Source organism: Chaetodon auriga, chromosome 15, assembly GCF_051107435.1.
Source record: "Chaetodon auriga isolate fChaAug3 chromosome 15, fChaAug3.hap1, whole genome shotgun sequence".
NCBI classification, from domain to species: Eukaryota; Metazoa; Chordata; class Actinopteri; order Chaetodontiformes; family Chaetodontidae; genus Chaetodon; species Chaetodon auriga.
Window position 1 is genome coordinate 12,806,004 of NC_135088.1, and position 251,201 is coordinate 13,057,204.

The window sequence follows — 251,201 nt, forward strand, 5'->3', positions numbered from 1 at the left end:
AATGGCTGAACTGTAAAATAAAACTGAAGCACAAATTGCAGGTAACTTAAATAAAATGGGATTTTCTTTCTTTAAATGAGTCCAGTTTCTCCAAAATAGTCCAGACGATTCCTTGAATGAATCAAGTATTTACTTTTTTTTTTTTTTTTTTTTTTTGCATAACTCTTAGTCAAGAAATGATATGCACCATGGTACCATATTTGTTCTGTGTTCTATGCTTACAACAGTGTCCCTGGTTATTTCGCAAATCATACGCTTTTACTTTGAATGGGACATCACAAAACAGAAGCGCTTACAGGCGTGCGCTTGACACAGAAAAACTTACTTCCGTTAAGGGTTTCTTCTTCTTCTTCTTCTTCTTCTTCTTCTTCTTCTTCTTCTTCTTCTTCTTCTTGTCCTTTTGTAGTGACCTTATCAGCATTGTGCGCTCATCGCTGCCCTCCATGTATTTAGTGCAGACACTGCAGCCTTGTAAATATTAAACATGATTCTTCGTCAGAGGAGCGAGAGTTTGTTTGAGCCTGAGGGTGACGGAAGACCTTGAAGTGTCCTTCAGAGAGAATAAATATAGCCAGTAAACTTTAGAGCTGTCACTGCCCATTAGATTTCTTGTGTATGAGTGGAGATATTGACCCGATGATGGCATTGGGAGGAAAAGTCAAGAGTTTAAAAGTCAAAAGTAAATTTCACGCCAGTCTGCTCATTTAGGAGTCATCCTCTGAGCACTGTGTATATTCAAAGCCATGCTCATGGAAATCCAGTGTGTTTAGGTGAAAAGCTCAATTAATTCACAGCAATGCAAGAGCACGGTGTACAAGAGGTTATTTGAAACCTTGTGAAGCAGTGGGAACATAAATAATGTTTGATTACTGCTTATACTCAGCTTTGACTATTTCTACAGCTGTTTTTAATCTTGAAGCCTTGGCATTTGCAGAAGAATCAGAACTCAGAGTGAAAGAGCAGCATGTCTGCATGGATTCTTAACATGTTTCTCCTTAAGGAGAAACATCTAGAAATGTGACCATTTCCATATGCAGAGTGGTCTGGCGTCAGTAGAACAGCATGTTTTTCCAGTTTTTGTGTTTAAACAGGATTTCACAAGCACAAGCTGAGAGCGAGAGACATTTTCCTTTCCCCTTCCTCATCCATGAATCAATGAAGACGATGTTGTGACGATCTTCATCAAATAGTTGTCCTTAACATTAAAATCATATGAGATCAAAGTCAGCACAGAAACCAAACAAGTGATCGATTTAGTATATCTGGATCACCTGTCGTTAGTCTGAACTTGAATGTTTCTCTGTATTTTTTACAATCACGGTGTGATGAGTTGGGTTGGGCTGAAGAACTGAATGTAAAATCTGAAGTAAATTGTGAGATGCGTACAAACAGGCTGAACCATTTAAGCCTAATTATGTGCAGTCATGTCACATCTGCAATGAAGCTGTCCCAAATGGCCCACTTGGGGGGGGGGGGGGGGAGTGTCATTTGTGTTGAACACAAAAATCTCACAGGAACCACAGAAGTACCCGCCATCGGCTTTTCAGTGCCCATGACAAAATTTAAACTCGTTCTCATCTCTCAGCAACCAAAAATAAGAGGAAAAAGCAGATTGTGCTGTGTGCACTTTATTCACAGAAACAGATTCCTGGTTACCTTCAGGCAAACATTTCAATGTGACGACAAACTCTTCAGTAAACAAAGTTTCAGTGTGGATTTGAAGTGCCAGGGTTCACTTTGGAAATGACAGTCAGTACCCATTAAAATGCAAGCAGCCAACGTTTTTTCTGGAGGTCACAGGAAACCACATATTTAATGCAATCTGCGTCTGGGTCTGTGTTTGGCCTGTATTAGTAGATATTTAACATTGATGTCATTTTGAAGCCAACAGCCGCAGAGAATCACATGAAAAGGAAGCATCAGGTTGGCTGTCGCCTTGCCTTTTTGGAACTTGTGCAGACAACATATTTCGTTGTACAGAACCTTGATTTTAAAGGTTTTAGATTTTAAAGGTTTGGATCAATTCATCCTGTGAAACCAGAGATGGAAGTACTAGTACACTGTAGCAGTAATAGTCGTAGTACTAGCATGGAAAAACTGTTCCCACTGCACCATCAACCTCTGACCAAATAATGTCTCGGGCTGCAGCGTAATATATGACTGCATGTTTCTCAAACCACATTCAACTTCTAATACATTTCAAATATACCGATCTCTTTTTAAAAATACACTATTAGAGAACTGCTGACAATCTGCAAACTGGAACTGTAAATTCCAAAGTAAGCAGCTCAGTGCTCTGCATGTACAGTAAATGCATCCTCTGATTTCCTGCCTTAACACGGTTTCACCCACAAACCTGGTTTATTGTAAATTTAGTAGTCTCAACACGGTTTAAAATTACAATGGATTCGTTTTTCCTTCGCTGGATTCATGTGTCCCCATAAATTAACGTCCAAATTTGTTATGGTCCTCTATAATTTCCTGATGCTTTACCCCATTAAGAGTCTATAAAGGTGACTCGCTCAATCGCAATCATGTTTGTCAAATTTAAAAAAAAAACAAAACACTAATGTGCGTAAAAGTTGAGATTTGGGGGACAAAATACTAGAAATCAGTGAAGTGAGAAAAAAAAAAAACATCTTAAGTAACTGATTAAAAGCGGTGACTTTCCACCTCTGTGTTTTGCATCGTATTTTCACATCAGACCACGATCTACATACATCTCACATTGTCTAATACAGAATAAAATATTTGATAAGGCTACATAATTTCATATATATCATCAGTTGCAGCCATCGCATTGAAAAGGTTCACATTCAGAAACGATCAGTGAGTAATCATCTCAAGTTCCGTCTCTCAAATCAGTCAATATCAGCTACCACTGTGCCTACTCCAAAAAGATTAGTTAGTGAGTTTCACCCTCTGATGTGAAAGCAAACAAACTGAGGTCAGTCAGTACAAACATACAGGTAACTTGCAAAATGAAGAAATGCTACAATGAAAGGATGAAAGGAAGGTGTGATCACTTTTATTTTCTAATAAACCAATTTGGGGATTTATTGAATTTGAACATAAATGCTGCATTTCACTTATTTTGCCAGTTACCTGTATCCACACAATCCCAGCCAGTCAATGTGCTTGTGCAACACCACACTTGACACTCACGGCTTCGGACAGACCCTGGACGTTTCCATCCCCCAAAGCGTGCCCCATCTCATAACACCAACACTGCCACTCCTGAGCCGTTAAAACACCCTTAAAAAAATCCTTTAGTTACTCTGAACGAACAGCCAGAACTGTCCGTTTCCTGTCGAATTAACCCTGAAGCCTCTCCAAGAGCTTGGTCCCAAGTCATCCCAGTTGGATGTCGGCCCCTGGTGGAAGCATCGTGGTGAAACGAGGGTCCAGTTTGGGCATGAAGCCTTTAAAGTCTCTGGAGGCCTGAGTCCCGAACACATCTAGCAGCTGTCTGTTCATCAGAGCAAACCTTGGAGAGGAAACAGAGAATCATTCCTGGACCATCATGAAGAACACAACAGATGACCTGAACAGGCACAGAAACAGTCTGAACTGGGTTAAGTTGTTTATATGGGATCGCTCCTCAGCGACTCCCTTACACACTCGCAACTGATGTTCCAATCATGACTAATAACTCTCAAACAAAACATAGTTTGACAGCTGATTGGTTGCACACCACAGACTCATACCTGCCCTTAGTTAAGCGCAGCAGAAACTTCCAGTATGTGGGCCTGAGGTTCTGCACTTCCATCACGGCCTGCGTCACAGCAGTGAGTCACACATTACACTCAGCAAAAAATCAAAATGCGTGTGAGGCGTATTTATGTGAGCAGGTCTGCATGTTTGTGCTACTTACAGCTTGGAAACAGATGGCAGTGGAGATGGCGTAGAGGATCGTGTCTGCATGAGGAAAGTAAGGGAACCGCCCGGCCTCAATGCCCTTGAAGTACAGGGTCTGAAGACAGAGAGACAGATTAGATGTGCTAACTGTCCAGCGCAGACAAGCAGACATGTATAATAACATTATACGACTTTGTGTTTGTCTATCCTTTAGGTGACATATTCACTGTGGTGCGTCTATTTTCTTGACAGCGTAATTACAGGAATCGTGCTTCGTGCTCAAAGAGATGTTCCTTTACCTCCACCAGCTTCGTGAAGAGATACATGGATATTGTCGTGCTTTTATAGAAGAACATTGACAAACCAGCCAGGAAGCCTTGAAAGACAGGGAGGAAGAGGCAACTGTCAAACAGAGTAAATCAGCTGCAACATGACAAAATCCAGAGGAGGGTTGCTCTACAGGGATTTGCTTTGACAGTTTACACAATCCTATCTCACCAGCAATCAGTGCGTGGAGTTCATCGTCAATGTTACGCACCCAGCGCAGCAAGCAGCTCGTTCCCTGAGCGAAGGAGAGAGGCGTTAAAAAAGACCAAACAATAGAATACTCACATGACAAGACAAGAGATACCATCGTGGAAAAAGACGGGGGACTTTTTTTATTCTTGCCAACCCAAAAGCAAGAATGGAGGTGAGGAAGAAAAAGTAAGCATGAAGGAAATGTACCTTGTAGATACTGACGAACGATCCTAGAAAGGCCCCGAGCTGGAAGTTTTCTTTGTTGTAGAAGAGGGAAGGGAGCCGCGAGGGTTTAGAGAACAGCTGCCTGAACGCTGAGGGCACTTTAAGACAACACTGAATCAGGTAGCCGATACTAAACATTCTGACAAAACCCTGGACGACAAAAGAGAAGAAAGAAGTGTTTCATATCGGATTATTAGCATTTAATAAGAAAGAATTAGAGCATTTTAGATCCATCATCATCACAAACATGTCTTACTTTGACGCAGTAGGAAATGCAGTTGTCTTGGTAATGTTTACAACACCTGTGTCGTGGGCCCTTTTTGCATCTGGATTATTTATAAAAATAGAAAAAAGAAATCAATACCGGACACGCTGTACAAACCCGTGTGTACCTGTGTTAAGGTGTGCGTGCTCTCACATTGATTCTAGCAGTTCCCTGGTGTAGGTTATCAGAGCTTTCCTCCTGGATGCCTGTGACTCCTCCGTCTCTATAGCAGCTATCCTCTCAAGGGGCTTTGTGCAGGTGTGCTCTGCCGTGACAGAGTGAGTTGGAATCTCTTCTTTCCCAATGATGAACCTGTAACAGAAAAAGCACACCGTTGACTGTCGTCTTTACCAAAACAATGTCAGCGATCTTCATCAGGGTGTCAGTGGGAACAACTTACTTTAATGCAGAGAATGCAAAGCCTTTGAGGCCATCTTTACTCCTGCAGCAAAAAACACAATAAATTACTTCAAATATTTATATAAAAATCTAAATAAATATAAGAATCTGTCCACTGTGCCGCTCTGACCTGAAGAAGAACATGTAGAGCGACGCAGTTATGCAGAACAGGAGCACCTAATGGGATAAAAAAAAAAAAGACAGGATGAGGGCATCAGGGCAACAGCTGAAACACAAGCATCTGCCAGATATGGATATTTACACTATGCATGCACTACAGTGGGAGCTGCTGAACATTCGGTGTGCATTTGTTTGTAGTCTAGCACAGAGTACACAGGAGCCTTCTGGCACTGTTTGAAAGCAATAATCCAACAGGATGAAGGTTAAAAGTGAGGTAAGGGATGTCTTGCATCATCTTGATCTACCGCTGTACATTCAGACAGTCGTGAGGAGGCCTGGCTCCCTGATAGCAGACGGCTAAAGCAGACCTAGGAGCCCCTGAGGATGTGTTATGTCCTATATCGTTTAGCCCCCGAGCCCCATTCTTAAGCTCCCTTCATTTTACCTCGCCATGTTTGATGGGCTTGACGATCCCTCGCGTCACTGCCATGCGGAACAAGGTCTCAGAGGCCTGACAACAAGATTACACTGTCACATATACATTGTGTGGCAATAGTAGATATATCTCATCACATATAACACATGTTGAAATGAGGAGAGTAGCTCTTACAAGATTTGTCATGTATATTGTCAGCAGGCCTCTCCTGGTGGGGGGGGGAGAGACATCAGCAAAAGCTGAATCAATATTTACAAGGCCACACCTGATACTTAAGATTTATGCAATGACTTCACAACGTCACAAAAATCAAGTTACAGCTGGTAAATGTGTTTTGGTTTAACCATGAAAACACACTGAGAGAGTAGGAGAACCACGAAAAATGTCGTGAATGTCAGCAGACAGGAATCTCACCTGCTCTTGCGCTCCAGGAGGATTGCAATGTAGGAGGCAGGCAGGGCCGAGCCAAACCCGGCAGACCAGGAGTAGAAGCCTCCCAACATTTTCCTAAATTAGAAATGCACAGTGTAATTTCACGGTTTGGTTGGTGGTTTGGTTTTTTCCAACTAAAAAGTAGTAAACAGACCATCTTTAAAGAAGCAATGTTTTGGTTTTCCCTTTTTAATCAAAAGAAAAATATTGTCATATTAATATTTGTAAGTCTTTGGAAAGTACCTGCATCTTCATTAGGTCCTTTGCTATTGTTCTGGGACTGATTTGCACTTTTCATGCCAATGTACGTTCAACAATAGGTGACAGAACACGTCTACTACACAGCCATCATACCACTCATGAAACCACAGTTTGCTAACATGTTGCAGATGTGCATGCAATCGTCTGACTTCAGCTGTGTCTGTGTGACTTTTGCTCGGTTCAACTAACCTGAGAATGCAGAAGAAAAAAATGTAGAGACCTCCATTGGCAGTGAGGAAAGAGGTAGACCATAGGATCTCTGGCAGAAGCCTTTTTAAGTAGTAATCCTTCTTCCTTCTCCTTAGAACAGCTGCTATCTGCAATACATATGTTACAATGTTATGAATGGAACTGGTGGTCTGAACAGTATTACAGAATGCTTACAGTGGCCTGAAACTGCGAAGGGCTCATGGCTAACAGGTTAAGAGGTTACTCTGGAGTTCATCGACTTGCATACCTTAATGTTATCAGATGATGTTTTCAGTTGTTACTCATGGTTTTACAATGGTGTCTTTGTACAAGATAACGTAGTGCGTGCAAAGTTTTCACCTCTTGCACGGAGTCTGTGTTCGCGTATGAACTTGAACTTAGCCCCCCGATTGGAAGCTCGCGACTTATCAACTAATGTTTACGACGTTTCTCAGAACTAGGTAGCCTTACTTGGTTAGCTAGCTAACTTTAGCATCAAGCCCAAACATTAGTGCAGGGCGAACAGCAAAACTTACCAGGTAAAGAGGGGCGTATATTTTGAAAGAAACCTCCAGAGCACTCCTCGTTACATCCACAGCAGACTGCGCACACGACGGGTTCCAGGTATGACCGAGCTCGTAGCAGTTGTGCGGCAATTTACTGAGGGCAGCCATGTCTCTACCGCAGCAAGAAGACGGCAACGAGTCGTTGTGCGCGTTCACAGTGAGGAGAGCGCGGACACGCAAAATAGGCGTGCGCGTGCACAGCGCTGTCGAGGTTCAGACCGTCCTGCTGATCAGAAATAAGTAAGGAATCAATGGTTTATTGAAAACTAATATGTTGTCCGTTTTGGTGTGAATCAACACTGACTTAGATATCATCTTACTTCATCATCAGATCACTGAATTATATGTGTAAGTAAAATTCAATTATCACTTGGGTTTTTTGCGTGCATTAAGTTTCAGTTCAACTTATATTTGGAAGCCAGATTTAGCTTTCAAAATGATGTCGCTCTTCCGGTTTCAGTTCTCTAAACCTGTTCTCATGAGTGAATATTGAGAGACGTGACACTTGTGCAAAAGGGCTGTTATTCATTAAAACCAGAATTAGCTAGATTAGTATGAAAGAGATGGGTAGCTGTGTGACAAGATCTAAGTGGTTTGTTCTTTGCTGTTAATGCTACAAAAATCAATTGCCCACCTGTTCACTGTGGATATAACCAAATACTTAAATCTTAAATCTGTCTAAATCTTCAACTAAAAGCCTAAATCTGGGATCAGATTAAGCTTAATCTGACACAAGATGTTAACCATCACTGTAAAAAATGTGCCCAGTCCTGTTGATGCTCAAGTGAACACGTCAGTGTACCCAGTTGTATGATTTTACCAGTGTTTCTATCCTAAATTTGGTGGTAGTCGAGATAATTGCACACTAAATTTGGCTGTAACATAAGTATAAAGAAACAGCACAGACATTACAGAGAAACAAACCAACTTGAGAGCGACATGGTAGTCTGACAGCGCAGACTCAGTTGAGCTGCAACTCATTGCTGCAGTGTAGACATCAGACAGCAGTCATGCTGAATTTCCAGATGTTTCGACACCACAGTGAAGTGCTGGGCTGGGGCCTGGCTGAGAATAAATGAAAGCACAGATGAGCTTGTGAAACAAAGTGTTCTTTCTATGGGTTTGGATTTCAGGGGACACCATGGTGCTACAAGACAAGAGAGAGCACAATCAACTCCTGAACCAAGCTTGACCTCAGCGACCTACAAGCACATAACATGAATGATGAGGCACTTTTTTCAGCCTCCATGCTTTCAGGCCTTTTTTTTTCCTGTTGAACCACTACAGTTAATACAGCAGATCACTGCTGCGCTTGGGTGCAGATTGTAGTGAGAGATTTTCTGGGATTATCAGAAATAACAAGCTCAAGGATCACACCCACCTAATCAAATGAGAGGAGCATGGTCAGAGTGACTATGATATGTTGTTTTCTTAACATCAAGGTATAAATACAGTCCATCTACCATTTACCTGTACCACTCAGAGTTAGTCAGCAGGTGTCAGCGTCACCCTTTTGATGGCCAGTGTGACACAAGGCTTCAGGTTGCAAGATGTAGAGATGAAGGTGCTGGGTTTACACATTTCCGTTTTTGTGTAGTGGTTCCACAGTGTTGCAGCAACTAAGAAAATCCCTGAAGAACATTTCAACAAACTTTAATGTCCTGACTTAACTTCCAATGTTAATGCACCTCACACCAGTTTTTGGCTTAAGTGGGATTCTTTTTTAATTCCACAACAGATTTTTAGAGTTTGATCAATCAGACAAGATTACGGTTTATGAAGGGATTATAAAAAAAAAAAAAAAAGTCTCACTAATTATATTATTTATGGTCAATAAATCCTTTTAGAAGCCTTACAGATCAGTTTTATGAACACGTTTTTGTGCAAAATTCCTCTTGCGGCTTCATTATCATTCAGCAGGACACATTTTACCAAAAACTGAAAAATCTGGACCACAATCCATTTATTAACTTGACTTATCGGTTTGAACATGTGAAACCTACAAGTATTAAATTCAAAAATGGATGATCAACATTTCTAACTGCATTATTACTAATAACGAAAGGATGAAACGCCACCCAGAGGGATTTTCTCACAACCTGGACACCCAATATCCTCTTATTGATGGCTTATAATTAACCACCAAAGTCAAAGTACAACTTCTTTAAAACCTCACACTTGATTTAGACCTAACCTAACTCATCTGGCATTCAGAGAGTGAAAACCACGAGAGCAGATCATCTTAAAAACGTCATGTCTTAAACGCTCGTCTGCTCCTCAAGGTGCCTCTAAATATTCCCTGTACACAAACACGCACTCACACGCCCGCACGAACACACACAGACCAGCTGACTAAAGTGCTTATTCATCAGCGCTTGAAAATTGACAGCCAATTCACACGACCCATGGCGCTCGAGTTCGTGTTTTAACATAAATAGATCAATTACATTTAATTTCCCGGGAGGCAATTTCAATAACATTATAATTTACACAGAGGTGACTGAGTGGCTGTTGTCCCTGTGCTTGTGATACCGCAGGAGGCGGTCACACCGTCGCCGCTCCCTTGCTGAATAGACCAACTGTTTTCCCTTTGAGTTTCATAAGTGCTGCAGCCCGGACGCGCACCGTTACCGCGCTGCTTGCATGGAAGAGACATCAGAGCTTTTCCGCTCGCTGCTCTTGAACCCGAAACCCGCTCAACTCTCCGCCCCGCGTTTAACGGGGCGATCGTCCAGACATGGCACGGGCTGTGGGGCTGTTTGCGAGCTGTTTGCTGTTTCTTCTCTCCTCCGGTGCGGCGGGGAAGCGCGGCAGGGAGAGAGTTTACTACGTGGGGATCGTTGAGGACTCGTGGGATTACGCGCCCGGTGGAAAAAACCTGCTCAACGGGGAAAACGTCGAAAATGATGAGTGAGTTGTGATACCAAGTGATTTGGAGGGCGGCTAAATTATTATTTGATCATTCACAGCGTATCACGTTCGCACACCGGGTGTTGAGATTAGTTGTGGATCTAAAGTGATTGTGAGTATTGTGGGGAAAACTTTAAAGATCCCCAATCTAAGAACAAATATTACAATAAAAGCTTTAGGTCAAAAGTTCTCTGTCATCTTGTCAGGGTGGGACAGTGTCTAGACCTTGTGAAAGCATTGTTGTGTGCTTTGTTGGCAGGCTCACAGGAAAGATGACAGTTGGGTGACTAACAGTGACTTCTTTCATGAGATTAGAGGCTTTCTTTGCTATATGTCAAAAATCAAACAGGAAACACATATGGGTGTGAAGTTGCGGCACTTTAAGGGTAAACAGAAATCTGCAAAAGTGTGCGGTGAAAACATCCAAGTTTGGAATTTGTGTGGATTTTCTGGATGCTTCCCAGTTGTTCCCGTTTTAGATGCAAAGTCGAGCCCACAAATAATGCTGTTAACCTGACTGGCACTGTGCCTCTCTGGGCTGTACATCCCATACAGTCAATCTTATAGTCGTTGGTCTCTGTTCAGATAGCAGATTAAGGCTGATCTCTTACTTCACGGGGTGCCTGACAGCTTTTATTTGGCTGTCATTGCGTTCATGGAGATGTTTCAGCTGTTGACACTTGATGAACCTGTAAGTAAAAGTGCCAAACAGTCAGAAAATCTACCTTTGTAAAGATGAGATGGCAAGGTTTGCTTAGTTTACACAGTCCTAATGTAATATGGAAGATGGGTATAAAATTATGGACTTGCTATTAAACAAAAGCCTAAGTTGAAATAAAAGGCCACTATCATATGGAAACATATGATGGATATGATTATGATATATTTTCCAAAAAAAGGGGGCTGGGCCAAGCTTGTTCCTCAGTTTCTCTCTTCTTGTACGACAGCTAAATAACTTTGAAGAATAACACAATGGTTCCATCCTTGCGTAATGCTGGACTTTCAAGTATTAGAGAGTCAGCTTAGCCAACACTGTGACGAATGCCAGACACACACACAGATGCGGTCTGGTTCACACATATATATATATACTCAAACCAAGCTATTTTAGAAGACATTGAGAAATAACGATCTTCGCCACATATCATATCGTCTGTTTGTTCGTCCTTTTTTATTGACTTTTAAATCCAGAGGGAGATCATCTCTGCTCATTCCACTGGGTGATTCTCAGATGTGGTGCTGCCATGATAAAAATGTAACGTCAGCCAATGGAAAACTGCTTGTGCAGCACCAACGTTTCATACACAAATTCCTGTTCAACGGGCAGGGATGAGGTAGCACATTAGCACTAAATTGCTCTGATCAGGTGCTCAGCCTTTATCGGACTGTCAGCAAGGTTATCAGTACGACCCATTTGTGAATCTAGTACACATACAAAGCTGTTGCCTGTGAGCTGGATATAAAGTACAGTAGCAAAACTGTGTTTGCTGCAGCTCCAGTAACAGCTTATTAGCCCACAGAAACGTGCAATCACAATAATGATAAGTCTAATTGTTAGAGAGCTGCAACGAGTACAATTTGTTGTGCGTCACCACATCTAGTTAAAGTTAAATAATCTCACAGATAAATCAGAGCCTTTTGTGAAATATTACAGAGTGCACCACAGTGGAGTCACACTTTTTGCCATGTTCACACTTTTTATGCCGCTAATGCTTCTTCTGTTTGTTTGTATTAATTGCATACAGTTGCACAATAGCTTACAGTCATACAGTCTGTATCTTGACAGTAATTAGGCAGTTGCACTGTTGTCATGGTGGTGTCATACAGGGGATGCTGTGCTTCTCCCACTTGTATTCATAGACAACCTCACAAGTATCTTTATTCTTTTGCTTTTTTGTATTTGTGCTTTAACACCCCTTACACTCATTTGTGCTTTTTTTTTGCAAACATATGCATATCTCATGACAGAGAGATAAAAATCACATGTTATTGTGCAATCTTGCACGGCATGATGTGACAGAAACCTAACCTTGACCTTAAGAAATTCTCAGCAAAACAAGATAAGTAGCTGTCTCTGTCTCTTCTCTCTCTGACACCTCCTCCACCCTTTGTGTAACCCCTGCTCTGTCTCTATCATCTATCATTCTCTGTGTCTTCTCTCCACTCCCATCTCAGGCATGCATCCATATTCCTGGAAAAAGGACCCCACCGTATTGGCAGTGTTTATAAGAAGGCCATGTACCGAGAGTATACGGATGCTACGTACAGCCAGCAGGCCGCGCGCCCTGCCTGGTTGGGCTTCCTGGGGCCTGTGCTGCGTGCGGAGGTTGATGACGTTATCGTGGTCCACTTGAAGAACTTTGCATCCAGGAACTACTCTATGCATCCCCACGGAGTTTTCTATGAGAAGAATACAGAGGGTATAATGTTACACGATCTATATATGTGCACACAGAAACACGCAAAACCTGCAAAATTAATTAGATATCCGTCAGACAGAAGGGACACTTGTTCATGGAAAATATAATAATGATAGCATGCATGATGGTAAGTGTCATAATTCCTCAGATGAAGGTGCAAAATGTAAGAAAATGGTGAGTGCGAAATGATAAACTAAATGGATTTCCATCCAAAAAGAAGAGCAGTTTATGCACTAAGATGTTACAAAAACAACATACTAGGTTTCAGCGAATAGATAATCATCTCTTCTATCTGATTTTTTCATTCAAAAGCTGTGGCTTTTTGTAACGCTCCTCTGAGAGTGTCAGTGCCAGGCTACCTCTGAAAAGAAAAAGGGACTGGCAAATATGATATGGACTACAGGAATCAAATTAGGTCAGTCTAATAGTGCAAGAAGTGACACAGCATGACTTCACAGTCCTTTGTTATGCAACAAGTCCCCATCCCCCGTTCTCTTGTACAAAGGCATCCTGCCTCAGGAATTTCCAGAGCCTGAAGGGAACTGAAACTGAAACTAAAATGTAGTTTATGTCATGTTTTACCAACAAATTTACAGAGAGTATTTCTGTTCAGATTAGCTTTTAAAAACAGCACCTTGGGCAGGAAGGGAGAGTGACGTGGGGAGAGAGGAGGAGGAGGGAGAGGAAGGGGAAAGGGAGTGGTGTCAAGACAGCCTGACAAAAGGCTGAACAAATCAGCTAATTCTGTGTTAAACCATGTCCCATGTGACAAGTACAAACAGGTACAGAGGTCAGGGTACCGATGATATCTGCCGCTAAGACAGGAGTCATTTATGTGTTTATAGATCACACACACATATACACACACACACCTATGCACGTGGAGGCTGAAAGCTTAACAGAGATAACACCCATAGAGGAAATTGAGCTGACCTTGATTTGACAAATTCCCACTGAAGAGTGTGACTATTTATTTCATTCATAATATTGTCTGCCTCATTCTACTGCACAGTTGAGTCAATGTTGTGCTTGGTAAGACCATATTTTTGCTTTCTACTGACACAAAGTGAAAGCATACAGGCTAACCTGAAGAGGAAACCGTGTGATCGCAGCACAAACATCTTGTATTTGTCTACCAGGGGCGCTCTATCCAGATGGCACATCAAACAAGATGAAGCAGGATGACTGTGTTCCTCCAGGAGGCAGCTACACCTACCGCTGGGAGGTCAGACCGGAATTTGCCCCCACAGATGACGATGCCAACTGCCTGACCTGGGTCTACCACTCTCACCTGGATGCCCCCAGGGAAATCGCCTCAGGACTTATCGGGGCTCTGCTCACCTGCAAGAAAGGTGTGAGGGTGAACCTCATTGATTTTACATCAGAGACAGTGTTTTTCAGGATGTGTCTGTCTGTTGGGTAACCTCTCTCTGTATGCCAAATCAAGTCAGATCAAATTTATTTGCAGGCCCCTTAATAATAGTCGCAGTCACCAACAGCTTCTCCACACCCATGTTAAAAAACATAAATTACACCAACACTCCCTGGCCTTAAGCCCTTAATGACTACAATGAAAAACTGCAGAAGAAAGCCTTGGAAAAACAAACATGGTGGGATTCACTCCAACTTCAGGCCCATCATGCATCCAATGGATTATGAGATGGTGGGAAAACAAAGGTTACATGTTCCTTCGCGTGTGCTTCACTGTGTAAATATATCACATTTTCACCTCCGCCCTGCGTGTTTCTCTCATCTTTTTCTGTGAGCGCAGGAATCTTGAAGGAGACTAACAATCCGGTCCAGGGTCAGAACAAGCCAGATTCTGCGGTAGAGTCCGTCCGAAATGATGTGGACCAGGACGTTTTCCTGATGTTCACCGTGGTGGACGAAAACCTGAGTTGGTACCTGGAGGACAACATTCAGAGCTGCTCTGATCCGGCTGGAGTCGATGAAGAAGACCCAGACTTTGCGGAGTCGAACCTGATGCACGGTGAGCGATTAGTCAGTTTTTTCTCACATTGATAATTAAAGAAATGTGCACACACTGAGTTGGCTGACAAGATGAATATTATGTATTGTAAAATGAAGGGTACCTCCTTTGCACCCTGCTGCCAGTACTTTCTTTAATTTCCCATGTTATGTAAGTCACTTCCAATGACTGATTCCTTAAGCAGAGTGCATAAAAGAAGGTTTAACGGCTGCATTTGTTCTCCTTGTCCTGTGCTCTAACCTCCGTGTTTTTCTCTGGGTGACAGCCATTAATGGGTACATGTTTGGTAACCTGCCCGGAATCGAGTTATGCCAGCACCGTGCAGTAGCCTGGCATTTGTTTGGCATGGGTAACGAGGTGGACATTCATTCTGCCTTTTTCCATGGGAATACACTGCTGGACCGTGGCCACCGCACCGACGTCCTCAGCCTGTTCCCAGCCACGTTTGCAACAGCTGAAATGGTCCCACAAGCAAGAGGAAAGTGGCTGCTGACCTGCCAGGTTAATGACCATTTGCAGGGTAGGGCACCTGACCTTTGACCTCTGTGTTGCTTTTGATCTCTCTGCTCTGGGATTTTAGTGGTTGAGTTTCTGGTGGGGGGGGGATGCATTTTTGAGACGTACAGCTCTGTTATTGTGTCAAAGCATGATGTTATCAGAGCTTGTATTTCTACTCCTAACCTGCCACCACTTGTCTTTAAAGCTGTCCAAAGTCTAAAGAACATAGAACAGAACGAGCCATACTTGCTCAGCACGTCATGATTAATGTTTACACTTGAAAAATATCTTTATTGTGTACCACACCAGGCTTTCCATAGTAGTAGTGATGGTGTTCACTGAACTCTGCAATGTTTATTCTTGTATAGAGTATTTTATCTGACCCTGCAGATGTAGACCTAAGTTGATTTTCAGCCACTAAGGTTTCATAAAAGGCACTAATTTGTACATCCAAATTACGGCCTGTGTGATGTTTGTGTCTTTGTATGTGTTCTAGCTGGGATGCAGGCCTTTTATGAAGTGAAATCATGTGGCGGTGAGGCCGGACCCACAGCGATGGGAGGTGTTGTGAGGGATTACTACCTGGCAGCAGAGAAAGTCCTGTGGAGCTACGCTCCCTCAGGAAAGGATCTGATCAACAATGTGTCTCTTACTGAGGCCAACAGGTGGGCAGACACCTGTTTCACTTATCAAATTATGAGGGACATACCACTCATTAATCAACCACCTAATCAATAAACCTATCGTCAAGTGTAAATAACACCTCGAATTTGAGGCCCTCTAACAAACTGAAAATGTGTCTTAATTTTTTATTAGGACAAGGGTTGGGGTCAATTCATAGCTAGTCACATGACTCAACAGGAACAAATATCTTTACAGCTGCAATAAACCATTAGATATTCATCAAATGTCTCAAAATAATCTGAGCCAGGCAGCTTTTACAGCCGGGTAGCTGCATCATGACGCAGAAGGTCTAATATCAGATGGACATGTTTTGCATTTAGAAAATACTTCAGTAGTTCTGGAGAGACAAGCATGGCGGGTGAAGTATCCCTTCAAGGCTACCAAACACTAGTCCGTCTGTCTGTCTGTCTGTGTGTATGTCCTCTGGACCAGGCTGGTTTTATGTGAGCCTATCATTCCTGTGGTGAGGCAGCTCTGTGGTGTCTGGAGTAAACAGAGTGGAGAGTGATGCAGTGACTCGGTTGTTATTGTGTCTTTGTTATTGTTCCCTGACCAAACAGAGTGAAACCCCTCTGACTGGCCAGCTATTTCCTCTGTTCACTGTAACTGTAGTAAGGAACGACACACCCCATCTTCATCCAGGCCACATGCTTATTCCAGCTCAAGTCCTTCTCTGCCTTCCTCACTTACAGCATCATTTGTTTCATGTCCTTCCTCCCCCACTCCCTACCCCTTCCTCTCAAAGTGCATCAGACATATTTTTTGGCAGAGAAGATGGAAGGATCGGAGGTCAGTACCAGAAAGTGATTTACAAAGAGTACACTGATAGTACCTTCACCACCACAAAACCACCAACACCAGCTTCCCAACACTTAGGACTCTTAGGTAAGGCCTGATACCTCATACCTCCTCTTATGTCTCTCATTTACTGGCGGCTTGTTGAGTACTTAAGTTCTCTCAACACAATTTGTCTGGTTGTAATCTTCTGCATTTGTGCAGGTCCGGTCCTGAGGGCAGAGGAGGGAGATACGCTCAGAGTGACATTCATGAATCGAGCTGACAGAAACTACAGCGTCCAGCCCCATGGCCTGCACTATGACAAACGTTTTCAGGGAAGCAGCTATGAGGATGGTGAGGAAACAGCCAGTTGCACAGTTGAGAAAAAGTTCAGTGGCTGTGAAATCTTCGAATGGTTGGCCTGATAATAAGGGAAGAGGATTGATTAAACTGTATTTTATAAACAGAAGCTATAGCCGATATCAGTAGTAGCGATTGCATTTATTTTCACGTGAGCATTAAGACACAAAGATCCCATGTACAACTTTCAGGATATCTTGATTTGTCATGTGACTGCGTTCATCATGTTAAACAAAGTCACCACAAAGTGGTACAAGAACATCATGATCCCTTCGACTGTTGTGGATGACTGAAGTGACAGCAGATGTGGTTGTTTTAGCTCTCTGTGTGAAATGCTGTAGGTGTGGACAAGCCAGGCTCCCACGTTGGTCCAGGGGAGAAGTTCACCTACGTCTGGCAGGTGCGAGAAGGTCCATCTTCATCTGACTCTCCCTGTATCCCCTACCTGTACTACTCTGGCACCGACCCTGCCACGGACACCAACTCTGGATTAGTGGGACCTCTGCTTGTGTGCAAGAAAGGAGCGCTGGGGAAGAACGGAGCCCAGGTGCTGCTTGGTTATCCATTCATACACACTCAGTCTTACAGAGAAATGCAGGAAATTATGCATTTCAGAAGCTTTGTGAACACGTGATTGTATAAAGGATGTTACTACATGGGCTCAGGAGCACTGTAAAGTTGTTGTTTTACTTTTATGAACAGCTGATTTGCATATGATTGCATTCTGTTTTAATGACATTTTACAGAGTCACATCTTTCTCAGAACTACATCTACATTTTACTCTGTTTAGTGCAATCTGCAAGCTCGGCGTGTCCCTACTGTTCTCACTGTCCTAATTTTTTTAACAGACGGGTGTCGATAAGGAGTTCTTCCTTCTGTTTTCTGTCATGGACGAAAACATGAGCTGGTACTTGGATGAGAATATCAAATTGTTTGGCAGCATTGACTCAGTTCTTTCTGAGGAGGACTTCGAGGAGAGCAACAAGATGCATGGTAATCAGTGTGTTTGGTGAGGAGTGTGGTGTTTTCTCCTCACTGTCTACCTGTCATTTGGATATGATTTGCTTGAGTGCCGTTTCTGGTATTTCCTTTGTCCTTTCCTACTTTCTTTGTTTAATTCCTCCACTTCATTTCAGCTGTAAATGGACGTATGTATGGGAACCTTCCCGGACTGGAGATGTGCGCCGGGGACAAAGTTATGTGGTACACCTTTGGGCTAGGGACTGAGGTGGACATCCATGGTGTTTATTTCGAGGCGAACACCTTCAAGAAGCAGAGCACAACACGAGACACCATCAGCCTGTTCCCTCACACCACTGCTACTGCCGCCATGCAGCCAAACACTCCTGGTTAGTCGAATTGCACACACACTCACACACACACACGCACACTCACAAACACACAGTGCCGCACCTCGAAAACCACATCCCTTTCTCTCAGTTTATTCTTGCTTCAGGTTTTGTTTGACGGCCAGATTCTCTACAAATATGGTTATTTAACCTTGCCTAAGTGTGTTCCTGTGACGTTTCCACTACTGCCAACATTTGACCAAAGGAAACATAAATAACTACAGTGCAAACAGGAAATGTCAAGACTATCTCTACTATTTATCTTGAGTATCCTGAGATATGTTTTAGGGCTTCACCCCAGCTCAACCCCTCGTCAATTTGCAAATCTAGATGACTTTATTAGGTTATCCCCTGTGTTTTGTTTTGTTTTGTTTTTTTCAACTCACTCGACCTATACAGTTTTTAAGTTTAAAATGTACTGTGTGTCTCTAAATCACTGGCATCAGGAGAGATCAGCAGGGTAGCAGAATTACCAGTTTACATTTGAATGACGTGTGCTGTCAGAACCGACACGTTTACATGTGTCATTAAGATTCTGCAGGCTTATTTCTACAATGAAGAAGTTAGAAGACTATAGATTAACAACAGAAAAGTGGAAAGCCAGATTGCATGTTAAAGTAATCTTTCAGTAATCTCCTCCTGTTATGTTTTAAGAGATAGAAAAAAAAAATCTGCTTTGAATATGAATTTGTGTCCGATATGTTTTTCCAAAAAAAAGTACAGTTCACTAGTTCATACTTTTTTTTTACTTTGGGAAGCTAAGAATATGGAAATATTTTTCAAACTCTGCACAGTGAAGCTCAAACATCCAGGGGAAAAAAGAACGAAGAAAGCACATTTTTGAGTGGAAATTGTTCAATTTAAAATACAAAATACATTGTGCATAGAACAAAGCGATGGTGTGATGATATGCAGCCTAACCCAACATGCAGACATCCGCAGCACACTGCAAACTGAAAGAGCAACACAGAAGAAAAATGCAACTCTGACCTCTTTTGTAGCCAAAATGGGAGTCAATGACAGCTTTGCATTTGCCAATCAAAGCATCATTACAGGACATTATGTTGCATTCATTTAGCAGATGCTTTTGTCCAAAGACTCAGTGGTGGGTTCAGAAACTGGAGGTACACCCCTCCCGAATAAATCACTAAAGTGTTATCAGAGAGCTGTAGCACAAGGGCTTTTTTTCAACTGCTGTGTGCTTCAGCTGCGGATGCCAGCTGCCGGGGTAAAGCCACAAACACATCCTTAACACATGCCTTTCTTTCTCCTCACAGGTGTGTATGAGGTGAGCTGCAGAGTAACAGACCACTACTCAGCTGGCATGAGGCAGCAGTACAGAGTGAACCTCTGCCCACAACACAAAGGGAAGCACACACACACAGAGCCAACCAAGATTGTGCAGTATTTTATTAGTGCTGAAGAAATCGAGTGGGACTACTCACCTGAGAGAGACTGGGAGCTGGAGAAACACCACACCACATCAGAAGACAGGTGTGTGAGCAAGATAATTGCAGGATGATGTATTTCAGTGTTGTAGCCAGAGCCTGTGATTAGTGGCGCAACTTATTACTGTTTGTTAATGGAAGCAAATTGGTACATGTCTCCCAGTCCAGGCAATATATTTGTGGAGAAAGGGAAAAACAGAATTGGCTCGCGCTATAAGAAGGTGGTGTATAGAGAATACACTGATGACACCTTCAGAGTTCAGAAGAAACGGCAGCCCAGCCAAGAGCACTTGGGAGTCATTGGTAAGATCAGCTGCTCTTTCTGTTGTTTTTTCTGCCCAGAAAAGACCAAAGATGACATTGGTTTGCTTTTCCCCCGTAGGTCCAATCATCAAAGCCGAGGTTGGAGAGCAGATCGTGATCACATTCAAGAACAAAGCCAGCCGGCCATACTCCATTAGCGCACATGGAGTCAAGGCCAGCGGCGCGCACGTTCCTGTCAAACCTGGTGAGAATCAAATTTGAAAGAGAAAATAAAAAGCATGCCGTCGTGGTGTCTTCTAACAAAAGGCCTTTTCTCAGAGGCAGTGGCATTGATATTTGTTTTCTGTTCTCCTGCCTTCAGGCTACATAATCGAGTTGACGTGGGATGTTCCTGAAAGCTCCGGTCCAGGGGTCTCAGATCCTAACTGCATCTCTTACGCCTACTACTCCAATGTTGATTTCATTAGGGTACATACTCCCTGTGTACAGTCACATCAAAGCTCATGATTCACAGTGTTGCTGTAAAAAGAACGTGTTAACTTGTTCGTTTGTTTATGTCCAGGATCTGTACAGTGGTCTGCTGGGGCCTCTGGTGATATGCAGGCCCGGCACTCTGCAGCACGGCGAGGGGCCCGACAGACAGAGGGGTGATGTGGAGAAGGAGTTTGCTCTGCTCTTTATGGTGCACGATGAAAACCAGTCCTGGTACTTGGACGACAACATCCGAAAGTACCTCGGCGTCGACCCTGCTACCTTTGTGCAGGACGAAGACTTTGAGGAGAGTAACTTGATGCATGGTAAGGCTGCCTTCAGATGATAAGAAATTTGTTGTGTTATAGAGTTCTGGGAAGTGAAACACAGACTTTTTCTTCTATCACTATCTACCTCCTCTGCTTACATGGTTTCACTTCCACACAGCATATTGGTTGCGCTTTGAAAAGTCAGCAGCAACCAAAGCAACTTCAGCAAATGAAAGTTGAACTAAATGAACTCCAATCCTGGACTGAATAGTCATCATTTATTACACAGTTTGCTTTTGTTCTCTGGTTCATACATCCTTAATTTATGTTGTCATGAGAATGATGATTTTCCTGTTCCACTTGTGCCTGCATGTCTGATTATGTGTGCGACGTGTGAGTGTGTGGTAACCTCACTGTGTGAATGTTTCTTTTGAAGGCATCAATGGTAAACTGTATGGTAACCTCCACGGACTGGTCATGATGCAGGGCCAGAAGGTTGACTGGTATCTACTGGGAATGGGCAACGAAGTGGACATGCACACCGTTCACTTCCATGCTGAGACTTTTACCTACAAGGTAACATACAAGTCTTATCATAAAGTGGTACTGCAGCACGGAAAATCCTCCATCCTTCCACGTCCATGTAGAACTGACCTGTTTCAAAATCATGTAATTCCAATATAGGCTTTGGTCACGTAAACCTCTTTGTGCTCACACAGGAAGTTTCTCTGACTCAGTTTCTTTACTTGGTGTTTATTTCCTTTTCTTTGTTCCCCTTCGTTCTACTCTATGTGCTGTGTGTGTGGGTGTGTTCGGTGTGCTTGTGTGGCAGACGGACCGTGTGCACCGTGCAGATGTCTTTGACCTCTTCCCCGGGACTTTCCAGACCGTGGAAATGGTGGCCGGGAACCCGGGGACTTGGTTGCTCCACTGTCATGTGACTGACCACATCCATGCTGGCATGGAGACCACTTTCACCATCAAAGGTGTGTTGAAAGGCTCATGTGATTGTGTGCACGTGTGTTTACATATTCGGTATAAACGTGGGTATTGAAGAGGATTTGTCTAACATCTCGCTTTTTTGAAACCCTTCCAGAAATGTTTCTTCTTTTTAGTCATTATAAAGTACTTATTAATGCCTTATTCTACATGAGCATGTTCTACAATTACAAAACACTGGCCATAAACACTGGACTGGTCCTTTCAGACTTTAATAGTTTAGCCTGGTCACAGTCAAAGCATACCAGTCTTTTTTCTTGTCCAGTTTAACACAGGTCAACAGTGGGACAGCTGGTACTAGATTGTCTCTGTCTGTGCTGTGTGTTATGTAATGATGTGGAATGTGTTGTTGAATGTTGCTTATCTTTGCTTGGTAAGCATTAGGTTAAGGAAAAGAAATGTATCATTCGGGTCAGGCATGCCTTTAGAGCTCTGGTGCTTGTACAAAATAGTGCAGCAGATAAATTGACAAAACCTACAGATTTGTGGAAAAATTCTAAATTGTCACCTTCAGGGCCAGCATAGGTGTGGGCCAGAGATTTGGGGCAATTCTGTAACACTGATTGCACCACTGAATAAGTGAATTCAAAGATACAGCCAACACACACACAGGCTAGTTTTTGACTCTAATAGATTTTGTAGTAAAACTCCAAATGTAAAAAGATGTCATGGTTGTTAAATGTCTCGTCTTTTACTCACTTCACCTGTGCCTGACTTCCTTTTCCACTCTGTTACCTCGCCGTCTTCCCAGCTGCAGCACCAGGAACTCATGGCTCCATCAAGACGCTGCTGCTCTCGCTGGCACTCGGTCTTATGGCTGCACTGCACTTATGAAGGGACTCTGGGCTGCATGCGTGCCGCCACAACACTGGTCATTAATGCACTTAAAATAATATCCAGGGACAAAATCACTGTTGCTTTTACATTTGTTCAAGGTTGTGTATGTAAATATCAAGCAATTACCGAGCAAGTGAAAAAACAAGTGTACAATCATGTAAAGTTCAGGATTTCTTTATTTCTTAGGACTAAAAGAAGCATTTTATACGGTGAGTTGTTTTTGTGTTGCCTCTTTGTGCCATGCTGCACTGCGTTTGATGTTGTTTTGCTGGTTTTTGCAAAGCACTGCTTTACCAAATATCTGATTCCAGTTATGAATGTGCAATAAAGACTTATTTCGACTGTGTTGTTCACTATGTCATGTTTCTTTCGCGCCACAAGGTGGCGTTGATTCAATTTGAAACTGCAAATTGCACATAGGTATAGTGGAGGGCCCATGTTCTTCCTGTGAGCAGTTGTCAGGAAAGTCAGTAGCACTTTTCAGCTCTTTTTGTAGTCTTTAGGCCAGTCAAACCCTCATTTTAACTGTGATTTACATTCCTCGTGGAAACTAACAGTATACAAAATTAAAAGTTGGATATATTACAGGTATACTGTCTCTCAGACGGCTGGGACCATGCAGCTCTTGAAAATCGGTGGTATCCTACAAACTGTTGGGTCGCTGATCAGATCAATAAACGTTTTTGATAAGGTGTAGGAAGTACAACGCACTGGTGATTAGAGTGAGGTGTGTTTCGTGATGAGTTTGTACGTAACTTGTGGCATCATCAACCGTGTGAGATCATCTGTTCGGTTAATGGCGGATATTCAGACTGTCTGATTGGTTAATCTGGGATCGATATATCAAACGCCCCCATCAACGCGGATGCAGATTAAAAGCAAATTTGAATTTCAAACTGGGCCGTTTTACCTTTAATCTGAGATATTGATCACACTAACAGCACTAATTACCATATCAGTGTTTATTTAAATAGGTTCACTGTTGCTCACTCAGTGATTGATTTGCGTATTGATTAGGATACAGTTTCAGCACAGTGGTCTACAAGTGGGCAACCGGTAGACTCCAACCTGGACAACAGATGTTGACAGTTTGCTGGCGATCATCACTTTCAAACATATTTAATGTGAATTTACTTGCAGACCTAAAGAGGGTCATAATGGGGCGCAATTGCACAATGAAAAAAAAAAAGAACTAAATTAAGACTCGCTGTTGCACTGGTGGCACATCATTGATCATGCAAATAAATAATAATGTGTCACATCAATAACATTACTCATCTCATTTGATGGACACAGTCTGAGTTCGAGTGCGCACATTTCCACCTCATCGCCGGTGAACACTGAACGTTACACCAGTAAACAGTTTACGCAACAACTGAAAAAGGGGAGTCACCTCTCCAGTCTGCGTCCTGCTGTCTATCAATACCTGTTATTGATCCAGACAATGACACATCCTTATCTGCACAAGTCCATTATGTTTTCCACAAGACTTTGTTTGGATTGATTAATCCTTTCCACTCACCCAGCCGAAGCGTTTTCGGACCTTCCGTTGCACAATGACTTTGATAAAATCAAACCAACACGTCATTCTTATTATTACGAACTTTTTATTTGATTTTCAGCTATACTATTAAAACACACTAAAAAAAAAAATCCTCTGTGGCAACAAAATAACTCCCAAACTGAGAGCCTTTGTTATCAAAGTGCAGGCTCTGTGTACTATGTGCTGACATCTGGCAGCCAATGGTCAACAGGGGGCGCCATGTGGGGACCGCCTCAGTATAAAAAGCTGGCATTACACAGACAACCGGTCACTTAACTGATCCAGAGAGCAACAGGAAGTTTGAAGCTGGATGGTAATGCTTTTAGCCTACAGAGGTAAGAAAGTCTGTCATTTATGTGGGCAGCTACCTGTAACTGACTTTGCATTGCAGGAAAATGACTGAATAATGGGATTAAATTTATTTCATTAAATGAGACAACAGATACACAGGAACAGGCTTTCCCTTATAATAGCATGTTCATTTGCTTATCTATTTTCCATGAGATCAGTGTGGGTGCATGTACAGTATTGTGCGTGTGTGTGTGTGTGGGAGAGAGAGAGAAATAGAGAGCGAGAGAGAGAAAGAGAGAGAGAGAGAGAGAAAGAGAGAGAGAGAGAGAGAGAGAGAGGTTGGCTGTGTGAGATGATTTGTTAATTGTCTGGTAGCTCCTTTATGTTTGGGATGCACCACAGTAATTGCAGAGGACAGTTGCGGTTGGATGGGCCTGAGAGGACATTTAGAGATTGTGTGTGTGTGTGTGTGTGTGTGTGTGTGTGTGTGTGTGTGGATGGGGGAGCAGTGAGAGAGCCCCATTTTTATCCAGTTTGGACCAGTTTGCCTTCTCCCCCAAACAGCAGAAACTCTCCAGCTTCTTCAGTTATTAGTGCCTGTGATGTGATATAAGATCGCCGCCCCTGCAGCAGAGTGATGTAATGATCTTTGCACTAGCAGGAGAGTTAATAATTCGCCATCCGCTGTTACTATTAGTTAGTTTAGTTCTGCAGAGCAGCTGCCATTACCTCTCCTCTGTGTCTAATTAGAAGAGAAACTTTCAATTAATCAAAAAGTTGGGAAACAATCCGAGAATGTGTTACAGTGACAGACAGCACAGTTTCATTTTCACTTTATTTCATGCAGTACAGTTATCCTCAGCTAGGTTCAAAGTTAAGTGCGTTTATCTCTAGATCTTATAAAAACTGAACCTTCCTGTCCGTCAGTGACTTCGGTGATAGGCCAACTATAAAACCTCCCCCTTCCCCCTTGTGCTTTTCTCCTCACAGATAAGTGATCAGTGATCCTTCATCCTGAGCGTCATTCAGGGAGGCTCTCTCTGTGCTTCCAGTTGGCTCTTTCCTGCCCTCTCTGTGTTTCTCTCCTCTGGCTCTACCCTTCATTTCTCGCCCTCAACCATGCCTCCGACCCTGGCCACAGCGTTTGCCAGGCGCTGGTGGATGGCAGTGACTGCTATCATTGAGAATCTGCTGTTCTCCGCTGTGCTGCTGGGATGGGGGTCACTCCTCCTCATGCTCAAGTCAGAGGGCTTCTACTCTTACCTTTGCAACGAGGAGGGTGAGTTGTATTTCTGTTTATTTCTGTACTGTCACATTACTTCATTTATCCTGATAGTGAAGCCTACCGGCATTAGTTTATGCCATGGAACTTATATATTTTCTTTCTTTCTTCCTGAAATGCACCACAATGAGCTGTTTAAGTAAGGCTTGGTGATGAGGAGTCAGTTTGTGTCATGAGTGAGGGTGAAGGAGGGAGCAAGGTTTTATTCAAGAGATGTAAAGTAACACTGCTGCCTGGTTGCCTTTTCTGTTCTTTAGGAAGAATAAGTGTTTTCTGTGAAGGGCTGTTTTTAGGGCCCCGGGAGATTAAACCTGATCAGTTAAATTAAAGAGAGGGCCGGGTTGCAAGTTGGCTAAGTGGTCCAAAGTTTAAGAGTAAAAGGTTCCAGTGGCTCCAAACTAAAGTCAGGACACAGCAGCAGACTGATTGAAGGGGGGCTGATAAACAGGTCACAGACTGGATCAGCAGTCCTTTTGCCCTCTCCCCAAGCCCCTCATCTCTAAAGCATATCCTCCTTTTCTCCTCGTGCCCCACTTTGACCCAAAGTCAGGCAGCACCTTTGTGTTTTTAAGCACAAAGGTGGAATTGATGCACACAATGGTCCCAGTCAGGTCTTAGGGAAGAAAGTAAGCAGAAGGGAACGTGGGAGAGGAATCAGGCCAGGCTCATCCTGTGGACCTCAGGTGACACTGTGTCGTGCCGGGGTGTCCTGACTGTAGTGAGTCCTGCTTATCCCACAGACACTAACTTACGGGCCAGATGCACTTTTTCTCTCTCACTGGCAGCCGTCGTATCTCCTTAGAGAGTTTACCCAATTGATTTTTTTGACTGGTGATTTGTAGGAGGATGTTTTGGTACCGTCTTCCTATTAATCTTCATTTCCAAGAGGTGCAACTTTAGTCTGACTGTTGGTTTCATCTTTAGGCTTCTTCAGCATTACCAGAAACGTAATTGAACTACATACGGCCAGTTACACAAGGATGATTGTAGTCAGGTTTACCAGGAAATGCACACCACTTTATAGGACACTAAAAATATTTCAGCTGCAATACTGACCTCAGACTCGTCACTAAAGTTACAATCGAGCATCCACCGCTGTAGGTGACTTCCTGGAGCACCACCACAGACATCTTATCTTGTTCTGATGATGTAAGAGGCAGAGGACAGCAGCACCAGCTCAGCTGTTTTCAGGCATGTGACATGTGATAGAGGGACAGAGCGATCCACGATTTTATTACTGGTAATATGGAAGCTTAAAGTCCACTGATAGAGGACAGGGAGGAAACTGATAGTAAACTGATGAGCAGCAGAAATCAGACAGTAAAAAGAAAATGGTAGATAAAAACAGATAATGACGATGCAGTGTAGGTTGGGCTTTTGTGCCCATGCTGCAAAGATAGAGGAATGGTTCAAGCTCGATTTTATATGTCAGCTGGCGAGAGTCACCATGGTCGGGAAACCACATGGTCTAACCTGATTTCACATGATGCTACCTCACTTTGGATAAGTTGGTCAGAGTCAGCTACTTTTCGACACAGTTAAACAAAGCACATTCATTCATTCATCTTCTTTACCCGCGCATCCCATTTCGGGGTTGCGGGGGGCTGGAGCCTATCCCAGCTAGCAATGGGCGAGAGGCGGGGTACACCCTGAACCGGTCGCCAGCCAATCGCAGGGCTACATACACAGACACACAGACAGACAACTCACACACTCACACTCACACCTACGGACAATTTAGAGACCAATTAACCTACCGAGCATGTTTTTGGTCTGTGGGAGGAAGCCAGAGTGCCCGGAGAGAACCCACGCATGCACGGGAAGAACATGCAAACTTCACACAGAAAGGCCCTGCCCGACCCAGGGAACAAAGCACATACTTGCTTAATAATAATAATAATAATAATAATGATAATGATAAAAAGCTGCATTTACATTCTTAACAATGTTACAAGGTGCTTTACAAAATTAAAATATAATGAGGACCAGAAAGCTTTTAGTCGGAATTTCGACACATGTAACAGGTTATATGTGTTGACAGTTAATTTCAATCCGAGGCTGAGACAGTATGAAAGTGTGTGCCTTCACAAGCTGTTCGTTTTGCAGCATCCTGCCCGACCAAATCTTCTTGCAACACATGCCACAACACAGCAATATGTGCATGCTCAGACTTTGTCAACCAGCTGCTCCCCTTGGCTTTGCTGCACAGCGTATGATCTGGTTTCCTAAAGAAGTCTTTGGCACTTTGTCATGAAGCGCGTCATGATGTTTCACACAGGGATGCTGCACATACACTCGCCTCTCGTGACCACAAAGACGTCGGCTGGCTGGTACCATAGATATGTGAGCGAGTGTGGAAAACATCAGCTCATGCATGACCAATACATTCCCAAACTGCTGCTGCTGCCCTTTCTCCCTCACTTGGACTTTGCATTGCATCTCTCCCACATTATCTCCTTGCAGCTTCTGATGATAATCTGAAGTTTATTGCCAGTGTCAGCTTATCACTTTTTATCCATGGCATTCCAACTTACAGATAAAATCCATATAGCATCTCAGTGATGGCAGGTGGATGGATTTTTCAATGGGTCTAAACTGTGCAGCCCCTGATATGATGTTAGCTTGGGTTTTTCCACACACCTAACCCTGCACGTGTTCAGTGCACATGTGGCCGCTGTGTGTCGATGTATCAGGATGCTGTGAATAGGCAGAACTGCCACCTTCACATTTCATCTGTGTGACAAGTAGCCACAGCTCCCTGTGCACTCACCATCACATTCTCAGCATTACACAGTCATGATTATTCGTGAAATCCTACCTAAACTTTCCAACCTGAATGCCTCTTGTTCTTCAGGTAACAGCTCCAGCTACAACGTGTCCCTGCCCCTAGCAGCACCGACGCCTAATGAGTACGCTGAGTTCTATGAAAGCGAGGGCGCCGTGGTTGGTCTGGGAGATGGAGTGGAGGCGAGGCCCGTGGTCCCCGTGGATGGGCCCCTGAGGATGAACGGCTGGCTGATTTGTAAAGAACAGGATGAGATGCTGAACCTGGCGTTCACAGTGGGTTCCTTCCTGCTCTCAGCCATCACGCTGCCACTGGGGATCGTCATGGATAAATATGGCCCTCGCAAGCTAAGACTGCTGGGCAGGTAAGCAAAGAAGAGAGGGAATTATCCAGGTCATCCATGATGTCGTTTCTGGAGAGAGTAACTGTAATTGACTCAATTCAATGCTCCAAACACAATTCTTTTCACTCCCATTGCATCGTGGATATGCAAAACCATTTAAGAGAACATGCCAGACATACAATACCAGATGCGTTCCTCTATTTTCAGCACGTGTTTCGGATTGTCCTGTCTGCTCATCGCTTATGGAGCCTACCAACCAAATGGTGAGTCCACCTGAAGAGCACTCATGTGTGCCTTTTTGCGCTGTACTTGAAACAATATACAGTAGCGTGGTTGTTGACTGACTCGTGAGCTAACATCTGTGTCACTTGCAGAACTCTCTGTCCTTATCTTCATTGCCCTGACCTTCAATGGCTTTGGGGGCATGTGCATGACCTTCACCTCGCTCACGGTAAGTGTGTGCTGTGTAATCCTCCTGCTGCAGATTCTTTGCACCTGCCGCACAAGGCTTGTCCAGATATATACAATTTTCTGTCTTCATAGGTCTTCGTCTTGCTGTTACAGCTTTATGATAATAGTTTGCTGGCTCCCTGCCTGCCCACCCTCTCCCTCCCCTCGTGTCTGGCATTCTGTTTTGGGTTTTTTTTTTTTTTGGCTTCCTACACTGCACTCTGTGTTCCTGCTGACAACCGGGCTGAGCTTTGGAGAGCAGGAGGGGGGAAGGTGTTTTGATTGGAGAGAGAGGGAGTAACTCAATGGTTCATTATCACTTTCCACTGCATCCATTATTGTGCTTTAGCAAGAACATCATAATAACTGTTGGGTTTTTGAGCTGTTCGTCTCCCTGACGGCCTCTTTTTACACAAATACATGCATTTACCATAATTTACATGCACCAAAAGATACTAATCATATAAATTGATGTTTGGAAAGTAACGCATTCGAACACAACGAGCAATGCAGCATCCTTCTCAAAAGGGAATAATGAGGCTTTGCAGAATAGCACTGCAGCTCTAATTTGCAGTTTCACATTGAAAAGTCAAGTTAGAAGACAAAGGAAAAAAAGGACCTTGGAATCAGCCCTCCATTCTTTTTTTTTTTTTTTTTTTCTGGAAAAGCAACACACTCATCCATTAGGGTCCATCTTATGTTTACAGGGAAGTTAAGAGAGTATTTGCACTCCTATAAGGATTTACAGTTTTAAAGTAGTTAAGCATCAAAATTGAACAGCCAGCCAACCAGATATATTATCTTTTTTATTCTATATCCTTGTCAAAACCTGGTGTCTACATTACCCAAAATGTAGCTGGGCTTTTTTTTTTTTAACATATCCAGCAGAACTCTCCAAGAAGTGTAAACAAACTTTGATGCGTAAAACCAGTGGAGTCCCCCTTTAAAGTCTGAGCCAATCCACAGACACACGGGGACAGAAAAACAACTGATGTTCTTTAAAATTCCCAGGGTTCACGGGGTCAACTGCTCAACATTCGTTTACATTCTTTCCCTGCTGTTCTTCATCCTCCTGTTCCCCCCCTTCACCATCAGTTCAGCCTGCTGCGACTCACACAAGAGTCCTGCGCTGTGCCATGGTGATGCTGCTCACTAAAGAGGGGCTCTACTCCAGTAAATCTCCCAAAAAAATACCCCTTTTCTATACCGCCACAGGCTGTGACTGTTACATCTGTCATCTCCTATCCTCCTATTTGTTGCAGCTATATAAATCTCTCATGAGCTGCCACTGCTGGCATGAATGCCGACATAGTAAAACCAGAATTGAGGGCTGTTTTGCTCCCTTCCTGTAGAGTCTGTGCATAAAGCCATGTTTTCCCCTCATACCATCTTTCACTCAGAGCCTGATATGTGAAAGCCTCAGTGTTAGGTTAATCATTAGACTCTTTGCCGCTCCTTGGCTCCATGATCATGACTCCACCTCAGACCTACAGGCAGTCATTCTCAGCTGAGGGGTGTTGGGTAATACTCAGCTGCCCTCAGCGGCCACTGCTGGCTCCCTGCCAGTGTCAGTTGTCAGGTCACCTTTCCCCTTCGGGTTTGTCCGGCAGCTTAATGTGTCTGTTTCAGAATCCATCACAACGATTTTCAAAGTCCTCCTGATGATACTGCTGTGGAATACTGTAACTTGGATTATCACTGTGCATACTTTCTCAATTTAGTACACACACACACTCACACACACACACACACACACACACACACACACACACATACCTCTTCCGCAGCTTCTCCAGTCTTATGTAATTGAATGTGTTTGTTGTTGTTCAGTCTCTTGAAAACAGAACAGCTTGTGAATGCCTTTGTATTTGGATGTTTTGCCACCCACTGTCTCCTGTTCTGCTTTTTTTTTTTTTCTCCCAACTCTTTCCCCAAACGGGAGTAAAGACAGAGAAAATGTCACCTCACCTCAGTCACCCCCTCTGATTGTTTCAGCTGTATAGAATTGGTCAGCGCTGCATGTGTGTCGAGTGCTGGACAGCTGTGTGCGTTATGTGATGCTGTTTTATATTGCTTTGCTGGTGTTCCCTGTCACTTTGTTGTGTTTTATGTTCTCTGACGTTCTTTTGTAGAGCGATGTCTGCTTGCTAATTGGTTCCCAGTGTCCACTCTGACCCCTGTGTCAGTAGGCACCATCTTCACAGCGTCCCCAATCTGTCCGTGGCCTCAAGCTTAGAGCAGCTACACTGCAGCTGAGATCACCATGATCTTGGCTGTGGATGGTTTTACTGTTACACTCACACGATGGGATACGTCTCTTTTCACTTGCAAGCTTGTGCAAAAGCTGCTTAATTCTAGAGTACAATAAAGACAGGATGTGCTTATTTGATCATGTGACAGCTTCATTGATTTATCTGTCTCTTTTCCACTCTCTTTCTCTCTAGCTCCCGACCATGTTTGGGAACCTCCGTTCCACCTTCATCGCCTTGATGATTGGCTCCTATGCCTCCTCCGCTGTCACCTTCCCTGGTGTCAAGGTAGCAAACACCGAATTACCCAGCACACACCTGCTCTGACACTTTATTAGTATCTAAATTCAACCAAAATTACAACATCATGTTTTTGTCATTCTGTATTGCTTTTGTGCAACTTTTTGCCTTCTATTTTACATAGACTGCCATGATCCTCGAATTCCATGTGCAACATGCAACCATATTTACAAGTGTCCTTCACATATAAATTGTCAGCAATCCTACAAAATTTGTAGGCTTTTCCCCAATGCTATGATGACATGATTGTTTTATCATGGCACCACTGAGTAACTTTAAATGTTGCACAATTCATCCCTGTATAAAAAATTATATCTTTATAAATATCATGGCTGCCCCAGTGTATGCTGATACAGATCTGGACCCAGAAGCTGAACATTTTCTAATATTAACGAACAAATTTTGATTGCATTCTGACTTCAGGTATTTCCTGTGTGCTTTGTTTTTCACAGGTGATCTATGATCTTGGCGTACCTTTCATCACTATTCTGGTGGTGTGGGCCGCCTGTGCTGCTCTGGTCTTCTTGAACTGCTTCCTCAACTGGCCACTGGAACCATTCCCAGGACCAGAGGACATGGATTACACGTTAGTACCACAGACACACACAGTGCTACATGGATACTATTGATGGCAAAAATCCCACGTGTACAAATATATGTTTGTTTATTATAATAGTATGATATATATTATGATAATATAATCATATGCAGGTGCAGTCTAGTGTAGTGTTATCCCATGATAACAGCAATCACTGACTGAAGTTCAAAATGAGCTCTGGACCTTCATGAAACAAAACTAATTAATCTTGTGAAGCAATGGCAGTCTCATGTGCAAAAATGTGCTGTGTAATGCGACCAGGTTAAAGTCTGTCTGCTGAGCATCACACTGGTCAACTAAACTCAACCCTGTGGCAAATCCTTGTCAATTAAAATCACACTTTTGACCTGCTTGTTCAGCAAAAATCATTTCCAGTGGACTGAGTTGTGCAGGGTTTGTAAGATTACCTCCACAGGAAGCCAGATTCAATCTTTTTAGGCAAACAAACATAAATGTGACATGATTTTTCCTGTATGTCACCAATTTCCACTCATATTTACTTTTTTTTTCCTCCATGACTTCCTCCCTTGTCACTTTCTCCTTTCCTTCCTCACACACTCACATCCCCACATCCCATCTTCCTCCTTTTCTTCGTTCCTCCCTCTTTGTTTTCTCAGTGTGAAGATCAAGTTCAGCTGGCTGGGCTTTGACCATAAAATCACAGGGAAGCAGTTCTACCGCCAAGTGACCACGGTGGGCCGCCGTCTTAGTGTGGGCAACAGTCTGAAGCAGAAGGAGCTGGCCACTAAGGACGGACACAAGCTCTGCCTCTCCACCATGGACCTCGAAATGGACTGCAAGCCACAAAATGAGTGTAAGAGTGGAGGATTTGTAGCTAGGATGTCAGTAAAAGCCAATCCCTTGCTGTTGCACCCCTTCCTTTGATGACTGTCATGCACCTCCATTTCATTCCTGTTTCTCCTCTGCAGCCCAATCGTTCTTTAAAACTATGAGCAGCCCGATCTTCCTGCTCAGTCTGGTGACCATGTGCATCACTCAGCTTCGCCTCTTGTTCTACATGGGGGCCATGAACAGTGTGCTGGAGTCGCTCACTGATGGAGACCTCAACACAGGTTTGTCTCTGCATTTTGTGTGTGTGTGTGTGTGTGTGTGTGTGTTTACCTGGAATCCATTTGTCTCTTGCTGTTTCTTATGATATAGACTGCTCAGTATGTTTACTTCCTTACTTGAAAGCAGCTGGACTGATTTGCTTTTAATTGAATTTTCAGTGGAGAGAATGGAAGTTGGTAAGATTGAAAGTCTATCGTTGTATCTGTACACTACTAAAGCATTAGACACTTTGAACTTAACCTCTAGTCTTGTCTAGGTTTGCCATCATTGTCATAGCTGGTGTTATGTCATTATGACCTTGCCAGTTGTCATTAACTCAGTCCTTCAGCTTACCTTCAGCTTTAATCTGAAACTGCCAGGTACCATCTGTTGTACTCATTAACTAACTTTGCCCCTCAGCACCTGTTCATATGAGCAGTGTCACATGATGAACTTTTAACTTACCGTTACTCCCCTGGTTGTAAATCCCCTCTTAATGACATCAAATTGACTTTTGAACAGCCCCTTTCTCCTTATCCACTGTTGTTTCACTCAATGCAGCTCTACTGCCCAGGACTAATGATTAACCGTACTGCTATTGTCATTAACCAAGTAGAAAAAGGTCCTGAACCCTCCATCTTATCATATTTTTATCCCTCTTTCTGACCCTTCCCTTCCCTTTCTTGTTTTTCCCCGAACCTCTAATATTCTTTGCACTTTTTTACAACCTTATCAACCTCATTCTGATCCCTCTCTCAGTGAGTGTGTACTCCTCCATCTTTGGCATGCTGCAGCTGCTTTGCCTGATGACCACTCCTGTGATTGGTCAGATCATGGACTGGAAACTGAAGGACTGTGATGATGGAGATGAGGAAAAGGAACCCTGCAGCAAGTGAGTCAAGTTTGAGTTGTTTCTTTAACCCCTTTCCAAGTCGAGGCCCAGACATTGCTGTACTGTTTATTTGCCAGTGTGATGAATAAAGAAAGAACCTTTGAGTTGTGACATCAGTGCCTGATAACCTTATCTCTCCTGTGTCTGATTTTGACCACCAGGGGAGAGATAAAGAAAAAGTCCAGAGACAAAAAGACCCAGAAGGTGACCAATGCCTTGCGAGCTTTCATCCTCACAAACATCCTTTTAGTGGGATTTGGAATCACCTGCTTAGTGCCCAACCTCCCCCTGCAGGTGAGTGGTCCATCCCAGCTGTCAGACATGCACATAGACCCTCAAAGGACTTCAGTGATGCAGCTGACATGCTAGCAAAGATATCACTGTCTCGTTATGGCCTTTAGAGTCTATCTCTAATATTCCCTGATAAGCCTCTTTTTACAGGCTGTTGACAGCAGAGAGTTATGTAAAATCATCCGCATGCATGATAGAGCAGGAAATTCCCAAAATTAGACACAGAACTTCTTTTTGAGATCGGTGTTAAGACCTCCACTATTTTTTATATCCTGTATGTCAAGTTGTGTAGTGTTTCAGTGTCAATTTAATGGGAAACAGCTAGCCTGTTTCAGGTTTGCCTATAAGGCAGAAGACAGCTAGCTTAGCTTAGCATGCACTGTGTAGTCTACAGATTAAACAAATAAGATGTGTTAATTTGCTTTAGAGGTGCTAATAGGATTTAGTTACCTTTGGACAGAGCCAGGCTATCTGTTTCCCCCATCTTTGCAGTCTTTATGCAAAGCTAAACGAGCTGGCTGCAGCTTCATATTTAACAGATGGATGTGTGGAGTGGTATCTTCTCATTTAACTCTCTGTAAGAAAGCAATAAGCAGTATCAAAAATGTTGAACTATTCCTTTACTTTATAAACTGACTGACTGAATATTAATTTCATCTACTTTCATTTCTCCTCAGATTGTGTCGTTTGTCTTACACACAATAGTGAGAGGATTCATTCACTCTGCTGTTGGTGGCCTCTATGCTGCTGTGTAAGTCTCAGTGCACCTCCAATCATCATCATCATCATCATCATCATCATCATCATCATCATTGTATTCTGTATATGAATGCAGCTTCAAACCGAGAAATTGAATTTACCGCCTCCCTCTCTGCAGGTTTCCCTCCTCCCAGTTTGGCACTCTAACAGGCATGCAGTCTCTGGTCAGCGCTGTGTTTGCTCTGTTGCAGCAACCCCTGTTTCTAGCTATGATGGGACCCCTGGGGGGTGATCCACTCTGGGTATGAATACACACACACACGCACACTCAGAAACACTCACTCCCAAATTAAACCTTTCTGGCGTGGCTAATTCTGGTGCTGTCCTCCAGGTCAATGTTGGACTCCTTGTTCTCAGTATGCTGGGCTTCTTGCTGCCTCTCTACCTGATCTGCTACAGACAGACACTCTACAAAGAGCAACAAGAGAAGGAGAACGACGCAAAGATCTACATCAAAATCAATGGCACCGACATCCCTGAGGCCTACGTCTAGAGAAAAGTACATGAGGAGAGGATAAAGATTTTTTTTACTGAGAAACATGGGCAATGCAGTCATCCCTGCATACATAGAAAGGACAACATACTGTTTAATTGTAATAGGTTTCCATTAAGTACACGCACACACAAACAGACTGCCACATCCATTTTCCAAAATCCCACCAAGATAAACTGATGCTGCAGTTGTCACGGAAACGAGTCCATTGGACAGAAGCTGAGGAGGAAAGTGACACACGGAGGAGAAAAGAAGAACAAGAGAGAGGAAAGACTGTGAAAGGAAAAGAGGCATCAGCCCTCCGCATTCCCCCCAAATCCTCTGACTTCCTCTTTTTATTTCCTCCTCTCTGAGTGGCACATTAGTGCAGCTGCAACCCACATAAGACTGCTTTAATATACCCCATGTGAGCAGAAAACGGAACAAGAGAACTTGTTTAGCGCCACGTATGTCCACCTATGAAAGCAGCAAAGACTGCAGCCTCGCCATGATAATTGAGCGATTCCATTATTATTGAGTATTGTTTTCTTTTTTGACTAATATGTTGACTTTAAATCATCCAGATTGCGAATCCCAGCTCATGGTACTATGTATCTATTCATCAGATGGATTTTTTTGATAGATGGTGCAAGGTAAGTGTGGACTAAATGGCATTAATGAGCGACAGGAAGGAGAGAAGAGCCTTATTGCTGATGTTTCTCGGGTGAGTGGAAGAGACAGTCATCATGATTAATTGTTGTTGCAGTAGGAAGCTGCTGTAGCTTAGAATATGCTGCAGCACTGGATGGGATGTTTTGGGGGCCGTGTTATGGAAGAGAGACATCAAACAAACTGGTATGTTTTGCTAAAAGCAATGTTTAGAGTATTTATTTTATTTCCTGCTTTCTTTAGTTTTTTTTCTATATATACTTTAAGTTGACCAGCAGTGCCTTTTGAGTACATCTTTCATGTAAAAGAGAAGATTTGTTCACTGGGCATCACATTGAACTTTTACACTAAACAGTCCACTTTGCATTACATGGTAATACCACTAATACATCAAGGATTTTTAAAAAAAAATTTGGATATACTCCAATAAAGTTTATCCATAAAATCATCATCTTTCACATGACTGAGCTTCAAGTCAGTATTTCATTCAGTCTATGTGCCTACTGACAACAAAAATTCAGCACTTTATACCCTCTTAAACCCTTTAAGTTTCACACACATCAGCTCCTTTCAGCACTTCTCTCCCGATGCCTCTCTAGAGAAACAGTCCCACTTATATTTTGAGCTCCTCCTTCCTTCATACTTGTATTTATTTTATTTTTCATTCACTTTTCCATAATAAATTTCATGATGTATTTAAGGTGTGCTGTGCAGGCAACTGCTCGTGTGTGTTGTTGGCATAGATCTCCTTCCTCTATCATTGATGCTAACATAGAGATGTTTTGTTGTGCGGGCATATGGAAGCGTTTGTGGGGGTTAATAAAGATGAATTGATCTCTTTAAATGTGTGGTCTTGTTTATTGTTTTCTGGTAAAAAAAAAAAAAAAATGCAATTGATGGAGTTTTAGGTTGTTGTGCCACCGACCAGCAGAGGTCAGTGTTATTACAACAGAGCGTTTTCACGGCCATCGTGCTGCATGTAAAAACAAGGGTACATTTTTCTATTTCGGCCTGACTGTAGCTGCATTACAGTTAAATTTTACAGATTTTTTTATATATATATAAAATCACCAGGATTTGAAACACACTGACTAAGAACAGAAACTTCCAACCATTTAAACCAAACATCAGTAAACACACACAGTTCTGACTTGCATTCATCCAGAGAGTTCTCGCATGTAAAATACTAGTCTGCTTTAACAATGGTTTTTAAGAACAGGGTGTCTCCTGACTCCATGTCCCCCAGGAAGCTTGTTCAGAGGTGAGACTAAGAGCATGTCTTAGCGTAGTTTTGTCCACCAGATGTTCCTGGCACACTCTCGCCACATGTTTGCTTTTAACCAGGTCTGTCAGCACTCTGTTCTGCCACCTGATACTACGCTCCAGCAGATGGCTATCACTTGACACCTCAGCCCCTCTCGTCACCTGAGAATAGATCTGAGGACGTCACTCACATCAGGGACAGTGGCTCCTGGAGCTCTGCTGGCCTGGTGCTGCTGCTGCTGCTGTTTGGTGGCAGGCCAGCCCCCTGTGGTTTGGTCAGGTACACAGCTGAAAGAAGCAGCATGAGGCCACTCTCTTTTAAAGTCACTGTGCAGAAAGTGGTGGGCCATTCGCAGTGTTTTCTGCTGAACAATTTGACCGTTCCAGATTATGAGCTGAAAGTGCTTTTTCTCTGTTGTGCTCTATATAATCGTATGAACCCATGTAGCAGATAGGTGAAAAGGGTAAAAGCCACAGACAGGCCAAACCATATGATTGAAAACTATTCATATAAATCCCATCGACATGAAAGCTGCCATTTTTAGATGGCATTAGACCTGACTGAACTCATGCTGGCAACATTTAATTGTTTGTTCTTAATTATTTGTTCGTATTTTGCAACTAGTGACTCAAGAGATAGATAGATAGATAGATAGATAGATAGATAGATTGAGGTTACAGAAGGTTGAAGCGGTCCCACAGAGGAGAAGACAGAGGAATGATAAGCGGATGTTGGCAGACGGATACAGATGCGCTATAAATACAGCAGCAGTGCGCTGTTACATAATTTTAGACTCACACACGCACTCTCATCCCGCGATCTCCGGGACGTGGGGCTGGATTAGGGACCTGTGATGCCTTGTCATCGCATCACGCGTCAACACCATCATATAGACCCGTGGGTGGTGGACCAAAGCGTGGTTCAGGGGATCTCCATGGGGTCAGAGAGAATCAGAGATCATCCTGCAATTCCTATGTGGATTTGTCAGGATGGCTGTACACGCTCCCCGCCAGGATTTGATTTTATAATTCAATACATGATCCATTTTGGACACATATTTGAAATTGCTTCTAACGTAAAACACATGCCAGTCATCAGTGGCAGATAGGAGCGGGTCTGGAATTTCTGCTGGCAGATAATCATGTTGGATTCGGGGACTTTGTTTAAAAGGCTTATAGAGCTGACGCACCGTGCGCCTGTGCCAGCGGTGGTGGTCCCCGTGTCATGCCCATATATACTGTGATGGTGAATAACCACGCTCCGACGTCACCGTGACTGTGATGACGCAGAGGGTGTAGCACACTCTCAAGAAAGATGGTTCAGAGAAACTCATTTGGCCTGTAGCATTTATTTATTTCTGGTGGTTTGCCTGACGTTCTGTTGCTTGTTATTGTATTTTTAAAAATCCACCGTGTGGCTGTTTTCATATCCCTTGTTAAGGTATGTTTATTGGTGCTTATCCTGATCTTACATTACCCTGATCTGATGTGTTTTATGATAAGTAATTTTGTTTCCATCAACTTCATTTTAAGTCTGTCTTAGCCCTTTATGTTAACCTGCTGCCTTGGCCACTACTGTAAAAGATGGCCGATTTTTACTTTCAGCAGGCCCTTTTTTGGTCCTTATAATGGACCCTATTCATATTGAAGCTGAATTTAATTTCATTTTTAGTGTAAGCATTGGGTCCATTAGTCTACTGTTTGAATTCCAATTGATTTATGCTCTCAAGCCCGGTGGTCTTCATCGCGTCAGGGTGAAAAAAGAGTCAGGATGAGCTGTTCCAATATCAGCAGAATTTGACAGTTTTCTAAACATTTGGGTTGCCAGTGTCAGCTTACAAAAAGAAGTGTATTGATTTAGCAATATATTACTTCAATTAAATGGCTTTTCAGTAGTTATGTCTAGGCAGCATGGACCCACCGCCACAACCACAAACCACCGGCTGCTGAACCATCATTTTCTGTGTGTGGTCTGCTCTGCACAGGCCTCGGTGCTCTGCGCGCAACAGCAACGCCGCGCCGCGGCCCCGATCAGGAAGTGAATTTGAAGAAAATAAGCGACTGTGGAGGTAGAATGACATAGAGGGGGAGAGGTGGGAGAGAAGCAAGCGGAGAAAGAAGAGACTATCGGAGGGAGGGATCGACCCTGTTTCTGGACCTGTATTGAGCTGTTCCCCTCTGGGATCCACTGCACCGCCAAAAAAAAAAAAATGCTCATAAAGGAATTGTAAGTAGCTGTGTGTGCATGTGTGAGGAGGGAGAGAGGAGAATGTGTGCGCGTTTATGCGCTTGGTTTTGCAGCGCTGACATTGTGGCCAGTCGCCCGAGAGTGGAATTACAAGAGTGCGGGCAGGGTGATGTCGACATCCCGTTTCTGCTTGACTCTGATGTCCGTCATCATTTTTCATCCATGCGACGCCTCCATCACCCTGAAGCATTCGCCGAATAAAGCGAGAGATAATAACGCGGCGCCTGTAGTTGCATCAGCAGCCGGCGCAGGCATGGCTGTGCCCTTCACGTTTTGCATCACGAGCCTTTAAGTGAAATCGGGAAGCTTTCACACTGATAAAATGTCCTTTGCTCTGGTGCTAAAATGACGGATGAGAGGAGCGGTGGTGCTGAGGGATGGCTGGTGTAAGCCGCGTCGTGCCGTGCCAGCGTCCATCCCTGTAAGCCGCTGTGGCCATGTTATTGATGCGCGGTGAAGGTGAAACGACTGACGGGAGCATTCCGGCATTTACCTCTGGAGGAATGGGCATAGCGAGGTGTAGGCATGAGGCAGCCTGAGGGAGGGATGGAGGGATGGGGAAGAGGGAGAAGGTGTGGGAGCGGACAGGTAGGGGAGGTGGTTTCAAAGCTTTGGCCAAAAAAAAAGAAGAAGAAGAAGAGAAGGCAAATGTCGAGGTTTCGACGCACCAGTCAGACATTTCGGAGAATGAGAGTGACAGCTGGGGCCGAAGGGACGGGATGGCATGTGAAGTGGGATCGTGCGTGTGAAAGGGAAAGATTTGGGCATTTTGACACGTTCTTCAACACATTGCGCTTGCAGGCCTCAGTGTGCTGTGAGGATAAGTGACTGAGGCCTACTCACAATCAGCTGGTGGTTAGAATAAGGGTAAGGACGATGGATTGCAGATGAAATGGGATGATATTGGCATTATAATCACAGTATTAATTAAATCAGTCATGATTGGCCACTTCACATGCTGCCTTCCTTCATTTTCGTGCTTTTAACTGGTGTCAGTTTGCCTGAAGGAGCTTGTGACCCACCTCTAAAAAAGTCATCTGTCTGGTTTCCTCCCCCTTTTTAGTGTTACAGTATAGTTTCAGATGCTTAATATTTGTCTTGTTTTCTCCCCATTTTTCAACAATTACTGAATTTTCATTGCTTTTATTGCAATGCTATGGCAAGGTCAGAGCCAGGCTACTGTACATTTGGTACAAATTTAAGCTATTGACAGCTTCAGCCTAAAAATAAAATCTGTACTGATCAGAGGCCGGCTTAAATAGGAATACATTTATCAGCGTTCATTATTGTCTTGATTTCTCCACCACATGCATTTAATCAATTAATGGCCCAGCACAAAAAGCTCAGGATGAGAGTGATGGCATGGCTAAAGATCTGAAGTGATTAGGGAGAGTCTGGGTCTCAGCAGTCTCCCTGGAAATTAATTAAATCGGTCACGATTAAATGCTGAATACACTTATATGCACTGTCAACACACGGGCACATGAAGAGGCTTACACACACACACACACACACACACACTCACACACACACACACATACACAAACACACACCAAGATACCATCATGGATGTCAAGAGACAGTGAATTGATCCATGCCCTCCTATAGTCCAGACAGTTTCTGTGCTGCTCACCTGAGCCACTGACCTAAATCACTCCTGGTCCACTTTTTCTCCACCTCCATGAGCTTTGGCAGGTGTGCAGCCATACAAGAGCCACTTTACAGTTTACACTGGGATGGAGAGGATAGAGTGAAAGCAGCGAAAGGGTTGAGACAGACTGTCGAGGAGGGATAAGATAGGAAGACAGAAAAGATGTGCAATGCAGAGGAGGAGAGAGGTGTTTGTTTTCTGTAGCAACAGAGAGACACCTGATCTTCCTGTCAAGACCTTTAGACCAAGGAGATTTACAGAGAGAGAGAGGGAGAGAGAGAGGGAGAGAGAGAGAGGGAGAGAGAGCATTAAGGTGACTTTAATCCTTGTTTAACTAAATCCCAAATTCTACTAAGTATTAAAATTTGCCCTTTTTTAACGTTTACTCATATTAAGCTCCACAAAAGACTCATTTTGGGACATTTGAGCATTATAAAAAGGAGGGAAATGAATATTTTTATCCGACAGACATAAATAGCTGCAGCACTTCATTGTAAAGAACCGTAAGTTCGGTCATATTTTGATATTGTCACTTGACGTCACAGACAGTTTTTCACCGTTTCCGCCTTCCTTGCAGCATCTGGTCTCCCTTCCACTGTCTGGCTGGGACTCAGAGCCAGATTACATTCAGTGGCAAGTGGGATTATCTGAATTTAGGCATACATCGCACAGTTACAAAACAATCAACAAAGCTGCCTACTGTACATGTGCACAAGCGTCAGTCAGTCTGTCAGCAGTGCAGTGCATTCACAAGCTGCTGCTCCCGTTTGTATGATATAAAAGAGCTCGTAAATAGTGTGTGTGTGCATGTATGTATAGAATTTGTCTTTTATCACATGTTGTGGGCAGATCTGTAAAGTGTACCATGGCAGCGCCACTAAAGAATAAAACCAAATGATGCCTAAAGTTGCAATAAACTTGCAGCCTGTTTTCCATCAATCTGAATTTGGCAAATTGTGTTTATGTTCTGAATTCAACCAAGAAGTGCCCAATTTCATTATATTTATTTCTTTCCTCAGTGCTTGTAATTCATACCAAACTGAAAGAAGGGGTTTGTTACATTAGATTAGATTAGATATTCGATTACATTACACATAGCAGTTTCAGGCAGGCGTCAGTGGGAATGTTGGATGCACTAACCTACTTTTTTTGGATCACTTAGCTAAAAAGTGAAACAGTGATCATCAGATCATCATGATAAACATGTCTAATAGATTTCTCATTGAAATACTGTAGATGATGGCTCATGCATCTCTTAAATTAATGCTTTGTTTCCTTGTACATCATAGTGTTAACTGCACAGATAATGGATTACTGAGTCACTTCACTTGTTTTTCTTATTGTTTGTGTAGCGCAACACGCTATTCTCCTTGCTGTACGGCTTACCATTGTCTTTTATTTTAGTTTCACTGGGCCTACTGCCAACCAGTCAACGTGCACATAAACAATTTTGTTCTTGGCTCGTTCTTAAAGAGTGCTGGTGTGGCTGTCATCGTTTTTTTTTTTTTTTTTTTGGTGGTGTGCGACTTATGTGGCCATTTGTTAGCCACCTCCATTTCTCAGCACTCTTTTATGAACATAGAAACAGAAAAATGTTAGATACAAACTAAATATGGCAAAGGACAAAACAGCAGAGACACAAAGCGATATTTGTGTAGGAATTAATCTTATTGTTGAGCTTTATTTATCCAAGAGAAATAGACGGTGTGCATGTTTTTTCAACACCTGCTCACTTTAAGCTATTTTAGGTGCAGCTCAACCACGATTGGCCAGGTTTGTGTTTATTTTCTGAACACTGGGAGGTGCTGGTGTTCTTTTTTTTTTTTTTTTGAAAGATATTGCTAATTTGTACACAAGTGGTTACATCTTAGTATAATTCATATTTGAAAAAAAGAAAAAAAAAAACTTTATTTGTATGGTTCCTCAGTACAAACATGTAACTCTATAGTGCTACATTTTGCAGAGTTGTTCAAAGAATCAACAGCTGCTGGTTATTCCAACAGATAATCCATGCACCGGATTCACACCTTGTCTTTGCTCTGTATAGGAATGACAATAACGTCAGCCTATTAAAAATGTTTTCTCCTCATTTAAATTAGAACCTCTGCTCAGCCTGAAATCCAGGCTTCGCGTCACAGTTTTTGTATTTGATCTTGCTGTTTTTCCTGCTTCAGTGAAGCATATTCTCACCCTCTCCTCGGAGCAGCAAAGAATAGATCATTTATTCTCTCCTGATGACTCAGTGTCACAGTGTTAAAGTGAAATACGTGAATTTAATACTTAACAGGCTGTGTTTTTTTTTCTTCAGTCTGGAATCCGTTTTAGATTTTATTATCCTATAATTACTCCTAATAAAGGACAATGTGTCATGCCAAACAATTGACCGTCTTCTCTTTGCTCTGAAAGAGGTACAATTCCTCTTAAATGAACTTATCTGGGACACTGATTTGAGCTGAAGGACCAGAACTGTTTGATTGTCATGTAGTGCTTGTATAGCTCATATAGCTCCTCATTACAAATCCCTGTTGGGGTGTTCCAGCTCATCTGAACAGTCCTCTGAGACCGCATCATGGAGAAGATGCATGTTGGGTGTCCAGATCTGTACTGAGCCGAATGGTTAAAGACGTCACTTCACATTGTCAGCGTGTCACTCACCGGATTTCTCCAGGCTAATCCCATTCACAGAGAACGTTCATTATTAGCGAATTAAAGCGCGATGAATGACATATTATGATGTGTAACGATCACATGACAGGGTTGTTCACAGGGAGTTTGAGCTGGTTAAAATGATCAACAATCTGAAGGCAAAGTGAAAGAAACTCTGTGGATCTCGATGGCCTGTTTCATTCACTGTACTTGGACGGAGTGGAATTACTGTATCTGCCTGTTAAGACCACAAACCTCAGCAGCATTTAGCTTCACAAGATCAAGCTTTCGTACCTTCAACACACAAACAAATGCAGCAAAGTTTTTATTTTCATTGTTATTTTATGTTTTTTTAGTAACTCCCCTCCTTTTGTCTTCTCTTCCAGTCGAGTGATTCTTCCTATCTCTGTGGAAGAGGTAAGTCTTAATTCAGTATTTCTGTGTGTGTGTGTGTGTGTGTGTGTGTGTGTGTGTGTGTGTGTGTGTGTGCGTGCGTGTGTGTGTGTGCTTGCTGAAATGGCTCAAGGCTCAGCTTTTGTTATCTGATTCTATGGTCCACTGTATTTGGAAAAGTAACGCACAAGTGCCTGCCATCACTAAAGCTGCTCTTTTTTTGGGGGGCAACCTTTGGACTTTCATGTGTGTTTGTATCGAAGCTGTCCATTAGTTGTCCAACACATACGGAAGACGTTTTGTCACATATCCACTCAAAAATGCAGCCGTGATCACTTTGTCAGAAAAAAACTAAAAATAAAACTGTTGCTATCTGGACATTTCACAGCTCTGATGCTAAAAGGGTTTAAAGTCAGATAAAGCATTGAATCAACACAGTCAGCGCCGTCTTTCACTGTCCTCGGCCTCTTTTCTCTCTGTGTCCCTCCGTCCCCTGCTACCCTCATTTCCATTGCAGTTTGCTCCTCTATTCAAGCCTGCATTGTAAATGAGTCACCTGAAACTACTTCCCTGACTCTCTCTGCACCCCCCCAACCCCCCCCCCCCCCCCCCCCCCCCATCACCCTCATATTTATGCAGTATTTGCACTGACATGAGAGTAATCTAGTTTTGGTGGAGACATATGACTCATAAATAAACATTTGTTGACAACTGTAGCCAACGAGCACTTAATCTGCTCTTACACGCTTTCAAGTATGAACGTAAAGCAGCAGTGATAAGGGGTTTGCAGCCGATATCAGACTGACGTGTGTTTTTTAGATATTCTTTACGTACTCCTGTATTTGTCACATGTATATTGTAAAGAAAAACAGCTCTCAACATCTTCCTAATACTTGCAGCCTCTTTTCAAAGCTCTAAAATCTGTAATCTTTTTTCCATCAACATCTCTGCTTTGTCTGGCATTAATGATATATATATATCCAGTTTAACGTCACTGATGGAATTCATGAAAACAGCCAGTGCCCCTGATGCGTCAGTCACACTACACTTGAGTATCTTTCATTTTTATTATTGGACAGAGCACTGATGTCTACCCCTTGCGTGTGGAGGCTTTAGATCTACAGCATGTTGCTTCTCATTGGCTGTGTGATTGTAGGCTTTTTCTTTACATAATGAGGCAGGTTCCCTTTAAAGCAGTCACAGTCAGCATGCTATGTCACAATTAGGTGCTGGAAATATGCTGAAAGAGACTTATTTGAGTATGAAGTGATCCTTAAAGCCTGAACACAGTTGAGTAATGTCCACTGTCTGGAACTACATGTGCCCCTTCTGTCAGTGAATCACATCCCTCCAGAGCTTCGTCTCCTCTGTCTCCCTCTCTACATCCCCACTCTCTCTGAAGCAGCGCTCTGCACTTATTTGCCAGCAAATACAAGATATGGAGGTTTGCAGTCCTTTAAGGGTGTCGTGATTCAATCTACCATCCGTTTGATTTGATTTCCACTCTTTCAATTCTTTCACATTTTGCCCACAATTCAGTTGGCTCTTTCCAAAAGCACGCCAGCTGTATCGTCACTAGCGACAACTGTGGAATTATCAGTTTGAACAGAGGTTTTGTTTTGGGGAGAATATGTTGAATGAGACTGTTCCAGCTGTTGAAACCCCTGGAGAACTTACTGAATTGGATTTCCTGTCTGTTAGCTTCTTCCCAGGAGCCGATTTTAACCTAAAGCGTTTTCAGTGTTTTATTTTTGTGAAAGAATGAAGTTCTGCTATAACCGGACATGAACTCACCCCACAAGGCAAGGTTGAATTATATTTGTCCAACACTGTTACCCAGGAGGCTTTGCTGTTCCTGCATCCCATTTATTTAGTCGGCAGTTGCGGCGTCTGCAGCTGATTTGAGGGAGCAGTCTGTTTAGATCTGTTTGGCACAGGTTATCGGGGTCTTTGTCTTCTTGTCTTTCATTGATGTTGCTGTGGAGGAGTAACCTTTTAAATGCACACAGAAGGTCAAAAGCTCATGGTTAAACCGTGCAGTCTCTGAATGGTGACTTCTCTGTTCACTGATGCTTTTTTTTTTGGCCACCTTCTCAACATCAGAAACGCTGCTAAAACAATTGACTGAGACATTTCTTTTCGTTGCTCAGTTTCTGATTCCATGTTTCATCACTGCTTGAAACTGAAGCAAGGTTAAGTCTTGTCTGCTGGGTGTTGTTATATGTGCGTAAACATGTAACCTCTGTATAATAGTGTCACGGTTTGATATTACAGAATATTGTTTTACATAAATAATAGAATACAACCCCTTTCCCATTCTTGCTTGATATGCAACATCAGTGGCTCAACAGTGCAAGGTATCCATTGTGTGCCTCATAATACGGCACACTTTGTCAATGGGAGACAGGTCTGGACTGCAGGCAGGTCAGTCTAGTACCCACTTTCTTTTTCTATGAAGCCACAGCATTTAGCATCGTCTGGTTGGCAGCATATGTTGCACCCAAACCAGTAACCTTTCAGCATTAATGGTGCCTTCACAGATGGGCAAGTTATCCATGCCCCTGGGCACTAACACACCGCCATACCATCACAGATGCTGACATTTGAACTTTGAGCCGGTAACGATCTGGATCATCCTTCTCCTCTTTAGCCCGGAGGACACGACGTCCATGATTTCCCAAAACAGCTTGAAATGTGGACTCGTCAGACCACATCACTCTGTCGAATTTTGCCCAGAGAGGGCAGAAGGTAGAGTCTTCACTTGTAGATGCAGCGACGAACTGTGTTTACGGACAGTGTTTTTCCAAAGCGTTCCAGAGCACACGTAGGAATACCCTTTAAACAATCACGTCGGTTTTTAATGCAGTGCTGCCTGAGGGATTGTTTTGTAGGTGGTGAAGTCCTACCCAATCACAATACTATCACTTGTTACCAATGAACCTGTTTACCTGTGGAATGTTCCAAACAGGTGTTTTTGGAGCATTCCACAAATTTGAGTGGATATTAACAAAAAAACAATGAAGTTTATCAGTTTCAACATCAAATAGCTTGTCTTTGTATATTCAGTTGAATGTAGGTCAAAAGGGATTTACAAATCATTGCATTTTGTTGTTACGTTTTACACAACATCCCAAGCTTTTTTTAGAATCAGGGTTGTAGAAAGAATAACTGTAATCTCTCTAATCTAATAATTCTGACTACAACGACTTGTTCCATCTTTGTGATGTTGTAAGTGTGTCTGCGCTCTGGTCCAGCTTTGTGCAGAGGTTATACGGTGGATTAGAGGTGATTAAGAAATGAAAGGAGCCATTGTCCTGTGTTTAAACACTCACATACATGCTCGGGATCAGGAAGATAGGGGAAAGAGAGGGATGAAAGAAGAAGACAGTTTGTGAAAGAGGAAACAAACCAAGTGGAACAAAGAAAGTTGACAGGGCAAGAATACAAACAAGCGTGTATGGGAGAGATTATGAGGATTCAGAGGACAGGAGAAGGGAGCGATCAGGAAAAAGATCAGAAGAAACAGTTAATCCACCACTTAAGAATGAAATAGATGAGCCCATGAAATATACACGAAAAAATGAAACGGATGTGACTGTGAAAGCTCTCTCGTCTACAGGATAACACATGGCGACTTCAACTTGCATTCATTAAAGGAGGTTCGATGGACGCGGCTCCTTATTTCCCGCTTTAATAACACTTTTTTCTTCTTTTTTTTCAGTACCAGGTCGGCCAGCTGTACTCTGTGGCCGAGGCCAGTAAGAATGAGACGGGTGGAGGCGAAGGGGTGGAGGTGCTTAAAAATGAGCCCTACGAGAAAGATGGAGAGAAGGGACAGTACACACACAAAATTTACCATTTGCAGAGGTAAGCTCTATTGTGGTCACCCAGGAAGACTACTTCATTCATTTGTCCCTCGAGGCCACATCTCTTGGCTCCTGTCCATTCATTTATTTTTCCGCTTCACTCTTTTATCCCATCACATCAAAGTCTCCTTCCTGCTTCACTCCGTGCAGCCTAGCAGGCTGAAAACGACTTTTTGAGGAATACTCCGACATCTTGATGTACGCTTATTTGGTTACTTGTGCCTACTTACTCTGTGTAAAGTTTAAATAAGACAATGCCAAGCTAGTGTATTTGCCATAAATACCTTGAGCTAAATGCTAATGCTAGCATGCTAACTGTTGCAGAATGGAGACGAGCAAAGTGACTCGTCAAACCACAAAGCAAATAAAGGGCTATGTTTAAGTATGGAGACACCCGGAGATGGTTCATTGTAGGTCGAAAAAAAATTCAAACAATGAAAATACTATCAAAGTTGCCTTGATCTGTTTTCTCGTCACTCCTGCAGTAAAGTGCCGTCATTCGTCAGAATGTTGGCTCCAGCTTCAGCTCTCAACATCCACGAGAAAGCCTGGAACGCATACCCATACTGTCGCACAGGTAGCGCACGCACACACACACACACACACACACACACACACACACACACACACACACACGATCAGTGACACATCTGCATAAATGTCTCTCTCTTTTTTTGACACTGTTGCAAGACACACTGTAGGAAATAAAAGATCTGTTAAATAAATAAAAACAAGTGGCACATACCGAAGTGAGAGATTCAGTCTACCACAAAATGAAAACAGGAAATTTTTGGCTGTTCTTGAAATCCAAACAGGTAGTCCATCGATCTATATAAAAAGGTCCCAGGAGGAAGTCCTGTCTTCCAAACTGCCTTTTAATTTACTCAGCACAGACCCATGCAGTCTGCATTGACCCAATCTTTCAAACCTGGAGTGTGAGCTATTTTTCAGTGCCTCAAAATAACTCTGTAGGCTGCATTCATACCCACCATAATAACTGAAAACACACAATAAACACATTGTCTCCTAATAAGCCTAAAACTGGAGTCAACCCAGGACTTCCATAACTGTGTCTGACAGTTGATTCAAAAGGAAGTTTCTGTTAACTGAAGGAAATAATGATGCTAAAAATAATCTCCTGCACTTAAATCTTCAAAAAGTGTGAATACAGTTGACTCAAGTTACTTAGAGGTCACATAGATGCTGATCTGTCAGAGAGACTGTTGCACTCTGGGTACCTCTCTCTCTCTCTCTCTCTCTCTCTCTCTCTCTGTCTCTGAGTCTCTGTCACCTTGAAGGAGGTGTTGAATAATTAACTGCATGTCCAGTGAGAAGAGCCATGCAATCACTCGAGCCTTTCAGGCTGCGATCACACACACAGACACACACACACACACACACACACACACACACACACACACACTACTGGCTGTCTGACAGCCATCTGTCACACTAACACACAGAACAGGCACAACCTGCACACACAACTGCGATTCCCTCTGAACTCTATACATTGTCTAATACATTACATTTCTCATATGTTCCTTAACTGCATTTTTCCCTTTCTCTCTGTTTGCTGCTGTGCTTTCTAACACCCGACGCCGCAGTTATCACTGTAAGTATTTTTGGTTTCTTTTGTGCCTGCAAATTTCATATATGTTGACACAAAGGACACAGTGATGCCCATAGAGGGAGCAAGTTAACCTGAAAGTTGAGAGAGAAATTTGATCTTTTCCAGCGACACAGCGGCAGCAGCAGGGATAGTCAGACACTGTTTCTCTGTGTTTGTGCTGCTGTGTTTGGATGAGAGCAGGAGGCCTGTGTCAACTGTATTTTATGCTTTTTTTCACTTCTGCTTCTTTACTCAGGTTCATTTCTCTTTTCTCTGCAGAACGAGTATATGAAAGATAACTTCCTGATCAAGATTGAGACATGGCACAAACCTGACACGGGACACCTTGAAAATGTAATTTAAAGACTGCAATGAGCTGATGAGGTGTATGAATGTGTTTGAGCCACATGGGGAATCCCTAGTGAGCACTTTTGTTGTTTTTGGGATGACTTGTGGCAAAGAAGTGCTAATTTTACGCCACTAATGCTTGATTTTAAATCATGCTGTATGAGAATTATCCATTTCCTCCACCGCTACCTGTGCAGTGCCAACATTTCCCACTGTTACAGTCTGCTAATCAAAAATTGTTCCATGAATTCTTGTGCACGACCAACAGAAACAATCCCCTAGTTACAGTATAGCCTGTCATGATTACTTTGGGGTAATGCTCCTATACATAAATGAATGTGATCATGCTAAAAAAAGAGCTCCAGAGAGTTGTGGGCCTTGTGTTCTCGTATCTGAGACAGAGCAGAGGCTTGTGCCAGCATCTAGCTGTGCTCTGTGGTTCTGTTTCAGGTACACGGTTTGGACGCAGAAACCTGGAAGAAGGTGGATGTAGTCTATATCGATATTGCTGACAGAAGCCAAGTGGAGCCGAAGGTGAATATGTTTAACTTCTGTATCCATCCATATCATCCCTGTCACCTCGTATGTGTTACCCAATCGGGTTTTTCTTGTCTCTCTCTCCAGGACTACAAGCCAGAGGAAGATCCTTGCAGGTACAAGTCAGTGAAGACGGGACGGGGCCCTCTAGGACCAGACTGGAAGGTACATTGTCTTCTTGTAGTTGAGTGTCACTGAAATTCAAGGCAATCGCAGACCTCCAACCACATTACTGTTAATTATTGATGTGGAAAATAAAAAAACACCACTTGCACCTAAACTTGTTGCTTAGCAACTATGATGTTTAGTCAGCGTTGAAATACCTTCTACAGGACAAACGCTTTATCATAATGTTGGAAATTTTTGGATTTTTTTAAATTCAGTATATTTAAATTTGACTATTTTGGGCTGGCAAGAAACAGATAAGCAGATGCAGTAAATAAAGATTTACACAACCTCCAGTCAAGGAGGAGGAACGTTCAGGGGAGATTCGATCATGAAAGTAACTGATTAATAATCTAGATATGAATAACAAATATTGAGCCTATATATACATTTTATAGCCCAGCACCTTTTTTAATTAAAAAAAAAAATCCTTCTACGTATCTTTGTGTACTTGCAGAAGGAGCTTCTTAACAAGAAAGACTGCCCACACATGTGTGCCTACAAACTGGTCACTGTCAAATTCAAGTGGTGGGGCCTGCAAAACAAAGTGGAGAACTTCATTCAGAAGGTTTGTTTACAGGTCGGATTGTGGAACACAGCAGTCTGTCTCTTTAGGATCATTATGGCAGCCAGGTAGCCACAGGTCAAGGTCAGCGGCTGTGGATTGTTGACAACAAACATCATGTTGTAGGAAATGTTTGTGTTATTTCCCTAGACAGTTTTTCTCTGTGTGTGTGTGTATGTGTGTGTGTTAAGGACTCTTGTACCACAGTGTCTCATATCCTGTGCATGCATACAGTACATAGAGTGCTTGAGGAAGTAGTGGAAAAGTACCACACAGTATAATACTGTGGGCTGCACCAGCCTCTAGTGGATAAACAGGGTAAAGCAGGATGCAGTTAAACATTTGTAATAAGCAAACAGATTCGATCATTTTCACTTCAAGCTTCTGCTTCATTCCCTCAGCGTGACTTTCTCTTGATCCTCCTTTGTTGTCTCACAGCAAGAGAAGCGCTTGTTCACCAATTTTCACCGTCAGCTGTTCTGCTGGATCGACAAGTGGATTGACTTGAACATGGAAGATATTCGTCGCATGGAAGAGGAGACGCGCAAGGAGCTAGACGAGGTAAGCAAAAAGACTGAGGAGGACAGGGCCAGACAGATTCCTGAAGATCCTCTAATAAGTGTTTTATTCCTGAGACAGTTAACACATTTTGAAACTTTGAGTCGTGTTGATGTTCATGACTTGTTTGTCTTGTGCGCGTCAGATGAGAGTGAAGGACCCAGTGAAAGGGATGGTGGCTCTAGAGGACTGAGGTTGAGGTCAGACGGTGAATGCTGCTGCTCATCAGGTGAGAGGAATTTAAACGTTTTGTCTGACATTTCATTGAACCTGTTTTGTTCGTGTAACTGTCCAAATCCTAAAGGTATTCCATTTACAATCATATAAAGCACAGAAAAAACTGAAAATGCTCACGTTTTAGAAGACGAATTTTTGGTATTTTACGTGAATGATTAATTCATTATCAAAATTCATTGACCAACTGCTTCAGCACCAATCTGTGATTACATAGTTTGTCCACCGAAGAGACACTTTTCAAGTTTATTTTTCAACTTGAACGTCCCCTCCTCATTAAATCTTGGAAACAATTCCTTAATACCGAAATCTAAAGCAACAGCGCATGATGTAAACCACAACACTGACTTATTATCATAAAGATTTTATTGCTAATGCGATTGCAAGACACAGAGACTTCATCTGGCCACCCAACAAGTGTACGTCCAATTTTTAGTCTCTATAAGCTTTGATTCAGGGAAATATATGGCTGTTTCTCTCAGTATATCAGCTTCAGACATCTATGAGGCTATCATCCACTATAGGTCAGGTTCCAATCTGATTCGATTTTAGGGAAACAAGCCAATAAATAATCCTTCATAATTCTCTCTCTCTTTCAGACCAGAATACCCAGACACCAGCGGATTCACATCCTCCCTCTATTCCAACTGACACAACGTCTGACCGGCCGGTCCACCCCCCCCCCGCCCTCCTCCTCCTCCGGTACAGTCTGGTTTTCAGGGACCTGGACCCAGTAAACTCCCAGTTTTCAGCTGATCTCCCCCGCCACATCCCTCCTCACCTTGAGTCCCATTCATTTCTATTTGTTTTTCCATCCAGTGTCCCCTTCTTGTTAACTGCTCTGAGGCCTCCAGTAGCAACACCATAGATCTTGTCAGTCAGTCCTCTCAGTCTCTAAACTGTTTTAAACTACAGAGAATAGTGTCTCTGCAATTTAGGATTTATTTCTATAAGATATCCCAATGGTGTGTATATACAGTAAACCGTGTATCGGGAGCTGAATAATTGTATTGAAATATATATATATACATATATATAAATATATAAACAGGGTTTTTAAAATGATTTTGTCTGTAAGTTTGTCTGTAGATGTTTATTTTTTCCAGACTAAGCTGTATCTGCTCAGTGTTGAGGGGGTTTTCTTTGTTTTGTTTTTTTGATTTGTCACAGTACTTTCTCGTCTCCATTCGTGTCATGCTTTACGCAGTGTTTAGTTTTGTTGTTCAAATCAATTTGCAAGTCTGCGAACCGCAGCTGTGAGGTCGGGATTGCACTGAGAGTGTTATGTTGTCTCTGCTATGCTCCTGACCTACCAGACAGACTTCTTTTCCCCCAGTATTCCCCTTAGTATGTTGAGGCATTCACTGGCTTTTCTGCTGCTTTATGAGTTTGTGCGCGCGCGCTTCTGTTTGTGTGTGTATATGTGTGTGCGTGTGTGTGTTTCCGTAGCGTTGTGAGGTTTCCTGCCGTCACTTCTGGCTCTTCAGTTTCATCAGGCTGTTCAAACATACAGTTTCAATGTGCAGTAATTGAAGATCACTTCTGAATTTAAACATACAGCAATGCGCACACACACACACAGACACACACATACACACACACATACACACACACGTAGAATACAAGGATGGAAGTAAAATGCAACACTGCAAAGGGAAATGCACAGTAGACCAGCCATAAATGAGTGTGTCTCTCTCTTTTCTTTGGGTCTGACAGTCCTGTCTGCAGACTCATGGCGGTGGTTTCACCATTAGCCGTCATCATGGATATACGGCTTTTCCTGCTTGCTGTAGATAGATAAATGGTTCTTTGGAAGTAAAACTCAATGCAGTCTGCATCAGTTCTTGCCCTGTCGCCCATCCTGTCACCTCCAGTGGATAAATGGTCTTATCCAGCGATAGCAATAACTACCATGACACGTTGGTCTCTCCTCTGTCATCGCAAATCTATCTTCCTCTACTGTTTGTTCCTATCCTGAAAACAGCTTTAGAATAGCAGAGCCCAAGCTGAAAGTCACAGATTGTTTAGTTGTTGAGTTATCTATTAAATGTTGATTTTATTGTGTTTGTCTTCGGATGAGGCGGGTTTTCTCCTGCTGGAATCTGAAGCCCGTTGTTAGTAATAGTGTGGTTTTTCGGTATATGCATGAGTGTACACGAGTGATGTCCAGTAGCGTGTCTTCTAAGAGATCTGATGCTGGCTTGGTAAAGACAGGAGCTAGAGGAGTGATAACAGCAGGCACTAACCCTCTTCCTCTTGTTGACATTTGTTTGGCCTCCTTTGTCCTCAGTTACTTTTATTACCCTCTTTTCCATCCTATGTTTACTTTCCTTCCACATCATTTAACTGTGTGGAAACTTTAAAGAGCAAGCAACAGATAGTGTGAAAAGGCCAATAGCATAAAACTGATTAATGTCACCTGCCTGCAGTTTATACATCAGGAGCATAAAAAAGAGGGTCGTGGCTTAAAAACTGCCATCAGAACAAGAAGATCATTATATTTATTGTTGTATATGGTTTCTGTCTAAGCACTCAAAGTGCAGGGTTTGATGAATTTGATGTCCATACCTATATTTTTTTAATAGAAGACATTAGACAAGAACATTTTGCACTAATTAGTTAATATTAATGTTACATTGTAATTAAATATAACTATTTACTTTTATTTTTAAAAATGTAACCATTCATGTACACAATTTCTAACGTTTCAAAAGCATAATCACACACTTGTGTGGAATCTGGCTGAATGTTGAACAGCATGAATATCAGTTGTACTGAAGGGCTTTCCATCGGCAATTATTACATAAAGTCTGGTTTTTAATAAAAAGCCTGTATTGGCCTAACATTTAAGCCATTTTACGTTGATAAGGACAGCTCGACTTTTGAAACGTTTCTTCAGTCTGGAAGAAACCAGAAGAAGAAACATGTTGTATAATCAGCTAAATTCAGTTTAACTCGTGACGTGACGGAACAGAGCAATATTACAGTCAAATAAATCCCTATTATATCTTAATTTACTAGTGATAGTTCACCATTACTCTGAGTTACTCATAGAATTGGGGTGGATTGTATTTTTTTTTTAGAGAGCAGCATTGACGCCAGTCTTCCAGGGCCTGTTGACTCTGATTCTACAGCAGATCCCCAGCAGTTGTATTCGTGTGATAGAGAATTTAAATGACTTCATATATCATTTGACTTGAAAATATTGGAGTAGTGTCATTAGCCTAAACATGTATGTGTTTTAAGCCCAAGCACAGTAGCCAATAAATCCATATTTTTTTATTGGCCACAAGGATACTAAGGCTTAAAAACATTAACAACTGCTCAGGGCAACTGTTCAAGCATAACAGTTTATCCTTGCTTTGGAGAAACTTCCTTTAAAACTCCTAAAATCTACTCTTTTGTGATACTTTTTTTTTTCCATGTCTTTGAATATCAGTATGTCAGATTTACTCACCGAGCTAGTTTCTGTTGCCTCCTCTTTAAAGAAAACACTGGCCGTTGGATGTCCAACCCTTCCACCTCTCTCTGCGTCCATCGAGCATCTCACTCACTGTCTGTGATGGGGCTACCAACTGAATCATGGAGATTTGTGGATGTACTGTATGTATTGACTTTGTAAATAGTAAATAAATTAATGTAGATGAACACATATATATAGATCAGACTGTCCTGCCAAACCTACAGCACACCCTCTTGACACTCCATCCTCTTGCCCCATCGCTAAATATTCAGCGTCACACAGACCACAGTCACAAGTTGATCTCACAGAGGTATTTTAGAGTTGCTGAAATTTAGTGCTGATAAGACATTTTGAGGAATACTGTCAGCTGTAGATGTCAAAAAAAAAAAATGCATTCTTACATGTTGCTCCAGCAAAGCAGTGAAGAGCTGCTATGTGGTTTGTAGATGGAGGCAAAAAAAATATATAAGTGCAGCAAAAACCCATTTCACTATTTCCTGTCCTCACATTCTTCCCTCACAGGGACCACGTCTCATTGGCAGGACAGTGTATAGATATATATTTTTGTTCTGAGTGTTGTTGTACCTCTGTTGTCAGTCTCTGAACTACACTCGCGTCTCTCACTGAAAAGGAACATATAACGGCAGCTTGGGTCAGTTCATTGATCCACATAATTAGCTGATGCTGTCAGCCCTAAGAGGAGCCTCGGTGCAAGTTAGAGCCCCCCCCCCTCCCATGGTTAGTGATGGGGATCGTGGGGAAATTATTGGACATTTAGGAGCAGCTTCCACCGGGTGCTTGAGGGTTGGAGTTTTCAGCTGCGCAGAAAAAAAAAGCAATTAGATGTGGTTGTTTGGAAACAGATACTGACAGTAGGTCCATTTTAAGAGCCTGAAGATACCACACAAACCTGTGAGAGAACAAGGTTTGACAGAGACAATCTCATAGATATCTGTTGTTAGATTCCTCGATTTATAATCAGAATATGAAACCAAATGATTCCAAAACCCCCAAACTGTTTTTAAATTGTTAACTCTCTCTCTCTCTCTCTCTCTCTCTCTCTCTCTCTCTCTCTCTCTTTCTCTCTGTCTCTCTCTTACTCTCTCTCTCTCACTCCTGTTAACTTGTCTCCTGTTTTTCTTTCTTTTATTGTGAATTTGTGCCTTTTTGTCATCTTATCTTCCAATAACACTACTGTACATTGGAGACGTAAAGAAATGAATAAAATGAAGCAAAGCAACTGTACATACGCTTTGATGGCAATGTTTTTTTATGTACTGTGACGCAAGTGCAATGAGCATTGTGGAGGAAATAAGAGAAATGACACAGGTTTGCAGTACGGGATCCAGATTGTAGGAGCTTCAAGGGGGTCACAGGTGCAATAGACTCAAAACCCAGGTGGAAGGTTAACCACGCAGCTTCACATCTCTGCCGGTATGTTCCAACAGGTGGCTAAAAATAAAAGACACTGCAAGAGGAAAGCCAGATAATGGACAATGATACTACTATACTACATTATCCATATACTGTAGAGCCTTGCACATGATTCAGAAGCAATCATCAATGCCAAAAAGGGAGATTTAAAAAAGGTTTTACCGATTAATCCATAAACATATAAATCAATTTATCAAGAGATTAGATGTAAATTAGATAGAGCAAAGATAGATTAAAAAAATACACACAATACAAACAGTATTTTTATGAATTGGATAAAAGATAATTAAAGCCTCTACAGGTAGAATTTGAATTACTGCCTTTGGCGCGGTATCAAGTATCAAAAGGGACACTGTGGTAGACAGCAGCCACTACACACACATACACACATACACACGCACAACACTGCAGGCGGGGTAAAATTAATCAGGTTTGGATGGCAAAGATTACTTTAAATCCTGATTATGAGGCGGAAAAGGGGCCAGTACAGAAAGCTGCTTCACATTTTGTGAGAAGTTGATGAGACTCTGCACAGTGTGTGGGTGTCTGAGAGGACATTTTCTGTATGCAAACATTTATGGAAGTTATGCAGCTTATGAGTGACAAGTATATTCATTTCTTTAAAGGATTTCAGATGTTCTGTCTGTATTTCTTTTTCTTGCAGGACTCAGAAACAAAGTCAATCCTGGTTTAAAGCTGTGATTTTATTCCTGCTCTTTATCATATATTTATTTTTTGTGACTGTCTACGTTTTGGAAAATCAATTTAACAAAAATGTCATTGTAATATAGGATAAGGCACAGCTAACTCAACCTTACCAACATAGACAACATTTGCCCCTGTTTGCTGTCCGAGAGGTAAGCTAAGCTAACTGCTCCTGGCTGTTGCTTCATGCTCAACATGAGAGAGGTATCAATCTTCTCATGTCACTCTGAGCAAGAGAGCTTATTCTGAATGTGGTGTCAGCAGCACTTGGCAGAGTTGTTGGTTTTAATACTAAAATGTTTTAAATCCAGAATCGCATGCTTCAAATTGCCATATGTCACTTCATCATTACCACAAAAAACAAAACTCAAGACAGTTAATTTGAGAAATCACAGTATTATTTCAAATAGCACACTGTAAAGCAGAGCACCCTACACATTCCATACTATTAAGAAAGTGAAGGATTATTTATGAACATACAAAGAGGGCTTTCGTGCAACAAATACCATGCGTCATGGTGACAACGAATAAACAGACATGTCCATTCATGAATAAGATAATACTTTCTCACCGGGTTGTTAACCAACCTGGGATAATAGCTTGATCCGATGTTACGCTTTAAGTCCAGAGCAGGTTGGGAGTGGGACCCAGAAGGGGAGCAGAAAGAAAGGGAACCAAAAAGAGAACAAGCAGCCAAACAACGGGACTCACTGTGGGGAAGCAGATCCAGTCTCTTGACTCCCCTTTGGAGACCTTCGTCATCTGTGCACAGGGGGTCTGCAGCTTTTTCCGGACGCCACAACAAAGACACACTGATAAAGGTACTGTACAGAACGGATGATGCTGAAGAAATGAATCCTTTGACAGAAAGACGCTGGATTCAGTAAACATTTCTGAATTTGAGGCAATGATGTTTTTGTGCAAAGATGAAACTAAATGACACAACATATGCTGCTTTCTACTGTGTGTTATCACATTTTTCATAAAGATATTTAGGTAATAGTCATGGTATTATTAGTCTTCATGAAGTTAAAGGACACTGTGGAGGAGGCAAACTGTCCTATATGGCTAACAAGTATTGAATTTAATATGATTACAATGGCTGGACCACTGCATTATTTTGAAAATCTAACATTACTTAGTGAAATTGGTTTTACGTGAACTGTATTTTGAAGGTTGTCAGTTCTGGTATGTTCAACTGTCCTCTGTAATCCTTCCACTCTCAGATACCTGTGCGGTATAACAACAAATCCAGTCTTTTAATTAGTCAGCTCGCTAGTTTATTATCATCTTAGCCATAAGGTAATCATGTTTCGATATGTTTTCTAGCTAGCTGAACATAGCGGAGCATTCAGGATAAAAACAGAGCTAAAAGGTTGTGAATATTGGACTCAGGGGGGCGAGTGTGACGTCAAGTGTTACAAATGGTGAATACTGTAGTTTCTTGATACTAACTGTAAAACTACACAGTTTAAAGGCCTCAAAATACTGAGTTCAACCACAAGCTACTCTTGCACACAGCCACCCTGAATGAATGTTCAACTCAGCTTGTGTTATTAGCAATCAATACAATGTTTTGTTTTCCTATTTCCTATCCTAATCCTATTGTTATTTCACCTATGTATGAAAATCTAATCATTTTTATGTATCAGAATCTTCTGATCAAGTTCTACAAAATCAAGCAAAGTGTTTCTGTTTTTACATTTGACCTTCAGGGCGCTGTCACTTTAACGTGGATGAAGCTAACCGTGATTAGACGTGATTACAAACCCATTTCAGAGATGACTTTCAGGCATCCCTGTCAGGTCTGTTTTATTGGGAGCCGGTCCGTGCTCCCGGTAAACTGGCCGCAGCAGAAGCAATCATTTTATCTTGGTATGTGTGTTTCCTCTTTGTTTACACCTTGTGTGTTTGTGTTTGCCCACAGGGGAGAAAATGAGCTCTGGGAGATTTCGAAGTGGTGGGAGAGACAAGTGCAGGTAAGCTCAGAAACCCATACAGACTTCCTCTTCTCCTTCACCCTCCAGTGGTCTTGTGAGGGTAAGGAACAAGAGAGAGAAAGTGGTGCTGAATGTAATCGTGAGAGAAAGCACAGACTTCAGGCAGAAAAGGTGCAGAGACCGAGGGAAGTCCAGAGAAAGGAGGTATGAAGCCTTTGCGCAGTGTCTGAATTGCCTAACCTCCATAAGTAGCTTTAAGGCTGCTGGTTCTGAGTCTTTGCAGTTTTTGCTCTCTTATGAAACTTAAATAGTCTCCCATTCATCGTTTCTCACTGGACCGGTGAACCCCCTCGGTTATCCACTTAACACTTCTGCTTGCTGAAGAATGTGCCCTAAGTCTCTGCATGTGACACTGTTACATGAAGTGGCAGGGGGAACTGGGGCACCCAAGATTAGCATTTTTTATTTTGTAAGGGCCAATCTCTTCTGGTTGTTTCTATCCTCTAAGCTTGCTTCCATCCTGCCTTTTGTTTATAAAGCATTGTCGCCTGCAGCCCTCCGAAAATTAAGACACTTTTGACTTTGTGCCATGATTTATTGTTTGAACTCTAGATAGATTATAGAGTCATTAATTACTCATATAAAGGTTTTAGTTAGATACAAAACACCAAAATTGGATTCAGTGATGAATCAGTGATCCAAAATGATGCAAAATAATTTATTTCCATTGCTTGTAGAATTCTTTATCCACACGATGACAATCAACACAATATCTACATAAAGTTTTATTTTAATATTATTACCAGGAGTTTGTGCAAATCCATTTTTATTGTAATTTGTATAATTCAGGATTTTTTAAATTATTGTATTGATAGTCATTTTCCAATGCCGTTAAATTAATTCAGCAATCAAACTTTTCATTTAAAGTTGAAAATATTAATTAATCAAATTCATGGTTTTGAAATCTGTAAACCATTGAAGTATTAGGCAAAATGTGTTGGAGTCGCTGATTGCTTCATGTAATGTGTGCTTCCAAATCTATTATGTAATTTGTCCACTGTTATCGGTGCCGTAACACTCGTTAATTAGAATTATTTGAGCTTTTGTTCTTAGGGGAAAAAATAGACGGTCAGAGCTTATGAAACTGCAGTTAACCCCCACCTCTCTCTGGATTTACAAAGATAACCTTTCACCTATATGAAGACTGGATTGAGGCCAAAAGAAGCTAATGCTATTGTGCGCTGTTGTGTCCTCACTAATGCATGGCTGTAATTGCTGGGTTGCATGCATTGTTCAGTGTACTCAGCTGGTAGAGAGAACGCTGGCAGTAAACCTCTTAGGGATCTGAAGGGTTACCCAAGTCTTGCAACAGTGCTTACAATGATGAGGATCAGCCTCCGGTCCTCCTCTTCTACTCTCTGTGACTACACACAATCACAGACAAACACGCACACGTGTTCACATGCCCGTCTCCTGCCTGCGATTAGAGGCCAAATCTGGCTCATTCTTGCCCACATTCCTGAGTCGACCCCATTGCTGCATGACCACACGGGGCTCTGCCACAGGGAGGACTGCACCGCTCCAGGAGAACTTTACCCAGGGAATTCAAGCTTTTCATCCTGACCAGTTTGGAGGACATAAATCTGAAGCTGCCTGAAGAACAAGTGGAGAGATTTGACTAACTAGGAATCAGTTCATGTTACTTCCAGTGGCCTGAGCAGAGTAAAGGCCTCTCGTGTCACATGGCTACAACCAAACCAACCAAAGAAGTCTGAGGAGAAATCAAGCCACAGGCTTTTATTCAACTGGGTGTCGCTTGTTTGCCCTTGCAGGACAGCGTCTTTATTTTTATGTGAGCAATCTTGAACAACCTACCCGACATTGAGGACATACAACAGAGCTAACGCCGGGAAGACCTTTTTCCAGTCTAAGACCCAAAGATGGACCCCTTGACAGATAGTCCACGCGTGCGCTCAGACAGCATGAGCAGCTCAGCATCTCAGGGCTCGAGGTCCAAGATGCTCCTCCGCCAGCGCTTGTCCCAGCTCCTGACCTGCATAGAGGACATGAGCTCTGACGATGAAGCCAATGAGGAAGTGTCCCGCACACTGGATGAAGCCTTTCAGCTTTGTGGGCGCTTCATTCCCACAGACACATTCAGGTTTACACATGCTCATGCACTCATAAACAAATTTACACAGATACACGCATGCAGGAAGAGTTTGAGTTCATTTCTGGATTTCATTAGTCTTCGTAGTGATTTCCAATTATTCTTATAAGAATAATAATGTCTTATTTTTACTTTATAATTTTTCATGAATGACGTGTTGTGTTTCATGTGTTTTTGAAATGAATGAGTAGGAATGAAAGCAGATGTAGAAATAAAGCAAAAATTAAGTTAAAATTGACTGAGATTAAAATGGTTTGTTCTCCAGTATTACCATTGTTGTATAACATTGTCTGAGCTGAGCATATTTATGTTAAGGAAAATGTAGCAATGCAACAGATAGTTGTTATTATTTTCAGGCTACACATGGTGACCTGGAATGTGGCCACAGCAGAGCCTCCTGAAGACGTTACCTCTTTGCTGCAACTAGACGTCCAGCCGCCAGCAGACCTTTATGTGATCGGGTGAGAAGCAGCAATATGGAAACTGGAATTTATAACCTTTGCCAGGAACTGGACTGAAGGATAAAAGTGTCTCTTTTAATAATTCGGCAAGAAAAGAATGAGAAGATCCCATGCGTCAGTGTGTTGTGTTCCTCATTCGTTTGTGTTGGTGTGCGTCAGCCTGCAGGAAGTGAGCGCCACCCCTTTGAGGTTCATCTCTGACCTGCTGGTGGAGGACTCCTGGAGCCACGTCTTCATGGACACACTGGCTCCCAGAGGCTTTGTCAAGGTGAGACAGGACAGAGGAGGAGACCGGGGATTGGACTGTGTCTGGACTGGTATAAACAGAATGGATGTGTGCACTTAACAGCTGGTATGAATAACAGTGTCTTTAAGGCTGCTGTATGTCTATGAAGACTTATATAACTGTGACTTTGCTTAAAACCTCAAATACTCTGAGACCAGTCATATCTATTTGATTTTAGCTGCAGTATATTTTTCTTTACATGGTATATTTACATGTTGTTAAGTAATACAAATTACACTACATAATACTACATATATGCAATCTGAAACTCAGTTAAACAAAATGTTATAGGAGTAAAAAAGGAAAAAGCTAAATTGAAAAATGATGAATAAAATCTCCCTCTCTGTCTAGGTCACATCAGTGAGGATGCAGGGTTTGCTGCTGCTGGTTTTTGCCAAACAAATTCATCTCCCCTACATCAGAAAGATCCAGACCACCTACACTCGTACTGGCATCTTTGGCTACTGGGTAAGAAATGACAATGGGAGCGCTGGTTAGCCCCGAGCCTTACACACAGCAGCACTGTTAAACTCTGCACACCAGGAATCCCACTGGCATCAGAGGCTGTAGAGTTTAAACACATCATGAAAGGCCTATTGTGTTTGTTTAGTGGAATGTGCAACAGCTTTGACAGAATGAAATGAATCACGGAGAAAGAACACTAAAACTAGAGCGGTGCACTGGGGCAAACACTTGTAGGACGAATGTTGTAATCTATTATCCATGTTATTGGACGAAGAGGTGTTTTTTAAATGACAGCATTTTTCATTTACTTGCAAATACCACTGTATAATTAATCTCTACTTTTACCTATAATTGGTCTGGATTCATGATTCCTAAAAGATGAAAATATGACTTTAAACTTAGTGTGTGAGTCTTTGGAAACCCACTTTATCTTTCGCTTCACACACTATATTCCTCCTCCTGTATTTATCTGCGTCAGGGGAACAAAGGAGGAGTGTCCGTGCGCTTTTCCTTCTACGGCCACATGGTGTGCTTCCTCAACTGCCACCTAGCAGCTCACATGAACTACGCTCTGCAGCGTGTTGATGAGTTTGAGTACATCTTGGAGACACAAGACTTTGACATCTCTGACACCCCACGTGTCCTGGACCACAAGTCAGTACTACACAGACACAGACACACACACACACACACACACACACACACACACACACACACACACACACACTGTAAAAGAAATGCACTGAGGGTCTTTGCACAGCTGGTAACGTGAGGTTTCATCCCTCTCACACACAGGGTGGCATTCTGCTTTGGTGACCTGAACTTCCGTATCGCCGACCACGGCTTGCACTTCCTGCGCTCGTCCATCAACAGCGGACGCCTTAATTTGCTCTGGAACAAAGACCAGGTGATGTGCCGCCGTAAGCACACACATACACACACACACACACTAACACACACAATTTCACTAATTCATCTCCTGTCCCTGCAGCTCATCATGATGAAGAAGAACGAACCTTTCCTGCAGGAATTTGAGGAAGGGCCCTTAAATTTTAAACCCACCTACAAGTTTGACCGTAACTCTGAAACCTATGATACCAGGTAAAACACACAAACAAATACATCACACACAAACAGCCAACATGTTTCACAAACTTCATCCTGTCGCTCTTCTTCCCATTTGAATTTTGCACAGCTGTCCGAAGACATGGTTGGGTTTTACGTAAGGCACACTACGTTTTTTTGTGTGTGTTGCATGCCCCACATTCACTTATTTCTTAGTCACCGCACCATCTGTCCTTTTTCCCCAAGCGTTCGCCTTCGAATACTTAGTTAGAATGAAACATGCAACCCCTGAGATGCACTGAATAGAACCACAAAGCAGCGAACCCTGACGTATAGAGGAAGTTGGGTGCAGCTCTGTCTGTGAGCCATATCCATTCATGACACCAGCACCATGTATGTGTCTCTCTCAGAAAGAGCACTGTGGCGCTGCCCCTAACCATGTACAGACCCAGGCCCCTGCAGCGCTGCAGCACCACCCTCTTCTTCCTCCTCACCTCCCTCACCTGGGGGCTGGTCTCTGTCTGGTTGGGGGCCTGGTACAGGGAGGTAGACATGCCAAGGTGGGTGTCTCCATAGATAGAGGACCCTGTACTAAAGAATAGCCACCTTGAGGTTATATACATATAACCTACAATCACAAAATAACTGGAGACACTGATATAACACAAAGGGTGGATGTCTTACAGACATGAAGACCTGAAACAACTCCCTCCTGCACTCAGCACCCCACTGTTTGTTCCTGCATAATGTATGTGTTGTGTTTAAATGTGTGTATACATAAGCTGTAATACCATCTCAAATGGTATTATCCACCATTTCTCTCTCTACACTGCATCTGTGCATCAGTGTTTGTCGGGTGTGTGTTCTTTAACAGCATTGTTTCTAATATTTTTGCATGAAAGTAAGAATTGTGAGTTAGCTTGATGTGCATAGACAGAAATAGAAATGTGACATATCAGTTAAGTAGCAGAAACAAAGAATTAACCTCATTCGCAAACTGGGAACTGTGGTATCAACACTTTGCTTTGCTCAGTGGCAAGAAGAGGAAACCGGCCTGGACAGATCGGATCCTCTGGCGCATTAAACCCAAAACCCCGCCATTTGAGGATGATGATGATGAGAAGGCATCAACTTCTGCTGACGATGGGCTCGATGAGTATCCACTCCTGGTCACTCAGGACAAATACACCAGTGACATGAGCTACGGAGTCAGTGACCACAAGCCCGTCATTGCAACCTTCAGTCTGGAGGTGAGAGCAGACTACGACGCTGTTTTGTGCTGCTCAGTTCAATGAAGAGTTTTTCTGCATTGTTAAAGCTTCTCTTTCTCACAGCTGAGGAAGTGCTTTGACACACCTCTGGTGCACATATCTCCTGTGGGCATATGGAGTGCCGACCAGGATGCACTTCTTAACTACACCATCCAAGAGGACTTCATGTCGTCCACGTGGGACTGGATTGGCCTGTACAAGGTACTGGTACAGACATAGAGAGGAAAAAAACAAATAACACAATACAAACAGAGCTGAACTCATGCGGGTGCTCTCCTGCAGGTGGGATTCAAGAGTGCATCCGATTATGAAAGCTTTGTGTGGGTCAGAGAGGACGAGCTGCCGGAGACAAATGAAGTCATACAGGTAAAGTGCACGTGAGGCATTTGTATCATTTTTTGGGTAAACGGCGAATGAATGCATGCTTAATTAGCTTGTGTGTGTGTGTGTGTGTGTGTGTGTTTTGGCTGCAGATATCTGTGGATAAGGATGAGATCCCGCTGCTTGGTGGAGAGTATGTTTTGGGTTACTACAGTACAAACATGCAAAGCATCCTTGGTCTCAGTGCTAACTTCCAGGTGAGTGTAGCATTACAATATCTGCAGTTACACTTAATTATGTGTCAGCAGCTTATTATCATGGATGAGGATTGTGTCACTTGTGCCCTAAGACACACCAGTACCTCTCTGTATAATGCAGCTGTACAAAACCACTATGACCTCAGTAATAAATGATTAATGAATTTACACATTTCCAACAATGACAAGCAATCTGCAGTAATTTGCATCTTGTGTCATCTTTGTTTCGATCTTGCAGATCCTGGAGTCAAAGCGTGCTGTCATGGAGGGCCTCGTTCCTGAGAACGTCAACGGGCTCAACAAATAAGAACAAATTCACTGCAGTGCCATGTCTTATTCCTCTCCCCTGGACATTCACACTAACTTGATTCAGACTTTCAAATGCCCCAAGATCAACTCCATCATCTACAGGATAAGGTGGCTCAGTTATTAAATGATGGCCACCATACTGTGCCATCACATGGACTGGAAACTTCCATTTGTTGTTTCCAACTTTGCCTTTAAGGAGTTCACCTGAAGTCCGGTTCACTCTTGCTGGAACAGTTTCTCTACAAGAAGGTTTATCGCTGTAACAAGTCACTCTCCAGTTTATCCACAGGCCTTTTTTTTAGCCTTTTAGCAGAAAATACAGGAATAAGTGTTGTTTGTGGAAGTGGTGGACATGCACTGCAGGTCAGTACAGTCCTTGGTCAAAATGTATTTGAAAATGCAATTTTATGCTTTGGTTTGGTCCACGTTCGTGCCAGTGCAGAGGGCTGTACAACAAGTGTCAGAAGGATGTGCCAATCATAGGGAACTGCTGTATAGAAAATTCTATGTTGATGCAGGCTGTTTTGCTTTATCTGTAATGTCATAATGCGGAAAGATCGTAATCTGATGATTGAGTTCTTCCTACAAAATTCTTGCTATGGATTATATGCACCAATTATTGGATCCAAGTGGCATTGGGTGGAATGATAAAAATGGGAGAAAAATTTAAAATACAATGCACACATGAATTCCTCCAAATATCTGATGTAAGCTGTGGATGGTGACGTGGAGTCCTGTGGTTATATATTGCTTTATAACCAATGTGTAATGCATTTGCAATTAGCATAAGTCTAATGTGTGCCATGAGAGACTCCAAGGCAGCGACCAGAATGATAAGATTATATTTTGAATTTACATAGATTTGAAGTTTTGCATTAATTATTTATCCATCTTGCTCTAAACGTCTTGACTGTAGTTTCTCATATTAGTGCAGTACAAGATGCCTTTTCTATTCCAAAATGAATCCAAAATGCAAAAATGATCGTCCTTGTGATAGAAATTTCAAAATGTCTCTGTGTGTGTTATAGTGATAGTATGTTTATTGGGTTGACTGATTGATTGATTGGTAGAGTGAACAATATTACAGCAACAGAACACAATCAGCTTACAGGATGTATATTGACATTATGTGTGCCATTGTGGAAATAAAATGCTGTATATGTAGCACAGGGGAAGTGATGTAAAATGCCTTTTAAGTCAATCTATGACCACAACGACTTCTTTTTAAAATGTACAAACAGGGTCTCCTCTTGATGAAATGTTCAAAATCTAATTAAAATGAGATGCACAGAACTTGTGGCTGATGGTTTAAGATCATTGATGTATGACATAAGAAGTGATTCATTTGGGTGCATTCATTCAAATCATACATTTTACTAGTGAGTTCTAATAAATGTAAATGACCAATAATTCTGGTCCATAACCAGTAACTCTGCATTTTGTAGTAACACCACACAAAGTCAAGGTTTTAGCAAGTGTTCAATGACATCACTCTATATGACAAATGATAACATACTATAATATCTCACTGAACTATGACATTTCACACTACTGACATCACACTGTGTTATGACATATGATAATATAAAATGACATCACATTATATAATGACATCATAATATTCTTTGACAAATCACACTATTCTGACTTTTCACACCGTCCAGCACACACAAGTGTGATTTGAGGACATGATTTTAGACGACAATCTGGTTTCAAGAAAGGCCGTTATTTATTTTATTTTTTTTCAACTTGAATCTATATGTTCATTACAGAGGTAGATCAAGTATTTAGGACACAGATTAGGGTCATCTGGGTACTTATGAGTTACAGCTAACCATTTATTTTACCATCTATGCTGCTACACTTGGAAAAGCTAATACTGATAACAGGGAACCCAAAATATGTCATTTTCATAGCGGAAGTGATGACTGGTCATATTGTTATATGTTATTGTTATCATCATCATTATTATTATTAATCTTATTGTCAGTGAAGACGAGTAGAAAGTAGCCCAACGCAACAAAACGACAGTTCCTCCGTTCTTCACATTACTCTCCCATAATTCATTGCGCGAGTCCGTTCACTGACATGACATCTCTGGCTTCGTTGAGTATCTTTCCTTAAAGGCTCTCCGTTGGCACACACGTGGGGACTTGTAACACATCGCTACCTCGCTAAAGGTAAACTTTTAGCACATGTATGTGTCAAATCAGTGTCATATAAAAACTGGACACAATTGTGTTAACAAGTCACGGTTATCTGACAGTCCTGCGGCCGCTGCTAAAAGGAATTAGGTGCTCAAAATGCTTTCAAATAGCAGGCTAGCCGAGTTAGCTTCATTGGTTGACATCACACACTATGGTTGACATAGGCTAAGTTAGCTAAAAGTAATCCGCTAAACAGTCCGTTTGAAGTTGTGCGATTTGGTCCAAATCTTTGTAATAACAGTGTTAAACATGGCTGCGCAATGTGTTGCTCCCTGTCTTGTTTTGTCACGTACGGTTTGAGAGTTAAATAATGGACATTTGGTCAGCTAGTTTAGCTAGCTGTAATGTTGCCTTCATGATGAAACTGAAAAATGACAACACCTCGAATTCATTAACAATACGATGGTTTGCAAAATTCTGCAAAATCTATTCTGATGCAAATACAACATTATGGTTTGGGCTGTAAGGGATGCGGCATCTTAAAACGTCTTATGTGTGTAAACCTCTATCTGTGTGATTTATTTTTTTTAGATCTGTATTCAAACCAAGCAAGAGGATGACGAGTGAGGACGTGGAGCGGCTTTTGATCCAGTTTCAGGACGAGGATGGGGAGGTTCTGGGTTCACCTTTTGATGTTCCTCTGGACATCACCCCAGACAAACTGCAGCTGGTCTGCAACGCACTGCTACAGAAGGTAACCAGCTGGCGTTTCAGTCATGCCAAACTTTGTCCACATCCACAACACTCACTTTAAAACGTCTGTTTGTGTACAGGTTAGCATTGTATATCTATTGTACAATGGTACAGCCCGTTTCCCAAGAAGTTGGGACACTGATTTTTGGAAGTGTTCCTGAGCTCATGCCCTGACGTCCACTACACAATCATGTCTGTTTTCAACGCAGTGCCATCTGAGGACTGAAGGTCACAGCCAGCCAATATTGGTTTTTGGCCTTGTGACTTGTGTACAGAGTTTTCTTCAGATTCTCTGAATCTTTTAATGACTTAATGTGCGGTTGATAATGAATTTCCTAAATTCTCAAATTTCACATTGAGAAACATTATTTTTAAATCATCGTGGTATTTGCCAGCAGTCTGTCACAGAGTGATGAACCCCTCCCCAGCTTTCCTTCAGACAGACTCAGCCTCTCTGGGAGGCTCTTTTTATACATGTTACTCACCTGCTGCCAGTTAGCCTAATTACCTGTGAGATGATCCACCAGGTGTTTTCTTTCAGCATTTCACAGCCCTTCCAGTCTTTTGTTGCCACCGTCTGAACTTTTTTTAAATGTGTTGCTGGCATCAAATTCTTAAGGAGGATATTGTTTTCAAAAAACAATGAAATTTCTCAGTTTCAACATTTGATATGTTGTCTTTGTGCTGTTTTCAATTAAATGTGGAATTTCATTGGTTTGCAAATTATCACAATTTGTCTCTCTTTACATTTTACACAGTGTCACAACTTTTTGGGGGAACAGGGTTCTAATATTACAGTATTCAAGTAACCAGATTTCACTATTCCCTTTTCAGATATTTACACACAGTAAATATCCTACATAGAGATCATGTCTCAGAGACCTGGTTTCTGTTTCTTCTCAGATGCAGCCATTCAAGTTATGCAAACCTGAAATATGAAATTCAAATCAAATCTCCTATTTTTTGTTTCGTCTTTTTGCTGTTATCCTCTGTAGGAGGAGCCGGTGCCACTGGCTTTTTTTGTGCGTGGAGAGGCTGAGGTGGTGTCCAGTCTGGGCTCGTGTGTGAAGGCTCTCGGGGTGGAGACAGAGCAAGTTCTTCCAGTGGTGTACCAACCCCAGGCTGTGTTCAGGGTTCGAGCCGTGGCCCGCTGTACCAGCACACTGCAGGGACACACAGAGGCTGTCATCTCAACTGCTTTCAGCCCCACCGGCAAGTGAGTAACAGAGCAGCTGACAGCTTTCTTTGTTTATCCTGCATTTTTGTTCTCTGATTTATCAACGGTTTCGTGATGAAACTGTAAATTTTGTTCCGAAGACACACCTCTGGGTTTGTTTCAGATATCTGGCCAGCGGTTCAGGCGATACCACAGTCCGTTTTTGGGATTTGACAACTGAGACGCCTCATCACACTGCCAAAGGTATAAAGTCACTTTAGCATGATCGAGATACAAATGGCTGATTAATGGTTTTAGACACCAATGAGCTGTATTCTGCTTTACTTCAGGACACACACACTGGGTGCTGAGCATTGCCTGGTCACCTGACGGCAAGAAGCTGGCGTCAGGGTGCAAGAACAGTCAGGTGAGCTCCCAAAGCACACGTCTTATCTGTATTTTTAAGCTGTATACCATGAACGTGATATATTTGTGTTTTGTGGGGCTGTTTCTGTAGATCTGTCTGTGGGATCCAGTGACGGGTTCACAGATGGGGAAGACTTTGACAGGACACACCAAGTGGATCACTTGGCTCTGCTGGGAACCTCTCCACCTGTGAGTGCTCAATTCATCACTTTCTCATTTCTGGAAATTGCTGACAATTTTACTGCTGACCTAAAACTACAAATTACAGCTATTTTACCTTTTTGAAGAAAGGCACAAACCACGCACAGTACAGTACATCCACAATTCAACTCCCAGCTGAGGGGCCTTTGTTGCATGTACCCCTCATGCTTCCCGTCCGTCTCTGCACTGACTGTCAGATAAAGGCAAAAAAAACAAAGGGTCAAATATAATTGTTAATTCAATATTCCCATATTTGCCTCCCATTCACAGCCACAATAGCAACATGCCCAACAATAAAATGCATGCTGAATGAGAGTTTGTATTGAGTTAGAGAAGCTGTGCGAACAGAGGCTCAGCTGGACTTCAGCTCTCTATAGTGTGTCTTGACTTTGAATTGGGACCCGCTGTCTGAAACTTTCTGCTCTTGTTGCTGTTACTCTGATCTGCCCCCCCTCTCTCCCCGTCAGTAACCCAGAGTGTCGGCACTTAGCCAGTAGCTCTAAGGACGGCTCGATACGTATTTGGGACACTGTGCTGGGACGCTGTGACAAGATCCTGACTGGACACACTCAGTCAGTCACCTGTGTGAAGTGGGGGGGAGATGGACTTCTCTACACGTCCTCCCAGGACAGAACGGTTAAAGTCTGGAGAGCCAAAGATGTAAGTGTGCATGTGTGTCTTTGGCTGTGATATTTATTCAAATATTGATCTCCACAGACAGAATGAGAGGAAGGAGGAAACATCTGTGTGTCAAAGAAAGAGCTAATGAGTGTGTATTTGTGTGTTTAGGGCGTCCAGTGCAGGACTCTGCAGGGTCATGCCCACTGGGTGAACACACTGGCTCTCAGCACAGATTACGTCCTGCGCACTGGAGCTTTTGAACCCGCATCTGCCACCGTCAACCCTCAGGACCTCACTGGATCATGTAAGGATCGTGTCACTTTCGTATGGGATACAGTGCTACTAGAGGAGGCTGTCTGGCTTCAGTTTGAAGGGGATGTTTGCATGTAACATTGCATTTTGTCCCCCCCCCCCCCAGTGGAAGAGCTGAAGGAGAAAGCTTTGCAGAGATATAATAAAGTCAGAGTAAGTACTGTTTGTTGTCTGCACTGATGTGTTCAAGTCCATACATGCCCCTCGTGTCAGTACCCTCACTCCTGTTCTTGTGCTGCAGGGTCCAGCTCCCGAGCGCTTGGTGTCTGGCTCGGATGATTTCACCTTGTTCCTGTGGAACCCTGCAGAAGACAAGAAACCTCTGGCCAGGCTGACCGGCCACAGCGCCCTGGTCAATGAGGTGCTCTTCTCCCCAGACACCAGGCTCCTCGCCTCTGCCTCGTTCGACAAGTCCATCAAAATCTGGGACGGACGCACTGGAAAGTAAGAAAAAGCTCTCAACCACTAAGAGCAACAAAGCTCATGTTGTCCAGTAAATCAGAAATTGACTGTGTGTAATACCACTGTCGTCCAGGTGGTGGTGTTGTAGACCTCAGATTTGTGCATGTTTGTGCCACAATTATGTCTTTGCCTGCTTTTCCACTGACCCAAAGGTACTTAATGTCCCTGCGTGGCCATGTGGGATCTGTTTATCAAGTGGCGTGGTCAGCAGACAGCAGGCTGCTGGTCAGCGGCAGCAGCGACAGCACGCTCAAAGTTTGGGACATCAAGACCGGGAAGCTTAACATGGACCTACCTGGCCACGCTGATGAGGTGAGGGGAAGACAAGTGCTGCTTCCTGATAGTTGTGCATTGATTGAATGTTTTATTTGTCTAATTGCCTTTTTACTTGCACGTGCAGGTTTTCGCAGTGGACTGGAGTCCTGATGGACAAAGAGTGGCCAGTGGCGGGAAGGACAAATGTCTCCGAATGTGAGTGAGATGCCAAGAAGTCATCTTTATCATTTCTGGTTCCACCTTAAGTGCCTGGAACTTTTAGTCCAAGAAACCTCTTTTCAAGCAGCCTAAAGACCAGCAACATTAGGCAGATTACTCCACTGACATATGACAAAGCCATGGCCATTTTTACGCATCATTTTTGGACATACGTACAACAGTGATGACACTGATTGTCATCGGTCCATCTGTAGTATGTTTTCACCTGTAACTCCATGTTCATTGATGTGTTGAAGCACAGCGAACAAAAAAACAAACTTCTTTCCAGCTGCAGGGTTTTAGAATTGGCGACTGAACTAAAATGCTTTGAGTACTCAACCAATTAGAAATGTTCAGTGCCACAAAACCCCACCCCCACAAGTTCCTGTACTCTTGGAAAGTACTACTCACCGAGCACAGACATGTTGGAGGGTAAAATAAGTCCCTGGAACTTAATTTAGACGCTGGTCCGTGCGGTGGAAACAAGCTGAGTTCCTCTAAAGTTTCCTAGTCTCTGAGGAAAGTTCCCGCTTTAGTTAAAGTTAAAAACCAGTGTTTCCTCTTTCCTAACCCTCTTACCTTGTATTGTATTTCCAGATGGAGAAGATAACCACACCTACATGCATCTTCCTCTTTCCTAACTTCGGCAGAGGATTTCACATCTACTGTCAAGAAGCCTGACAGCTGGAGCGAGGGTGGCTAGACTGTGCCTAATCCCCCATTTGGCTTCATTACACTGTCTGTCAACAATTGCATTGTGTCAAGGAACTCTGGTCCGCCCATGACGCAGGTTTGAGACCCATGTGGGAATATTAACGATGTAACACTGAAACAGTGTTTAGCAGAGCAGGAAGGTAAAATCAGAACGTCCATCCATTGAGATCATTACAACTAGAAGCTGCACTGAGTGAGCATCTCAGAGCTCAACATGAAAGAGTTTCTATTCACGTACGACTTGTTTTGTGCGCATCCAGAGCACTCTCATGGAAAGAACTTCCTCCTCAGTTTAAAGCCTTATTATAGAATTATGCCATATGGAGAAACTACAAACAAGGTTATCTAAAAATGAATACATAACCACATGCTTCAAAGTCTGACTGCAGACTATATTCTAAAGAAATGAATGAGATGCACAAGATTTAGCGAAACATGAGGAAAACTTAAGTATTCTTCAGCAGCATGTGTGTCCCCTCCTTCACCTTCAGCCTTACTAGACAAAGTCTACCCTGCAGGTGACAGGTGGACCGGCGAGGCAACAGGTGGGAGCACTAATACCTTCCTCTGTGATGTTAAAGCTGACCGCGCTCGCCCTGCTCCTTCAGCCTTTAATCTCCTCTGACCTGCAATCAGCAAAGCTTCAGCCTGCTGATATTCCAAGTGTCACCAGCACTGAACTCTGATTTTCGTCCCACTGAGGGCAAAAAAACCGGTTCACCATTCAGGTTAGATTAACCTGTTTTTACTTCCTGTATACAAGTGGCTTTGTAAATATTTAATATGAATAAACACTTACAGCACAACAAAGGAAACTGTGTTTGACTCAAGTCTTTTAAATGATGAAATCTACATCTGAATGACTTAGTTTTGTTCATCTGATGTCTTAACACACATTTCCAGAGTCACACAGATCAGGTTTATTAATTCCAAATTTATTGAAACCAGTGAAACCATGTCATGTCCAAATACCTCTCACACATCTAATCATGTAAATCATACTTGGAGCATTGACGTTTGTTAACAACACCTTTTTCTGACATCATACCAACATATATCCACCCTCTGAAATGTGAACAAATCAAATCTCATATGCTGTATGATGAAGGTACATGGGCTGTCGGCCTGTTCATGAAAAGCTGCAAAGCATAAACACAAAGTCCAAACCGTGAAAATGTGCGTCAGTAATGAAAACAAACCGGTTGAGACATAAAGGTTAAACAATATCCACTTGCTTGTGGTCTAAAATGTAATAAAGATTTGCTCCTATCAGGGATTACATTGGATTCTACTGAAGTAGTTTGTCAAAGAGGAGTAAAAGGCTTCTGTGCAAGGCTGTGTGGTGCAACCAGGTCCATCAAAACCAAACCTTGCTTAAAGACTAGTCACTTGTCCTATCGAACCTCTGACATATCCAGTGTCCCCGTAATGTCATTCAGCAGGTGTAAACACTATATTAGACAAGAATGAGTGCATTTAAAGATGGCTAACACACACTTTCATCAGCATACAAAAAGCTTATGAAGCAGGTTATTTTGAGGTAAACAAAGAATGTTAAAGTGACATAATATCTGACTAGAGGACAGTTTGATGAGTGAATCAACAAGCACAAGAAAACCACCAAAGGCTCAAGCGCATTGAAGTCGTATGGCTTACATACTGCAGACAGACATGTTTACATGTTCATCTCAAGTAGGAGTGGATTCACTTTCATACTTCAGGCTGCACCTGCTTGAAAACAGCAGCCTGACTGAGCAAAGCATCGCTGCAAAGCCGTCACATTCTTGTCTGATTTTGAAAATGTTGTTTTCTCCAGAATGGCAACATTGAGCTCATTAACTTCTGTTCATAAACCGACTGTCATCTCCTACTCTTAAGACTGCATGTGAAGATTATGCTACATATGGATGTTTCCTACAACATGTGCTTAACTTGTTAACACCCTGAAAGCACCCTGCAGGAGAGGCACTGACTCCAGACCAGTTGGTGCAGCCTCAACAAGCCCGCGAGCGGCTTTTAGAGTGTTAACAGGACCAGATGCTACATCAAGATTCATGCAGCCATACTCTTTGTTTATCAGCAGCGGCCATAAAACGCACAATGAACAGTATCTAAGGTTCGTCACCAGCGAGGAAATACTGTGAACTGTTTTAGTACAATGACACCACAAGCACAGTCAAGTAAGCAATTACAACACCGAGATGTGTTGAAGTACTGCACGGACATTTTAAAGTACTGCGGCGAGCTTGTTTGCATCCAGTAGCGTCTCTGTTCTTCAGTCAGTATAGTAAGTACTCAGTGAATCAAAAGACACATTTATGGTTTCAGTACAAAGTATTCACTCTACAACATGTACGGTAACAACAGTCATAGAAAGCTAAAACATCAGATGTACGTCATATCCCTTTTTTAACCTACTCAAGTTAATTTTTCCTCCTTAGTTTGAACCTTTGGTTAATAATACATCTGTTTCTTCTCTAAATACACTAGTTTCTGGTATTAAGACTCAAGAAAGTGAGTCTAAAAGTCGGGTCAGACGCACAGAATAACATGTCTGCATTTCACTTTGCCTTTTACTGTCCTTCAAAATAAAAGAATCCCTCTTGATTCCTAAGTCTGACCACTAGAGAGAGGGAGGAGAAAAACTGAGCTGTTTTGTGCCACCAGCCACTCTCCCTCCCCCTTTTTTTAAACCATGTTCAGGATACGTCCTGCAAATCATTCACTGAAAGTCACAGAGTGGAAACTGGTACGGATGAGATGTCATCAGCTCAGGGCGATGCAGAGAGCTAGTATGAAGTAGAATAGAGGTGTTCAGTTGTGCGTAGCATGAGGCACTGGTCTGTGCTTTCCTCTGGTCCTCAGTCGCCGTCCGTCTACTGGGTCTTCCACACATCGTTGAGTAGTTTGACCACCTCCTCGTAGATGACGAAAACTATAGCCACGTCCAAACACACGCGGCCAAGCCTGGGAACTGTCCCTTTGTAGAAGCTGCAGTGAGGATGAAATTAGATGAGGTTAGATGTCTTGTCTGTACTAGAGAAAGCTAACCAGCATGCATCAGGAGCAGGATCAGGGTCAACTCACGCCTGAGGGCCTTCATGCTTCAAGATCTGGAAGGCACAGTCCACCGTGTTTTTGTAGCGGTGGGCCTCCAATCCCTACCGAAGAAAAACTGTGTCTTAAAAACATCAAACCTGATGACAGCAATTATCACAGGGTGTATTTCCTACCTGCATCCTGGTCTTCACAACATCCAGAGGCGTATTTCCAAAGACACTGGCAGCTCCTGCTGTCGCTCCAAACATCGCTGTGACGATGGGGTGCATTTCTTGTCTGGGATCGTCACCTCAGAGGCCAAATCCAAAAGTTAGGTTTGCGCGGAGAGTGGAAGGACAAAGAAGGAAAACGCATCAATCAACTGGACAGAGGACAGGAACGTTGGATTTTGCTTTGCGGTAAAAAGGCTTTCTCACCTTTGTACCAATTGCGCAGCAGGTTCATCACATAGAATCGGATGGCCTGATTGGTTCCTTGTTTCAGCACAGTCGCTGTCAGACCTTGATACGTCCCCCTCACACCTAAATGAGTCAAACAGGCTGTGTTCCATCACAGAGTTCAAACCACACGCACGCATACTGGTCATTCCGAGCTTAGTTCTGATGACCAGTAGCCAAAGTGACCCTGGACACATCCTGCTGTCTTACCCTGTTCTCTGATGATCTCACTGAGTCCGTGAAAGAAGCCTCTGTAGCGAGGTCTGAGGGAACACTGGTCATGGATCATCTTCACCTGGAGGACGAGGGAAGATTTCATCTGCCCGTTGTTCATTCAGAGCAGCGTTGATAAAAACAGAAATGGAACGGGATTCCTACAGGAGAAGAAATGTGTAACTGACCTTCAGTGTCTCCATGGGGCAGACGACCACGATGGCCTCTGCTATGCCTGCTCCTAAACCGCACACCAGGCTCCGCGTGTTGTCTAGCCGACCCGTGGCATCTCGCATTGGGTTGCTGAGCATCTCGAACGTGCCAAACCTGATGGGAAGGTGATACGTTCGAGAATAACAAGGTCAAAATAAACAGACAGGGGAACATTTGTGTGATGGATTCCACTGAAATTCATAGTTTCTTCATTGACCAAAGTAGAATTTTCTGGCTCCAAACAGCTGACTTGATGGTAGCATCACTAAACCAGCTCCAGTGAGTTTTGTGAGTAGCAGCAGCACAGTTGATGAATTGGTTAGTTATTACTGTCTCATGTTTCATAGACCTGACAATTACTTTATAATTTGAGGAAATAATGTGCAGATTAACGATCTTGAAAATATGAATTAGTTGCAGTCCTAAAAATTTGATTGCCTTTGACTTAAGTACCAAGAAATGCTGTGTCACTGCTTTGACATCACTCAACTGTTAATTCATTTAAAGGTTACAACCCTGACGATCTGTGATGTGATCAACCTACAGGATGCAAGTGGCAAACATGGATTTCTCTTTCCGTTTTCATTCCCTCTCCATTTTTAGGCTAAAAAGCATTAAATCTGTCAAGTAAAGGCTACTGTATGTGTGCATCGTCACCTCACTGCAGACTTGGGTATTGATCCATAGAGCAGGGAGCTGAGACCTCGATACAACCCTCTAAGCCCGTGATCCTGCACAGTCAGCTTCACACAGTCACCTGCACACACACACACACACACACACACACACACACACACACACACAGAGCATCCAGGAGTTAGTAACCCAGCAGAAGCCCACCACACAAACCTGCAGCCAGCAGGCAGTCACACATGTCCCAGTGACCTACCGATCCCTCTGTACCGCGGCGGGTTGGCTCTCTCGTCCAGCTGCAGCTGGGTCTTGACATATTCTGTGGGGAAGGTGATACAGATCTCGATTCCTCCTGCAATGCCACCTGAGTTAGGAGGGAGGAAAGGAGAGAAACACTGCTGTGGAGATTTGTTGACTCGCTATGCGGGACTGTTCTTGAATGTTCTGTGAGGAGGAACAGTTTCAGCATAATTAAGATGAGATGGACTGATTGCTGGGAGTTGCTGATGCTAGATCGTTCCTGGTGTATCTTTGTGTTTTAATCAAATGTGATGCAATTACACAGCAGAGCCTGTATTGAGCTGGAAATAACTGCCGAGGGCTCCTGGATGTATATCTGCCTCTATTCAATATGCAGCATCAAGCTGTCAGCAGCTTTAAAGATGTTTCTAGATTTATTCAAAGGAATAAAATGTGAGTGTGTGCAATAATAAATAAAAGAGCAAAAACATGCACCTACATCATGCAACTGTTGTAGCATCCCTGCCGGCTGACTGTGTTTTGACCCACTTCTGCATGGGTAGCCTTAATGTGCGACAGACTGCGATTAGACTGCGCTGTGCAGAAATCAATGGGCGACTATGAAGGGGGAAATCTGCGGGGTGAAAATTTGCATCGCAAAATCAACCTGCAAGGATGGCCTTTCCAGGATGCGTGATTTTCCTCCCTCCGACCGCAGCAGCCGCCAGGTTTCTCCTCGCCGCGTACGACCGCTGGTGGACCGGCAAAGAGCCCAGCCCCGCCGCGGCGGCAGCGGCGGCCAGACGCCGGGATGGAGGCTGCTGATGGGAAGCGGAGCTCTGGCATCCTCTCCTGACACCGCAGCTCTCGCACGGCCCCTCACACACCGAAAACGGCTTCAGCAGTGAGGACATTTTGCTCGTCTGGGCTGAGTGTGGATGAACAATGTCACACAACAACAACACAACACAGGGAGGCGGACCACTGTGACGGCTGAGGGAGCATCAATATTCAAATAGCGGTCAGGTGATGGGGCAGGCCATTGGCTCACCATGCTGCCTAATGCCTTTACTTCTGTCATGTGACTATGCATGATATTTGGCGACCAATGGCGTGGACGATGCTGTAACTGATGTGGCGAATCATATAGTCTGACTGTCAAGTACTATAATAATCCACAACACTTCCCACCAATATCAGATAGATAGATAGATAGATAGATGGATAGATAGATAGATAGGGTTCAGATTAGAAAGGAATTAACTGTTTGTTCAATATATACTCAAGTATAGGTATGTATAGTATGTGAGTACAAGTATGCATTAATGGATGGATATTGAGGTATCGTAATACAGTGATTTACACGGATTCTACTATTCCCAGAGCCACAGAATATCGTAATAATAATAATTAGAGGAAATTAAATGGATAAGATTAAAACAATACAAAAGACTTAACTCCCTTGTCCCTTGTCACGAGCCAGGCAATCAAGAATTTAGTGTATGGCTGTTGCCTCTTAATCCCTGTTTCCTTAAATAGTGCTCTCACCACGCCAGAGCGCGTGCACACACGCACACTCTACCTCCCCCCCATCACCCGTTACAATGAAAGTAGGTCAGTGTTTCCACACACACCCACAACCCCCACCCCTTGAGAAAAACATAGACAGGAACAGAGAGTCAGTCAGTGTCAGACCTCCAAACTAAAATGACCAGTTATTGTAAAACAGATGAATTTCATGCAGCAGTCTGTTGTTTGGGGGGGGGGGGCTGTCAGCTTTGCGTGCGTTCAGGGATCAACAAGGGGGTAAATGACGGCGTAAAACTCCAGCTCAGGAGGGAGATGCAGGTGGGAAGACAGTACTTCCTCCAGCTGGTCTTCCTGCTCTCCGGTGTCGTCATTTACTGGGTAGATTCTCACCTCGAAGATTGGATGATCAAAACAGATGTTATCACGGTACGTATGCACATCTGAGCACATGTGCAGATTCAGGCAGTATCAATCTTTTCTCCTCACTCTGATCTTGTTGAGTAAGCTCCTTTGTGTCAGTCTGACGTGCAGCAGCCTCTCCACGGTACTGACTTCCAAAAAAGCCCAGACTTTCAGCTGCTCCAGACACTCACACACTTTAACCAGCTCCAGCAGCTCCTCATCCAGTGATTCACTGCAGTTGCTCAGGTCCAGGGTCAGATACTACAGACAGACAGTCACATCGTTTTAATGCAGCCGACAAACTGGATTGAAGTTCATTTGGTTTTTCACCACAGCACTGTTTCCTGCCATGTTCGTTGCTCTTCACATAACTTGTAATTCAATATAACTACCTCAATATGTACTGTGAGGTATACACACAATTTAATCCCTCTGTTTACTTCACAGATGACAAACTGTGACATAACACTGTTGCTGAATCTACTCGCCAAAATCAATAAAGCAACAGTAGGCATTAACATACTGCCCAAAGGCCCATAATGGAAACTATTGTAGCTTTTTCACTAATCAGTCCAGCCAGATTTGGCGGTATACAGTATGACACAAAAAATGTTAAGTGCAGGTCCACTTAGTAGCTTTTTTACTGTACCGGCTCCATCCAAAATATTTATTAGAGACATTTCAAAAACCACAAATGACAAACTCATAGTGGCAACAGAAGAACAACCTTTAGCCTGAATTATATTTCATGTAATGTGACACGATCACTTCTACACTTTGCACTCTGTGATGCTGCCTGCTCAGCACCCTGACCTGAAGACTGCGTCTGAACCGAGGCAGCATGTTACGCAGGGGAGGCTTGGCGCTCCAGGTTTCGTCGGGGGAATAGAGAGCTGTCATGGTGTATCCTGTCAGGGGAATCTCAGGCAGCAGTATCCTTGCAAGCCAGTTAGCGTTGATGACTTGGTCCACCCTGAGCTTGACTTTCAGGTCTCGGCAGCTTCATGCCAAAGTTGCCCATGAGCCACCAGACACCAGCTTGACAGAGAAGATGAAGCAGAGACAGAAATGAACAAAGGAAACCTGAGGGAGATTCATTTTCACTGACGGCATTTTATCTTTTTTTCTTCACTTTTTTAGCTATTTCAGCATGCTGTCATATCCAAGACTTTTACACTAATCTCACAGCACCTACACTATTATCTTGCCAAGAGGAACATTTCACTTTAGGTTTCTGTGTGTGTCCTTACACTCAGTTCCCCAAAGCTGACATCTATGATTTTTCAAAGATGGCCTTCAGTGCCATCACACTTCAGCCATCTAAGTAAGCAGCTAAGCGGTTTTAGTTGGGGATAGTCCAGTAATCTGTTTATTTCTTGCTTACCTGTTGATGTGGCTCATTCAAAGTGCAGTGCAGTGAAAATGTTCTCCAGGTGGTGTCATCTCGACTGGAGCGTCGCCTCCGTCCACTGTGTCTTTACTGGAGAGCAGTTAGCAGCTCGTCTGACAGTCAGGAGTAGCTCAGGCTCAGGTGGGTGAGGCCTTGCAGGTGACACAGGGCGGTGCAGTTTTGCATCCCTTTTAAACAAACAGAGGTGAGCTTTGAGGCTCTTCTGTTGAGGAAGCGAATCAGGCAGTTTACTAAAGAGATCCTGAGGCCTGAAGTCTAAGAGGTCCGGTCCAGCTCCAGCCTCATGAAGGAAAAGGACCGCAGTGGAGCATTAACTCTGTCGATACAATAATGTTCAGTTTGTGAAGTTGTCAGTTACAGTCTAAGAGTGGGGCGATTCATTGAGGTGCTGAATTATGTGTTGGACCCTCAGGAAACACACTCCTTTACCTGATAAGTTCAGACAACAGCCTGCTGATGACTCGCTCCAGTTGGTGTGCTGCTGAGAGCCTGTATGGTGGACACACACGCGGACATAGGCCACAGCATGGAGGTATTCAGACTCCCTGTAACTGGACAGACGGCCACTGACGTAGAAGAAGCAGGAGCGCCAGAGAGAGGGAGAGTGCATGACATGGTGCCGGTGATGGCAAACCAGGCCTGCATTCCCGCGATCATGGTCAGGAAGAAACCTGAACACATGCCTCAAGCACACATCAGGAAGTGACCCCCAGTCGCTCGCCCTGTCTGAGCTACACTCACGACCTTCATCAATAACATCTGAGTCGGCTTCTCCACCAGAACCTCCTTCCGGAGTTCTGTCTTCTCTGTTTTGCAATGGAACAAACTCCTCATCCATTTTTGTTTCAATAATCCCAGGGCTGCACACCCTGATAGTATGGTTTAAGTGTTCAGGAGCGACCCCTGCAGCTTGTTTTTTCACTGTGGCTGTCAGTGAATACAGCTGTCTGTGTGAGAGGCTTATCTCACTTTGGGTTTAAGTGAATATGTAAAAAATGACTCAGGATGAACCTGCAGTAGAATGATCTGTTGGGTCCTAATGTGCCATCACAAGAACTCAGTTCTCAGTTCAGTTCTGCAGTCAAGTCAGTTAAAAATACTCTACTGGAATGAAACTGATATTATTGAATTGATATATCCAATATCCAAGAAAGCTGGTTTGCAAACACGAAAACACACAAAGTTTAATTGTCACATAAAAACAGCGGGTACCACTGTCTCATAAGGCCTCCTTTATAAAGGTTTTCTAAGTTGTAAGTAACAGCTTTTTCCATAGTAATTTCCCTAAACTTTATTTGATCACACTTAACAATGTTATAAAGTGTTTTACAAAATAAAAATAAAAACAGCAGACACAATTATGAAAAGAGAGTTGCATAGGGGCTCTAATGGCAGAAGCCTGAGCACCCATGTCACAAACCATGACCTGGGTGTCATTAATAAGACTCATTATTAATTTATAAAACATTTTTAACTTATGTACCATTAATAAAGCCATAAGCTACAACTTATAAGCACTTTATAAAGGATGCCTTATTAGAACAAACAATTTAAAAACACAAACAATGACAGTGTTTGGAGAAGAAGAAGAAAGAACATAAAGGGATGTGACCAGCAAAAAAAGAGAGAAAAGTTAAAATACTTCCTGAGTTTATAATTTCAATATAAAACCTCACTAATCTCAAAGTAGGTTTCCTCTCTGTCTGTAAAAACTGTGTTTTTCTCTCCAAGCATTTAATTTAATATTTAAAAAGACAGACTGATTTTGTACACATGCAGTTTATTTGTATTAACGCATCATTAAAAATATCCCAGAAGTAAAACATGAGCTCCAAATGAAATAAGAAATGAACATGGCTAAGCTGAGGTGTGAACAGACAGCTGTGTACTAGCAGAAACAGATATTGCACATAACTTCCAGGAGCAACGTTTTTCCTGAGAGCATTCATACAGAGAGTGAAGAGCAGCGTTATTTAATAAGCACAAGCGACATTTTTTCTCCGGTGATGACTCCATTCATTTCTTTAAGTTCCTCAGGCCTTCAAACAGTAGACACTTAGCCTGTGCAGGAAGAAGGGAAACAGTCAGAGGCTCTCTAGTAAACAGAGTGACATAAGCTGTGGTATGTTTGTTGGAAACGGTGAGCTTGTCTCTATTTATGTCTCTGTGTGTGTTTACAAGTGTCTGCACCAACCTCATGCCAACGCAGTGTGTCAGGGGGCAGCTCCAGATGGCAGTGAGGGCAGGTGTGTGTCTGATCGGGCACTTCCTGGTTTCTTTGGCCCCAGCAGGGCCCCTCGCTGCCCCACAGGGGGCGACATGTGGAGCGGGAGGACCAAGCTACGCCAAAGTGAGGTCGAGGGTCTGTCTGGTAGCTCACTTTGTGGCCACTGGAGGGCAGTGGTGACAAAGGATCTGATTCTTCCTGCAACACAGCAACAGGGGAGAGGTGCGTTACCATAAAGGGAAGATCTGCCCTTAAATAGACATGTACAGCATGTTTTATACCTCAGCTGTGAGATGTGAATTAGAGTCTTTAGCAAAGAGACAGAGTGCAAGTGATGACACATGCTGGAGCTGCTCCACAGACACTGAACGAACAAATAATGATGATTTCACTGAGATATATTGAACTCATGACAGCGCGCCTTACACTCAGATACTGGCATGCATTAAAGTCTCGATATTGACTGTTCCAGCTTAAAGAGTCTTGACTTAAGAGAATTATCTGACTTTCATTGTGTTGCCATCAAAAGAAATCACATCATGTTCTAATGGAAAAATTGCTTTTGGTAGAGAATGCAAAAGAAGATCATCAGAGTTTCAGCAGAGTTTCCTCTGTGCCTCTGTAAAGTGGCAAAGCCTTGACAATTAAAACAGTTTTAATTCAAATGTCTTTCTGCACCCTTGAAGCTCTGCAAGATTTGTGCAAATGTTTGAACTTGTGCATAATACATGTCCTCCATATACAGTATATCATAGTATATCATTGCCAAACGTATGACTAATATTACATAAAAAAATTTATCTTGTAGACCTTGTACATTTTACTGTCATCTGTATTCTCGTCACTGGGCTTTTAACTCTATATTTTAGAACTTGTTGACCTTTTAAAGCATTTTATTGAAACCATTAACTCCAGGTGATACACGTCCCACATAACTAAGTGACAAAACTATTTCTTTTGTAGAAGTGCTGAATTAATACAAATGAATGTTAAAATGGTAGATTTGCTGTTCACACGGCTGTTATGAGAAAGAGCTTTGCCACTTCTCAACATTTCTGACCAGCTCTGTCTCGGTGAAACAGCGTGTTTAGTCACAAATGTTGAAACCTGTGTACGAGTTTCAGGACGATACTCTGAGTCGAGAGACCTCAGGCAGTACCAGCAGGGTTCAGACGGGCGATCTGTGCAGACACAAACACAAAAGTACAACACCAGCTTTAATGGTAACACAGTTTTCATTGAGCAGATAGCCTCACATGAGCATGTGCTGGATACAGACACAAAACAAGGCCCCATATATCAGCCGTGTGTGTGTCTGACTTACTCTGTGTGCTGGAGGGATGAGATGACACTGAAGGGGGGGTCAACTCTTCCTCTGTTGGCAGGGGAGACAATGAGCGGCACTGAGCATCGTCCTGTGTGTTTGTGGCTGTCAGAGTCTCCTGTGGTGAGGTCTCTGCATCATTGATACATAGATCCTCCCCAACCTTCATACAACCAAGGGACACACCAAAATCATGAGCACAAAGTAGTGTGGATGTTCCCCAGTGAGCATGAATGAACTCTGACGGATGTGAACATTAAGTATATATCATAAATCTGACCTGACTGGGCTCTACCTCTCCATTGCAGGCCCCACTGTCAGCCTCTGCTTCCTGGAGGTTTCGGGGCCCGTCGCTCTCCTCGCCACAGCTCTGAGTCAGTGTGTCGGCCTGGGTCGAAGTCGTCCCACTGAGGTTTGAGAGAGAAGGAGCAGAATTAAAAAACATGCCCTCCTAACTCCTGACTAGAAGGTTATCAGCCAATCAATCTTCAGCTGATTACACCGCTCCAGCCTCCTACTGTTACACTGAAGACGAGCACCTGATTTAAACATTCAGGCTCTCCTTGCCTTACCTTTGGGTGCTCTCTCCCTGTGCCTCCCTCTCTCCCTCCATCCCTGCTCATGTGTCTCCCTCCCAGGGTGCCTGATGTGTTATTTCCTCTTAATCCCACCGTTCTTTGACTTTTCCCTCTCCTCCTCTGCCCCTGTGTGTCCTCCCCTCTTCCTCTGTCTGCGTCTCTGCCGTCTCCCCTCCCTCCCTGTGTGTGAAACGGAAACTCCAGGCTTTCAATATTTGATGTGTCTGAATAGCTCACAAGCAGGTTTCTGTCAAGAGTAATCAGGTGAGGGCTCTGATGTCTCTGTGGTGGAGTCTGTTTTGACAGAAACAAGGCTGTTAAGACCAATATTGAACACAAATTCTGCACATTGAGATGCTAGAAACTGTTTGTCAACTCCATACACATCACTCCCACATCCCAAGAACATAACATTTATTAGAAGCACAATTACATTTGTCTTGTTGATACAGAAACTCGTTGATTGAATACATCTTTTGACACTCAGAAATGTCATGATGAATGTTTAATGACCATGTGATCTTCATTTTTCCATAACTTTTCTGTTTTGTATGTTATGTGTGCTGCGTGCCTTAGAGTCATTGACTGGTTTAGAGCTGAAATTACTGAAAAATGATAATCGATTAATCATTTGTCATTTCTCAGCAAAATTTCTTTTTTGCTTATCTTTTCTCTTCTAAATGTTCACCTGTTCCAGCATGTCAACTGTGAGGATTTTCAGATTTTCTCATGTGATAGTTAACAGTCACTTAAAACAAAATAAACAGTGTGAAGACCTCAGCTTGTGCTTTAGTAAACTTTTTTTTTTTTTTTTTGACATTTCATAGAGGAAACAGTAAAAAGATAATTGAGAAACCAATCACCAGATTCTAACAATGAAAGTGATCCTTAGTTGCAGCTCTACACTGTTTCATTGAAAAACCAAAAACATTCAAAATGAACTGTTAAACTAGCTAGCAAGTTAGCAAAGATATATAGATATAAGAGGCCACACAGGTCTTACAGTCATTTTATATCATAAATAAATGAATGTGTTGTCTGTAAGTCATTGGTGGCTGCCGTGCTTAATGCGTGTGTGGCAAAACAAACAGGAAAACCAAACCAAAAGAGTAGAAGGTGATCATGGTGAGAGTGAGAATGTGGCCACTTGTGCCAAGTCTGCTCAGGTGCAAGAAACCGGGTTAGATAGCTCCGCCCATCTGTACCTGCAGGAAACCTGCAGAGGGAAGAACACCAGACAGCAGGAGGAGCACTGACAGTCACAGGCTGTCACAGAGTGTCTGCTATCTGCAGGCTATAGGTACTGATTCATTTACAGATTAATATTTACCACACAGAACATATTATTACCTCTTTAAATATGATGCATCATAGCCTCTTACCATGTGAAAGGAGCCATTGTGAAGCCCAATGTGCACTTTTACCTTTGATACTTTAGCTACATTTTACCAATAATATTTCTCTTTGTAGGACAAGCTGGATGGATAGATGATAGATAGATGGATAGACAGCCATCACACAGAGTAAAAAATGGATGACTACAAAATGTCTCCAACAGTTTTGGGTCAGCTGCAGCTCAGTGTGTGTCATTCTGTACATCGTGTTCATTCAGGACTGCCATCTTGTGCGCACAACAGCAACACGACTGCATTGTAAGTGACTCATTCCTCCAGCAGATGGAGGAAGAGCATTTGCTTTGTGGCTCATAAACTGTCGGTGGATAAACAATACCCAAGCCACATCACTGCCCCCGGGAATTTCTGTCTTCCTCTCTTTTCCCCTCTCCTTTGTCTATTTTGTCCATCACTCATTTCATTTAGTCTCCCCAAGTCCAGGAGCATCTCTTGCACGAGCAGTTCTCTATTCAGCTCTCCAGCCCTGTATGTTAACTTCTTCTGACACGAGTTTCCACTATTCATACTCCACATAATCCTGTAAGACGTGACAGGCAGCACACACCAATGAATACCATTTTCAAGCACAATTATAACTAAATTATGTGACTTGGGTTTTAATTTCAGGGTCTTTTTGAAGAGCTGTGGAATGTATGTGTGCGGGTGTGTGTACATGATTGTGTGTCTCTAAATGGTGTGTGTGTTCCGTGTGCCAGCGCACTCACAGATGTGTGTGTCTGTACGCGTCTTCCTGTAAGTGCGCGGCAGGTAAGGAGTAATTGGAGTGTTTTTCCTGTATATGTGTGTTTTTTGTGGGAGGAGGGAGACAGGAACATAAGTGGCGATGACTCACCAGTCTTTTGTGACAGTGGTGCAGAGAGAGTGCTTTTCACCCATTTCTCTCCCTTGGGGCTTGCATACAAAACAAGAAATGGAGAGAGGATAAAGAAGAAAAGGAGAGGAAGATTGGGTGTAAGGGGGCATTAAGGAGGAGTGGGGGGCATGGATAATTGAGGGGAAAAAGGGAGAAGATGGGGATGGAGGTAGAGAGCGGGATGGAGAAAGGAGAAGAGGAGATGAAAGGAGAGAGCAAAAAGACAAGGGTTGCAGAGATCATAAACAAAGGATGCAGTTTCAAGGGAGAGGCCAGCTCTGCCTCTGTTGTCCTAATGGCTGGTGAAAGCATGGTTGATGAGGCATATTATGTGGCAAAGATTATGTTCAACAATGGTAGTTTAACAGACAACAGAATTAACAAACACGGGGAGGAGACGAGGTTCAGATTTAATTTGAAAAGCTGTTTGAGGTCAGGAGCTATGAGAAAGTTCATACTTCCATATCTAATAATCGCCTATAGCCATTTGTGCTTCAGCTACACAACATGGGGTCATGTACGGATGCGAAGCTCAACATTTGCTGTGCATGCTTCAAACTGATGTTCTCTGAGGTGTAGCTAGGTCTGAGAGTCATTTTGTGATACGAACACTAACCCTACATCTTGGCCCAGGGGTATCAGTTTGTAGGCGTGTGCAACATTGCATGTTTTTTTTGAGGGGGACTCATTTTAGATCACCACTTCACAGCAGCTTTTATGACCACAGCTCCTGAAAAGCTGACCAAAATTTCAAAATATGACACAAAAAGTTGCAAGCTGTTAAAGCTCAGTAAAGTGCACGTTGAAACGGGTATGTTTCGGACCTAATAGCAGTACCACCAGAGCACGGGTATGTCGCTTGTACCAACTTTAATCATAGACTTGGCAGAAATGTTCAGTAGTAACCAGAGAACAGGAGGACAGACAAAGTCAAAAACAGACTGGTTCTGCAATGAGAGATCAATCGTAAATGCAGGAGAGTCTTACATGGAAACAAAGAACAGCCTGGCACTTTAGTGAGTGTGGGAGAGCAGCTTAAATACTAGACTGATTGGGAATGAGTCTCAGGTGTGTGATCAGGTGAGTGGGCAGGTGAGCGTGGCTGGTAGCGGAGTGAGAGTGGAAAGGTACTGACTGAGCATGCGAACAGATGAAGGAAAATGGCATCATACATCGCTCAAGCAAATCAAGAGATACAAACTGATGAATGCAACAACCATCAAAGTTCAACAAAAAACGCTTGTTAAGGCATTTTTAACTCACTTATTTACAGATTTTTGACAATAATTTGTCAGATATATGTCAGAGTTTAGTTCACTCGGTCAGAAAAGGCATCCAGATGTGCCCTGGTGGTCTTGTAAGTCTTTGAAGCCATTTTATCACAGTTGCAAACATGGACCACACAGACACACACACACACAACGAGGACAAATCATCTCAAACAGCAGCGTCAGTCTAAAGCATTGCAGAATCATATAAAATCACATCAAGATATGGCTAACACAGGCGAAATGGATAAAAAGTAACACTAACCAAAAAGTGTATGATGGCCGTACACAGCATATACAGTCAGTATAATTGTTTTATTTAATCTCAGTTTAACTTGATTAATCTCTCTATTTTTTGGTTTGTTTTTTATTTATTTATTTATTTATTAAGAAAGTCCTGGCCAAAATAGCATCTTAATAATGCCACACAACCCAACAACACACACACACAAAGAATGGGAAAACCATCAAATTAGGGCATTAAAATACTGAACAAAAAAAAAAAAAAGACAAGCATAAACAAGATACTGCTCGTTGCCATGCAACCTTAATATGAGCCATTTTGGTATTGATGTTTGCAGTGGTGATTCGGTCCTAATTCATGTGGTCTTCATGTTATTTTTTCAAGCCTTGTGTAAACACATCCAGTGCACCACCCCTCGCACCACCAGAGCTTTTGCCACTGTTGGTCATTTTAAACTTTCAGTGTTTAATGTCTGTACTGTGTAAACTCATGTGAACTCTTTCCATCCATACATATGCATATTAGAGTCTGTTTAGCTAATATCACGCTGACATTTAAAAGTTAAAGGTTGAGCCAACGTCCCACTGCAGTAGAAATTAATGATTGTTATTTAATCAGATCTTGAAGGTCTTATAGCTGTATTAATTCTGCACTCATAGCGCTAATGGCTGACATTTTTCCTCCCGTTTCTGCTTCTGTAAATGCATGGGCTTCTTGGGGCCATTACTGATGAATTGCTGTGCTGTCAGACTCTTTTTGTGCCAGGAGCTGGATGTATACCAAATTTTGTGCCTGTGAGAGTTGGAGCCTTTTGAAAAATTCAAATTGCATTTTAATTATAGCACACCCACCAAGCAAAATATAACTGATTACTATACGGACGTAATATGATCTAAGGCTTGACACACAATTATCCCATTGTGCTGGGAAATTATAAATCTCAATTGTGCGGTATGTCACAGAAATATGAACGTGGGAATGTAAAAAGCAGCATCTCAACAATGCTCTTTTTGTCCGCGGCTTGGCAACAAGGTGTGAAAGAGGACTTTATAAAAGGCTCCTTTTCATAAGCAACAGTGTGTGAGCATCCTCCGCTCACACACACTGGTGACCTGCTTCTTCAAGTCTGACACTGTGAAATCTACTATGTGAGCGAGAAAAAAGAACTTGTTATACCACACAGACTTTATGTAGGGGTTTATGTATTGTGTTGCTGTAGAAATGCAAGCCAAGCAGTTGTCAAATGTCCTACACGTAGCACATAACCATCACTGAACCATCAAACCACCACAAGTGAGATGTTAGATTTTATTGAAATTGCTGCAATGCCGCCTTTTACACCAAATTCACTAAAGTTTAATGTGTTATTTGATAATGTTACACACTGATGTGGAGAAATGTCCAAACCTAGAAGAGCTGATCTTCACTTTTGAGTTCTACTCTTATCATGTCGAGTACGTCTCACTGCCCTCAGTGAGGACAGCTCAGTCCCAAAGCGTCTCATTGCTCTCCATGACAGAAATCATCTGGTGGACAGCAGAGGTCCGGGCTTGGGTTGACCCCACGGGGTTGCAATGGATGACATCATATTTCTGAATTAATTTACTCGATACTGATATCCACAGTGATCGGTTGACAGGTGAGTGGTCTGCATCAGTGAATGTGACATAGGTAGGTAAAAAGGAACTAGATTGGATTAGAGTAAATTAGATGAGGATAAACAATGAAAACAATCATTCATTTAATTCAAATGTAAAAAAAAAAAAAAAATGATTTCTGAATGTATTTGAATTTAAATAAAAAACTAAATTACAATATATTTTAATACATTTTAATAATATTATCTTAATTTGAATTAATTAAAGAAATAACAATACAAATACAAACAAAATCGCAAAAGTCAGTTAAATTAAAATAGATTGCGTCACAAATAAAACACAAAAGGTTTAACGTACAGTTAATGAACTGTCAAACTAATGTGGATCTGAAGTAGCTGAGACCGCCTCCCTGCTCACCTGCACTCTTGCTCACCTGCACACCTGTTTCCCATCAGCTCTATCAGTCTCACTATAGAAGGAGCCCAGTCACCACCGATCTCTTGCCAGATTGTCATTGCTCATGCTTGACTCTCCAGCAATTTTCTCTAGCCTTCGACCTTATCCGAACCTGACCCGAACCCGGTGCACAGATCTGCTTATCCTCTAAAAGAGCTAAATTCCCGAATTAAGATTTGTGCCTCTCAGTGAGTTTCATCCTCGAAAAAAATCCCAGAAAACAATTTTTACAACCTTTTTCACAAATGCAGCTGTACTCCCCAACACCTGCAAACAGACTTCAATGTGTAAAATTTGTGGAAAAATAAAAGGGAGAAGCTAGACATTAAAGAATTTATTGCTATTTATTATTCAATCAGTTTGCTAAACTAATTGCCTCCTGACTAGTTGCAATTGTTGCAAATGCCCAAAAACTCCTTTTGCTTTCATCACCAACAAAACAACCATAGTGTATATTATTACATTGCTGGACATACAGTATATAAATGTTACAAATATGGTCAGTAACTCATAGCTCTGCTGACACTAGCTGTGTCTTCTTCGTCCCAGCAGCTTACTGATACAAATAAACCCATACAGTCAGTAAGTGTCCAGCTAGGATATCTACAGACCGTACAAGCTGCAATTAAAAATATGAATTCATAACATAGTGTCCAAGAATCACCCAACAATCCAAGATAAAGCCATGAAAGGTACCATTCCAATCAACTGGTGAGCAAGCTGGCAAGATAACATGTGATTAGACCATATTGACAGGCTGCTAATCACTGTCACTGTTTGTACCACTGACAGCATGCACAAGGTTTGCTTTGATGCCAAACAAGCAGCAGCCAGAAGCACTTCAAGGAATTACAGCGGAAGGGCATATTGCCCGTGTGAAGTGAGAGTAAGGAGGAGGTGTGGAAACAAGATATGGCAAAACCTATCTACCAAACACCTTTCCACCGGCTGATTGGCTGGCTCGAGGCAGGAGCGAACATGACTCAATCTTTATCTTGAACGCCAGCAGCTAAATTACTATACAGCTCAAAGAGAATGTGCATATGTGTATGTGTGTGTGTCTGTGTGTGTGTCTGTGTCTGTGTGTGTGTGTGTGAGTGTGTGGTCCTGCGCAGTAAAGTGTACAGATGGATGACTCATCCACCAATCATGTGACTCATCAATCACTGCAGTTACCATTTGCCTCCCTCCCTCTGAATTTTTCCGTTCTTCGGCTGTTCCTCCCCTTTTCATTTCCATTCTTGCTGGGTTTTTTTTTTTTTTTTTTTTTTCTCTCGTGCTCATTTTGATTGTCTGAGAATATAATGAACTCCCTCTGTAGGTTTTTCTTCATTTGTCTCCATATTGGTGCAACTGTGACATATACAGTGTGAGTCGTGCTGTCACTAAGCCTCAACTGATTGTCATGTTCTTTTGTGCATTTTGATTTGTTTTGTTACTCAACAATCGAGTGTTCCTGCTATATTTGCTGCTGCACAAGCACAACATAGCACTCGCCAAAAAGCCATTAAAAAACTGAACTTTAATAAAATAATTGCTTTTATTTTTTATCATATAGCAAAACTAGTAATCATCATGCTGTTATTTACACATTGCACGGGCATATTTATTTCACACTGTACATCTTACAATGCTAAAGGTGACATCAACAACAACACTCTCCTTTTACAAGACAGATGGCTTCACTGTGGACACAGTGGCCCTCTTCCTTTGAGATTTCTTTTTTTTTTATGTTCACAGTTTATTCAGAGAAAACAACCATCTTGAATTCCCCACTGTTTTATTTTTTCTCTTTTTTTTGTTCTTTTTTTTTTGTTCATTTTTTAAGATGCAAGTAGAAAGACGTGCATTTAACGGTTTAAGCACAATCCCTGACTCCCCGGCCTGAAACTTTTCAATGAATTTCTCCTGAAAATGAACAAAATGCTTGTAGCCTCTTGGTGGAAATCTGTTTTTAAAAAGGCTGCAGAACAGATAGTGTGATTTCAAGTATTTTTAGAATGAAAGGAAAAGTAGAGATAATGGATATGATGCAAGAAAAATGGCAAGAGAACGATGTGCTGGGAAAAAAAAAAACACAAAAAACTGGTGAGTGAGGACGTGAATTGGAGATGACAAGTGAGAGAAAATGTGAAGGACTCCTACAAGATCAAGGAGCACTGGATGGCGGCGTTGATGGTCTTTATGGTGGATCTGCCATAAATATGTTGACACAATAACTTCTAGATCCCAGAATGATTGAAAACCCTTCGTCCACCATGTTGGAAGTGTTTAGTGTTTAAGTTTGTGCTTTTGGAGTCCACAGGGTTTCTTCATTGGGATTGTGATGATAATATTATGCATTATGACATTTCCCTTTATAGAACCATGGTGCTTGTAAGGCAAAAATCTGAATCTTGAGTTTGAAACTGAAATGTGTGTATTTGGCACCTTTGCAAATTGCAGCTGTTTAAAGTTGATCCAATCGAGAATAAGAAAGGCAATTACACACATCAAATACAACAAAAATATACTGTCAACATTTGACAGTAACAGTGTTCAGTTTTTTTTTCTATCCGTGTAGCTAAGAAGTCATTGAACTACTTTAGTTTTGTAATATGACATACAGAATATAAAACAAAAGATACAAAGTGGTGTTGTAAACATGGTTCTCTTACAATGGGCACATCTGCTTGTGAATGTGTCAAAAATGTGATCATATGTAGGTGTGTTGATGCATGTGCCTGTGTGTGTGTGCGTGCGTGTGTCTGTGTGTGTATGTGTGTGTGTGTACTCTAGAAAACTCTGAATAATGCAAGAGCATCAGAGATTGACCTGAATGGAGGCAGACATACACCATGGTATGTTCTGTTTCAAAATGTAAACTGAGCAAGAGGCTGAACATGGTTACAGGGAGCTTAAACTGGGACCCCTTCATCCTCTCCCTGACCGAGAAAATCAACAAAAATACAGTGATTAAAACAACGGAAATCTAACTCCTCACTGTCTCAACCCTTAAAGTTTCATCAGGCTCATAACACAAACCTCATCTGAGTCTTTTTTTTTCAACTCTCTTTTAGCTTTTCTCCAGCTATTGTATATCTATCCCACCTCCGTCAGTCCCTCTGATCTGACAAATGTCCGAAAAGTCTCTCAATACATTCTGCGTTTCATGTAGATCCTCTCAATAAAGTTTTCCAGTTCCTCCTCACTGTCCAGCTGAGGCACCAGCCCATCTTCCTCATAGTCATCTCCCGGTGTGATTTGTGGATAGTAGTACGGGGGTCGCCTGCCTCTCCTGGGCGTGGTTATTGGTTTGGGCGGAGGTAGGGGTTGGTAGGTCCGTGGGTGAGGAAGGATATAGTTAGAGATATAAGGGGTGAGAGGCAGGCGTGGCGGTGGCTGCTGCCTCCAGCCCTGTCCACGGTTCTTACCCCCAGCCCTGTGCCTGCGCCTTGGGGCCTGGAGGTCAAGCTCCTGGGGGCCGAACGGCTGGTCTCTGGAGGGGGCGGGCTTGCCATAATATTGTGGTTTGGGATATGGGAAATAAACAGGGTAGTATGCTCGATATGGCTTCTGGTAGTATGGATAGGAGGGGAAGGCTAAAAACTGTTTCTGGGGTTTATACCAGTAGTCAAGCTGCTTCTGAGGCTTATACCAATAGTCCTGCTTGTATGACTTGACTTTGTCTTTGTGCCATTTCTTGTTGGACTTGTTGTACTTATAGGGGGCTTTCTTGGGGTTCTTGGAGGCTGTGTAGTGGTAGATGGGCGGAGCAGCCAGAGGAGGAGGTACCAGAGGCCTGAAGCGTGGGGTGACGGGGTTGCTGTTGCTTGGCTGCAGTTGCAGTTCTTTCCTTTTCTTCTTCTTCTCCTCCACGTCACTAATAATCTCAATCACATCATCAGCAGGCAGGTGCAGCTTGCTGCTGATCTCAATCAGCCTGTCGATCATTTGCTGGTCCATGTCGTCTTCATCGGGGATGACCTCCTCTGAGCGCTTGTCCTCGGCGGTGTTGCCGGCAGCCCCCATGCTGCTTTTCTGCCGGGGCTTTATGTAGGACTGCTGCTTTCTCCCCATGTACTGCAGCAGCATGTCAGAGGCGATGTCTGCCAGCCTCTGCTCCTCCTCTCTGGCTCGCTCCGCCTCCTCCTGCTGCCGGAGCACCTCCTGTTTCTCTGCACGCGCTCTCGCCTCCTCTTCCATGTGGGAGAGGCTCTCCTCTTCTTCTTCGACCTCCTCCTCCAGCTCCTCTCCTTCATCCTCAAAGTCATCCATGAAGTTGCCTCCCTTGATGGGTCGGTTGCCTGACCGGTTCTCCTGCCAGTGCAGCTTCTTCCCGGCTCTTGCCAGCTGAGTGTTGTACGCCTTGTAGCCCTTCAGAGGAGGCAAGATCTCGTTATCTTGGAGACCCAAGTCAATGTTTTGAAAGTAGCCTCTTATTTTGCGCTGCAGAGAGGGATCATCTCCCTGTGAGGTGGAGCTTGATCTGGCCTTGTTTAAGGAACTTTCCAAATCATTTCTCTCCTCCTGCCCCTCATCTTCTTCTTTCCCTTCCTCTTCACTTACACTGTCAGGTCCCACATCCTCCACGGACCACCCCTGATCCTCCTCTGACCTTGTCTCTTTATCCTCCTCATCTCTTTCTTTTAAGTCATCACCCTGAGCAGCTGTCAAATGGCCAACAATTAGCTGTTCAATGGCCTTATCAGCCCCTCGCCCTCCCTCCTCCAACCCCCTGCCTCCCTCTGTCTCCCCTGCTTTCCTTATCTCACCACCCTCCAAGCCTTCAATGGAGGGCAGATTCTGACTCTGATCCTCTTCCCAGTCTCTGTTTCTGCTCGCCTGGATTTCACCCTCCCCCGGGTGGTCCAGGGCCTCCAAAAGAACGGCGAGCACCTGCGCAGGGTCCGTCACTTTATCTGATTGGTTATCTTGACCCGGGCCCCGGCCCCGGTCTAGCGACATGTTGTCAGGGCTGGAGAGACTCTGGGGTGGGGGAGAAAGGAAGGGGGCGAGGTTGTCCTCTTTACTGTCTGTCCGGGTGCGCCCCTCCACCCGTCCCTCCCCTCCCTCACCCCACGCAGGGGCGGTGCCAGCCAGCTGTGGAGTGACAATGAGCAGGACCAATAGGATGAGGTGGGCTGTGGAAGGGGCGTGATGACAGGTCATGACCATGCAGAACTGGCAGGAGGGAGGTTAAGCACCTGAAGAAGAAAGGAGGCAGAGGGAGAAGGACAAAAGACACATGAGAAGTGATTCAGATGTTGTGGTTTTTCTCTGGAATCCTGATTATGTGGAATTTCAATGGCACATCTGGATCTTTTAAATAATACACAGCTGTTTTTTTGAAAGGCCAGTCCAAAATTAAAAAGGATGACTGATGAGAAATACTTCACTGACTTTAGGATTAGCGCATACACAGCCTTCCAGAAATTTAAAATATCATTACGATTACCAGTCTCTAATTTACAAAAAAAGATGTCTTTCCACCATGAAGCCACCACACAAAAGCAGTTAACACTGTGAGCAGCTCTGAAATGAATCAAACCTTTGAGAACAAAGCACGCAGCCAAACGCAGTCTAATGAGCCATGCCAAATCCAACAAAGAAAGTTGCACGCGTCTCTCCCATGTCTGTCATTTTTTTTATATTTTCATTATGTTTTTGATAGAAAATCAAATTCTAGCTTATAATATGTCTTATTAGGTCAATTTTGTTTTGCCACTGTAACATCAATGTATCTGGAGACAAAGGTGAAGGTCTGATCTGACCGTCAAAGCCAGTCGTGATTCTTTGGATGTTTAACAGTCCATGTCTTTTCAGGAGGAAGGTACTAATTTGCATACAGAAATTGCCCTTCGAAGCTAAACATAAGCCATATTTTTTTGTCTGCGTCCGTGCGTTAACCCAGTCATTATCTTTCCCCCGCGCGGATGAATTGATGAATGCTCTGATATTTTTTGTCTTCTCATTAGATTTAACCGAGTTAACTGTCACAGCTGTGAGGAAATGCAGTTGAACGAATTGCATTTTCAGTCTGAATTTCTGCTATTTAAAATAAATGTCTCACCTCTTCCTCCAAGCCAAGCCAACCAGAACGCACGCGCTTGCCATTTTATGCGCAAACGTCTATTTCCCGAATAATACAGAAAACACAAATTGATCCGAGCTCCGTCTCTGTATTAGCGGTGATTTTGGTATTCCATGCGTCAAAGCGATGTGACCAGGACACCGGCAGAAAGGCGGCACGCACGGGGAAGTCATGCGTAAAGCTGGTGGCTACGGTCGAGTTATTTAACCCTACGGTCCCTGAGAGCTCCATCCAAATTGTAAATGAGCTGGTTGTTATGTTTTAGGGGATAAAAGCTTTTTGCGCAAGGACCCGAGGAGCAGTCGGTGAGAAACGCGGATTTGTCCTTGCGTGGTGAGAGCATGTTTCTCCTCAATGGCAGTGGTGGAATGCAGACAAGCACAAATTTGGGCAGCAAAGCACAGCGTGCAGCCCAAATTTTAACTATTTCCATTTTTATAAACTGGCACAGCGAGGAGGAAAACGAAACAAATCCACTTCATAAGGTAACTGGCCTGCAGAAGATGTGATTTCGACTCTAATTTAATTCTATTTTAGTTGGAAATTGATTGTTCAAATCCGGCTAGGGCTTTCAAATCCTAAAAATTGACGCGTTTTTTGTTACATTCACGTTTGGAAAATATGAATGGAATTTTGACAGGAGCTCTTGAGCAGCGGCTGCACACGGAAATATTTCTTAATTGTCTCCACATTGTAGTGGCTTAATTTTTTAATCACCTCCCCTAAATAAAGACAAAATAACACAATCCACTGTTTTTTGTTCTTACAATTATTAATTATTATTATACATATCAATACATTCATAAAAACTTGGCTTGTTAATAGATGTGTTTAATACTCAATTTAGTAATATATATGTATAGCTACAGAGAGATATATAGATATAGAGAAAAAAATTGGTGTAAAACAGTTGTAAAAATATTTCTCGATTACCTGAAGTTACAAATTTACTCAATTTTACTTCTAAAAAAAAATCATATAGAAACAGTGGCAGTGCACATCTGCTTTACAATTAGACAACCAACAGTCGCAGTTGCAGCAAACGTGAATTCTTCTGATAAAGTTGCGATTTTAAAAGAAATTCTTCCTCTCGCCACAAGCCTCATTCCTCCTTTTTTTTTACAACTAAAACTCTGCCTGTAATAATAATCACGTTAGTAACAGTTAGAAAAGAGCCATCTGGTTCATATGGCTTGTGAATGAGATTTGGTTCCACTTACCTGGGGTCCCACTGGGGGGTGGGGAAGTGGTGAAACTCACAACGCGGGTAAAGCCAAGATTATTTCATGAATAGAGGATCATCTGAGAGAATTTCTGTGTTTCCCCCCTCTCTCTTCAGCCTGTGACCAACATCAAGAAAAACAAACAAACTGGCGCTTCTTTATTTAGTTGCGTGGTGTGTTTGAATGGCAGCAGCTCTGGTGCTAATGTACAATTGAGTGAATGTTTTCAGCCCCACGGTCAGCGCAACTTTATTGTATATACCCTTACTGAACCACGTGACACCCCCTCCTCACCCCCCCAGCTGCAGGCAGTGCTGACGTCACTTCCATTGATAAGAATGTTGGTGTGGAGATGGCACTGTGAGTCTAGGCTGGCCCCAGCTGATGAATGAACGGAAATGGCATGAATGAAATAGTACTTTTCCTCAATGAAAAGAGAAAATTGTAGAGATAGAGCTGGTACGCAGCCATTTTCCTTCTCTCATATTAAAGGTTAGTGTGTTGCTTCTTCCTCCCTTGTTCCTTCCTTCCTCTGCTGCTTGTTTCAGACTCAGGAGCTGGGAAAAAAATAGATTGACCTCGTTCACAGGCTATCAATTAGGGTCATTTAGTGACGCGCTCTGAAGAATCAATGACTTGCATCTGCAGCTTCAGACAGAAAAGTGGCGTGCACTCCAGAGGCCGATTGCTCTTGCAGCCCGGTTGTTAGGCTTTTGTCCGAGGTGGCCCTGATCCTCTGTGGCTGCATGGCTCACGGGCCACGGGAGCAGTCGTGCTTTGCTGCTCAATTTCTGCTCAATTTCCAGGGATTGCACAATTTTCCACCTGCTGTCTCACATCATTTCTGGCTGCTGTCCATCTGTCAGCAGAACATTGTGCACCTAACATGGCCTCTCATCACCATTCTCTTTCACATCACAGAGACACAATGGATAACTGTTTGTGTCCAAATCTGCAGCACTCGCATGCTTAAGTCATGCACGGTGAGATTTGATGCATGAATTAATGCAGCGTGTGTCATGAATTCCTGTGGCAATAATCAATGTGCCTCGCAGTTTCTCCATACATTAATCCATATGCCACCAAATTAGCTTGAATGCAGATGCACACAGTGGAGTTTCCATTCATTTGATCAGCATCTCTAAAATCAGAACACTACCTATTCTCATTCAAATATGAGACTGACAATTTGCTGCATGATCCAACAGTCTTCGCTCGTGTCACATTTACACGTTAGCAGTAGGGGGTGGCACATGCTCATGCTTTTTTTTTTTTTTTTTTTCAGGATATTTTTTGCTGCTGTTGAAGTGGAGTGCAGCACAGATGGAGTGCACTGACACCCAAAACATCGAGCAAGTGCCAGGTGATAAATCAGGGGAGAATGGACAGATGTGTTAGAGCATACTGTATGTCAAACAGTTTACGCTGTAATGAAGTGAGAAGGGAAAAGTGGGTCTTCATTTTGTAACAGGACTGTGATTGTGACTTATCATGAAGAGGTGTTTGCCATGAGGCAACATGTCGAAGTTTACTCATGACTGCAGATTTCAATGACAGCTTCATATTCCTGGGATGGTAGTGAAACAACCGTCTGTATGTTAATTGGATTCTCGCTCTTTTGGTTGCATACTGTATGTATGAACTAGCTGTGGGTTAACATTAATGATTGATGATAAATTAAGTGTCACTCAATTACATAAACCCGCAATGACGCGATCATTCTTAAAGATGACCAACAGGAATTCATGATGCATTAAATCATCTTGCATTAGTTACGCATTACTTACGGACTTGATTTATATCTTTATCATAAAGCGCTGCCCACAAATCAATGCATGTGCACTCGTATTACAGATAACACTGTACTGCTGGCAAAAAGAAGCTTTTCTTAGTCATTAGTTCTATGCTCTCTGACTCTAATTCTGATCTTTATCGATAGCCAGGCAAGGAGTAGCAGTGCGGAATTGACATAAGTCTGCCTGAAGGTTTTAAACCTCACTAGTCCTGTCTGAAACCGGATAAGAATCAAAGGCTAGCTGAAGTAAACAACTCTGGGTTGCAGCGGGATGCTTTGATTACATGACCCACTCGTGAATTCACCTCTGTTTTGTTTTCTTTCTGCTCTGTTTATTATAAAGATAAAACCAACTTTTTGCTTCCACTGTCAGCCAGTCATTCCCAAGGTCTGCTGTAATGGAGCATTTTGTACATTATGGTTCAAGGGGGTGAAAAATACAGTTATGGCTGATATTCAGCTTTCTTGTTGTGCAGAGCATTACTGGCACTCGTGCTGGATAATGTAGAAACAAGTTGATTGACAATGTTAAAGCCAAGCTCATTTCCATACACTTCATTTGTCAGTGCCAAGCCTCCGCTCTGGCCTTGTGTGCCACTAAATTCAGCTGTCAGTCCTCATACGAGTTAGTTTCTCGCTGCATCAAGGCTTTTATTTCCAGGTGCATGTACTTGTCTGTGTGCACACGTTTATGCATGTGGGTGCTGTGACGTGTCCTGTACGTTCAGTTAACCACAGACGGGGATTCTATAAAATCAATGATGTTCTAAGGTTAATTGGATATTAGCTGCAGACGTCAGAGTCACATGAGGCCACCTTTATTAAGCGATTATGTGTGGCCTGATTCAAAATGTCACGCTCTACTGATGTGAATGTTAGATTGCTGATACTTCTTATCTGATGAGGAGAAAATATAATGTGCGGACGAACAGAAATATCATCTAGAGTCTTTGATGTCTCATTTTAAAGGGAGTTTTAAGCTTATCAAAGACACAAATTTAAACATGCATACACTCACGGTGATGCTGCAGCAATGATACAGTGCTACGTGGCAAAGGAACATGCTCGCTCTCTACCTGGGAACTGAGATGGAGCTTTCTTTCTGTTCTGAGGGAGGGTCTGACTCTGTGTGCACAAACATGCGTTTTGTGTTAGCAGCCAGAGATATGCACACATCAAATGAAGTTGTAATTTGTTACGATGGCTTGAGGCACCACATAACCTCTGTTTGATTAGATTTTGTGCGAGGGGCTGTTTGCTGCAGAATGCAGAGTGTTTGCAAGGTAGTCATGTCATTGTGTGTGTGCGCGTCGTTGTTGAAATGCTTGATGGCAGCAGCAGGCTCGGAGAGGTAAGCATGGAGCCGGAGGGCAGATGCTGATATAACGGTCTGGCATTATCAACTGCCACTCAGCATTAGTTGGCCCCTTACCCTCACTCCATGTCCGCACCCCCGCACTGACTCACACTCTGCCGCCTGCTTGGCCACTCACATAGATTAACACTGGTACACCGTGCCTGCATTTAATGGAATACACACACTGCAGAGCACACACACACCTCACAGTAATAGTTCCATTTCTCCCTCCGCTGTGTGCTCTGTCTCTCTCTCTCTCTCCCTCTCTCTCTCTCTCTCTCTCTCTCTCTCTCACACACACACACACACACACACACACACACACACACACACACATGCACAGAGACAAACCCCTCTCTTACTGTAATGTACATTACAGACAAATGAACCTTTGGAGGAGGTTGGAGCATGCTGTCACTGATGGCTCCCTGCACAAACCGCTAAGACAAGGGGCGGTGACTATATGTGGATGGCCTTCTGTTCCATTAAATTAACTTTCTCTTTTTCACTGTTGGTTTCGGGCTGATGAGGGCTGCAGGGTCATCAGACGGAGCTGAAACCTCGACATGCTTAAAACAAGGGGAGATAGGGAATGATGAATTCGCTGGTTTTTGCTGACATTTTGGCCACAATTATGGTAATGAAGGCCGGGGATCTTTCGGAAAGTGTGCTAATGCAGCTCCCTCGCACTGCAAAGGGTCCCTACCTGGAAGTGGTAAAATAGAGCTCATGATTAACAGAAGCTTTTCCACCCACACCACTTTGTCAGGGGAGGGAAGGACAAGTAATTGCACCGTAAGGTTCCTACAACACAATGCATAGCTGGGACTTGATGATGTGTGCAGGACCCTGGCGCCCACACTCTAATCTGCAGTTTCATCTATCTTTCTTTCTTTTTTTCTTTTTTTTTTTTGGTCATACGCGCTTTTCGAAAGTTAGAATTTGCTGCAAGATGCGCTAACCTAAAAAAAAAAAAAATTTAAATGCATGTCACATGTTTGTGTTAGAGGGGAAAATTAGTTTCACTGTGTAAAAATTAAATCCTGATTTAATTTGTTTACAGTTACACAGATTATCAGGATTATCTTTTACATCCATCAAGCCTGTTTGTCAGTCACCAGGTACAGATACAGGAAGTAGAGGTTGTCAGGTGTTGGCCCAGTTAAGAAAAAGCCATTTTTATCACTCTGTCTCACTCTCAGGTTGCGCTCCACCAGTCAGATGTTTGTTCATGTGAGAAAGTCCAACACAGTGTTACACGACGACATCTGCTCGACTTGGTGAAGCTTGTTCGCCGCGATAATGGGGGTTTTTAGAGTTATGCAGCTGTGTTTACATCTGTAAAGTGATGCGGTAGAACAGGGTGACAGTGGTGAGGTTTTTTAGGCCTCAAAAGCCTACAGATTTTTCTCTCAGTGAGAGGTGATAATAACAGAACCTTTTACATGTAAAATGAACCTTAAATCACACCTATGCCTGGTCTATTCACTGACATACTGCAGATGTAATATAACCACATTAAATGAATGATACAGCATTTATCTTTGTCAGTATTTACTTTATTATGGTAATTAATCAAATGGAATTAGAAACATACCTGAATATTACAGCACAGGGCCTTGACACTAGCAATATGTTAGTGTCTCGATTACTGTATGTATGCTTTGAATATGAAGTATTACTTACTTTATCTTTCCAAACAGGATGCAGCAACCAATACGATCTCTTTGTAGAGTGCCGTTTATTAAGTGTTACTGTAACAGAATATGCGAATACATGCTGGGTTTGGACGAAATGTTAACTCAACACAGAAAAGTTTCAGGAAGTGTAGTTATACACTCTATACTGTATAAATAAATCAATAACTTTCAAAGATGTTTGTGGCTGACAGGAAGAGAAAAAGTCTCCAAAGAGATTGAGATTCAAATATTCCCTTTTTTTTTTTTTTTTTTTTTTTTTTTGTGCTGCCTCCATCCACTCAGCTCCTTTTAAATCCTTCACCAGCACTGCAGAGAGTAATGTCTTTGTGTTCACATTGTTCAGCGCTGCGAATGGACACCATCCCTTTATAAGTAATCCGTGATGGGTTAACACCTCTGACTTGATGAATATGGTGTGAAAAGTAATATTTGAATCTATAAGCCAATATAGATGATGTGAGAGGAGAAGCCCTGAACAGCGGCTGAATGCCAAACGTCTATCGCATAAATTAGGCCTATGAGAGGAGTTATGGTGGGAGTCGATGGACCCCTCGGGAAGTGAATTCAGTGTGAGTAATGTGTGCGCATTGTGGTGATTGTTGTCCCACTCTCTCATTGTCTGCTGCTCAGAAATTATTTACCCCCTTGAATATTAGCTGTAAAATGCGCATTGCAACCTTTGAGAAACTGGTGGCGTCAGTGACGGATGGCGTTGGAGGCCAGAAGCAGGCAATGAATTTGAGGTTGATGAGGCGACTCATATCAGAGCGTGCGACATCAGCACTCACCATCAATCTCTTCCCCTCTCCCCTGTAGACATCTGGCACATGCATCAGCAAACACACTATTGAAAGTGAATTGAACCCAACCCTGACAAAAACACACACATACACACGGTTACAGAGGCAATGCTGCACGTTCAAGGCCTCATGACAAGACACTCGGCCTGCAGCCAGCTGCCTCTAATGTACTACAGTAAAACCTAGCATGAGACTTTATTAGAGTAATAGCTTGCATCCACATCATTTGTAATCACTGCACCAGAGAGCACAGATGGCAAAGCCATGGCCTGAAGATGTAATGACAGGGAAACCAGGCCTTCGCAGACCTTCACTATAACATGAGCCAAATTTCATGCATCCCTCTATTCTGCATTGCTGTGATCATTACCTCATACAAAACCCTGCATCTGATTGTACAAGCACAATGCTGTCGCAACATCAGTTTTTATTTTGGGTTGTACAGCAGCTATGCAGAAGTCTTTCATCTGGAGGGTGGAGAGTGGGTGTATTTTCAGTATGCATGTAAAATGTACAAGCTTTACAAACATATATATATAGAAAGATATATAAAGATTATTTGAATCCCAGTTAGGAGAACACAATCACATGATAACAGTCAGTTGTGGTGATTTAAGAGGTTACACTTTGAGGAAACAGCAATTTGTAAAAGACCAGCACAGTACAGCTAATATTTCTCTACATTTGCTTGTGTTTTCTGTATATGCAGCACATTTCTTTAGGCTGCGCTCAAGTTGTTAATTTGCTTGTGTTTCGTCTGTTTGCATGTGTTTTTTTTTTTTAAGGTTAAGTATGTTAAGCTAACCGCACTGTGATTTTACGGTCATGGAAATGTAATTGAATGATTCTCATGCAAACCGTCTGTGCCTCTGTAGGTACGTGATTGAGATATCTTCAGTATCATCATTTGCAGATTTAATAAGCTTCCCCTAAAATCTTTTCCCTCTTGTCTCTTTCACTTAGCACATGGATAGTTTCCAAGTTTGAGATTGGACAATAAAGGAAACTGCAGTGAATACGGGCAGTGACTGGCTTTGCTTTTGATGATCTTTCTATCAAATCCAAGCTTGTCTGTGTGTGTGCCACTGGAGATCCTTGCTGCATGCAAGCCCAATGCAAACAGGCACAGGCTACACATAAGGCTATACCTTGAGGCAGACAAACAGAAGGAAAGATGAGTCCTCCAAAACTCCTTGTTGAAATGAAAACTGTTATCCGTTATCAGCGCACCGCCCGACTGGAAGGGAAGTAATTTGAAAGCCGTTTGAAACGCGGTAATTTGCCGGTGTGACTCATCACCAACACCTACAGCGACAAAACCTCTGATCCTCTGAAGGAAGAATAGCCTAGCACAACTCTCTGTGTGTGCGTGTGTGTGTGTGTGTGTGTGTGTGTGTGTGTGTGCGTGTGTGTGTGTGTGTGTGCGTGTGTAATACACCAACAAGCTGGCGTTTGAGGTTTATAGATAGAAAGCTATAGGAGGATATGTAGCTTCAATCATATAATTATGGACAATACATTTAAATGTTTCCTGCCTCACTGCAGAAAATTGAATAATATTTTTTATAGCCTGCTCCAAGTTTCATTTACTAACCGTTAATTAGCATAATTACAACATTCTGAACTGAGTTTTTTTGAACTTATTACACACATGAACTACAGTGTGTGAGAGTGTAAAGTGGAATACCTCCTGTTTTATTCTGCAGCCAGTCTACAGATGTTTCTATTGATAGGTGTCTTGATAGATGTCCTGTGCTGCGTAGAAAAACAGGATTGCTGTTGGTTTAAAATAACATCAGGAGATACAAAACAAATTGCCTATATTGATACCAGACAGGAAGCCGCGGTCCAGTTAATACAATTTTGATGACAACCTGATGGTATCATCAAAATAGGGTATGCACACTTGAGGTGTCAGGGTGAGGGAAATTATCATGATTAATGCAGGGTTACAACTAGGCAGGAACGTAATCAGGCCCTCACTTGTTAATCATTATCTCTCTCTCTCTGATTAATTTTGGCTCAAGATTTAAAATAAGATATCAAGCTTCATTGTGTTGGGCAAAGACCTTAAACAAGGCTCTCCATCATGGATATGTTTTAAAGATAATTCATCAAATGATGAGCTGTTGTTCTGTGAAGCACTGGAGTTAGCAACTCATACTGAACTGTACATTAGTAATAGAAATAATTGGTTTATTTGTATAGACAGGATTAACAAAGGTTGAAATAAGACATCACAGGGCAGACATTACACGCTTTTATTAATCTTAAAGTTAAAGTTAATTCAAGCAAGACGATGGCACCTTCAAAATGCCAAATAACGATCAGAGGCATATGAAATTTGTACAAATTAGCCAATTCAGGGTTAAAAAAAAAAAGCTTAAATTCGTACAGTGTCTGCCTGGCTATAAACATAAAATTAGATGTTTACAGAGTGATAAGAGCATGATATGAGATGATAACGTGTGTTGTACAGGTGATTATGCACAGATTTGAATCCAGGTGTGCCTTGAGATTTTGACTTGCACTTTGCTGTGACTTAATTGGGCATGGCTGTTCAACTTTACTCTTTAATGTGACCAAAATATGACAAGTTTAACAAAATCGGAGAGTATAATAGTAATAATAAATGAGTTCATTTTATTGCTGAGTGTAAAGAGGCTTGAACCTTTCATGACACACTTGACTTGGATTTGACTTTTGTGTCTGTGATGACTTGAAAATGTAAGAGCAGATGAATTATGTCAAATGTAAGCGTCAACACAAGTCAAGGTGGAACAACATAGGAGAGGTACAAGCTGCCAGTTTAGTAATCAGCATAATCTTAGTGACTCAAGAAAAAAAAGTCAAGATAACTGAAACTCAAGTGGTTTTCAAAGGGCAGGTGTGGTGCATGATATGCTTTGAAATTGAACACAGTGTCACAAGAACTTTTGTTTTTGAGGTTGTATTCAGTTATAGTCTCAAACATTTGATGAAGCTTCTGCAAAACTGTTAAACATCTACGTTTGACAAGACTTCAAAATGTGACTTACAGTTCATGAACATGTGGGAGTGTAAAGAATTTTAAAAAATCAGATAGGATCTAATAATAACAAGCTCGTGAAATCCCTAATTTGGCATGAAAAGTCAGGAGAGTAAATTGTATATACATATATTTTTCATTTGACATCTTCCCTGACACCGTTAATCACATTGACGTGTGCATGTAGCCTAATCCTCACATCCCACACTTCTGCTTGTTCTTAAAACACCGAATTAAGCGGCGCAATTAATTCCACAGAGTTGAACACCTTCAAAGGGCGAAACATATATTTTCCCCAATATATTTTTAAAGCGCAAGATATATTTTGCAGTTTTTATCTAGACATGATATTGTTCAGGCTCTTTTTCAGCCAATATAGTATTTAGTTTAATGTAGTTGTTACATACCACACTGTAAAAGTACTGGTCAAAAAAAAAAAAAACATGCCTACTTGTTTTGAGAGTAAGGTCGCGTTCCAACACTTTTTTGTTTTTGTTTTTTGGAGTACTTCTGCTATTTCATGCCAACATTGTCTTTTTTTGACAGTCGTGGTACTTCCATCCAGGAAACATCACACAGGCAGGGGTTCTGTTGCCACAGCTCAACAAACTTTCCCTCTCTTTCATTGTCCCACCTGACAGTATCAACCTCAGCATCCCTCTTCCTCCTCCTCACCGTGGTTACCTGACTGCGCTCTGGAGAGAGCACCTGATTGGTAAACAGTCAGGAACTTGTTGCAGGTGATGTCACACTAGATGTGTCAAGAAAATGGTAGCATGCTAGCGTTTTTGTCGGGGTGCTGTGGGGCATCCCAGATGTTTAGCATGTCACACTACACAAGTACAGACGCCCGATTGTCGTCCACGATCGGCCGTAATGCTGGTAATTCACAACATAATCGTCTCAAAATCGGGCTAGAATCGTGTAGTCTGATTCGTGCATTAGTTTAGCATAAAGACTTGATGATTGGGAGCAGGTCTTCTTCCACGGAGTCTGCCATGTTGCCCCTCCATGTTTCTACAGTAGCCAAGGACCAAACACTGACTGTAGAGAGCGCCTTTGTTGTTTCTTGCATTTCCAGCAGCCATAGGGGAGGGTGGGGTCTGCAACCTCACCTAGATGCCACTAAGTCCTAAACACTGGACCTTTAAGAGAATGTGTTGCATTCAACAATTTTCCTGAACCTTGAATTTTCTTCTAGATGCAGATGGATTTCGTGAGATCTGCCTGGAGTCATTTACAGATACCCTGCCTCTCTCCACAGGGGGAAAATACTCATTTGATCTGAAATTATAAAGCTAATGATGAAATCTCATGAACGCGCTCCTCCACAGGAATAGGTGGCATTCATTAAACTGAAAAGAGCAATTTATGAGAAGTTTGTGCGTGTAAGACTAACACTTTCAAGAGCCAGAGATTTAGGATAAGAATACCAAGATGTTCTTGTCTGAGGCCCATTGAAGTGACGGTCATGGATTTGTCCTGCTCTACCTGTAAAGCCTCTAACATTTTCTTCTGTGAAGACACAGAAAAAGAAAAAGTCCTCAGTGTAGCCAGTGGGTAAAACCTGAGCTTTTATATGTAAAAGGATTGGGGCAGTAAAAGACTGAATAAAAGCTTATATCCAGCCAGCTCAGTATTCACAAAATCCATTTTCCAGATAGCGGCATACAATGAAATTCCCCATTTCTTTATCTGTCACTTCTTCTAATACAGACAGTGATCTCCCTGAAACAAAGCTGTGTTTTCTATATGTAACTGAATGTCATAAACACGTCTCTTGTCTCCTCTATCATTTCGACTCATCACCTCCTCTATTATGGCTGCATGCATTCTTTCTAATTTCTGTTTCCCTTCTATTTCCTATCTCTCCTCTATATGTTCTATTTGCAGGCATGCACGCTTATCTCCGCGTGTCTGCTGCTGTGCTTGAGAAAGAACAAGAGATGGCATTCACAGATAGAAAATGCAAATAAGAGAAGGACAGCCTAAGCATAAATATGGGAGGATTTCCAGGCTTTATCCATATTATTTAGAATATATTTATATTATTTTTATTGTGCGCTAAAGAGAATGTCCTCTTGTTTTCTCATATTGTTCTCATTTAAAAGTTTACTTTCAATTGTAGCGTCAGTGTGTTACTTGACAGAAGGACTTGAATGAAATGCAGCCAGTTATAAATAAACCAAAGAGCCTCATCACTTGTTAATTTGGAAAGGAAACTGGCCAAAACCTAGCATAATAGGAAGGCTCTATTGTTATAATCAGGGACAAAGCCATTGTTCCCAAATTGTATGTGGAAATTGTGTACACATTGATTTCCCTACCTTTGTGTTTGAGTTACATAACGCTAAAATGGGCAGACAGGAAAGAAAAAAAGGAACAGATGACTTGTGTGGAATTCCTGGCCGCATTCACAAAGCAGGCGACATGATAAAGATGAAGACGCACCTAAGTTTCACTTTTTTCTGCTGTGTATCTTTTCTTTGAAGCTGGGCTTGGTCTGAAAGGTTGATGAGTGTTACGGGCCGTAAATTTCTTTGGGACTTGGCGTGATAAGTGCCTTTGGTCGGCCGTACTGGTCACAGACTCGATGTGTTCAAGCATCTTAGTGATATATTTAGTGCTCCGTTCACACTGAGAGGATCGGATAGTGTTGTAATTGAAACATTTTATCTTGTGCCTGTCCTCCTCTGGACAGATGTCTCGCTGATAAACTGGTACGCTTCAGATTTTTTTTAATTGATCCTGATGGACAGGACCAGTTTACCTCTAAGTAAAAAAAACCATTGTGGATTATGGATTACCCAACACTTACACTGCCATAGCGACGTATTATACTGTAAGCAAGTCTGTCCACTCCTGTTTTCCTCTAAGAAACGAGATCTATATGGGTTGTTTAAGCAACAAAACTGCTTGGTCAGGCTTAGAAAGAGATCATGTTTTGGATTAAAGTAGACGCTTTCACATTATCATGCCTTTTTCTTGTGATACAAAATGATGATGTCATAAGAATTGTAATGATGGTCCTGTAGCATCACTTAGACAGTGATGTCAGATCATGCATATGTATGTGCGTCCCAACGGGATAGGTCAGGAACAATTGGAGGGAATTAATTGGACTTTGGCAGTCAAAGGTCGAGATCACTGTGACCACACCAAACGCGCCGTTTTTGGTCATAACTCATAGAATTCATACGCTAATTATGACAAAATTTCACACTAATGTGGAATATGATAATGTGATGAAGTGATGACATTTTATATCCTAAAGATCAAAGGTCAATTTCACTGCGACATCATGAAAGCAGTTTTCTGGACATTATTCATTGCCATAACTCGGGAGCAGAAGGGCAGATTGTGACCATATTTCACATTTGGTCAGATACTGAATTGGTGACTCTAATCTGGGGTGTCCACCTTGAAACTGTGCTGATTGTATAGATCATCTGTGCTGCTGGGTTGATGATGTGTGTGAAGCATCCATGATTTACAATTTGTAGCATCTTTGCAGCAACATCCACTTCTTAAGCTTTGTCTTCCGTCATGGCTACGACTTGGTGTTCTATCAGACTCAACTTTACTGGCCAAGCATTTGAACACATAACAGGTAATTCTGTTTTTTGTTTCTGTCAATCAACTTACACACGAATAGGAATACAGCAGTAGTTATTGTACTTGGTTTAATTGGGCTGAGTTTAGTTTTAGCGTAGTTGATTTCCAGAGGAATTAAGGTTTGGGTAAGAAGGGTTTCAAGTAAATAATAAGTCAGCAGTCAATTATTCTGGGAAACTGAGGTTAGCTAACAGAGGATGGGCAGCGCAGCAGGTCAAGGATGTAACGGCTGTAAATAATCAGCTTCTCAACAGAAGATATGTTGGACTGGTTAGACTTTTTGAGGTTAATGAAGATCTGTGGAAAGAAGAGATATCAAAAGCAAATGGATGTTTTGCCACATTGTTGATACCATTTTGTGCATCCATTTGCATCTGCTAGATTGCATGATCAAAATCTTATTCATAAAAGATGGATTTTCTGGCGGCAGGCAGCAAGACAATTCAGTAATAACAAAATATCGAATCAGTGCTTCAGTCGGTGCAATAAGTGCTACATTTGGAGTGCGAGTGGTAATTTGTAATGATCTCTTCCAAAGCAAACAAGTGCCAGAACTTCTCTATTAGCTTTATTGTCCGCTGCCTTACATGTCAAAGATTAGCTATTCAAAGACACTATGATGACGAATCCAATTTATCTCAGATTGGGCTGCATGTTGAAAACACACCCAGAATTACTAAAAGTGAATTGAAACTGTTTCTTATGACGTGCAGATGTCAGTCAAAAAGATTATGGATGTCTTTTTCTATTATATGAATGAAACGGCAAACGTACAGTTGGGGCTCAAGTTTGTGTTTGCTCTTGCTTTGTGAATGAAAACTGAAATGAGGGGATCTCTTTGGGGGATTTTTGGAGACATCAAACACCACTTATGTCAACACTGCTAAGCCTCTTTTTATCTGCTTCTGTGCAATTTATACAACTCTCATAAGTGGTGAGTAATTTTTCACATTTACGCTGAGTGTGTTTGTGGCTCACTTTAATTAGCGTTGGTTAGTTGATAGGTTGTTTGTCCTTCGAGATTTCTATGTAATGTGGTCTTTATGGACTGAGTAAACATGGATAAAATTGTCCCCGACTTGTCTGTGTTGGGTTGGTGTTACGGTGGTGTAATTTTATGCAACAGTATGGTGTTTGTGGTGATTTATCAAGAAGCTTTGCGTCATGCAAGTGACTTAAAAGTAGCACAGCAGCATGAAAACCACATGTTGTTCGCAATGCAGCAATTAATACAATTAACTGAGTCTAAACTTGGTCATTTAGGACAGATTACATGGAATGCAATTTGAGAAGAATCTTGATCCCTGATCACAACGATTTTCACATGGGAGAGAATCTATGGGCCTTTTTCACAGCAGGCATTTTGACTAACAGGTGTTACAAGTAGCATTAACAATGGCTCTGTTATTTTAACTGCCCCGGTAAGCCACGACAGCGTGGCAGTGAGCCACCAGCACGCACAATACAAGGGCCCTGAGAGTGAGGCAGCTGTATGCAATTCAGCCGTCATTAATTTTATTATGTACACCTGTGCTTTTCCTACTCTGATATGTCAAAATGTCACGTGTGAAAAAGGCCCATTTGTGATCTGGGCACGTTTTCTGATGCAGCGTTAATTATCTATGGTTACTCTTATTCAGGTTTTACAAATGAAAGATGAAAAATGAACTTAAAAATAAGCTATACATGAATGAGGCTCGTTGTTTGTCTCAAGGAACTCTGCCTGCAGGTGAGTGCATTTAGTTGGGTTTTCAGTTGTTTTTTTAACAGCCATTAACAGACTGATTTGCTGATTGATTTCTCTTGTTGACTGTGGAAATTTACAAGAAATTTCTAAAATGAAGATGGAAACAGGTATTGAAGGGATCACAATCAAAACAAAGCTTTCCACAAAAAAATAGCAGCAATTTAGCCATTTGTTGTGGATACTGCAAACAACAAGATGAACCATTCACACCAGGTCCAGTTTAGATGGATTTCCTTCATTCACAGGCTGTCAGCTAACTTCAGTGCAAACCCATCTGCGGCAATATTAGACGCTGAGGGCGGGGTGATGTAGTATAAAGAGCGAAAAAGTCCACATCTGGCAAAGAGGAGGGTGGAGTGGATGAATGTTCAAACCGCAGGATTTGTACTCATGAGGTTTATTTGATGCATGTGACTTAAACTTCCACTGAAGGGATGAAAATAGCAGCCGATGACAACAATGGTTTAATGGTACCTGACTGGAGAATTAGGACCACCAGTGATTTGTGTCAATTTGCTCGACTTTTAATATTTGCATAATGGTGGATGGAAGCATGCATGAACTCACATTTTCTCACAGATTTCCAGTAAATTGGATAAATAGAGGTAGCAAAATAGAATACAACAATGGGCATAAAATATACACAATTATGAGGTTGTTTCTATTATCATATGGACCAGCAAACAGCAATGACGTACTTCACATTGTCATTTGTTGTCAGGAAGGTCAGCAGAGGACTGTGAAGCCTGTAGGAGCATCAGCAGTCACCGTGAACAACATACCACCAGAGGCGAGGAGGCAGGACGAGTCAAGGACCACAAAGGGCACAGATCAGTGCCCAGCCGCAGCCATGATCTGGAATGAAAGGAGGTAGGAGAAGCATGAACACGGCGGACAAACTCTCACACAAGCAAACATGTTGAACAGGCTAGATTTTCATCAGCGGGAATCTGAGCTGGTCAGGTTTTAAGCCTGAATGCTTAGACATTTAGAGAATTAGCTTCGCTAATCCCAGCATGATGACTGCTTCAGAAAATTTGAACACAAAGCAGTAAGCAGAGGAGTAGTCGTCATCATGTGGAGTGCTTTACTGATAACAGGTGGTAGTGACAGCCAGGAGACATCAGGAGAGGGAAGGGAACGACATGCAGCAAAGGTCCACATCTGGAGTCAAACTGGAGACGTGTCTTAATCCACGTGACTTCAGAAACTCCCTTTGTTCCCCTTAATCATGACACAAAGACAACAATGACAGGCAGTCAGAGAATACCCGTGTCCACATAATCCAATAACATACAGCACAGGGAGAGCTGAAAGTTTAGTTCTTTGTTTAACACGACTTTATCTAACTCTTCAAGTTGGAAACTGCACATTTCAAATAGAGACGTACTGTTGTACCGAGAAGCAGAATGAGAGATTAAAGTCGAAATGACTCAGATCCTCAGGGACCCTTAACAAAGTCTCAGAACAAGCAGAATCCTAAACGGAAGGACTGAAAGGCTAAATTTCTCAGATAGTCTTTATTATGGAATTTAAATCTACTCGTCAGACATTTCTGCAAGTATAAACACTTTTTTTCCACACGCACATTCGAAGTCTATCACTTTGTTTGTGTAGCTACTCTGACAAGCTTAGGCAGAGAGATATATTCAGAAATTAGGCAATGTAGGCTAGAGGCAATCATTTAAATCCCACACACACAGATATTATCACCAACCATTTTTTTTTTTTTTTTTTGTGAGCTCCACTCTTGTGGGCTATTAAAAGTCTTTATTCTTCAAAGTCTGCTTTGGGCAACGTCCAAATTCAAGCCATAAATATTTCAAATGTTTGAAATAAATGTGGGGTACTCCAGTGGAGTAGAATCTAGGACCACAACGTTGAGTCATTCGCCCACTGCAAAGCTTGGATTTGAATTATCAGGGCTGAAGTTGTGTTGTGTGTTCCCTGCATATGTATGCAACCGGTGTCCCTCTTGTTAATCACAAACTTCGAAAGTGACATGGAAAACTCGACAATTTCTAAGCTGCAGAGTGAAGAAGTGGCACACAGTTTCTTCTGTGGCAGGGCTTTGCTGTTTTGAAGTAAAGAGCCATTTTCACACAGTACTCTGCATTACAGCAGCATTGGTGGGTTATTTTTTTTTTTTTTTTTTTGATACAGCCTATTTTAAATAAAGGTTTGCTCGTATCATTTTTGGGTTTGTTCACGTGCTGAAAAGGAAGGTGGCTTTATCAGGAACGTCCAGGATGTACACGTGATTAACGTGCACATGTTGGAACAAGATAATAAATAATACTTACACTTTGGGAAACCCTTGTACAATCAAGCCGCTTGGCTTTATAATGAACACACAGCTTACGGCATCTGTGAGCAGAATACCTTGAATTATCACTGTCAGCTCAGAGGATAATAGTGCATGATCCCCTCTGTCAAACTGAAACAACTAATGCCGAATACAAAAACTATTGCACTCAAAATGTAATATTTCATCAGACCGCTGTGCTACATATTCGTGAAGGCTCTCCCGGGGATAAAACATCTATCAGGAACAGAAGCATATTGGCATACATCCGCTTAGCCACATGTTTTGTGTAACTAATTGGATAACCACACCAAGTAAAGCACGAAATTGCCTTTTTTTTTATCCCTCCTGCAGCAGTGGATGCAACCCTCTCTGCAGGGCGTTGGTGGGGCACAGAGGCACACACATTTATGAGTCATACATTTAATATGCTCTCCCTTCCTACTCATATCATAAACACTCGGAGAGATGGAAATGAAACATCCCCTTTTTCCTCTTTAACCACGTCGGAGACCTCGTCAGACAGTCGAGAGAGATTCTCTCCTCTCCGTCTTTTGAGTGTTTCTCATCCTTACTCTCCGGTGCCCCCTGACTCCTCTTCTCGTGCCCGGTCTGACACTCAGATATGCTTCTTTCACTCCCGTTGTGTTAGGTTTTTTTTGTTTTTTTTTAATCTCAGTCGTGTGTGTGTGTGTGTGTGTGTGTGTGTGTGTGTGTGTGTGTGTGTGTGTGTGTGTGTGTGTGCTTGTGCATGTTTGGCTGAGAAGATAAGAGATTAGCATGAGTCAGATAATGATTCAGGACGCCAGGTGGCAAATGCCTCAAATCATGCGCTCCCTCTCTCTCGCTCTCTCCATCTCACTCTGGTTTCCTCTCACTTGTTCACAGCTTTCTCTACTCCTCGCACTGTCACTGCTGCTCTTTTGCATGCCGTCTTCTCCCACCGCTCCCACTCTTTTTCTCCTCACAATTTGAGCCCCGTCTCTTATGTCTCCCCATAACTCCCCGCTTTCTCTTTTTTTCCCCCCCTCACGGTATTGCTTTCTGTTCCCCCGTCTTCCTGCAACTGTGGCAAACTTAATAACCCACCAGTTCACGGGTGGGCGTGGAGAGGTTAACAGGGGAGATAAAGAGGGTAAAGACAGATCGAGTGAAGAGGGAAGGTGGCGGGGGTGTAGCAGAGAGAGCGATGGCCAGATGTGGAGAGATAAGCGGGAGCGTGTCGGATTGAGGTGGAAATTGAGCACGAATCTCAAGGAGTGTATAGGGAAAAAGCAGCTGCTCGCATCGTGCGCGTGATGGTGGGTAATTTAGAAAGAGTGGGACATAGGAATGTGTAGTGAGAGGCAGAGAGGGTTATAGAGAGCTGTGTAGAGGTGGATGGAGGCAGGGATAGAGAGATAGAAGGAGGGGTGGTGATCCTGGGGGCCTGATGACTCATGGCTGTGCTGCGGTTTGTGCGTCACTGGCGCTGGCTGGAGGAGGAGATAGTGGAGAGGTCTACGCATTTAATTACAGCCTTCCAATTTAGACACACTGTACACACACGCACCTACACACACACACACACACACACACACACACACACACACACACACACTGGCACAAAATAATATCACAAATAATAGTCTTACAAGTACACTAATTTGTAACGCACACGCGCACAAGTATGTAGACACACAGAGGTAGGCGCACGCTGTGAGCACTCAAAGATGTTCGCAGCATCTTCGGCATACTTGCAAACTGAATGTAAATGTTTCTGTTCTTTTTTTTCTGGATTTCTTTTTTTTTTTTTTTTTTTTTTTTTTTCTTTCCCCTCCCCATCACGGGTATCGAGCTAAAACGACTGTGGTCACGAGCGTGTTGAGCATGCACGTTCTCCGTGTGCAGCCATCCCATCCCAGACAGACCTTGAGGCACGAAACTTATCAAGCACCGAAGGAAAAAAAAAAAAAAAAAAATTCCAAAATACCAAATCGTACCCTTTGAGCAGTTGCACCACACAGCTTGTGACTGGAATACGAAATAGAGACAGAGACATACGGAGGGACGTGCAGAAGTCGCTTTGATGACGCAGTAAAGCAAACTCTTCTCTGGATAATACTGCACGCTTGATAGTTTTCACAATACAATCTGCACTGAGTGGTGTTCAAGTCACCCTGCTGGTTAAAGGTCATCCTTGTAAGAGCAGGATTTCTGCATCGCCTGTCACGCATTTTGTTGATTATTTATGGCTGCATGGTTAAGAATAAGACATGCAGGCCTCGTGATTTTTATCTGGGGTCTCAGGGTGGAAATTAATGCAGAATTATCTCCATGATATCATAAGCTTTACATTAAAGGCACCTTTTCTCTGCTGCTTCAGGAATTGCTCCTCCTCCAGTCAAGTTTATTTAAAAAGCACTTTTAACACCTGCACTGTCTCAAAGTGCTTGAAGGGAAACAAAGGCCACATGCAGGTAGTAATGAGAATAAGAAAAAGATGAAGAACATCATGAATACCAGGTGGCAGAGCCTGCTCTTGAACACAGGCACAAAAGAAAGCATGGCGGCTGTATTGTATGATGTTGGCTGGGTATCTTTTTGGCACTGTTCATTTCCTGTGAAGAAAATGTAAGTATTGTTTATTTACCACACGACCCTGAACATAACATGTGAGCTTCATGGACATCCAAGTGAATGGACTGTTTTTTTTTTATTCTTATTCTAAATCAGATTAGCTTAGCTTCAAATGCAATATGTATTTACAATATTTAAAAGGGTATTTGTTTCTGACAACAATGCAGAAATTAAATGCAGTGAAATGTGATACATAGGCAATTTATACTTGATTAGATGTGACATGTAGAGCCTTATACAGAATCCCCTTGAACAAACGTCCCCGTATGCACGTGAATACAAAGAATATTTCAAATTTTTCAAACCATACATCCGCACAGAACTCAAAATACAACAGATGTTTTTGTTTTTATTTTATTCTAAAATAAATAGCGGGGCAATTTGATGTCAAGAGCTCCTTTACCTTTTAGATGACATAAAACATAACATGAACATGAAAGTAAAAGAGCTCCATAGCGCGGGACATACTTAAAGCGCACCGTGTGTATCAAACAAAGGGAACGTTTGATGTGAATTTATATACACATGCTTGATTTCAGAGCATGATGCTTTTGCTCGTTCACATTGAATTTCAAATGTTTAAATTTAACTAATCCACAGCATCCTCTCCATGGGCCCTTTCACCACCTTTCTTTTAATTTCTCTTTCTTTGACTTCCCTTTCCCGTCCAAACACATTACCCTCCTTGTGTGCCAATTATCCCCTAAGAGGCTTCAAGCCTCATTCTTAAACAATAGGAGCAATCAGTTGCCCTCTCTCCCTCTCCCCCTCTGTGTGCCCCTTTACTTCACTCTCTTTTCCAGCAGAGAGTGCAAAGGGAGGATAATTTTTCCAAACAACAGTGCTGGGAGGAAAATGACAGAGGGACGAGAAAGAAAGACAGACAGAGATAAAGAATGAGAGATGGACTGCTGATTGGCCAGGTCATGTTGGTTCAAAGAGTCTAGAGGCACATCTGACAATTCAGCACTGCATGCAGATGTTTGCTGTTTTCAGCCAAGACAGGCAAATGCACAGCTGCTCTATAACCCTTGACACACATCCTGTAAACCTTAAAATACAGAAAAATGCAGCCACACTGCCTGCGACACTCACACCGACTCAAACGATCCTGTAACAAAGAAGCTTCTGCAATTTGAAAATGCATTACACAATGCATTGCATTTGCACACTGAGAAGCAATCAGACATGCAGGAGTGTTTCTGTAAACAAAGGCGGAAGCAAAGCCAAATTGTGTGATGTAAAAAAATGCCCCCATGTCTGAAATAATGTGGTTTGATGTGTTCACAAATGCTTCACTCTGGCTCTTTTTGTTGTTGCTCGAATAAGATGTTCAAATTATGTGTTTATCACAGTGTAATTTCATTAACCTTCAAAATAAAGGAATCTAATACTTGATTAAAATGTAATAAAACAAGGCATTGCTAATTTCTGGAGACAATGACGAACATAAATCATTTATTGAAAATATCTTACATGTATTTTTTTCTGTTTTTAATCAATTCAGGTTTTTTTCTGTTTTTGTTTTTTTTTTTTTTTTTGTGCAGCGGTTTTCCAGGTCTTTCAATTTAACGCCTATTTCCCCCCATTCATGTCTGCTTTCATGAGTCGTCAGTGGCCCCGTCCCTGGGGAGGGAAATCCCAGCTGTCACTAAATAACTTTTCAGATCACACCAATAAAGCTAATGTCCACGGACACTAAAGGCCATGGAGTCCATTTAACAGCTGCTTAACGCATGAGCACACAAGTGACACACGCACCCACGCACACATGAATGCCCATGCACAGACACACACACACACACGCACAAACACACACACGCACACACACACTCACACAGATTGTTGTGGATTACTCTAATCAGGCTAATGATCTCCTCAATGGGACAACTGGGACTCTTCTGAGCTCGTCTTCAGCCTGAGGCCCCACAGGGACCTGAAGAGAGGCTCAGGGGTAATTACAATGTAAATACTGTGTGTGTGTGTGTGTGTGTGTGTGTGTGTGTGTACACTGAATGTGCATGTCCAAGATTAGGTTAATCTACAATCAAGCAGGTTTTGATTATGATGGATGTAAAAATAACTGAATATCTGATTATTAGCAGTTATTTATCCAGAAAAATGAACAGTTAGATGTATGTTAACACAGAGAACCCATTTTAATGTGCACCTGTGTTCAGACCGTATCATTTTATCAATGTTTTGTTCTGCTAAAGCTTTCCTAAACGTACTGCATACTAAGATATTGGAATGAATAACTGTTCGTGTGCAAAATAACGCAATATTTTGCATTTAACATAAAAACCTAACAAAGGAATTTAATTTCATGCAGTCTTTCCACATCTTAACAGCTCTGAAGTGATACCAAATTGTAAGTTTCCAGTGAAATTTAGCAAAGCAGAGCTCGCAGACATGTCAGCATGCAGTGTGCAGTGTTTGCTTTCTGTGAGCTCTCCTGAACACACATTTTGAAATGGTATTAAACATTAAAAACACTGGCTCTGACACTGGACACAGATGACAGGAGAGCCGTAGACAAGAAATGGAGGGGAGACTAATTGAGAGGGAGAGAGGGATGGGGTAAATGGATGTATGATTGATGTGAGTTTGACGCTGGGAGAGAGAGAGACAGAGAGAGGGAGGGAGGGAGGGAGGGAAGGGGAAGGGGGGGGGCAGAAAATGAGGTGGCAGACACAAATTGATCCTCACCTTTTTGTGTGTGTGTGTCATTGTGCCTTTGTTTCGGCTCATGGCCTCTCATCATCACCCTCATCATCATCATCATCATCATTATTATTCCCCCCCTTCTCTCTCTCTCTCCCTCTCTCTCTCCCCCTTTCTCTCTTTCTTTCTGGCTCTGTCACCAGACCCTCTCCCCGCCCCTCTCAGTGACGCTCGCCATGCCAGTCAGATCGTAACATGACATTATGGCTCATTATACCTGGGCTGGATGAACGGTCCGCTGCTGGTGGCCAGCCTTCGCAGGTACAATGTAGCCCACGAACCAGAAAGACGCATATGAGATGTCCTCAAAATGTAAATGTTCTGTTTCTTTGTCTCTTTATTTGTTGCATCTCATTTCCGCGCCATCCAGACAGAATTGTATGAGACCGGGCATTATGTAATCTGGGGATACAGGCTTGTGACGCCTAAAGAAAGCACTGATGGAAAGAGATAGCAAGAGGGTGCAAAGGGAGAAACAGAAGCGTAGAGAGGGAGGGAGAAAATGAGAAGCATAGCAGAGGGAAAGGTAGAAAGAGAGCCATGAACGCTCAAGCAGCAGAAAAACATTGTGGTCATCTGCAGTGCGATGAGTCACCTGTAGGCAACACACGCGCGCGCACACACACACACACACACATATACACACAAACCCAAAAGAGACAGGCTTTGCAATCACAGCCCACAGCTGTGTAGTTACAATGCCATATTGTCTCATAAACTGCATTCAGTGAATGTGTCGCATTGTCACATCTGAAACGAAATCTTTTGCTGAATGCACAAGAGAAAATCCCCCAAAACATGATGGAATTTAAAAATCAAAAGAAACCAGAAAATGATTCGACCTTTTAAAGCCTTCCTGGTGAATCTGTGATACCAACCTGATGATTAACATAAACTGTCGAACAAAATGTTAATGAAAGACAGAAATTAGTGTTTAGATGGTTTACTGCCGGCATAATGTTGCCGCGCTTGTAATTAGTTAAAATAAAATCTGTGGATTAAATCAGCCATCTGTATCCTGTATATATGTTTCCTTCTGCTGCCACCCTTCTGCTCTGTTAGGTCGGGCTTGAAAAGGCTGCGTCAAATGTGCTGTGCTCAACGTGACTTAGTCATTCATTTTTCACATATTGACAAACATTATACAGACATACCGGATATACACTAGAGAAAATTATTAGGGATGCAATGAATGATTATTTTCATTATCGATTGTTCTTAGTATTTTCTCAATCAATCGACTGGGGTTTAAGCATCATGTAATGTCTTGTTTTTGTCGACCAATTTGCCAAAACCCCCAAACGTTCAGTTTACAATGATGTAAGGCGAACGTGGAACCATCAAATATTTGGATATTTTAAATTTATTGATTATCAAAATAGCAATAGGTGATTAATTTTCTTTCAATCAATTAATCAGCTAATTGTTGCAGCTCTTAATATAATTAACAAAAGCACTTTAACACAGTTCAGAAAGTCACCTTTACATCATTACCTACGCAAATATCCCGGCTCGCATGAGGGTTTTATCAATGGTGTCAAACACAGACTCATTGCAAAAAACTAAAGCAAATGGAGGCAAAACGGAAGACAGAAAAAAAAAGCTGTATTTGAGGAAAAGGTCACAAAGAAAAGAAAATTACATTTAATGTCAATCACAGTAGCATCACTGCTGGAATGATACAAACCAGTAAAACTGCCTTTTGATGAGTGTAAAGACAAAATAATCAAAACAAAATAAATCAAATTCATGTGGTTGTGCAGGATGAAAATAGTATGAAATTGCCATGAAAATATGCATCATTCACTGCACCATTTCCTCCTACTCTATAACTACTATAAACTGTCTTGCATAGTCTTGTAAATACAAAATGTTCGTTTTTCATAAAAGCTTTGGTTATCTTAGTCATGAGAGAAACCAAAGAGGAGAAAACAAGCCTCACTTGCCCACAGATTGTTTTGCTCTATTTTAATTGTTTCTTAGGGAATTTAATCTTGAATCTTTTGATTTCTTAATCGCAAATATCAGCTTCAGCCTCCGACATTTCCTCCCTTCAGTGGCAAAGGACTTTCTGGCAACGCTGTATGTTAAACTGACTCATTATTCACTGGCTGTCAGATAGAGCAAGGTTACTGTAAAACAAAAACAAAGCATTTATACTGCAGCCTGACAGAAAATCAGGTGAGCTTTCACCAGCAACATTAGCTAATTTCCAGACTGTCAGTCCACGGCTGGGTGGTAACATTATGCTTTTATTTGAATGTCTCGAATCTTGACCATTCATATCTGCAGCAAAGTGTATCTGATGGCTGTGTGGGTCAGCTAGAGACAAACATTAGGTTTCTTTTTTCATTCTGTCCACCTGAATCCCACAGTGAAGATAAAAAAGATGGGAAATAAGGAGCAGATCTTGTCATCAGTCATTCTAATTCTCTCTGCGTTTAACTCACACTCTCCAGTCCTCCCCACCCGTCCCCCCTCCCCAGCCTGCTTCATCTCTTTTCAAGCCTCATCACCAACACACAGAACACCCCCCCAGCTCCACTTCACCACCACCTCACTCCCCTCCCCAATTTCCTCCATCCACTTTCATGTCCCTGAACAAGATTAATTCAGTCCATTTGTATTAGTAGCAGCTGGTTGTGCTGCTTTAGGTTCCCTAACAGCAGTAAAAACCTAAAATCTCTGTCTGGAGTGACGAGCTGCTCCTCGCCAGCCATGTCCTCGCACTGTGCCACCTCACTGGTGTGTTCTCACTCTTGTGCCTTTGGCCTCCCCTGTGCAAGTATGTACGCAGCCGCACGGCCGTGCACGAGTTTGTACAAATTATTCTGAGGCTCTCTTTTATTCATGTACACATGCATCTTTTAAAGCATTTCATCTTGGGAACATTTTAGTTTAAGTGGTTTATGCAACTTTCAGGAGACTGAAAACATTCAGGTGCGAAAGACCACAGAGCAGCTATTAGCTTTTTCTCGGCGTTGCCATGGCAACACCGTCAATGGGAGACATATTGATCATTAATATTTCGCTACCACTTACAGAGTTGAAACTTTACATTGTTGAGAAAGCAGTGGGAGAGGAGTGGAAGCAGCTTCTGTCCAGGTCTGTTCGGCTGCTCATAACCTTTTCTATACTCTGTGGTTTGACCTTTAACTGGAGAGTCAGACCACATATTTGGCCAAACTCTGTTCAAACACAGTGTGTAACACATGGACAAACATCCACACTGGACCAAATCCTGCCTTGGCCCAAGAGCAATTTTGTAAATGCTGAAAAGGTTCATCACTGTCTCTCACGTCTGCTTCGAAACCAAATCAGTAGTGTCTGACGGCGACAAATCAATGGAAAAACAGAAAGACATCAACCTGCTGTCTGTCCATCTGTGCTTCTCTAAAGCATCTTAAGCATTAGTGTCTTCTTAAACTAAAACTACTGTAACTGAAGATGCTCTTAGATGTGAGCATCAGTGAGAGTTTGTAGAAACTGAAACATAGAAACCACTGTTGCTTCTGATGGATGGTCGTCTGCTGTGAGGACCCAGTCTTCTTCCACCAAGCGCAGATCTTCAGGAAGGACACTCATGGAGCAGTGAGGGGGGAAAGGGACACCCACCCCATCAACCAAATCAACCCTAGCTATCCATGATGTTAGATCGCCCTCACATCTTACTAAAAGCATGCTTAATTCTTAGCTTGATCATTTTTCGAATAGTGTTTTATTCTGAGTCTATAGTTGATACAGACCATCGCATTTTGAGGTTGAACTGGCTGGCATGGGGGTAAAACTCATATCTTTACATCAGGGACGGATACATACGCCCTATCAACTTTTTGTTGATGTTGATCCACGTGAAAGTTGAAAGCGTACAAGATTTCTAAAGGTAAAAGGTGGCACACATGCTGTGATGAAGGCCACGAGGATCGTTCAGACCGAGCAGATACAATAACTCCAAAACAAGATACCGCTTAGTTATTTTAAGCCACTTGTCAATGCCTGTAAAGATCGGTTTAAAGCGCTGAGGGACCCTCAGAGCGTCACAAGCTGCCGGTGCGTTTTGTGCTGCAGGTGAGGCCAGGTCCCGCTCTCCTCCCGTGACTCTCATGTCAGATCGTACATCTCCCGCCTCACTTCCTCAGACGCGAGGAGAAAAGAAAAAAGCTCCCGGGGGTGAAACGGAGAGTGAGAGAAACAGGTTGCCTTCCCTCCAAGGTCAACCAGCTGCCACAGTCAATGAGCCTCTTCAGTCTATGAGTCAACAAAGCACAGGATCACTTCCAAGCATGAATATGTCACATATAATACAACCCTCCGACCCCATCACGCGCCCGACAAAAACACAGTCATACGTAATAACCCCCGTGAGCTTAATGGGAGGCTCTTCACTGAGTCACACAAGATGTCCTCAAAGCCCTTTTTACGTCTTATCTCTTTCAGGTTTTTTTTTTATACCCCTGCTCTCGTCTTTGCGCATGTGAGCGGTCCATGAGACACCCTTTGGTGCTGTCTGTTTGTGTTTACCCCTGCGGACTAACCCGCAGCTTCATCAAGGGTGCTATGGAAAGGACAGCGTGTCATGAGGGACCGAGCAGCACGGTGCCGCATTGTTTCAGAGGCTGGATGAGTCACGGAAGACAAATCAGGGTTGGTGGCATTTGAGAAGGCTCGTCCATTGCGTTAGGACAGCACTGTTAAATCAACAGTGGGATTATAATGTGTTCCCATGACGCCTGTTTCAGCAGGTCAGACAAGGAATTCATTAAGACATAATGTAACCTAATTACCTGAGAGACTCGACACTTACACGTTATGATTGGGATTTGTTTTCTGAGGAAGACGAGCAGCCTCTCGTCTGCTGCGACCCTCCTCACGAAACCGACAAAGTTGAAATTCTCAAAACATCAAACCATATTTATAGCACCTGGTGCACAATGCGAGTGCGGCATCGCTACGACTATTTCAAGTCATTTCTATATGACTCACCAAAGAAATTCAAAAGCTCACACATCATCAAAAGAGCAGACAGCAAATTTTTATCTGCTTTAGTCATGGCTGAATTACTTTTCATCTACATCGTCGTCTTTTTTTTTTTTTTTCTCACCGAGCCGAGTCCACGCTTCAATTATTTGTTCCTTTGACAAAGACTAAAAATTCGAATGAAGCGCTTGACATTGTGTAGATTGAAACTGAAAATGTGGCCAGAAATACGTGAGACCACCACAACCCCGTCCCTCCCACCGTCTCATTAAGGTTTTACCACATTTCAAAATAATGCTTCTCAGCAGGGTTGAGCTTTCTCTGACTGGCTGCCTTTGATTTTTTTTTTTTTTTTTTTCCACAGTCTGTACTGATAAAAGCAAAATTACACAAGATTGCTCACATACAATAGGGGCGGCTCTAAATGCGTTCATTTTGTTTTTGACTCTCAGCACACATCCCCTACGTTTGTCCCGTACGCGAATGTCAAGTGTATGCAGGTGACAGACTCCAAGCATAATCCGTTTTTCCCTCCCCGCTCCCCTTTTTTCTCGTTTTCCACCTCTGTCTCTCTTTGTGTCTCGCTCGCTCCCTCTGACCACCCTCGCACACACTGCCAATGTGAGATAGCCACGTCTGTGTGTCCAGTGCAGTGTGTCATGTGTGATAATTTGTGACGTGTGCGTACACGTGCCAGCGGTTTTAGGGTTCCACTAGAAGATGCTCATTATTGTTATCATGTGTAGGCATCATCATTATCAGCTGGAGCAGACGCAACGGGTCCCTCTGCGTCATTGTTCCCCCCAAAACCCCTAAAGCTCTCGGCGCCAAAGCTACCCACAACGTATCCAACAAAGGAGGGAAGAGAACACGTCGAAAATCACTCTGGCACTCTCTCAACGTCCCTCCCCTCATCCATCCTCTCATCCACGGCCTGCACACCCCCCTCTCTGTATACCCTCTGTACTCTGTCTCCCTTTTTTTTTTTTTTTTTGCCTCTCTATCAAATGTTCACTTCTTTTGTCTCGTCCACTCTTTCTTGTTCCATCGTACTCTATCTTTCTGCGTGACACGCTCAGCCCTCGTCCGCTCTCTCTGGCCGCCATTATCTAAACCACCCATCTCCTCATCTTTCCCTCAATTCCCCTCGCTCATAGTCAGGAAAAAATTCACAACCTACACACACACACACACACACACACACAGTGACACTGTGCGTGCAAATACTCTTACCCCTCCCAAAACCTTCTTCCATGCTCACGCTCACCCCCCACCAATGCCGCCACCACCTTCTACTCTCTCCAAACCCCTACCCCCCCACCCTAATCCTAATCACACCACCACCACCGTCATCAGCTCTTATCTCACTCCACCAAATCTGCTGTGACTCAAAACAATTTCCTCTCATTTGCGATTTTACTGCCCGCCCCCACCTCCTACACCTCCATCAACCCACCTACCCCCTCTGATAAACCCTCTCCATCTCCTCAATACCCCATCGCTACCCATCAGGCGCAAACCCCACCCAAACGCACATGCACACGAACACAAACACATATACAAATGCACTCACGTACACACACTCTGACCGGTCGCCATTAAGAATGACGGCTCATCATGTGTAAGCGGTGACTTGCCACTGTCATCCAGTGGAGCCCGAGAAGAACTGCAGTGTGACGTCACGGCGGACGCCGGCCTCGCTGGTTGGTGGAACATATTTACGTGTGTGTGTGATTCTGTGCGTGTGGTTGGGATGGGGGAGCCGGAGGAATACAATTTGGTGAGTGGGTGGACCCGGTGGGCCTTGCTGCATCACTGAACCAGGAAAATGAATGAGAGGCTACACTAGGTGTCACCCCCTTCCTCTCCCGTTGGTCCCCGCTAATTTCCCTTTTCTGTCCTTCTCTTCTGCTGTCGGCCCCCAAGGCAAAGAAAACAGTCGAAATAGCAAAACTTAACTGTGTTTGACGATGCGTTCGATGGTATGTTGCAGGGTTGCTTGGCTGTGTTTAGTGATTGAATCAGCAGACGGAGAAACAAATGTTTATATCATTTGATTAAATGATTAGAAATCCATTCAAAGTTCAGTGATGTGCCGGAAAATTTGAGCGTTTGAATTTCAGCAAGAGCAGAACAGCACCACCCAATGGGAGGTTCTCATAGCCACAAGCAGTGACACCTCAAAGAGAGGTGTTACTATGGGAGGCAGAATATAAAATACACGACGAGGTGACAGGATACAAGCATGTGTGTGGCTTTGCAGTGACAGACTCGGTGATTTGTCTCAGCGAGGGGAAAATAAAGAGTCTGAGTGAGAAACATAACGTCAGTTCTCTCTGTATCGCTGCAGTCGTGACGTTTGACAACCAACAGCAAAAGAGTTTATTTGATTTCATCACATTTTTTTTTTCTTTTTATGTGCATTTTGTGCTGGTGATGCAAATTTTCAATGTCGCCTTTGGCTTTTAGTGGTCATTTAAGTAAAATCTAAAACCAAGACAATTCAGAAACAGCTGTTTCTCAGACACATTATAACGCTGAGCCCATAATGCAATAACTGTTCATAATGAGATACAAGAATCAAAGCTATTACATTTAAAGTAGTGTTCACATGATTGCATTAGCATATTTAACCAACTGTTTCAGCTCAGTTTCATGCGATTGAATATGTTATTCAATATTTATACAGAGGCAGACAGCTATGGAAGACCATTTGTGTGTTGTGATCATCAAGTTTCATTCAGTTTCAGTTTCAGGTCTGTTAAAGGTACAGAAAATTACTCCCAGTCCTCTTGTCTGTGTCTGAAGGGAATTGTACAGTAAGAACATCACTCCGTTTGGGATTGAGTTCTGTTTTCTGCCAAATCTCATTTCAGTGTGGAAGATTTAGCTCTAAGAAATGCTTGTAGAGGAGTAAATGGACAGTCCAAAACAGACGAATCACCTCCTGCTGCTCACAATGTTGAGTCATGCTGTGGATCCCGGCTGAAAAGCATCAGACTCTGGGTACCTGTGCACTTCAAGAATGACACAGTTAAGGTCCCAAAACTGGCAGGATTGTGTGTAGATGCAACAAATGTACTAAGCCTGCAATAAAATTCAGAATGACTGTGAATTATTTAACATGTAGGAAAATGTGACTGAGGCTGTTGGGATTGTTGGCACTTATTGCCATGATAAAAGTGAGTATTTCTCAGTTGCTTCAGTTGCTTTTGATTTCAAAATACTTTAATCGCCACTTGTGCTTCATGTCTGCTAATTGGTACTGACTAGGTAGTTCTAACCCAAAGAGTTTCTGCACTTACACGCAGCCTTTTAGCATTGTTCAGCTCGCTGGTATGACTGAACTAAAATGCTGCATATGAAGGCTATGTTGAATATGCAGACAAAAAAAGAAAGAAATCCACAGGTACCACAGCAGGCTAAGCCTCTATGACCAGTGACAGCATCATTTCAATCCCTCATTACACTAGTGGGAGACTCTTACAAGAGAGACTGTTATAACTCAAAGTTCAAAGATGCACAAAATGAACTTTTCCTACTTTATTCTCTCCAGTAAAATTGTCTCGTCATAGCTGCCACCTCCCATCAATGCCCATCAGAGTCCGGGTTAATAGGGTGAGAGCCCTGTTACTCATACAATGTGTTTAATTACAGTCATTTGCATTCACACTTTGACCAAAGGCATTTCATTCCTCTGAACTGTGGTGAAACAGTGCAGATCTGTGACGTTCAAGAGCAGAAGAAAAACAACCAGCCTCATTTTGGCAGTGATTTAAGTGTCCTGGAGGAGCACGATGCTTGTTGGTGGGTCGGGGGTGGAGAGATCTGACTTGTAGCAATGCCCCAGCATAATGTATTTGACCACTCTCACAGACCGAGAGCAAGGTGGGCAGACACTGCCTCGGTTATTGATTATTACACAGGTAATTGGTTATTGATTACCCCCAGTCCTCTTGTCTGTGTCTGAAGGGAATTGTACAGTACGAACATCACTCAGCTTGGGATTGAGTTCTGCGTTCTGCCAAATCTCATTTCAGTATGGAAGATTTAGCTCCAAAAAATGCTTGTGGAGGAATAAATGGACAGTCCAAAACAGACGAATCACCTCCTGCTGCTGACAGTGTTGAGTCATGCTGCGGATCTTGGCTGAAAAGCATCAAGCTCTGGATACCTGTGCACTACAGGGTTGAAACAGTTCAGTTTTTAAAACTGGCAGGACCCGTGGTAAGGCTGTGTTTGGATGCAACAGCTGACAAAAGACTAATGGCATGGAGTAAAAGTTAGCAATTCTACAACAATATTCAGAATGATGGAGAAAAAGAGGTTGTAGTTGTCGTAGCAGTGTTTACTTTTACTGACTGTCTCAGTATTTTACCCTCTCTTCGTGTTTACTTCTCATAGTAATTTATTATTCTGCCTTCCTGCTCAAGAACTACAGCTGGAAAAGAGCAATTTGTTAAAACCTAATATATTACATCTGTCCTTGTTTCTCCTGAGGTTAATGTTTTTGTATGAAACTTGAAACTGAAACTGAGCTTTTCATTTTAAAATACTTTAATTGCTGCTTTACTTTGAACATGAGGACGGTGATATACCAGAAATTCTTTTTAATTAATTAATTCATTAACAGGTTAATAAAAGAATTTGCACCCTCGCACTGACCAAAATAAATGAAGGCATCACTAGTTCAAGTATCAGGCAAATACAGTGCGATATGTTGGGTGTCCGTCCTCATAAAGTTGATTGTACTCAGCATGTGAGGATGTTGTAGAAGTTCCAAGCTATAAACTTGAGTCTAAGCTATATCTCTTAAATTATGTCTAAATTAGTAAATAACTCCTTAACCCCTTGAAATTTCTAAAATATTCAAATTCACAGACATAGCAAATGTTATATCAAAGATATATAAGATATATTACAATATTTTCAATATACCATAGAAATAAGGTGCATTTGCAAGTGTCTCCTTAACAGAAAATTCTGCAAGGATGAAAAATAGTTTAGCAATTTGGAGAATGGAACATGTCTCCACTTTTCACTGACTCCTATTCATCGCACAAGCCCAAAACTTGATAGACGAGGACATTTAGTTTCCTTTTGTGCAAACCTTTTGATGCCAAAGGCTGTCAAAAACCTACACCAGCAATCACGGGAACTATTTTCTAAAGAAGAAAAGAGAGGTAGTTAAGATGTTTAGAAATACAAAGGAGCTGCAGCAAAACCAAAGCGCAGCACATGTCAACTGCCAGAGCAAATAAGAACTTTCTCTTAGCTTAAGGCCTTTTTGAAACAATGTCCTTTTTTTAATGAATAATAATTCAATCAGCTGCTGTACGTGTTGCCTGTGGAGTTAAATGTTCTATTCACGACTGGAGAAGTTTGTTTATGTTTTTATAGTTAAAAGGAGGGCGCACGCTTTTGTTTTTCAGTTTATTTCACACCTGATGAGCTTCCTGATCGGCTTCATCAGCATGGTGTTCTGCGGTCACCTGGGGAAGACGGAGCTGGCAGGGGTGGCGTTAGCCATCGCGGTGAGTTTCGTATCTGTTTATACTGACATTCTGCTCTCAAGGATCACCGCTCATTCTCTGTCACTGCTTTGCTTTTGAATGTCACTGTTTCTCTTACTCAGACATCTGCTGTATCTATTCAAGCGTGTTTGTCCCTTCTGTCTGGACTCATAGTATTTCTCTTCAATATAGGTAATAAATGTCACAGGTATTTCCATCGGCAGCGGTTTGGCATCAGCGTGTGATACTCTCATATCTCAGGTATTCACTTCATCTTATTCATATATTTATATTAATGTTTCTTTTTTTATATTGTATTTATATAACCAGGCCAGTCGTGGCAAGTCATGGCTGTGGTCACATTTTGCCCTTTTCCTTGCACGCGAGCAAATATTGTTTTATTTTGCTGTTCTTCTGATCCCTTTTTTGCAGACTTACGGGAGCGGTAACCTAAAGCGTGTAGGAGTGATACTCCAAAGGGGAGTTCTGATTCTGCTCTTAGCTTGTTTCCCCTGCTGGGCCGTCCTCATTAACACTCAGCCCATTCTTCTGGCTGTCAGGCAGAGCCCAGAGGTCGCCAGGTGAATCATTTCCACTTCACACGTGACGTTATATGACATTGAATGCTACATATACACTTACTACTCGTGAATCGAGTCATTCAGTAACATTTTTGCACATAATTACAATTTCCCTTTTTTCTGTCTGCCATAAAGACTCTCCCAGTTGTATGTGAAGATCTTTTTGCCGTCTCTGCCAGTGAGTTCAGCTTCCTCCACAGTTTTACAAAATGTTACTTGTATCTCCATCCATATATGCTGTATTGAATGGTTGTTGTGCCGCATTATTGATCTAATTAACCCCATTCATCGCCTCATGTTGGATTCTGCAGGCTGCCTTCATGTACCAGCTGCAGGGGAAGTATCTTCAGAATCAGGTGCATTTAATGACTGCAAGACCACCGGTGTGAAACAAAATAATGACTGAACATTTGTCTGTGATGAGATCATTTTGTGCTTGTGTTGGAGAAGAGCATGCACTGTGAGAGAGTAACAAACAGCAGCTAACAGCAGCACTGTTCTGGCTCACAGGGCATCATGTGGCCTCAGGTGATATCTGGAGCTGCGGGAAATGTTTTAAATGCAATAATCAACTACATCTTTCTCAACGTTCTGGATCTGGGGGTCGCGTGAGTACACCCACCGTGCCCATAACAGTATATTCTTTAGATTCAACTTTGATATTTTAAACTAATCACAGTATAAATAGTCACCTGGAGGATTTATCTGAGGATTTATTTGCACAAGCGGCTGCCACTGACTATATGCTTTGTCTTTTTTGTTGCTATTTAAACCTCTTGACACCAATAAAGTGGATCTGCCGCTGCCAATGCCATCTCTCAGTATTCCTTGGCTGTGTTCTTGTTTATGTACATCTGCTACAGAGGACTGCACAAAGCCACCTGGGACGGTAAGTTTAGGGTATTAAGCTTCTGTGATTCTTCTGTGATTGACTTCCTGTGATTTCTCAAAGGATGTCTGGAAAGGACTTTGTACTTTAGTGCTCATATTCAGGGAAATATAAACAAAGTTCTAGTCAGAGGAATTGCTCCCTGTAAACAAAAATGCTCCATATTCAGCATTTATTTATTCTAATATAATTTGTTGTCCATATGTATTAAATTGTTTGCTCGGCATTTTCAGCTGACCTGCTGTGCACAATTAATTGTAATGAATTAATTGACCGAGAGCAAATTCAACACTAGCTGTGTTTTATATATATAATTAGTGCCAAATTGTATTGTTCTTTTAGGCAACTTCCTAGAAAATTCTTACCAATTACAGACCTGTAAAAGAAATTGTTACCATTTTGGCCCAATTTACAAACACTGTCTGTCCTCTTGACTTGATATTAGTAAGTGTTTGCTTTCATGAGTCAAAATCAATGACATTCCTATTAGCTGTACTAGAGTTAATTAGCCAATGTTATCTTGCCAGCATGCTAAATTAAGATGGTAAACATGTTAAATAAGACTGCTGCGCATCAACAGGAGCGTTAGTGTGCTGATATTTAGCTCAGAGCACTACTGTGCCTAAGAACAGCCTCGTACAGCTGCTAGCATGTCTGTCGACTCCTGTTTAACCTGTCATGTAATGTTAACATCACATTGTAGACAGTAGAAAGTCCTTCAGTGACAGCCACAGCTGTGTGCTGGGTATTAATATATTTACCTATTGTCTCCTACTGTAGGGTGGTCAAGAGACTGCCTGCAGGAGTGGGGTCTTTTCATCAAACTGGCCATCCCCAGCATGCTGATGCATTGTCTGGAGTGGTGGCTGTATGAGATTGCAGGGTTCCTGGCTGGCATCATCAGTGAGGTCGAGTTGGGAGCTCACTCTATAGTTTACCAAGTGGCTGTTATTTCCTACATGGTAAGTCCCTTTCTTTACATTTGAATTAGTTAGGATGCAGATGAAGGAATAGAATACAGTCATGCTAATGTAATGTGGATATCAGAATGGTTTGGATCCACAGGACCTAAGATGTTTTTTGTTTTTTTTTGCTGTTAGTCTATGAAGTGATTGTTTTCATTCACCTCCTCCTGTCCCACAGTTTCCAATGGGTTTCTCTGTCGCTGCCAGTGTGCGCGTTGGAAACGCTCTTGGTTGTGGGAACACAGAGCAAGCCAAGCTGTCCGGCAAGATCTCCCTCATCTGTGCATGTAAGAATCAAATATACAGCCTGGCAAATCCCCACCACAGCAGAGGCGATGCGCTGCAGTGTCGAGTTATGTTCCTGGGATCTGTTCCTCTGATCTACAAACCAAACCTTTTTCAAATCTATGTGCCATGTTTGTCCATTGAAATGTGCTTTTCTCTGTTCTCTCTGTCACTCGTTAATTTAAACTATATGCTAATCTGCTGTTATATATTTACTACCTGTGTCTAACAATGTGCTGTGTGTCTTATGCCCAATCCAGCTATTTTCTCATGTTTCATTGGAGTTTGTCTTGGTGTGTCTAAGGATGTGATTGGTTACATTTTTACCACGGAAAAGTGAGTACAGATTGTGACGTCTAACCTACCGTCATTGGTTTTTGTTTTCTTACCTCAGAAACAATAGCTAACAAAGACACCCCTGTAGAGAAAGCTCAGTGTAATTTATCATGTATTAACCTCAGAGAACACTGACCCTTGACACCAGAGTAAGCTTGTATTTTTTGCTTTTTGCACCATCACCACCTGAGATATGATGCAGTTATCTGTCACCTTGGTATCTGCATTTGCTTTCAGAGACATTATTGAAAGGGTGGCTGCTCTCATGGAGATGTACAGTTTCATGCATGTTGCCGATGCCGCTGCGGTGAGAGCCTTTGCCATTCAAGTCACTTTATCCCTCCTGCTAAGCAAAATAGACCCGACTTGTTTGCACAGATTTTGGATTTGTCTTTGTTTTACCTCCACAGGCTGTGACAGCAGGTATTGTCAGGGGGGCAGGGAAGCAAATGATTGGCGCTTTGTGTAACTTGGTGGGCTTCTACTTCGTTGGGTTCCCCATTGGATTGGCTTTGATGTTCCCTGTCAAACTGGGCATTTTAGGTGAGGACAGATGAAAGATCGATATAGCATGTGTCAATCTAATTATCAAACTAATAAACTATTTCCATCTCTCTTGCAGGGCTGTGGTTAGGGTTTTTAATCTGCGTTTCGATACAGGCCGTATTTTTCACAATTTATCTGTGCAAAGTAAACTGGAGGAAAACCACTGAAGAGGTGAATGCCTTTACCGATGATATCAAGTGTCATTGAAAGAATTTACCATTTACTTATTTAAGATAAAAAAAATGATCAACATCTATGTGAATTCTTCAATGCTGGCAGCATGTGATGCAAGTATTGTAGTCTGTTCTTCTAAAATGTGATTTAGTTTTTGTTTTAAATATCTCTGAATAGGCGCTGGTAAGAGCAGGAGTCAGCATCACAGAGAGGAACAAGATCTTTGGGATAGAAAACAAGGGTAAAAGGTTATTATTTGACAACTATATACTGTATGGACATCTTACTATTGCACAGCTAACATTAAACATGTGTCAAACCTCACAGCCCTGGACTGCGATGAGAAAGAGGGCCACATAAAGACCAGTCGATCCAGTTCTCTGAGTCCAGCAGAGGGTAAGCTGGAAGTGCTCGACGGTCAGCAGACTACAGACGACATGGCTCTGTCAGTCAGGCAGCTGGTGGTGCGACGTGGCCTCACCGTGCTTCTCATGTTCGTCATCCTCGCTGCTGGAGTCCTCATCAGTGAGCTGCTCACCAGACTGCTCGAATTAGAGAAGTGACCATTATTAGACCACACGTGAGCAGCATGAAACAAAGCTCTGTGACTCTGCCTTTGAGAGCACAGATGCATCATCACATTTAGCAGTTAAGCACGTAGAGAAAAGAAGCAGCTTCCATCTTACAATGCTGATCCATCCGAAGCAATTTGTAATGCCAAATTTCCATTCCACTCTCCCACATTTACAAATTGTGAGGCCATTTTTTTTTTTGTGCACTGATGATGGGAAAATAGCTGCGTTAGAATGACTGTTAATTATTAACAAGTAAACATGTTCTGTAATTGCATTAAGTGGGTTTTTTTTTTTTTTTTTTTTGCACAGTTTTGATAACTTAATTGGTTGAAAGAGTTCAGATCCACAGTGAGTATCGAATCAATCCCTAATTTATCCACTTCATTATAACATACTTGAAGGGTGGTTTTTAAAGTTACAATCATCAAGGAGGTATTATTATTATTATTATTATTATTATTATTATTATTATTATTATTATTATTGCTTTTCGTGTAATTGTATATATCTTTGTTGTTTTCATTTATTTAATAGATCAAACCCAATCACGTTTCACATCAGTCACATTTTAGAAAAATCCAGTGAAACATTTGACTGAAATGAGGCAACCAATGAAAAGAAGAACATAGGCATGTCTATAGGAACATGCTATGTAAGACACTGATGAAATACATGTTCTCATTATGAAACACGTAGTCCGAATGGATGCCACAATTAGAAATAGCATGATTAAATGCTATATTTAGGCTGCAGCACATTTGTGGATGTGTGCTTTCATCATCCAAGACAGAAAAGATGCTCTTTTTCTGTGGTTTATTTTTCTGTCCTTTGATCTGTGTTGCCAAATTTGATGATAATGAAAGGTCTGTATGCTCACACTGCAACATGCTGGCTGGATGAAGACATGTCAAACTGAGCAAATCAACCACCTGTTCACACTGTGTAGGAGCAGATAACTAGCTAGCTCAGGTTTCACAATTATAGCCTGCTCATAAATAAAGAATTCAGCCTGGTTAACAGCAAGCTATTACCCAGGTCTGATTTTCTGAAATATATATATGTGTGTGGTGTTTCTTGACAAACGCAATGGCTCAGTTTGGTAGATGTGCTTATTCCCTTATTTGAGTTAGATGAGAATATCAATACCACTCATGTCTGTAAAATATAAGGCTGTAGCCTGAAACCAGTTAGCATAGATAAGCACAAATACTAATTAACAAGTTTCATTTGGGTAATCCTTCCTGGTAGACAGGTTTTATAAATGCTGGACTGCTTCCCTGTGTTTCTAGTCTTTATACTAAGCTAAACTAACCAGCTGCTGGCTGTAGGTTGATATTTACATTACAGATTTGAGTGTGGTATCAACCCATTCAATTAACTTCATTTAACAAATTACACCATAAAGCAAATAAGCATATTTCTCAAAGCGTGGAACTATGTCCCCTGTAATGCTTGTATGAAAATAATGACACTGTGTCAGGCTTCTTGATATGAGGATGTATCATTGTGGGTGTTAAGCAGACAATGCACAGCAGCACAAATAACACAAGTAAAGAAATTATGGCACATCACCTCTTCACCTTGTTATAAGCAGACATTTCAATTAACTGTCCAAAATACATTTGATCTCTATGACATCTTACTTCTTTTAGCCTCAAATTACTTAATTTTTTTTTTTTTTTTTTTTTTGGTAAATACTAATGTAATAATTATTAGTCCAATCATATTAGAATTTAGGCCACAGGCTCTCCTGAGTGGACTTTTTTCTTCCAAGGTACAAACTAACCACTGCATATTCTTGTTATTCAGAAGGTGATAACTTCAAAAGAACTTTCGCCTTTGTGGTATCCATAAAAGTCTCCACTCTGGACAGTGTCCCCACAAGCCACTGCACTCTCCGACTGACGTCAGCGTTGGCTCACAACAGATTGATGTCTGCAACAGTCACTTAAAATCTTGCATATTAATTTAGCGTTATTCAACATGTAAATCAGGCTTGATTCATACATGGTTACATCGGCGTCTGAGCTTCGGTCTTGCTCATCAGCGGAGACATTGCCACAGGCTCCTCACAGAGACTGTAATCTTGGCCCCGATCACCTCCAGAGACTGCAATCAGTAACATGCTGTGGCATCATTAACAAGTGGCTGTGTAAAGATTTGCTGTCAGTATCGTTAGACTAGAACTTGTGATACAGTAGCTTAAGGAATCTCACATTAACTTCTTGGCTGTGTCACCATGCAGTACAATGACATACCTGAAATTCAGTAAAATAATGGCTTCAGGTAATAATATCGCATATTATTTTAGTGAAACACAATCCAGATCTAATGGCTACTGCATATACACAAATACTAACATGTGAGGCAGCCTGACAGGTTATAATGTGTAATACTGGGCAACAGAGTTGCTCTCATCAGTGCACAAACGAGTCATCAGCATATTGAAGTCTGGACAACATTCACCTGAATCCATCATCCTGAAGTAATGCTTTTAGGGGGTCTTAATCTTTGTTGGTAACTGCGTGTCAAATATCCACCACATGTTATGTAACAGAAATCAATGATTGCCTCCTCTCATGGATGATGGCCTTTGACCAGTCACTGAAGCCAAAAGTATGACATCATTTATTGAGGTCTGGCAGTGACATTGCCGTTTAATGTTAAGTACAATATTGAATGACAGAAGTCATGTATGTCCATAAAAACAGCGGCTGGATCATCGTTTTTTTATCATGAATAATGAGTAATGAGTAACCTTAACCTTTCCAAACTCATTGTACCACACAATGTTCAACAAATCCGAATGTCATTTCTCAGAGTGTCTACACTTAACAGCTAAGAAATAAAAGTTTTTAACATAAACACAACAAAATAGTATGAACTCTAAATTTAAACACAACAGTGGTCGCCTCAGTGTCCCCTCACCGTGTGCTTTTATTTACTGTTATCTATAAATCTCTGCTAAATTTCGTGTCTGGCTTATATCAGAATATGATCATAGTTAAATCTGGGTTTGTTTGTGCAATTTTATGTGCACAATGTGTGTCTGGTGAAGTGGAAATCTTATTTCTTTTGGTCAGTATGGTGGCTATTGAATGCTGTGATGTCAACAGCAGGACCTACCATCAAAATTGGTCATTTATTTTTTGAACCCTTGTTTGGAGCCTTCCCCTTGAACTGCATATTTACCAGAAGAACTTTGAAAAAACAGAGTTCAAACTGCAGACTACTGTAATATATTTTAGCTCTGAGGGTCTGTTATGCATGAGCTGTAATTAGTTTCATTGTCATACACTTTAAAAGTTGTTTTTATTCATTAGGGTAGTACATTATAATATTGGCCATAGATATTACAGTAAAAAACAAGTAGCTTATTATTTGTGAATCACCTGTCGGGGTTAGGGTTGTCAGGGTTGAGAGAGATACATGAAGACAGCGCAGTTATGTATAGCCTACTCAAATAGTTCTACTCATATTTACATGTATACATGTAAATTTTACATCAGATATTTACAGTTAATCTTAAAGTTAAAACACAAGAAAATCATTTAAGGTCAGTAAGAAAGAAAACATATGACAATACGGAAATCATGGCCAGAAAAGGTACAAAAATCAAACGCTATCTGTGGAAGAACATCTGTTCCTTAAAGTCCACGTGCTCTCCATGTCAGGGATTTAAAGTCCGAGTTAAGCATCTCAGGTTGAGGATGTTAAAACATGATCTTTGGAATAAGACCCCTGGTCATCCTGTCAGTCTCATTTGAAATTACCTCCAGCTTTCTGTGGATTTGCTCAGCAGTGCAGCACTGAGACATCTTTTTCTCTACAAATAACAGAGCTTGTAGCCCATTTCAAGATGTATTTATATAAAGTGACAACCCAAGTCTGTGAGTAGACGTTGAAACTTCAGACAGAAATTCAGCACTTTACTCTCTAAAAAGGAGAACTAAATTCTACATTCAGAGGTCAGAGATAGCTCAGAGGTTTGGGGTCAGGTCCAGTGGAGTCAGTGGTGTAGGAGTGGAGGCATTTGCCCAGTTCAGGGTAAAGTTGGCCCTGCTCTGGGCACTGGGTTCTGGTATAGGGAACCCAATGTGAAAAGCAACACCTATGAGCAAACAAAGAAGTGCAACCAAGACAGTGAGGCCCCGATGGAGGGTGAGCTGAGTGACAGAAAGCAATGCTGGAGGTTTGGTGTTTGAAGTGTTTTTGCTCTGCTCAGCATCCCCGTCAGTCCCTCCTGCATTTGTGTTGTTGCCCTCGGCCTCATGACGCGTCTTCAACTCCTGATCCTCGGTGTTGACCTGACAGTAGCCATCTGTTTTAGGGGCTTCTTCACCAACCACCTGTGCCTTCAGAGTGCAAAGATGCTGCTGTTAATCAATACACAAGTAACTCAAATACTGATAAAACTAGTACGAACAAAGACGCGAGGGCAACTACACACCACACGCTCTATGCTATATATACACTTACTGTATTGGTGCCGTCAGAGATGTCAGGCACCATCGTTTCATTCAGTATTGTACTTGTAGGTCGCTTTGGTATCGCCACCACTTTCTTTCCAGCTCGCTGTTGAGCCTGAAAGCACATTAGATATTATTCATGTAGAAAACACACAGTCCAAAAACAAACTTCTCACCTCCACTTTTCTAACTAATTAGTTCAACTAATATTTATGTCTTTTGGTTTTTTGTCAATGAGTTGAGAGAAATAACTAAGAAAGCTACGCCAAAGTACAGCAGAACCACGATAAATCAAAAGAGATTTGCAATTAGTCTGAATTTTGTTGAAAACTGAAAGAAAACACCAATTTCAAATACTGCCAAAACTCAGTTGGTATGGGGAAACGCTGCAGGGATGCCAGAATTTAATGAGACTGCCTCTTAATGGAGCTCCATTACAAAACAAATTCACTGATGGGAGATTTCATTTGATAATCCCAATTACATGCCTGCCCATGATACTTTAAATACCATGTATGGTTCAAAACACAATAAGCTCACCCTACCTTGTGCGTGACTTTCTTCCAGTTGAGTTTGGAGATTAGAACAAGGAGGAAACCCACCTCAAGGGAACTACATATTAAGAGGCCCAGCCACAAGCCTAACAAGAGGTACGCAAAAATACACACATTAAAGAAATATCTATTGTGCATTCACTTCATACAGTACATACTGGTAAATAAAATGTAGATGTAAATTTAGAGACTAATGATATACTTCATATTTATGAGAAAAGGATGAAGACACAGCCACGCAAGCAGCTATATGAGGCTGTATTTAGGCACTGCTAAATGCTAATGTCAGCATGTCAGCAGGTTCGCATTGCATGCAACTATGTTGGTGTTTGGGTAATATTTACCATGTTAACCATATTAAATTAGTGTGTCAGCATGCTGACATGTTGCTGATTAGCATTAAGCACACAGTACAGCTGATGGGAATGTCATTAGTTTTCTTGTTATTTGGTAGTAAACTAAAACAAATTAAAAGTCTGAGCTGGTGATGGTCTGAGCTGGAAAGTTAAGGGGTCACTCACTTATTAGCATTCATCTTGAGGAGACCATGAATGTCTGTAGCAAATTTTCTGCATTTTTTGAGCAATCCACGTCAATGGCCATCAACATTGCCTAGAGCCATGCTGCTAGCGTAGCTCAAAAGAGCAGAAGGGTCACCAGAGATATTATCCACACATGTACACTGCACTCCAAACACTTTGCATATCTGTATATTAAATCAGAGCCACCCTGATATTATTATTACACTCTGAGCTACGTTGGAAGTCCTTTATTCAACAACTACTATAAAAACCCCATTGATTAAATCTACCTTAAATACAGTCAGGTCAAACTATTTACCAAAGCGCTATCCAAAAGTTCTTCATGGGTCAACAAAGGAAATAAACATACAAGCAAGACAATACACACCTCACAAGGTCAGTGTGTGTGTGTGTGTGTGTGTGTGTGTGTGTGTGTGTGTGTGTGTGTGTGTGTGTGTGTGTCAGCATGTCAGCATGCATGCACATTTATCACTTCACACACACTTTGAGTGGACAGCAAAGATCCACTCTGGCAGGGGGTAAATGGCAGGCTGCAGGGAAGGAAATTAAGGAATGTCTGGTGCAGCTGGACCAAGTGGGTTTGTGGGTTTAACTAATGAATCTGCATTTAAATATAGACACACTACCTCATTTCTGACTTCTGCTGCCATCCTTCAAAGGTGCTATTGTTTACATATTGGGCTTTAGTGGTAGCGCATGATGGTGATTGTAGACTAAAATGTTTTTCTTAAGAGTTCATTAAAATCCCTGCCAATTAAAAAGGGTCCAAGAGCACAAGAATTATTATTAATATTTTTTAACACTTCCAGGCCTAACATTAGGGTCCTAAGGTGGTAAGGTTGATGTAAGATCACAGGAATAACATACTTATTGTTTTTTGTTGTTGTTGTTGTTGTTGTTGTTGTTGTTGTTGTTTTGTTTTTTTGTTTTTTTGTTTGCAGAAAGATACAGAGATGGTATGGGCTGAGAGCATTACCTAATATTCTGAGTTGGGCACTAAACATCAGAGCTATTCCCACTGGCAGCCCGATGAAGTAGTAACCCACCAGGTTGGACAAGGCAGCAATTTGCTGCAACCCAGATCCGATAAGAATCCCTGAGCAAACACACTAAAATACACACAGACAGATTGAAACAAAAGAAAGAAAAAAAACATTGATTCTACAAAACAAGGAAACAGCTCTGCATACTATTCAACACAAGAATTATGTCCACATACAATAAGATCAGAACGTTTGTTCTGTTATGTATTAACATACCAGAAGTGAATCAAAGAACTGAACAAATGTGTAGACTGTGAGGGTCTCTGAGACGATTGCCACAATCCTTCTGCAGACAGAAGAACAATATCATCACAGAGTTGCCTTTATATGATACGGGAATGAATGTGTGGTTGTCTGAAACTCACTCATCAGAGGTAAATATGTAGCCCATGACGGATTTAGAGGAAACGATGACAATACCCTGCATCACAGCAAGCAGTACTGTGGGAAAGACATTATGTAAGGGATAATAGCAGACAAGTTATATGTTCCACAATTGTAATGCATGATTTTCATCCAGATTCATGCAAATATCAAACACATTTGAAGCAAGAGGGGTCAAGGCCAAAAGTAAGCCCTTCTATGATATACAAGTTCCTTTTTCCAACTTAGTTTGAGACAAAAGCATTGATACAATTGTGGTGATGTTAGAATTGTACCAGCTCTCCAATGAAACCGCTGTCCCAGAGGTCTCCAGAACGACTGCTTTCTGTACGACAGTTGTGTAACTACATGTGTAGTTGCTCATCTTCAAACCTAAACGACTGAATAGGTGATTACAAGTATAGACGTGTTTGTCTTCACTCAGTACCTGAAAGAACCAGGACCACTTTGCAAGTGACTATGGCCCTGGCGGTGTTCCCAGCCCCCAGAGCATTCCCAACTCGCACACATGTAGCTGCATGGATGCCTAGAGGAAACTGCAAGGACCCCACATTACTCTTTGGTGTTAGTTACAATCAGTTATACAGCTGACTTAAAGGTCCAGGATGGAGGATTTATGAGGATCTCCTGACAGCAATGTCTTATAATATTCATAGTTATGCATTCGTTAATGCATAATCTAAAAGTTACCTTAGAATGAGCTCTTTACATCTACAGAGAGAGTGGGTCCTCTTCCACAGAGACCACCATGTTGCACCCTCATGTTACTACAGAAGCCCAGAACAGAAAAAGCAAACATAATTTTGTAATTTTCCCATTTTTTTGTGGCCACTGTCGGGGAAAGTGAGGCGATGGCTGTTGGCTGCAATCTGCAACCTCACTGCTAGATGCCACTAAATCCTACACACTGGACCTTCAGAGGAATAGTTACTGGAAATATGCTTATTCAATTTCTCTCTGAGAGTTTGATGAAAAGATCGATATCACTGTTATGTATGTGTGTGGAATACAGCACTGGAGCCAGGAGGCAGTTGGCTTAGTTTAGCATAAGGAGTGGAAGCAGGAGGAAACACCCTGGGTCTCTCCAGAGTTAATCATACCCTGGATCTAGGTCCTTACTTAATATGCAGACATGAGAGTGATATCAATGTTGTCATCTACAGTGAAAAAATGCATTTCCCAAACGCTGAATAATTGTTAAACAATAAATTGAACACATTGGTCAATGCATACCATGTACATTATGGCTCCTACTTCCACCAAAATGTGCTGGGCAGCAAGGTCCACCTCACCAAGCACACCTGGTATGGTATAAAGGTCAGATTTAGACATGTACAAAGACTAACTCACCATGCCTGAAAGCTACTGAAAGCTGTGTGTGTGTGTGTGTGTGTGTGTGTGTGTGTGTGTGTGTGTGTGTGTGTGTGTCTGTGTGTGTGTGTGTGTGTGTGTGTGTGTGTGTGTGTGTGTGTGTCTGTGTGTGTGTGTGTGTGTCTGTGTGTCTGTGTGTGTCTGTGGCAAACAACACTGACCAGCAAGGAAACCTCCAACCTCCCAGATCCACCACTCAAAGCAGACCATGCAGAGACTGGGAACAGCCAGCTTCATGAAGGAGCCCCACTCCTGCAGGCAGTCAGTAGACCAACCTGCAGGAAGTTTCACACATGAGGGTTAGGTTAGGGTGAAACTCAGTATGGCCTGTAGAGGATGACCGCATTCAGAGATGCTGATTTGATTTGGTCATATAGTATTTCTATTCACATTTTTTTGTGAGCAACCCACCTCCCCATGTCATCTGATGGAGCTTCTTCCATCTGATGTATCCATACAACAGCAGGCAGATGGCAATCTCAGAGAGGCTATTAGCAATTGCTGATCCACTGCAGACACACATGATAGAACATGTTTTTCTATTGGAGGGATGTCTAGTGACGTCCTATAGTGACTCCATCCCTCTCTTACAAAGATGGGGCAGGACTGCATGCTGAGGAGTCAATGTGGTTTGAGTGCACTTGATGTCCAAGGGTCTGGGAATAAGGGCCAAGCAGGAGTCCATGCTTGATATGGGAGGGGAAGGACAGACCTGACGCAACCACAGACCTGATTGGTTGACTGCCTGTTGGATCCAGTGTTTGTCCAGCTGGACTATCAACAGCTTTTTCTTCTGTCTTTGCTCTACACTCCCTCCCTATCTCTAAATAAAGTACAGTTATAATAAACATCAGTGTACTGTTGACAAAAAACATGTTATTCTTCTTACACACATTAAAATGCATAATACGTTTTCTGACCTCTTCTTTCCAAACTCCTGGCTAGCTATCAGTTTCTCTGCTTTAATTACAAGAGGATTAACTAGGATATTTTATTGGTCATGACACTTGAAACCTGATACTGCATCAAGCAACACAAAGTCTACCCAAAATGGAGAGGAGAGGAGAGGCAGGCACACTTACACGACACCCAACTCGAGGCTGTTGATTAAGACATAGTTCGCCATCAGGTTAAAAACGTTCGCTGCTGCTGCCGTGTACAGCTGAGGCATAATGATCCCCTGATAAAAAACACATGCAATCCACAATCAGCAATCCAGTTTGAAGAGCTATCATTCAAACTGTATGAATTATTATTTATGCAGGTTCTAAGAAACAAAATAAATTCAGAAAAATACAACACTAACAGTGGTAACAAGGCTAAAAGTGGTGAGGCCATTATGCACAGCGGTGCTGTGAGCATCAGCATACTAACTTGCTCACAACGGCAATGCACATGTTTAGCAGGTTATCATGTTGAAGATTTTAGTTTAGCATTTTAGCATAGTGACATGCAAATTAGCACCAAGCATCAACTACAGCTGAGACTGATGGCATTGTTATTATACATGATGACCTGATGTTGGTTAAGGGATCATCAAAGCCATTTCAGTCCACCATCTGCATCCACCATTCTCTCTAATGTAAATTCATCGTTGATTCTTCTCTTTTTTTACTTACCACCATGTCCTGAAAATGTTTTGGGGAACCAAACACATTCCAATCCATTTTTTAAAGAGTTGGCACCTGCTAAAATTCAGTGCAGTGCCTGCTTCCTCATATACACTTACCTGGTTTTGTAGATAGGCAACTTGCAGGTTGTGCAGGAACATGGCCTGTAGCAGGGAGAGGCAAAGCAGATTTTTTGAACTTTAAAAACTCAAATTGGATAATCTCAGTCAAATTAAGGAGGTTGTTGGAGTAAGCACAACATTACGGACAGAGATGAACTGCTTCTGGTTTTGCTTTCAAATCACTGTCATTTATACACTTCAGTTTGATTATAAGCCTGGTAAATATCCAGACTCATTTTTTTTTCTAGATGTGTCCACTTGTCTAGAAACACTTACTACTCTTTTTATGCCCGACACTGCAAAGATTTAGCTAAACATGCTTTCCTTAATTACTTTTATGCACTAGAAAGGCTAGCATTTAACTTCATGGCATGGATAGCACTGCTGAAAAAATTTAATAAAGGAAATGCATCAACACAGAAAAAAAACAATGACATTTACACATTTGTATAACTGCTATTTTATATTTTGGAAATAATTTTGCAATTCTAAATATATTTCCTGTTGCTACATCTTTTACGGATTGTCAAAAAGTCGTTGAATTTGGCTCATTCTGAGAGCTTAAGCAAAACGTAATCAGCTTAATTCACAGTGATCAGGTTAGCTTGTGGAAAATAAATACAATGCATGGCTTTAAGACAAGGCCAAAGAGTACTATCTTTTGGTATTCAGCTGACCACTGGAACACACATCCAATCTTTTGATAAGCTAAAAGATTCAATTGTTTTTCTCCACAAACTTGTTCCCTTGCCTCTTTGCTTCCTGTTCTTGGGTAGAGCCTGTATCATTTCCTAGTGTGCTCATTCTGTAGTTCAAGTAAATGCAGAGTTTTGCACAATGCAACCTATATTAACATTTCAGAGGAGTGTTTCAGATCAGTACTCACTGGAACAGCTGGTAGAAACATCATCACATAGAGGTGGGCAATTCTGAAGGAGAAGCAAACAGAGTATTATTATTATTATTATTATTGTTATTGTTATTATTATTATTAACATCTACTTTGTTACTTTGTTTCTCAAAATAAAATGTCAGGAATCTAACAATAATGTTCTCTTTATGGGTCGAATCACATATCCAGGCTCTGTATCACTATACACACACTCACTGGTAATAATACAAAAGATAATACAGATATCAGTAATGCTGCTGATAAGAATAACAACTACATCACTAAAGATAAAGATATAGGTCTTGTTAAAGAACCCAATAACAGCATGGCATCAATAGAGAATCAGCATTTCGTACACACAGACACACATATACAGTGTACACACACACACACACACACACACACAGAAAGGTAAGGTATTAATGTTTCAGTTTCATAAACTGTGAATTTACCTTGCCACCTCATCCTCTTGGTGCAAGATGCGCAGTAAGTTGTAAGAGTTGATGAGAACACCCCAACAGGGCAGACAAAACAACACCAGGATCAACGAACCCCTTTGGAGAATTACTCCCACACGTTTCATGTTCTTACTGCCAAACGTCTGCAAAATACAAACGAGACCTGAGCAAACAGATCTGATTACACAGGTTCTCAATTTAACCTCTCTGTAGATAATGCACAATAACAATGAGGCACAGGTAATGTGGTTTGCTCACCTGAGAAATGAGCGTATCACAAGTCACAGTAAGGCCATAGCCTGTTGCAACGGTGGTCACGTTAAGGGTCTGAGAGGTGGAGAATCCAATACAAGAAAATCAAAGATCAAAACCTGCAAGTTAGACTTTACTTATAAAATGTTACCATTCAAATGTCTTTTACTCAATGTCCCTTTTGTTTATGTCTATAACTGTAAGTAGTATCTACATTAATGTGAATTGTGGACACTGTCCAACACCTCACTTGTTTATATGAATGTGGTTCCATAGTTGATGGAAACTTTTTGGGATAAAAGGACTAAAAACAACGGATTGCAAGAGCAGTCAAGCAGATGCAGTTCTCTGTGCTCATGCATGTCAAAGTTGTATGTCAGGTGCAGAAAGGGTGGAAAAGTCTGTGTTTGCACAAGAGGTAGTCTTCATGGAGCAGAGCAACTCCATTAAACAATTTGTGTGGGGAAAATGCTTCAGAAGGAGAAAGGAGCAAAGCCTAATGTGTCTCAAGCAGAGTCTACGGAGACCATACGCTGACTGTGCAGTCTAAGATGAGCAGCTATCGATTTCTGGAGGAGGTATTCAGATCCTTTACATACGTAAGTACTACTTATTTAAGTACTAATACCACACCATAAAAAACTCTGTAGACATAGGATGCTACTGTTACTAGTTGGTTGTGGTGGAGCTCATTTTTAACTATTGTGTATAGGACTGCAAGTAATTATGATATTCATGAATCAATCTGCTGATTATTTTGTCCATCAATCGATTGCTTGGTTTGTAAAATTTTCTGAAAATCATGACACATTTTCTATCAGCTAATCAGTTAATTAATTACTGCAGTAAATGGGCTGAACAGTGCATTTCAACTGGCTTTTTCATTCCGGTTTCACTGTGTCCTACCAGTCCATTGTGATTTCTCACGCCAACTGCTCTCACAAGATCATCAGTAAAGTAGTATAGAGTGATGGTAGTCGCTGTACTGCTTTAGTTGTAGTGGGTAAATTATTGTATGAATTAGTAAAGACAGTACCGCTGAGGCCAGCGCGTATCCAGCCAGTTCTGCATTGCCAATGTGACCACAGAATATGGTGGTAACAAACGGCATGAGGAAGCTCAGAATCCGAGACAGCAGCTGTAGAAACAAACAGAAAGTGTTGACTAATTTCCAAACTGTCCATCACTGATCGAGTGAAACAAATTATTGCTATGAACTGGCTTCAGACAGCTTAGCTGTACTCAGCAAAGTAGTTTCAAGTTAGAGAGCAGTGTTGTGAAATCACCAAGCGCACACAGGTTTGCACCAGCATATAATACAGGCACCATTCATTTGAGCCTTCACATGCTGTGTATGTATTTCAGAACTGGTAACTGAGTGCACATTCAACAGCAACCATGAAACAAAATAATACAATAACCAAATGTATTGGAGTTGTGCCACTATAAATAGCATACCACCCCCCTACTCCCACCCCCCCATTCACTCACCTCCCTCTCCCCAGACACTTCAACTTTCCCCTACTCACCAACGGCCCTGTTAGCTTTAAGACGTGGTAGAGTTCTTCTCTGTAGACCAGTGGTAGCCAACGTCTAACGCACGCACACCAAAACAGTTTAGAGCTGACCGCGACCGCCTCCTCATCTCCCTCAACCCCTGCCGTCTTGGCAACAGACACCCCAGCAACGGGCACTGCACCCAGCGAGGGGTGAACAGGTTCCGGGGAACCCTGCTTCTCCATTCAGACACAGAAAAAGAAGATAGGAGGGAGAGAGGAGGGAGAAAAGCTACGGGAAAAGAGAGGAAGGCAGTGGGGGAAGAGAGAGCAAGGGTAAGAGAGGCAGACTTGGGTTAGAAATACAACACATGCCCGTCTTCAAAGTTATTGATTAAAGAATGTGGATCAGAGGAGGGGCAGATGAGAGAATGAATAAAAGAGAGGGGAAAAGAAAACAGGGGGAGTGACAGAGGGAGTGGAAAAGAACGAAAGTGTTTGTACTGTATATTAAATGAGTGGGTGCTTTGTGAACCTGTTTCATTAACATATTTTGGTGTGTGAGTGTGTATGTGCGATCTTGCGGGGCTCAGCAGTAATCTGATGAGGAATGCCAGTTTGCACAGTGTACAGAAAGAGCTCTGATGGCATAAACTCTTAATTACAGCTGGGGCAGCCATGTTGCTAGTGCACGTGCACGTGCACGTGCACGTGCACGTGCTTTAGTCAATGATCTTATCTGCCTCTGAGTGTACTTCGACCACTGACTTCCTGCAGGTCAGCCTCCTGATCTTATTGTCACATAAACAAACATGGTCACATGCACATAAACCTGCACGCTTCTTTATATCCTGTCAGAGCTCGGTAACTTTTATTTAATCACCAGCACTTTCAGGTATCTTCAGCTTGTATGTTAATGAATTACTTTGACTGAGCAACAATATTGATTCAATCACTAATATTGTCTTGTTATGTTTATCTTCTCATTAAAGACACAGTTTCAGGAAGTGCATAGCTGATACCATTTGCAGTAACAGCATGGCCAAATGTGTATGTGTGGCAAGAAAGAAGAGATCCCTGTATGTGTCATCTCTTATATCGGGTACGAGCCAGTCCATTGTGCAACATCACAGTACGAGCACATTCTTTCCCCCCAGCTACATTGCAGTAACCTTTGCTCTTTGTCCTGACTGCAAGGGTTGTCATATACTGAATGTTATCTAAAGTCCGAGGCTTATTATGCATTGAAATTCACTTCATCCATACAGCTGGCACTTTTGACTATGCTCGGTCAAAATCACATCAGGGGTTTGTTGTTGTCGTTGAGAGCAAGTTTCAGAAGCCATCAGGCTGAACACGGGGTTAGTGGATACAGGCCTACCATTTTAAGAAGCTTAGCATGTGTGGTCTGCGTTGAGCTTGGACAGAGGGCACTCAAAAACTGATATTAAGGTAGAAACAGCAATAATGATAACAAGGAATGATATTTCTGCTGGTCTTTAATCAGTCTTACATTTATTGTAATGTTACGAAATGAAGTCTTCATGGCGTATTAAAATCAATTTTGTCAACTGCAAATGCAACAGTGAAGAAGTCATACAACATCTCCACCAATAACAAACACATAATAGTCCAATGCTAAGGTTAGTAATGCTATTAAGATGTTTGCTTTAAAAAACAGTCCGCTAATCTTTTATGAGTTTAGTGCACAAACAGGTACAGCGGATAACGAACAGCTTCTAATCAAAGAAAGAATGTAGAGATACATTTCACAGAAATAGACTGAAAGCCTCAACAATACATGAGGCTTGCTTCATGTTTGAATCCATCATTTGCAGGTTTCATTTTTCAGTTGGTCAATGCTTCACTCTAGTGGGTAGGACAGGAAAGGACGTTCTCACACAGACACATGCATGCACGCCCACGCACGCACACACACACAACTGCATTACACATCTCCTGCTGCTGTAACAGTAACAACGTCAGCTGGACCAGCACCCACACCACACCAAGACTTTGGCTTATCATGACTTATTACACTGTTGATACGGTGTGATTTATTTGGATTAATCCTTCATCTCAAATGCAGGTCGTGTCAGGGAAATCTGGACTGTGTAATATGGAAACTGGCCAAATGAGTCTCCTCTGTGGTTTGGGTAAAGAAAGATTGTATCAGCACACTCAGACAACTTCTGTTATGATGAAGACAGTCTCGTGTAGATGTGCTAAAGGCTGCCAGAAGAGCTGTTCCTGTGCGAGAATGGCTGTTCCATGTTAAATAGGGTGCCGTTGCCAGGGACTAAATGCAGCAGGATACAGTACATCACAGCAATTGAGAGCAGTGACAGCAGTAGTGACTCAGAGAAGGACTAGAGAGCAAAAACTGTGTTTACTTCAGCAAATTAAATCGAAATAGCTGCTATGCCTCTACTATGCATGCCAAAATTTGTTGAAACACGGGACATTTATATTCAGTGTAGGTTAAAATGGCGATCCTGTTTTCTAGTTCTGGCCAAGTGCAAGATTATTTTTTGTTCAGATGCTGTTAATTCTGTCTCATATCTGCTGATGGGTAATGTCAATCTGTGGTTAATAACCAAGAAGATCGGTGTCAGACCCAATTTTAAAGTGAAATAAGTGTTTTACAACCATAAATTGTGTTTCTTTAATGATAAAGATACCCAAATTTTCAGCAAAACAGAGACAATGATTTGTGCAAATAATAGACAGGATATTACTTTGGCAGGCACAGTGTAACATTTCAACTCCCAGACAAGTTTAGCTCAGTTTGATGTGACTTAAGACACCACTGTTATTTCAACCCATCCACTGCCAATTGCAAACTTGAGATCAGAGCGAAAAGAGAGTGAATATTTGACCGCCACACACCATGTGGCCGTAAACACGACTCCAAATTAACAGTCATGTCACGCATAACTGCAAGATGTGTGAGTAAGTAATTTACCAACAAGTTTGTGTCATGAACTTAAAAGGTGATCATATGTCAACACTGTATTCACAACTTCTGCTGCCCCCTTGTCTCTTGTCTTTTGAGCTAATGTGTAGTTATTGTCTTTTGGCTTTGTGGGGTAAAACAGAATCATATTTTTTTTTTTACATTAAATGGAATAAGTCTTGGTGAGAGTCAGTTTTGTTTGTTGTATTTAGAAGAAACCACTGTTATCACTACTTCAGTAACAGTATCAGTGGTGGGAGAAGTATTCAGGTCATTTATATTTCATTAAATAAATAATAATGTGAGGTGCTATATTGAAAGTAAATATTAAAAGTACCAAATTATAATCAGCAAAATGGACAAAGTATCAGATGTAAAAGTATTAATTTAGCAGAATAATGGCCCCTGTCAGTGGTATATTAAGTATTGCTAATGCCACTGCAGTATGACAGCAGCATTTTATTGTTGTAGCTACAGCTGTGGTAGAGCTAATTTCAACTACTTTACTGTTGGGTAATTTAATCTAAAACAATCCCCCATATTTTGCACGTTATCTTTTTGTAAAGGCCTTATATGCAATGGAACAAGTAAAACATATAATATATCCCTGAAATATAAGTGAGTAAAAGTATAAAGTCGCATTAAATGCAAGACTTTTGAGGAGTACTTCCAAATTGTACTGTTCTTGAGTAAATGTATTTTGTTACCTTCCACCGCTGCTAACATCGTGTGCAGTAAAGAATGTGTCAGAGGAGAGATGACTGTTCAGCAGCTTTCTTATCAGCTTAGAACAAAGATGCACTTTACTATTTGTTTTACGTGGATCTCTGCTTGCTGTCAAATGTCTGATATTAAGAGGGAGAAAGAGAAGAGCGCTCAAGGAAATACTCCTCTAAACCTCTCTGCCACATCCGTGTCTTTTTAATCAGGAACATCAAAATAGCTTGAACACCTTTCTCTTCTCACATAAAGACATCAGGAGCTAAAGATACTCTGAATTTGAGTTTAAAATTATGGTAGTAGTAGTTTATGTACAAAGAAAATAGGCATTTTTTCTTACATTTTATTAGTTTTGTGATGTGTTGGCATCCACAGTGACTTGCTTCATCAACAAATGTATAGGCTTATTGTCAAATACATTGACAAATTGCATTATCTATGTTTTATAGACTTCAAAGACCTTTAACTTATAAAAGGAAATATGAAAAGAACCTGTAAAATCTTTATTTTAATCCCCGCATCCACGCCCAGGACGTTTTAGTGCCAGTGTAATAACTATTGCCAATAAAAAGTTTCCTTGTGTTTGCACATTACAAGTACGCAACAATAAAAAAGAAAAAACCAGAGGTGGGAGGATTGAAAGGTTGTTGACAGGAGCAGGCGAGTAGAACGATGGGAAACGGATTTAGAAACAGTGAGAGGAGTTATAAAAAAGTGTCCTCATCAGCATGAGAAGCATATAAGAACTACCGAAGGTTTAAACAGTCCTCCACATCTCATATTCACACAGGGAACGTCATACAGAAAACACAGAAGAAGAAACAACCAGGTAAGTACTGAAATGTTTAAATGTACACAACTGTGTGTGCTATATATACATTTTAATTAATGCAGTTTTTTTTAGCGGTTTTCACGACTGTCGAGTTTTATTAGTCAGTGGCATTGGTACTGTGTTGCTCGTATGAAGAAATAGTAACTCAATGATTTATTTTATGTCAGTTGCAATCCCATATTAGTTTACTATCAACTATCAACTTTACTATCAAGTAACAAGTGTGAGTACAGACTGCCTCTTTAACAATGGACTTTATACACTGCTTTTATCCAAACAGATGATTTTAGAGGAAATCTAACAGGCAGCTTATTCTAAATTTAGGCTTCAAAACCTTATAAACAAGCAACAGAGAGAACACAACTTAACAATAAATTGTTTTTTTCTTTCTTGGACATAATATTCTGGTTAGAGACCAGGTTTTTGCCAAAGGTTATTTTCCAAATCCCAAAATGCTTTCCGCTCATGCCCTAATGCAAGAATACAAAGGAGGTTAAAAAAAAAACTGTAGTTAACAAAGTTGTTTCATGCTTGAAGGTCTCAAATTATTACTCATATTCCAAATATCCTAAATGGGATCTGACAGAGATTTTCTGAAGAATCTTCCAAAGTCGTTTGTGTCTTTGATCTTGTAGCCTGTTAAATTTGATTGTTTTATGCCAATGAGGGCACATGGTTCAATCGCCTGAAAGAGAGGAGATGAATTGGACATTTATACTGAAGGGAGAAGCACAAATGATTAACGTGTTAAGTGTTATTGTTTGTGTCACAGATGATTGGTTCACTGCTTCATTTGGTTGAGGAAAACAACTAAGAATATTAGGCAAGGCCAGCTTGTTTGTATAGCACCTTTCAACAAGGCAATTCAAAGAGCTTTATAGGAAACGTAAAAGGCATTTAGAAATAGAAACATGTGGCAATATTAAAATGCATATAAATAGGATTTAATTAAAGCAAACAAATTTTGGAGTTTGTCACTGCAGCTTCATAGTTTTCTGTTGAAAAGTGCTGAAGTTTTGGTGAATTTAGATTCATTATTTTAGATAAACTCTGTATGAAGGCTCATTTCACTTATCTTTCTTTTACCTTCAGGTTTAACCAAAGAAGAGTAAAATGAAGCTGATGTTCAGTATTCTTTTCCATTTGCTCCTGTACTGTGCAGCCCAGGCAGCAGGTAAGTGTGTCTGGTCACCAGGAATTTAACTGACTGTTGTACCAACTACTCTGTTACCTCTTTCAGTTACTTTATTCCAATAAAAGATCTTCTCACCACTTTTGTGCAATCTACACTTGCACTGCTGCACTCATGCATCCCGTAAAATTTCAACTCTCTGCCCCCCCTTTCCTTTCCTAAGGAGTCCACATCCTGTCTGGCACAGACGTCACCACTGATGGTGTCATAGAGACAGAGCTAGACAGCACCGTGTCTCTGGTCTGTCAGAATGACAGCATCTACAACCCTCAGGATGGTGAAGAGTTGGTCTGGCTCAGGAATGGTGAAGTCGTCAGTCTGAAGGATGAAAATAAGAAGGTTCGCAGCAGCGTGTGTGTCACACCCATCATCCATGAAGACAATGGTGCCATTTTCACCTGCCATCTGAGCACAAACACCACAGTTACAGCTTCAGTCACCCTGAACGTCACATGTGAGTCCCTTCAAATGTTGTAAATGTCGGAATGATGTTAATGATAATGGTAACCAACACATAGGTTTCAACTTTACTGAATATTTATCCACACTAGGGATAGTCATGTCAGTTAGTCTGTCAGTCCATCCCTTTGGTCCACATTGGAATATCTCAACATCTATTAGATGGACTACCGTGAAATTTGAAACAAACATTTGTGGTCCCCAGAAGTTGAATTCTCCTGACTTTGGTGATCCTGTACTTTGGTGCGTCTCCATCAGCTTGAGTTTTTGAGTGAAATATCTTGATAATAACTGGATGGATTGTAAAGACATTCATGGTCCCCTCAGGAAGACTTTAAATCACCAGTGCTTTGAGCTAAATGCTTACAAAGGGTAACATGCTGATGTTTAACGGGTATAATTACCATGTTCTTCATCTCAGCAGAGTTTCTCTAAGTGATCAGAATACATCATCTGGGAACTATGAATGTCTGCACAAAACTTCATACCAGTCCACCCCCTGTTGAGCTATGTCAATCATGGAGACATGTCATTAGCATTGCTGGAAATGCTGTCCTCAAAGTCATCTTTAAATTAATCTACGCAGTTATCTGAAAAAAAAGTTTGCTTCAATTTTGTTTAAAAAAAAAAAACAAAACAGCAGCCTTAATATGTCTTCTGTGATGCCCCCCTTCAGATCCGCCACAGCTCTCAGGATCAGAGGACGTTTCAGTAGAAGAAGAGGCAGAGCTAGTCCTGCTGTGTGATATCTGGGCCAATCCACCAGTCTCATCTGTGTCTTGGACACTAAATGGAAGCGAAGTGGATCTATTAGCAGGTGGCTTCACAGTGACCACTGATGGCTTTACAAGCACGCTATCTGCCAACAAAGCGGAGAAAGAATTCCATGAAGGCACATATCAGTGTTTGGCAAACTCTCCCAAGTACGGAGAAAAGAAAAAGCTCTTCCACGTCACATTAACAGGTCGGTTCACACATTTTTCTGAAGCCACATCTCAGTGTTGATATTTTAATGCCCTTGTGTTATCAGCACATGAAATGATGAATCAGTCCGTGACATGATGTAAGAAACCGGTTTGATCATCTTCTTTCTCGGCATCTGTAGGAAAGACCATAAAGTTCCCACTGTATCCCATGATAACGGGGCTGGTGGTTGTGTGCCTGACTGCAATTCTTGCCATTGCTTCACGGTGGAAGAGAATTGTAAAGGTAACACACAAAATACCCGTTCGCACAGCACAGAGACTGACCCTGACTCACCACAAACTGAACCGCCTAATGCATTATTTCTCTTTTGACAGTGCTGCACCAAATAACCAGTCATCTCTACTTCACCAATGGAGAGAAGCCATAAAGACATCACCACTCTGTTTTGTGTGCACTAGATGGACATTACCCATTAACGTAGCTTAGTTCTTAATTTTATTATATATGATATTTTCTTAAATAGTTTAACATTTTGGGAAATGAGAGTTCAAACGGGGGGGGCTGTGAAGTTTGCAATGTGACCTTGAGATCATCCTAAAATTTGTTACTTTATAATGTGATGCACTCTGACCCTCTCAGCCAAAACTGGGTTTAAGACTCCACTCCCATTTTCCTTGTTAATATCTTGCTATAAACGTGCTTTTGTTTTCTCCCCACCGTTTCCACTTTTGCGCTGAACTTTAACTCCTGACTCAACAATATAATAAAGGCTTGTTAAAATCATGTTATACATTTACCCTTAATGAGTCAAAAGCAGTATTATGATACTACGGTCAAGGTCTAGATCTGTGTGTCTTTGACAATAAAAAAAAAAAATCTCACTTTACGGGATCACATAAAAATGAGAATGGGAGCACGTTTGGTAAGAATGTGAGATTGGAGCGCCAAAGTGGTTATCAAATGTAAAGCATGAAGACAAGCTTAGTATCTGGGTAAAGGCTTTTATTTTGAAAGAAGCTGCTTGGTTAGGCGTGTAGTTTTGACAGTCTTGTCAAGAATTTACTTATTTGGTCCCTTTATGTGTCAGGCTAATGTGTCCAAAAGTCAGTAAGTATTCATTATTTAAGGTCTATTTGCTCCCGATTGGGAAATTCTCCAAGAATACATACAAAAAGAAGACAAATCCTGTTGTGTCTAACGGAAATGTCAAAAATTGTTTTTCCAAGAGAAGAGAACTAACACATTACATGTTGAAGACGGGCCTGTTAATGCCTTTGTTAAATCACCGCAGACTAAAACAGCATAGGTGGACCTGACACAGATATCAGAGCACTGGTGCTTGGAAGTATTTCACATGCAGGTTTATAGTGACATCTGCTGGTCGCTTTACTTTAAATCTCCTTCCAATTCATGCTAACATTTTTGTATAAATGTGGACACTGACATATTATCATTATGTATCAGTCTTCCTTGACTATGGAAATGGAGTGGAGGAAATATGAAAAGCATCTCTCAATATACAATAATGCAATACAGCAACACCACTAACTGATCTGAAAACTTTCCAAGTTGAATGAACACTTATCTCATGCTGAAACAATAAAAATATCACAAAGCTAAGCTTTATTACTAGACTGTTGTATTGGATTGCAATAGATTGCAGAAAGTTCTTTAAGGAGAGATATTTCAGTATGTGATATTTTGATGATGATGATGATGATGATGATAATGATGATGATGATGATAAGAATGTGCAGAGATTTTTATCTGTTTTATGACAGAAATGTATGCTATGAATCTGCTAACAAAGAGGAATCTTGTTGAGTATAGAGCAGAGTTGACATGTCAGCACAATTGCACACTTGCATTGTAAAAGGTCTGGCTAAGATCAATGCTAAGATCAACTACAACTAATTTTATTTGCAGTATTGATATAAAGTTATACAAAAACGAGAAGGTTAAACAAGAGAAGAAGAGGAAACATGGATACATAGAAACTAAAATCAAGTCAAGCCCTTGGAAATGACCAGTCTTTTTCTTGTTTTTCTTTTTCTTTTTGTATATTTATGGATCTAAAACTTGAAGAAGATTAAAAAAAAAAAAATCATGGCTTCAGCAATAATCTTTTCCGTGACCTGTGACTGTTTCTGTGACCTTTGCACAGAGGACATTTACATTCACATCCCAGGAAAAAGACAGATGTAAATAATAAAATCAAAGATGGCTGAATTCATTTTAACTGCCCCAGTTTCATGGCCCTGGTTTTGTGCGTGTTGGCTCACTGTCACACTGACATGGCTCATTTGGATGCATGAATATACTGGAGCCATTGCTAATGTTACTAGTAAAACGTGTGCTCTTCCTGCTGTGACAAGTAACATTTCTGATAGATGTCTGCCTTGAAAAAAAAATCCAAAATTCAAAATTAAAATCCACTGAATTCAGAAGTGTCATATCAGTTTGTCGGATTAATTAAGTGTGTTGTGTTAACATATACTTCTCTGACTTGGTTGGGGTCAAGTACCAAATTAATTTCCAATCTTTTAATTCCGAGAAGTATGATTTTTGTTTTTTCAAATCTTTCAAGCGACAACCAGCACGCACAGACGTAACGTGTTACGTCACTGAGTGAGGTTTGCGTGAAGGGCGTGGTGATGAGCGTCTGCGTGCAGTCTGCGGTCCACCGCCAAATTCAAACAGTGAAAGAAAGAAAACACAGCAACAGGCAGCTGAAGCAGAGAGGACAGAGCGAATCTCACAGCTGATTCTTTAAGGTAAGCTAGCGGTTCGATAGCTGGTGTCCTTTCGTCTATTCAGTTTTATTTAATGTAGACTTCAGTATGCGTAAACTGGTGTTGTAACGTCCGTTAACGCTGTTGCTGCAGATAAGCTAACGCCTTCACGAGCGCAGCCCTCAGTTGTTTGTGAATAGCCTTTTATTGACAATGGTACCATTTGCAGACGTTTCATTGTTAGGAGTGTGAAAGTGTGACTTCATTATCGGTCCCATTTGACGCTTAAGTGATAAATCACGTCTATTTGCTGAGTGTTATGGATGGAGTCATAACGTTGCTGAAGTTAGGTTGAAGTTAGTTTGAAGTTAAACAGGACAGAACAGCCTGCAAAGCAAGAAATGCTGCTCAAACAATAGCCGCGGGACTTTCACTAACACGATTAACTTCTGCCGCATTGTACGGGTTCTTACGGGTCATATGCACCTTTATTTCCCGTCCTTTGTTCATGCATATCTTTCACATTTTTGGTCAGTAACAGATTAATGCGAAGTAATTCTTAAAATACTTGTGACACTGAAAGTTAATTTTGCTGTTTTTTGTCTCTAACTTACTATCTAGAAAAACCTCCCATATTAACTTCTACATGTCCTAATGTGACATTATTACCTTGTGTTTTACTTTGAAAGTAAGTATGAACTAACAGTTATTGCCATCACTGATTAATCAATTGTATTAAAATGCCAGAAAACATTTAAAAAGGACCCATCATAATGTCTAAGAGCTGAATGTGTTTTCGAAGATCTTTTGTCTAACCAACAGTCCAATATTCAAAGGAATTCAATTTGCAATAATTAAAAAAACAGATAAAAGGAGCAAATCCTGCTAACTGTGAAGCTAAAACCATAATTTTCTGCCCAATAAGTGACTTAAATGATTAAGTGATGATCAAAATTGTAGCAGACTGCTTATCTGCTGCAGCAAAGTTTGACTGAGATCAGGACTCATTGTTCAGTACTATTTGTTATTTTCCTCAGACCTCTGCAAAGCACTTGAAATGTTTTTTTAAAAAAGTAATATTAAAGATCTGTTGTATTATAATTCATGCTCTTCTGTTCTGTTATCCCTCCACTCCCCTCTTGCAGGTGAGCTCAGTCAGTATGGCTTCTTCAGTGATGGATGGAGTTGGTAGAGCTGTGGTGGGAGTCTGGCGGGCACACACATCCCTTGATGAGTCTGATGGGCCAGAGAGCTCCCCAGAAGCCCCCGACCGTTTCCGCAAGCTTCGCTCCTCATCTTCGCTCAACTCTCTGCGAATGTCGTTGCGCAAGCGGCTGCCGTTGCGTTCTGTCCAGACCAACTCCCTCCCAGAGAATCCGACTTGGGAAACCACGAAGGAGCAACCGAAACCAAACGCAGTCCGCAAACTTACTCGCAGTGCTCGCAACTCCATCGGTGGAGTGTACCAGGTAGGTGTCTGTCCAAATCCCTACATGTATATCCCTTGTTAATTCTGTTTATGATATGAAACCATGATAACTAAGCAGTTTGTGTGTCCTCATCGTCATCTCTCTCTTCTCCTTTGTCCTTTTCTCCCTCACCCAGAGATTACAGAGGACCAGAGAGTTTGCGCGTGAGGAGTGTTTAGTAGAGACTCCAGGTCGGACACGTGACAGCGAAGAAGCTGGTGCATCAACTTCTCGCACCCCAGGACGTACACCTGGCCGAGCTGCCACTCCCAGACGTACGCCCAGATCGACAGCCACACCTGGGCGTACCCCAGGGTCAAGGGGACGAAGGACTCCTGAGGCTGTCGTACGAGGGGTTAGAACGGGGGGAGGCAGGAGGCAGCTGGTCCGCATGGCTGCATTACGAAGTCCCTTTGCCTCCCCCAACACACAGAACCAGAGGCTGTGAGTCTTCTATTATTCAAAGCTTATCACCACAGCTGCGATCATACATGTTGTAGCTGATACATCTGTGGCCTTGCTAGTTAGTCCTGACTTTGTTTCTTTGCTTTAACAGAAAGTTTGACCGAGATTTGGAGACTGTGTCCAGTGGATTGAGGAGGCTCAAACATCTGTCCAAGGTCTTTGATGACATAATTGGCAGAGATGACAGGTAACACATCTTCACCAGAGTTAAATGTATTGATCTCTAGGTATGGTAGTGTCTCTGTTTGTTAATTTTACTGTTAGCCAGAGGTGGTGTTTGTGTTGGGTGTTTTTAGTGTTTTTTTTCCAGTTGTGAATGCATGAATGAAATGAATGTGGTGTACTTGAATAAGACTGTTGTGTGCATTTGAGGAAGCTGTTCGTCCTCTTCCTTTGATTTACACATATTCGGCATAGAGGAGACCGCAGAGGCGCCCTCCCACCCAAAGAATCCCAATCTGCAGCCCAGCTTGAGAGGCCCTAGACTTCCTTCCCCTCCCCCCACATACATTCTTCCCGGGTTGGTTTGAAACTGGGTCTGTGTTTCTGGTATTCGGATGAGGAGGGAGTGAGGGGGAGAGAGTATGGGTGTAGGAACTGGAGCCAGATGAAATGACAAAAATGTGCTTGAGAGCGTTTGGAGTGTGTTTGCATCACTTCCTGTGTTGACATTCAAAATGTTGAATCATAGTCTGGAAGGAAAAGCAGGGAGGCACATGGACAGTGACCTTGTCTGTTATCAGCGTGCATTACATGCAGCCAGCTGCTTTCCTCGCTGTACGAAAAGCTCCTACTTTGGGGATCTAAATGCATTTGTTTTCCTCCTACAACAGGCGGTTCAACTATTCCCTTATTGTGGAGTAGGAAAGAAGGTAAATCCAAATATCAACACGCTATGCTCCTAAAACCAGATGAGTTGCGGAAACATATGCTCTGAATGTAACTCATTTTGCGACGTGCATGGCAGAGCTAACCTGGTGTCTGTTTGCCGATGCATGGATTGTTGCATTTATGAAATTATGAGAGTCTCTGACCAGCTGTAATGAAAACCTGCTGTTATATGACTGATCAATAACTCGCATTGTCCAAGCAAGGCAAGCTTTTTCTCTATCCGACTCACATTTCCTCCCTCCTTAACCACTCTTTGCTTTACATATTGACTCGTCCTTTGTCGCCTTATCAGTTCTTAAATTCTTTCTTCTGCTTAACAGAATGTCTGCTAGTCTCAGAAATGTCTTGAAAATATGAAATTATGTTACCCAAATTCACTTCAGTTCATACATGCAATATCAGACTGATGCATGTTGCACTGTTTTAGAAGTCTTGAAAATCTTGTTTCTAGTTGAGAAACATTTGTCTCATAACAAAAATGCAGAACCTTAACCTTCATAGTAACAACCAAAAAAAGAGCACAAACAATTTAAACAGCTACATGTTTTAGATGCACCTATAAAGAGAAGATAAGTAAATTGATGTTTAATTTTGGTCCATTAATGCGGCCTTGTGATGCCCGCAGACACTTTCATTACTCGCTCTCCCAATGTTTATGCTTTCTGCAGTAATTGTTGTTCTCTGTCTCCGCAGAACCAGCGTAAGGGAACTCTCTGGAGGAGGAGGAGCAGCAGCAGTGATGAGAAAGCTGGACCCCAGCGGTAAACTCAGTCGCTCAAACCTCTCACGTCGAGCCACGCACCTATCCAACACGCTGGGAGGTTGGGCACACACAGCAGTGAACGCTATTCACAAACCCAACTGACCTACATGCATGTTGTGTATGTAAAACACAGGACCTTTTCTTTCACATTTAGCATTATTGATGTATTACTGTTACATTTACATGTAGTGTTGTCAATATAGTGGGAGACTGTTACATGGCAGCTTGTCTATTTTTTTACCTATACTGTGTGTAATTAGCAATGTCCAGGTATTTCTCGTGTGTTTACACGTCTCAGGTTAGCTAGTTGTGGGTAAAATATCCTCATTGTAGCTACCAAAGAGATTTCTGTATTGTGGTGTACGTACCTGTCATAGCTGCTGCAACCAAATGTCTTAGTTGCATATTCAAAATACTAATATTGTAGTTTGTATTCTCACTCTCTGCATAGAAAGGCGTTGCTAGTTTCTGAAATGTACTTTGAAAGAAATACTGCACGTGACCAAAATTGTATGTGAAGAACAAACACTAAATCCACTGACGGAGAGGAGGTCCATTTTCCTCTGTTTTGTATGTATGCACGCAATGATAGTTACTAACATTTGTTATGCATTTTTAAATGTCATTTGATCTTGCCATATTATAAAATGTATTTTCTATGAAAGGGGACTTTTTTATATTCAGCTCAGGCAGGATTTGATTGGGATTTTTTTTCTTGGGGAATTTTTCCTTTAGGAAGCAGTCGGCACTTTTAATGGCCTGTGGATGATTCATGCACCAACACCGAACACATGAATCATTTGATAATGTGATTGGGGGAAGAAGTAATGACTCATTACCTGATGACAATGATAATGATGTTGTAAAGCCATATCCAGCAGGTTATTAGCGTAGTGACTGTCAAACAAAAAGCCTCCAATGAAGCAAAACACTCTTCTCCTCTCTGTCGTTCCAATGTATTGGTAGCCTCCTCTCTGCTGTAATGAGAGAAAGGGAGACAATGTGCCTAATGTGAAAAAAAAAAATCTCAAAATAAAACCTGTAAGCTTCAACTGTCTTGTCTTTTTTTGTTATTGATATTATTGCAACACATGGTTATTGTAATTTGGATTATTTGTATCACAAAGTGATACCTTCCCGTTAACATGATTCCTAATGTCATCTTTGCTATTGTAAAATGTCTGCATTGTCTCATATTAAATGATGTGAACGGTATTGTTCTGGTCAGTGATTGTCCACAGACAGTCACTGAATCATACAAATATGGATAAAGAATTTGCATTGAGATGATGTGACCGGGTGGCATTATATAGGCTCTTTTTTCTGGTTTGTCTGGTTATTACTGTTGTCAGTTTTTTTCACTTGTTTAGCTCCTAAATTAAAATGTGTCTTCCATCTCAAGACCTCAATAATAGCCTAGGGTATAATATATATTCTAAGACTGACAGGGTTTGGTTTGCATAATGATCACTCTTGCTTTTGATGTTTTTATTGCTAAAGCTTTTCCTTCTATTTTCTTCTGATCTTATTTCAAATGTACTTTTAGTACATTTTGAATGCAGGGCTTTTAAGATTATTAAAATTTAATTTAAGGTTGTTTTTTTTTTTTTTGTTTTTTTAGTTATTTAACAAGTAAATAAAGAATTTTAAATATAGTTATACAAATAGGAGAGTCATGATTACCTTTTTGACTATACAGTAGCTATATGACCGACAGCTCCCCCAAGTCGTGAGTCATGGTAATAGCAACTTGAACGAGAATCGCTCAGTTTGTCCTTTGTTGTTATCCGTCTTTAGCCCCACGCCTCGCTGATATCGCTCCTCCCCTGTCTCTCCGGCTTTGTACCCAGAGCTGAACCCACGCCGCGGCTACCTTCTCCAAGATACCGGGGCTGTTAAACATCGGAAAATGGCTCTCCATGTTCCCAAAGCTCCGGGCTTTGCCCAAATGTTGAAGGATGGCGCCAAGGTGAGCGTAAATCAATGTGCTGAAGTAGTTTGATAACTTAACGTGTGTGGTTGTCAACTAGCGTGCTAGCTAGCATTAGCCCCTTAGTTAGCACACTCATCTGCAGTCATGTGGGAGAGTTCTAGAAGGCAGCCAGGCCGCTCTTAGTTGCTGAACCTGGGGATGTTATGATTGATAAAATGCCGCTTTCTGTGTCTTTTCACTGACCCCTCTCGTACTTAAAAATGCTTTCTGTGTGTCTGCAGTGTTGTATCCGCAGTAATAACTGACTGCCAGACAGCAATCACACCCAGCTAGCGTTCAACGTTAGCTAACTGTCAGCTGAGGTTCAGTCTGGGTATTCAAGGATGCTGATGCTTCCTGATTTAGATTAGCTACGCTACACTCATCTTACATCTGTTGGTGGAGATTTTAGTTCACATTCCGCAGGCATTGCTGATAAATCCATTAATATCTTATGATAGGACTTACTTTCCATTGGTTACTTGGCAGAATATCACTAACTACTTGTCTGACATGTATACTAACAAAATGTAAATCATCAATCGTGAATAGTCGCAGCAGTTGAGTTATTAATGTATGTTGTTCTCTGCTGCAGCATTATTCAGGGCTTGAAGAGGCAGTCTTCCGTAACATCAGAGCCTGCAAGGAGCTTGCCCAGACCACACGCACCGCCTATGGGCCAAACGGTAAGCACTCTCCTCCAGCAGCGAATTGTATTTGTTTGTTATTTGACCTGTTGAAAGCTGTAACGGCAAGACATCAAATTAAGTGACCACTCAGCTGTAACACTGTTGCCTTTCAGGTATGAACAAAATGGTCATCAACAACTTGGAGAAGCTGTTTGTCACCAATGACGCTGCAACTATTCTCAGAGAGCTTGAGGTGCAGCACCCAGCTGCCAAAATGATTGTGATGGCATCCCACATGCAAGAGCAGGAGGTTGGAGACGGTACAAACTTTGTCCTGGTGTTTGCTGGAGCCCTGCTGGAGCTGGCTGAAGAGCTGCTTAGGATGGGCCTGTCTGTGTCAGAGGTAAACAGACGTCACTGATCATCATCGTTTTCTTGTTGTGACACTCCCAGAACACACAAATGTCCTTTATTGATATCACCTAAATATTGGAAATAAAAATCAGGTTGATACTGATAAAGTTGTCTGGAAAAAACTTAATTTTATTTTTGCATCCTGAAGAAATCAGTTGCTGCATTTGCCCAGTGTCCTCTTTCCTCTTTGCCACAGGTGATTGAAGGCTATGAGACAGCATGTAAAAAGGCTATGGAGATCCTGCCAGACTGCATATGTTCCTCAGCCAAAAACCTCCACGATGTTAAAGAGGCAGCGTCTCTCATCCGCACAGCAGTCATGAGTAAACAGTACGGCAACGAAGACTTCCTCGCCAACCTCATTGCCCAGGCCTGTGGTGAGTCAGCAGTCCAGACTACCTGATCCACACTACAGCTGTCAGAGATAATTAACATGATGGTAGTAGTTACTTTGTGTTTCTCTGACTTTCTTCTCTGTGTTGGTTTGTGCTGCAGTGTCCATCTTCCCAGAGTCCGGCAATTTCAATGTTGATAACGTCAGAGTGTGCAAGATTTTGGTATGCAACATTGTCCTTTGAGTATATTTTGTACATTGAACTATTTTAGACTTTGAAGTTAATGTTTTTTGGTGTTTTCAGGGTTGTGGAGTGACATCATCCTCCATGCTACATGGCATGGTGTTTAAAAAGGAGGCAGAAGGAGATGTCACATCAGTTAAAGACGCCAAGATCGCGGTCTACTCCTGCCCCTTTGACTGCATGATGACAGAGACCAAGGTAAGGAATACTTCAGCATACTTTGATGCTCTGGAGAAATCTGCTCGACAAAAGAACTAAAATTAATGACACTTAAGTTCATTGCTGTAACATACTCTGGTCTCGTGTTGAATGTAGGTCAGTTTCACACATGACATTGTGAGTTTCATCAACATAAATACATGTAGGCATTCAGTAACTTCAAATTTTTAGACTTAACGCTCTGGAGCTATTGGAAGTTGGATCACATGGGTCAAAAACAATCCTATGTAAAAAAAAAAAAAAAAAGCTGTGCAGCATTCAAGTGTGGATTTTGAAAACATTATAAATGAAGCTTCAAAATATTTGGTACAGCCATAGAGTCGGGAAGTCCTAAATGTGAGTGCATACGACACTGCTTGCTGAGGAGTTAACGGACAAAGTGCTTCTAGTTCCAACTTAAAGTACCAGATCAGTGTGCTGCAGAACTCAACAGAGGGGTAGATGGGTAGTGAAGAAACTGAACTGAATTGGGCTGCTTGGAGGACGCGTGGCTTTAGAGATCATTATAAGTGGTTTTCTGTGTGAAGCTAAATTTGCTGAAAGGTTTTGAGACATATTATTTGCACACTCCTTTCCAGGATTCAGCCAAAGAATGATTCAGATACGAATAGTGACTAGCAACATCTGTGCTTTGCCTACTTAGACAAGTGTCTGCTCAAGTTGTGATGTTAGAACACTCTGTCCTGTGAAGGTACTGATCTCGGTGCTAACAATAGTCTCATCTGTCTTGTAGGGCACAGTGCTGATAAATAATGCACAGGAGCTCATGGACTTCAGCAAGGGAGAGGAGAATATGATGGAGGCTCAGGTGAAGGCCATCAAGGAGGCTGGTGCCAATGTGGTCGTAACTGGAGGCAAAGTGGCCGACATGGCGTTGCACTATGCCAACAAATACGAGCTCATGGTGGTCAGGTAAGATCGGGATGACCTCTGATCACCCAGATACGTGTTAATTATCAAGTGATTGGAGCTAGTAGGACAGGAGAGTTGAAATCACACCAAAATCTTCCTATTCCCCATCAGGCTGAACTCCAAGTGGGACCTCAGGAGGTTATGCAAGACTGTGGGAGCTGTTGCACTGCCCAGGATGGTGAGTGTCGTCACGCTTTGTTCACGTCAGGTATTTGAACCATGACAAAACAGACCATTGTATCATGTATTACTCTGCTTTCATAGACGGCTCCAACTCCGGAGGAGATGGGTCACTGTGACAACGTCTACCTGACAGAGGTCGGGGGCACTCAGGTGGTGGTCTTCAAACACGGTAAGCCACTCTTTGCTCCTGTCTTGTGAGTCCTCATTTTAAAATCTGATCTTTGCTGCATGTGAGTTTTAGTCTTAACGTCTTGCTTGGTTGTTTTAAACAGAGAAAGAAGACGGTGCCATCTCAACAGTTGTGATCAGAGGCTCCACTGACAACCTGATGGATGACATCGAGAGGGCTGTGGATGACGGCGTCAACACCTTCAAGGTCTTGGTCAGGGTAAGTCAACACAAAGAACCACCGTCAGATCATTTACAACTTTGGTAATAAGAAATATAGATTAAATGGCTGTTAATGAAAAATAATATGGTAGATTTTTATATAGACTTTTTTTTTTTTTTTCATTTACTGTTTGTGTTCTTCACCATCTCTAGGACAAACGACTGGTACCTGGTGCAGGAGCCACTGAGATTGAACTGGCCAAGCAGCTCACCTCATATGGAGAGGTATGCAGATTTGAGTAGATTAACTGAAGTGCACCAGGTTTACTGCGTCACTGGCTGCAGAAACATGACCTTTTTGTCTCTCGCTCTTTCTCTGTGTATAGTCCTGCCCGGGTCTTGAGCAGTACGCCATTAAGAAGTTCGCCGAAGCCTTCGAGGCTTTGCCGCGTGCGCTGGCTGAGAACTCCGGTGTGAAGGGGAGCGAGCTCATATCTAAAATGTACTCTGCCCATCACGAGGGAAACAAAAACATGGGCTTCGACATTGAGGTGTGTCTGTGTACCCAAGAATACCTTGTATGACTTGATTCTGATTTATTTAAGAGCTACATTGGTCTAAATGTGCATTGCAGTCTAATAGAGACAGATAGAATAGAGCAAACATCCTTCATGTTTTTTAAAGTGCTGCTACTGAGGCATTTCAAAGATAGTGAGGTTACAAGTCCATGATGTCATTTAACATGAAAAATGTAGCCTGCTATTCTTAATCATGCACATTTAGCATGTACAAAAAATACGCCAAGCAACGCGCTGCATGTATTTTTGGATGTGTTCAGCCACACGTGTCTTGTTCCTGACGACTGATTGCATGGATGTGATGTTATCTTTAGGGTGAGGGACCCGCTGTGAAGGACATGCTTGAAGCTGGCATTGTGGAGCCTTACCTGGTCAAACACTGGGGCATCAAAATGGCCACCAACGCTGCCATCACAGTACTGAGAGTTGACCAGGTGTGTACACGAACGCACAAATACTCATGACACACAGATCATCAACCTTCAACAGTCTTAATTGTTTCTTAAGGAAGGATCCAGCTTTAACATTTCCCTCTCTGATGTTCTTGTGAGCTTCAGCAGTTGAAGTGTTATGGGAGGGCCTCTGTGAATCAATAGTCTCCAGGGAGTTAACGTTGGTGTGTGTGTACATATGTGCGATGCAGATCATCATGGCTAAGGCTGCAGGGGGACCCAAGGCTCCCAAGCAGAGAGGCCACTGGGACAAGGACGGTTGGGACGAGGAGCCAGAACATTTTGATACTCACCATTAGAGGGCGCGTACACGCACACACCCTCTGTCAGTAGGTCCTGGAATGAGCGTGTGTGTTTGACTCACTCAGGTGTACTCACTCGCTCACGGGACACTGACGTTGTGTGAAATGTTTGCTCTTCTGCCTGTCACTACTAACACTGGGTGTGATTCCGCACTCACTGCAGACAAATGTTGAGTAGATGCAGCAGATTGAGCCACTTGTCGTGTTTTTAATGATACCAGGTGTGTCACTGACAGCTGACTAAATCACTTGAAAGTCTGAACTTGCACAAAACGGATACAGTGTGGTTTGATAGCATGCTGCATGCACTCATGGGCTCTTTTCATTGCAGTGGACGTCCTCAGGCAAGTGCAGAATTTAAAAATGTTGCATGCACCACGATTTAACAAAAACATGTTAATGAGATGAAATGTGTGGCTTCAAAGTCTGAGATGGCTTTGTTGTCTGAAGGACATTTTCCAAGTAAGATGTAATCCAAGTAACTCCCGTCACTATGAAGCCGTTCGACTTCAGCAGAAACAAAGCAGGAGTAGACAATAGCAGAGATGATTTACACCACGTTCAAGAAAATCACAGCTGCAGTGCTGTCTTAAGTCCCAGCATTGAAACTGACTGGATGAGGTTTCAATCTTTCTTTTAAGGCCATTTTATTTATATATTGTATTATTGAATTTCAGTTTTCCTTTGTAGCACATTTTCTCTTACAGCATATATGTCCCCACATGAGCCTGAATTTTTAGAGGTTTAGCAAAGAATTGTGGCCACAATTTGGTTATTTCTATGCATTTATGCTGTAGAAAACATTTTTTTTTTTTAATCCTTAATGCCACTCTCACTAAACGGACACATTCTTCTAGCCAATTCATGTTTATTTGAGTTTTTTTCCCATTTCAACCCTGTCTAACAGGTATGTTTTCATGTTAAAGCCGATGAGCTCCCTCCAAACCTCAGAGCACAGCCACGTGGATCCCAGCGCTCTTGATTTTCAGTCAGATACTGACATGCAGTCTCTTCTCCTTTCAGATCATCATGGCCAAACCAGCAGGCGGACCCAAAGCTCCCCAGGGCAAGAAGGACTTCGACGAGGATGACTGAATCTGATGCAGTCCAGCTGATGCTCCTTTAGCCCTGAACGTTCCCACACGCATTCACAAAAACCTTTTCTACTTGTTTATTTAAAGCTCAACAGTTTGGTTTATTTTGTGGAAATGGCCGCACGTTGGTTAACAAAATAGTATGTGAAAGTTAAATGTATTGATGGCACTGTTTGCTTTTTACGTTCTTAGTCCCAAATAAAAGGCACTTGCGCTGTCATGTCATGGTTTGGATGTGCTTTGTTTCACTTTGTTCTGTGATTGTAATGGCTTTGTGTCTTGATTTGAGTTTTCCAGTTGCTCAATCAGGAAGAAATAAGTTTGATTGGTGTCTTTATAGCCCAGACCAGCACATTTTCCATGTCACCAGCCTCACAGCTCATTCATCAGCACCACGCTGGCTCCCTGCTGCAAACATGCGTGAATGCACCTTTGATGCTGCCTTGTGGGTTGGCTCTTAACATCATGATGTTGAGGCAGCAGAAATTATGCATGCACTGATTTATTTTTAGAACAATTGAACAGAGGTCTGTTTAAGACGAATCACTCCACAGAAAGCATTTAGAGTCTCATGCATGCGTGCATTTGTTCGGTCTCTGCAGAGGAAAAACCACGCCATCTGGTCCGCCATGCAAATGATGCAAACGATCACATAAATTGTCACCGATATGCAGAATTGATGTCTGTGGCTGTAATTGCAAAGAGCAGCAGGGGGGGCTGAACTCCACCAGGTTGCAGCCTCATTGGATGACAGAGCTGTGGGCGGATTTGCGCTGACGTTGCCCATACTCGGGATTAACTTGTTTTCATGTCGCCATATCTATCACATTTCGCGCCGGATCGTCCGATCAGCCGCATATTTGAATACAAAGTGTTGGTGAGCCTCCTCAAACCTTACATGAGTCGTGTGTGTCGCGCATGAAGCTGTGGAGAGATTACCGCGGGGTGCCTGGATGAGGAGCAGGTGTCGCACTGAGGTTACAGTGCCGATGTCCTGCCACACTGATGGGGGCCGACGGCAGTAAAAACAAGAAGGTGAGTTGAGCGAAACTCCTGGATGCTCAGGTGTGATGCACGTGAGGGGAGGTGGGGGCTGTTTCCATGGCGATTATTTGGCTCCGAAGTCAGCAGGCTTATAACAGCGACGCTGCCAGTCATGGATGGCAGCGTTTTCACGTCTCCTTCAGCAGCGCATTGAACTCAAGTGTGATCCAATTGCGTAGTTAATGATATGTTAGTGGTTAAATAATATTACACTTGATGCTGTGTGCAAATATTTTCTGTTGTCTTCCAAAGTATTTGTGATCTTGACGCTTTTACTTTGAAGGCGAAACAGCCAGGCTTCCGGTATTGATATTTAAAAATCTATTGGCGATCGAAAACCTTCTAACACACAGCGTTCAAAAGAAGCCCTAACATTGCTCAGTGTCAGACAGATGTCGCATTGATGGCAGTCATTTCTGCTGTGTGACCACAGATGCGTCCCTTAATTTGGCTCGCATGATAATAACATCCTGCATGGTTGATTGCACACATCTTGCACCACAGAGCATCAGATCTGCTGTGCAGCCCAGAGGGAGAGGGGCTCTGTGACTGACTGACTGACTGACTGACTGCAGATTGGATGGAGAGCATGTATTTTCTTTGCTCTTGTTCAATCACAAATGAGAGCAATAATGGTTCAGTGAAAGTAACCTGTTGGCCACTGAGCCCCACTGATGCATTTTAAGGGGTTGCAAAGTCACCAAGATGGTGTTTTATAGCAAGTGTGATGTACTGAGACTGCAGCTCCACACTACCCTGACTCCTCTAACCTCTTATCAGTTTGCAAATGCAATTAACAATCATACTATGAGAAATCCTGTGTAGATATGTGGAGTATATAAAGCTACCTCTATGTTAAGTCTTGCAGCCACACTCTACAAAAAGCAAAATATGATGAAATAGCTTACATCAAATGCTTGTTTTTATTATCTAAAAAGAAACATCTTCTTACCAGGCAGTTTTTATGTTTGAGCATTTCACCTGTTTCAAGCTTTTTTGTCTTAAAATATCTTCATAAGATATTCTAACTTCTGACTGTAATTTTCTAACTGGTTGTGTGTAGCTTCAGCTTGAAACTAGAATTTCCAGAATTATAAACCCATGTGAGTCTGAGTTTCTTTGTATCCAGACGAATGTACTTGTACTTCTAGATTTTTAAGAAAACTGTGGGTTCTCTTGAAGTAATTATTTTCACTTGTCTTTAAAAATCTTGGGAAGTGAAATTTTCTTGTTCTGTTGGCAGATCATTTTGCACACTTTAAGTAATATTTCCCCCATTTTATTGCTTTTTTTCTTGTTTTTGAGAGATGAGTTTTTACAGTTAGGTACAGAGTTGGCAGTAGAAGAAGACCTGTGTTTGCACTGAACACCTCAGTGTCTGTAAATGAAGCAATGCTTAGGCAACTTTGCCTGGTTAAATAGTGAGTATGTTTGAAAGCCCCCCTTTGTCCTGCACAGCTCATACCAGCACTGTTTGCTCTTGAGTTGCTTTTAGCGGTGCACGTCTGCCTTGTTAAGTGTTGATACTTGTTCTTGCGTAAAACAGCCTCAGTGTCCAGTGAACAGTCCCCAGATTAACAGTGTTTGTCAAATTTGAACTAGGAGTCGCCTGAAACATGCAGAAATGCTGGTGATGCACTGTAAGACGGTAATAACTCCACAGGGCCTTAATAACCTGTGCCATAATTGCCTCTTGGTGCATCCCTCTCCCCTGGCTTCCCCACAGAGGCCTGCTGAAGGGCAGGAAGATGAGGACTTCTCATCTGGATGGCGCGGCTTCCTCTCCAGCATAGGTCTGTCTATCCCAGCAGGCCTCTGTCGCCTGGCCCCCCCTGCCCTGCGTCTGGGCCAGCGTCGAATGCTCCAAGGCAAGGCCCCCGACATCCCGGAGCATGTCCTGAGGTTGGCGGGAGTCGGCCCGGACAAGCTGAGAGCAGAGTGGAGCCTGCCGGGGTTCATCGCCATGTTCCTGCCTGAATTCCCCCACAAAACTGTGCCTGGGCACGAACACTTTCAGGTAGACCTCACTCCCAACATAGACACCAATAATATATGAGGCTTGATATGATTTAATAAGACATTACTTGTGCTATTCTTACCATTCCTCCTGGCCAGTCTGATCTGTTTTCTCTTTGTCTTTGTGTCTGTATCTCTCTCTTATTCACTCCACCAGGTTTTGAGTTACATCGCCAAAGGTTCGTTTGGACCCATCCTGAAAGTGAAGGACAAGACTAAACAGAAAACATATGCTGTCAAAGTCAGTCTTCTGCCTTCATCTCACATTTTAAATGTGTTTGTTTACTTGATCAAAGCCAAGAAAGAACAGACAGTTTATTCATTCATGAAAATTATATGTGGAAATACACTAATGATAAAAGAGACAGTATGAGATAGGTTGGTTGTTTTAAAGTAAAAGAAAAACAGAATGTTTTATGCCTTTAAATTAACTAAAAATTACCCTTTAATGGTCAGGACTTGTCATTTCAGCTGTAGTCTTTGAAGCTTTTAACATACATACATACACATTCATCATGTAATAAATATTTCTGTGCAGTCAAAACACTCAGTCCTGTGTAAGACATGCAGTCTTACATCATCTCACCATTTTTGTCATCCAACAGGTTATACCTAAATCAGAGATTCTAAGACTCGGGGTCTTGGAACAGTCAAAAGAAGAAGTTATAGTCCAGGTGAGTCCTGAGAACAGGCTTTGAAAATCATTGTGAGTTTCTAGATTTTGCAAAAAATGGTTGGTTTTGGAAACAGTAAGTTAAGCACCCCAATTCATCAATCGTCAGCATAAAGTGCAATTTCATTTCATGCAGTAATCAAAATTTTCCATACTCCATGCCTGTAACTGCATTTATTTTTACTGTTAGTCTTGGATCATGTGCACGGATAAGATATAACTCAAATACTTAATGTATAAAATGGTGAAAGAGACCATAAATATCACAGTATGCAGATGATGTGCTGTTACACATTGCTTATTGTATCAGTGGTATCAGTATTTTTATTAGCTCTTCCAAACATGCCAATTTTGAGTCTTTGAATTTCACCAACAAGACCTGAAGAAGTCTCTGGTGGACTTTGCCCAGTGACGAAAAAGTATGGACCTCACTTTGATCGGTGGCCAAAACTGAGATTTTTCAGGTTGATCTTGGACCTTTGTTCGCAGCGTCAGGTTCGCCATCCATTTGTCCATGACCTCCGGGACTGCTGGCAGACTCAGCGCCACCTCTACATTAGTGAGTCAGCCAGAGATCGGTGACCCAATCCAACCCAGATCCACTATCCAAAACCCCCTCACTCCACCTATTCTCACCTCAACACCGGTAGCTTTGTCCAGAATCTACCCACAATCCCCTACCTGACACCTAAAACATGAAAAGACCCCAATGGACCATTGCCTCTGCATCCTGTATCTGCTTTGCCCCCTTTTCCTCTCCTCCAGAGCAGTTACCCTTGTTTTGAAATCAGCTACTGACTCAGAAAGTGTGACCCACTTTGTCTGCTTCCCTGCCCCCTGTGTTAGCCTGGGGACCAGATGTTGAACACTGCTGCAGCAGCAAGAACACACGTGCCACATTCGGAAGAGACGCCCCTGCTGGCTTAAACAGTGAATCATCACTGAATCATTAAGCCATAAATGCAGATATGGGGCTTATTTGGAGCAAATCAGGACTATATCAAGCCATCCTCCTGTATGACCTCCTTGAGGTTTTCATCTGCAGAATGTTGTGTGGACTTTTTATCAGTGTGTCCCTCTGTTGCATTGCCGCTCAGTCAGCGATGTCAAAGGCAAACTTTTCCATTCTTCTCTTGTGACTTCTTGTGAGCAATCAAAAAATGACCACCATCACCGAGTAGAGAGATCCATTATTCCAGACAGACACACCTTTTCACTTCTGCACCCCAACCCCACTTTTTACCTTTATTTGTCGAACTTGTGTGCCTCGCAGACTAAAAACAGGCGACAGTGAATCTCCTTTGGTTTGTAGAGGAAGATAGTTTTACACTGTCCTCACTTCCAGATTGCACTCCTCTTTCCTAATTTCTTTCACCAGTGTGTGTTTCCCACATCCCGCTAACCTTCATGGCCCCTCACACCTCTCATTACATGACAGAGGCCTGTTTTAATGCTGTTTCTACCCCCGCAGTGTGTGACTACTGCAGCACAGGAGACCTTTACACCTACTGGCAGATGATCGGTCAGTTCACAGAGGACACTGTACGAGTGTTTGCAGCAGAGTTGGGATGTGCGCTCGGTGGGTATTCTAAATCTACATTAAGAGAAATGGTTCAACCTTCCTATTTATTATACACATTTCTCCTCAAATATCCTAATTAGATCAGAGATGTCTGTGGGAAAGTTTCCCGAGTTTACTTAACTGAAAGTAATTATAAAAATAGATCTAATTAAAATGAGATAGGCCTACAGCAACAAAGCAGTGCCATGTTTTTTTTTTATTCATTTGCAAGTAATGATTGGAAACATTTTTGTTCTCTGGTTGAGGTTTGTATTTTTGTTCTTTGCTGGTTTTTCACAGGCTTTCTTCATGACTTTGGGATCATCCACCGAGATGTGAAGGTAAGAGAATGAGGTAATTCACAAGTTTGGGACCAAAATGACAAAATAATACATTTCTTTTTTTAGCAAAAATTTATAGATTACATCAGTCCTTACTGCCATGTTTGGCCCATCCAACATGAATTTACTGCAGATCCAGGAGCATAGATACAAAACCAAATGAAAAACGTCAGTCATAACAGAATGTATGAACATCTGCATAATTTCAGCAAACACATGTTTATAAGCAAAATGCTAAATACAGTGTACACCGAATGGCAGAAGAAAGAAAAGAAATGCGACAAGCCCAAAGTTTATCGCAATAAAGGATTTTTTAGCTCATATCTCCAAGGAACTGTCCTACTTACTTGTTTTATATGTAAACAGCCAACTCAGCAAACTTTGCATTTCCATGTTTTGCAAAATCTGCTACAGTTTTTATCCTACTACAATAAATTGTGTGGTTCCCAGTAAAAACCTTTGTAGATTAAATGATTATAATTTAGAGGGGATTTTTTTCTACCAGTTCAGAGTAAATCTATTCAGTTTCTTAGTCTGTCAACACACACATTGCTAATTACTTTTTGTTTGTCAGCCCATTGATTAATTCAGACTACAGATCACTTTTTATGACCTTTCTTTCTTGTACTATTAAAATATCCAACTTTGCTCTTGCAGAATACAAATATTTATCAAGAATAAGACATCCAGGGTGCAGGAAAATCTGCAATGAGATGATTTTTGGTCACATAATAATTTCAGTACATTGGTGAAAATGGATGGATGTCTAATACAGTCTTTTTGGCACTCTTTACATAGATGGAGAATATCCTGCTGACAGACAATGGTGAGTAAAAACATGTCCCCAGCAGAGAGCAGCATAGCTCTGGTACAGCATGCAGGAGACGTGGAAACTTCCAGAGACCACTGTGACCCTGCACACTTGTCAATACTCAGTAACAAACAGTACATCTGTTGGCACTGAAAGAGAACAGCCTTTGCATCCAAATATAATTGCTAATGAGATCAGATTACGATGGGTATAATTAAATATTTGACACCAGCTGTAACTGCATCATTAGGAAGAATCTGTATTTAGAGCCTCATGTCATGTGTGCATAGTGATGTAGAGAAAATGGTGTGTTCCAGGACACCTCCGCTTAGCTGACTTTGGTTTGTCCCGTCGCCTGGAGAGAGGAGGAAGAGCTTTTACCATTTGTGGAACCATCCAATATATGGGTGAGAAAAATGCCACCACATCCACCTCTGTAATTAATCCTGCCAGATCACTGCTCTGCACATGACAGACATTATGTGCATTATTTTGATCTATTATACGAGGAAGTCAATATCAGAATGTACATATGTAGCGCATCCTGTGCTGTGAGCGTGCTCTGTCTGCTCTGCAGCCCCAGAGGTGCTGAGTGGCGGACCCTACAACCATGCAGCTGATTGGTGGTCGCTGGGAATCCTGCTTTTCTCATTGGTTACTGGGAAGGTGAGGTGTTGTTGCCAGTAGCCTCAGTATGTCTTGCATGCCAAGCAGATATTACTCAGAGTTATTCCTTCAGTGACGTAGTTGATCTTAAATTGAGCAGTTAAAGGTTATTGTGTGAAATGCTTTTAGATGCTACGCTTGGACTTTATGTCTTGCCCTGTAAATGTCTAAAGTCTTGCCTTCTCAGAATTGAAACACTGAATGAATTATCTCTCTTCATGTGCCTCAAACGCTCCTCAGTTCCCCGTGTCTCCAGAATCAGACCACTGCAGTATGCTGAGGAAAGTGAGGAGTTTTCCTTATGAAATGCCCCTCAGCTTCAGCCCCCCACTGGCCTTGCTAATAACAGAGGTAATTACTCATAGTGTAATCATACATTCAGATCTGCACTACATGTATCCACTAACTGCTCAATTTGGCTCATTTGATGTCACGACCTTCACACGTTTCTGTGTCCAGCTTTTGTGCAAGACCCCCTGCCGCCGCCTGAGGACCCTCGAGCGTTTCAAACGCCAAACCTTCTTCCACGGAACAACCTTTGACCTCGCCCTACTGCAGCGCCAGCCGGTGGAGGTAATGTCTGGATGGAGCCAGTTTCTTTGTTCAAGCACGAGTCAGATTGTTGGAAGGAATGTTCAACATGCAAGCAAAGTGATTTTTCCTCATCACTGTGCAGGTGATTCTGGAGCTAAGAGAGAGACCCGACCGAGCCGCCAAAGCTCGACGAGGCCTCACTTTGTCCCTGCAGCCCCTAAAAGGCTTTGACTACGACTCGTTCCTCAGCCCTCCCGCCACACCGGACACACAGCTGGACGCCGGCACGCAGACTCACACAGCTGCCCCGCTGCCTGGCCCGGCACTCCCACTACAGCCTGCTCAGGAAAAAGGCCCACGCAGAGAAGTGTTTGTGTGACGGACTTTGAGTTTACAGTATTGTTACTAACACACTAAAGGTAAAGGCCTACATGTATGTATTTCTGCACACTTATTCACCCTTACACACAGGTGTGGTGAGCCTTGTAAAATGTCTTATTTAGTAAAAGCCAAAATAGCTGATTCTGATATAATTGGATATCTAGTTTATGAGGGAATGATTAGTTTAATTTAATGAAAACAACACCACTTCCTCACATGTATTGGCACATTTTATGGGGTTTTTGTGATGTACTGGACACTTTTTTCTTGTTCTTGTTACGTCTTTGCCTTTTTCCAGTGAGCACCTTTTCAAGCCTAGTGTATTTGCTCAACAGTTGTGCAAGAAAGATTGCGCTATTGTCCACTACTTTCAATTTCCCTGCGACTGGTCATGGTTGCCCCTGTTAATACATAACGTTCGACTGCTATCAAATTCACCCCACAGGGAAAAGTCATGCTGGCTGAAGACAATGCACTGAGTTTTTTTTCTTTCTTTTCTTTTTTTTTTTTACAGTGAGTTATATGTATGTCAGTACAAATCAAACCAAACCCCTTCAACAAAATGAGTGTATTTCTGAGCTTCTGCCTTTATTCTCTTGTATGATTATGAAACCCTTTTGGCAGAAGTGGACGAAACTAACTCCTTGCCTCATTTTCTGAGTTGCTGTAATCTTTACTATAAAACCTGTTCTGTACCTTAATTAATGCTGTGATTTAACCTTTCCCAATCTTGACCTTTGCTTCCTACATTGTGTGGCAGCAGAAACATCTCTCCTCGTGCTCTCCGCCTGTACTATGGAAAAGTCATTCATGCAAGCATCAGCACATCAGATTAAGACACGTACACATTGTGTTTGCTTTAGTTTGAATCATTTATAATCTGCGGCTCAGGAGAGCACTTGCTGGTTAGCCCAAGTCAGCCTTGATTTTGACTGTGAGATGGCAGCCAGCTTTACAACTCTGAGCTCCGACTGTAAGGGTTGAATGAACAACAGTATTTTTTACCTCCAGGTAACATTTTGATAGACCTAGAGCTTTTTCTATTGTCCAAGGCTGCCGTAACCCTAGCCAGTAGCTGCACCCTCATGCACTTACCTGTCCATCAGATTATATTATGATTTTTGCAAAGTATGCCCTGGTGTGTACCCAGAATGCCTCACATGTCACCCTGAGCTTGTTTGTTTTGTGATAAAAAATGCATATTTATAAATTCCTCTTTCTAAAGTTTATATGAATATTTTGGATGCTATTTGATGTTATATGTTATGTTACAATGTATTTTTGTAATTACCACGTAGCACAGATGGAATATTAAACTCTGACTATACAGCGATCTGCTGATTTGGATGTTTTGTCTGTGTGAGATGTGAAATGAAGTACTAAAATATTTTTCAACCTATCAGTCAGTCAACAGAAAATCAGCATTGCTTCACGTTTCCTATCAGCCATGCCACATTGTTTCTGCAGAAACATAGCATGCTTATGCTTGATTATGAAACTACATTTTGTACCGTGTCCAGCAGTGCTGTTTATTCTGTGTACTGTACTTAAGTTTAATTCTGAGGTACTTCTACTTCACTTGAGTGTTTTCAACTTAATTTCAGAGGCAGGTATTGTACTGTATACAAACCCTGATTCATAAATAATAAATACTCTAAATAATTCTAATTTTACACTCACAGCAGCCGTTTTGCCATTTAGTATTTTACCTTTGACATTTTGAGAGTATTTTTACATTATGGCATTGCCATTATTTTCTTAGTAAAGGATCTAAATACTTCTTTGACCACTCACAGCACCTCTGCTTTTGCAGAAAACATTTCAGTCGAGCCAAGTCTGTCGAAACAACTGAAATTGCAGGGTGTTTTCTCAACACACATATTTGACAACTTGAGATGAGGAACAAAAACAGGAGGACTAAGATGATGCCATCAGTTCAATGTTTGCTGGTGCCCCTTACCATTGAAAATAAAAAGAAGACATGAAGAAAAATGGTAAAAAGAGTAACAGTTCCATTTCATTCAGTGTTTGTCACCCATGTCTTTCTGTCATCGAAGTCATTTTCTCCATGGTGCATGGATGGTGTTCAGGGAAAGGCCTGTAGTTGTGGGAATTCTCTCAGGTCAAAGGAAACAGGTTCTTTTTGAACTACCATCCATTTACATCAACAAGAAGAAGATATGTCAACACAATACACAGTACCCTTGAGATTTGATGGCTCGCTTACTCCCAAAGGGTTGAATACAATGGCAATACAAAAACCTGTGGTTGGCCAGTACTGAACTCTATTCCCTCCAGCAAGAGTACAGGGTCCTTGTTAATTTGAATTTCTGCCAGGAGTTATAAAAACCAAATCTGACAGCTTGCAGCCACACCTCTCCAGGGATCTTTTCCTAAAGTGGCCTAATATGAGTCGATTTTTTTTATTATTATTATTAATCAGAGTATGTCCTTGTACAGTTACTATCACAAAAAAAAAAAAAAAAAAAAAAAAAAAAAATTTCTCTGTAATTTTTAATGGATTCTCTGGATTGGAGCCTGATTTGGGAAACCTGTGGGTTCCTATATAAACTCCTGTCATTAGCCCACAGTTTTAAGGCTCTTTAATTAGACCTAGCTCTGTAGGCTAATCAATCAGCTTTTTTAATGATATCATTATGCTGCAGGCTCACAAAACAAAGCCATAAATTTAAAACTTTTCACCTCTTTCCTCGTTTTCGACAAAGATGCAGCATCATGCTTGCACGCTCTCAACTGCGATGCTCTCCGGCGCATGCGCGTCAGCTATCAGCGTCGATCGTCACATGACGCAAGGCGCGAGCTCCGCCCCCGGCTCGAGGGTTTTGTAAAGGGTCACGTTGCGCTGCAGCAGTGAGACAGGAGAGTCCTTCTCATCTTCACTTCGGCACTCACCTTCTTTCTCTGCACTCAGCAGCCATCAGCAGGTAAGAATGAGCCCTGGTCCGATCAGTACCGCAACTTCAGATACTCTTATGTGTTACTGACCATTGACAGATGATGTTAAAGATGATGAAGATGATGGGGATGTGGTGCTGCTGTAATTACACGAGCCAAAGCTAACTTTATATTCCTAGCTAGTTAGTACGAATTAACACTAACTAGTACCTGTGGCTCGTGTGCCGTCGTGTACTTTGATAGAAAGGCGTTAAAGTTTTAGTTTTTTTTATTTAAAGTTGCGTATTTCAGCCTATCCACGAAAGAGGCAAGAGGAAGGGCGTAAAAATGGTGACCTTCAAGGATGAAAATGGACTAGAGAGCAGCTTGGTGCGTCTGCCTGCAGCAAAAAATCGACACAAGCTGGTATTTTTCACGTTTAATTTGCGTAAATTGTGTTAGTAATCCGGTCGGCAGTGGTGTCGGTGTCTGTCAGTGTGTATCTGTCCGTGAGCACGTAGACCTCCTCTGATGTGATGGAGGAGGGGCGGGTGGAGGAGGGCTGTACTGTAATTCATACATCACATCAGTGCGTTTGTACCAGCAGACTTCATCGTTTTAACACACCAGAACACTGAATACATACCACGTTTAGGTTAAGTTGATGTTCGCTGTAGAGCTGAAATAACTGATTTATTAATCAATTGGCAGATCAACAGAAAAGTCTTTTTAAAGCAAATAAATCCCCCCAAAATCAACTTGTTTCATCTTCTTCAATGTGAATAAGAGCCAGGTTTCTTCGGTCTTCTGTGATGAGTATATTTTAAAGCAATTTAAATCTGTTGGCTTTAGCTTTGAGAAGATGAGGAGGGTATTTTTCACTATTTTCTGATATTTTAAACATCAGACGATAAATAGATTAAGATAAAGAATGATGATAATAGTTGCACTCCAAAATGAGAGTGTTTGAGCGCTTCAGCAAACTAGTATATTCACCGTTGATTCATCTTCTTATTACTCTCCTGATTAATTATTTGGGGTGCTAAATGCCTAAAACCTGAAGGTGTTCAGGTAGCCACCTACAAAACCAAGAAAAAAGTCACATTTGACAGGCAGGCAGCAGCGAAATTTGTGTTTAAAAACTGACACGATTGATTGGTTGTCATTTCTTTGCATCAATTTATTAATTAATTGAATTATCATTTTAGCTCTAGGGTATAAAATAACACATATGGAGGTTTATATATGAATGTACACCGATGAATCCATTCTCTATGAGCAATGACAACCCAAAACGTAGCCTATTCACGTTAGTATGTAAAGTATTAATTAAATATTAAAAAAATAAAGACTTTAGCTGTGTTTAAGAGTGAAACATCATCATTTTCACCTGTGTCAACGTTTCTCTGAACTGCAATGCACGCAGCTTTGACGTCTCCCGTAGGCTCTTGTGTCGTAGAGCTGCATGGGAAACAGTGCTCCTGCTAGCACTGCTGGATCACGACCTGAGGACAGAAACAGCCCAAACACAGAGACGTGCATCAGTGCCAAGGCCATCAGCCCGTCTGGTAACAAAACGCAGAGCATCAAGCAAGCTTTTTACTTTGACTAGTGCTGCCCTGCAGAAGCAGCCTTCTTAAAGCTCATGCAGCTTGCAATGTAGAGAAAATATCGAGGTGGGTAAACGTCTAGGTGGTCATAATGACACAGATAACAATCAATGTTCTCTGTGAATTTAGTTAGATTCATTGAGTCCCACCTTCCCGCCCATCAAGTCCCTTCCTACAGTCTTATGAATACTAGACTCTATAGTATGCAAGCTTCAGATACACTATATTATAGTTTAATGCTTGCAGCAATGCTTCAAAAAAAGAAACAGCTACAGCATGACTGCTATAGATGTAGGTGCATGTTCTGGATTGAGTTTGATGTTTATATACTTGTGATCTCCAGCTGCATGCTGGGTAGGTAAGTGAGCCGATGCGGCATCAGTTTTCGCAGAGAAGGATTAATTGACTGTTGTAGCATGAAGAACACAGTGTGAAGTCTGGACTCATTATGGTGTCCTTTCAAAAGTGAGGTTTTAAAGTCTATAGAAGCAATCAGCTGTGTCATAGCTTTAATCTGAGTGGTATAAATGTGATGATTATGATTGCTGTGCACCGCATTGACTGATACTTAATGATAGTATTATTTAACATACAGTACAGTGGTCCCGTTTTTGAGTGGTCCTGCATGACGCCACAGGAGGGAGTTGCCTGTTGCATCTTGATGTCGCAGTGCAGAAATGATGTTTGTCTTGCTGAAGCTGACCACTGTGCAACAGGCTGGAATGAAGATCACAGGGGGACACGGAGGAGAGACATTAATCTCAGCTCTCTCCCGATCACATCCTCTGCACATTTTGTCCTGTTTAGCCTCTTTTTAATGAGAAGGATTCCACACTAGTTTTCTTCAGTGGCCACTCTAAAAATATGCTGCCTGTCATTGTGAAGTGTGTTATAATAGCTCTAGTTTTCAAAGGGTTGAGTGATGTCCTTCATCAGAAGCTAACCTCTGCACACTGTACGACGCTATCTGAAAGACAAGCCTTGTCACCGGTGGTAGATAATAGCATCAGAAGGTTGCTACTTCAAATCATGTCAAAGTGACATTTTTGCAGGGGAGATGATTCCTGAAGCATGCGTTTCAGTATTTCTAATGCTGAAGTGTTCCTGAGCAAGCAGAAACATACATTCCTTCCTTTATTTCACCTGAAAACATCGTTGTTTATTTCAGGTGAGATGGGGTAGCTCCACTGTGAAGCATTGTGGGAAACCCAGGACTTAAACCCAACCTGTCACTCATCCAGAAGTTTACTATTCATTCAAACATGTGATCATTACATACAGTAACATCAGGCTTGTGCATCTGAAATGACTAAATATGTCAGAAGAGCTTAGTGCTGAAGTGTGAAGCCTCTTCAGTCGCGTTTCATCTGGTCCTTCAGGCCTTTGACTCGCGATCAGACTTGCTGAATAATGAACGTAATATGACAATGATCCTCCATTTTGGTAACAAAATGGAGTCGACCATTTTGGTGCCAGGCCTTTCAAAGCTGTTGCCAGCTTGAAGTGGCTAATTGTGATGAAGGATAGCTTGTTTTTAGTGTGCAGGACTTAAAAAATCAGGGTTTTTTTTTTTTTTTCTATGAAGCAATGAAGCTCTCTTCGTTGACTACCTGAGTAGATAAACCAATCAATCAATTAGTTGTTGAAGACAGCTTACCAGTTTGATTAAAGGAGAAAACCTCTCACTCGTCACTTGATCGGATCTTCTGTGTGGTTCCCACTAACAATTGACCACAATAGATCCTCTTATTTTAGTTTATCACATCTGTGGTGGTGCAAGGGCCTGCAGCAGGTGTTAATTATTGAGTGTGCGGCACAAACTGGAGCTTCATGTTCTTAAGTTCCCTATGTATGGAGAGCATTTCCTGGAGACACATAAGCAGCCGATTCTAAAATAGAAAGCACTAATATTAGTGTCTCCTGGGTACAAGAATAACTGTTGTGACCGGAAATTCAGTGACAAAGCGTTGTCTTCTGCTTTGTGTCTTCTATAATTCTCACATGAAATAATCAGGCTGTAGTTTATTCTCACAGATACTGAGTCCAAATTGGGATGTGAGTCAAACCAGACGGCGCACACACCTGGCAGTCACCTGACATGTCAGTGTTGCTGCAACAATATTACCAGTGGTGACAAATGCAACCTCTCCTCTGCCGAGTAAAGGGCACAGTGTTGAGACTACTGTCTGAGGAGGTAGAGGTGCTTCTTCTATGGTGGATTTGACCCTGACTGATTGTTAAATGCTAGTGCACAAGAGTGAGTGTCAAAAATAAGACATTTACATATTATTACTATTTTAAACAGCTGAAATATTTTTTGTTGCCCACCAAATGATGAAATGTGTAGAAAGAAGACGGATGCATTGCCTAATTATATATGTTTTTAACAGTGTGTGTGCTGAACGGTGTTTTGCTACCAAACGTGCTGCAGGCTGAGCATATGTCAGAGGCAGGTCACATGCTCACAGCAGGGCATCGTCCTTCAAGGTCCTCTTTTCACGCTCGAGGCAGTATAAAAGATATGTGATCAGAAGCATTTCCTGTTGTTTTAGAAAGTTTTAAAAAAGCTCATGTTCAGTAACTTTCCTTTGTCTTTGACTGAACATTGCATGAAATTTGGATTTCACAACAAATTATTTTGCAATGATTTTTCTCAGCAGAAAAGAAACCACACTGGATCCGACGTCAATGAAAATGTATTGTTGAAGCACGCAGGCGCTTCACAAAAGATAGGAGGTATTTGCTGAGCATGAGTTTTGTCTGGATAACAGTGGAGCAAGGCTGTGTGCACACAAACATACTGAAGTCCTGCACATCATGCCTGTGCCCTTTTGCTGGCCTTTATCAACTGTAAATACCCTCTCTTATTCAAAGGAGAGGTCTGCATGCAGTGTATACTCCTGGGCTAACTATTCCCCTCAGGGGACGTTTTGTACCCTGCAGGCCTGGCCGCTTTAATTTCACCCGTATGTAGAATTTCACTGTGAGCGCTGAGCTGTGCTTGACATTTGTGTTGTGGTAGCTGCACGCTGTTTTCATGGAGAGGCCTGTGTGTGCGCTCTAACGGTTGTTATCTCATAGGTTTAAGCTGAGGATTAACACAGAGGATATAGGGTATGTCAGGCAGTGTCCTACCACAGTTGGGAATCCAGTTGTCCTGTGAGTTTACTCGTTACATGAGGCAGTTGATGTGCTTTATATAATAAAATAGTATTTATCCTATTAAATCATTTGCATTCAGTGTGGCTGAACATTCATAGTAAACTCTCTTTCCTGTGCAGCATACCCCTCTATACACAGTTTGCTGGAGCTAACCTCTGTATTTGTCACTAGAGGAGCAGCTTCTGCCCATCAAACAGGTTTATCTATAGCCAATCCATCATTGTGATGTATGCTGGGGTACTTGTTGAACAAAGCTATATAGCCAACGACTTTGCTCTATGGGAGCGGCATGGCAACTGGTGCAGTCGAGCAGAAAGGGAAGGCACAGCTTGTTCCCGAGCGTTAGCGGGAGTGATGCATTTTAGGGATGTGTGAAAATGGGAATTGACAAATCTGTACGTGTCCAACAGCAGATGTAGCTTTTAGTCAGAAGGCAGTGGCATGCTTCAGTGGGCACAGTGGGAGGTTTGAAAGCCACTGGCTGGGGTGATAAAAATGTGGAAACAAGCTTTGTTTTAGTCAAGGTTGAGAGTTAAAAGCCAAGTATACGTGCAGTGCACAAAGAGTGATCTAATGACATTAGCGGAAAACAGGAGAAGTGTTGCTGAGGAGAGAGAAACGAGCCGTGCTGCATCCAGTCCTGCAGCTATAATGAGGACTGGCAGCACAGTATATAGGAGCCCTGTTACATAATTGCTCTCTCTCTCTGTCCTCAGTGTTTCAGATGGGTTGGGTTGGGGAGGGCTTACGTAACTGCTTCTGCTCATTCACAGGAATAGGCAACAAAATAATCTGGTTTGAACGTGTGTGTGCATGTTAGCATGCCCTTCCTCTGAGTTAACACAGTCATATTCAATCCCAGATGCTATCAGTGTCAGTGATAAAGCTTTATTTGCCTTCTAGATGACAGTCACACAATGGCCTATTTTACTGAAGCAGGGAGCATATCTTCTGTACACAGTAGTCATTGGTTTCATCACATCTCTCACGCACAAGCTGGCTCCTTGGATTAGTCTTTAAGTGCCATCTTGGAGGAGTTTTGCAATTTTCACCCATCTTCTTGCCCTCACTGAGAAGAGCTTCATGCTGCAGCGAGGTAGCCATGTTGGACACAATAGAGAGACAAAAAAAATGGGGCCAGTGCTGGGCAGACGTCCAGGTCGCCATACCGTGAAACAATGTGACCTCTCCATGGCGCTCTCTCTCTCTCTCTCTCTCTCTCTCTCTCTCTCTCTCTCTCTCTCTCTCTCTCTCTCCCTCCTCAGCCACCATGACTCACCAGTACCCCGCACTGACTCCTGAGCAGAAGAAGGAGCTGCAGGACATCGCTGAAAGGATAGTAGCTCCAGGAAAGGGCATCCTCGCAGCCGATGAATCCACCGGTACGCGTGTGTCATGTCATTAATATCTCTCCTGTGAAGTTCTACACCATGATCAATCAAGTATCATAAAATCATCAGTCCTTTGTTTATCCTTAGAACCCTCATCATCGCTTTGCACCAAACTTTCTATACTTTCACTCATACATTCACATATATCAATAAGTCACTGTGAAGTCAGATTGATGAGTCAAATCATTTAGGTCAATATTACTCTATTGCAAATCAACTTCTGTTGATAGTGTTCAACTGCATTTTATGCACTCATGCATTACATTGCTTGTTTAGCTTAATTTGAGTCATGCATGAACAGCTTTGTGTGTGTGTGTGTCGTCTACAGGCAGCATGGCGAAACGTTTGAACCCCATTGGGGTTGAGAACACAGAGGAGAACAGGCGTCGCTACCGCCAGCTGCTCTTCACAGCCGACCAGCGGATTGACAGCTGTATCGGAGGAGTCATCTTCTTCCACGAAACCCTCTACCAGAGCACAGACGATGGCACTTGCTTCGCCAAGCTCATCAAAGACCGCGGCATTGTCGTCGGCATCAAGGTATACAGCGCTCAGTGTTGTAGTTAACCACTCAGTCATTCATCTGGCCTTAAAGTCAGTTTAAATTAGTTTCATAATTGAATAAGACAAAAATGCTGATTTTTCCGCTTTTTCTAAAAATTTTCATCCTCATCATCAGTCTCCTAAACTCGAGTCCGTTCAGCTCAGCCTTATTTGGTGGCTGTTTGCTCTGGCTCTGAATGTCTCCACAGACACAGTGTTGATATTATACTACAGCGAAGTATTTCAGTTCAGGAGTCAAAAACACAGTCGTCATTTGCTTGGCTGGTAAAACTAGAAAGTCTCCTGCACTGTGTGTGGAAACACAGACTTGCTGTCAGCATGTTTAGATACACACAGACCCACCCATAACAGCAGATCAGGTTGAGAGGAGAAACTGGGTGAAAGAGCCTTCAGGGCGAATGTTCTGGAAAGTTCTGTTTAGTTGAAATTTAACTGGACTTTTTAATCAAATGCTCTAGATCATATATAAAAAATGTCACTGAATATTAGCAAAATTAGTGCACTTGAGAATTTGAAGGATGTTTAAGTGTAATTTTATTTTAAACAATTTGTGCTCCCATCTTTACAGGTGGACAAAGGTGTTGTGCCCCTCGCTGGAACAAATGGAGAGACCACCACTCAGGGTAAGAGGCATGAAGAACACACTCTCACAACCTCACAAACGTTACAAAACCCCTGCTGTGTTTATGATGGATGCTTGTGTGTGTGTGCTGGAGTGTAGGTCTGGACGGGCTGTCTGAGCGCTGCGCACAGTACAAGAAGGACGGCGCAGACTTCGCCAAGTGGCGCTGTGTGCTGAAGATCAGCGACACCACACCATCTGAGCTGGCCATCTTTGAGAATGCTAATGTTCTGGCACGATATGCTAGCATCTGCCAGCAGGTTGGTGGTCCTCAGTTTTTGATCAAATTTTGGGATTTGAAGAGGACACTATTGGGTATTATATCATATCATATATCTATAAGAATATGAGAGTTTGCCTTTAACGTGTACCTTATAATGTCTCCTAGAATGGTATTGTTCCTATTGTGGAGCCTGAGATCCTTCCTGATGGAGATCATGACTTGAAACGTTGCCAGTACGTCACTGAGAAGGTGAATTTACTGAGGAACATATACACAGTGCATAACACGAGCTGCTGTTTACATCTGTAACGAGTATACTTGACTACACGAGTGACAATGCTCTCACAGTCTTTTGACATACATACGTCTCTCTCCTGCTGCTAGGTCCTAGCTGCAGTGTACAAGGCTCTGTCAGACCACCATGTCTACCTGGAGGGCACACTGCTGAAGCCCAACATGGTCACAGCTGGACACTCCTGCCCTAACAAGTACAGCAGCGAGGAAATCGCAATGGCTACCGTCACCGCCCTGCGCCGCACTGTGCCTCCTGCCGTCACAGGTCACATTTGAAAAACAGATTTTACTTGTGCAGGATCCTTAAGATATCTGAAGCCATTACGTAAACTATTGTGGTTTATGTAATTCCACATCATTTCTTATAGAATTTCGTATTGATTTCAGGCAAAATAGTGACTTTTACATGGGATGTTGTTTGTTGCATTAAGTTTGAAAACAGGTCTTCTTTTTTCAAAAGGATTTTGTTGAAACAAACGCTTCTGTATAAGTTGAATTGTATACTTGCTTATAGACAAATTCCCCATGTTTGTGTGATTAACTGACCTCTGACTCTAGGGTGTGTTAGCTTGAAAGACAGATAATTTCCATTCATGGAGCTGAAATGCTTAAATGTTCTATGAAAGCAGGTTTGAGCAGATAAATAACATGCGTATGTGCTTGTTTCTGTCCCAGGAGTGACATTCTTGTCAGGTGGCCAGTCTGAAGAAGAGGCCAGCGTGAACCTTAATGCCATTAACAACTGCCCGCTCGCCAAGCCCTGGGCCCTGACTTTCTCCTACGGCCGCGCCCTGCAGGCCTCCGCCCTGGGTGCATGGAGAGGAGAGCTGAACAACGAGAAGGCCGCCACCGAGGAGTTCATCAAACGTGCTGAGGTCAGACAAAACGTGAACGGACGTCAGCCACGTCCTCGAGAGCAAAATGAAACTGAAACTCCCTTCGTGCAGTATTGTTAATTCAACTTTTGTTTTGTCCCTTCTTCAGGCAAACGGTCTGGCTGCACTCGGCAAGTACCAGTCTTCTGGAAATGCTGGCGCTGCTTCAAAGTCCCTCTATGTGGCTAATCACGCCTACTAAACATCAAACCACCACATTCAGCTGTGGTCTAATTGTAGTCTTATATCTGCTCTGCTATCCCCGATCACTCCTCCATCATTCACAGGCCTGCGCTGTCTACTGTACTTTAGAGTTGTCAGAGTTAATAAAATTATATTATTAGATATATTTAAAAACATAATGTGAAACTACAGTACTAAAGGGAACAGGCTTGTTTTTTTGTATTTAATCAGACAAATCAAACCCATTTTGAGACAATTTATGACTGAAGTGGAAAACTGTTTTATGTGCGTAGAACAGGTATTAGGCTCTGAGACAGGAAGTTAGAGGCTGCAAAATTTTAACAGTATATCCAGATAATGAGTCAGTTTTCAGTTCAAGCCTTTACTTAACTGCACTTGTTTCGACACCCAGTGCTTTCTCCCTTTTGTCACCACATTGTAAATCTTGAGTCACTCTCAAGCAGGTCAGATCCACTCCAAAGCAGGCCAGATCAGCATGTGTGTGTCGGTGTTTCGCTTCTGTCAGAACGCTGTGTTGGCTCATCATCAAAATACTATATTAACATCCTCCCTGACAGCGGGACCAACCGATTATAAGTGGCATCAGCATCTCCGTTAAGGGACCAGATGACAAGAGTTTTCAGATTGAGTTGACCTTACGAGCGACTGTCTAAATGTGTAAAGTGCTGGTTCTGCTTTAGACAGCTCCAGCAGAGGTCAGTAGGCCACTCGGTAACAAACCACAACACACCAGTATTCATCCTAATGATTCGTCCTAACCTTTCTGTTCACACGCTTCTAATCATCACTAATCAGAGAAACATCTTGTGTGTCTATTCTCTAATAACATTAGCTTTAAATTACATACAGTAATTAATGTATTCAGTTGTGCGAAGATGTCGATATTATGTGATGCTTGTGTGTCATCCCCCTCCTGATTCCCCCAGCGTACCCCACGGAGAGAGGAGATGTTTTCTCCTTCAGTACCCACACTTTGGACCAATATGTGGGGTCAGCGACAGGGGAAACAGTCACTGCTGTGTTGGAATACTGTGATGTTTGTGATGTTAATATTGTTCTTGAAGCACTTGGTGTGTCCAATAGTGGAGAAAAATAAAATAAACATTAAAAACTAGCAGAGATCTCTTTGTGTGACATTACTGCTGCTGTTTTTACGGTGTCTGACCCAATGATTTCTCTGTGGAGGATGTTTCATTCTTCATTCCTGGCACTTGAACAGTCATGCAATATCCCTTTTGCGTCACATTCTATAGTGTTGTAAGATTAACTCTTTCCCCACTTCCTGTTAATCCAGCCAATTTTCTTCCAGTTTGCTAAATATTGCCTTTAGAACCAGAATTGCAGTATATTTGTGAATTCAAGCACTCTAACATGAGACCAGGAATAAAAGATCACAGTTTGAAAATGACATTATTTCTCTAGTAACTCGATATAATCTGAATAATTAATTTTTGTCTGCTATATGTTATAAAATACAGTTACAACTGATATGATCTGTAATAAAAATGTAAATGTTAATGTAGCAAACCTCAGATTCCTGGATTGGAACCTGCTATAATACAGACAATTTAAAGGCTGCCATATGGGATAAAACAAGACAGCTAAATCTTACAGTAGTTGGCTTAAAGGTTAGCCCACGAAGTCAGTTGTATGTTCTTGAGATCAGTTTAATGAATTAAAAATGAAAGAGCTGTTTCTTCCCTTTAATGTCAGCTCTGAGGTTCCCTTGAGCAATGCCTAAACTCCATACTGCTCCTGTAAAGCTGCTCAGTGTCAACAGAACCCACTGTGGTTATACTGGGCCGCTTCCAGGTGTGAATGAGCACCTGCTTTCATTAGTGAACAGGACTTTTGCAGCCATGATCTGGACAAAAAAGTTTAATGAATTTAAAAAAAGAAAAGATGTAATGCTTTTTGTTTGTGCAGAGCAGTAAAATAGGCCTATCATCCAATTTCCATCCAATAATCCAATAAACATGAATATATTACAGCTGTGTCTACAAATATTACAGCCCTGCAATATATCTTCACCTTTGTGGAAGGTGTTATTAGTTTTTGCTGTTGTTGGATTGCATGTATTCTAAGGTGCTTCTTATAGTTCTGTTCTCTTAGATGCATAAACAACACTTTAACTGAGGTGGCATTTCGTTATGGACAAATATAAGTGTTTATCTGGGCTTTTTGGGGGTAATTGGAAATCTTTTTTTGCCGGCTAATATTTAAGCCACCACACGGGGCGGTAGTTGCCAAAAGTTCAGTGCGTTGAATATTTTCACTGGGTGGGCCGACGGTTCCTATCTGTCCCTCACTGCGTCTCAAACTAACTCACTTATATGCTTAGGGATGGAGAAACAGGCGTATATTGCAGACTTTTGTTAGATTTCATCAAATAGCTAGCATGTATGCGGATCACGACTTATTACTGTTTTTACAGCGACATGAACAGCCATGTTTGGTTTTAATATTGGTCATGTGACCTGTGACCGACTGTGACATCATAACAAACGCACTCCACTCAGCTCATTGACGGAAATGGCCACCACGGAAGTGGGTGAGTAGATTCATAACTGAATTCTATATACATTTCCTTCACGCATAAAGTAAACATCTGTAGTTGTTTATAGCAGTTTGTTGTAGTGACTTTAATATGTAGTTACAACAGATGTAGCGACCCGAGCAGGAGGCCGCTGTTTTACATGTTTTTTTCTACATGTTAACAGCCTCCGAAGCTAACAGCTAACAGTTAGCTAGCACACCTAGCTGCTGTGCACCTGCTGTGCCACCCTATGTCTTTTATTGCCATTATTTGTTTTTTATTCCGCAATTAACCACAACATCGAATTCCTTAGGTCCTGCGTAGTAAAGCGAAACACCTTATTTCATCATACATTGCATTTTTCTCCCTGTAAAACGAACTCAGGTCTTGCAGCCATTTACTGTATGTTGACCAATGAATGTTGTCTTTCTACTATACATGTCTGCATCTTAATACTTAATGCTAGCATCTAGCTCAGTCTTTTCAATGAATGAACAGATTTATGGAAACATATAATCAATGATGGCCACTGAAGTGCATGGATAAAATCCTCCATCATGGTGTAATTTGACTTTGTGATATATAAATATCAACATCTCAATTGACAGACTGGCAATTTGTGTAAAATAATGACACAAGAATTTCTGTTCTTGTTTAATCTAGTGACAAATTAAGGTATCCATCACATGGATTCAAAAAATATATGGAAAATCGGTCCTGCGCATTTACCCACAATGGCCTAACACAACCAGAGATAATACAGGGACTGTAACCACAGTATAAACAGCATTGCAAAGTCACTGTATGTATACATGTAGACTGACACAATACATCTGTCTTACTTTCTGTATGTCTCTCAGAGCGTAGACGTGGCCAGCTTGCTGCTTTGTCCATAGCAGCAGTGGTCATCATCGTGGGAGTCCCTCTGTGGTGGCGAACAACTGAAACATACCGCGCCTGGTTGCCTGTCAGTCAGATACAAGAGTTGGCTAACCTGCAGGTTTGATCGTGCTTCTTGCTTTCGCTCGCATTCCCCCATCTTTCTGGTCTATTTTATCTTCCAAATGTAATGCATGTGTACCCTTGAAAAAAGTCCCTCTCTTTATTTCTGTGTTTTTAGCTACAGCTGAGTGCTGATGTGGAGGTTGTGTTTGCACGTGGAACCGTGACACCAGAACAGCAGAAGAAGGTCCCGCTGATGCAGACGCAGGATGAGGAACATCCAGTAGATGGTGATTTATTAACACTGTCTGTGATCTTATGGCTACAAAATATGTGCCGACTGCAAGGTGTAATTCTTTTCTCACATTCGTTTGTTTCCAGAGGACACAACTTTGAGGTACAGGTATGAGACAAGGTACCGCACAGCTACAATCATGGAGGAGGACGCGCTGAACCAGCCCACTGCTGCAGGTGAGATGTCTGCTCATCAGATCCGACCTTCAGCTCATCACGTGCAAACATTTTGTTATCTCAATGAGTCCTCAGGTAGTAATTTCTCTCTTCTCTCTTGTTCTTCTGTAGAAGCAGACCTATCTCTGCACACGCTCAGTGAGAGTCCGTGTGGTTCTTTGGTTGTGTATGTGATCCCAGAGTCATCTTCACTGCTGCCCGAGGTTCAAACTCCCACTGTTTTGACTTTCTCTTTTTTTCCTGTTTTTAGCTTTAAGGATAATTGTTTGTCTACTCTTAACCCTTTCCTATTCTTTATATCTGTAGTTTTTCATGTGTGTATGTGTTCATATGTTAAAAGGGTTCATTAAAATGAAGCCAGGTAGCATTTTTAGTCTGAAATGAAATGAAATAACTGTCCCTTCTGCACAGCTTGCAAACAGAATTATGAATGACTGACCTGTATTTTGATGCCTCTCAGGATGTGGACGTGTATATTGGTCAGCGACGCACAGCCCTGCTGCGTATTGGTTCCCAGATGAGAGTGGGCAGGACACTAGAGCAATTGCTGGCTCACTTGGAGCCTCGGATCAAGCAGGTGCTACAGGTGATGTCTTTCAGCCATACTGACATTACCGCTGCCCTCAGCGACAGAGTCCGTCTCAGCCCTGGAAACAAACAGAGCATTGCTGACAGTATGAGAGCCTTTAAATCCAGCCCAGGTTGGTCTTTGATTCAGCACAGCCATGATGTGGACAAACTTGATTTCTGTTCCAGTCATTATATACATTAACACTTTCTTTCTGTTCTCTGTTTATTCTTATCTTCTCTTTAGGATATGAGATAACATTCAGTTTGTTGAACCCAGACCCAAAGTCACACCGGCTACATTGGGACATAGAGGGTGCTGTGGAGACCTACATCCAACCTTTGCTTACAAAACTGGCCCCTTTGGCTAACTTTAGCATTGACTCTCAGGTACTTGGCAAATGTGTGAATGTGCAGCACCCACACCACGCTGACAGGATGCTCAGCCGCTGTATATTCATAAACATATTCTCCTTACAGACGTTGTACTACACCATGCTTGGTGTCAACCCACGCTTTGACAGCAGCCGCAGTGCCTACATACTCAACTCTGACAGCCTCGCACATGTCATCAACCCTGTGGAGGCTAGATTAGGTAAAAGAAAATGCACAATGAATAGAAATATGATGGTTTGTTCTGGCATATTTACATGTATATATCTGTTTTTTTGTTTTGTCTTTTCATTTGATTTCCAGGCTCAAATGCTGCATCTTCCAACCCGGTTTTGAATTTCCTTCTGTACATCCCAGACGCCCACCATTCACCCCTTCATATTCATGACCACAAGAAACAGGAAGTGCTCTCTAATGCGTTTCACTCTCCTCGATGGGGGGGGATTATGGTAAGATAATCTAAAGGCAACACTGGGCGACAGTAGCCTAGTCTAGTCCTAGTTTATTGTAAGTGAATGTGTCATATATTGTAAGCTATGCAGTGATTTTGCACTCTTCTTGTGTTGACTGCTGGTTCAACAAAAACTGCCTTTATTCATGTTTTAATAGGTCTATAATGTAAATGGCTTCTATGGACCAGAGGCCGTGTTCCCTGTTGACATCAACATCAACATGGCCAAAGTCATGGGAGTCTTCCTTGCACAACTTCGGTAAGTAGATGTCTACAGTTTGGTGGGTATTGCTTTTCCTGTAAACACAAGGTAACTTCTCTTCTCCTGTCAGACTGTTGCTGGGTGTGCAGACATCTACTCCTCCTCCTGGCTTCCTGGTGGCACCGTGCAGCAGTGCAGGACTGTCTGATTGGGAGCTCGACCGTCTCATGTGGAGTCGAAGTGTGGAAAATGTTGCAACAGCAACCACCACCATCACCTCACTGGCACAACTGCTGGATCAGATAGGAAACATTGTTATCAATGATCACATTGCTCAACAGGTAAGATGCACACCTGCATTAATCAGTAGCTTTCTGTGTTGCCTGTTTGTGCGCACATATGTGTCAGACTTCAACGGATTTTCTCCATTAAAGAAAAACAGTAATTACAGGAGAATGGAAAACTTGCTCTGAATGAAGTTGTTAATTATATCCGACCTGATCCTTGTTATCACTCAGGTGTCCAGCGCCGTCACGTCTCTGCAGCTGGCGGTAGCCGAGTTGGAGGCCGGGAACCTGGGCTTTGCTCTGCAGTACAGTAAAGAGGCCATCTTGGCATCAGAGAGAGCGTTCTTTGACCCTTCACTCCTCCACCTCCTGTACTTTCCTGATGACCAGAAGTTTGCCATCTACATACCACTCTTCCTGCCCATGTGTGTGCCTATTCTGCTGTCATTGCTCAAAATTGTGTCTGAGGCTAGGCAAAGACGCAGAGAAAATAAAGCCAAGAACGACTAAGACACACTTGAACAGAAGATGTGTTGAAAACATAGTCTGAACAAAAAACATGTTGTGGATAGACAGTGGCCTTGACATCTAGGTACAAAGGTAGGCATGAAGAACAGCTTATTTGCAGCATTGGGGTGTGGGGTACAAATCAGTCCTGCATGATTTTTATTGTTTTATGGTAATTGTATGATTGGAGTGAATGGGTGCTGTGGCTGTCGGACACTGTGTACTGGGAAGCTTGAGTTGTTGTAAATGTGTACAAGTTTTATATTTGAATTCCACTTTCTATTCTAAGTTATTAATAAATAAAGACTAAAGTTGTAACTTGTGTTTTTATTCTTTGGTTTGCAAGAAAATAAGAATACCTGATTTTCTATCATTATGTTAATTTGGCACTTACCCGTTACACCAGTTTTGTCAAAGTTAAGCATGAAAGCTTGTTGCTGACCTTGCAAATAAAGTGACAAAATAATATTGACACAAGGTCCACGTTATACCTTTTTTCTAGAGTGTTCAATTGCATCTCACTGTCTTAATCAGCAGAATAGTTTGCACTGCAGTTGTTTTTGGATTGCTTGTCATGCGAGAAGAACTAAAGCACTGACTATATTGTCAGTAAGGATCAGGATGTATTTGAGTGTATACTACACCTCACTGACTGATACCCAGTGCGGCATGCAAACACCACATGAACTGCTGTTGACTAAACAATTTCACCTCAAGCTGTATTTAGCAGCTGTTCTGGAGTTTTTGATCATATCACGTTGTTTTCATCAGCTGATGGAATTGCGGGTGCTCAAATGTCTATTTTTGTCCTCAGCTGAAAATCATTTGATGTCACCGAAAGCTTCAGAACAGCTCCTAAGTGGAACTTGAGGTGAGCTTGTTTCATCGACTGCCGTTTCCAAGGCTAAAGATTGATTTCTCAGTTCGACACACGTCCTGCAGGCTGTGGCTCACACTCCAGGTCAGTAGGGGGCGCTGCGCGCTCCTTCAAAGGCTGTGAGGCAACACGTCGCTGAAGAGAACCGCGTTGTTGGAGGCGTCGAGTCGCAGCCTGCAACTTTTAGCTATTGTTAATTTGATTGTTCTGAAACTCATCCTGCAGGATTTCAGCAAATTCGGCTATAGCTAAAATAGTTAACGTGTAATTCGCCGATTTATCCAGTATATACACTTATACATAGTGAACTACCGAAGCGTGCTAACTTCCGTAACTGCTAACGTTTGCTAGTTGAGTGCTAACATGTCTGGCGGAGGAGTGGTTCGAGGGCCAGCAGGGAGTAACGACTGTCGGATATATGTTGGAAATCTCCCTCCTGACATACGCTCAAGGGACGTTGAAGACCTGTTTTATAAATACGGAGCCATTCGTGATATTGATCTGAAAAACCGAAGAGGAGGACCACCGTTTGCCTTCGTGCAGTTCGAGGATCCGAGGTGAGCTGCAGTGCTCCGCCATGTCTCAGCGTCATGTCCCTGCTGTGGAACCCAGAGCTGTTTCAAAATACATACAGTCTCAGTAATAGGAACATATACTGTGATGCTTTTCGTTGTTAGGCACAGCCTGCAGTAAATCACATCTTAATGAAAGTTTTGTTGTTTTACTCTTTTAGAGAGATGATGCTTTATTTCCTTGGCCATTCTGGACGCAGTGAGTTAGTTTCTGGTGCTATTGCATCAAACTGAGGTGTATTTAATATTTACTTTCCCCTCACTAAGGGCTGTTGTAGACTGTATCGTAGATGTAGTTCAGTAGGGTAGACCCAGGAATTTGGCACCCAAGTACAAATGGGTTTCTTGGACAGTACTCAACAGAGGTTTTCTGCACCACCTGCAGCCTGCAGACCACTCTGTGGTAAGCCTCAGGTGCAACCTTTAGTATTTAGAGTTGTGTAATCGATTAGTCGATAGACAGAGAATTAATTTGCAACTTTTTTTTTTCTTTTTTTTTTTTGAAGGGAGCTGTTGACTATAGCAAAGTGAGCAAATTTAAAAGGCTCAACATTGGCACAAATAAAGGCAAACGATGGCATGACGAGACGAACGCGCTTGGACTGGCAGCTACTTTGGTTTGCAATGTGTGTCGTTTTTGAATGTGTCAGCAGTTTTCAGTGCCAAGCTTGAAATGCCAGAGTGGCTGCCAATCCAAGCCTTTGGATGTTCGTCATGCCGAGGGCTTGTGCTCATATTGAGCATATTAAATTCGCGCACTTGTCTGTATTCACTGCCCCCCTTCTTTCTTGCATCTAAACAAACCTATACTGTATGAATCATCCTGCCATGCTTCTAATTAATTTCATCAGTGCATACACTAATTCAGCAAGATGCATTTTCTCCCAGGTTTCATCAGTATCCTTCAGTCATTGTGAGGCAGCATGTTTCAATCAATATAAACCAACTGGCTGTCTAGGTTTCCTAATTATTAAAGCTATGTGTGTGCTTATCTGTTGGATTTCACAGGGATTCTGAGGATGCTGTTTACGGCCGTGATGGGTATGACTATGATGGTTACCGCTTGCGTGTTGAGTTTCCTAGAAGTGCAAGGGGAGGTGGTGGTGGCGGCGGCGGCGGCGGTGGTGGAATGGGACCCCCAAGGACAAGGCATGGTCCCCCCTCCAGGCGCTCAGAGTACAGGGTTACAGTGTCAGGTGGGTGTTCCTTCCTCTGCAGGTTGTGCTTATGGCTTTACCTGTTCACCTGTAAGTGTACAGATGAATGTATGAGACTCACACCACCTTTTTTCTGTCAGGCCTACCTCCAAGTGGAAGCTGGCAGGACCTGAAGGATCACATGCGAGAGGCAGGTGATGTATGTTATGCTGATGTCTACCGTGATGGCACCGGAGTGGTGGAGTTTGTACGTAAAGAAGACATGACCTACGCTGTCCGTAAATTGGATAACACCAAGTTTCGCTCTCACGAGGTACGTAAAGGGTTGTAGCCTCAGGCTGACTTAATAAGGAATGGCTGTGGGACTCTTATTTTGGAACTGACACGTTTTTCAAATGATGAAGAAAGCAGAAGTAAGGGTGAAAATGACAGTAAGTCAAGGCCAATATTAAGAATAATGGCATATTAAGAATAATCTTCAACAACTGGCTCATTCATCAGAGTTTTCTGGCCAAACATGCATTGATGTATTTTGGTACTACCAATGGTTGAACGTGATTTCAAGTAACAGCAAAAATAGCTGGCCTTTTCTGTCCTTATTTAACAGTAGATCAACATGTTTTCACAATAAGTCATGTTGATGTGGTTCTTACATGCCATGCCAGCTATACTGATACTGATTCTCAGTCAGACCAAATGATGACATCTCAGAGTTGTCAAGCATACAGGGGAGTCTTAGCTGATGTATGAAGTGACTGTCATAAGCTTTAGAAAGTAAAGTAAGGACAGAAATGGCTGCCCAAAAGGAAGTCTTTAAGTTGATATCCAATTTGGTTATAGACGCATGTATACACGGCCAATTAGGAATTGAAGGATGTGGGTCAAAGCACTGGTCCATGTGTAGCTTCTGCAACTTCACCTCAAAGCACTTTTAATTTACAAGTGTGTTTTTGAGCATGGCTATGTCCCCCGACACATTTATTATTGCTGCAGGTATATCCTCCTCCTGTCTGCTGGAGCCTCACATAGCAACTTGTGCACGATAATGGACTCCTGGTCACATGTGTGCATGTGTGTGTTTAGGGAGAGACGGCCTACATTCGTGTGAAGATGGACGGTCCTCGCAGCCCCAGCTACGGCCGTTCCCGCTCTCGCAGCCGCAGCCGTAGTCGAAGCCGAAGCAAGAGCAGGTCACGCAGCTACTCTCCTCAACGAAGCAAAGGGTCTCCCCGTTACTCTCCCCGGCGTTCCCGCTCTCGCTCCCGCACCTAGATTCACCGTAACTGAAGCAACAGCGTTCCTCAGAGCCGAAGAGGAAATCTTCACTTCACACAAATCCTGTATACTCACCACAGATCATCTCACATGTTACCTGTTTACACTGTCTGTGTGTGTTCACCCACTTTTTTTTTTTTCTTTTTGCAGACCAGATGAGTTTGGTCTGTGTACACAGCCCGATTTTATTTTACTCATTCGTCCCCTTTCCCCTCTCATCAACATTGTTTTTCTGCTGACCATCTCTGCTCCTTCTCGATTCTTTCCTTCTACTGATTGCCCTTGTGTGCTTTACGTTTTGTTTGGAAAGATTTTACTTTTTAAGCATATACTACTGTCCTTTGACCTTCTTGTGTGTGTCTCTCTGTAGAGTTCAGAGGAACAGGATAGGATGGGAAGAGAGGAAACAGTTCATATTAAGATATACAGGAGGAGGAGTCAAATATGGCACCAATGGTATGATGGCTGTGCCTTGTCAACTGTGAAATCTGCATTATAAGGCTGTTCAGTTTTTTGACATATAGTACCAGTACACACCTGCTCAGTCAAAGGCTTGTCTTTATTTTTGTTATTTTCTACATTGTAGATTAACACTGAGGCATCAAAACTGTTAAAGAACATGTGGAATTATATAGCAGGTGAAAAAAGAGCCTTGAAAGTAGCCACCTGTTTTTCTTGATGAAAGTTTTGAACACTGTTGGCATCCTCTGAACCAGCTCCACAAGGTACCACCTGGAAAGTGTTTCCAGCAGTCTTGAAACGTATGCTGAGCGCTTGTCGGCTGCATTTCCTTCACTCGCGGCCCAACTCATTCCAGACCATTTCTGTTGGGTTTACGTCGTGTGTTTGTGGAGGCCAGGTCATCTGATGCAGCACTCCATCACTCCTTGGTTCAATCCTTTCCTGGGGCGGCCCTCGTGAGAGCCAGTTTCATCATAGGGTTTGATGGTTTTTGTGACACTTTTGCGACATTTTCTGGAATGACTGACTTTCATGCCTTAATGATGGACTGTCATTTCTCATAGCAGTTCTTGCCATGATATGGATTACTGCAGTGGCGGAATAGGGCTATTTACTGTTTACCAACACTATCTCTGCAAACGCAACTGATGGTCTCAAACACATTAAAAAAGCAAGACATTCCACTGATAAACTTTGGACAGGGCACACCTGTTGACTGAGAGTCATTCCAGGTGATTACGTCTGGGCGCGGGCTGAGAGAACAGCGTGCAAAGCTGTCCTCAAGGCAAACAATGGCTACTCTGAAGAATCAAAAACACTTGAGCTTTTTTTGTACTACATAATTCCACATGCTTCCTTTCATAGTTCAGATGTCTTCAGTACTAATGTACAATGTAGAATTATTATTCTATAGAACAGAGTTATGAAAAATAAAGAAAAAAACACTGAATGAGAACACGTGTCCAAACTTTTAAATGGTACTGTACACTTGACAATGGAGTGCCATTGTTGAATGTTTTCAGTTTTAACAAATTCTGTTTACCACGTTGTGTGTGGCGACCCAGTTCTTATGTTGCTTTTTTTTTGTTTGTTTGTTTTGTTGTTTTCCTTTTTGCTTTGGCTCAGGGTTTAGAATCCAAAGTAAATCTTTTCTGGGATTGATTATATATCGTGTCCCTTGTTTTTCCTCTAAGTGAACTCCCTCGTAGAGTCCTTCATTGAATGAATTTTAGTACCCAGAGTAATGACTAGTTTTTTTTTTGTTTTGTTTTTTTGGGATTGATTATATTTTTTTTCTGAAGGTGTGATTCTAACTTGCCTCCTTCTCTTTGGTTCTGCTGGTATTCTGAAGGTCTGGACTGGGCTCATTGTCTCCCCATTCCGGAGCCGGATCAGGATTCAGGATCAGATCAGGATTAGGATTAGGCTTCGGGATGGATACATGGAGCAGGAGTATGGGAACGTTTTTACCAGGAGAGGATCCCTTGCCAGATAACCCCATCAAACTGGAAATGTAGTGAAATTTTTAAACTAAATTGGCTTTGAAATAATCCAAATTATTTTTTTTCCATTTCGTGTGGGACCTCAGAGACAATTTGTGACGGCACTGTGACAAGCCATTATTTTTTTCTTCAAATTTTTGCTTTTTAAGTTATAAAAAGAAGAGCAAAGCTGGGCTCAAAACCAGGAGGAGGGCTGGGAGGTGCAGGATGGAGCCAAACACGTAAGGAGAGTGGTAAATAGTGGGCAACTGTTACCAGTGAAAGAGGGGGGGGACTGGGAGGCAATAAGGGAATGTGACCTTAATGTGGTTTGTATCTTTTCCTTAGGTCAGTCTTTTACTAAGGAAGATGATTCCAGATTTTTTTTTTTTAAAGTATACAATCTGCTATCTTAGATCTTTATTCTCTTTTAATAAAACTGTCAATAACATAAGTTAAATGTTTGTGGTTTTTTTTCCCCCCTGTATTTCTAATACCACAGAAGGGTTGTGCACCAAAATGTGCAACACCCGGACACATGCAGTTGATTCTTGTATATATCGCTGGAATGCAATACCAGCCATATACTGTTTGTTGAGGGCTGATAACAGCTTCAGTTTGCTGTTTTTAACTTTTCTACCAGTACAAAGTCCAGTATAAGTGAGTCACTGTTAAAACAAACAAAAAAAATCCTATTACTACTAAACATTGGCTGTTTGCATGCTTTAAATTGATTCGCTGAGTCTAGAACAATGTGCCATACTTTCTAATCTCTTATTTTGTAAGTCGAATATATATAAACTTGAATTTTCTCTTTTTTGTGACCGTATCTACCAAATTGTAGAGGTCAAACTGAAAGTATTTGGCGGCAGTGCGACGTTATTGCTGTATTACGCTTTGCGCAACGTGATGACGTTGCAGTCTGCGTTTTCTGTTATTGGTCGACGTAGCTGTTCCACGGGGCTGTCGAAAAGTGGGAGGTGTCAGTCCCCGTTAATAGTCTTGTAAATATCCGTGTTGTTAGCTCGCTAGCTAACCGAGTACAACCACATAGTTAGTTGTTGAAGGTCAAACTATTGTTTGTCTGATTCGTTGCGCTCTATCGGCAGCGGTGACGTTACTGTCAAGCAAGTTGACACCTTTGTTTTGTGCTGATATGTCTGGTGGAGGTGTCATTCGAGGGCCAGCGGGGAGTAACGACTGTCGGATATACGTGGGGAATCTCCCACCTGACATCCGGACCAAAGACGTCGAGGATGTCTTTTATAAATACGGACTCATTCGGGATATCGACCTGAAAAACCGACGAGGAGGACCACCGTTTGCCTTCGTGGAATTCGAGGACCCGAGGTGAGCTGCAGTGCCACATTTCAGGCTTATCTCCTTCATTCAGAGTTAAAAGTAAAGATGTTTTCAGCAGATAATACAGTTCAGGGAAGACCGGAAACTCAGATGCTGCTGCTCGTTGAATCATCTCTGTAAACAGCTGACGGGCACCTTAAACAAAGTGCGGTCTTTTTTATGTTACTAACAATATACGCAATACTTCAATTGATCAGATTGGAAATTTGCAACATTAAATAGAGCTGCAACTAACATTTATTTTCGTTGTTGTCTATAGAATGCCAATAAATAAATAAAATAGTGAAGAAATGCTCATCACAATTTCCCAGAGCCCAAAGTGAGTCTTCAGATGACTTCAACAGTCCAAAACTAAAAGACTCCTCAATGACCATATTAGATGATAAAGAAAATAATTAAAGCTAAGAAGCTGGAACCAGCAATTGTGTGACATTTTTACTTGATAAGTGACTGAAACGATTAATCGATTATCAAGCGGTCTTCCTTCAACTGACTGATCAATTAATTGGGGGATGTAGGGGAAAGTGAATGAGTGTCACTGCCACCCTGCAGGGACGCAGAAGATGCCGTTTATGGACGTGATGGTTACGACTACGATGGCTACCGTCTGCGTGTTGAGTTCCCTCGAAGTGGACGTGGAGGTGGTAGGGGAGGTGGTGGTGGAGCTTTAGGAGCCCCAAGGGGAAGGTATGGCCCCCCTTCACGACGCTCCGAGTACAGGGTTATAGTCTCAGGTCAGTAAAGCCTTGCAGATTGTCTTGTTACCTTGAAGTTAGTAAATGCTGAGATTTTAATAACCTTCCTTTCTTCTCTCAGGTCTCCCCCCCAGTGGAAGCTGGCAGGACCTGAAGGATCACATGCGGGAGGCAGGTGATGTATGTTATGCTGATGTGTACCGTGATGGCACCGGAGTGGTGGATTTTGTACGCAAAGAAGACATGACCTACGCTGTCCGCAAGCTGGATAACACTAAGTTTCGCTCTCATGAGGTAGGTCAGGGCTGCAAGGAGGAATATCTCTGGGACTAGATTTGGGAATTTAAGCTTTTTGTTAAAGGTAAGTCCTGAAGTGAAAAATGGAGCAGGTCAGATGGACAAAATGGGCATGAAAACAACTGGAGAGTAAGTAAGAGTCAAATTTTAGGTTGGAAGACTGTTTGTCATTATACTGTCAAGCTGTCACACCTGAGGGCTCATTTCGTCGGTCATGTATCATCTTTATGTGGAGCGAATTTGTAAGAGCTGAAACATTTTTCACGCTGTTTGTAACCACAATCACTGTGGGCAAGCAGTTTGTTTCCCTTTCCTCCTAATTTCTTTGTGTGTGTTTAGGGAGAGACGGCCTACATTCGCGTGAAGACGGACGGTCCTCGCAGCCCCAGCTATGGTCGCTCCCGCTCTGGTAGCCGCAGTCGAAGCCGGAGCAACAGCGGGTCGCGCAGCTACTCCCCACATCGCAGCAGAGGGTCTCCACGTTACTCACCGCGGCGTTCCCGCTCGCGCTCTCGCACTTAGACACACCTGACCTCCATTAAACCACCAGCCAACTCAACTCAACATGGATCTGTGGAGTGGGGAAGACAAACTTCATCCTGTATCGTCTCCATGGACCATTTGCTGTGTTAATTGTTTGCTGTTTCTCTTGTTCTGTTTTCCTCTTTCTCCAGTTTTCTGTTTTGATTTTACTTTACATTTCGACAGACTCTTGTTTGACCAGACACGATTGGCTGGAACACCCTGGTCTGTGGACTTTGCCCTCTCTCTTATATTTCTGTTGTCCCTTTCTCTTTCTTCAGTGTTTTTGTTTCACCCCAAAATGATCAACATCCCTTTTTTTGCTAACCTCGTCTCCCCCTATTGTGTACTTTTCCTCCTCTGATTCCAGGTTATATTGAAGGAAATGCTACCTTTTAGAGGAATTCATCATTGTATTCTTTCTTCTGTAGTTGTTATTTTGGGGGGTGGCATGATTATAAATTTTTTCTCAGTCCTGTATTTACTATTGTACTTTGACCCTCTCGTGTGTCTCTCTGTAGAGTTCAGAGGAGCAGGATAGGATGGAAACACAGGAAAAGGAAACACAGTTCATATTAAGATAAACAGGAGGAGGAGGAGTCAAATGTGGCACCAATGGTATGATGGCTGAGGCCTCTCACAACTCTGAAATTTGCATAAAATAAGGCTTTAGTCTTTTTTTTTTTCCCCAGTCTGAGTATACACCTGAAAATAGCTGAGTAGTGTTACCAGATGTTTGTGGTTGTATGACAGGTTTTGTTTTATTTTGCTATAGCTGCTGTACTTGTGCATGCTCCCATTATATTGTAAGTACCAGCGAGGTGACTTCTGTCAGTAAGCCCTCAAAGCCCAGTGGTTCTTCACACTTGGCCTGCAGTTTTTTCTAAGGCATAATAAAATGCTCCGTTTGGTTGGCCTGTATCAGTTAACAGTATATAGTCTTCATCCTCTGCACTACCTTCTGTTTGGAGATCCAGTGCCCATTGGTGTTTCTGCTTCATCTCTTAGTATCCAGAGTAACTGCTAGTTGTATTCATGAAGTATTTTCTGAAGGTGTGATTCTAACTTGCCTCCTTCTCTTTGGTTCTGCTGGTATTCTGAAGGTCTGGACTGGGCTCATTGTCTCCCCATTCCGGAGCCGGATCAGGATTCAGGATCAGATCAGGATTAGGATTAGGCTTCGGGATGGATACATGGAGCAGGAGCATTTTACCGGGAGAGGATCCCGACCCCCCGGCCCTGTCCACATAACCCCATCCAACTGGAAATATTGTAGTGAAATATTTAAAGCAAATTGGCCTTCAAACCAGTCAAAAGACCTCACAGACACAGTCACTGATGGCATCCAGCTGAGTGATTGCTTTTTAGATTTTTTTTTTCATAAAGAAGAGCAAAGCTCGGATCAAAACCAGGAGGAGGGCTGGGAGGTGCAGGATGGATCCACGCACGAGAGGAGAGTGGTAAATAGTGGGCAACAGTGGAGGGGGGAGGGAAGAGGGAGGACTGGGAGTGTGATCTTAACCCGTGCTTTTTTTCTTAGGTGAGTCTTTTGCTGCAGAAGTTTTGACTTTGCTAAATTTAATCTCCAGACTCTTGCAGCTATGTTCTCTCCAATAAAAGTTCAATCTATACTTTGGCGTTATCGTGTTTGTCTTTTTTTAATACCTGTTCTGTTGCAGAAAAGATTCCAGTGAGATGAAGAGAATATAATATCACAGACAAGCTGAGAAGTGCAAACAGCTTCAGACTTACATTGATTAACTAGACTTTTCTTGTACCATATTAGGGCCTTGGTGAGTTCAAGTCATACCAAGGCAATGCAGTGTTGCCCAAATAAATGCAGTTCTCATTTGGCCCCAGATAAAGACCATCAGTGGCTCTGTGTTGCCTGTAGAAGAAGATCCCAACAGTAAAATCATTTTGATGTGTGCAGCCTGGACAAGCACTATTAATCCCCCACCCGAGTGTCCTCACTGAAAGGTCCAGAGTCTATTAGTTGTCTCACTGGAAAGTAAAATAAACAGGTTTTCACATATTGGACTATGATTGCTTTGCTCTTTGTGATGTCATTAAACCCTGCTTGTACAGAAATGTGAGATTTCGGGTGAGCACACAGAAACGTTCAGCCTCTTAAAGTCGAACACACACCAGCCTCACCTGGTTGCCCCCCACGTATGACACCCACAGGAAGGTAAGGAATGGATGTCCATGACGTCATCATGCTGCACAACAGAAAGTGGAAACTTTGCCTTGAAAATCCATCTGAAGGATTTTTACTGGTGGGATCAATAAGTTTAACAATGCATCTTCAACCCCCCCTCCCCTGATTGGATCAAATCGTAATGCGTTGCAAGCTCTCTTAAGTTGTGCCGATCGATAACCATCGATCGACCCGATCACCTGGATCGATCACCCCCCTCCCATTTGAGGGGATGGAGTGCTGGAAACGGTGCATTCTGGGTGGAAATAAGATGCAGGAAATTGTCCGCAAATGAAAAAGGCAGTCACTAGGGTGGAGGATTCACTTCAGCCAATCAGATGGCGGCTGTGGTTTGGAGGGCGGGGCAGAGACGCACGCTTTCCATCCATAAATGAAGGAAAAACTGTGCAGCTGCACGTAACCAACGCGTCTGAACATTATAACTTCTCTGGCAGACGGTAAGACTTCATTACGTTTCTGATGGTGCTTCATCGTTAGTGTTGCTGCTGATACAACCTGTCCGCAGGTGAGCGGGGACACCGAGGCTGCTGTGTGCCTGCAAGCTAATCTCGCCTGAGCTCCTTGTATTTCCTGTGTATCCCGAGGCTGTATGAATGCTCCTTCCACATTCTCTTGCTTTGTTGTTTGCAAACCTGTCAGCTGGAGTTGAATGATGTGCAGAAGATGGTCAAGTGTTCCCTCACGAGCAGCAGTAAAGCAAAGTTCTGAGCTGCACAGCGCCGGTGCATCTCTTGCATTAAGGCTGCTTATGCAAATCATGTCAGCACCTTCTTATACTGTGATACCTGCAGACTTATTGTCTGTGTCTCACAAACCCACATTGCTGAGATGTCTGTATAACTGCACTCAGTATGATCCAGATCAGGTGACTTCATGAAACCCCCTGACCTCTCAGCTGGATTGGACACGGTGCTCACGTCATTTAGCTCTCATTTGCAAATCATGTAAAGCATCAATTCAGACAACAAATAAGTAAAGTCTTAACTGTTTCTCTAAGCACATGGCGGCAGCAGTGTTGCTGTCATGGAAAGGGTCCGATGAGCTCACCCAGGGCCCAGCTGAACTGGTGAGATGTGGAAATTGTCTCTTGACTTTTCTTCTGTCTCCAGCAGTCACAAACGCCAACATGTCTGACAGGAAGGCAGTGATAAAGAATGCAGACATGTCTGATGAAATGCAGCAGGACGCTGTGGACTGTGCCATGCAGGCTATGGAAAAGTACAACATAGAGAAGGACATCGCCGCCTATGTCAAAAAGGTACGTTAGATCAATCACTGATCGAAACCTGCTGTTCGTGGTCTTTTTCTGTGCGATGTGCTAATCGTTGTGTCCCCCGCAGGAGTTTGACAAGAAGTACAACCCCACATGGCATTGCATAGTTGGCAGGAACTTTGGCAGCTACGTGACGCACGAGACGAAGCATTTCATCTACTTCTACCTGGGCCAAGTGGCCATTCTGCTCTTCAAGTCAGGCTGAGGTCCGAACACGCCCTCCTGAAGCTCCTTTTTGATTCAGCCCTTAACACGTCGTGCCACGCTGTACATTTACTGCCACCTTTCTGCAGACATGCTTTCCTCCTGGTTTCCTGCTCGCTTCAGCCTGTTTGTTTGCCACCTACGACACTACCACCATCGGTGGATGGCGCTTTAGTCATGCCTGGATTGGTGATGTGCCATGCATAGAATGCCAGTGTAAAAACTACACCCCCACCCCACCCCACCCCTCATGCCAGCTCTCAGTCCGCATTTGCACATCTGACAGACTCACCAAGGCTCATAATTTCTGGATATTGTTTTTGCTGTGCGTTGATGCGCCGACCTTGTACATTGTTTCATATGAGCATGTTGTATAATAACTTATTTTTCATGGGATTAAAATGAGCAACAGCCAAGTTTTTGTTGAAATGCCTTTAATTTTCAATGTTGACTGAGATTGAATAAAATAAAAAAAATACCAAGACTGTTGCTGACACTTAATAAAGAGCATTACCTGCTGAGAGTTAAAGTTTTTGTACATGCTTGAACATTCCTGTTTGCACTTCAGTTGTGAATATTTCCAGTGTTACTGTTGTATAATCTCTGCAATGTAATTTAGTGTGTAGTTTGGTATTGTGACATTTTCAACATGCTCAGCACAAAACAACTTTTCAGACAGTAAACTGGTTCAAAATGTGCCTACTGTGTATGTGTGGCTGCTTCACTTGCACGTCGTTGGCCTCAGCAGTATATTATTTCCCGTCTGTTCTCGTGATAATATTATGAAACATGATACGCATGTTGGTTCTTTAAGGCTGCACACAAGTCAGATTTTCTACCAGTGTAAAGTAAAAGCTGAGAAAACGGAGGCTTAAATATTTCACACTAGTGGAACGCTTTTGAAGTTAATTGTGGAATTGTGACCAGCATGAGGGGAAACATGGTCTGGAAACATCCAGCAGAGGGAGGTATAATACTGATACAGCAGTATAATTTGACAGTACGTGAGTATTTATATGCTACTTAAAACTATACTGTAGCACAAAAGTGGGGAGCAGTAACTCTTAAAAAGCTGAAATTTGGGGGGGGGGGGGGGTTCCAAAGTTTCCAAGCTGCCCGTAAACTGTAGCAGAGGAATAGGATCTAATTCTTTTATCTGATGTCTTGGAGTTATGACACAACAGGGAAATTCACCTGCAGGAAGGAAAAACAGAACAAGTAGAACAAAATGGACAATAAAAAAGATACAAAATGAAATCAACAATGGAAAGTTATGTACTTTCTATACAAAATAAATATTGTCGAGAATGTACACTGTAATGCTGTGCCAATTTTACAAGAGAGAAAAAGCTGACATAAACCAAAAGTTAAAGGGAATATAAAATAAATAAAACAATCCTTTATTGAACCCTCAGAGGGGAATTCTGGGTGTTCCAGCTGCACAAGGACAGAAATAAGTACATAAAAACAAATAATTATATTGTATGAAATGAACAAGAATAAATTAAATAAAAACCATACAAGAGCAATCAAATCAAATTTATCTTAGAGGCAATAATAACACTGTATCCACAACTAGTGTTGAACTAACGGTGCAGTGCTGAATATGACTGAGGGGAGAAAACCCAGTGTTCACCAACAAAATTTGCTCTTTCAGTGGTCAACCTTATCTTAGCAAGGATGCACTGCTGGAGGTTAGAGCTGCTCTCCTGCCTTTAGACTCACAGCACAAACCTGTGACATTACGGCGTGTTTTCTTCATGTCCTCACTGTCACAAAGTCCGATTTCACTTTTAATACTGTCATCTCTCATCTGCCTGTGTTTAGCCTGAAACTGGATCTTGGTCCAGTGTGAAGTCCACTGAAACAGACATGCAGGCCTCTGTGAGTTTATTCCACTGATGGCAGATCAGATTTAAATAAATCAGACATTAACACAGTTTCTTTTCAGTTTTAAAGAAAACCTTTTCTTCTCCTTGTTTAATGTGATCATTCAGCGCCTCTGCTCTCTGATCAATGCTTTTTTTTCCTTCAGTAGATGTTTCCTCTCTGCTGTCGTCCCTGTGGCACATGTCTTTGAAGGAGTCAGATACTGAAGCTCTGACTTTATTTTCATTTTCAGTTCTCTCTTGCAGCTCTGTCAACAGTAACGCCAACCAACAAGATTATCAGGTTTATTTTTGGGCCATGCGACGCAAAACTTTCAATCATCTTCAAATCTCATCATGAGAAACAAAATGAAGGGCTTGACTTTGTTGCTGCTCCTCTGTCATGTTGCAGGTGCAGGTAAGTTCACACCTGAAGTGTTTTCTTTGGACCTTCAGTGGCCGTAAGATGAACTTAACACCTGGAGAACTGACTTCATTCATGATCCATGAAGGCTGATCCTCTTTTCTTGATTTTCTGTCTCAGTCACCAGTGGTAGAATATAAGTACTAGTATATTTAATCAAATACTCCACACAAGTAGAATTTTGAGGTACCTGTGCTTTAGTGGTGTGTTTCCATGTTATATTGCTTTAAACTTCTACTCTACTACATTTCAGAGGCAAACTTTCTACTCTGCAAAGAGTACTGAGTACTTTTACTTTTGACATTTTTTCCTGCTCATACTTTAGTACTTTCACTGAAGTTACCCAGGTCACAAGGTCATATACTTTAGTGTATTAGAAATATAATTTAAGTTACTCTTTGTGCTGTATGTTTGACATATACTTTAAAAAGTATTCTTCTAAATACACGTCATTAAGTTTTACTTAAATGTAATCCTAATTCGTTCAGACAAGCTCAGGTTGCTGCATGGCATCGTGCACTGATGATGCATCTTCCTGCTCTTCTGATAACAGTACAGATCAATTTGATTTGATGCTTTTCATTGTTTTTAATTGAATCCAAAATTTGATTAAAAAAAATCTTTTCCTGTATTTCTTTTGCAAGACTCAGTGAAATTTCCTAATCAGATAACAAATTAGAGGAAGAAGCTATTTTTTTTTTTTTTTTTTTTTTGATGAATAATGAGCATTAGAATTAACAAGGCCAACAGGGATTCAATCAAAATATGAACAAAATTGAATAACAGAGTAGAGCAGGCTTAATTTGATTTTTTGACCATATGGCAGTGGGACTGAGAGGCTTAAAAGCTTTCTAAATATGCAGAGATGGGGAATAATTCTTAATGTCTTCAGCATCACCTTTGCAGCCCTTTTAACGTTACATTACATGGAGTCATTTGAACTGGTACAACATACTAATGAATGCAGGTTTAAGAAATTGTAATTCAAAAAACTGCTTGTCCTGCAGTGAAGCACGACCTGAAGTATTTCCTCACTGCATCCTCTGGACTCCCAGACTTCCCAGAGTTTGTGGCTTTTTCTATGGTTGATGGCATTCAGGGAGGTTTCTGTGACAGCAGCAGGAAGAGGCCAAAGCCCAAACAGGAGTGGGCAAGAAAATTAGTAGAGGATGACCCTCGACTCTTGGAGTGGTATGCACAGGAGTGTGTACGCTACCAACACCTCTACAGGGCCAACATCGACATTTTGAAGCAACAGCTGAACCAAACTGGAGGTACGCTGCTGTAAAAATGTTGGTTTGCTGTCAAGCAGTCAAAAGTTATAGCTTCTGATATCAAGACAAGACACAAGCGTTTGTTCCTGCAATTGTGATTGTTTGTATTTTTGATTCATCTGATGATTCGTTTCTCGAGGAATTTCTGAGCATTTGGTCTGTAAAATGTAGAGGAAAAGGGTAAAATAACAAATATTCAGGTTAATAAGGACCAAGCTGATGTCTTCAAGTTGCTTTTTTATTTGAACAACAGTCCAAAAGCAAAATTCAGTTTCCTTTCACATGAGACTGAAGAAACCAAAACTTAAAAAACAAAACAAAACAAAAAAAACCCCTATAGTTTGGTACTTTTAGATTTTTGTTCATTGATTAACAAAACACTTGCAAATTAACCCACAATTTGATTGGCGGACTTAGTATGTATCATGCTAACTGGGAACACTGGGAACCATGAAGCTAGATGTTAAAATGCCCACTTGGAACTTGGAATTTCACTCTGTCTCTGGCTCTCTCTCTCTCAGGTGTTCACATTTTCCAAAGGATGCACGGCTGTGAGTGGGATGACGAGACTGGGGAGGTTAATGGTTTTAATCAGTTTGGTTATGATGGAGAAGACTTCTTAGCTCTGGACCCAAAGACGTGGACGTGGGTTGCTGCCAAACCACAGGCTGTCATCACCAAACACAAGTGGGACAGAGACATAATTTACATTGAAGTGAATAAGATGTTCAACACCCAGCGCTGCCCTGACAGGCTGAGAAAATATGTGAAATATTTGAAGAGCTTACCTCAGAGAACAGGTAGAAGCCCATGACCTGGTGAGGTTACGTGCATGCACGTCTTTCTCTAACTTCTTCCTCTGTCTCTGCAGAGCGCCCCTCTGTGTCTCTCCTCCAGAACACTCCCTCCTCCCCAGTCAGCTGTCATGCCACAGGTTTCTACCCTGACAGCGCCCTGATGTTCTGGAGGAAAGACGGACAGGAGCTTCATGAGGACGTGGACCATGGAGAGATCCTCCCCAACCACGACGGGACCTTTCAGATGACTGCTGACCTGAACCTTCCATCAGTCACACCTGAATACTGGGGGAGGTACGACTGTGTGTTTCACCTCTCTGGTGTCAAGGACGACATTGTCACCAGGCTGGACAAAGCAGTGATCAGGACCAACTGGGGTAAGACTGGGATACTGGTTTTACACAGGTTGTCCTCCATATACTTGAATGACAAAGTGGCTTTACAATAACATCAGGGCCATTCAGTTGTGGAGACAAAGTGTGAATATTCTGCTTTGATTCCAGTTTCTCCCTCAGAGCTTCCTGCCGGGTCTGTTGTTGGCGTTGTCGTAGGACTCCTCCTCCTGGCTCTCTTCATCACAGGACTGTTCATCTCGAAAAGGAACAAGAACGGTAAAGATGTTTCTACTGATCATGAAGCCATTTTAGCAGCTAAGAGCTACCGTTTTATTTTTCGAAATAAAAGCTAAAATCAGTGAAATTAACAGGGTATTTCTATTGAAGACAAAGGAGTTTTCATTGTTTAACCTGCATTTTTTTCATACTTTGATCCCTCGTCTGCATTTCAGGATTCAGGCCTGCAAACTGTAAGTATTTTGTCACTTCATCTGTCCTCCTGTCTCTCTTTCTATAAAAGAAATACTTAATAGTTTTTAATTCAGCTACTGACACTTTGCTTTTCTTGTGTAGCTTCAGACTCTTCATCCTCGGACACATCTTCAGTCAAAGATGCAGCTCTAAACTGACCCCAGTGAGTTTGTCATGTCGGCTGCACAGATGCTCCCTCCTTCGTTGCTCCTCCTGAAACTACTTACAATATACTGACAGAAACACAAAATGCACGTTGGCTCATCAGCTGTCGAATTCATGCCATTCAGCCATGTAATCTGTATTGTCTAACTCTAAAGTTACTGCATCTGTTTTTGATGTGTTCACTTCACTTGGCTTTTATTTTAACCTCATATTCTGTGTCAGAAGACATTGGCCAAGACTTGATCAAACACAAACATCTTACTTGTCTTTTCACACTGCACAGATCATCTTCCATGAGCTTCCAGTTCATAATCTGCTTTGAATTCTTAATTTATGGACTTTTCACTGGTCAAATTTTTTGGTCACATTTCTCAAACTTGGATTCAAGGGATTCATGTCTTTAATGGTGATGATGAGTTCACGTGGTTCATAGTTTGAGGAAAACCTTTTGAAGAAGTTTCATTCAAAGAGGTTTATTTTTAAAAGTTTGCTTTTAAATGGTTTCAGATTTGAACATGTCCCAGATATGAAGAGGTCCCACGTCCAGAATTATCCTGTTGACTGAATGTGGCAGAAACAAATCTGTTAGGTGTACGAACACCCTGAGACCAGAGGAAGGCGAACTCAAAGTGAAGGCTACAGGGATCACACAGGGCACAGGCAGGCAGAAACAAAAAGGGTTTATTAACTAAGGGTGTCCACAAAAACGGGAAAACAAAAGGCGAGAGCACAAAAACCACTCTGTACAGTTCAACTAAGGGTGTCCACAAAAACGGGAGCAACACAAAGCGAGAGCAAAAACACGCTCTGAAGAATCTGAGCTCCAACTCCTCTCACAACCGAGGCTGGGCTGAGGGCTATCCACAGGGCGAGACGCTCCTAAAACAAAAAGCAAAGCACAGGTCAGCGGACCGAGAAAGACACAGGGGATCAGAAGACTGGCAGAGGAACACACAATACCACGGAGGTAAGCAGACGATCTGACGACCACTGGAGAGAAGAGCCGGGGTTAAATGCATCCGTTGATTGGAAGGTGATGAGATGCAGGTGTGTGAGAGGAGGCGGGGAGGAGGGGCTGCCGAAACAGGTGCAGCCACTTAACACGGACCTGGACAGACAAGGGAGGACAGACAAGACCACAAGGGGGCAAGGAAACAGGGAAAAAAAAAAAAAAGGGAAGACAGAGCCCTGCCTGACAGTACCCCCCCCTCAACGAGCGCCTCCTGGCGCGACGACAGAGCGTCTCCGGTGGAAGTCCCGGACCATCTGATCGTCCAGGATGAAGGATCGAGGAATCCAGGATCGCTCCTCCGGGCCGTACCCCTCCCAGTCCACTAGGTATTGGTGGCCGCGTCCGCGGCGGCGCACATCCAGGATGCGGCGGACAGTATAGGCTGGCTGGCCATCAACGATCCGGGTAGGGGGCCGTGAGTCGGCGGGCGGGCACAGGTGACTGGAGGAGACTGGCTTAATTTGTGAGACATGAAACACTGGATGTACCCGCAGGGAGGGAGGGAGGAGCAGCCTGACGGCGGACGGGTTGACGATGCTGCCAATCTCGAACGGGCCGAGGAATCTAGGTGACATCTTTTTACACATGGATTTAAGGGGGATATTTTTGGAAGAAAGCCAGACTTTCTGACCTGCGGTGTATGCCGGAGCAGCTCTCCTGTGGCGATCAGCGATGCGTTTGTTGGTCTCCGCCGTGCGGGCGAGAGCCGCTCTGGTAAGCCGCCAGATGCGTCTGCAGCGGCGCAGGTGATGCTGGACTGAGGGGACCGCTATTTCCTTCTCCTGGGATGGGAAGAGGGGGGGCTGGTAGCCGAGAGAGGCCTCAAACGGGGAGAGTCCGGTGGCCGAACTGACCAGGGAATTGTGGGCGTATTCCACCCAAGGAAGATGACGGGACCAGGCGGCGGTATCTTGGGAGGTCACGCACCGGAGCGCCGCCTCGAGGTCCTGGTTGGTGCGCTCCGACTGCCCGTTAGTCTGAGGGTGGAATCCTGAGGAGAGGCTGACGGAGGCTCCCAACGCCCTGCAGAATTCCTTCCACACCCCAGCGATGAACTGCGGACCCCTGTCAGAGACAACGTCAACCGGGATGCCGTGCAGGCGGAAGACATGGAGAGTTAGTAGTTCTGCAGTTTCTTTGGCTGAGGGGAGTTTGGGTAGAGCAATGAAGTGAGCAGACTTAGAGAAACGGTCAACACAGGTGAGGATGACGGTGTTACCAGCTGAGGGAGGGAGGCCGGTGACGAAGTCCAGGGCGATGTGCGACCAGGGACGTCCGGGAACCGGGAGCGGTCTGAGGAGACCCGCCGGGGCCTGGTGGGAGCTTTTATTTTGCGCACATACGGAGCAGGCTAACACATACTCCCGGACATCTCTTTCGAGTCCCGGCCACCAGAAACTTTGAGTAGTGTAGTGGTGCGACCAGTACCTGGATGGCAGGCGAAGCGGGAAGTGTGACCCCAGTCCAGCACCTGGGAGCGAACGGTCTCGGGGACGAACATCCGGTTGGGTGGTCCACCGCCCGGGTCGGGGTGGTCCTTTAAAGCGTCCCGTACCACGGACTCGATCTCCCAAGTCAGGGATCCTACCACACGTGAGGCTGGCAGGATGGTAGTCGGTGGAGTGCTGGACTCGGGGCCGGCAAACTGGCGAGAGAGCGCATCGGGCTTCACGTTCCGGGAGCCAGGTCTGTAAGACAAGGTGAAGTTAAAGCGGCTAAAAAATAATGACCACCGGGCCTGGCGAGAATTCAGCCTCTTGGCCGCTTGAATATAAGCCAGGTTTTTGTGATCGGTCCATACGGTGAATGGCACCTCAGACCCCTCCAGCCAGTGTCTCCACTCCTCGAGCGCCAGTTTGACCGCTAGGAGCTCCCTGTCCCCGACATCATAATTCCTCTCCGCAGGGGAGAGTTTCTTGGAGAAGAAAGCGCATGGGTGGAGTTTCTGGTCTGGGGCGAATCTCAGAGAGGACGGCCCCCACCCCCGTGTCGGAGGCGTCCACCTCCACCACGAAGGGTTTGGACGGGTCAGGATGACGGAGGACAGGAGCGGAGGCGAAGAGTCCCTTAAGACGCTGGAAGGCGGACTGGGCCTCCGGAGACCAGGAGAACTGCAGAGAAGGAGAGGTCAGTTTGGTTAAGGGGGCCACCACTTTGCTGTAATCCCTGATGAAGCGCCGGTAAAAGTTGGCAAACCCCAGGAAACGCTGCAGCTGTTTACGATCAGTGGGAGGGGGCCACTCCACCACCGCCTTGGTCTTGTCGGGGTCGGTCCGGAGCTGTCCCTTCTCCACAATGAATCCCAGGAAGGACAGTGAGGAGACATGGAACTCACATTTTTCAGCCTTAACAAATAGTCTGTTTTCGAGAAGCCGTTGGAGTACTGACCTGACATGTACTTCGTGTTCCTCCTGGTTCCGGGAGAAGACGAGGATGTCGTCCAGGTACACGAAGACGAACCGGCTGATGAAGTCACGGAGCACGTCATTGACCAGGGCCTGGAAGACTGCCGGCGCATTGGTGAGGCCGAACGGCATCACTAAATATTCGTAGTGGCCAAGGGGGGTGTTAAATGCAGTCTTCCATTCATCACCCTCGCGGATGCGCACCAGGTGATATGCGTTACGCAGATCCAGCTTGGAGAAGACGTTCGCTCCCTGCAGAGGCTCGAAGGCAGAGGATATTAGTGGCAAGGGATATTTATTCTTGATGGTTATGGTGTTCAACCCCCGATAGTCTATGCAGGGGCGGAGAGATTTGTCTTTTTTAGCTACAAAGAAGAAGCCAGCACCCACCGGAGAGGAAGAGGGACGGATGATCCCAGCTGCCAGGGAGTCAGAAATGTATGTCTGCATGGCCTCTTGCTCCGGACGTGAGAGATTATACAGTCGACCGGACGGCAGAGGTGCGCCTGGCAGCAGGTCGATGGCGCAGTCATAAGGACGGTGGGGGGGCAGAGAGACCGCTCGGTCCTTGTCGAACACTGCGACCAGGTCGTGGTAGATCACCGGGACGTGAGAGAGGTCCGGGGGTTCGGCTGGCACAGGAGGCTGTGAGGGAACAGGTGGCAGAGCAGAGCGCAGACAGGAAGACAGACAATACTCACTCCACCCCAGGATCTTCCCGCTGGACCAGTTTATCTGGGGATTGTGTCTGGTTAGCCAGGGGTGTCCAAGTACCAGCGGGGGGTCAGAGGAAGGCAGGATACAGAACCTGATGCGTTCGGAATGGTTGCCTGAGGCGACTAAAGTCACGGGGATAGTTTGCTGGGTGATCTCCCCCAGGAAGGTGCCATTTAAGGCTCTGGCAGTGAGAGCGGGGGAGAGCGGTTCTACCGGAATGCGCAGACTAGCCACCAGCTCGGAGTCAATAAAATTATCCTCCGCGCCGGAATCCACCAGCGCGTTCAGGCTCCTACATTCCTCGTTGTGGCGGATAGTGACGTTTAAGGTTAATCTGCCCCGGAGCCTGGAAGAGGAAATATGACTCACCAGTACCCCCGGGTTTACTGGTGAGTCCGGTCTTTTGGCCGGACCGGACATGCGGCGCGGGCGTGTCCCGGCTGGCCACAGTAGAGACACTCACCAGCTCGGATCCGGCGCCATCTCTCCTCCTCGGTGAGGCGTGTCCTTCCCAGCTGCATGGGTTCAGCCGGAGGCGGCGGTGATGCGTCAGAGGGATCGGGGAACGAGCGTGGCACCGGGTGAAGCGGCCGAGGACCCCTGTCCCTGTGGCCGGCCCGAATCTGTTGGTCGAGCCTGCTGACGAAAGAGACTAGGGACCGCAGGTCACTAGGCAGCGCACATCGGGCGACTTCAGTCCTCAGCGAGCTGTTCAACGCCTTGAGGAAGACCCCCCGCAGCGCTCTCTCTTCCCACCGGGCGTCCTTGGCGGCGATCCAGAAATCCACCGAGAAGTCCGCCACACTTCTGGCACCTTGACGAAGGGAGAGGAGTCTCTCAGCTCCCTCCTCTTCGTGCTCGGGAGGATCAAAAACAGAGCGAAAGTGAGTTAAAAACTCCTCGCAGGTGAGTTGATCGATGGGATTGTTTGTGTGGAAAGCCTCAGCCCAGTCTAATGCCCGCCCTCGTAGCCTGGTGAAAATGTATCTAATACGACTAATGTCAGAACTGAAGGTGTGACATTTCTGTGCAAACATCATCTCACACTGAAGGATGAAACCTCGGGTCTTACGGAGTTCCCCTGTGAAAGGCTCCGGATCCGTCGCATGAGAGTCGGGGCAGAGGCGTGGGTCCTGCGAGGCGGCGGTGGCCGCGGCCGGTGGCACAGCAGGGCGCGGGGCTGAGGAAATAGAGTCATTTAACGGGAGAAGACGAGCCAGGCTGTCTGTTAAGGATCTCACCTGCTCGCCGAGTGTCCTATTTTGCTCTAGGAGGGCAGCTAGTGCTTGACCATGTTGTCCCAGAAGATTCCCGTGGTGAGCCAGAGCACGCTGCATGGCAGGTTGGTCCATCTCCGAGCCTTCTGAGTTCTGCATGGTCAGATCGTTCTGTTTAGGTGTACGAACACCCTGAGACCAGAGGAAGGCGAACTCAAAGTGAAGGCTACAGGGATCACACAGGGCACAGGCAGGCAGAAACAAAAAGGGTTTATTAACTAAGGGTGTCCACAAAAACGGGAAAACAAAAGGCGAGAGCACAAAAACCACTCTGTACAGTTCAACTAAGGGTGTCCACAAAAACGGGAGCAACACAAAGCGAGAGCAAAAACACGCTCTGAAGAATCTGAGCTCCAACTCCTCTCACAACCGAGGCTGGGCTGAGGGCTATCCACAGGGCGAGACGCTCCTAAAACAAAAAGCAAAGCACAGGTCAGCGGACCGAGAAAGACACAGGGGATCAGAAGACTGGCAGAGGAACACACAATACCACGGAGGTAAGCAGACGATCTGACGACCACTGGAGAGAAGAGCCGGGGTTAAATGCATCCGTTGATTGGAAGGTGATGAGATGCAGGTGTGTGAGAGGAGGCGGGGAGGCGGGGCTGCCGAAACAGGTGCAGCCACTTAACACGGACCTGGACAGACAAGGGAGGACAGACAAGACCACAAGGGGGCAAGGAAACAGGGAAAACACAGGGAAAAAAAAAGGGAAGACAGAGCCCTGCCTGACAAAATCAAGGCAGGACTTTGTATCTTCAGTACAGGCCTCTGCAGTTGAGCCTGAGGTCATCTCTATTTAGGTCCATCACACGTTTACATTCTCTGCTATGTGCTTTTATACCCCAAATTCAACCTGAAAATATATACAAATGATCGATGCATGCGTGTGCATGTTTTAATGTATGGAAAATGTTCAGCCATGAAAATTATTAAATCTAATGGATTTTAAACTCTGGACTTCACTAAAATGTTGAATGCCGGACTTTTTCTTGTAATGGTGTATTTTTACATGTTGTTATTGCTTCGTTAAATGTAATTTGTGGTAGTTTGTTCATCCGTGTGTACAGGTGTTTGAGTCTCCGGTTTAGCCGGTAGGGGGCAGTAATGAGCCAGACATTTGAGTGTCGAGCTTGAATTGAAGCGCAACAACCACCAAGTAAGTAAAATACTTCCGGTATTAGAAATATGGCGGCTCAGACCGGCTTGTCGGCATCAGCCCTTGTGAGCTGTCGTGATGTCCCTGTTTCACGCCCGGTGGCTCTGTCCGCGGAGGCCGCCCCGTTCACCCCGCTCGGGACGGACAGCTGGCGGCTCGGCTCACCGTCGGACGCCGAGAAACATTTTTCCCGCTGCGCCGCACGGCTCAGAGCCCTGCGAGCAGACTCGAGTCAGCTCAGAGAGGAGCTCAACCTGCTGTTTGACCAGCTCCTGTCCGAGAACTACAACAAAACCTTCGAGCCCAACATCAGCATCCGGCCAGAGGTACCAAACAGTCGTTGTGGTCCCGGGAAAGTTCCGGGTCGAATCCGGGGTCGGATGCTGAAAAACTGATTCATGCCTTTTGATTCTAGCTGACTCGACCCAGCTGTTATTATCACTATTATTATCGTTAGTGTGTGTGTGGGTCTGGATCCCGGCCCGGGTTGTTGTCATTATTATTATGTGTGAGTGAGAAGAGGGGTTTTTTTTTGTGGATTGATTGAGGTCTTTTCTGATCCTCTCAGCCATCGTCCTGCACCTCCTGCTATCAGTGTCTTGTAGGGCTGAGAGTTGACATCAAAAAGTTCCTGTTGTGTCCTCGCTACGTCAACTAACACGTGACATCTGGGATTATTTTGTTTTGCTGTCGTGACAGACTTTTTTGGTTGCTGAGCTTCTTATTTTCCATTTCAGGATGTGTGCAGTCTGCTGAAACATGCCAGCTCTCTTGTGCCACTGAGTCAAGAACATTTAGTCATCAAGCTCTGCCAGCTAGTCCACCATCTACTCAATCAGCTAAAGGTAACAACGGGCCGTTAGTAACGGTCAAGCTTATCATATAACACATTCACCCCTGTACTGGCATCTTACTGTCTGTTCTCCCTGTTGTTTCAGGTAATAATGGATGAGTACACATTGGATGTTTTGGTGAAATACACCACCAACGCGCTGAAAGAGTGCAGTACGTGGACACACTCAGATGTCCTCCTGGCACTCTCCACAATAGTGTATGGCAATGGACCTCAGTGCCACCAGGTAGATATTTCCGCAAGCTTTTTGAATGTGTATTGTGGTATATGAAAACAGTTGAATATTTACATTGAGATTTTTCTTATTCTCAGCTCCTCAGTGACTTGCTGGGTGAAGACGGCGTCCTGATGCTGTATAGTTCTCCATCTCAGTCAAATATGGAGTTACGCCGTGTTGCTCTTACCTGTATGGCCAACATCTGTCTCAGGTAGGTTTAACAGGAGAAATGTATGTTCAAAAACCGCCATATCTTGGCTTTCACATGCTCTTATTTTCATATTTTCCTGTAATGCAGTGCAGCACTGACCTCAACATTAGTGGTTTCTACTTCCAGGTTCAAGAATTGTGTCCATAGGTCACAAACTGCAGGGTTTCAGTGGATGTTCGTCAGCTCCAAATCAATGATAATGTTGTAATGACTGGATGTGTAAATATGCAGCTGTTGTAATGGTTTCTGTGGTTGGGCGGCTTGTTTTCCTGCAGGATTCCCGGTCAGCCGCCTTTGGATGATCAGTACAGAAGTCTATCTTTCAGCGTCTTCCTGAAAACACTGCAGTCACCCAAACCTCCCAACACAGATGAGCTCTTCTACTGCATGGTGAGAATAACCGGCGTGTTGTAATGAAGATTTAAATGGGGGAGAACTACATTTGATCAGCTTTGACCCATGCTTGCCCTTGTGTCCTCTGTGCAGGTGATCCAGGCAGCACTGAAGGGGCTTCAGTGTTGTCTCTCAGGTGGGAAGTGGAAATTTGGTGGAGGGGAGGAGCTCGGGTCTATTCTGGCCTCACTTAAGGTACAAAATTTGTATATTTGCAGAATTTTCTGTTGCTTCATTGTTTTTGGTCCTTGCAGAATGGTTTCATGAAAGTTTGTATTGTACGTGTTTTCTGCAGAGGCTCATGTTTCAGGGAACTCCAGGCGTGAGTGTCGAGTGGCCGACTGTGCTTTACCCGGCACCTCTTCCTCAGTATGAGGGTCTCTCTGCACCAAAACCTGCTGAACCACCAAAACCCTCTCAACCACCAAAGGATTCTGCTGTGCCAGGCAAAACCTCAGGGGTAAGACGAGTCTTCAATCTTAGTGGTACCACTTCAAAATCAGAGATGGAGCACAACTTTTCAGTTGAAATGTACCATCTGTCTCCTCAGAATAAAAAGAGGAAATCCAGAGGGAAGGGGAAGAAGACAAGCACCGAGGAGAGCAGAGCAGATGATGGGGAGGAAGACGATAGAGAGGCAGTGCCTGCGCTTCAGAAGGGAGGAGGAAGAAGAGAGGGCAGCGGAGATGAGGGAGAGTCTGAACCCGCTGTCCTGTCTCTCTACCCCTCCTGGAGAAAAAGCAGTTCTGACTCAGAGTTTTCCGACTCAGAAGGCAACGCACAGAGCAAATTAAGGTTGAGAAAAATCCTGTTGAAATTGAAACAAGCATGCGTGTTGAAGGTTTTTTCCTGTGCACACAAGCTTGAGGTGTCTTGAAAAAGCACTCATGCGTTACATTTACTCCCAACCTTTTCTCTGTCAGGCTTTACCACGGTCGTGTGCGTCAGGGAGCACTGCACTGTCTGCTGGCGCTGGTGAAAGGTGTGGAGAAGAGGACCCTGTACGGGTACTGGTCCTCCTTCATCCCTGACTCTCCGACTGGGGGACTGCCGCCTCTCACTCTCCTCACAATCATACTGAAGGACCCTTCACCAAAGGTACCACATACCCTCTATTCTGTTACAGTTCTCCTCAACATGTATGGCTGTAGCATCGGTCTCGTCTCTCGCCCTCCAGGTGCGTACGTGCGCGCTTCAGGTGCTGTCGGCCATGCTGGATGGCTCCCGTCAGTTCCTGGCCGTGGCTGAAGACACGGCGTCTCCTCGGACATCTTACACCCCCCTCTCCTTCTCGCTGGCCACTGCGATCAGAGAGCTCCATCGCGCTCTCAGTCTGGCTCTGCTGGCTGAGACCTCCCCTCAGACACTCACACAGGTCATAAAGGTACGAGAACGCTCACTCGATCAACACAGTTTTGACTGGGTCAAATTTCATGGCATCTAATAATTATTAAAACACAACTCCAATTCCTCTCTGTTAGTGTCTGGCCTACCTGGTGGCGAATGCTCCCTACCACCGCCTCAGACCTGGTCTGCTCAGCCCGCTCTGGAAGCAGATGCGTCCTTATGTGCGCCACAGAGGTTTGTATTCTTTTGGTGCACTGCGTGAGGATTTAAGAGAACAGACTGAAACATGCCTCTTTCAATACAACTGCTCTCTGTCTTTAGATGCGAACGTTCGCGTGTCAGTCCTGACACTTTATGGGGCTCTGGTGACGACTCAGGCTCCTCTCCCTGAGGTGCAGCTCCTCCTCCGACAGCCGGAGGGCAGCAGCAGCGCTGGCTCGTTCACGCCACAGGACTCGGCTCTCAGCTGGAGACAAAGAGACGGAGTGTCCTCACCCTCCCAGCGGAGCTCCTGCACACATTCCCCCCGCGTTCCCCGCACACCGGCGGAGGAGGACCGTTCCTCGCTGTGGCTGCTGCAGCTTTGTGTGTCGCTGGTGACTCAGCCCAGAGAGGACCAATCAGACAGCGAGGGGGCAGGGACAGGAGGAGGCACAGCTTTAGAGCCCTCCCCTGTCCGACTGGAAGCTCTCCAGGTGAGAGAGGATGGTTGAGGCAGACAAAAGAGACATTTCTGAAGGGTTTTTTTTTTTTTTTTTGAGCGTGTCCTGTGTGTTTCAGGTCATGTCCCACCTCGTCCGGGGGTACTTCTCTCTCGCCCAATCATCCCTGTGTGAGATTGGGCAGGTGAGCGCTCGCTGCCTTGGGGAGACAGACCCCTCCATACAACTGCATGGAGCGAAGGTAACAGCTACAGTCCCTCTTACTCAATCTGTAAGTGACGTCTCCGCTTCCAGAGTTCAAGCTTCAGCGATGCAGATGGTGTCAGTGTGCATTTTGAATCTGTACTGCACGATGTGATAATGCATAAGAAGTGTTTAGAAATGATATAAGCAGCAATAACAAGGTCGTGATCTGTGCACTGATATCTGTGTCATCTCCTTTTTTTCAGTTATTAGAGGAGTTGGGGAAAGGGATAATCCAGCAGTACAGAGCAGAGAACAACGTGCCCGAGAGCTCGAGGGTCCCCATGAGCCAAGTAAGTACAAACTGTCTTTTTAATGTGTGTACAGAACTCAGGGCAGACCAGGCTCAAGTGGTGAAGACATTTTTTTAATCTCCTGTTTGTTCCTTTTATTGCTTTAGATGTTTTGTCTCAGTGCCAGTGGAGAGACACTAGTAGTTTTTTCTTCTCATTTCTTAAACTGCCCATATGGCAAATTCTTGAAAACGCTAGTAAATATTTCAGCTGTGCCATTACAAAGTTCTAAAGGCCAAGTTTTAAGTCCAGTTAACATTGAAATATGAATGTGCGCATTATAGGCGGTGCAGTTTTGGTCAGAAGTCTTGAGCGGTCCTCTGAACGGAGCGCTGCAGAACGAACAACATCCCACGCTGCAGACGAGCGCCTGCGACACGCTCTCCTCCATCCTGCCGCAGGCCTTCGCTCAGCTGCCTGTGAGTTCTCCTTCCATTGGCCCGTTTCTACTCGACTAATGCAAACCCTCATGGAGCTGTACGTGTGACGTGCGATGTTGTTTCTCAGGACAAGACCCAGCTGATGTGCATCACCGTGCTGCTGGGGCTGACCTACAGCGAAAACTATTTGGTGAAGATCGCAGCCGTCAGGGCTTTGGGAGTCTACATACTGTTCCCCTGTCTGAGAGAGGTAGGGACCTCTGAGCTCCATGTTTCTGACCCACGTGGATCTCTGATCCTCTTCAGGTCGTGGTTTTTATTCTCTCCCTCTTTTCAGGATGTGATGTTTGTGGCAGACACAGCGAACACCACCCTCGCCGCCCTGGATGATCGATATCCAAATGTCCGTGCCAAGGCTGCCTGGTCCCTGGGAAACCTCACCGACACACTTATTTTTAATATGTAAGAAAACATGAACATGCTTCTGATATTTTCATCGTTTATCTCACAAAATAAAGACTAAAGGCCGAACTTTCAAGAAAAGGTTTTAAGGCAAAGGAAATATTTTTTCGCTAACTGATTTGTATTAATAATACAATCTAGTGTTCAGGGTGTATCGTCTGTTATCACAGATTTTATTTGATTTATTTTTATTTATCTCCTGTCTCTTCATCAGGGAGAGTGTAGGTGTGGACTTCCAAGAAGAGCTGTCAGACATGCTGCTCCTCAGGATGCTGCAGGCAGCCACCAAAGCATCGGGCGACAAAGACAGAGTGAGAGCAGTCGCACTTTGACTCCTAAGATCAAGACTCAAACATTCAGATCTTGTGGTTCTGCTATGAAGCAATTTCAAAATGGATCTGTTTGTCACATGTTTAAAAGGATCTTCTCCTTTTGATTGGCTCTCTTTCTCTGAACTTCCTGCCCTCCACCCTCTCCAGGTGAAGTCTAACGCGATGCGAGCGCTCGGAAATCTGCTTCATTTCCTCCGTCAGAGTCAGCTGACCCGGTCTGCCTTCCAGCGTCCTCTGGAAGACGCAGTCCGTGCTTTGGTTAAAACTGTCCAATCAGAAGCCACGATGAAGGTTCGATGGAATGCCTGCTACGCGTTGGGAAACGCTTTCAGAAACCCCGCCCTGCCGCTCGGTACGTGCTTCCTTTCAGGGCGCTCGATGGAATTAAAGCTCTGCAGTTCTCATGTCAAACTTATTTTTTCTTCCTTCCTCTCAGAATCAGCCCTGTGGTCTCAGGACGCCTTCTCCTCCCTCTGCCATGTTGTCACTTCCTGTAAGAACTTCAAGGTGCGGATTAAGTCTGCTGCAGCGCTGGCAGTTCCCAGCCAGCGCAGCTGCTACGGGGACGCGGAGCGGTTCAGCCGTGTGTGGCGGTCCCTGGCCACAGCGCTGGAGAACAGCGAAGACACAAACGACTTCTTAGAGTACCGCTACAGCGCCAGCCTGCGACACACGCTCTCGCAAGCTCTCCTGCACCTGCTCAGCGTCAGCCAGTTGCAGGACATGCCCGCCCTCAGGGCGTCGCTGGCCGGGGAGGAGGGGAGCGCCATCAAAGCGCATTTGATCAAATATCTCAGAGCGGAGGAAGGAGGAGGAGACGGGGAACAGAGAGAGAAAGACGCAGTGGGGGACAGTGTCACCCCTCAGCAGAGGGTTGGAGGTCTGCAGCAGACCCTGATCAGACTGAAGGGGCTGAAGGCTGAAGGGGAGGGACAGGAAGAGGAGGAGAGAGGGAAGGAGGTGGTGGTTCTTTTCCTGGAGGATTTGCTGAAGACCTGTGAAGAGAGTAAAGAGTAGACTGGTCTCTCAGGTCAGAGGACAAACGTCCAACCACAAACCGACTGGTGACTGAAGGCCAGGATCGTGTAATAAGGCACCGAGACTGTCTGGCTTTTTTTTTCTTACTTAACATTTCAAGACATGATGAAGCTCAGTGCCTTTATATGATTTTGTTTTTCAGTTGAATATATGTTAAAAAGAATCAGCAAATGATAGCATTTGTTTATTTATGTTTTACACAGCTTCCCAACTTTTTGGGACTCAGAGTTGTATCTACTTGCGCTCTTTTGTGGATTAAAGGTGCAGCCAGCGATTCTTGTCCAGTACACTTCTCCTCATGGTCTGCTAGCTGTCCGTTCTGTGTGTGCACTGAAAAGAAATCCGGTGTTCATACACAGCCCTGCCTGTTCTGTATCATGAGCACAGATTTGTCCAAAACAGATGCATTCAAGTTCACTCTGATAAGTCAGTGGATGTTTTTAACACAGCACCGTCAATCTCAGAGACCCAACTCTTCAGATAAGTTACTAGCCAGCATGAAAGGAGCCGAGCTAGCAAAGAAAACTGGTTTCAAGTGCGCCGTCATTTGCAAAACTGTGTCGCTCTGACGCTCCACTTGGAACTGATGCACGTCGATTCGTGCTGTTGCAGTACGGGTGCTTGGAGCGACCAAAAAGGACTTGCAGTTATTAAAGAAACTGAAGCAATGGAGCACTCTGACAACATTGAACATTGTTTTATTTGTCCTTTAAATACATTTGTCCTTTATGTAAGGTGGCTTCAGGAAGTATTCAGACCTCTTCTTGCACAGTATTGTGTTATAGATTTAATTTTAAGTGGATGAAATTGCTATTTATGCCCATCAACCTACAGTCAATAACCCAGTCAATAGCCACAAAGTGAAGACATCTTTTTTTGGAAATTTTTGCTAATTTACTTGAAATCAGAAACTGAAGTCTCTCATTTACATAAGTCTTCAGACCTTTAATTCAATGCTTTGTAGGAGCCACTTTGTCAGCAATAAAATCTTCAGGTCGTCTTGGATAAGTTTCTACAAGCTTTGCTACAGGATTTGGGAAGGTTATCCCATTCTTCTTGGCAGATCCTCCCGAGCTCCATCAGACTGGATAGGAAGCATCTGAACTGCCATCTTCAGGTCTCTGCACAGATATCACTTTGTCATGATGGGTTATTGAGCATAGATGGATGGGCGAATTTCATTTTATCCATTAAATTAAATACAGCACAAAGTGAAAAATGTCTGAATACTCTCTGAAGCCGCTGTATATTTGAAACCTATTTTCAATCCTCTCATATTTATTCCAATAATGTTACTAAACCATAATTCAGATAATGAAGTACACTACGTTGTCTGAGTGAACACAGCAGTGATGACACTGACTGGGCTGACTTCAGATGTTGAAAACAATAAATACTGTGATATACTACAGGCTGTTTTCAGACTTACTGAACACAACAAACAGTGCACATACAGCAGGTGTTGGTGTCAGAGAAGGCTTTTATCTGCTCTGTCTTGCAACATGCTGTTTTCCTGAAGTTGACCTTAAATTTTAAATGTCTGTAAGTAACAACTCAGAGGTCTTCAATGAATAGAAATAGAGTCGTGGTTGCTCTGATGAAAAAATACTCTGAATTCAAAAGAGAAAAGGAAACAACAGTAAAATGGCTACTGTTAGAGGGGGAAATCATTAATATGTTAAGTACCACTTTGATATTTTAGGTACATCTACATATTAAGGCGAACTATAATTCATGTTTTAACTCTCATCAAGACATTATGAGCATCGCTGTATTTATATTGAGGCACATTTAAACTTGAATCATGTGGCTTTCGCAACAGTTGCACAGGCCACAAGCACATGTCACACTCACGGTGTTGAAGACAGCCAGCAGGGGGCAGTGGTGTTCAGAGCGGAGGGGAAGAGGCGCTGGTGGATGATCCGGATGTTGATTAGTGATGTCTGGATCCGGACAAACCACGCTGCTGTAGGGATGGACGCCTTCGAGTTGTTTCGGAAACTCGGAACAGGAGCTAAATTTGACCTGAAGAGGTTTGGTCAAGACGCGGCTCGGTTTAAGGTAATCTTAAAAGCTGTAGCTGATGATACTCTGGATGAAAATGGGGTTTGTTAACGGCAGCACGGGCCATGGTTCAATATATTTTGGCTAACCACGATTGGTGCTAGCGAGAAGTGAACTGCAATATTTGTTTTCGGAATTTTTTTTAACCTTTCAGAGAGGTTGTGTGCCTCAGTATCTTACTTCATTAGGTGGGTGTTGGGACAATATGTCAGGCAAGTATATCTCAAACATATAGTGACAGTACTTCTGACTCATTTTGCAGGTTGCCAGGTCTGAGAGAGTGGACGCGTCCTCAGATCCTCTCTCTGCGATCGATTTCTTTGGCACAGGATCAACCAGTGGAGCCCAGAGCAGCTCCCAAGTGCTGGACGAAGAGGATGATGATGAAGAGGAATATGAGGTGGGAAGTGAAAGTGGAAATTCTGGTGCGGGAGGAAAAAGGAAGCAAAGGGATGTGGAGAAAGACTTGAGGACAAAAAAGAAAAAGACAAAAAGCAACCAGGTGGAGGTGGAAGGTAAAGGATGCGGCTGTTTGCTGCTTAAACAACTGATTAATGGCTGACCTTAGTCATTCCCAGATGTTTTGAAGTTTCCAGATATTTGCCTATGACTCATTCCTGTTGCTGTCTTCTGTCTGACTGAAGCTGGCGGCGGACCGCTGAAAGACACGGAGGGAAATGGCATCACCTGGACCTCCTCGCTGGACAGAAAGATCCAAAACCTGCCGAGTGATAGGAAGGAGAAATCCTCACTGAAGAGGCTGAAGCATCTTCATCAGGAAAAGGTAGTCCCAGAGATGCAACTCACAGCACAATAGAACAAATTGATAAATAAATTGTATGTGATTATCATGAATGTAAACATCATATTTGCTGCTGTAATGTTCCGTAAAGGCACCGCTGATTTCATCTGATCTTAGGTGAATCGTATTCGCTCTCAACACCGTATAAACGTGCACGGGTGCGATGTGCCCGACCCCGTGTGCACGTTTGAGGAGCTGCAGTCGGAGTATCGTCTCAACCCGCGTGTCCTCCAGAACCTCAGAGACGCAGGGCTGAACGCCCCGACGCCGGTGCAGATGCAGGCGATACCACTCATGATGCATGTGAGTGCAGACGCATGCGTTCATTGGTTGGTGACGGTGCACAGACGGCGATTTTGTGAGGATTTCAGTGTGTCTGGTTTCTCGTTCAGGGTCGGGAGGTGCTGGCCTGCGCTCCCACGGGATCAGGGAAGACTTTGGCGTTCTGCCTCCCGCTGCTCGCTCACCTGCAGCAGCCGGCCAACCTGGGCTTCAGAGCTGTGATCATCTCCCCGACCAGAGAGCTGGCCAGCCAGGTACACACACACGCGCACACACACACACAAAAAAAATGTCAATGCCGGTCCAATTTCACACAATAATCATCATATTTATTCTATCAAGGAGGGAAAGAGTGTTGTTTTGTTGTATTTAGACCTACAGAGAGCTGCTCCGCCTGTCAGAGGGAGTAGGATTTAGAGTTCACATCATAGACAAAGCCTCTCTGGCAGCCAAGAAATACGGACCACAGTCCAGCAAAAAATACGGTAAGAAACTGAAAAATGTTTTCACAGAAGAGGGGAGCGTGAGTTGCCTTTAGCTCACTGTTTGCTTCGTCCGTTTCTCTGTGCAGACATACTCGTCAGTACTCCGAACAGACTCATCTTCCTTCTCAAGCAGGATCCTCCAGCGCTCGACCTCAGCAGGTAACACTGAGTCTGTTCCTCTGAATTTCTCAAAGGTTCCTCATGAAGTTTACATTCACTCATCAAAGCTCATTGTGTGAATCCCCCGCCTGTGGAAAAGTGTTCTACAAACTGAGAGACTGATTGTTGTCTTTCTTCTGTTCAGGGTGGAGTGGCTGGTTGTCGATGAGTCCGATAAGCTGTTTGAAGGCGGTAAGACGGGATTCAGGGAGCAGCTCGCCACCGTCTTTCTGGCCTGCTCTGGTTCAAAGGTGCGCAGGGCTTTCTTCAGCGCCACCTGCACGTCAGATGTGGAGCAGTGGTGCCGCCTGAACCTCGACAACCTGGTGTCTGTCAACATCGGCCACAGGTAACGATCTATGTGTAGAAGTCCTTACTCTGCTGGATTTGTGTTGTCTTTCGCTCACCAGACACATGAATTTATCGTCATCATAGAAATACGGCAGTTGAGACGGTGGAGCAGGAGCTGCTGTTTGTTGGGACGGAGAACGGCAAACTGGTGGCCGTGAGGGACATCATCAAAAAAGTAAGGACACTCCAGAGAGGCTGCTGTTTATTCATTTTTTTTGATTGAACTCAGTCACAGTGGCTTTGCAGCTAAACTTTCACTATTGGAGGGGAAGTGTAAAAAAACAGGCTGTGTTTCTTTGTGTCAATTTCAGGGTTTCCTGCCTCCCATGCTGGTGTTTGTGCAGTCTATAGACCGAGCTCGGGAGCTTTTCCATGAGTTGGTGTATGAAGGCATCAATGTCGACGTGATCCACGCAGAGCGCACACAGCAGCAGGTCCACTCACACGCTTAATGCGCTGTTAGTATGCGTCCTTCCTGAGGTGCAGCCTTGTATTCATCCTCCTCCTCTGCGGCTTTTCCGTTTCAGAGGGACAACGTAGTGAACAGCTTTCGCTCGGGTAAGATTTGGGTATTGATCTGCACGGCTCTGCTCGCCAGAGGAATCGACTTCAAAGGAGTGAACCTCGTGCTCAACTACGACTTCCCCACCAGCTCTGTGGAATACATCCATCGAATTGGTTCGTTTTCATGTATTATCAGTCATTTCACAGTAAGATCACCTGTTAACTGATGAGGCAATAGACAAAAAAAAGGAATGTATGAACAAACCTGAAGATGCTTCTTTTTTTTTTTCATTTTATGCCATGATCCTGTGCAGTCTCACAGATTTCTCAACTGTTCCTCTTTGTCTGCTCATCGTTCGCTCATATCATCCTGTTTGCTGTTGTCAGGTCGAACTGGTAGAGCTGGACATCAGGGGAAGGCCATCACCTTCTTCACGGAAAATGACAAACCACTGCTGCGCAGGTAAACACGTACATGAGGTTTACTGAAAGTGTGAACTGACTTCTTTTGTAAATAAACGCGTACCGCTTGTTTCTGTGTGTATTACTCTGGAGAATTAGTATGTTTGTATGAAGGCCCAACTGCATTCGGTTCACTTAACCCAAAACATATTTCTGAAATCACAAAATCTGCATTGTTGTCCCAACATGCAGCTTGAGCCTGTTCAGATTCTGTGCTTGTTTGTTTTCTCTGAATATATTTCTCTTTTTAACAGCATCGCTAATGTCATAAAGCAAGCAGGCTGTCCGGTACCTGACTACATGGTTGGCTTCAAGAAGATCCACAGGTAAAGGAGATGTGTGAAGATAATGAAGCTCCATAATTTTGCTCTTTCGTTTCTTTCTAACTTGATCAGTTTCAGTTTTTGATCAGGTTGGATAAGTCTGCCTGTTATTTGTCTTGTGTTTAGCAAAGTGAGGCGTTCACTTGAGAAGAAACCTCCCAAAAGAAGCACCATTTGCACAACTCCTCGCTTCTTAATGAAGAAGAAAGGGAAACCAAATAGAGGACATAAAGGAGAGAAGCAGGAAGTGGAGGGAGAGCAGAAAGGAGAAAAGAAGACAGAAGGAGAAAAGAAGACAAAAGGAGCAGGACTGAAGAAAAGGAACAAAGGACAGAAAGAAGGAGGACCACAAAAACACACGACAGCGTCTCAGAAGACGGGATCGAAGTCCTCTGGAGCCAAGTTAAAGTAAGCAGTGCGTCCAGAATCTCCTGTGTGATTCATTCATTCATTGTCACAAGTTGAGGATGTTGATAAAGAAAATTTCTATAAATCTTTTTTTTTCATCTCTCTCCACCAGGAAAAAGGAGAAGAAAAATAAGCCACAAGAGGAATAGAGGGGAGTGGTCCGAGCAGACTGATGTGATGGATATTTTTTTTTTTTTTACATCTTGCTGTCTGAGTTACTAATTTTCACAACTGTGCTTTGTATTATCAGAGTATAAATAAATTGTTATATATATATATTTGTTGTTATTTGTGTTTATTTCTGTTACATTCGCTCACCTGCTGTGACAGACAGAATATTTTGCCCTTCTATCTCCAGCACAAGGAAGATTTATATTTATTTACATTTTCTTTCTTCTGTTTAATGCTATTCATTATAATATAGACAATTTATTTAAAGATTATGATGGATCAATCTTTTAAAGGCCAGAAACCTTTGAGGCAGTCTGAAGTAAAGTCACTGGTAGGAGGTTAGCTACCTTTGGCAAGGTATTTTCCTGAAAGAAGGAAACAAACAAAAACCCCAAAATGACATATTGTGTGTATATACAGCAACATATCTAACAAATAACGACAAACTTTCACAGCCTTCTACATTGAACATTACTGCATGTAGTGTTTATTTAAATTGTTAATAGACAAAGTCTTACAACCCATTTCTAGCCAAAAATAACTAGTTCATCTTAAAACAAAAGAAAATATTGTGTGTGCTTTACTCTCAGCAGGATATTTTTAAATACATTTTTTACATTTTAAATTTTTAAATAGTACAAATGTGCTCCAACACTGCAGCTCTCCTCCACTTCACTTGGTCTTCTGCAAGATCTTTGTCAGAGCGCGTCTTTCTTCGTCCGGGACGATCTTTGTCCACAGCTTCAGAAAGTCTTTGTGGAGGGCGAGTTGGTGGAGCATGATATGTCCGTGGTGCCTGTGAAGAGTCAAACATCTAATTTAGGACAATGTCCAAAAAATATAATTCAGATTTTAAAAACACTCAGCTAAGAACAAACAACCAACACCCGCAAATCACAACACTGCGCGAAGTCACACACTGCTTTTCTCACTAACTTCCTAGAACTTGATAACCCACCTCACTCCTGGTGCACCATCCACACACATTTTAGCCACAGCAGTCAGGAAGCGCTCAGTGAGGCTCCGTCCTGCTGTCAGGATGTGAGCCGCTCCATGGCTGTCAGCCAGCAGGTGGAGGTGTCGTGCTGTGCTCCCTCTTATTGCGACGCAGAGGTGGCTGAGGAGGCACAAAGACAGAGGAATATGAGGCAAACAGATCAAGTGACTGCGTCTCATGTCAGTTGATTTCGCTTCACTTCAGTGCTTCTGCTGATAAAATGAACTCTCTTGTCTTACCTCAGGACTTGCAGTCTGGATGCTGCAGTCAGGTGCTGTCCTCTTGCCTGGAAAACCACAAAAAAAAATCTCTGGTCAGCTTCATTTCATTCAAAACATTGTAAGCATGGCCACTTAAAAAACTATAAGAAACACATGAATGTAAGCTGAAGTCCACAGCTTGTACTAATATTATTCAGGATGGCTATAGATGAACGTACCTGCTCCACTGACTGACTGTGCAGGACGCAGGACCGTCCCGGCTCGAGTTCTTCTTCTTTTTGGTGGAGGAACTGTCGGAGGTGTTGGGACCAGAGGCTTCACCGCAGCAGGAGGGATGAAGTCGAGCTGGAATCGCTGCAGCCTTTCAATCACAGCCTCGACTCGATCTTGAACCGATTGGAGCCTGCATCCATCTGCGACCTCCTTTTCTGTTGAGATTAAACACAAAAGAGGTGTCACCTAAATTTCTGCTCGAGTTAAAACTTACAGACAGGTGTTGAATTTGTAATGAAGAAACTTTCTGACATGTGTGTCTGAATAATTGGGCCCTAAAGTCTAAAGGTTTGAGCAGAAAATCAGCATGCTGCATTAATCAGACGAGCAAAAACAAAACTAGAGGAAACAGCAGGGCTGCCCTCAAAATGAAAGACGTCCCCGTCCAACAGCTGGTCTTCAGAGGAACTTACCTGCTGTAGTGACTTTGCCGGAGAGCACAGGCAGACGAGATACTCCTCTCCTGGCAGGTGGAACTGCTGGAGGAGGTGGAGGAGCGGGTTTGTGTGATTCAAACACCTCACAGCTTCCAATCAGAGGAATCTCCCTCAGCTCTCTCGGTGTCTCATCATCGACAGGGCTGATGAAAGCGGATCTGGTGGAAGCTGCTACTCTCTCGTCTCTGTCTGCCGGCTGAGCGTCCCGACCACAAGGATGAACCTCGTCCCAGATGGAGTCCTCCTCCTCCTTCAAACTCTCAGGACTCCTCTGGTTCTTTTCAGTGTCCTCCAGGTTCAAAGGAGGCACACTGAAGAGAGGGCCGAGCCTCTTTCTTATCAGAGGGGATTTGTTGCTTCTCCTCGGAAAAGGTGGTGGTTGAGGTGAAGGCAGGGCGACGGACTGAACGGAGAGCTTCAGTCTCCTCAGAACAGCCTCCTCTCGGGCTTTCTCCGCAGCGCACAGCCTTTCTGCATGTTGAATCAACGCAGCCCTCTCAGCCATCTGACTGGCCAGGATCCTGGACTCACGGGTGAAGCCATCAGGGTTCTCCTGCTTACACTGGCTCCCAATTTGCTGTGGAAATAAAGCACAAAAAATCATGGAGTATCTCATAATACCAAACACTTTTCTAACATTTTTAGAGTAATCAACTGCTCTGTGTGCATCTGTGAAAGACCTTCAGCCATGAACAGAAATAAGGTCAGAGATGAGTAGAGTTGGTAACTTACATCGCCACATATCCTGCTGGTGCACCTCCAAAACTGTTGGAAGAAAGTTTTTCGATCATCCATGACTTCAAGAAAAACGTAGCTAAATTGCCCACAAATGGAATCAACCGTTGTTACTCGCTTTCTCTCATCACTCTGAACACTGACTGAGCGACAGGTTCTTATAAGGCCTGCTGTTAGAACACTGATGTTCTCCGGAATGTGACATCACAACGGCAACATTCTCTTCCATTCCGTGTGTGTATGTGTGTGTGCTATTTTAATTATATATATAATATTTTCATTATCTGTGTTATAATTTATCTGTAAAAGTGGTTCAAATTGAGGAACAGGGATAAATCCTGATCCAGTCTACAAGATACCTGTGGAGAAATTCCTGTGTACTTTCTTCATTTGAAATAGCTGAAAATGTTTTTCCTTTGAGAAAGTGAAACAGCATCAAACTGTGTTTGTCGGGTGGATCATATTGATTTCTGTTTCTGCTACTAGCAGCAGAAAAAGTATTTTTCTTCCCCAATTCCAGCATCAGTCGTCAGTCATCACAAAGTCAAAATCAAACACGTCGAAATAAGAGAAGTGTTTCAATCCCCAAGATGAGATCAGTGACCACTTATCTGTTCTTCACTCTGCATCCCTCCACAGTTCATCATCCAGCATCTCATCCCTTCACACTGATCAACACACATATGCTGAAAAGTGCCCAGGATTATTGTTATAAGCAAAGTTATGAGCCTGAAAGGTTGGACCGTATTGAAATTACAGTCAGATGATGAATTTCATGAATAAAGTACCGATTTTAATGCAATAATACTTTAATAATACCTGTGTTGAGGAAGAAAGAAGAAATAGAAGAAGAAGAAGAAATAAGCGGAAATTTCAGCTGTATTAAAATACAGTCACTGACAGCAAACAAAAGCTCAGACAAACCTCCACAGATACACGACATCAGGGTCATTGTGCTATGTCATGTGCTATATTACTGGTAAATGGAGGTAAAATGATGCAAACGGTCAAACTCAAATTCATTCAAACATCCAGCAAAAAACATTTTTGTTTCTCTTCCTGAGAGGACACAATCGATTAACAATAAACGTCAAACCATACTTCACATGAAAGAATGATGTCCACCCAACAAATTTACTGTTGACTCCTGTTTGAGTAACTTTTGCTCAAACCTGCAATCACCAGCTGAGACTAATTATTTTTACGACTAATTATTTTTACCTGTTCTTGCTTAAATAGGTACACCTTTCGAAGGAACCAATGGGATTGGTTATTGGGCTGAATTTTAGGTAAATCTGTATGAACACATCTAAACTATTCAGCTGGATGGATTGATAATGCAGCCATAAAAAAATACTATCTTTGCATATTTCACTCAGTAAATATCAACATGCAACTTCAATGAAGAGCTGGAACAAGCTGATAAATAAGAATGCAGCGATTCATTCATTCGTTTTCAACTATTAAATGAATCGCCAGCTATTTTGATAATGGATTAATTGGTATGAGCTCGGTTTTGTGTGAATATTTTCGGGTTTCTTTACTTCTCTATGACAGCTAACTGCATATATTTGGATTGTGAACAAAGCGACCGTCGAGGATGTCAAAACGCGACAGGAACAACACGTGATAGGAACTCATTACAGGTGTCCTCGTCATGTATTTGTTACATCTGTCAGGTGTATTTCTTTGCTTTGATATTACCGTGTTTCTGCTCTTTTGAACAGGTTCCTTTTGTGCAATTGCTTCCCATTTTCTGCACCTTTGTCAATGTCTATCTAATGGTTCAACTTGGATCAGACACATGGATCCGCTGTGCAGTGTGGATGGCAGTCGGCATGAGAACAATATGAAACATTTGGCCAGCGTGCATAAATCTCATGATAGGGTTTGTTTCACGAATTCAGAAAGTTAAAAAAGGATCACAGTCACAACCTCTGACCTCTATTTTGTTCTTGTTTTCTGTCAAACTGAATGTCTCGGAAAATTTTCAATAATAGAAATATTGCAGTGAACCACACTTATATACATAAATCACAGCGACAGTGACATTGACCATTATTACTGTGTTTTCACAGGTGTGTGAGATTTCACAAAGCATACTTTAGACTTTAGACTGCTTCTTTATCGACCCCAATTTGGGAAATAGTTTTGTTGCAGCAGCAAACATACAGACAACACACAAAATGTATACAAGAGCTGTTTAAAAAGTAACAAAAAAGTAGCAAAAAAATGTAACAGCTGTGAATTTAACTCAACAAGATATATAGTTATATGGTGTGTATTGTAAAGTATAATATACATTATATAATATTATAATAATATAATAAAAATACAATATAACTAAGACTATAAACAGAAATTTACAGCAAAAAAATGTGTGCAGTTTCGGATGATAAATAAATGTTTACAATAAGCAGTATGTGCAGTATTGCAGTATACTATACAACAGCGTTCATTAAGCATTTCTTTTATAATCAGGACTCTGTATGAGTGCCAAAAGACAACATTTAGATCATATCATGGAGGTAAATGCTGTAAATATATACACTTCTTGCAATGTGTGATTAATTAGTTTGTAATTAATATTCCACACTCGGTAGGAGTTATTACAGAGTCCAAGTTACCTGTATCTCCTTTATCAGTAACAAGGTAATATTACTCACCATTACCTCTCATTTATGAAGTTTTACTGGTTCATATTTTCATATTATATCACTGATAGGAAGGATTTTTTGTTGTTATTTTCGTTGAGCTCCCCAACTGCCTCTATGTTGCCAAAACCCTCAATGTATTTGTATCACTTTCTATTATCACATAAAATGAAACAACTTTTTGTGATATGCACATGAAATAAACATGACATTTTTAGTTTTGGATAAGCAAGACTTCCTTTCTACTTAATACGTACATAGATACCTAGAAAATGATGATTGTCTGCTCTCACTCTCATTGGACACATTACGTCCCAGTACTGGCTGGGTTCAAACGTATGTCTTACCTATCGCGATACTTCTGCTGTGAGATCTCGCCCATGCATTATACTGCAGGAAACCCCGTTACATCTTCCTTTCTCAACATGGCACCGAAGGTGAAGAAGGAAGGTTTGTCAATCTAATAATTTTGTATGAATAATTCGTACGATTTACAGAAATAGCACCTCTGAGGTTCAGCAGATGTACCCGAAATGTAAAGATAAGCAGGCAGTGGTATATATAACCTCAAAGCATCGATGTGAACTTTGTAAATACATAGATCACGCAGACTGTCCCCGGCATGTATGCTGGAACGTGATGCTAAGCTAATATTAGCATGGTAGCGTTGATGGAAGTTGACCTAAACGCTGTCTAATTAAAGCTTTCATTCTGCCCCGATGTCTTCCTACGTAGTTTAATATGGACACGGCTATTTCATGTTAAGTCTTAGTAGCCGTAGTAATGGTGTAATGTTTGTCGATTAGCTGTTGTGTGATAGCGCTAGCATTGGTGCAGTTCAACGGTGTATGAAACGTATCATTAGCTAACTTCCACGTGAAAGTCAGCAAGTCGCTGTTGTATTACAAGAAAACTAAATAGAATTGCGAAAACTTAAGTCAGTTGTGGAAAATATTGGTCCGGTAACGACAAATCTGGTATGCGTTTGGCATCTTGAATCTTCGTGTACGTGTGTGTCTCAGTAAGGAGTGTAACGATACGTTTCGGCCTGATTATTATCAAGGCAACAAGTGGAGTGTGACCATATGTATGGACACCCTTGACTGAATTCATTTTAAAGCCGTCTTTTGTTGGGGAAATCTACAGTGATGCAGTTAAATTACTCCATCGATGTCATCTGTGGCTTCATACAGACGTGAAGATTGGTTGTCAGTGTAAATGGAGCTGTCACAGATGACGTTTAAAAAGAGGCCATTACAAGCATCGGTCAGCTATAAGCACAATGTAAGGACTAATTTCAGTGGATTACACTGTCAAACATTTGTGGAGAGAGTTGACGGTGCTGTTTTCTTACGTTTCTTCAAACCGTGTTTTTTGCCTTTTGATTATGAAGCATTACCAGACAGAGGAGGAGCATGAACAACGAACCATCAGTCTAACAAATGGTCTCTCTTTCTCTGTTAGCTGTCCCTGCCAAGACTGAGGCCAAGTCAAAGGCTCTGAAGGCCAAAAAGGCTGTGCTCAAGGGCGTACACAGCCAGAGGAAGAAGAAAATCAGGACTTCTCCCACCTTCCGTCGCCCCAAAACCCTTCGTCTCCGCAGGCAGCCCAAGTATCCTCGCAAGAGTGCTCCTCGCAGGAACAAGTGAGTTACAGCGACGGCATGCTGCTGCAAACTGCAGGTTTAAGCCTGGTGCACATGATGGTTATAGCGATCAAAGTATGAAAGCGCATGATTCCAGCTTTACAAACTACTGATGCACCTAAACAAAACTTTTTTAACATGTTTTTTTAGTGAAGAACATTAAACAAGTGCATGTATGGAGGGAAGTGTGTGTGCTTTGGCTTAGTTTTTTTTCTTCTTCAATAGGTTGGACCACTATGCCATCATCAAGTTCCCCTTGACGACAGAGTCCGCCATGAAGAAGATCGAGGACAACAACACCCTTGTGTTCATCGTGGATGTCAAGGCAAACAAACACCAGATCAAACACGCAGTCAAGAAGCTGTACGACATCGACGTCGCCAAAGTCAACACTCTGATCAGGTAGAAGTCTTGATCCGGACTGAGCTGAGTGCCAGTTTCATCTTGTCCTGTTTGGAAATGAATTGCTGGAGTGATTAGTGCACTACTTTGTTCACACTTTTAATGGGACGTTCTTGATTGAAGGTTGAACAGTGATCAGTGGCAGGTTGGCTCCCTGTAACTTGTAATCAGGTCTATGTTTGTATAACTGCTTCATTGCAGAACTGAACGCCTTTCCAGACATTTCATGTGGTGTTACGATCATGTCAAGTCTCCCATTGTTGATATGAACATCATAAATTTTCTTTAGGACCTTCCTCTCATTGATTGTGTCTGTTGTGTTCCTATGTTCAGGCCTGATGGTGAGAAGAAGGCGTACGTTCGTCTCGCACCAGATTATGATGCGTTAGATGTTGCAAACAAGGTGAGTTTTAGTCATTTAACAGTAGTTTTTTTTTCCTGAAAGCTCGTTCATAATATAATGGTTGTATTCTCTCTGAGAAGTTATCAATCCTGTGCAAGTGATGTAAACTTTTATTTGATCTGAATGTTTGTGATGCATTCAAAGGAACCACTGATGCCAGACATTGCAGACACAGGTGTTTTCACTCTGTTAACGATCATTGTCTAATTCGTGTCCTCCTCTTCTTCACAGATTGGCATCATCTAAACTGCGGCAGAAGAGACTTGTGGAAGAATAAAATATTTGTATAAACTAAAACTGATTCTGTGTCCTTGTGTTTGTGAGTTGTCTTCACGCATGGATACAGTCAGTAAATTAGGAATTAAGCATGATAATAAGAAGGGGGGGGGGGGTTCCCAGCAGCTAACAGATATGTGCGAACAATCATACAGAACGAGTCCTGCTAATAAGATTAATTGAAAAAAACATGATTAGGGTAACAGATGTGGAGTCTTAGTACCAAGTTTATTAACATTGTTCTGACATTCACCATATTTTACAATTTCAAAATAAAACAGGAGAATGACCCAAAGCAAAGGTTTGGATGCTCTGCATGGTCAGTGCTTAGTAACACCCCTTTTGGCCAGTGTCACAGCTTGTTCAGGCGTTTTGTATGTTAAGTCTTTCAGGTGTATGTGGGTGATTTCTGCCCATGCTTCCTGCAGAAGTTTTCTAGTACTGTCACTTTCTTGGGCCGTCTTGCATGCACTGCTCTTTGAGGTCTATCCAGATTTTCTATGATGTTTAGGTTGGGGTTCTGTGAGGGTCTCACCAGAACCTTCAGCTTGTGCTTTTACACACTTGGCTAATCACATGAGCAGTAAGCAGTAGATGAAATGGCAATGAAAACTCACCAAAGGCAGTTCAGTTTGATAGTATCTTTTTTTTTTTGTGAGAAACTGACAATATGCCTCATTACATTTACGGTTTATTACTTTGTAAAGTGGTTTAAGTGTTATTAGAATTTTGAGACTTAACTGAACTTGAGCTTTTCCCAGTTTGAGTTTCTCAAGATACACAAGAAGCTGACAAAGCCAGAAGCCCTGCGGTACAAATGAAGTTCACAAAGCCTGGTTCTTGAAAAATGTTCATGTAACTTGGGTAATAACTGCGTCTTTTGGGATTAATCAACACCTAAGGTCACAATTAGACATCTGTAGCTGCTTGTAGTTGCTGACACTCTAAAGGCTTAATGAACAGCTCATTCATACCTCTAATAGTAAAAAAAGATTCAGCCTTAAACATATTTACTGCAGAGCTGCTGTTAGACACTTTCAAAGAAGCTGTGTTACTATAATACAATCTTGTGTTATTTTATAAACAATCATTTATTGACGTACATGTGTTGAGTTCAGTTTAATGCATGGTTTATTGATTATATTGTGGGATTTTTCATGAAAAATAGCGTGGTACCAATGTCAAACATTCATCCAGCCCTAATAATAAAAGCCCACCAGTGTGTGTGAAAATCAGAGATTAAATAAGAAATTCAACTGTAGGCCATACTGTAGTCTTACAGGTTAATCAGGTACGGTTATGTGTGCTTTATCTGGTTATTTAGATAAATGATGTAGAAGCTTGATGACACTTTAATTGTCTTTCAATAAACAAAGGGGTAAGTCACCAGATTAGGGGGGAAAAAATAGATGCACAACAACCTTCCTGCTCTTTCAAATAAATATAGATTTATATCATATTGCTTACATTCAATCACATTGTTGTGACACATGAGAGTGAGGGAAGGCGGCTCGCAGCCTCCTTGGTTAAGAGAGGAAGGTTCGGACTGTGCCTTTGACCAGGCCTCTGCAAATTGGGCACTTTCGCAGTGAAGGCGCGCACTCCTTGCACACCACCAGGTGTCCACACGGGATGAAGACGATGTTGACTTCTTTATCCATGCACACCTTGCAGGTACGCTCCTCCTGCAGGCGCCGCAGCTGCTCCTCCATGGGGAGGTCTGCAGAGAGGATTAAAAAAAAAAAAAAAAAGATTAATTACTCCAACTTAAAGTTGAACATCGCTCCACACAGTAAATGTTTTAAGTGACAATTACTTTTAGGAATCTTTCATGGGGCTGACATTAAGTAAAAGCTTCACAGTTAAGCATAAAACATTAAGGCTTGAGGCTTGATTGAGGCTCAGGTGAATCTTTATACCTGAAAGGTCTTGGCTTGGTGATGCAGCTTCATTTGATTGGGCTGAAAATGTGAAAGACAACATGCAGTTAGGCTTTAATGAACAAATGAAATAATTTTGCACCTCTCCAGAGCTACTTTATGCTTAAGTGTTTTTCAGGTCAGATGAGCGCAGTCAGAAAGTCTTTGGTGTCAGTGGGAAAGACATACCCATGAGATCTCTTAACAGGTGGACATCATTTTTCTGGATCCAGTTGCGGAAGACCTCAGCCGCAGCGTTTCCCTTGGTGAGGACGAGCTCTATCAGCCTGGCGGTTTGCTGCTGAGCCGACGTCTGAGCCTTGAGACCGCTGTACTCCTCTGTAGCTGCAGTTAACAGGGAAAGAAAAGTCACTCACAGTCGAGACGTTTCTGAACTCTAGGTGCTGCAGCTGAACAGTAAAGTCAGGACCTCAATTACTCTGCAAAATATTAGTTTGCTGAATAATTGCTCGTCAGTCATGCTTCTTAATTTTGCTAATCATTTAAAGAAAAGAAAAAAAAAATGAATGCTGCACCCTCAAGTAAAAGATGTGCCAACAGTTATTCAAGTGTAAAACTTACATAACACATTTTGCTCCCTCAAATGCTCCAGCACTGGCTCGACGCTCTTCAGACGCTGGATCAACGCTGCCTGGTGCCTTTTCACGAAGGTGAAACCATCTGAAAAAAAAGGGGGAACGTATCCATCATGGTCTTAACAAGTGGCAAGTGGCTTCAACTTATGCAATTGCGACCCCACCACAGTCATTCAGACCAATCAACTGCTGGCAGCTACAGGCAGGAGTCATTTAGATGTGACGATAGTGTGACCGTTTCCTCCTGAAGAGGTTAGTGTAGATGCTGCTATAGCATCAGATCTATCAGACCTGGAGAGTGTTTCTTCATTCAAAGAAAGAAGTTGTTTTTTTTAGGCGCTCGCCCTCTTCCAAACTGTTTCCATGCTGACTTTCCAGACTGTTGTCTAAAAAATCATCTGTTTGTCAAGTTACATCAAATATTCACTGACTGTAGAACTAACAGTGGACTTCGTGATCGTAACACATCGCAGAGACATCCATATTTTCACTGTCAGCTGTACCTGACGCCATTGCCTCCGCCAGCATCTCTCGCTCCTCTTCCCTCTTCTGGTCCTCTGCGCTCAGCAGGTCTGAAACCAGCTCCTGGACTGTCCTGTAGTTCTCTCCACTGGTCAGGATCTTGCTCTGGACTGTTTGTTTGACTAGACTGCGCTCAAAGCCCATCTCTAACGCAGACTTAATCACAGGGGTGTTCATCATGACAGCGTCCTCAGACCGCTCCTCTCCTGGGCCGAGATGAACCACTGAGAGGAGGAGAGGGCAGAAACGTTAGGCTGGGTAATGTGACTTCAACTACAAGTCCCACAGTCTGACAGGGATGCAACAAATTTTAATGGATAGAAGAAGACAGATAAGAGTTTGTCTGACCTCTGTTATGATGTTAAACAACAGAAGACAACACATGAGCTAAAATACAGTTTGTTATATGCACCTTGTTATGTTCTGCCTACGCTCCAGCTGTCTGGTACTGCTATTAGCATTTTATTTTTTGTCCCTTCTGATAAGTATGTTGTATAGAGCATGGAGATCCATTTGCCAAATTAAGTAAAAAATCACTTAATTTTACACCGTTTTAAACTCACCAGGTGGATCCACAAACTCTCTGGAGCTGCTGTCTCCATTTGTTAAAAGCTTTTGAGAGAGAAAACAGAAAAAAAGCATTTTAAATAACCTGTTCTGTGCAAAAAAAACCAAAAAAACAAAAGATGTGATTTTCATGCCACTCTCTACTGACCTGCTCGAACAGACGAGGGAAGCGAGCCTGGATCTGGTGGACAAACTCTTGTCCCTTCTCCTGGAGCAAATATTCACACCTGCAGTTAACCAGATACATGGACAGAAATATTAATATTAACGATACCCTACACATGTTAACAGACAGTCAACGACAGCGTCATGAACTACAGCATTTACCGAGGAAACCATTTAGCATGTTCCACCCAAGGATCGTCTCCAGACTCCCAGCAGCGCAGGCCTCCATCGCAGCAGAAACACTTGACATCATCGTTACGACCTTGGAGGAAACAAAGAGCTCTCAGTGTCACAGCTGGTTTTAGGGGATTTCAGGGAAAGAAAAAAAAAAAAAAACATGCCGATTCTGATAGAGATGACTGTCTGAAACTGTTATGTGTTTATTTCTCATCTCATCTCTTTTCCTTGAAACCTTCAGCAGTGGACCGATCACATGAGAAGGCAATATTTAGTATTATCATCAGATCATGGGGTCACACTTATAACCAGGAGTCCCTAAACTTTCCAGCTCAGATGAAAACAGGACAAATACTTGTCTGCAGTGGACACCCCCAGCACGGGGGGGAAATACTATTACTGGTATTAAAACTGTTGAAAGGAAGGGAAAAGAAGTTACTTCATTTAAGTCTTTCATCTGAACATTATGAATACACCCTGTGTCTGACTTCCAGGGCATTTTAACTGAAAGTTTTATGCTTTTTAAGATCAATTTTGTTTTAGAAAAATAAAAATAAAGACCCTCAATACTCTTCAGATACTATAGAAAGATAAAACCATTCAGACTTGTGGAGGGCTTAGCTCATGTTTAAATGCTCAAACATTGTACAATCTGTGTTTTTTCCCCATGAAAGGGCCAAGCAGTTTTTGAATTTATATATTTTCTCCTTAAGTCTCCTAAAACCTGCATAAATTAACTTTTCTGTGCAACACTTTCTTTTGGAGTTGTCTTTTTTGCCATCTGATGACTGTAAGTCCAAGAGTTGCCCTCCTTCGAGCTGCTGAACGCTCCTCCTATCGTTGAATTCTGTATCTCTTTAATACTGCCCTTACCTACATAGTAGAAGCCAGCTTTAGCCAGCTGGTCGGGTCGGACGGGGATACGAGACGGCCAGTTGACGAAGGTGAGCAGCCTCTCTTCGCTCTGCTGCATGGCAGGGTTAGACACATTACTGAGGGCTGAGGCTCCCGCAGACAGCTGAGAAGTTACTCCTCCAGCTGCTCCTCCTGCCAGTGACACATTGTCAGCCCTGTCCCCCCGCACAAAGCGGCAGTTTGGATAATGCCTCTGGTGTTCGGACACGGCTCTGTCACCTGGCTCCCAGTTACTCAACTGCAAATATAAATAAATAAAAAATGAACAGCTTGACACACACTTGGTCTGAATGGTGCTGCCTTCTGTCAGTCAAATGTTTATAAAAAACCCTCTTTGTCGTCCCTGTGATCATACACACCTGTCCTCCACAGCTGAAGCAGGCCACTCGGTCACCCTGGCCCAAATAGTAGAAACCCGCCTTTGCAAGCTCAGCGGGAGTTATAATGGAGAGCGTCCAGGGGTGGAAGGAGTCCAGGCGGTCCTGCTCTCTGCGCATGCTGGGGTTGTGGCATGTTGGTCTCTGGTGGGACATGTCCTCTACACCGCGAGAGCTAAGTGGGCTGGAGGGTGGTGGAGCAGCGAAGCCCATGTTTAGGTAGCCAACTGGCTCTTCCCCTTGGCTTGCTGTTGGGTTAGGAGCAGCTGGGCCGGGACCAGAAAGCTAGAAGAAAAAGAAGCAAAATATTAAGAACTTATCAGGTAAAGGTGTGCTCTCTAATATGTCCAAAACACATTCTGTCATCACAGAATAAAACTATTTCATTTGTTTTTGAGAAACCTCTTACTGGTATGGCTGGGGCAATGCGGAGCGGCGAGAAGGCGGAGTGTGAGGAGGAGAGCAGGTTGGCTGTAGATGGGAGGCTCTGGATGAAGGAGCAGGAGGGAGAGAGCTGTCTGTGTTTCTCTGTTGGACAGTCTCCAGCTTGCCAGCCCTCTGCCGTCACGTTACACCTGAAACACTGCACACGGTCGCCCACGCCGGTGTAGAACCAGCCGGCCCTCGCCAGGCTTCGCTCTGTGACTCCCGAAGTTGGGAATCGAGCGAAGGTAGAGATGCGGAAGAGTTCTGGGGATGAAAATGACATCATATCAACACATTTCCTCTAGATCAGAACATAAGTACAAAGATAACTTGAAATAAATCTTAAATCTCACAAAGAGAAAGAATAAGAGATTGGTACCTGAGGAGTTATCGTACTGCAGGTCTGGTGGAGCCCCGTTGCGACACAACCCCATCAAAAACTGGTTGTTTTTGAGTTGAACAAGAGTGTCCATTTGTGGATTTTAGTAGAGCAATATAAAGGCAAAAGAGATGTCCTTCAAAAGGGAGAGGGGTTTGAGAAAACCCAAGGTCTCGCTCATTCTCTCTCTCTCTCTCTCACACACACACACACACACACACTCACTTACTCAATCACACCAAGACTGATGATAGTAAAATAGATCTGGAGATCAGGGGCAGAGGAGGTGGAGGGTGAAGTCATCACGAGACAGAAACAGTGGAAATGAAAGTGAAGTTTGGCTAAGTGTGAAACTTAGAAACCCCAGAAGAAGCAAAACCACCACCATCATCATCATCATCACACAGTACTGGACACACACTGAATGAACTGCCAAGGAGTTCACCTGTCATCTGTTTCCTTCAAACATTTGACTCCCTGCATACAGCCCATTCTTCACACCTGGATCTACTTGATCTGTATCTAGCAGAGAGTGCTACCTCTGACCATTTCACTGCTGACACTTCAATATTTCTTTTTACAGTTCCAGTGAATGTGCATCCAACAAAACACATCCTGTGCAGTAAAAAAGAAAAAAAAAAGGATGAACTATTTCAAACGCTGTAATTAAAATACATCCTCAAATCAATGATGTGAATATCACGCTCGCTGTGATCAGATCACCCAGGATCAGTATACACTGTATCATCTTGTATATTTAGCACAGACATGTCTAACATATCATTAAACAGTTCAAACTTAAACATATGGTATGTGACTATGTGTACAAACATTACAAATTAAAGAAACGCCTCAAGCATGCACATATGTGCGCGCACGCACACACACACACACACACACACACACACACACACAGACCAAGGGATATGTGCTCTCAAACCCCTCCCCCCATCTCGGACATCCCTTTTGTAGGTGTCTAGGCTTCCATAATTGAATAATATAAAACCAATAAGAAAATTTTAATCCTCTTTTGGTAAGGATAATGGAGATCCCTCTTTAGTTGAATGACAGCAGGACATATAGAAGGGAAAAAAAAGAAAACAAACACTGAATTGTGTTGTTGTAGAAATTATTCCATTTGGCTCCTGACAATAAACAGAAAAACTAAAACTTGCCAATTAATTTCCTATTGACATACGATATAAATTATTTCGGAAATAAAGGTGGTCAGGATGTGACTTTTCCAGCCGGGTAAGGTTAGGTACTTTCCTCAGCACACAGATGCGTCACATAAGGGTTGTCCACTTCCTGTTTTAGCTCTAGCCTGGTTATGTCGAGGTTTAATTCTGCTATAGCTAACGTTAGCTATGCCGTTTAATGTTTAGGGGGAAACTGGATTGATTTGAAATAGGTTCTGGCAATCAAGCATTAATTAAAACATACAAAGTAAACAGTTGCCGAATGACATGACATTCAACGCCCATCACAAACCAGTTTGATAACATCGGCGGACATTAGCTCGCTAACGCTAGCAGCTGCTAACGCTAATAACAGTCAAACTTTGCTCGTGAGTTTGTGGAGCAGAACTGTGAAAGAAAGATAAAATAACCTAATGCGAGTGACACAAACACACGAGACAAAGCTTAAAGCACCCCAGCACCATATCCTTTGACACTCACCGTTTCGTAATTCAGTCGGTACGGAAAGTCCCAGTGTCCTGGAAGCCTCTCGTCACAGACGTTACCGCCTCTTGCTCCTTCCGGTTACCAAAGAATTGAAAATGGAACAGAAAAATGTAAATAAAGACGAGAAATCCCTCAGGTAAACCCCTCAGGTAAACTCGACCCCTGAGCCTGCAGGCAGCATCTCAGGGCTAAAAAATGCCCATATCTAGATAAATTACATATCATACAAACATATATCAGAACATGTCTCCTGTGAATTTGGGAAGTTATTTTACAAAGGCGTTAAATAGTGTGAATAGAAAAAGAAGACTAACACTGAAACTACACCGAAAACACCTTATTTTGTACCTATTTTGAACATTTTATTGATTAAAAAAATAAATGAAGATCTCCTTTTGTTGTGTCAAGTTTACAGTAAACAATTCCAGTGACATACAGAAAGCCATTAAACTTTAACTGTCTTAAATGAATATGTGAATCTCTAAACAGATCATAACTTCATACAAATATTAATTCATTAAATGTACAAACATTTTGATATATCACAGAGCTAACACTGACACTGCCTGCAATTGCCTTAACCATAGTAACAACAATCTCTCAACAATCAAACACATATAAGATCATTTATAGATCACATTATATTATGTTAAAATAATGGATAATGAATTTTATAACAAGGTAAGACTTACATAGAGGCCTTGTTGATGTCAGATGGTTAATACACTGTGAGCCACACAAAGGCATCATTTCAGTGGGTTCCTTTCCTATGTGGTATTTCCCCGACTTCCACGTTATAACCACTCCTCTCACTGTGATGTGTCAGGCAGGCCTCACAGCGCTCAATGTGTGTCAGTGAACTTTTCTCATCCTGCATGATTCATTGATGACTGATTGCCTCAACCTGTTACTTCTTTTTTGTGTAAAGTACCTGTAATTTTTTCAGAAATTTTCTACTGTGCCCCCTCGAGGGTGAAGTTCAGGTGATTTTTCATCACTGAGCTTTTGGATTGTGTTTAATGAGGACTCCCCAAAACAGGCATACAAGGGAACAATACGTGTTTTCAAATGTATACTGAAACATGAATGCTAGGACACTTGACTGGGTGATGATTATGCTGATTTTAAAATAGGCACTAAATCAAGGACTGAGTAGATATCCGGTAATAGCAGCAGCACAGAACTGTTTACACTAAAGTTTATCATTTTCATCAAGGATTTACATATTCAAATAAATGTTTTTCATATTAGAAATTAAACATTTTGATAACTCAATGCATGGATGCTTTATATTACTGTTACTATACCTGGATTTTATACATTCACTATATGATCATAACAACACAAATCTGGACTCCGTTCAGCTCAGTGCCACTCCCTGCCACACTCAGCTGACACCACTGAAGTTAAATGAACATATTGTTTAAATAGAAATACGAACACAATAGAAACCCGTTGTCCGGTGAGCACATCGTGGTGTAGTTTGACACCCACACCACGGACAATCCACGCAAGACACATTAACTAGAAACTACCACTTGCAGTTGTATTTAAAAGTTTATTAAACAGAAACTCCTTTAAAATGATTACAGTGAGAGTAAGAAGAAATATATTTATATAAAGCACATGCATAAAAAGGTATAAAACAAGTCTGACTGCCTCCAAACTCTCTGTAAATGGGATAATAAACATCAGTATATGTAACATACACAGCAAGGGTCATGCATGCTAAGATAAATAATAGGCTAGGTAGTGTGTTGCATTATGTGTATGAACAGAAAGTTGCTCCAGGCCCGTGGTACTCTAATTAAAAAAAAAAAAAAAAAAAAAAAGATTAGGTGACTTGGCTCTTTATGTTGGGCTGTTGTGAATGAAAGTCTTTACCTATCTCTATGTGCTATATATACCTATATATATATAGATATATATAGAAGCTGGTTAGAAGAAATGCTCTCACCAATAATTAATAAAGTATAAACACACTGCAGAAACAACCCAGCAGATAAAAAAACAGAGTATATACTTATTATATAGTTTAACTAAACATGGAGAATTACAGAGCTCCCCTTGCTGACGATTGCCTTCTGTATTAGAGCACCAGATAGCACTTGCAGTTACAACAAAATACACCAAGAACACAGTATCTGCAATTAGTATGTTGCTGGTACGCAGCTGTTTGAGAGTGAAAAACCGGAGCCACACACAGAGGAAATGAAAACTCTACAAAGTGGATGCAAACTGATATCTTAATG

General features: G+C 42.6%; 24 protein-coding genes and 2 pseudogenes across 37 annotated transcripts; 19 read left to right on the forward strand and 7 right to left on the reverse strand.

Moving 5' to 3' along the window:
* Positions 1-1,610: 1,610 nt before the first annotated feature.
* Positions 1,611-7,412, reverse strand: tmem135 (transmembrane protein 135). The gene is made up of 15 exons (XM_076751268.1): positions 7,241-7,412; positions 6,705-6,832; positions 6,237-6,329; positions 5,997-6,030; positions 5,832-5,897; positions 5,397-5,443; positions 5,268-5,309; positions 5,021-5,179; positions 4,859-4,928; positions 4,585-4,752; positions 4,357-4,420; positions 4,158-4,234; positions 3,875-3,973; positions 3,708-3,775; positions 1,611-3,487 (listed from the first exon to the last, which is right to left on the reverse strand). Exons 1-15 carry the CDS (start codon positions 7,376-7,378, stop codon positions 3,352-3,354), a joined length of 1,389 nt encoding a protein of 462 aa, XP_076607383.1. The 5' UTR covers positions 7,379-7,412; the 3' UTR covers positions 1,611-3,351.
* Positions 7,413-9,869: 2,457 nt separating this feature from the next.
* hephl1b (hephaestin-like 1b) lies at positions 9,870-22,888 on the forward strand. Its single transcript, XM_076750441.1, has 19 exons — positions 9,870-10,180; positions 12,356-12,600; positions 13,740-13,952; positions 14,372-14,590; positions 14,856-15,110; positions 15,585-15,753; positions 16,518-16,657; positions 16,772-16,903; positions 17,251-17,456; positions 17,759-17,903; positions 18,047-18,259; positions 19,537-19,753; positions 19,871-20,010; positions 20,090-20,215; positions 20,333-20,439; positions 20,534-20,768; positions 21,148-21,287; positions 21,544-21,697; positions 22,462-22,888. The coding sequence occupies exons 1-19, from the start codon at positions 10,008-10,010 to the stop codon at positions 22,542-22,544; spliced, it is 3,312 nt and encodes a 1,103-aa protein (XP_076606556.1). The 5' UTR covers positions 9,870-10,007; the 3' UTR covers positions 22,545-22,888.
* A 1,468-nt stretch (positions 22,889-24,356) lies between these two features.
* slc43a2b (solute carrier family 43 member 2b) lies at positions 24,357-37,362 on the forward strand. 2 transcript variants are annotated; one of them, XM_076750442.1, is made up of 15 exons: positions 24,357-24,425; positions 25,372-25,660; positions 28,518-28,812; positions 28,999-29,054; positions 29,166-29,242; positions 31,686-31,778; positions 32,243-32,376; positions 33,006-33,202; positions 33,318-33,461; positions 33,618-33,635; positions 34,198-34,330; positions 34,492-34,624; positions 35,299-35,372; positions 35,499-35,622; positions 35,712-37,362. In XM_076750442.1, the coding sequence occupies exons 2-15, from the start codon at positions 25,501-25,503 to the stop codon at positions 35,871-35,873; spliced, it is 1,800 nt and encodes a 599-aa protein (XP_076606557.1). In that variant the 5' UTR covers positions 24,357-24,425; positions 25,372-25,500; the 3' UTR covers positions 35,874-37,362. The 2 variants fall into 2 exon arrangements, with proteins under 2 accessions (XP_076606557.1, XP_076606558.1); XM_076750443.1 differs by lacking the exon at positions 33,618-33,635 and having other exon boundaries at positions 24,360-24,425.
* A 2,455-nt stretch (positions 37,363-39,817) lies between these two features.
* Positions 39,818-53,672, forward strand: pitpnab (phosphatidylinositol transfer protein, alpha b). Of its 2 annotated transcripts, XM_076750107.1 has the most exons (12): positions 39,849-40,011; positions 44,716-44,746; positions 48,444-48,589; positions 49,074-49,165; positions 50,196-50,203; positions 50,480-50,554; positions 50,999-51,082; positions 51,173-51,250; positions 51,708-51,818; positions 52,254-52,376; positions 52,519-52,602; positions 53,207-53,672. In XM_076750107.1, the coding sequence occupies exons 1-11, from the start codon at positions 39,995-39,997 to the stop codon at positions 52,564-52,566; spliced, it is 813 nt and encodes a 270-aa protein (XP_076606222.1). In that variant the 5' UTR covers positions 39,849-39,994; the 3' UTR covers positions 52,567-52,602; positions 53,207-53,672. The 2 variants fall into 2 exon arrangements, with proteins under 2 accessions (XP_076606221.1, XP_076606222.1); XM_076750106.1 differs by lacking the exon at positions 50,196-50,203 and having other exon boundaries at positions 39,818-40,011.
* Positions 53,673-58,625: 4,953 nt separating this feature from the next.
* Positions 58,626-68,047, forward strand: inpp5kb (inositol polyphosphate-5-phosphatase Kb). Of its 3 annotated transcripts, XM_076751449.1 has the most exons (14): positions 58,626-59,030; positions 60,137-60,188; positions 62,676-62,780; positions 62,940-63,048; positions 63,418-63,534; positions 64,010-64,185; positions 64,327-64,438; positions 64,523-64,632; positions 64,727-64,753; positions 65,630-65,846; positions 65,931-66,068; positions 66,150-66,233; positions 66,341-66,445; positions 66,684-68,047. In XM_076751449.1, exons 2-14 carry the CDS (start codon positions 60,145-60,147, stop codon positions 66,750-66,752), a joined length of 1,413 nt encoding a protein of 470 aa, XP_076607564.1. In that variant the 5' UTR covers positions 58,626-59,030; positions 60,137-60,144; the 3' UTR covers positions 66,753-68,047. The 3 variants fall into 3 exon arrangements, with proteins under 3 accessions (XP_076607564.1, XP_076607562.1, XP_076607563.1); XM_076751447.1 differs by lacking the exons at positions 58,626-59,030; positions 60,137-60,188 and adding an exon at positions 61,572-62,310; XM_076751448.1 differs by lacking the exons at positions 58,626-59,030; positions 60,137-60,188; positions 64,727-64,753 and adding an exon at positions 61,573-62,310.
* A 781-nt stretch (positions 68,048-68,828) lies between these two features.
* nle1 (notchless homolog 1 (Drosophila)) lies at positions 68,829-74,832 on the forward strand. Its single transcript, XM_076749727.1, has 13 exons — positions 68,829-68,934; positions 69,493-69,655; positions 70,650-70,870; positions 70,995-71,074; positions 71,161-71,237; positions 71,328-71,425; positions 71,905-72,097; positions 72,227-72,362; positions 72,477-72,523; positions 72,612-72,814; positions 72,985-73,144; positions 73,233-73,303; positions 73,904-74,832. The coding sequence occupies exons 2-13, from the start codon at positions 69,518-69,520 to the stop codon at positions 73,914-73,916; spliced, it is 1,437 nt and encodes a 478-aa protein (XP_076605842.1). The 5' UTR covers positions 68,829-68,934; positions 69,493-69,517; the 3' UTR covers positions 73,917-74,832.
* Positions 74,833-74,934: 102 nt separating this feature from the next.
* On the reverse strand, positions 74,935-79,880 carry slc25a1a (solute carrier family 25 member 1a). Its single transcript, XM_076751232.1, has 9 exons — positions 79,484-79,880; positions 78,833-78,940; positions 78,601-78,700; positions 77,919-78,057; positions 77,728-77,812; positions 77,497-77,601; positions 77,254-77,369; positions 77,108-77,181; positions 74,935-77,011 (listed from the first exon to the last, which is right to left on the reverse strand). Exons 1-9 carry the CDS (start codon positions 79,728-79,730, stop codon positions 76,897-76,899), a joined length of 1,089 nt encoding a protein of 362 aa, XP_076607347.1. The 5' UTR covers positions 79,731-79,880; the 3' UTR covers positions 74,935-76,896.
* Positions 79,881-80,604: 724 nt separating this feature from the next.
* Positions 80,605-82,997, reverse strand: LOC143333103 (F-box only protein 39-like; annotated as a pseudogene).
* A 929-nt stretch (positions 82,998-83,926) lies between these two features.
* LOC143332601 (uncharacterized) lies at positions 83,927-86,424 on the reverse strand. The gene is made up of 6 exons (XM_076750230.1): positions 86,283-86,424; positions 85,991-86,117; positions 85,711-85,873; positions 85,494-85,567; positions 84,354-84,584; positions 83,927-84,220 (listed from the first exon to the last, which is right to left on the reverse strand). Exons 1-6 carry the CDS (start codon positions 86,321-86,323, stop codon positions 84,176-84,178), a joined length of 681 nt encoding a protein of 226 aa, XP_076606345.1. The 5' UTR covers positions 86,324-86,424; the 3' UTR covers positions 83,927-84,175.
* Positions 86,425-93,643: 7,219 nt separating this feature from the next.
* Positions 93,644-99,650, reverse strand: LOC143332602 (uncharacterized). Of its 2 annotated transcripts, none has more exons than XM_076750232.1 (2): positions 99,416-99,650; positions 93,644-97,308 (listed from the first exon to the last, which is right to left on the reverse strand). In XM_076750232.1, exon 2 carries the CDS (start codon positions 97,277-97,279, stop codon positions 95,255-95,257), a length of 2,025 nt encoding a protein of 674 aa, XP_076606347.1. In that variant the 5' UTR covers positions 97,280-97,308; positions 99,416-99,650; the 3' UTR covers positions 93,644-95,254. The 2 variants fall into 2 exon arrangements, with proteins under 2 accessions (XP_076606347.1, XP_076606346.1); XM_076750231.1 differs by lacking the exon at positions 99,416-99,650 and adding an exon at positions 98,175-98,580.
* A 1,086-nt stretch (positions 99,651-100,736) lies between these two features.
* LOC143332603 (multidrug and toxin extrusion protein 1-like) lies at positions 100,737-136,370 on the forward strand. Its single transcript, XM_076750233.1, has 17 exons — positions 100,737-100,781; positions 114,182-114,330; positions 131,518-131,619; positions 131,791-131,859; positions 132,031-132,179; positions 132,315-132,357; positions 132,491-132,535; positions 132,690-132,787; positions 132,971-133,068; positions 133,849-134,030; positions 134,212-134,320; positions 134,579-134,654; positions 134,892-134,961; positions 135,065-135,197; positions 135,277-135,371; positions 135,552-135,615; positions 135,702-136,370. The coding sequence occupies exons 3-17, from the start codon at positions 131,533-131,535 to the stop codon at positions 135,935-135,937; spliced, it is 1,554 nt and encodes a 517-aa protein (XP_076606348.1). The 5' UTR covers positions 100,737-100,781; positions 114,182-114,330; positions 131,518-131,532; the 3' UTR covers positions 135,938-136,370.
* Positions 136,371-138,582: 2,212 nt separating this feature from the next.
* slc47a1 (solute carrier family 47 member 1) lies at positions 138,583-149,280 on the reverse strand. 2 transcript variants are annotated; one of them, XM_076749687.1, is made up of 17 exons: positions 149,176-149,280; positions 148,683-148,784; positions 147,653-147,721; positions 147,389-147,537; positions 146,931-146,973; positions 146,042-146,086; positions 145,395-145,492; positions 144,724-144,821; positions 144,474-144,587; positions 144,175-144,242; positions 143,369-143,477; positions 142,923-142,998; positions 142,774-142,843; positions 142,491-142,623; positions 140,964-141,058; positions 140,429-140,533; positions 138,583-140,304 (listed from the first exon to the last, which is right to left on the reverse strand). In XM_076749687.1, the coding sequence occupies exons 2-17, from the start codon at positions 148,755-148,757 to the stop codon at positions 139,930-139,932; spliced, it is 1,722 nt and encodes a 573-aa protein (XP_076605802.1). In that variant the 5' UTR covers positions 148,758-148,784; positions 149,176-149,280; the 3' UTR covers positions 138,583-139,929. The 2 variants fall into 2 exon arrangements, with proteins under 2 accessions (XP_076605802.1, XP_076605801.1); XM_076749686.1 differs by having other exon boundaries at positions 149,138-149,181.
* A 4,270-nt stretch (positions 149,281-153,550) lies between these two features.
* tmigd1 (transmembrane and immunoglobulin domain containing 1) lies at positions 153,551-157,011 on the forward strand. Its single transcript, XM_076749688.1, has 6 exons — positions 153,551-153,647; positions 154,743-154,824; positions 155,006-155,296; positions 155,978-156,265; positions 156,407-156,510; positions 156,603-157,011. The coding sequence occupies exons 2-6, from the start codon at positions 154,764-154,766 to the stop codon at positions 156,615-156,617; spliced, it is 759 nt and encodes a 252-aa protein (XP_076605803.1). The 5' UTR covers positions 153,551-153,647; positions 154,743-154,763; the 3' UTR covers positions 156,618-157,011.
* Positions 157,012-158,944: 1,933 nt separating this feature from the next.
* pimreg (PICALM interacting mitotic regulator) lies at positions 158,945-162,765 on the forward strand. Of its 2 annotated transcripts, XM_076751330.1 has the most exons (6): positions 158,945-159,002; positions 160,106-160,429; positions 160,566-160,873; positions 160,986-161,081; positions 161,728-161,766; positions 162,479-162,765. In XM_076751330.1, exons 2-5 carry the CDS (start codon positions 160,121-160,123, stop codon positions 161,756-161,758), a joined length of 744 nt encoding a protein of 247 aa, XP_076607445.1. In that variant the 5' UTR covers positions 158,945-159,002; positions 160,106-160,120; the 3' UTR covers positions 161,759-161,766; positions 162,479-162,765. The 2 variants fall into 2 exon arrangements, with proteins under 2 accessions (XP_076607445.1, XP_076607444.1); XM_076751329.1 differs by lacking the exon at positions 161,728-161,766.
* A 1,619-nt stretch (positions 162,766-164,384) lies between these two features.
* On the forward strand, positions 164,385-170,431 carry cct8 (chaperonin containing TCP1, subunit 8 (theta)). Of its 2 annotated transcripts, none has more exons than XM_076751078.1 (14): positions 164,385-164,517; positions 165,116-165,206; positions 165,323-165,552; positions 165,760-165,940; positions 166,059-166,120; positions 166,202-166,339; positions 167,094-167,272; positions 167,384-167,450; positions 167,537-167,624; positions 167,728-167,843; positions 167,999-168,070; positions 168,172-168,336; positions 168,678-168,797; positions 170,141-170,431. In XM_076751078.1, the coding sequence occupies exons 1-14, from the start codon at positions 164,458-164,460 to the stop codon at positions 170,210-170,212; spliced, it is 1,641 nt and encodes a 546-aa protein (XP_076607193.1). In that variant the 5' UTR covers positions 164,385-164,457; the 3' UTR covers positions 170,213-170,431. The 2 variants fall into 2 exon arrangements, with proteins under 2 accessions (XP_076607193.1, XP_076607192.1); XM_076751077.1 differs by lacking the exon at positions 170,141-170,431 and adding an exon at positions 169,007-169,223.
* A 547-nt stretch (positions 170,432-170,978) lies between these two features.
* On the forward strand, positions 170,979-179,571 carry rskrb (ribosomal protein S6 kinase related b). The gene is made up of 13 exons (XM_076750234.1): positions 170,979-171,246; positions 172,982-173,272; positions 173,429-173,512; positions 173,877-173,945; positions 174,434-174,503; positions 175,416-175,523; positions 175,806-175,846; positions 176,645-176,672; positions 176,975-177,064; positions 177,235-177,323; positions 177,564-177,674; positions 177,783-177,896; positions 178,000-179,571. Exons 1-13 carry the CDS (start codon positions 171,217-171,219, stop codon positions 178,234-178,236), a joined length of 1,362 nt encoding a protein of 453 aa, XP_076606349.1. The 5' UTR covers positions 170,979-171,216; the 3' UTR covers positions 178,237-179,571.
* A 1,449-nt stretch (positions 179,572-181,020) lies between these two features.
* On the forward strand, positions 181,021-191,192 carry aldocb (aldolase C, fructose-bisphosphate, b). Of its 2 annotated transcripts, XM_076749865.1 has the most exons (10): positions 181,109-181,183; positions 182,560-182,701; positions 187,171-187,287; positions 187,625-187,836; positions 188,429-188,483; positions 188,582-188,742; positions 188,871-188,954; positions 189,090-189,264; positions 189,675-189,874; positions 189,984-191,192. In XM_076749865.1, exons 2-10 carry the CDS (start codon positions 182,599-182,601, stop codon positions 190,074-190,076), a joined length of 1,200 nt encoding a protein of 399 aa, XP_076605980.1. In that variant the 5' UTR covers positions 181,109-181,183; positions 182,560-182,598; the 3' UTR covers positions 190,077-191,192. The 2 variants fall into 2 exon arrangements, with proteins under 2 accessions (XP_076605981.1, XP_076605980.1); XM_076749866.1 differs by lacking the exon at positions 182,560-182,701 and having other exon boundaries at positions 181,021-181,183.
* Positions 191,193-192,551: 1,359 nt separating this feature from the next.
* On the forward strand, positions 192,552-196,752 carry pigs (phosphatidylinositol glycan anchor biosynthesis, class S). Its single transcript, XM_076751430.1, has 12 exons — positions 192,552-192,629; positions 193,475-193,614; positions 193,735-193,846; positions 193,938-194,027; positions 194,139-194,230; positions 194,488-194,728; positions 194,842-194,984; positions 195,075-195,189; positions 195,291-195,436; positions 195,597-195,697; positions 195,771-195,981; positions 196,159-196,752. Exons 1-12 carry the CDS (start codon positions 192,611-192,613, stop codon positions 196,435-196,437), a joined length of 1,689 nt encoding a protein of 562 aa, XP_076607545.1. The 5' UTR covers positions 192,552-192,610; the 3' UTR covers positions 196,438-196,752.
* A 671-nt stretch (positions 196,753-197,423) lies between these two features.
* On the forward strand, positions 197,424-202,718 carry LOC143332762 (serine/arginine-rich splicing factor 1-like; annotated as a pseudogene). The gene is made up of 5 exons (XR_013078240.1): positions 197,424-197,868; positions 198,892-199,079; positions 199,181-199,353; positions 200,124-200,380; positions 200,686-202,718. The product of XR_013078240.1 is annotated as a serine/arginine-rich splicing factor 1-like (transcript).
* Positions 202,719-202,837: 119 nt separating this feature from the next.
* Positions 202,838-206,765, forward strand: LOC143332764 (serine/arginine-rich splicing factor 1B). 2 transcript variants are annotated; one of them, XR_013078241.1, is made up of 5 exons: positions 202,838-203,608; positions 204,173-204,354; positions 204,437-204,609; positions 204,952-205,752; positions 206,238-206,765. XR_013078241.1 is itself a non-coding variant. In XM_076750538.1 (4 exons), the coding sequence occupies exons 1-4, from the start codon at positions 203,415-203,417 to the stop codon at positions 205,132-205,134; spliced, it is 732 nt and encodes a 243-aa protein (XP_076606653.1). In that variant the 5' UTR covers positions 202,838-203,414; the 3' UTR covers positions 205,135-206,765. The 2 variants fall into 2 exon arrangements, 1 of the variants encoding a protein (XP_076606653.1); XM_076750538.1 differs by having other exon boundaries at positions 204,952-206,765.
* Positions 206,766-207,688: 923 nt separating this feature from the next.
* Positions 207,689-209,530, forward strand: dynll2b (dynein, light chain, LC8-type 2b). Of its 2 annotated transcripts, none has more exons than XM_076750539.1 (3): positions 207,689-207,792; positions 208,465-208,613; positions 208,696-209,530. In XM_076750539.1, exons 2-3 carry the CDS (start codon positions 208,482-208,484, stop codon positions 208,831-208,833), a joined length of 270 nt encoding a protein of 89 aa, XP_076606654.1. In that variant the 5' UTR covers positions 207,689-207,792; positions 208,465-208,481; the 3' UTR covers positions 208,834-209,530. The 2 variants fall into 2 exon arrangements, with proteins under 2 accessions (XP_076606654.1, XP_076606655.1); XM_076750540.1 differs by having other exon boundaries at positions 207,694-207,792; positions 208,468-208,613.
* A 1,536-nt stretch (positions 209,531-211,066) lies between these two features.
* Positions 211,067-214,159, forward strand: LOC143333104 (major histocompatibility complex class I-related protein 1-like). Its single transcript, XM_076751039.1, has 6 exons — positions 211,067-211,118; positions 212,132-212,398; positions 212,920-213,198; positions 213,270-213,589; positions 213,713-213,806; positions 214,104-214,159. The coding sequence occupies exons 1-6, from the start codon at positions 211,070-211,072 to the stop codon at positions 214,157-214,159; spliced, it is 1,065 nt and encodes a 354-aa protein (XP_076607154.1). The 5' UTR covers positions 211,067-211,069.
* A 6,606-nt stretch (positions 214,160-220,765) lies between these two features.
* On the forward strand, positions 220,766-227,848 carry heatr6 (HEAT repeat containing 6). Its single transcript, XM_076750537.1, has 20 exons — positions 220,766-221,062; positions 221,474-221,581; positions 221,675-221,815; positions 221,902-222,017; positions 222,293-222,407; positions 222,504-222,605; positions 222,706-222,870; positions 222,961-223,205; positions 223,334-223,508; positions 223,588-223,794; positions 223,892-223,991; positions 224,079-224,452; positions 224,538-224,660; positions 224,869-224,955; positions 225,240-225,374; positions 225,463-225,585; positions 225,673-225,797; positions 226,012-226,108; positions 226,277-226,481; positions 226,566-227,848. The coding sequence occupies exons 1-20, from the start codon at positions 220,766-220,768 to the stop codon at positions 227,144-227,146; spliced, it is 3,621 nt and encodes a 1,206-aa protein (XP_076606652.1). The 3' UTR covers positions 227,147-227,848.
* Positions 227,849-229,092: 1,244 nt separating this feature from the next.
* On the forward strand, positions 229,093-233,283 carry ddx52 (DEAD (Asp-Glu-Ala-Asp) box polypeptide 52). Of its 2 annotated transcripts, XM_076750568.1 has the most exons (16): positions 229,109-229,228; positions 229,494-229,746; positions 229,876-230,015; positions 230,151-230,336; positions 230,426-230,569; positions 230,689-230,800; positions 230,887-230,959; positions 231,105-231,308; positions 231,395-231,485; positions 231,622-231,744; positions 231,838-231,988; positions 232,202-232,277; positions 232,531-232,602; positions 232,726-232,843; positions 232,880-233,007; positions 233,120-233,259. In XM_076750568.1, the coding sequence occupies exons 1-16, from the start codon at positions 229,142-229,144 to the stop codon at positions 233,154-233,156; spliced, it is 1,995 nt and encodes a 664-aa protein (XP_076606683.1). In that variant the 5' UTR covers positions 229,109-229,141; the 3' UTR covers positions 233,157-233,259. The 2 variants fall into 2 exon arrangements, with proteins under 2 accessions (XP_076606682.1, XP_076606683.1); XM_076750567.1 differs by having other exon boundaries at positions 229,093-229,228; positions 232,726-233,007; positions 233,120-233,283.
* Positions 233,284-238,873: 5,590 nt separating this feature from the next.
* Positions 238,874-241,242, forward strand: rpl23a (ribosomal protein L23a). The gene is made up of 5 exons (XM_076750128.1): positions 238,874-238,945; positions 239,960-240,140; positions 240,366-240,542; positions 240,876-240,945; positions 241,177-241,242. The coding sequence occupies exons 1-5, from the start codon at positions 238,876-238,878 to the stop codon at positions 241,189-241,191; spliced, it is 513 nt and encodes a 170-aa protein (XP_076606243.1). The 5' UTR covers positions 238,874-238,875; the 3' UTR covers positions 241,192-241,242.
* Positions 241,243-241,430: 188 nt separating this feature from the next.
* On the reverse strand, positions 241,431-249,020 carry birc2 (baculoviral IAP repeat containing 2). The gene is made up of 13 exons (XM_076750127.1): positions 248,944-249,020; positions 247,265-248,318; positions 246,869-247,149; positions 246,442-246,744; positions 246,041-246,320; positions 245,153-245,252; positions 244,974-245,052; positions 244,822-244,870; positions 244,240-244,482; positions 243,723-243,821; positions 243,330-243,485; positions 243,141-243,182; positions 241,431-242,941 (listed from the first exon to the last, which is right to left on the reverse strand). The coding sequence occupies exons 2-13, from the start codon at positions 247,356-247,358 to the stop codon at positions 242,748-242,750; spliced, it is 1,920 nt and encodes a 639-aa protein (XP_076606242.1). The 5' UTR covers positions 247,359-248,318; positions 248,944-249,020; the 3' UTR covers positions 241,431-242,747.
* Positions 249,021-251,201: the final 2,181 nt, after the last annotated feature.

What these genes read in the sequence shown, in the direction of transcription:
- slc47a1 (XM_076749687.1), bottom strand. Translation starts at nt 148,757, where the DNA reads ATGCCGTTTGTTACCACCATATTCTGTGGTCACATTGGCAATGCAGAA. An exon ending in GTGATACGCTCATTTCTCAG is followed by an intron (nt 147,538 to 147,652) that starts GTGAGCAAACCA and finishes TGTATTTTGCAG; the next exon opens with ACGTTTGGCAGTAAGAACAT. An exon ending in TCTCTGACGGCACCAATACA is followed by an intron (nt 140,305 to 140,428) that starts GTAAGTGTATAT and finishes TGCACTCTGAAG; the next exon opens with GCACAGGTGGTTGGTGAAGA.
- hephl1b (XM_076750441.1), top strand. Translation starts at nt 10,008, where the DNA reads ATGGCACGGGCTGTGGGGCTGTTTGCGAGCTGTTTGCTGTTTCTTCTC. An exon ending in CTATGAGAAGAATACAGAGG is followed by an intron (nt 12,601 to 13,739) that starts GTATAATGTTAC and finishes TTTGTCTACCAG; the next exon opens with GGGCGCTCTATCCAGATGGC. An exon ending in GGAGTCGAACCTGATGCACG is followed by an intron (nt 14,591 to 14,855) that starts GTGAGCGATTAG and finishes TCTGGGTGACAG; the next exon opens with CCATTAATGGGTACATGTTT.
- inpp5kb (XM_076751447.1), top strand. Translation starts at nt 62,090, where the DNA reads ATGGACCCCTTGACAGATAGTCCACGCGTGCGCTCAGACAGCATGAGC. An exon ending in AAGACATGGTTGGGTTTTAC is followed by an intron (nt 64,754 to 65,629) that starts GTAAGGCACACT and finishes TGCTTTGCTCAG; the next exon opens with TGGCAAGAAGAGGAAACCGG. An exon ending in GTCTCAGTGCTAACTTCCAG is followed by an intron (nt 66,446 to 66,683) that starts GTGAGTGTAGCA and finishes TCGATCTTGCAG; the next exon opens with ATCCTGGAGTCAAAGCGTGC.
- LOC143332764 (XM_076750538.1), top strand. Translation starts at nt 203,415, where the DNA reads ATGTCTGGTGGAGGTGTCATTCGAGGGCCAGCGGGGAGTAACGACTGT. An exon ending in GTGGAATTCGAGGACCCGAG is followed by an intron (nt 203,609 to 204,172) that starts GTGAGCTGCAGT and finishes GCCACCCTGCAG; the next exon opens with GGACGCAGAAGATGCCGTTT. An exon ending in CTAAGTTTCGCTCTCATGAG is followed by an intron (nt 204,610 to 204,951) that starts GTAGGTCAGGGC and finishes GTGTGTGTTTAG; the next exon opens with GGAGAGACGGCCTACATTCG.
- slc25a1a (XM_076751232.1), bottom strand. Translation starts at nt 79,730, where the DNA reads ATGTCCTCACTGCTGAAGCCGTTTTCGGTGTGTGAGGGGCCGTGCGAG. An exon ending in TGGAAAGGCCATCCTTGCAG is followed by an intron (nt 78,941 to 79,483) that starts GTTGATTTTGCG and finishes CTCCTAACTCAG; the next exon opens with GTGGCATTGCAGGAGGAATC. An exon ending in GCCCCATGGAGACACTGAAG is followed by an intron (nt 77,813 to 77,918) that starts GTCAGTTACACA and finishes CTCGTCCTCCAG; the next exon opens with GTGAAGATGATCCATGACCA.
- heatr6 (XM_076750537.1), top strand. Translation starts at nt 220,766, where the DNA reads ATGGCGGCTCAGACCGGCTTGTCGGCATCAGCCCTTGTGAGCTGTCGT. An exon ending in CGAGGGTCCCCATGAGCCAA is followed by an intron (nt 224,956 to 225,239) that starts GTAAGTACAAAC and finishes TGCGCATTATAG; the next exon opens with GCGGTGCAGTTTTGGTCAGA. An exon ending in TGTTCCCCTGTCTGAGAGAG is followed by an intron (nt 225,586 to 225,672) that starts GTAGGGACCTCT and finishes CCCTCTTTTCAG; the next exon opens with GATGTGATGTTTGTGGCAGA.
- nle1 (XM_076749727.1), top strand. Translation starts at nt 69,518, where the DNA reads ATGACGAGTGAGGACGTGGAGCGGCTTTTGATCCAGTTTCAGGACGAG. An exon ending in GCCTCATCACACTGCCAAAG is followed by an intron (nt 71,075 to 71,160) that starts GTATAAAGTCAC and finishes GCTTTACTTCAG; the next exon opens with GACACACACACTGGGTGCTG. An exon ending in TGGGACGGACGCACTGGAAA is followed by an intron (nt 72,815 to 72,984) that starts GTAAGAAAAAGC and finishes ACTGACCCAAAG; the next exon opens with GTACTTAATGTCCCTGCGTG.
- LOC143332602 (XM_076750232.1), bottom strand. Translation starts at nt 97,279, where the DNA reads ATGGTCATGACCTGTCATCACGCCCCTTCCACAGCCCACCTCATCCTA.
- birc2 (XM_076750127.1), bottom strand. Translation starts at nt 247,358, where the DNA reads ATGGACACTCTTGTTCAACTCAAAAACAACCAGTTTTTGATGGGGTTG. An exon ending in GCAGTACGATAACTCCTCAG is followed by an intron (nt 247,150 to 247,264) that starts GTACCAATCTCT and finishes TTTCATCCCCAG; the next exon opens with AACTCTTCCGCATCTCTACC. An exon ending in AGCTGGCTTCTACTATGTAG is followed by an intron (nt 245,253 to 246,040) that starts GTAAGGGCAGTA and finishes GTTTCCTCCAAG; the next exon opens with GTCGTAACGATGATGTCAAG.
- pitpnab (XM_076750107.1), top strand. An exon ending in AAAATTTACCATTTGCAGAG is followed by an intron (nt 48,590 to 49,073) that starts GTAAGCTCTATT and finishes TCACTCCTGCAG; the next exon opens with TAAAGTGCCGTCATTCGTCA. An exon ending in GAAGCCAAGTGGAGCCGAAG is followed by an intron (nt 51,083 to 51,172) that starts GTGAATATGTTT and finishes CTCTCTCTCCAG; the next exon opens with GACTACAAGCCAGAGGAAGA.
- LOC143332603 (XM_076750233.1), top strand. Translation starts at nt 131,533, where the DNA reads ATGAGCTTCCTGATCGGCTTCATCAGCATGGTGTTCTGCGGTCACCTG. An exon ending in GTTCTGGATCTGGGGGTCGC is followed by an intron (nt 132,788 to 132,970) that starts GTGAGTACACCC and finishes ACACCAATAAAG; the next exon opens with TGGATCTGCCGCTGCCAATG. An exon ending in CTTTGGGATAGAAAACAAGG is followed by an intron (nt 135,616 to 135,701) that starts GTAAAAGGTTAT and finishes CAAACCTCACAG; the next exon opens with CCCTGGACTGCGATGAGAAA.
- aldocb (XM_076749865.1), top strand. Translation starts at nt 182,599, where the DNA reads ATGGGAAACAGTGCTCCTGCTAGCACTGCTGGATCACGACCTGAGGAC. An exon ending in GCATTGTCGTCGGCATCAAG is followed by an intron (nt 187,837 to 188,428) that starts GTATACAGCGCT and finishes CCATCTTTACAG; the next exon opens with GTGGACAAAGGTGTTGTGCC. An exon ending in TGGAGAGACCACCACTCAGG is followed by an intron (nt 188,484 to 188,581) that starts GTAAGAGGCATG and finishes GCTGGAGTGTAG; the next exon opens with GTCTGGACGGGCTGTCTGAG.
- rpl23a (XM_076750128.1), top strand. Translation starts at nt 238,876, where the DNA reads ATGCATTATACTGCAGGAAACCCCGTTACATCTTCCTTTCTCAACATG. An exon ending in ACCGAAGGTGAAGAAGGAAG is followed by an intron (nt 238,946 to 239,959) that starts GTTTGTCAATCT and finishes TTTCTCTGTTAG; the next exon opens with CTGTCCCTGCCAAGACTGAG. An exon ending in AGTGCTCCTCGCAGGAACAA is followed by an intron (nt 240,141 to 240,365) that starts GTGAGTTACAGC and finishes CTTCTTCAATAG; the next exon opens with GTTGGACCACTATGCCATCA.
- rskrb (XM_076750234.1), top strand. Translation starts at nt 171,217, where the DNA reads ATGGGGGCCGACGGCAGTAAAAACAAGAAG. An exon ending in AGAAAACATATGCTGTCAAA is followed by an intron (nt 173,513 to 173,876) that starts GTCAGTCTTCTG and finishes GTCATCCAACAG; the next exon opens with GTTATACCTAAATCAGAGAT. An exon ending in TATCCTGCTGACAGACAATG is followed by an intron (nt 176,673 to 176,974) that starts GTGAGTAAAAAC and finishes GGTGTGTTCCAG; the next exon opens with GACACCTCCGCTTAGCTGAC.
- dynll2b (XM_076750539.1), top strand. Translation starts at nt 208,482, where the DNA reads ATGTCTGACAGGAAGGCAGTGATAAAGAATGCAGACATGTCTGATGAA. An exon ending in TCGCCGCCTATGTCAAAAAG is followed by an intron (nt 208,614 to 208,695) that starts GTACGTTAGATC and finishes TGTCCCCCGCAG; the next exon opens with GAGTTTGACAAGAAGTACAA.
- slc43a2b (XM_076750442.1), top strand. Translation starts at nt 25,501, where the DNA reads ATGCCTCCGACCCTGGCCACAGCGTTTGCCAGGCGCTGGTGGATGGCA. An exon ending in GAAAAGGAACCCTGCAGCAA is followed by an intron (nt 34,331 to 34,491) that starts GTGAGTCAAGTT and finishes TTTGACCACCAG; the next exon opens with GGGAGAGATAAAGAAAAAGT. An exon ending in GGTGGCCTCTATGCTGCTGT is followed by an intron (nt 35,373 to 35,498) that starts GTAAGTCTCAGT and finishes CCCTCTCTGCAG; the next exon opens with GTTTCCCTCCTCCCAGTTTG.
- tmem135 (XM_076751268.1), bottom strand. Translation starts at nt 7,378, where the DNA reads ATGGCTGCCCTCAGTAAATTGCCGCACAACTGCTACGAGCTCGGTCAT. An exon ending in TATACGCCCCTCTTTACCTG is followed by an intron (nt 6,833 to 7,240) that starts GTAAGTTTTGCT and finishes TATGTATTGCAG; the next exon opens with ATAGCAGCTGTTCTAAGGAG. An exon ending in CAATATACATGACAAATCTT is followed by an intron (nt 5,898 to 5,996) that starts GTAAGAGCTACT and finishes TCTTGTTGTCAG; the next exon opens with GCCTCTGAGACCTTGTTCCG.
- tmigd1 (XM_076749688.1), top strand. Translation starts at nt 154,764, where the DNA reads ATGAAGCTGATGTTCAGTATTCTTTTCCATTTGCTCCTGTACTGTGCA. An exon ending in CTGTGCAGCCCAGGCAGCAG is followed by an intron (nt 154,825 to 155,005) that starts GTAAGTGTGTCT and finishes TCCTTTCCTAAG; the next exon opens with GAGTCCACATCCTGTCTGGC. An exon ending in AGTCACCCTGAACGTCACAT is followed by an intron (nt 155,297 to 155,977) that starts GTGAGTCCCTTC and finishes GCCCCCCTTCAG; the next exon opens with ATCCGCCACAGCTCTCAGGA.
- pimreg (XM_076751329.1), top strand. Translation starts at nt 160,121, where the DNA reads ATGGCTTCTTCAGTGATGGATGGAGTTGGTAGAGCTGTGGTGGGAGTC. An exon ending in AACACACAGAACCAGAGGCT is followed by an intron (nt 160,874 to 160,985) that starts GTGAGTCTTCTA and finishes TTGCTTTAACAG; the next exon opens with AAAGTTTGACCGAGATTTGG. An exon ending in ATAATTGGCAGAGATGACAG is followed by an intron (nt 161,082 to 162,478) that starts GTAACACATCTT and finishes CTGTCTCCGCAG; the next exon opens with AACCAGCGTAAGGGAACTCT.
- cct8 (XM_076751077.1), top strand. Translation starts at nt 164,458, where the DNA reads ATGGCTCTCCATGTTCCCAAAGCTCCGGGCTTTGCCCAAATGTTGAAG. An exon ending in GCATGATGACAGAGACCAAG is followed by an intron (nt 166,340 to 167,093) that starts GTAAGGAATACT and finishes TCTGTCTTGTAG; the next exon opens with GGCACAGTGCTGATAAATAA. An exon ending in CCTTCAAGGTCTTGGTCAGG is followed by an intron (nt 167,844 to 167,998) that starts GTAAGTCAACAC and finishes CACCATCTCTAG; the next exon opens with GACAAACGACTGGTACCTGG.
- pigs (XM_076751430.1), top strand. An exon ending in AAGAGTTGGCTAACCTGCAG is followed by an intron (nt 193,615 to 193,734) that starts GTTTGATCGTGC and finishes CTGTGTTTTTAG; the next exon opens with CTACAGCTGAGTGCTGATGT. An exon ending in CTCGATGGGGGGGGATTATG is followed by an intron (nt 195,437 to 195,596) that starts GTAAGATAATCT and finishes ATGTTTTAATAG; the next exon opens with GTCTATAATGTAAATGGCTT.
- LOC143333104 (XM_076751039.1), top strand. Translation starts at nt 211,070, where the DNA reads ATGAAGGGCTTGACTTTGTTGCTGCTCCTCTGTCATGTTGCAGGTGCA. An exon ending in GGGGTAAGACTGGGATACTG is followed by an intron (nt 213,590 to 213,712) that starts GTTTTACACAGG and finishes TCTCCCTCAGAG; the next exon opens with CTTCCTGCCGGGTCTGTTGT. An exon ending in CTCGAAAAGGAACAAGAACG is followed by an intron (nt 213,807 to 214,103) that starts GTAAAGATGTTT and finishes TTTCTTGTGTAG; the next exon opens with CTTCAGACTCTTCATCCTCG.
- ddx52 (XM_076750567.1), top strand. Translation starts at nt 229,094, where the DNA reads ATGTTGATTAGTGATGTCTGGATCCGGACAAACCACGCTGCTGTAGGG. An exon ending in CAACCAGGTGGAGGTGGAAG is followed by an intron (nt 229,747 to 229,875) that starts GTAAAGGATGCG and finishes GTCTGACTGAAG; the next exon opens with CTGGCGGCGGACCGCTGAAA. An exon ending in GGAATACATCCATCGAATTG is followed by an intron (nt 231,989 to 232,201) that starts GTTCGTTTTCAT and finishes TGCTGTTGTCAG; the next exon opens with GTCGAACTGGTAGAGCTGGA.
- LOC143332601 (XM_076750230.1), bottom strand. Translation starts at nt 86,323, where the DNA reads ATGGAGGGAGAGAGGGAGGCACAGGGAGAGAGCACCCAAAG. An exon ending in GAGAGGTAGAGCCCAGTCAG is followed by an intron (nt 85,874 to 85,990) that starts GTCAGATTTATG and finishes GGTTGTATGAAG; the next exon opens with GTTGGGGAGGATCTATGTAT. An exon ending in ACACACTGCGTTGGCATGAG is followed by an intron (nt 84,221 to 84,353) that starts GTTGGTGCAGAC and finishes CTTCCTGCACAG; the next exon opens with GCTAAGTGTCTACTGTTTGA.